This window comes from Typopeltis vanoorti, chromosome 1, assembly GCF_054136105.1.
Source record: "Typopeltis vanoorti isolate ZY-2024b chromosome 1, IOZ_Tvanoo_1.0, whole genome shotgun sequence".
Lineage (NCBI taxonomy): Eukaryota > Metazoa > Arthropoda > Arachnida > Uropygi > Thelyphonidae > Typopeltis > Typopeltis vanoorti.
In genome coordinates this window covers 47599157-47864389 of record NC_143549.1, presented here as the reverse complement: position 1 = coordinate 47864389, position 265233 = coordinate 47599157, and the positions used below count along the sequence as shown (strand labels likewise).

At 36.6% G+C, this 265233-nt stretch overlaps 1 protein-coding gene across 1 annotated transcript; it reads left to right on the top strand.

Moving 5' to 3' along the window:
- The first annotated feature begins 61537 nt into the window (after positions 1-61537).
- LOC150109953 (coiled-coil domain-containing protein 42 homolog) lies at positions 61538-258065 on the top strand. The gene is made up of 10 exons (XM_090400490.1): positions 61538-61605; positions 72106-72211; positions 107733-107837; positions 107961-108046; positions 138660-138774; positions 153149-153205; positions 201911-201985; positions 210701-210858; positions 248152-248236; positions 257927-258065. The coding sequence occupies exons 1-10, from the start codon at positions 61538-61540 to the stop codon at positions 258026-258028; spliced, it is 957 nt and encodes a 318-aa protein (XP_090256616.1). The 3' UTR covers positions 258029-258065.
- The last annotated feature ends 7168 nt before the right edge of the window (positions 258066-265233 follow it).

The following is a 265233-nucleotide window of genomic DNA, read 5'->3' as shown; positions in this document are numbered from 1 at the left end:
AAAAATACCTTGAAGAGCAGAAACAAGCAAGTTATTGTACCTCTGTACCGAGCCTTGATAAGACTTCATCTCGACTACTGTGCCCAGATTTGGTCACCTAGGTTTCTTCTTGTTGGACAGGAGGTGGAGAGGATCCAGAGGCGAGTGACCAAGATGATAGCAGATCTATGGAATGAACCTTATGGAATGAATCTCAAGCCGATTTGAGAGGTTGAAGATTTGTGGGTTGCAGAAATTAGTTGATAGGCGGAAAAGGGGAGATATGATTGAGACATTCAAATTGCTGAAAGGTTTCTATAGGATTAATTCAGAGGATATTTTTGAAAACAGGATTGGCAGTGGGAGGAATAGGGGACATCCATGAAAGCTGCGCAAGAGTGGTGGTTAGTAAGGGTGTTAGAGCTGGGTTTTTTACTTTTAGAGTGGTGAATGAGTGGAATAAGCTGCCAGAGTCTGTTGTGAGTGCTATGACGGTGAGTGAGTCCAAGGCAAGGTATGATAGATACTGTGAGAATGTCGTATAGTTATGTGGACATGATGTTTAGGGCCTCCCACGATGAGTCTAAGGACTCCCTGAAGTTGCCCGTAATGATGATGATGATATTGATGATGATGTTGATAATAATAATAATAATAATAATAATAATAATAATAATAATTACACTTTTCCTGTGCAAAGCAGGGGGCCTGAAGCGCTGGAATCCTCCGAGGTCCCCTCCCTCCCTCATTTTGTGGCCCTTAATTTTACCTTAATTTTTCGGGACCCCAGCTACAGCCTCGTGTGCCTGTGTAAAAGTACGACCTTGACTACAGCTTAGAGTCTCACATTACAAGGGAATGTGCTCAAGTATAGATAATCTTAAATTTACTTAGAAGAGGTGTGGGATCTCTTAAAAGTGATAGTTTAGAACAGGGGTTTTTCAAATGGTGTTCTGCGGAACACTGGTGTGAATAAGTGTTCTGCGAGAAGTTCTCCTGGAATTTGTCATTTTAGTTTTCTAAGCATTTTTTATGAATAAATATTTTATAGTGGAAATATTCTGAGGAGAATAATATTGGTGAATATGTCGAAAAGCTCAGACCAAGAACGCCTAATAACATTTGTGTAGCAAATGTTAGTTACCCAGCCGTCTATTTTTAAATGTGGAAGTATTCATGAATTATCGTTAATTTTAACACATCGAAACCTTTCAACATTTGGGAAAGGGAATACCGCTGTTTATGACTGATCATAAAAATTGCCTGCAAGCCGATTACAACAATAGGCGGCGTATCCTCTGTTCTCAAAACTGAACGAAATAACTTCTGTGTTGCAAATGTTAGTGACCAATCAGCAAGGAAGTATAAAGAAAATTTTTCCACTGAAATTGAAGATCAAGGAATTCTGTATCCGTGTCTCAAATCTACTAATGCTGAATACTTTATTCGTGAGGTCGTATATTATTGGGTGAAAATGCTTGTTTCATAACCGTAGTGCCGTGATTTTTTAAAAGTAATAGACCTACAGATTTAAATTTTAATATGAATAAGAGACAAGGGACTTTGTTTAATTTTGATGTTAAGAAATCAGTTATTGAAGATGTTTGTGATACAACAGATAGTGATTCATTCACCTCCAGCCTACAGAGCGATCTCCAAGATGTACAAAAGGAGAGAAAAATTACCAGCACACAGGAGAAAAAGTTTGCATTCACTCATAAGTACTTATAATAATGTTATAAATTTTTGATGATCAGAATGGGATATATCAATGAAAATCAGCACAAATTAATTTAATGATGTTGGCCGGAGGAAACTACAATATGCTACAAGATTTCATTAGTCCAGTGATTGATAACTGATTTAAATGTAATTTTATATTTGTCAACATGTCACACCGTATACATAAGTATACTAATACTCTTTATGATTATGCTATAATTAATTATTAATTCGTAATGTGGGAATAATTAATTATTAATTCAATAATATTAATTAATTAATCGTTAATGAATAATTAATGATTAATACATTAAAATAACCAAGGTATACCATAAAAATTCCAGGGTTAATGAGGTGTTCCATCGTAGGAAAAAACCTGGGAAACGCTGGTTTAGAAGCCACAATAACTTTAAAAAAAAAAAATCATCTAACGCCTTTTTATTCCCGTATACGGGGAGTAGGCGAGGCCATTTAGCCCTATCTAACTTTTGGAGACTGAGTGGGCAGTTCAATCTCCACTGGTACCAATCAGAGATAGATGCCCCAAGGCTATCACTAATTAAGCGGTACGCAGTGAAGAGAGACAGCTCAAATGTGCCGCCATCTCGTGGTCCCTAACCCTAACACAATATATTTAATGTCTGAAATAATGTGGGTTCTACGGTCGATTTTCTTGAGTTTACGGGATGAAAAATCCGAGTTTCCGGGAGAAAAAACCCGCTTGCCCGTGCCAGAGATCGACTAACTCGGGAAGCGGTCGAAAAAAAGCTTAGAAAAATTTCCTCTAGTCGCCGACTAGACTCGAAACCAAGTCTTCCTTCGTGCGGCCAAGCGCCGTGGTGTGTAAACGCCACATCCACTGAGCTACACAGGCTCTCCACAATAACTTTACCACCTTAAATTCTGCGCTGGCAATATGGCCAATGGATTTGCTGAAATAACCAAATTTGCATACCCAATTATTATATCCATAATACTGGTTTGAGAAAGCAGATTTCAAATCTAATATTGATCCCTTTGGACACGACTGAATGGATAAAATAGTGGAGAACCATAATATCAATCTCAGCATAAGGTTATTTAGAATCGAATCAATTCGTAATTTATTAAGAATACCAGTGCCTCATAAATTACTATGGAAAAAAGATGTGTGGGAGGAATTGATATTGATGAATTGCAGCCGATAAGAGCAGTTGGAAGACCTGGAAGACCAGGATTATTGTTAAGATATATGTGGTCCCTAGGCAAACACTATTTTTACTCCTGAATCGAATAAAAAATGTAAAATTAAAAAAAAAAAACTGTGTTCATTGGTTTCAGATATAGTTTTGTTGGTTTTTGCCATTCTCCAAATTTGTCGCTCCTAGCGATCAGGTGCATTTGGAAAACCACAAATAGTCTCATAGGCAGAGTGATGTGGAATGTCAGAACATTTTCTAAATTTTGAAACCAAAAAAAATTAACGGAAGACAATCAATATGACTACAAATATTATGGGAGTCAGACAAATAAAATGAACAGGAAATTCAAAAACTGAAGGGGATAAGCTTACTTTTATCTATTTAGAAGGTGAAATGCATACATGGGACGTGTTGGATTTTTAATAAAAAAATGAATTTCCAAAACTATTCTTCGACATACAGAGGTAGTAGGTTTTTTTTCTATGAAACTTAGTTTTTCATCCTGCTTGCAGGCAAATCGGATACGCACGCACACAGTTAAGAGGCAAAAAAGGCTCTTGTAGATGGATTTCGTGTTGTTGTTTTTTGTTTTGTCATTGAAAGAATTTAGTTGTAGGACAGAGGGCGAGATTTATGTAGCAATGTACATTACAGTGCCCTCCCGCGATGAGTCCTTGTACTTCTTGTAGGAGTCACTATGTAATAGTAATAATAATAAAATAATAATAACAATAACAACAACAACAACAACAACAACAACAATAATAATAATAATAATAATAATAATAATAATAATAATAATAATAATAATAATAATAATATTTTTTAACATATTGAGTGACTTTATTTACAATAAAGATTATACAGTTTTTGAATATAGAATATACATATTAATATTAACAATAACAATAATAATTTATTTATTTATTTATTATTTTTTTTTATTTTTTTTTTATGTCTCAGATAAATTGCATACATAGATGCTGTAATAATTATATATATATAATATTTATAACATGTTACAATTGTGATTAACAGATACTTGCAAGTTAATAATTTTCTTCCTCGAAGCTTAGCAGAGTTTATCTGAGGAAGATAATAGATGATAGATGGTGGTGGTTACATGGTTATGTTCCTGTAATGGTCACAAGCCAGGTATTGATTTTACTGTCTGATGGTACGTGCTTGGAAGACTTCAACTGCTATTACAGTTTAACTCTTTTTTTTTCTTCTTTTCTTGTGCAGATAGGGTTGGATTTAGACATGATGTGTTTGTTTCTTTGTGTTCGTGTAGTGATGGTTTTTGAGAGGGGGTTTGTCATAGGTTTGTGGAGGGGGGGGAAACAGAAATTGCTCTAATTTTCATTCTCGCTATAATATTTATACAGTGCCTGTTTCAGCTCTGTGTATGTTCCTAGGTTTCTGTTGTCGAACGGCAGTTTGTTTATCATGTCAGGTACGTAGAAGTTTCGGGTGGCATTGCCGTGGTGATTGTTGTACTTATATGTTATGTAGTTTGTTGACTGTGGTCTTGTTATTTGATATGTTGTTCTGGTTACTCTATATGTTGGGCTGTAGTAATGTTTTAACATGACTGTGTAGTGGCATAAGTATTTCACCTTAAATATTTTGTGTTTTGTCCATGCTTCCTGCATAAGAGTGGGTTGTTCCCAGAATATCAGTTTTACCATTTTATCTTGCAACCATTGTAGCCTGTTAAGTCTATAGTCTGCGCAGAATGCGTATGATGTGATTGCGTATCTTAAAATGTTTTCACATAATGCTTTATAGATTAGTATTTTTATGTGGGTTGGGGCAATGTCTTTTAATCTGTATAGTTTGCTTGCTATTATCCTAAGCTCGGAATGTAGGTAGTTTATATGGCTATTCCAAATTGATCAGCATCGAAGTGAAGTCCAAGATAGCGTGTTGACATTTAGTTTGTATGGGCAGGGTTTGGGGGTTTTTGAATACGATTAGCTTTGTTTTCCCTGGGTTTATATATATGCTGTTTTCAGTTAACCAGTTAGTGATTTGATTGATGTCGTGTTGCATATCTGTGTAAGCGATATTTGCATTGTTGTAAATGGATACTATGGCCGTGTTGTCGTCTGCGTACTGGAAGATTTTACTTTTTAGGGGGAGTTGGTTTATGTCGTGTGTGTATATGTTAAATAGAATGAGAGTTAGGACAGCTCCTTGCGGTACTCCACAGGTTACATGTACCTCTTTGCTGTATGCTGATCCTACACGTGCGGGGTGCTTTCTGTTTTTCATGCATGCTTTAAACCACTGGAGTAGACGACCTCCAATTCCTATATGGATTAGTTTCGTTAACAAGGTTTTGTGTGTTAGAGTGTCAAATGCTTTTGTCAGGTCAATGAATACCACTAATGTTATTCTGTTTTTATCCAATGCAGCGTTTATTAGATCAGTGAAATCTTCCAGGCAGGAGTGTTGCCGTGCCTTTATTTTTTTGAAAGCCATATTGTGTTTTGGGTATGATTTGAAAATTTTTAACGTATGTGGAGAGTTTCTGATGCACGATGCGCTCCATGATTTGGTTGATTAGAGACAGCGTGGCGATGGGTCTGTAATTACTTATAATGTTTCTTTTTCCCTGTTTGTGTATGGGTGTGATTAATGCAGTCTTCAGTGTTCCAGGTATGTGTCCCGTTTCGAAGATTTTATTTAACAGTTTTTGAATAACTGGAAGTAGGTTGGTTGAGTGTTTCTTGATGTCTTTTGGTCTGATTCCGTCTATCCCCGGTCCTTTGTTAGGGTTAATTTGTTGAATTGCCATTGATGCTTATTCTTTTGTTACTGTGGGGAACCACATAGACTGGGATGCTCGTGGACCTAGTGGAGAATGTTCGTTTGTGTGAGGAAAGGTTGTTTCTTGTAGCTTTTGGACAGAGTTCACGAAGTGCTGATTACATTTGTTTGCCAATTGTTTGAGGGATTTGGGGTCGCAGGCAAAGCTGTGTTTTATTGTTTCTGAGGCATTGGTTCTGTGTATATTGTCACGCATTTCATTAATCAGGTGCCAGGTTTCCTTTATGTCATTCTGAGCTGTTGTTAATTTGTTGCTGTAATAGTTTCTTTTTGCCGTTCTTATCTGTGTTGTTAGGCGATTCCGTTTTCTTTTGCATTCAGCTTTTAAAGCGATATTGTTCGGCGACTACTTAAGTTGTTTCCGTAGGGCATCTTTTCTTTGTATGTCTGTTAGTATGTTGTCTGTTATCCATGGATTTTGTTTCGTTTGGGGACGTATTTTTATTTTTGTTATTGCTTTGTTATATATTTTGTTAAATGCAAGTTTAAGATTATTATATACAGCTTCAGCAGAGTCTAAAGATGCTATCTGCATCCAGTCTGTTTTTCTAATTTCATCGTTTAATATTGTTTCGTTTAGAATGCTATAATACTGTTTTGTAGTCTAGGTGATTTTTATGGGTTCTGGTTCAGAATATAACTGTAATGCTGTGAAATAATAGTCTGCCAGTTTGCATATTATGACGGCTGCTGTGTGGCTGTTTGGAGGGGCCCTTAAATTTATATGATCGATGCAGGATGAGGTTGTTGTGTTTCCGACTATCTCATCTCGTGTATACGACTGTGTGGATGGGGTTATGTTATGTGCCGATAATAGGTCTAGGTATTGTTCTGTGTTGTTATTTATGTTCCTAATGTTATATTAATATCTCCTATTATCATCAAGTATTCTGAGGTGCCTACTTCCGTGGTTGAAAGCCATTTGTTTAGTTCTTCTAGGAATTTTGTGGTGCTTAAGTTGGGTGGTCTGTATATTGCGTTTAATATCAGGGAGTTTTCTTGTTTGATGTTTTTAATTTCGATGCATATGTTTTCTGCGTATTCTAATTTATAGTTTATTTCTGTTATTTCTAGTTTATGTTTGGTAAATATTATTATACCACCGCCACGTTTTGTTTGTCTGCAGTGTTTGTGTTGTTGTAAGTGTGGCATTTGATAGGTGGATGCCTCTTCGTTTGTCGTGGATACTTCAGTCAGTATTAAAATGTCTATGTCGTCTATATCTTCCTTCAGATAAGCTTGCAGAGTCAGCCAGTATTTTTGAATGCTTCTGATGTTGATGTGGAGAATAGATAGTCCTTTTTTGGGGATTGTCAGTTGTTTCCATTCTGTTATTGATTTCAGAATGTGGCAGTTATCATATTCCGGGGTGATTACGTCTGCTTGATGGTCTGCATTCATGTTGCTTGGTGTGCTATTCCTTCTTTACGAGTTTTCCATATTCCTTTCAACGTGGCAGCTGTTGAGGTCGTCTACGGATTTTATTTCGATTGGTTTTGCGTCTTGTGTCTTTCTTAGGAATATTTTGCTGTCTCTTATCCATATAAACTGGTAATTGTTTTCTGTTTTTACCTTCTTTGCTTGGTAGAATATTTTCTGGTAATATGGCGTTAGGTATTCGGACAAGTATATTGGGGTATTGTCGTGGTCTCCTTTCAGATCCTTGACTACTGGTTTTTTAATCCTGCTAGCTTTTATGAGTGTAGTTTTTGTTGAGCTGTTGATGAGTCGCACTACGACGGGAGAAGGTCGGGTATTATTTTCTCTTTTCCTTTTTTGTGGTAACCGATACACTGTCTGGATGTCTCTTGATTCAATGGGAGAACCAATTTTTTGGCTTAGTTGTATTACGGTGTCTCTTAGATGTTCCGTAGCTGTTTCTGGGAGACCATTTATGAGGAGATCATTTTTGTGCTGCTGTTGGTTTGAGAGTTCGTACTGTTGCTTTAAATAGTTTAGTTCTTGCCATAGTTCCGTTGTCTCTTTAATTAAATTATGCTGTCTTTCCGTTAGCTCTTTAACGCAGTTTTTAATTTCTCTTACGGTCTGTAATACACCTTCTACCAAGTTATTATTAAATTTAATAAATTCCTCATATCGGTTGAATTTTTCTGTAATTTGTGCGGTATGTTTTTTAAATAGTTCTCCAACAAAATCGATTAAACAGTCTTTTGGGTTTTGTAATCTATTTTCTAGTAATGCATTTAAAGATGGCTTATCTGGGTTTCCGTTGTTGTTTTCTTTGTTTTTAATACCCTTGGTAGCTGTTTACTGCCTGCGGTTGTTTTCTGCATGTGCTGTTTTCCGCCTGCGGTCGAAGGCGACATTCCTTTTTGTTGTCTCTGCAATGATAATAATGATAATAATAATAATAATAGTTATTATTATTATTATTATTATTATTATTATTATTATTATTATTATTTCTAAATGACAGAATCATACTAATCATAATTGCAGGGACATCTTTTATTATTAGTATGTTAAAAGATTTTCCTAATAGCTATTGTGTTTATGAGATTGAAGAATTTCTCTAAGACATAAAATGTTATAAAAGAAATAAAGAATGATGATATCCTGATGTTCACATGAGACAGTTGACAAACTTGGATCAAAAGAAGAGGAGTAGCCTCCCACTCTAATAGTAAATTGGGAGGTTAATCCTCTTCCTATGTTTCAAGTTTCTCAACTATGTCAGGGAGAACGCACTTGTAAACTAGGTGCGTTCTCCCATCTGATTTGCGTGCAAGAGATTTGCTTGCAAAAACTAAGTTTCTGGAAAAACAATAATCCTACTACAGGAAAAGGAGTAGCCTCCCACTTTAATAATAAAGTGGGAGACTAATAATATAGTGGGAGGTCACTCCTCTTCCTGTGTACCAAGTTTCTCAACTGTTTCCTGTGAAGATAAGGATATCATCTTATGTGATGCGGAAAATCTTGGTGATGTGAAAGACTGAGGTATAAGTATAATGGACGTTTTTGAGCAAATAAGCAATTCTTTTACATATATTTCTCTCACACATGAAAGGCAGAAAAATATAGAGCAAACAGATGCAGTGTGTTGGCAGTAACAGGAATCTATTGATATACTTCTTGAATTGATAAAGATTGAAATCCTTTAGAAATGCTTTAAGAGGGAAACTACTCCACACAATTGAGATGAAAGGAATGAAAGATAACTGGGAGTACCAGGTTCACTGAGTGTGTAATTTCTCGATTTCTGTACATCGGCCAGAAATAGGAGGCATAAAGAATGCAAATTCTGCTGAAGCATGGCCATGGAAATATCTGTAAAAGAAACACAGTGCAGAAACTGATTTTCTGTGGGGAAAGTGGCTAAAGAGAGAGTCTATAAAGGAAGTATCATTTATCAACTGGAGGTTCTTTTCTAAACAGAACAAGAAGTTTAAGGGATTTCTTAGGTGCACTACCCGACACATGAAAGCAATATTCCAATGTTGATCGGAACTGTGTGGCATAATTGTAATATCTTGAGCGGAAAAGGATGCCAAGTTATATTGATGCTGATAACACTATAGAAGTGATATGGTTGTGTAAGGAAAGATCTGGAGTAAGAGTCAGTTAGAGAAGTGAGATTTGTTCTTGATTGTTGAGCTCGTATTATCAAAAATAAGCGGAAAAGATTTATTATTATTATTATTATTATTATTATTATTATTATTATTATTATTATTGTTCTGGGAAACTCCAAGGAGTCGACAGACTCATCCAGGGAGGCCCTAACATCATGTCTGGAAAAACTATTCAACATTTACACAGTATCTATCATATCTTGCCTTGAACTCATTCACGGTCGTAGCACCCACAACAGACACTGGAAGCTTATTCCACTCATTCTCCACTCTCCAAGTAAAAAACCTAGCTCTAACACCCTTGTCAACCACGCTCTTGCCCAGCTTCCATGCATGGCCCCTAGTCCTCCCACCACCAGTCATATTTTCAAAATTATCTTCTGGATCAATCTTATAAAAACCCTTCAGTAATTTGAATGTCTCAATCATATCACACCTCCTTCGCCTATCGTCCAATTTCTTCAACCCACAAATCCTCAACCTATTCTCATAAGGTTCATTCCACAGACCCTGCTATCATCTTGGTCACTCGTCTCTGGATCCTCTCCACTTCCTCCCCATCACGAAGAAACCCTGGTGCCCATAACTGGGTAGAGAAGTACAGATGGGGTCTTATCAAGGCTTGATACAGAGGAACAACAACTTGCTTCTCCCTGCATGTTAAAGTATTTTTCATAAGCCAAGTGATTTGGTGAACTGTTTTAGTTACTTTTGCAATGTGCCCCCTATACGTCAACTCCCTATCCGCCAGTACTCCCAAATCCCTGGCCTCATCAATCTCCTGGAGTACAGTTCCACCTATGCGATATACTGCTGCTATTCCTTTCACCACAAAGTGCATAACCTTACACTTTGCCAGATTAAACGGACATCCATTTTTCATAGCCCACTCCTCTAAACTATCCAAATCATCGTGTAAAATTTTGACATCCTGTGCACTCACAATTGCTCTACCCAACTTTGCATCATCTGCAAACAAGTGAACACTTCCTCTCAAATCCTTTCCAATATCATTGATGAACAAATTGAAAAGCAGTGGTCCAAGAACAGAGCCCTGCGGCACTCCACTATTCACAAGACGTCTTTTTGACTCTACTCCTGAATAAACCACTCTCTGATATCTCTCCTTCAACCACCCTCCTATCCATCTTACCAACCCTATATCTATCCCCATCTGCTCCAGTTTACTGATTACGGTTCCATGTGGTATCCTGTCAAAGGCCTTGGCAAGGTCCAGTAGTATCTCTGTAAACCCATTACCCCTATCCAGTTCAGCCGTCACTGTGTTATAAAACGTGAGCAAGTTACTGAGGCATGATCTACCCTTCACAAAACCATGTTGTCCCCCATACAATATCTCATTTTCATCTATCCAATCCTGTATTCTTTTCTTGACTAATTTCTTTAAGACCTTGACAATGATTCCTGATATGCCAATCGGTCGGTAATTTACAACAGCAGTCTTGGAACCACCTTTATGCAGTGGAACTATTTTCCCTTTCTTCCACCCGCTCGGGACTAACCCAGACCTGAGACTCAAATTAAACAAAATGGTGAAGGGTACTGACAATTCTTTAGCTGCTTCTTGTACAACACGAGCTGGTATACCAACTAATCCCACAGATGTATTGACATTGAGGTTATGCAATAGACTACTCACCTCCACTTCATTCACCACAATTCCCGTATAATCTACTGGATGATATATTGACACCACCTGGATGATATATTCTTGCAAAGTGCTCACTCAGTAACTCAGCTATCTCATCTGATTCAGTTACCTCCCTACCATCGGTATTCTTTAAAATCATTCTGCCATGTACATTTTTCCTTTTACTTGCTACATATCGAAAAAACTGTTTAGGATTCTCTTTAGCTTGCATGGACAATGTTCTTTCGTAATCCTTTTTTGCTTTTCTTACCACACTCGTTATCCTTCTGGCCTGCACTTTATACCGTTCATGTGCCTGCCGGTCACCTTTCTCCTTAAATTCCCTCCATAATTGTTTCTTTTTTTGCAGCTCAAGCTTAATGGTGTTATTCATCCATTTAACCCCTATTTGATTTATTATTCGGACTCTAGGTATACAGTCAGCCATTGCTTCATGCAAGCACTTCTTAATTACCTCCCATGCACTATCAACTTCTAGTCCTTGCAGTTGTACATGCCGTGGTACTGAACCAATCAAACTACTAAGCTTGTCTTACTTTCCAGCCCGATAATTCCACATATACCCTGTCTTAATTGAAAATTCTACACCTTTAGCCACTTCCCAAGTCAAGACCCTATGATCACTCTCACCGATTGGTGGCAATGTGGTCATATTTGTTACAGCCAAATCCTCAGATGTAATTACTAGGTCAAGCACTCTCTGACCCCTAGTATTTTCCATTACATGCTGTCGCAGATAGTTATCCCTTAATAACCGCATAAAATCCAATTCCTTCCTCCCGTGTGTCCTCTTTTCACTCCAATCAATGAGACCATATTTGAAATCTCCCATAATAATCACCCTCCTTCCACTCATTTCTTCTATTTGCTTGTGCATATTGTCACCACCATCTTTTCCATCACCTGGTCTATAGCAGCACCCAATTGTATATTTAGTTCTGCTAGCCACAATCTCACACCAAATGGCCTGAAATGTGCTCTTTTCTCTATCCTGCAATTCAACTTCTATTCTCCTTGGCTGTAGCTCATCAGCTATCATCAACAATACTCCTCCCCCCATTTTATTCTCTCTGTCATTCCTGAACACACTATACCCATGACATTCAATCCCACTAGCTATATCATCTACAGTCAGCCATGTTTCACTAATACCAATAACCTGTGGTCTGGAAGTGCCAACCATGGCCAAAAACTCTTCCTTCTTGTTCCTAATACTCCTAGTATTAGTGTACATGAATTTAAGACCCACATTAGCCGCAACCCTACCTTGATGCCTTATATTAACTATCCCACTCTGGTTTGTTGTCCTTATTTGCTCTAGCATATTATATTCATTCTTACATTCAACTGCCTCCCTAAGGACTGTATATCCACTGCCCCCCCCTTAACAAATCTAGTTTCCCTGAATTTGCTCCTCCACTACATTCAGCAACATTTTCTCAAGTCTTCTTACACCATAACCATTCAAATGCAAGCCATCCATCTTATATAGATCCTTTCGCCCATCAAACTCACTCCACACATCCACAAATTCGACACCACTCGTCATACATAACCCACGCATAAAGTCATTCGCAATTATAGCCCTCCTTTTAAACATTTCACTGTCATATCGTGGCAAAAGACTAATCATTCTAACTCTCTTTTGTTCATGCTTTTGTTCATGCAATTCTAACTTTTGTTCATGCACCCTAGCTGCTGTTTTGCCCTTTCTATCGCACCATTCAACAACGCGATCTCATTCAATGCATCTGTCTCATCTTTTTTATTCTCTGAGAAACCATTAATACTATCATTCACACTTTCTACATTCACACTCTCATAATTCTCATGTACTACCTTGCCGTTTCTTGTTATATCGCTATTTTCTTCATTCTGAAGTTTGACAAAAATATCACACTCACGATCCGAAATACACTTCAATTCCTAATTCCAAATTTGAGACCATTTGGGAAAGCAAACAACACTGCGTTGTAATAAGTGAAATGTGCAATAAAATAATATCGTGAAACTGTTTTATTCTTCTTCCTTCGAATCTTGAGCATGCTTCCTTAATGAACAGATTGGTAGCATAGTATTTCCATATTTGTATATTCTACAGAGTCCAAGTAGGTTCCTGAGAAATACTGCAACATACTGATTTCATTCTCTGTAAACCTTAAAAAAAATTAGCTAACTCTTTTTATTCCCTAAGAGGGAGTAAGCGAGGCCATTATTACCCTGTCTAGCTTTTGGAGACTGAGCGGCAGTTCAATCTCCACCGGTAGCCAATCAGAGATGGCTGGCCCATGTCTATCACTAATTATAGGCGGTTACTGATGAAGAACCATCAAACAGGTGCTGCCATCTCTTGGTGCCTAACCATAACAGGATATGTTATTATCTGAAACAATGTGGATACGACGATCGATTTTCATGAGTTTACGGGATGAAATATCCGACTTTTTGGGAGGAAAAATCCGCTTGCCTGTGCCGGAGATCGAATAACTTGTGAACAAGTCAAAGATAGGCTTAGAAAAAGTTCCTATAGTGGGCGACTAGACTTGAACCTAGGTCTAACTTTGAGCGGCCAAGCGCAGAGGATGCAAGCGTCTCTCTGAGCTACAGTGGCCTCCTCTGTAAACCTTTTATTCTGTTATTCATTTCTTTTATTCTTTATAATTTTAGAGAGCATCAAGATTGCGAATGTAATGGGGGGGGGGGCTGCCAGAGTCAGTTTTTAGGGCTTTGTCTGTTAATGAGTTCAAGGATGGATTGATATGATGGAGATGGATTGTGCAGACTGTGTAGGTCTCGCGCGATGAATCTTTCGACTAAATTGAGGTGCCCGGGGGGGAAAATAATAATGAATTCGTTTTTTATGTGATCTTTTGTCCTTGTTAAAATGTAGAGGAACTGTTAAATCAAAAATATACTTAATTTAAACGCAATTTTTAGAGAACATCAAGGTTGTTGTACTTCCAAATCATGACTCCATACACTGTTACCAATGGGTCGAAGTCATACACCACTAGAAGAAACTTGACATGGTAACATGGCAAAATAACTTAGTTGGGAACTGGCCAAAAAAAGCTTAGAAAAATTTCCTCTAGTCGACGACTAGTTTCGAAACAAAGTCTTCCTTCATGAGGTCAAGCGCTGTAGTAGGCAAACGCCACAATTAAACAAAAAAAAATTATTATACAAAAATTCTGAATAATTTTTCATTGTTAACATTAGAAGACATGTGTTGTAAATACATAATATAGAGGCAAAAAATAATATTAAAAATTTTAGTTGAAATCATTGTAGAAAATGTAGCACTTTGAGCTGAATTCTGTAAAATTATAAGTCGCAATATCACTCAAGATGTCTATTGTATGTGTAAATATTTTAGCAATCAATAAATTATTATTATTATTATTATTATTATTATTATTATTATTATTATTATTATTATTATTATTATTATTATTATTATTATTATATCCTCAGATAAGCTTACATATAAGCTTCTAGGATGAAAGCAAAGAAATTAGTCCTCATCCAAGATGTATCATATGTAACCAAATGCATGTAATGTACGTATCACATGAAAACCAATATATGTAATGTATGTATTACATGTAAACCAATGTACGTAATGTAAATATCACATGTAAACAAATGTAAGTAATGTATCATTTGTATGTAATGTATATAATAACTGTAACAAATGTATGCAATGTTAAAAAAAATTCTTTTAAATGTAAATCATGAGTTTACGCTGTATGTTTGTGAGAATAAGGAAATATTATATTCAGATTGCATATGTGTAAATACTGTTGTATAATCACACCTTTTCAAACTTGGAGAAAAAAAATAGTCAACTACAACATGTAATATTATACTACTTATGTAACTCTGAACAATATAATTGTAAATTATTATGATTATTATATAAAAAAACTGTTATCGTCATTACTATTTAAATCTCATTATATGTAGCACAAAGTGCTGAATCTTGTAAAATAATATACTGAATAGATGATCATTGTACATATGTAAATATTTGAAAGAACAATAAAAAATTATTATTATTATTATTATTATTATTATTATTATTATTATTATTATTATTATTATTATTATTATAGAAGCCAACGCCTTTTATTCCCTTATAGGGAGTAGGTAGCTAGGCGAGGCCTTTTAACCATATTTAGCTTTTGGAGACTGAGTGGACAGCTCAATCTCCACTGCTAGCCTATAACTATCACTAATTATAGGCAGGAACCGATGAAGAGACCCACAAACAAATGCTTCCTTCTCTTGGGACGTAACCCTAACAGGATATATTGTCTGAAATAATGTGGGATCTACGGTAATAGATAATAGATGGCTGTGGTTTCGTGGTTGTGTTTCAGTACCCGTCGCGAGCTAGGTATAGATATTAACTGTTTATATGTATGTCCTTGGAAACGTAATGACATGGAAGAACTAGGACTAATTCTTGACAAAGTTAACAAGATCAGTAATAACAGAGGACTTCAACTCAACTCAATGCTAGCAAGACAAAGAACATGGTTCTCAAAGGAAAAACAAACAGAGAAGCTCTTGAGAAACAAATGTATCTTAATGGAGAAAGAATTGAGGAAGTAAGCAAGTTTGAGTACCTGGAATCCATTATTAATGTGAAGAATTGCTGTTCAGAAGATGTCAGAAAAAGGTTAGGAATGGCTAAAACAACAGTAAGAAACCTGTGTAAAATCTGGAAGGATGGATCTATCTCCATGGGAACAAAGTTGAAGATTTTGGATACAGTTGTTTTTCCAACAGCGACTTATGGATGCCAGACTTGGAACCTAAAGAAGTCAGATAAGAAACGGATATCTGCTTTTGAGATGTGGTGTTACAGAAGGCTGTTGAGGATATCATACACTGAAAGGCGTACAAATGAATTGGTGTTAGAAAAGATTAGTAGAACTTTAAGGCTCCTTAACGATATTGAGAGAAGAAAGTTAAAATATTTTGGACACATAGAAAGGATGGAAGGAGGACATCTCAAAACAGTAATAGAAGGTAAAGTTCCTGGAAAAAGAGGGAGGGGTAGACCATCAATGAGATGGATGGATGGCGCGTGTGTGGAGTGACTGATCTTCAGAGAATTGAGGCTGCCAGAAGGGCAAACAACAGGACTACATGGCGAGGCCTAGTGTGGAACATCATTGAGCATCGAAGTGACCATACAGCATCTGTAGATGCCCAGTGAACACACAGAGAGAAGGAGAGAGTGGAAACGTATGTATATATAAATGCTTTTTTATAGTTAACGCGTGCGTCTGTAATTTCTCTCTAATTTTCATTCTTGCAATAATACGAGGTCCGACACACACACAAAAAAACGAGACTAACCCTATAGCTTGGGCACAGAGAATGGGAAGGAGAGACAAAGAGATGGTTATAGAGCATATTCTAACCTGTCACAAATGAGACAAGATCAACTTCATTGTCTTTCCCAGTACGAGTGGACGCGTGTTCAAATATAGACGTTTTCTTACTCTGGCTCGGAAAATGTTGGAGTACAAGAGTAAACAGTGCGTTAACATCAAGTTTCTTGTGAAACTGAAGATATCCGCGACGGAAACTTTTCAATTATTGACTGAGTCTCACGGTGAGGTGTGAGACTCAATCAATCGCTTGCATGTCTCATGCAAAAGATTATGAATACCACAAAGGATTTGCGGAAGGCAGAGAAAGCGTGAAAGTCGAGGCCCACCACGCACAGCAGTTACCGATGAAAACATTAAAAAAAAGTAGATATGATTCGGAAAGCCAGAAGGTTGGGTGTTCGAGCTGTAGCTGAGAAAGTTAATTTGGACAGGAAAAGTGTTTGACAAATTTTAACGGAAGAATTGAACATGAAAAAGATTTGTGCAAAAATGATTCCAAAAATGCGTCTCCATAGCGCCATTGGAAGAACGACGATACGTTGCGCTCTTCAATTGGAAAAGGCCTACGTTCAAGTCTCATCATGACAGGAGGAATCTTTGTATGGACTTTTTCAATCGAAGGTGAGTTAGCCAATTTCATACGGAGGTAGCAGGATTTTCTCCCGGAAACGCGAGTTTTTTTCATCCTACATATAGACAAATCGGCCCTTCAGAACACACGCAGTTTACAGACAAAAAATGCTCACTGTAGTTTTGGGCTGTAGATGGCGCTGATGTAGATGATTTTTAATAGAGGTTTGGTGTAGTGCTGGAGACGAGGAGTTGAAAAATGGGTCCTCCCGCGATGAGTCTTCGGACTCCTTGGAAGTGTCACGAATAATGATAATAATAATAATAAGAAGAAGAAGAAGAAGAAATGTTGTCAGATGAACAAAAAGAATGTCTCAAGGAACTGCATTTGGACCTATTTCAACGCATTAAGGATGGACCAGATTTATTGAATTCTTTGAATTTATTGAATTCGGCAATTATTATTATTATTATTTGACATCTCCAAGGAGTCCAAAGACTCATCGAGGGATAGTGCGCCAACAGCATCGAACTATTAACTCCTTCCAACTACTACCGCGCTCAAACTTGCTTAACATTTTGCGTGAGCCGTTAGTAGCAGAGGCTCTACCAATCGACCAATAAATTACTTGTGAAGAAACTTGGATATTTACATACGATCCCGAAATCAAGCGACAGTCAATGCAGTGAAAGTCAACAATATCTACAACACCAAAGAGAGCAGAAGGCCATGTTGATTGTTTTCTTCAATATTACAGGGTATTGTAATGGCAGAGTGGATTACCAGTGGCAAGATGGTAAATCTTGCCGCTGGTAACCCAGCGGTTATATTGTATTACCTTCAAGTTGTATTACCTTCAAGTTGAGTTTTAGCTAATCACAACATCACTGTGCTTGAGCACCAACCCTATTCTTCAGACCTGGTTCCCTGAGACTTCTACCTCTTCCCAAAGATCAAGTAGGTGCTCAAAGGAACCCATTTTTTTTTTGTCGATAGAAGATGTGAAGGCAAAAACGATGGAGATCCACAACAGCCTTTCAGGAAATGATTCGCAGAATCACTTTAAATGCTGGTAGCATCGAATGCAGTTTAATGTCACCTCAGAACGATCTCCTTCAAAATAGGCATATTTTGAAGGAGATCGTAGTTCATTTTCTCAATTTGTTAAATAAAAAGAGATATAGGCACAGTCTCGTTTTTTCTTGGTCGGACCTCGTATCTATATAGCGCCCGTTTCAACTCCCTGTAGGACCCTAGGTTTCTGTCGTCGAATGGCAGTTTATTGATCACGTCAGGTATGTGGAAGCTTCGGGTGACTTTTTTGTAGCGATTATTATACTTATATGTTATGTAGTTTGTTGATTGTGGTCTTGTTATCTGATATGTTGTTCTGGTTACTCTGTAGGTTGGAATGAAGTAATGATTTAGTATGACTCTATAGTGGCATAAGCGTTTCACCTTAAATATTTTGTATGTCCATGCTGCCTGTATAAGTGTCTCTAATGTTCTGTTTGTTCCCAGAATATCAGCTTACCATTTTATTTTGCAACAACTGTAATTTGTTAAGTTTGGCGTATGCACAGAATGCGTATGATGTAATTGCGTATCTTAAAATGTTTTCACATAAATCTTTATAGATTAAGATTTTTATTTTAATTATATTTTTATGTGTCGGAGCAGTTTCTTTTAATCGATATAGTTTGCTTGCTATTATCATGAGTTCGTTGTGCAGATAATTTGCATGGCTATTCTAACTTTGATCAGCATCGAACTGAAGTCCGAGATAACGTGTTGTTTTCACCTGTGCGGTAGTTATGGTTTCAGGATCAGCTCTTTGTGTGTAGGAGAAGAATGGCGGATAGTGAGATATACAGTTTCTATAGATAGGGTATGGGTTTTTTAATATACATTACCTTTGTTTTTGAGGCGATCTACGATCCGATATGCGTTAGTTTGTTCAACATAATTCGGTGGATTAGTATGTCAAAGGCTTTTCAGGTCAATAAAATCAACTAACATTATTATGTTTTTATCTAACGCGTTTATTAGGTCTGTACAATCTTCCAGGAGTATTGCTGTTTCTTTATTTTTAATTATTTTTTTTTTTGTGTGTGTGTGTGTTTTTTTGGATAATTTGGAAATTTTCAGTGTATGCGGAGAATATGTGATACACAATGCGCTCTATTATTTGGTTGATTACAGACAAATACGGTGATGGGTCTGTAATTACTTATAATGTTTCTTGTTCCATGTTTATGTATGGGAGTGATTAATTCAGTCTTTAGTGTTTAAGGTATGTGCCACGTTTCGAAGATTTTATTTATCAGTTTTAGTATTGCTTGTTTTTTATGTCTTTTAGTCTGATTCCGTTCTATTCCTGGTGCTTTGTTAGGGTTAATTTGATGAATTAACCCTAACAAAGCACCAGGAACTTTGGGGGAACCGCATTGACATGGTTGCTTGTGGTCCTAGTGGAGAATATATCTTTGTGTGAGAAGAGAATGTTTCCTTCAGGTTTTGGACAGAGTTTGCCAAGTGATGATTAAAGTTGTTTGCCAACTGTTTGAGGGATTTGGGCTCACAAACAAAAGCTGTATTTTATTGTTTCTGAGGCAATAGTTTAATGTGTATTGTCCAGCATATCATTGATAAACTGCCAGGTTTCCTTTATATTGTTCTGAGTTGCTGTTAATTGGTTTCTATAACAGTTCCTTTTTGCAGTTCTACTCCGGGTTGTTAAGAAATTCCGTTTTGTTTTGTATTCAGCTTGTAAAACTTTATCGTTAGGTCACCTCTTAAGTTGTTTCCACATGGCATCTTTTCTTTGTATCTGTTAAAATGTTGTTAGTAATCCATGGAGCCGTCTGGTTTGGGAGCATATTTTTAATAAATATGTAAGGAAAATAAATAAGGAATAAATAAAGTAAAATTCGGACTTGTGATGAGTGGTAAAGCTGGTGAAAGTCTTGATCATTACGCAGAATGAATGCTCGCTTATACGTATACTTTTAGAACACATTCATACGCATTTCACTGATGTAACTCTAGTGATGTTATTTATTTCTGAAAAACTTGACACAAACTTGCTTTACAAGATTCTTGAAACTACAAAAACATTATAATTTGCCTTCAAACACTAATGTTGTACTTATTCTTTCACTTCGGGCACATTTAAAAAAAATGGATACCACACACAGCGGAAACTTTGCTAATCAAGTCCTAAGCGTCGTCTGCTTCTGTCACGACTGCAGCGCCTCCTCGCCAAAGTACACAGTTTTAAAGAGAATTCGCAAGTCTTTGTGACAAAAATCTTTACAGCTCCCTTTGGGGGAAGCACATCCGTCACAGGAGTGTCGATGTTGCATCTAAAAAAAAAAACTCAGGCGAGTAATTGACTCTAAAATACAAGAAATGAGGTGAGAGCTTTATGGTGCGATGCAGCTCCCACACACACAAAAAAAAACTATATAATTATCATTAACTAAACATCAAGAAAATATATAATCATTATTAAGAAACAAGCCAATAGCATTAATTAATTATATCAGTTTTTAATCTGGAAAGGGCATCAGCGTTACCGTGACGACTACCCTTTCTATATGTAACAGTCAGATTATAACGTTGTAGGGCTAAAGCCCATCGGGACAACTTGGCACCATGAGGGGCACTTTTAGTTAGATAGGTCAGAGGGTTATGATCTGAAATTACCTGTATTTCAGCACCAAATACCCATGTGTCAAACTTTTTCAATGCCTCCAAGACGCAAAAAGCTTCCCTTTCAATGGTTGACCATTTCATTTGACAGGAATTTAGTTTCTTACTGAAGAAAGCAATGGGCAATTCTTTTCCTTGTTCGTTGTTTTGAGCTAAACATGCGCCAATTGCTGTTGCTGATGCATCCGTATACAACTGGAACGGCTTGTCGAGATCTGGAGTATGCAAAGAAGGCATTTTTATAAGCTCTTCCTTGAGTTTCGTAAAAGCTTCATCAGCATCAGTAGTCCAAGGAATGTTGTTTGGGACACTTTTCTTAGTCAGATTTGTCAGTGGTAATACAATTTGGGAGAATTGTGGTATGTAGTCACGGTAGTAGCTAGCCAGTCCAAGTAGACTTCTTACTTCCTTCTTTGTTGCTGGTGTCGCTAAACCTTTTATAACCTCGACCTTCTCTGGGTCTGGAGAATGTTGACCGGATCCAATCAAATGACCTAGGAACTTCACTTGATTTTTCCCGAATTCGCATTTTTCTAGGTTTACTGTTAAACCCACCTCTCTTAATGTTTTGAAGACTTCATCTATGTGGGTGAGATGTTCAGACCATGTTTTAGAAAATATAGCCAAATCGTCGATATAAGATCGGCAGTATGCCTTATGAGGAGCTAGTGCTTTATCTAATGATTTCTGGAATGTGCTTCCAGCGTTCTTCATTCCAAACGGTAAGACATTCCATTGATAGTGACCAGAATGCGTCACGAATGCGGTGAAGGGCTTTGCTTCCTTTTCCATAGGGATTTGCCAATATCCCTTGGTTAGGTCAACTACAGTGATAAATCTTGCTTGTCCTACCTCAAATAATAAATCTCTAGCTATTTTCATTGGATAAGCATCTGGAATAGTAAAACTATTCAGCAATCTAAAGTCAATGCATAGTCTGACACTTCCATTTTTCTTAGCCACACAAACAACGGGATGAGCCCATTCACTGACACTTGGCTCAATGAGACCCATATCTAACAGTTCTTTGACTTGTCGATCTACTTCCTTTTGTAGAGTGATTGGCACCCTATAGGGTTTGAGTCTCTTAGGGGAACAGTTCTCTGTAACTTTGATGGAGTGTCCATCAACTTTGGCATGACCAGGTTTGGAACTAAAAACATCTGCATATTTCCGGAGGATGTCAAAAAGTTCTTGTTTTTGTTCTTCCGTCAAGAGAGCTTCCATATCCTCAAGGTGTTTCCTAATATCTTCAACTGATTTATTCATCTTGTCAGCAGGTGCATAGTGGAGTGTTCCGAAATCTTCATCTAGTTCGAAAACTAGACCGACATGATTAATTCTTTGAATATATGGTCGAAGCTTATTTATGTGGAGCTCCCTGATACTTCCATCCTTCATCTCAACCTTCGCAGAATGTGGTCTAGTAAGTTGGACGACTGTAGCAGGTCCTGTCCAAGTATTTAGAAGCTTATGAGAGGATGAAGGTAACAATACTAAAACCTTTTCACCAACCATGAAGGATTTTTCTTTGGAACGAAGATTATATCTGGAGGAGTATTGTTCTTGAGACCCTTTGGCATTCTCGGATGCAATTTCATGAGCTTTTCTTAGATTTTCAAGAAGCTCTTGTAAATAATTTTCAACCGAGCGAGAGGCAGCAGTTGGGATGACTCGTCCACCAGTCCAAATTTCTTTTAACAAAGATAAGGGGCCTGGAGGTAATCTTCCATATACCAACTGGAAAGGTGATAACCCAGTAGTGCTATGTGGTACTTCTCGGTATGCGAATAGAAGATAGGGAAGATGTAAATCCCAGTTTCTTCCATGTTCCTGTATATTCTTATTCATCATCTCTTTTAAAGTTCTGTTCCAACGTTCAACAGCGCCCATACTCTCAGGATGTCCTGGAGTGGAAAAACGTGGAGCTATGCCTAGCAGATCTTCAAAAGCTTGAGTGAGTTTAGATGTGAAATTCGTACCTTGGTCGGTACAGACCATTTTAGGAAATCCAGTCTGAGTAAATATCCTCATTAGAACGTTACATGTAGTTTTAGCACTTATTTCCTTGACAGGTATGGCTTCGGCCCATCTAGTGCATAAATCAACAGCACATATTATGAATCGATGTCCTCTTCCCGATGGGGGTTCTAACGGTCCGATACAATCCACGCTCCATACCTCAAACGGAGCTTCTGGTCTGACGATAGGTCGTATGGGGATTCTATCTCTATATGTAGCAGTCCTTCTCATTTGACATTCCTTGCAGCTTTCGCAATATTTTTTCACGTCTTGTTTAATGGTAGGCCAAAAGAATGAGTACTTGATTCGCTGACGGGTTTTCTTTTCGCCGAGATGGCCAGCAAGAGGGATTTCATGTGCCATCTTTAAGACATTCTCTCGTTTCACACGCGGTAGCACTACTTGTCTAATATTCTCGCCACAAATATGTTCATTATGAAGCAGAACCCCATTGTCAAACGCATAGGAATTTTTCTGTCTTTTTGCCCATTCAAAACACCTTCGAAGCGTCTCATCATCCTTTTGAAGTTTGCCGAATTCGAATTTTGTTTTTTCTGGTATACACTCATTTTCTTCACCTGGTGGGGACTCTATCGTAATTACTGCCAATGCTGTACTGGTTACTTTCGAAGGCATGTCTTCATCTTCATCATCTTCTGACCGTTTATCGCTTAAATCTTTTGATTTCAGAACCGGTGTCTCCCAATGATGACTACTCTCATGTAGCTCGACGCTTTCGACCAGCATTTCATAGGCAGAGGAGCTCAGTAGCAGATCGGTAACCAGTTTTCTTGAGACAGCACATGTGACTGGAACATTACCATGTAAATTATCATCAATTTTCATTTCAAAAATCCTTAAGGGTGTTATTTCATTTTCTCCGAAAGCAGAAGATATTTCTATCTTACTTTCTCCATCATGGGGCGTATCTGCCACTAAATCTTCGCGCACTACCGATATTTGCGCTCCCGTATCTATTATTCCATTTAAAACCCTACTTCCACATTTGATTTTGACCACCTTCAAATCATCTACATTTCGATCAATGTCCACTGATTTGGATACTGGAATGGAAATTTTGGCAGTCAACACACCTGATTTATCGTCATTCCCAGTGGTAGACGTTTGAACTAGGTTACTGTGTGCTGTAGTAGGAGTACCTTTTGATTGACTATTTATCATACAAAACTTGGCAATATGACCTTCCCTTCTACAAGTAAAACAAGTTGGTTTGTAGTGAGGCTTGTATGAATCATCATTTCGCCACGGCTGGTACCATCTCGGTGGACTTTGAGAGGGAGATAACTTATTTTTGAATGTTCGCTCAGCAGGTGGAGTATAAGGTCTAAACTTTTCAGTAACCTTGTCCTTCGGAATAGCTCCGATGGGCTTCCTTGATGTACTACGAACACTGTCGTATTCGTCCAATCTGTCAGCTAACTTGGTTGGAGAAACGAATTTTGTCCAGTCGTCTAAGAGATGTTCTCTCACTTCATGTGGTACTTTCTTCTTCAGTTGATCCGTAATAATTAGATCTTTTAACCCTTCAAAATCCTTGATATCAAGGCCACCAATCCACTCTTCGAAATAATTAGTTATTTCATAACAGAAATCCCTCCAAGATTTTTCAGCAACCTTTTGGTGCATCACAAACTTTTTTCTGAAACTTTCAGGATTCAGTCTAAATCTCTTTAGTAGAATTGTTTTAATATATTCATAATCTTCGCAATTTTCTTCTGACTCTCTACCAATTAATTGGACAATCTCAAATGGTAACAAAGTCAAGAGACATGATATCCAGTCTTTAACATCTATTTTTGTTCTCTTAGCTTGTCTTTCAAACAGGGATAGGTATATCACAATGTCATCCTCTTGTAATCTAAACCTAGGCATTAGCTTAATTAGTTCAAGACAATATGGTTTATTGTCACTGGATACTGGAGTTGAGGTTGGTTGAACACGCGCTTCAATTTCCAGTTTCTTCAACTCGAACTCCATTTGTTCTCTTTTCTGTTGGGCCCCCAATTCATCTTTCCGGCATTGGGCTTCTAGTTCTTCCTTCCGCCGTTGAGCTTCTAATTCTTTCTTCATCAGTTCTTCCTCGAGTCTGGTACTAATAATCGTCTCCAACATCCCTTTAACAAATTCTTCTTCATAAAATTTACTTCCCGTAATAATCATTTTAAGATCTATCACTTTCATTTCAACAGTTGGATTCTCTCCCAATTCTTCAGCCAATTTACGTAAATCTTCCTTTCTACCTTTGGTTAAATAAGTCATGGTGCTAAACAATAACTCTCTTTACTGATAAAAAAAAAATCACCCTAAAAAAAAGAATCAATTGCACTTTTTTTTTTTCTTTTTTTTTTTTTTTAAAAGCCCAAAAAGAGATGTATACATTTGGCGATTATGGGACTCATAATTAAATTCAACATATCATTTGTAAACATAGATAAATCTTACAATATTATCAGATAAAAACTTCAACTACACAATTTACTACACTTTCAAATACACAAATATATATATATATATATATATATATATATATATATATATATATATATGTGGATATATAAAAACAAAACAAAAAAAATAGTTCCGATTTTACACCTCTACTATATAATAACTGAAATCTCGAAACAGAACTATCAAAACAGTATGCAAAAATTAACTATGATAACACTGTCGTGTTCTTTCTCTGGCGAGAAATCACAAGTTCTGACTGTTCCAAGATGGAACTAACACGCAAAACAGGACAAATCGGTAACTGCAGAACAAAATAAATTTAAAATGAAAAAAAAAAACAACTATTCTGAACTATCTGGGACGAAAATATAGCTTGAACACTGGCGTGTTTTTCATTTATCCAAACTGTTGTACTACTGTTCCAGGATGGAACAAAATTTGAATACTGACGTATTCTTTCTCTGGCGAGAAATCAAAACTACTACTGTTCCAGGATGGAACAAACTACGAACACTATTTTTTTTTTTTTTTGTTTTGTATTAAAACAGACTTTCGCCCAAATAATCAAAATAGAACTCTAAAACATGGGAGCATGCATTTACATAACGAATTGCTCTCACCTTGTAGGTCCTATCGACTGCGCCAGTAAAATTCGGACTTGTGATGAGTGGTAAAGCTGGTGAAAGTCTTGATCATTACGCAGAATGAATGCTCGCTTATACGTATACTTTTAGAACACATTCATACGCATTTCACTGATGTAACTCTAGTGATGTTATTTATTTCTGAAAAACTTTACACAAACTTGCTTTACAAGATTCTTGAAACTACAAAAACATTATAATTTGCCTTCAAACACTAATGTTGTACTTATTCTTTCACTTCGGGCACATTTAAAAAAAATGGATACCACACACAGCGGAAACTTTGCTAATCAAGTCCTAAGCGTCGTCTGCTTCTGTCACGACTGCAGCGCCTCCTCGCCAAAGTACACAGTTTTAAAGAGAATTCGCAAGTCTTTGTGACAAAAATCTTTACAAATAAGAATAAATAAGGAAACTTAAGTTAAAAGATCAACACACATTAAGTTTAAATCAAAGGTTATAAAGCAAGTAAAAACACTAACTGATAATTAGCATAGGTAGCAAATGATATGGTGTTAAACCAAAAGTCCTTTAATATAACAAACATTCTGATGTTTTTCAGTTTACTATAAATCTACAATCCCGGTCTCGTTATGTTAAATCAATCACATACAACACAAAAGATCTCTTCCAAACAATTCTTCTTATTCTCAAAAGGAGGCTAACTATCTAATTAGAGTCTATCCACAAAGTCCATTAGAATAATGTTCATAATTTACATTCACAAATAATTTTCTCTCTTCTAAGGAATTCTAAACGCAAAATAGAGTAATTCTATTTTACCGAACGTTTCCCGACGTCTTTCAACACCACGTGTACGCCTGGTTATCTCTTGTCTATTGGCTGTGCTTATGCTAGCGTAGGGGCTACATTATCTTCATAATTGCTGCCGAACACGGACTCGATTCTTTGCATCTCAGGAAACATCTCTATTCCTCTCGATGGGACTTTTCAACAAGGGCTTGATTCTGCTAGGACTGAAAATTTCACCTTCAGCTCTGCATGGAATCCTACCCTATTCTCAGGAAAGCTTGCCGTCCGACATCGTAGCACTGACGCTTCACCCCAACCCCTTACTCGAACCACTGGCAACCAAGAACCAGGAAAACTACAAGACAAGAGAGAGAGAGAGCCGATGCGGCGTTCATTCCCTTATATTCTTTGTTCGAGCGCCCCTTTTTCGGAGGCTCCTTTGCTCGGTTCATTCCTTGTTCTCACCTTTGCTGATATACTCTTGTGTTCACTGAATTCGCGTCGACATAACGTCCGTGTAGACTCCTGCCTCCGGCGTTTCGCTGACACGTATAGTTGTATACCTTCTATGAATTGTTACTTAATATCTACCTGGTGACTCACAATCATTCTATACAGCTAAAGTGAGGCTTAAATAATATTAACAAATTCCTCTTTTAAGACATTCTCTAATTCGATCTTGGTATGATTACAACAGATTAAAGTAGATGGTACATAAAATTAATGCAATTTTATACATATGTGAAGAAGTTTCACTTTAATTTCAGCTGATGTGCAGGTATTTCTCTTTGTCTGTGTAGTTTAGTATGTTAGACCCTGAATGAATGATTTCTTTGCAAGATTCCGCCATTCTGGATCTAATAGTATCGAACAATGCGACTGCAAGGTTATATAAATTACTGATATCCATGATATTGATATACGATTATAGATTATGAATAATAATTTACGGTTGATTAATACTAAAGTATATTTATAGTTTTAATTAAAAACGGGACAAAACTGACATTTTTATTAAAATGACGATACAGCCAAGAAATATGGAAAAAAAAAAAAAAGACACTATCCCGTTCAAAACGGTAGTATGGTCAACCTAATTTTATTAAATGTAAGTTTAAGATTAGTATATAGAGCATCAGCAGAGTATGAAGATTGTATCTGCATCCAGTCTGGTTTTCTGATTTTCTCATTTACTATAGCTTTCTTTTAATGCTATTATGCAGTTTTATAGTTTCCGTGAGTGTTAAGACTTCTGGTTTAGTATGCATCTGTAGTGCAGTGACATAATTGGCTGTCAGTTTACATGTTTTGACGGCTGCTGTAGAGCTGTTTGAAGGGGACCCATACATATAAGTGGTCAATACAGGATGAGTTAATTGCATTTTCAACTCTTATGCTGATAAGAGTTATTGTGCTGTGTTGTTATTTATGTTCATAATGTTTATATTTATGTCCCCTATTATTATCAGCTATTATAGCTATTTAATAAGATCTATAATAGAGGAACACTCCCTCAAGACTGGTTACAGTCGACCTTCATCATACTACCTCAGTAGCTGCTTCTATAGAATGCTCAGTCTAATGATCATTCAGTCAAAATGTTTCTGAAAATAATTCAAAAAAGAATATACAGGAAATGTGAAAATACCATCTGTGATATTCAATTCGGCTATAGAAGCAGTTTAGGAACGACTATTTTTTTTGTCACTCTTTGGACTGTCAGGACTGTACTACTCTTTTCTATTTTTAAATATTATTCCAAAAATGTAGTGACCAAAACAAGGAAGTATTCATTTTCTTCATCGACTTCGAGAAAGCATTCGAGAAAGTTAAGCACGCTGAAATAATTGAATTATTGAAGAGAATTGCATTAGATGATAAAGATATCAGGATTATCGATAACCAATATTTGAACCAAAAGGAATCTCTTCAAGTTGATGGCATTACAGACTCCAATAACACCAAATGTAGGAGTAAGGCAAAGATGTGTGGTGTTGCCTCTCCTTTTTAACATATACCCAGAAGCCGTATTTCAAAAAAATCTTAAAAGGAAGAGTGGGAGGAATTAATATAAATGGTAAAATCATCAGTAACATCCGATACAGTAATGAAACAGCTTTCCTGGCTGAAAATATTCAGGATCTTCAAAATCTTCTCGAAGTAGTGAATGAAGTGAGTGAAAAGTGGGATTAAGAATAAATATCACCAAAACAATACTCATCATCATAAGCAAGAAACGAATTCTTAATTCAGTACTTTCTTCAAACGAGAAACAAATTAAAAGAGTGACAAAATTTAAATATCTCGGATGCTGGTTAAATGAATAAAGCAATTCAGAAATGAAATAAAAGTCAGAATTGAAATGGCAAGAAAACATTTTCTCCTGATGATATAAACACTGTGTAACCGCAATTTTAATTTATAGTATGCATGGTTAAATGCTATGTGTGGACTGTACTACTGTAAGATGCAGAAACTTGGATCTCGAAGTCATCGATAAAAATAACAAACTTGAAGCCTTTGAAATGTGATTATACAGATGTATGTTAAAAATCCCATGGACAGCAAAAACGTCCAATCAAGTAGTAATGGAACAAATGGGAAAATCATGTGAACTTTCAGATACCATGAAAAGATGAAAAACTGACTACTTTGGTCACATACTTCGCAATGAATAATATTAAATATTTCAATTCATTATAAAATGGAAGTTTATAAAAAAGGAAGATAAAGAGGAGTGGAAGAAGAGGATAAGTAAGAAGAAGAAAACATTGGCTGGCAGACCAATTTCTGCAACCGACAATTATTCAACCTGTTCTCATAAGATTCATTCCATAGACCTGCTATCATCTTGGCCACTCACCTCCTCCCATCAAAAAGAAACCCTGGCAGCGAGATCTGGGCAGAGTAGTCAAGATGGGGTCTTATTAAGGCTCGATACAGAGGAACAATAACTTGCTTGTCTCTGCTCGTCAAAGTATTCTTCAGTAACCAAGTGATTTGATGAGCGATTTAGCCACTTTTGCAATGAGCCCCTAAACTTCAATTCCCTATCCACCAACACTCCCAAATCCCTGGCCTCGTCCATCTTCTGGAGTACAGTTTCATCAATTTGGTATACTGCTGCTAATCTTTTTAGACCAAAATGCATAACTTTACACTTTGCCACATTAAATCGACAATCCATTCTTCTTAGCCCAGCCCTCCAATCTATTCAAATCATGCTGCAAAATTTTGACATCCTGTGCATTCTCTATTTCTCTATCCAACTTTGCATCATCAGCAAACAAATGAACACTTCCTCTCTGATTCTTTCCTATATGTTAATGAACAAATTGAAAAGTAGTGGTCCAAGAACAGAACCCTGCGACACACCACTAATTACAGGTCGTCTTTTGGATTCTACCCCTGAATAAACTACTCTCCGATATCTCTCTACCTCAACCACCCTCCTATCCATCTCACCAACCCTATATCCCCATATGCTGCAGTTTACTGATTAGAATTCCATGTAGTAGCCTGTCAAAAGCCTTAGCAAGGTCCAGCAGTATCACTGTATACCCATTACCCTTATCCACTTCAGCCGTAACTGTATTATAAAACGTGAGCAAGTTAGTGAGGCATGATGTACCCTTCACAAACTCATGCTCCCCCCATACAGTATCCCATTTTCTTCCATCTATTCCTGTCTTTTTCTCTTGACTACTTTCTCCAAAACCTTGACAACGACTCCTGATATGCTGATCGGTCAGTAATTTGCAACAGCAGTCTTGGAACCTTCTTTATGCATTGGAACTATTTTCCCAACTTTTCACCCTCTCGGGACTATACCTGACCCGAGACTCAAATTAACCAAAAATGGTAAAGGGCACTGACGATTTTTTAGCCACTTCACGTAAGACCCGAGCTGGTATACTATCCAAACCCACAGATGTATTCACATTAAGGTTTTGAAATATACTATTCACCTCCATTTCATTCACCTCTATTCCCATATAAGCTATTGGTTTCTTCATTTCTGCAATATCACCACCTGGATGATATACTCTTGCAAAGTGCTCGCTCAGTAATTTCACTATATCGTCTGATTCAGTTACCTTCTTACCATCGGCATTCCTTAAATTCATTCTGCCGTATACATTTTTCTTTTACTTGTAGCATATCGAAAAAACTGCGTGGATTCTCTTTAGCTTGCATACCTAATTTCCTTATAACCCGCTTTTTCTTTTATTACCACACTCGTTACTCTTCGGGCCTGTGCTTTATACTGTCCATGGGCCTGCTGGTCACCTTTCCCCTTAAATTCCCTCCACAATTGTTTCTCTTTTTGCAGCTCAACTTTTTTTGCAGCCAGTTAACCCCTACTTGATTTACTATCCAGACTCTAGATATACAGTCAGCCATTGTCTCCTTCAAACGCTCCTCTATCGATTCTCATGCACTATCAACCTCCAGCCCTTGCAGTTTTACATGCTGTGGCACTTAACCAAGCAATCTGCTAAGCTTGTCATACTAATCAATCCGGTAATTCCACATGTGACCTTTCTTAATTGAAAATTCCACACATTTAGCCACCTCCCAGGTCAAGCCCTTATGATCACTCTCACCAACTGGCAACGTGGTCCTATTTATTACAGTCAAATTCTCAGATGCAATTACTAGGTCAAGCACTCTCGAATCCCTATTATATTCCATTACATACTGTCTCAGGTAGTTATCCCTTAATAACTGCATAAATCCAATTTCTTCCTCCCATATATATCGTCTCCTCCTTCCCATCGATAGTACCATAGTTGAAATCCCCCATAATAATTAGCCTTCTTCCACTCATTATGGATGTTTCATCAAGTAAGGAAATAAAGTCTATAATTTTGTCTTGAACACCAAAATTTAGCAAAAAGTACTGCACAACGAAAGGAAAAAGTTTGATGTCTGTTTTGTTTGATGCATCTAAACTGACTGTAATGCTTTTTGTTTTATTCAAATCCTCTACTACTTCGTAAGCCTGTGTAGCTCAGTGGATGTGGCGTTTGCACACCATCGCGCTAGGCCGCACGAAGGAAGTCTTGGTTTCGAGTCTAGTCGGCGACTAGAGGAAATTTTTCTAAGCCTTTTTTCGACCGGTTCCCGAGTTAGTCGATCTCTGGCACGGGCAAGCAGGTTTTTCCTCCCGGAAACTCGGGTTTTTCGTCCTGTAAACTCAAGAAAATCGACCGTAGAACCCACATTATTTCAGACATTAAATATATTGTGTTAGGGTTAGTCACCACGAGATGGCGGCACATTTAAGCCGTCTCTCTTCACTGCGTACCGCTTAATTAGTGATAGGCTTGGGCCATCTGTCTCTGATTGGGTACCAGTGGAGATTGAACTGCCCACTCAGTCTCCAAAAGTTAGATAGGGCTAAATGGCCTCGCCTACTCCCGTATATACGGGAATAAAAAGGCGTTAGCTGATTTTTTTTTTTTTTTTTTTCTCTACTACTTCGCCCAATATGTGTGGTAATGAAAGGTTATTAATTACAGCTTCTGATTTAGTACGTAATGAAGAAAATTTTGTTCAAAAATTTAATTATCGATGTTGACAAATCATTTGCGCAAAAATTTCTCCATGACGGGCAGTATAATAAGCAACAAGAGCTTCACTTGCTGAATTTTATTCCTTTCACTATCATCACGTCTCACCATAAATGAGCTGATATTTTTAACTGTAGCTGAAGTATTTTCAGCATCCTTATGTTTCTGGCTACGTATATTTTGGATCATGTCGCTTCTGCATCCATGAGCAACGGAAAAATGGACATTACAATGTTGGCATACCACTTTTCTTCCATCACTACGCAGCTTGTGCGTTTTAATAAATTTGAATTCTTTCTGGAGATCGTCATTAAAACTTAAGTTTCACCTCTTTGACATTGCAAGGATAGACTTAAGGCTTTAAAAAAATATGAAAACTAAACCACTAGCATTGAATAACAAAGCCCACTGTTGGCATACAGGCAAAATAAAAACTAACGCTACTGCAGAACATACCCTGCGTCTGAGATGAGGGGTATGTTCTGCTGTACTGGTATTACTGGTGTCCATGATATCGATAAACGATTATAGGTTATGAATAATAATTGATGATTGACCAATATTAAATTATATTTATAGGTTTTATTAAAACGGGACAAAACTGACATTTTATTAAAACGTCTGGTCGGCAGGGAAAAATGAAAAAAAAAAAAACTGTACTCTCCCGTTCAAAACTGTACATATGGTCAGCCTGACAAGTGGAAACTCTACTTTACAACTTAAAATATGGGAGCATCGAAATAGCGTGATTGTCACCTCTTGCTGCTAAAGCGCCCTGCTATAACAATAATCTCAGTGGAAGTGGTGTTTGCACTCCTCAGCGCTAAACCGCGCGAAGATAGAGCGAAAATCCAGTTCGATTCTAAAGTCGACTCAAGGAACTTTTTGAACCTGTTTTTTCTATCGGTTCAGAGTTAATTGATCTCTGGTACGGGCAAGCGAGTTTTTTCTCCTGGATTTTCGTACTTTAAATTCAAAAAATCGCCACAGAACCCACACTATTTCATATAATAAAACATGGTGTAAGGGGTAGGGACCACGGTAACACGCTGACTACCTTACCTACCACACTGTTATCTTTAATCTCCTTAACAGTCTTTATGACACTCACCTCCTTACATTCTTCTTGTTACCAGTCAGATCATTTGTGCCAACTACCACTACTACTCATTTTCTCGTGTACTCCTCTTATCAATGCTTCAACCACCCTGCTCATTCAAACTCCTGGAAACATTCCTTGTGCATATTTTCATTCTACCTCCGCCCCACTTCTTATCATCAAATCTCTATACCTTTCTGCTCTCAAATCATTCCATATTTCTTTCAAATCTTTAGTCTTATCCTTCCTCATATACCCATGCAAATTCGCAATTCCATTTCACATGTCTTATCAGGCTGCATTTCGAATTTTTTGCAGAGATTTGGTTATCATGTTTTCAAAAGGACGATTGATTAATTTGCTATCTGGCCTTTCGAATGCGGAATATAAAGACAGATTGAGAGAATGCAAATTATAGTCCCTATTGGATGGAAAGAAGAGGGGAGATCGAGATGTATAAATTTGTCAGGGATAATTACCTGATAGAGCCTGTGTAGCTCAGTAGAAGTGGCGTTTGCATTCTACAACGCTTGACCGCAAGACGAAAGGCGTTCAAATCTAGTCGCCGACTAGAGGAACTTTTTCTAAGCCTTTTCTAGATCGGTTCCAGAGTTAGTCGATCTCTGGCACGGGCTAGCGGGTTTTTCGTCCCGTAAACTCAAGAAAATCGGCCGTCGAACCCAGACATTAAATATATTGGGTTAGGGACAACCAGATGGCGGCACTTACTAGCCGCCTTCTTCACTGCGTGCCAATTAATTAGTGATAGCCTTGAGCCAGCTATTGTTGATTGGCTACCAATGGAGATTGAACTGCCCACTCAGTCTCCAAAAGTTAGATAGGGCTTAAAAACGGCCTCACCTACTCCCTACGGGAACAAAAAGGCGTTAGCTGATTTCTTATTTGTTTTTAATTTTTTTTAATTACCTGATTAGCAAGAAAGGGAATTTTCATAGAATATCTGGAGACAGCGATATCTGGAGAAGCTGTATAAGGTCAGTTTGAGTAAGGAGATGAGGAGTGGAGTTTTTACATGGAGAGTAGTGAGATTGGATTCCATTGCCTGAGAGTGTTTTGAGTGCAGGGACAGTGAATACATATAAGTCGAGGTACGATGAGCTGTGCATGTGAGGGTGGGTGTCTTGACTCCATGAAGGTGTGTTGATAATAATAATCATCATCATAAAAAAAGAACACATTTCTCTTTCTGATTTCCACTCATTGTGGAAGGGCGTACTCTCACATGCATAGCTTTTATATTTTAATAATTAAAAAGAAATGAAGAAATTGTGAAAGAATTAAAATAGGAATCAGTAATAGAAAAAAATAAACATAAATGGATGCAACATGTTGAAAGAACGAAAACAGACCGATTATCAAAACAAGCCTTAAATGACAAAGCATTACGAAAAAGAAAACCAGGAAGTCTCTTAACACGTTCATTGCCAATCACGCGATATCGCGCGATGCGAGTTCTCACCAAACGGCCGATCACGTGTTATCGCGTGGACGTCGTTAACTAAATAAAAAAAAATAAAAAAAAGTTGGCCACCACACGAAATTCCAATTTTCAGCTTGGCAATGAAAGTGTTAAAAGATTCAACGATGCAGCAAAAGGCCACTCTAGGCCTAAATAGTTGTCAAGCACGATGATGATGATAATGAGGATGACTTAAAAAATTAAACGGGAAATCGTGATGCGATGGTACATATCACGGATACATTGTAAACTTCAATAAAATATGATTTCCTGCACAAAACGAGAAACAGCATATAATATGAAAGAAACATCCATGCTTACAATGAAGACATTAAATAATTTCAAGAAAATTTCATCATTCAAATATCTTAATTTTCTACAATAATTGATTTCACATGAAAGTGCTTTAGAACTTTTACTAATCTTATATTTCAGTCATTTATACAATATTATAAACAAAAAAGTGCACATTAAAAATAACAGAAAGATAAGTAGCTCAATAAATTAGCTCTTGAACTGTCGCAATTTATGGATAACCCTCTCGAGATTTATTATCATTAATATTAATTTTAATAAGCACCTCCATGGAGTAGTCCTAAGACTCGTCGTAGGAGACAAATTATCAGCAATATGTATAATACCTCTCTCTCTCTCTCTCTCTCTTTCTCTCTTTCTCTCCTTGAATCTACTAAAAGACAAGGACTTAACCCCTAACTCTGAGAATGCAGTTCCATTCATTTATTCTTTACTCTCCAAGCGAAATAATCTACTCCTCACGCCATGGTAATAACACATCAAATTTCTGGGATCATCAGACTATCGATATAGGGTGAATTCCACAGATTGTGGTTGCTCTCCAGCACTTCCTCGTCCCCCAAGAAACCAAAGCGACCAGACTTAAGCACAGTAATATATATGTGGATGTCTCAAGGTTTTATAAAGAGAAATGATCACTCCCTTATCTCTACTTCTTAGTATGTTTCACAATAATTAATTACTTCTGGGAGCTATTCTGGTTACTTTAGTAATACGCCCTCAAAACTTCAGCTCTCTATCTATTACTACCCCTAAATCTCTGGCTTATTCAGTTTCTTGGATTACACTTTCCTGAATATGGTGAACAGACTGTGATCTTTATATTCCAAAATGCATAATTTTACAGTATTCTACATTAAATCAACATACATATATATATATATATGTTAAAGATACCAAGTAATTTTAAACCTGGTTTTACTCCATTTCCCAAGTAAACAAACAGACTAAAAGTCAAGTTTGCGCCTGCAATTGATGCAAGTCTAACTGATCCCACAGGTAGTGCAGGACCAGGACAACTCGAGTTGCCCTGGTCCTGCACTACCTGTGGGATCAGTTAGACTTGCATCAATTGCAGGCGCAAACTTGACTTTTAGTCTGTTTGTTTACTTGGGAAATGGAGTAAAACCAGGTTTAAAATTACTTGGTATCTTTAACATATTTATACCCAAGGTAAAAATACTTCCTACATATATATATATATATATATATATATATATATATATATATATATATATATATATATATATATATATATATATATATATATATATATATATATATATAATATATATTATTCCTAATCCCCCCCACACACACTAACACACTACTTTTTGGATTTTGTCTATAATCCACCCTTTTTTTACATAGTTTCCCTATACACCCCATCATTCTTGCAATTGCACAATAATGTTCCATCTGATATCCTGTCAAATGCCTTTACAAAATCCAGCAGTATCATCATGTATTATTTATATGAGTTGTCATCCTATTATATGTTAATAGATTACTAATGCATATCATAACCTTTACAGAGCCATGTTTCCCCTCATAAAGTATCATATTCTTATCCACCCATTCCTGAATTTTATTTTTGACCAATCTTTCCAGTACTTTCATCACCACCACCATCACTCCTGAAATCCCAATTGTCTTGTAATTTTCTACCACAATCTTAGATCCTAATTTATAGATACTTGATACTTTGCCAGAGCTGAGACTGAAATTAAGAAGCCTAGTCAAAGGCATCACCAAATGCCCTGCCCATTCCCTTAAAATGCGGGCCGATATCGCATTTATTCCCATAATGGTCTTTGCATTAAGATTTTGCAATATAGTAATCACCACTAATTCAGCAAACTCTGTTCTCACTAGTCACTGTCACCTCTTCTATAACAATATATTCACTTAGATGATATACCCTTGCAAAATGGCAATTCAGGAACTCAACAATTGCGTGCGGCCCAGTTACCTCTCCACATTTACACCCATTAAAGTTAATTCTTCTAGAGTTATTCTACCATCTACTTGCCACATAACGAACAAATTCTTTGGTATTTTCTTTCAACCCTTCTGCTAATTTCTTCTCATAATCTGATTTTGTATTCCCTATGACGGTAACTTTTTTTTGCCTGATCCTTTTGTTGGTAATGGGTTAGTTGGTCAGCTTTCTCCTTATATAACCTGCATTTCCCCTTACATACGCAACATTTTCTTTTTCTGCAGATCATGCTCATTGATGCTGCTCATTAATCTAACTTCTACCTGATTTACCCTCCTGACATTGGGTATACAGTGTGATATTGCATCCTCTAAATATCCCTTGATTACTCTCTATGCAGTGTAAACATCACTCCCTTCTAGATATCTTTATGACATGGTACTGCTTCTAGCTGCCTCCTAAGTGTATCATAATAATCTACCTTATAATCATCATATAACCCTGGTTAATTGGAATTTCCAATTAACCACGTGTATATTTAGCTTTCTCCCAAGTCAAGACCACATGATTACATCACCCTAATTGTAGGCAATTTAACCACCATTGTTGTGGACTTCAGATCTTATAACAAGATCCAACCCTAAGCCGACCATACGTACCGTTTTTTTTTTTTCATATTTCCTGGCCGTCCCGTCGTTTTAATAAAAATGTCAACTTTGTCCCGTTTTTAATAAAACCTATAAATATACTTTAATACTGATCAATCATCAATTATTATTCATAATCTATAATCGTATATCGATATCATGAATACCAGTAATTTGTATAACCATGGAGTCGCATTGTTCGATACTAAATATCGAGATATCTGCAGTGATTTATTCAGAGAAAATAAAAAAATACACGTTCACCACACTTGCGCGTCTCAAACTCGGCGTATGTTCTGCTGTAGCGTTAGTTTTTGTTTTGCCTGTATGCATGCTAACCGGGGGGCTTGTTAATGACAGTGGTTTAAATTTCATATATTTTAAAGTTTTAAGTCTTATTTCTTAAAGCTCTAAGCCTATCGTTGCAATGTAAGAGGCGAAACTGCAGTTTTAATGAACTCTAGAAAGAATTCAAATTTATTAAAGTGGACAAGCTGTGTAGTGGTGAAACAAAAGTGGTATGCCTACATTGTAATGTCCATTTTTTCTGTTGCTTATGGAGACAGAAGCGACATCAACATCTACATAGCCAGAAACATAAGGATGCTGAAAACACTCTGGCATCAGTTCAAAAAAAAAAAAAAAAAAAAAAAAAAATATTAGGTCGTTTATTTTGAGACGTGATGGTGATAGCGAAAGTGATAAAATTGCAGCAAGTGAAGATCTTGTTGCTTATCATACAGTGGGTCATAGCCAAAGTTTTCATGCAAATGACAACTTGTCAACATTGATCAGTAAAATTTATGAACCAAAATTTTCTTCAGCACGTACCAAATCAGAAGCAATAATTACCAACGTTTTATCACCATACATATTGTCACCATACACCATATCACATATCGTCATGTATTGTCACATATTACCATACACCATAAATACATGCCGGCTTGGTTGGCCGAGTGGTTAGCGTATCCGCTCTCCAGCCAAGAGGCTAGGGGTTCGAATCCCGCCATGGGCATGGATGTTCGTGATTGTCTTTGAAAATACTAGTGGTGGTGGTGGTAGATGGAGTTGGTGTTGATGATGAAAGTAGTAACTGAAACAGAGAGTTGTGGCCCTCCCTCGATGAGTCTTTAGACTGCCTGGATGTGTAATGTAATAACAATAATATTGGATAAAGTATTATCGTCTTACTTTTTCATGAGTATAGAATATTACATAATCCGGTCCGGTTTTTGCCATCCCAATCTCCCGTTTTTGTCTCAAGGAAATATGGTTAGCCTGTCCAACACCTTTCTACTCTAGTCAGTCCCCTCCATCACATACGGCTTCAAGTAATTATCTCTCTGTAAGTGTACAAATTCCACTTCCTTCGTACGATGTGAGCTTTCCTCCTTCCAAACCATGTCTCCAAAGTTGCGAATGCTTACTTATTGCTTACTTATCAATATCCATTATGTAGGAAATTTTCAGATCATTTTAATATCTTCAAAGAAACCGTAATATTTATTGTTTGTTATTTTATTTTATTTGTAAAGACTTTGCACACGAATAGTCACAAAGCCCATAATACTACAATGCCATGCGAGATTGTTCGAAAAAATGTAGATGAATGGAATGAAGAAAGATGATGAGATATTTGTTCAGTATGTTAGGGGAATGGATAGGTGTTGACTAATGGCTGCTCTGGCTGCTTCAGTTATATGATTTGGGAGGAATGTAGCAACAACTTAAAAGAGCAATGCCCATGAAACTAACAACAGAAAAGGTACAAGAAAGAAACAGAGCGCCTACAGGGAAGTGTGAAGGAAGTCTGTGAGCTAAAGGTATGAATAAAGTGGATTGATTGCCCTCCGAATAAAATCATTAAGAATTCTTAGGGAGGTGGGTGGTTCACTCCAAATGTGGAAATTATACTCTAAGGTTAGTGGGATCTGACTAACTTTAGAATATCGTTTCTCATATTACTTTATTACCTCTCAACTCATAAAGTGTTAGGAGTTGAGAGGTAATAAAGTAATGATTTGAACTAAAAAGAAGAATAATTTCAGAAGCTAAAGAGTATGTATGTAATGTGTTTGTGACAGGATAAACTGGATGTGAAACTCAACTCAAGAAGAGAAAGTTAATCGTGAATACAAAAAAGTAAGGAGGGATGTGGACTCTTTCTTGCGAGTATTAAGAATGGCTTCATTTTTTGGAATTGAAATTTACTAATTTGTCTTAACCCAAATCGAGGATGTTAAGGAGCTTAATGTTAAAATCAAAAATTAATGAAGAGCTTGAGGGTTATATTATTAAAGTAATACAGGGTTTCTCAAATGAGGAAGAGGAATCAAGAGTAGCATTACGTAAAGCAGAGAACTGGATTTTAATTAGAGAGAGAACATTAAGGTAAAGGAGGAGAGCGCGAGTGTAAGGGCAGAGTCCTAAGGCACAGCAGCACTGATAGAGAAATACGATCAGAAATATGCTCAATATTATTCGGCATGACACATAATTAACTACCAGTGAGAAAGTTTGCAATCCAATAAGAGAGCGCAGCAATGAGGCCATACGATGGCAGTTTGTTCTGAAAATATCGAATTTGAAATATAGTCGGCAATGACATGGCTTGTTCCAAATCTCTCCATGGCCTCTGTTTAAAGGTGGGTTAGATTAATTACTGAGATGTCAGCCGTAGATCGAAAATGACAGAATCCATATAAGTGATTGCAAATTAACTATTACGTGTACAGGTAATGAAGCTAAATGTTGATAAATTTCATCAGTTTTGAAAGTACGGAGGTGAGAGCGATGAATCGATACTTAACTAACTTTTGTCTTCCTTCATAGGTACAGGCTGGATGTAGGCTTCCTTCCATGCTGTTTCGTGATGCTAATTTAATATGATAGCTTAAAAAAATCAGCTAACGCCATTTATTTTCGTATATGAAATATGATTATTATTATTATTATTATTATTATTATTATTATTATTAGTAGTAGTAGTAGTAGTAGTAGTAGTAGTAGTAGTAGTATTAGCGACGCATCAGTACATTCCAATTTATTGTGTGTGTGTGTGTGCGTGTGAGTGCGCGCGCGCAAACTTCTCAATCATAGATTCCGTAGCATCCTAACACATCAAAAAAAAAAAAAAAAAAACAATACATAATAACCAACTGGTGTCATCCTCAGATAAGCTTACATTTAAGCTTCGAGGATGAAAGGAAAAAAAAATTAGTTCTCATCCAAGATGTATCATATGTAACCAAATGCATGTAATGTACGTATCACATGAAAACCAACGTATGTATTATATGTAAATCAATGTACGTAATGTAAATATCACATGTAAACAAATGTAAGTAATGTATCATATGTAAACAAATGAATGTAATGTATATAATAATTGTAACAAATGTATGTAATGTATATAATAACTGTAACAAATGTATGCAATGTAAAAAAAAAAAAAATATTTTAAAAGTAAATCATGAGTTTACACCGTATGTTTGTGAAAATAAGGACACATAATATTCAGATTGCATATGTGTAAATACTGTTGTATAATCACACCTTTTCAAACTTGAAAAAAAAAAATAGTAAACCATAACATGTAATATTATACAACTTATGTAACTCTGAACAATATAATTGTAAATTATTATTATGACTGTTATATAAAAAAAAACTGTTATCATCATTACTATTTAAATCTCATTATATGTAGCACAAAGTGCTGAACCTTGTAAAATAATATACTGAATAGATGATCATTGTACATATGTAAATATTTGAAAGAACAATAAAAAATAAATAAAAAAAAATAAAAAAAAATTATTATACAAGGCTCCATATTATTACCCACACTATTCAACGTATACATTAATAATATTCATAGCATGGCCATAATAAGTTCAAATATTTCAGTATGCAGATGACACTGCACTACTAGCAATCCACACAGACATCAACATGGTTCTTTGCAAAGCACAACAAGACCTAAATGAAATTGCAACATATTTACACCAAAAAAGGTTGGTCGATTGGTAGAGCCTCTGCTACTAATGGCTCATTTAAGTAAGTTTGAGCGCGGTTAGTAGTTGGAAGGGGTACAATCGATGCTGTTGGCACACTCTCCCTCGATGAGTCTTTGGACTCCCTGGAGGTGTCAAATAATAATAATAATAATAATAATAATAATAATAATAATAATAATAATAATAATAATAATAATAATAATTTAAATTTAATCAACGGCTCCAAAACACAGATGTTGATAAAACATAACCCAAGAATCATGGGCCCCGCACCACTATCGATACACTGTCACACATACCGCTGCATTAACAACAAAAATACTTGCAAATGTCCCGAAATCAAACTTGTAACACATGCAAAATACCTTGGTCTCTATATAGATTGCCACCTTAAATGGATAAAACATATAGAATACCTACATACCAAACTCCAGATCATTGCAGCAAAACTCTTCCAAGTAAAAGACATTATTCCATCAAACATAAAAAAAAACTCCTATATCACAGCATCTGTGACTACTCAGATACGGTATAATAGTCTATGCAAACAGCCACCAACAAAATTAGAAACATTACACAGGAAAATTGTGTCGACAGTGATTTGGACACCTTACACGCAAGAAACCAATATCTAACCAGCACATGGCGACACCCAGAATCCTGAGCATCCATTAAAAACCTGAAACACTACATAACATTAACAAGGAATTACTTCAACATCACCTATCGAAACAACAGAGAGAGACACATATCGTATAACCCGACCTACAACAAATATCGTATAACTCTCTACATCCTTCAACAACTCATACGGTTCTTCTGTGAGATCACATCAGATGCCAATGCAACTCAACAACCTACCAAGAAATTTAAAACACATAGATAACTACAGAACATTAAAACACGAACTCTGGAAAATATACCAACAAAGTTAATATACTATTAACACTAATATGCACATCACAAATCACCAGCATCCAATGCCTACAGCCCATGCATAAACAGTAACAACAACAACATAAATAGTGAAGGCTAAATCCCACTCTTTTCATGAAATCTAACCCAAGCTTCGAGGTAGGTGGGATTAACTTGCCTCACCCATCTACACGTAATCCTTATAATCAAATGCAGAAATGTAACAAAACAGTCAGTAAATTACATAACAATAAAGAAGATACCGAAGACACTAATTATTATGTGATAATATCGTTAATATAATATTACTATGTAACATGAACAAAATAAGGTAATAAATTATTCTTATTATTAAAAAATATGTAAATAATGAGTTTACATTGTATGTTTGTGATAAATAGGAAATATAATATTTTAATTGCACATGTATAAATACTGTTGTATAATCACTTTGTCAAACTTTGAATGAAAAAAAATAGTAAATTACATGTAATATTATATAACTGGTGTAACTCTGAATTATATAATTGTAAATTACTACTGTGATTATTATTTTAAAATATAGCAAAAAAACTATGTTATCATCATTATTATTGAAATTTCATTATATGTAGCACTTAGTGCTGAATCTTGTAAAATAATATACTGAATGTTACTCAAGATTATAATAATTGTATATATGCAAATATTCAAGAGATCAATAAAAAAAAATCTGCCTTCGAAAAAAAAATATTATCATTATTATTATTATTATTATTTTATTCACATAATTGACACACAGTCAAAACAAGATATCATATAAATAAAAATTTGACTGGTGATAGAACAATTCAGATTCTACCCAAGAATCTAAGAATAGTCCGTCAGGCGGCGTCGGAAAATATGGACTGTTCCAAATAATGCTGCTTTTTTGTAGGTCATATAGGATCACTTCATTGATGTTTAATTACTGTAAATAGTTGGATAGCTTCTTTGAAGTTGCACCAAGTGCACCGATAACTATTTTGATGACCTTGGTGTGTTTAACCTCTCTACCGGCCAATGTGGATGAAATAGTGACACCAAATTGCACTTCATATCAATGTTATTCAATGGGTTTTAGCTTCGTATCCAGATTTAGCTCAATGTCTATGGACGTCGTAGCCGGTTGGGGGGGGGGGGGAGGTGAAGTCACAGTCGACCAAGGGAACTTCGATTGCCAGATCTCGATATTTAGTCATTTTTTCCAGTTCCCTATTGTTGTTATCACTCGGTACTGCGATATCAATAATCCAAACTTGTCGATGTTCGATAATTGTGATGTCAAGTCTATTGTATTCCAAATGCCGATCTAAAGTCCCAGAGAATTTTTGCTGTTTCGTTTTCCAATACAGTCTCAATTTTATGCTGCCACCAGTTATCAGAAGTAGGGAAACCATATTTTTTGCATACATGCCAATGAACTATTTTGGCCACTTGATCATGCCGATATTTACAGTCAATTTGATCTATTTTGCTGCAGGCACTGATTAGATGTTCTACAGTCTCATCTTTCTGATCGCATAATCTGCATTTACTCTTATTATTGATGTTCAAATTTTTGCTTTGATTGCATTAGTTTGTAATGCCTGTTCTTGAGCTGATAGAATAAATCCTTCTGTTTCTTTTATAATGTATCCGTGTTGTAGCCATTATCATGTCTAGTTCACGTTAATTGTGTCCTCAGTATTTCAAAGAAATTGGCCATGGTGGGGTTTATTTTTTCAGCGCACATATCGGTTATTTTGTTATTCCTTTTTGTAACCGGATTTGTTTCCTGTTGCTTTTAGAAGGCCATCTTGTATAATTGCTTGAAGTACTGACTCAAAGCTATTGTCGATGTAATTTCTTATACCAATTTCTTCTTCTTCCACATTCTGTCGCACTTGCAGCAGACCCCGTTCACCTCTTCTCCTCGGTAGGTACAACCGGTCAACATCACTTTGTGGATGTAATGCATGATGCATAGTCATTAATTTTCTAGTTTTGCGACCCAGTATGTCCAGGTCTTTTTTTGGTCAATCTATTATGCCAGCTGTGTATCGGATCACTGGTATAGCCCAAGAATTCATTGCTCTAATTGCGTTTAATCCATTTAGTTTTGTTTTCAGAATATTTCTAACTCTTTTGATGTATTCTGATGCTGCCTGTCGTTTAACTTTCGAGTGGAGAATATCATTGGCTTCTAATATTCCTAGGTATTTAATATTTCTCTTAATCAAAATTAAAACTGCTAGTGTCATTAATTTTTCCTCGTTTAATAGATAAAATTGTGCATATATCTAAACCAAATTCCAGTTTGATGTCCTGACTGAAAATACGAACTGTGTTCAATAAAGAATCTATTTGCTGGGCCGATTTTCCATATAGCTTCAAGTCATCTGTATACAACAGATGGGAAATTTTAATATTACATTAAGGAATTTCATAACCAAGTTTTGTTTTGTTCAGAATCATTGATAAAGTTATCAAAGAAATGTTGAAGAGCAATGGTTACAAGGAATTACCTTGAAACATTCTACGTTTAATGATATCTCCAGATCGTTCATTATTCACTACTAATGTTGATTTCCATGATTTCATAGCAGCAGCCAGAAAAGAACATATGTTTTTGCTAATTCGAAATATTTGTAGTTCCAAAGTTTGATATATCTGCCTCCTGATTTTAGGATCCAGGAGTGTGGGAGGGAATCGAATGCTTTCTTTTAGTAGTCTATCCATGCCATGTATAAGTTAGTTTTTCGTCTATTTGAGTTTCTAGGAATCATTTTATTAATAAGGATCTGGTCTTTTATTCCTCTAGATTTTTGAAAATTGCCTTTTGTTCAATCGGATAAATCTGATTATCAGATGAGTAGTGGTATATGAAATTTGCTATGATTGCAGTGAACTGCTTAATCACAGTTGATAGGCATGTTATTGGAGATAGTTACTTGGGTCTGCACCCATATCCTTATCTCTCATGAAGATAAAAGTGCTCCCAGATATCATCCAGTCTTCAACTGAGCCTGACAGCAACAAATAATTAAATTGTTCTACCATTCGATCATGTAGACTGGTTAGATGTTTTAACCAAAATCCATGTAGTTTGTCTTTGCCAGGTGCACTCCACTTTTATAATTTTCTAGCTTGAGCAATGACCATTTCTTTAGTGATGAGATTTCGTGTTTGTTTTTGTTTCATTTCTGATTCTATTTCCTTAATCCATGAAGCATCTTTATTGTGTTCAATAAGATTATCCCAGATTGACTTCCAAAATTTGAGTGTTTCTTCTTTTCCTGATGAATGATGGTTTGCATTTGTATTTCTCTGGAGAGACTGAAAGAACTGGCGTTGGTTCTGTCGAAACTGCATATTTTGTACATATTGGTTCATTCTTGCTTCATATATTTTAATTTTCTGTGTAGTCGCTGTAATTCTTTCTTTTAGCTCTTCGGTAACTTCAGCAATTGTGTTGGCCAAATCGTTGAGTTAATCAGTTTGTTTTAGATGCTATCATTTTTCAGCCACCCTTCTTTAAAACTATTTAAGTTGTTTAGATCAACTCGAAGTTTGTTGACCTTCTGTTCTAACCGGATTTTCCATGGTGCAGATTGTTTCATCCTCGACTTTTGCTCTTTCGGTTTGCAACCAGGCTTCACTGAAATGATGTAGGCTGTGCTGTACAGGAGCTGATTTGTTTCCTTTATACTGTTGGTTGTGATGGTTTCAATTGCAGCATTTGCGTCTAAGAGGAGCTTAAATTGTTGTAAAGATTTTGATGGTAGTAATCTTATACGGTCATTTATAGAGTTCATATGTTCCAACATCCCTGACTTCATTTTACACTGCACTTCTGTCAAAACATTTTGATGTATGTCGTCAGCTTCATGTTTACTAAGATGAATTCCAAAGTTTGATATAGCTACCTCCTGATGATATGCTGTTACTGGAGTTGTTGGTTTCTTACGCAACTCTTGCAGCTCAAGTTCAGTAAATATTTTGTTACAGAAAATGAAATTCTTTTCGTTCATAAGTCTTTGTTCTCTTATTGCAGATGCTTGGAATTTTTGTTTCCAAATTAAATGCATACACTTTCTGAAACCTCGTTTTTCTGGTGTTGATCTGTAAAAACATTTCATGACTTCTGTTTCTTTCTACAGTCCATTTTTTACATTTGGTTTCTTCCGGGCGCTTTTCAAATTCCTGCCCTGATTGCCTAGCAAGGAAAACTGGGTCCACTTGTTGCTTGATGCCCAGAATCACCAAGATCTGATACAGAACTTGATAACTTGGGCGTCGACTGATCCGATATGGATGTCTTCTTCCTTTTCACCATTAAGATGGGGGATGGAACACTGTTAGTCTGGCTCCTCAGTTGAGACCTGTCTGACAAGGGTGGCCCTGCTGGCAGCTATGCTACCACCAGAATAGCTCTCAACATAATTGAAGCACGCAAGCCCCACCGCCACGACAAGGCCGTGTTCCTTCGGGGGATTATTATTATTATTATTACTTTATACACATAACTGATACACAGTGAAAACAAGATATCATTCAAACAACAATTTGACTGGTGACACAGAGAACTCAGATTATGTCGAAGAATATAAGAAAAGTCTGTCTCCTAGCATCGTAAAATATGAGCTGTTCCAAATAATGTCATTTGGGATCACTTCGTTGATGTTTAATTCTTGTATATAGTCGGATAGCTTTTTTGAAATTGCAGCATGTGCACCAATAATGCACCAAACTTTGATTGCCAGATCTCGATATTTAATAAATTTTAACCAGTTCTTTGTTTTGATATTGTTATTACTGAGTACAGCGATATCAATAATGCAAACCTGTCCATGTTCGACAATTGTGATGTCAGGCCTATTGTGTTCCAAATACCGATTAATTTTTATTCTAAAGCCCAAGAGAATTTTTTCTGTTTCTTTTTTCAGTACTGTCTCTATTTTAGGCAGCCACCAGTAATCAATAGCAGGAAAGCCATATTTTTTGTATACATGCCAAAGATCGATTTTTGCCAATTAATCATGCCGGTATATATAATGAATTTAAGATATCTTTCTGCGGCCACTGATAAGATATTCTACAGTCTCATCTTTCTGATCGCATAATCTCCATTTGCAGTTATTATTGATGTTCAAAAGTTTTGCTTTGATTGCATAGTTTGTAATGCCTGTTCTTGAGCTGCTAAAATAAATCCTTCTGTTTCTTTTTTAATATATCAATATTGCAGCTATTGCCACTTCTCGTTCAATTCAATTTATTCCTTCAATATCTCGAAGAAATTGGCCATGCAAAGATTTATTTATCCAGCGCACATATAGGTTATGTTGCTATTCCTTTTTGCGACCGGATATATTTCCTGTTGCTTTTAGAATGCCCTCTTATGTAATTGCTTGAAGTATTTGCTCAGAGCTATTTTAGATGTAACTTTTTAAACTAATTTCTTCAACTTTCTCACGCAGCAGACTATGCCCATGTATTCTCCCATCTATATCCACGCGATTAGTCTAGTGACTGTGCGCTTCGCAACCATATGCCTGGGGAAGTAGTGTCCTAGTTTCAATTCCCGTCGGTGACGTGAGGAGCTGAAGGATCTTCCTCAGCCATAGCCAAGTTAGCCACTTGGGCTAACTTGGGTTAGAGAGTAGTGTTTTTCCCCCAGTTTTTCTTGAGGTTTTTCATCCCACAAAGCAGGAAAACCAGCCTTGAGACCTCAGCACTACAGGATATAGGATACACCAGGGTGTAGGGCTGACCATATCCGATGATTAATAAACCCTCAACACCGCAAGGTAAAAGAGGGTAAAAGGAAAATGTGATGAGATGAGATTTTTTGTTTTTGTCAAAATCATAGAGAATGGTATCAAAGAAATGTTGAAGAGCAATGGTGAGTAGGATTAGGAATCATCTTGGAACATTCCACATTAAATGTTAATATCTCGAATCGTTCATTATTGACTAATAAAGCTATTTTCCATGATTTCATAGCAATCGCCAGAAACGAAGGTACGTTTTTGTTAATTTCAAATTGTAGTGGTTTTATGATTCAATAGTGTAGATGGGAATGGAATGCTTTCTTATGGTCTATCCATACCATATTTAAGTTATTTTTTCGTCTTTTTGAATTTCTAAAAATAAGTGTATTAATAAGCATCTGGTCTTTTGTTCCTCTATATTTTCAAAAATTGCCTTTTTGTTCAATCTGATTATCTGATAAATAGTCCTATATGGAATTTGTGAAGATTGCAGTGTATGCGTAAGTTGATAGGCATGTTATTGGACGATAGTTACTTGGGTACACATCCTTATTTTTTATCTTTCATGAAGAGAAAAGTACTTCCAGATATCATCCGGTCTTCCACTGAGCCTGACTCCAACAATAATTGAATTGTTCAGCCATTCAATCATGTAGATTTGTTAGATGCTTTAACAAAAATCCACGTAGTTCGTTTTTGCCAGATGCACTCCAGTTTATTTTTTAATTCTTTAGCTTGCACTGACCATTTCTTTAGTGATAATGACATTTTGCATTTGTTTTTGTTTCAGTTCTGATTCTATTTCCTTAATTCCTGAAGCATCTTTATTATGTTATATAGGATTATCCCTGATTGACTTCCAAAATTAGTGTTTATTCTTTTTATAATGAATGAGTGTTTTCATTTGTACTTCTCTATAAAGACTGGAAGAATTGACGTTGGTTCATCCCAAATTACATATTTTGTACATTGGTGCGATGTATTCCTAGCTCGCCTCTCCTGGGTAATGCTAAATGATCTAGAGCTACTACTGGCAGCTAGACCTATCTTAACGATCTCCTGGCTATAGGCACATGAAATTACAAGTTATGCAATCACCAAACGGTCCTTTTCAGGACCACAAGAAAAGAAGAGAAGACAAGACAAGAAAAGAAAACTAGGTGCTAATTTCTGGATTTGCCAACTCAACACTGAAGGAATCAGCGTTGCTAAAAGTCATTATCTCTCAAAAATCCTTCGAGAAAATTGAAATCTAGAGGAAAAATTGCAGGGTACGATATACTAGGGCTACACATTGCCAAGCTCATGGCTGTGCAACTTATGTATGCAATAATATAGAGAATGCCCACTTAATATGAGCAAATATTAATCAGAATATATACACTACATAGCCAAAATTGAAGATCTCACAGTGAATAAGCCTCCCCTGGTAGAATGGCCACCTAAAGTAATTCCCCATATTTCCACAGCCTACTATTTACATAGGAGATTTTAACAGCCATCACACCATGCGGAATTACATTAATAATGATGAAAATGGTGAAGCACTAGCAAACTGGGCTGAGCAAAACAATCTTAGCTCAATATTTGATGCAAAGGGCAAAGGAACCTTTACGCCTGCAGCATGGAATTAGGAATACAACATAGACTGTGGCTTTGTTACCCAAAATTTGCAAAATCAACTGATAAACACAACAAGACAAGTCCTTGAAGATTTACCACACAGCCAACATCGCCCAGTATTGGTAGAAGTAGGAATCAAATACGAATAATACGGTCTATTCCACGACCAAGATGGAATTTTAGAAAAGCGAACTGGCAGGATTTTTCACAAGAACTGGATAAAATAGTAAAATGGATACCTCCTGTTAGTGAAAACTACAACAGATTTATTGGAGCAGTCGTATCAACAACTAAGAAGTATATTCCAAAGGGTTTCCGAAAGGAATACATATCTGGCTGGAATAAAGACTGCGAAGGGCTATACCAAGTCTACTTAGAATCTGGTGACTGTGACCTAGCTGACGAATTACTTCAGAAGCTTGATAATGAGTGCAGAAAAAAATGGATAAAAACTACAGAGGACTTTGACTTTAAAAAATCAAGTAGAAGAGCATGGAGCCTATTAAAGAAGTTAGGTGGAAGTAACCCAATCACTAGTAAAGATCCTTTGGTGACTCCAGATCAAATTGCCTGTCGAATAACCTCGCCGTCTAGAGCCCCCTCCAGATCATCAACACACACACACACACGGGAAGTTAAATGAACACCCAAAAACGTACGACAAAGTGCAGATGGCCGTTCCCAATTTTCAAGAGAATTTACCGCAGACGAAATAACGGAGGCCTTGAAGAAGGTAAAAACTGGCAAAGTACCAGGCTTTGATGGTGTTCACCCTGAATTCTTGGTAAACTGTGGAAAAAATGTTCGTCAATGGCTATCAAGATTCTTTTCTCACATTTTAAGGACCAGAAACCTTCCAACAGCCTTTAAGAGAACAAAATAAAGAGAACCCAACAAGCCTCAAAATCAAGTAGAGAGCTATCGCCCAATTGCACTCCTCAGTTGCTGTTATAAGCTCCTCGAGAGACTCCTCCTCCTCCTTAACAGAATTGGGGCAAAAATATCTGAAGTTATTCCTGTTGAGCAAGCAGGCTTTAGGACTCAACGCAGTTGTTACGGACCAAGTACTAAGACTTACTACCCATATCGAAGCAGGCTTCTAGAGATGTTTGAAAAACTCTATTTTGTTTGTTGACCTTACTGCTGCATACGACACGGTATGGAAAGAGGGGATGCTATATAAGCTGATACCAATCCATCATAAGACTTATTGGTAACATGCTTTCTGACAGGTTCTTCCATGTGGTACTGGGAAACAAAATGAGCAAACTGAGAAAGGTGAACTATGGGCACCCACAGGGCTCAGTATTAGCACAAATTTTATTCAACTTATATACATCTGATCTACCGACAACTAGGTCAAAAAATTTGCTTATGCTGATGACATAGCCCTCGTCATCCAACACAAGAGCATTGAAGTAACAGAAGATATAATCAAAAATGACCTTAAAATCATTGGGAATACTTACATAAATGGAGACTAGCACCAAACCTAAATAAGACCGAGGTTAGCACTCTTCACCAAAACACCAAATTGGCAAATAGGAAACTTCAGGTCAGCTTTAACAACACAATGCTGCAACACCAAGATTTCTCTAAATATCTGGGTGTTATGCTGGACAGAACACTATCTTTCAAAAGACATCTGGAGAATCTCTCTTTAAAGATCAGAACCCGTAATAACATCATACAAAAACTGCGTGGTTCTACATGGGCTTCTTCTGTTATTACACTGCAAAACTCCACGTTGGCTTTAGTCTTCTCTGCGTCAGAATATTGTTCACTAGTATGGCTAAACTGTCCACATATCAAGAAAATCGACACACAAATAAATGCAGCGATGATGACAATAACAGGTTGTGTCAAATCCACCCCCTCTATTGGCTTCTAACTTTGAGCAATATTGCACCACCGAACTTATACGGACAAAATGTTCTAGTAAAAGAAAACAAAACAAAAAAAAATAAATAAATAAACAGCAATCCCCTGTTGCCGATACATGAAGACCTCCCATATATAAAATGAATCGCCTTAAATCCCGACGGTCTCCACTAATTGAGGCTGAAGACCTAGTGAATAGAAATTTCAATATTAATTCAAAATAACTAGAAACTTGGAAAGAAAAATCGCCACTGACTTAAACAAGTATGTCCTTACCAACCAAAATCCGAAAGGGATTGAGCTTCCACGTCACCTATGGAAAAGCCTAAATAGGATATGCACAGGATATTGTATCTGTGCAGATAGCTTATACAAGGGGGGGGGAGGAGTTCACCTACACCCCAATGCAACTGTGGGGCCATATATCCAACCATCTGGCACACTGTGGGCAAGCATAAGAGCCTGCCCAGGTGATCTGAGAGACTTTTTTTGAGGCAGATCTTTCAGCTCTTGATTGGCTATCTGAACTAGACTTAAAATTTTAGACTTTTTTTTTTTACCTGATATTTGTATATTATGATTATTATTATTATTCCTGAAACCTCCAAAGAATCCGAAGACTCATCGCGGGTGGACACCTGCAACTGTCTCAACCACTACACCGCACCTCTACTACGAATCATCTCCATTAACGCCATCTACCGCCCACCTCCACTACCATATGTGCATTACTTGTTTCATTTTTAGTGTCTACACAAATATGTATTTATATATTCTGATGTCATCTGTCTTTATTATGCCATACACTAAATAAATAAATAAATGTACATATTGGTATTTCCTTGCCTCATATCTTTTAATTTTTTGTGCAGTCGCTATAATTCTTTGTTTCGGCTCTTCAGTTAGTTCAGCCATTATTTTGTATGCAAAATGATATGTGTTTACCAGTTATTGTTTTTGATGCTACTATATTTCAGCCATCTTTCCTTAAGACTCTATCTTGCTCAAATCAGCTCGAACTTTTCGTTCCAGCCGGATTTTCCATAATGCAGATTGCTTCATCCTTGGATCTTGCTGTTTGCAAAGCTTGATGGTAATGATATATGCTGTTTTATAGAAGATAATTTTGTTTTCTTTATACTCTTCGTTGTGATAGTTTTTATCGCAGCATTTGCGTCTAAGAGGAGCTGTTTTAGCTTAGATTTATGTAAAGCTTTTAATGGTGGTAATCTTATACGGTCATTTATTGAGTTCATATGTTTTACTATCCTTGTCAGTTTACACTGTACTTCTGTCAAAACATTCTGAGGTATGTTGTCAGCTTAATGCTCACTGAGCTGAATTCCAAAGTGAGATATAACAACCTCCAGATGATGATTTGTTGTTACTGGAGTTATTGATTTATTATGTACACTAGTGGCCAAAATTGTGGAAACCTTTTGAAAAAAATGTATTTTTGAGGTTTGATGGCTCATAACACCACGTTTTTTGGGGCAATACCATAAAATTATATATCAATGGAAAGATGATTTAATCAGGAATGTAATGCGACAAATTGTGTTCAATATCTGTATTCTATGAAAAGCTATAGCCAAATAACCAGAAAAAAGAAGCACAATTTGCTTAGGTTGATATGAAATAGCTTTCCTTCATTTGAATGTAGCCAATGAGCGTGAGTGTTTTGAGAGCCAATCTCATCTTGTTTTGGCAATGAGCCAATAAGATCACAGTAGCATTCAGCTATTGATGTCATGTATTGGAGCTGAGAGGAGGACATTTGTCAGTATGTTATGCGATTACTATCAAGTTGTTTGGTTTATTTTTGTGTTTTTTCATTTAGTGAGCTTGTAAAACCTAATAAATTTAAACAAATGGCGCAAAGAGTTGACTGGTCACCCAGAAAGCAATGTAAAATAGTACTATTAAGTGAACAAGACTACAGTAATGAAGAAATTAGATGAAAAAATTGGTGGAAACTTAACCAAAGATGGCATTTCTATATTTTTGAAGAGGTATAAGGAGACTCAGTCACTACAAAACCAGACTGGTAAAGGCAGGAAAAGGTGCACAACACGATGATAGAAGAATTGAGAGACTGTGCCTACTTGACAGAAGAAAATCATCGGGGTGTATATACGAGATGAAATGGCGCAATACAATGTGAAATTGAGTGCAAAGACTGTTTGGGGAAAACTGCAGGAATTTGGTCTAAATGCTAGAATTCCACGAAAAAAGCCATTTTTATCTCTCAAACAAAGATTGAAAAGATTAAACTTTGCTAAAACCCATGTTAACTGAACAGCAGAACAATGGGACAGTGTTATTTGGAATGATGAGACAAAAATCTCCCTGTTTGGTAGTGATGGCATAAAATACGTATGGAGAAGATTTGCATCATGATTGCATTACACCTACTGTAGGACGCAGGACAGAACCCAGGACATATATGGCGCAGAGGGTGAAGCTTGACGCTTTTCATATTCCCTGTTGTCTGTTTCGGGAGCAGTGATGGGAGGGATTTGTGAGCTATTTTAGCTCGCCCTGAGTGGGCAGAAGTGGTTACTTGTTGTTGAGTGTTAGGATGGCTTTCGGTCTTTTATATTTCCAGTGGTCATTACCGTCATAGTTTCCGGCTTGTTGTATTAGTTGGTTTGGATGCGTACATGTCTTCATAAAGAATTTCTCTGCTAGGGAGCGTAGTAGTGAAGAGATGTAGGGGAGATTTATGTCCCGGTGGATCTCGGCGTTCCTGTAAACTACAGGGCGTCCAGTATCATTCGCAGTCACTTGTTCTGTAATCTTTGTAGCTTGAGGATGTTTGTCTTGGAGGTATGGCTCCAGGCTGAGGAGGCGTATATAACTGTGGGATGTCTTGTACAGTAGAATTTTGTTTCTTGAGCTTAGTTTGCTGTGTCAGTTGATCAAGGGGTATAGCTGGGTGATAACTTTTGAAGCTTTGGTGCATGTGCTCTTGATGTAGCTGTTGAAGCATAATCGCTTATCGAGAATTATTCCAAGGTATTTTGCTTCAGTTTTCCAGGGAATTTTGGAGTTGAACAGGGTGATGTCTCCTTTGGGGGATGCTCGTCTTCTTGTGAAGGGTATCGTTTTGCTTTTCCGAGGGTTTAATTGTAGTCGCCAGTCTTTAAACCATTTTTCTAGATTCAGGATGGTATCTTGTAGTTTTTTGGTAATGAGATATGGTTGACGAGATCTGGCTAGAATAGCCGTGTCATCAGCATAAAGGGCGATGGTGGATGTGAGAGTATTTTGAGGGATGTCTGCCATATAGATGTTGAACAGGATCGGGGCTAGCAGTGTTCCTTGAGGAACTCCAGCGAGGATTTTCCTTTGGGTTGAGACTGTTTCATTGATTTTGACTTGCATCCTCCTGTTGGAGAGTTATGATTTGATCAAGTGTATCATGTTTAGTGGAAGGATCGCGATGATAAGTTTGTAGAGGAGGCCTTGGTGCCAGATATTATCAAAGGCCTTTGAGATGTCTAGGAAGACGGCTCCAGTGTGTTGATTCCAATTAAATCCTGTGGTGATGTATTCTTCCAGTCTATGGATCTGTTGGGTGGTGCTGTGATTTTGACAGAAGCCAAATTGTTCTTCTGGAATGATATTTAGTAGGTTGACATGATCTTGGAGTCTGATGAGGATGATTTTCTCAGCTATTTTCCCTAAATTGGATAGCAGGCTGATGGGACGGTAATTTTCAGGTAGGTGTGGATCTTTGCCTGGTTTGTGAATTGGGATGATGTCAGCTATTTTCCATGACTGGGGGAAGTGCTGCCATTTGAGGATGGAGTTTATGATGTTTGCCAGATGTGCTATGGCTTTGCGTGGTAGTGCCTTAATGACTTGGTTAGTGATGCCGTCAGGACATGGGGCTTCTTTGATCTTGAGATGGTTGATGATGCCGATTATTTCGGTAGGTGAGGTAGGCATTATAGGGCTTGGATTGACATCGGGACGATTTACTGTGAACCTGACTTTACGATGGATCTTGTATATATGGCTGATGTTTAGGTTCTCATATGCAGGACTGCATTGTTTCTCTAGGTTTCTTGCTATGGCTTCGGCTTTGTCAGCATCTGTGTATGCAAGGTGCTGTTCTGCTTGCAGAGGGGGGGGGGATTTGCACTTGGTCCTGAGGTTGTTTAGGAATTTCCATATGGAATGATCTGCTGTCGAGATGGAGGTGAACTTGATGTCCCATTGTTGGTTCCTGTGGTTCTGAAGAGCTTCTCGGACAGATTTGTTTAATCTGTTGAGGGCTGTTTTGTCCTGGAGAGCACCAATGTTTTGATATCTTTTTCTTTGTCTCTTTTTTTCCCTTATTATGTTCATGATTTCTTCCGGGAGACAATTGTGTTTGTGGGTAATCGTGGATACTGTGGCTGCTGTTATGGCTTTATTGATTTGATTGGTGAGGTTCTTTATTGCCGTGTCTATTTCTTCCTTGGCTTTTATATGGGGAACCGGACCAATGTGTTTTGGTAACACTTTCCTGATTTTCTCCCAGACAATGGAGGTTTTTTTTTGGGGGGGGGGGTGAATGGTCTTTGTTCCTTAAGTGAAGTAGGATTGGGTTGTGGTCTGATGATAATTCGTTCAGTGCTTGTGGTGTGCTGGTATTTGATGTCGTGTAGGATGGCGATGTCTAGGATGTCGGCTGTACCAGTTGAGCTGTTGTGGGTTGGTTCAGTGGGTCCTGTTACGACAGCGTTGTTTAATCCTGTGTAGCTGAAGAGGGTACGGCAATTTTCATTTGTGGTTCTGCTGCTCCAGAAGGGATGTTTGGAGTTTAAGTCCCCAGCGACGATGATGGATTCCTTTGTGCCTAGCGCAGCATCCAAGTCGGAAAATAGCAGGGTCTTAGCAGGGGAGTTGTAGGCAGTGTAGATTTTAAGTCTTCCAGTTGAGTTTGTGTGGACTTCGACACCGGTGAATTCTAGGTTGGAGGTTAGAGGGGTGAGTATTCCATTGTGCCTGATGCAGTTCCTGATAAATATGGCTGTACCACCACCTCTGTAGTCCAGTTGGTCATTTCTCTATAGTGGTAGCCTCTCAGTTTTGGATTGTCTGCAGGTCTTAGACGACTTTCATTAATTAGGATTATGTCAGGGTTGTATCTGTGAGAGAGTTCTTGAAGCTCCAGTGTTCTTGTTTTTTAGGCCATTGGCGTTCCAAACGGCGATCTGTAGTGAGTCTGGGCGTAATCTAGTTTTATTCATTAACAAGCATTGATAATATGGTTTGAGTTTCTTTTAGAAATCTTTTTGTGGAGTTTGGTGAAGGGTTTGACTTACTGAAGTCTTGAAGCATGTTTGCCAATGAGGCTGTGATGACTGTTGTCATGTTTGGAAGAATTTGGTCCTGCTGGAGATCTTTGGATGCGCGGGCTACTTCGCCGTGTCCTGCTTCGACGGTGGCTTTCCAGACTGTTGGTATTTTCCATTTGTGAGAGCTGGTATTTTGTTGTCTTTTGTTGTGTGTCAGGCAACTGGGGGAGCCGTCAACTTTGGTGCCTGTGGGCAGGGTTCAGAGATCTGTTTCCTTTTGTTGTCTGTTTTATTCTTAGATTAGTGACTGCATCCTCTGTAGTTTTCCGGGAGGGGGCCCCCGCAATTCGCGCATTTGGCTTGTGAGGTCCAGGGTTTTGAGCAGGTTGCTGTGGGGTGGTTTTACCCACATTTGAGGCATTTGTAGTCTGCTCTGCAGAGTTTCTGTGCGTGTCCATACTTCTGACATCTGTAGCACTGGCCCGACGAGGCTCTTTTCTTTAGTGGTTCTGTTGTGATTTTCAGACCACAGATCGTTGTTATGTATATGTTCTGGTGTGATTTGGGTATCTCAACGAGTATTACGGGCATTGGACTCTTGTCAGCCTAGCATTCTGCTAACCTTGACAGATGGGAGATCGTGGAGGCAGAGGTCTTCAGTAATTTCATCTGTGCAGATGTTTTCTGTTAATCCCCTGAGTACAACTTTTAAGTTTTTCTCCAACTTCAGTGAGTAAGTATGATATTTAATATTTGACTCATCCATGGTTTTTGTGAGGAGCCTATAGTAGCAGGCTGGATTTTAACTCCGTCGTCTACGTTTTTTGCCCATGAATAGGCAATTTAATGGTTTTGCATAATAGGCCTAAGGGCCGTCCAACGTTCTGTTTCTCGTAGAACAATTGGAAGAACTTTTTCGTTGTTGGGTGTGAGGAGGTTAATGTTGGGGTTATCTTCTTCCATCCCCTCGTTTATCCGAGTTTCCGCTGTTTGACGTTTTTTCCGAGCATGATTTTCTGTATCATGTTTTGGAGTGGGAGCAGAGATTATCAGGTTCGTCTTCCCTTCTTCCCCTGGTGTTGAGTTGTCCCCTTCTGTGGAGTCGTCTGTCACTGAATATAGGTTTAGAAACCCTGGCCACTCTACCTCAAATTTCTTCAACAGTTTTTTGAGGAGGTCGAGCGTCAGCTTCTTATCCAGCAATTGGATAAAGTCATCGGGACTTATATTGTTCATGTTTAAAATATTCAAATATATGCTTACCTGAGCTGGATCTCAAGGACTATAAACACAAAATACATCACAATAAAGGAGTACCGCAATCAACACTCAAATCACACTCGAATATTACACCTACCGTGAAACACCCACTTAGTGTTATGATCTGGGGTTGTATGACATCAAACGGTGTGGGCAGAATTTGCGTGATTAATGGGAATATAAATGCCCCAAAATACATAAATGAAGTGTTATTTGGAATGATGAGACCAAAATCTCCATGTTAATTAGTGATGGCATAAAATACGCAAGGATAAGAATCCGAGATTTGCATCCTGATTGTATTACACCTACCGTGAAACACCCACTCAATGTTATGATCTGGGGTTGTATGATATCAAAAGGCGTGGACAGAATTAGCATGATTAATGGGAATATAAATGACCAAAAATACATAAATGAAATACTTGAGCCCAAACTTAAGCCTTCCGCACATGATCTTTTCCAAGTTATTAAAGCATGTATATATTTCAACAAGATTCAGCTCCATATCATGTTGCTGCTGTGTGCAAAAGGTGGTTTGAAGATAATCATATTCCACTGCTGGAATGGCCTGGGAATAGCTCAGACCTTAACCCAATCGAAAATCTATGGAGCCGACTAAAGAAACTTGTTAGTCAGAAGCAACCCACCAATAAAACCCAATTAATAGAAGCAATAATTCAATTATGGTTTCACATTATAACAGCTGCAGAACTAAAAAACTTAGTTCACTTCATGGGAAGGCATTGTAAGGCCGTAATTAACGCTAAAGGTTACCCAACTAAGTAATAACTCACATTGTGAGACTTTTTGTATATCTCATTTTTTCTATGTGTGTTAGTTTTCGTCTTTATAACTGCTATTCTAGTAAAAAGTCCTTCATAAAATTTATTGCATTACATTCTTGATTAAATTATCTTTCCGCTGATATATAATTTTATGGTATTACACCAAAAAAAGTGGTGTTATGAGCCATCAAACCTCAAAAATACACTTTTTCCAAAAGATTTTCACAATTTTGGCCACTAGTGTAACTCTTGCAGCGCAATAAATATTTTGTCGCAGAAAATGAAATTCTTTTGGTCCATAAGTCTTTGTTCTGTTATTGCAGATTTAGGGAATTTTTATTTCCAAATTAAATGGATGCGCTTTCTAAAACTCCATTTTTCTGGTATTGATCTGTAAAAACATTTCATAACTTCTCTGAAATGCCAACAGTCTCCAACAGTCCATTTTTTACGTTTGGTTTCTTTCAGTCGCTTTTCAGCTTCTTGCCCTGGTTGCTTAGCAAGGAGACTATTGTCCTCTTGCCCAATTGTCGCCTGATGCCCATGATCTCCAACGTCTGACGCATTCCTTAATGATCCAGGCTTCGAATGATCCGATATGGATTTCTTCTTGATTTTCACCATTAAGATAGGGGATGGAACACTGTTAATGTGGCTCTGCAGTTAAGAATGACCCTAACCAGGATGGTCCTGCTGGTAGCTATGCTACCACCAGCATAGGTATCAACATCATTAATGCACGCGAGCCGCACTGCCATCACAAGGTCATGTTCCTTGTGAATTATTAATCAAAAAAAAAAAAATCAGCTAACGCCTTTTTATTCCCGTATATACAGGGAGTAGGTGAGGCCGTTTTTAGCCCTGACTTTTTGATGACTGAGTGGGCAGTTCAATCTCCACTGGTACCTAATCAGCGATAGTTGGCTCAAGGCTATCACTATTTAAGCGGCACGTAGTGAAGAGAGACGGCTCTACATTTGTCGCCATCTCGTGGTCGCCAATCCTAACACTCGTATTTGATGTTTGAAATAATGTGGGTTCCACGATCGATTTTCTTGAGTTTATGGGACGAAAAACCCGAGTTTCTGGGAGAAAAAACCCGCTTGACCGTGCCAGAGACCGACTAACTGGGGAACCTGTCGAAAAAAGCTTAGAAAAATTTCCTCTAGTCTCGCCGACTACACTCGAAACCAAGTCTTCCTTCGTGCGGATAAGCGCCGTGGTGTGTAAATGCCACATCCACTGAGCTACACAGGCTATTATTAATAATAATAATAATAATAATAATAATAATAATAATAATAATAATAATAATAATAATAATAATAATAATAATAATAATAATAATAAATTAATTAAGAGAGACTTCCAGGGAGTCAGAAACTCATCGATGGATGCCACATATTACACGCATCCACTCTCATACATGTTATTAGATTTATTCACACTGCTTGCACACACATTTTTTATTTGAAGAAGTTTTGGTATTGATTGGAGGGCATATTTTTATTATTTATTCATTCCAATTTTTTATTGTATTTTACATATTTTTATCATTTTCTTATTATTTTTAACTTGAGTTTTTTTTGTATTCGATGTTAAAACGCTTCTATTTGCAGTATATGACTGACTTTCATGTATAGAGTGATTGATTCAGGAAGCATAAAGTGTAGGCATATTGCTCCTGTGGCGAGAAATTTGTGTACACAACTCACACAGGGAATGTCCAGGCTCCAGTCCAAAGTGTGTCCTCGGACACTGATTCCTGCGTACTATCGACTAATTCTCCCTCCAGACACGACCTGGCAGGGTAATTGGCAGCAGGATTATTCGCTAGCTGATTGTGAAGCCTTCAATAAACGCGTGGCCATCGAGTTCGGTCTCGCGCACTATTTGGTGGCGAGCCTGCGGAAAACTTTTTCTTCTGTGTCCTCAATTGGGGGAAAACTGGCTCTCAAGTTGAATAGTGTGTTGAACCTCTGCTAGAAAGTTCCTCACTGCATGCTGTGAGGCTTGGGTGGGGGGAAATACATCGAAGCGCTACTCCGGGAACAAAACATAGCAACAACCACCTTACTCTTCCAAGAAGCAAGGTGCAGATGGTGTTTCTCCAGTCAATAAAAGACATCTACTACCTAGAGGTCTAGTTTGTATTTCCAACCAAACCTTTAGTTTGGCGGTTCTTGAGCGTTTTTCATGCGGTGCCAATAACATTTTTCATTCAGTGATCGTCATGCTAGTTACCATGGTTACTCAGATCTTCCTAGTTGAGACATGAAGTGTTTATAATTATGACCGTACATAACAACTTAGTTTAATTTATTTTTCCAGATTAGTTATTATACGGCAACAAGCAACAAAATGACTTCGGTAAATGTAGACGCTGAAGATTATTTAAAGATCAGGTTTGGAAAAAAAAGCATTCTGACGTAAGTCTGAAAATAACATTTAATTTGCTTATGTCAAAGAAACATGTACTTTTAATAATAAGGTTTCTATTAAGTTTGAATCATTCCTCTGTAAATGCCAAACGTAGCATATCAGACAATTTCTTACCTTTCAATGATAACAGCGCAATTCATATGAATTGGAGCTCGTTACTGTTTATATATTCCACAGTACTCGAAATGATGAAGGTAGAGATAGCATGCACCTATCCATTTTTTCCCTCCATTCGATAAATAACCCATTTTCTATTAATGTGGTAAAATTTTTAGATTTAAATAAATCTTTCTTCTTCCTAATTATTAAACTGTAATAATTTCCTATGTCCACTCTAATAATTGACATATAGAAGCAAGTGTTTTGATTTTTTTTTTAAATTTACTTATTCTCTCTATACAACCAGAGGTCTCAATTTTAAAATAACGTGTGGCAGATCAGTCCTTTATTATTAGTAACATCTAACTTCCATGGAGTTGGAGATTCATCCTGGGTGGTACACAGTATTGCACACAATGCTCATCCAACTGTCTCTTAATACGATTTCATGGGTCTACATTAACAACACACTCAGGCAGCACATTCCACAAGAACCTGTTCCTCATTCCTCTGCTCACACCCTCTTTATACAGTTTCCATCGATGGCCTCTTGTTTTACCCCCCCCCCTCCCTCCCGTTTTGTGAAAAATCTTTTCCATGTCAACCTGATAACAACCCTTGACTAACTTATATATCTGAACTATATCCTCCCCCCTCCTCCTATTTGCAAGGCTTTGCAATTTACATTCTTTCAATTTATCATCGTATTTCACATTCCAAAGACCACTGACAACCTTTGTGAATCTTCTCTGGACACTTTACAACATATCCTTGCAACCATGAAAACCTGGCAACCAGATCTGTCCACAATAATCCATATGAGGCCTGATCAAGGCCTTATACAATGGCATCATATCCTCTTTATTTCTGCATGTCAAGGTACTCCACATCATTGTCATTATCCAATGTGATGTCTTCACAACTTCTGCAATTTGCCATCTTAATTTCAGGTCTTTGTCCACCACCACTACTCCATGATCTCTCATTTCCTCTACCTCCTTTAAAGTTTCCCACCAACTGTATACTTTACATCCGATCATTGCTTACCAAATTTAATTTCAAAAACTTACACTTTGCAACATTGAACTGACAGTTCCACTTACTTGCTCATTCTTGCAATCTGTTCAAGTCCTCATGCAAGGCCGTAACATCTGCTTTTGATCCAAATTTATATTGTCTGCAAACAGCTCTTATCATTAGTTAAACTTATCCCAATATCATTAATATACAAATTGAACAATGATGGTCCCTAAACTGATCCAAGTGAGACAACATTACTGGCCTACCTCTTATGGGATACTGCACACCCCCCTTATACAACTTTTTGATACCTATCTCAGAGCCAATCATTGATCCAGTTCAGAAGTCTGTTATCCAATCCCATCAATTTCATTTATTTAATAGTTTACAGTGTGGGAGCATATTAACCATCTTACCAGCCATTATAGATCAAATACACATTCTCATATGCTTCGTATCCATCATATATTTCAATGTAATATCAATGGATATTACAGTTTTAGTATGCACTTTGCATCCATGATAACCTTGACGTTTATAGACGTCTTGGCTGGTAGCATGGTTAAAAGCATTTGCAAACATCTAATTACACCACTGTATGTGCATCTCCCCTGTCCAAGTATTTGTCACCTTGTTATAGTAAATAAATAAGTTAGTAAAACATGTTCTCCCCTTAACAAACCCATGATGATAACCACAGAGAATACTGCTGTTATCAACCCATTTCTGTATCCTACTTCTCACCAATCTCTCCAATACCTTTTCCACAATTCCAGATATACAGATTGGCCTATAATTTGAAACAGCCTTATCACCACCACCATTTTGCAGTGGAACAATTTTACGTTCTTTCCACTCTCTTGAAACCTGTGCGATAATGATAATAATATGTGGTCACCTGTGTTGTAAGAGTCTTATTAAACAAGCATGCCAATGCTATGCCAGTTTCCTGGAACATTCCCTTATTATTATTATTATTTTATTATTATTATTATTTGACACCTCCAGGGAGTCCTAAGACTCATTGAGGGAGGGCACCTACTCTACAACTCACTGCCTCCACCACTCAACCTCATCCGCAAACTGCCTCATCTACACCAGCACTTTGCATCCATAAGATGAGCTTAAGATGAATGGTGATATGTCATCAAAGCTTATTGCCTTATTGACATCAAAAGGTTATTTATTTCATCAAATAGCTTCTGCTTACTCATAATTAAGACATCCTCTCCTCTGTCCTTGACACTTAAGTTCCTCATGATTCAGCTCTGATCAGGATGAAACACCCTTATTAATTGATATATTGATCATTGAATACATCAACAATGTCTTCTGCAGCAGTTACCATTCTACAATTTTCATCCATTAACATCATTTTACCCTGATCATTTCTTCCTTCTACTTGACGCATATCTTAAAAATTCCTCTAGTTTTTTTTTTTTTTTGTCTATTTGTCAATTTCTGCTCATACTACACTATTTGTTTTTCTTACTTGTTTTTCTTAAATGAGAAGGAATACCTACCATATTCAGCCTTTTGGCCTTCAGAATACATTCACACATTGATGCTGTTATGTATTTCTTTGTTGGTTCCCAAGCAGAATTTATTTCCTTACCACTCAACTCCTCATTCAATGCTATAGTTTGAAGCTGTCTCCTAAGCTTGTCATAATCACTAGCCTTATAATTTCACATATATCCTCACAGAAATCTGCATATGGCTAGCCTCAACCTAGGCGATCACTTCATGATCACTCTCACCAACGGGAGGAAAGTGTAAAATCCTACTCACAATTACATTCTCTGATGATATGATGAAATCTAAATCTCTTCATTCTCGTGTGCTCTCCTTTACATGCCACCTGAGATAGTTATCTCTGAAGAACTCAAGAAATTAATTTTCCTTATTCCTAAATGCTATTTCTTCATTCCAATCTATACTGCCATCTACTTTTGTTGATAATTAAAATCATCCATAATAATTACCCTTCCTTTGTTCACTAATCCAAGTTGTTTATACATCTCTTCATCATCACCCTACATCCCATGCCCTTCAGCAACATCAATATGTCTTCCTGTCAACCTCCACGTTACACCACACTGCCTCATAACCAGTGCTACTATTTTCCTTCTTTCATGTCTGCTTTATGTGGACTTATTTCCATACTATCACCAGTATCATTTCCCCTCCCTTCTTGCCCTTTCTATCCTCTCGAAAATTACCTTTCTTGTGACAGTAAATGCCAAAAAGAAACAGGGTTAATAATAAAGTATTGTTATTGACTAACTACTAAATATTTAAATAGTCATGATGCTAAATATCAGTAATAAACACAATACAGTAAAAAGAACAGATGACAGAATTTAATTATATTAATAAATTCTAGTAATATCTTGATGTTAGATATACATTAATATCAATTTCTGATTTTAAATATAACACTGTAGTAAAAATAGCCATTTTAGAATTTAGTTATTTTTATTATTATCTCAAGTCTCATGGAGCCAAAGACTCATCTAGGAGGTCCTTTTGTCATACACACACAGCTCATTATACTGTGTCTTAAACACGGTATAAGATAGTATACTGCAGACACCAAAGTATAAGTAGTGTCTGCAGTATTCTTTGCAGACACCATACTCTCAGACGAGCCATTCTGATCATTCACAGCTCTGTATGCAAAAAACTTCACTCCCCAGCTCCCACCCTCCTTATACAGTTTCCAGGGATGATCTCTGGTTCCCCCCTCCGATCTCCCACCGTTTTCTCTCCAACATTGATCTTATAACAACTGCTTACTAACTTGTAGATGTCTATCATACCACTAGTCTCTGTAAATTGCATCTTCTCAACCTTTCCTCATATTCTACATTCTAGAGATCAGAAACTACTTAGTCAGTCGCCTCTGAACCCTCCCCCCCCCCCCAACATCTCTTCATCCTTTTGAAAACCAGATGACCAAATCTGTGCACAGTAGTCCATGTGCGGCCTAATCAAAGCCCTATACAGTGGAACAAGAACCTCCTTTCTTCTACAAGTCAGTGTCCTCTGCATCATTCCCAGAATTCTTTGTGTTGTCCTCACAATTTTGGTCATGTGTTCCTCTAAATTTCAGATCCTTATCCATCATCACCCCAAGATCTCTTATTTCTTCAAACTCCAACAATATATCCCCACCAAGCATAAATTCTGCATCCCATCTTTGTTTCCCATATTTTCAAACTTTACATTTTCAATATTATTATTATTATTATTAGTATGGGTATCTCCATGGAGTCAGTAGACTCATTGTGGGAGACCCAAACTAGCAAAACAATATCTGTCATATCTCTTCTTGAATTCATTTACAGACGAAGAGCTCACAACTAAGTCAGGCAATGAATTCCACCACTCATTCACCACCCTCCAGGCAAAAAACCTTGTTCTGACACCCTTGTTAACCACACTCTTCTTTAATTTCCAGGGATGACCTCTTCTTCCATCACTATCACACAGCTGAAACATTTCCCCTTCATCAATCCTACAAAAACTCTTCAGTAATTTAAGTGTTTCCATCATATCCCCTATCAACCAACTTCTGCAATCCACAAGCACTCAATCTATCAATGTAGGGAGCATTTTTTACATCACTTATCAACTTAGTCACTCTTCTCTGAACCCTCTCCACAGCCTCCTCATCTCCAAGGAAACCAGGTGACCAGACCTGAGCACAGTAATCCAAATGTGGAAGTATCAATGCTTTATAAAGGGGAATAATAATCTCTTTATCTCTGGATGTCAGTGTGTTCCTCAACAACCAAGTAATCCTATGTGCAATCCTGGGCACCTTAGCAATGTGTCCTCTGAACTTCATCACCCTATCTACCAACACCCCTAAGTCTCTAGCCTCATCAATCTCTTGGAGTACCATTTCATTAATGTAGTACACAGCTGGTAATCTTTTAATCCCAAAATGCATGACTTTACACTTTTCCACATTGAACTGATATCCATTACCTTTTGCCCATTCTACCAGCTTATTTAAATCATCCTGCAAACTTTCAACATCAGCTTGATTTTTTATTGTGCTACCCAACTTTGCATCATCAGCAAACAACTGAATATCTCCCTGTAAGTCATTTCCTATATCATTTATATACAAATTAAACAACAATGGCCCAAGCACAGACTCACATCTCCATTCCCATGCCCATGCATACAATCTGTTTAAGTCTTCTTGTCAGGACACATCTTCTCTACTCTTCATAGTTCATCTCAACTTTGCATCATCTGCAAACAACTGAATATCCCCATCCAAATCTTCACCAATATCATTAACATACAGGTTAATGATGACCTGTATGTTAAAATTGACCCCCTGAAGCAAACCACTAGTGAATTTCCTCTTCCAGGATATTGCTCCTCCATACACAACTTACTGATACCTATCAGATAGCCAGTCTCCAATCCAATGTACTAATCTAATATCCAACCTCATCCACTCTAGTTTAACTATCAACTTATGCAGTAATCTATCGATCTATTTATGACTTGAAAAAAAAAAAAGTACTGAATCTGATGTACACAGAAGCTCTTGTTTTTTGATTCTTAATAATTTTGTACAAAATGTATTTGTAATGTTTAGTTTGATTAAATGAATAGTAAATAAAATTAATTTTTTGATAAAAGACTAATTTTAATGGTGCACATGCAATCTATGGATTGCATATGCCCCATTAAAATTTGTTAGCCTGGTTGGCCGAGTGGTTAGTGTATCCGCTCTCCAGCCAAAAGGCTGCGGGTTTGAATCCTGCCGTGGGCATGGATGTTTGTGATTGTCTGTGAAAATACTAGTAGTGTTAGTGGTTGGCAATAGATGGCGTTGGTGCAGATGATGAAGGTAGTTGTGGTTGGTCGAGTGGTGGAGACGGAGAGGTTCAGTGTTGCAAAGTGTAAGGTTTTGAGATTGGTAAGCAACAATGGAATGCAATGTATGCACTTGGCGGGGAAATGAGAGATCTCAGAGGCCAGATTCTGGGCCACATTGCACAAGTTGTAAAGATATCACTTCAGATAATGGCAATGATGCAGAGAATCCTGACGTGCAGAAATAGAGAGGTTATGATGGCATTGTATAAATCCTTGATCAGGCCTCGTATAGATTATTATGCACAGATTTGGTTGCCAGGTTTTCATGGTGACGAGGATATGTTGGAAAGAAACCAGAGAAGAGTTACAAAGGTGGTCAGTGGTCTTTGGAATGTGGAGTATAAGGACAGATTGAGAGAATTTAAGTTGCAGAGTTTCGTGAATAGGAGGAAAGGGGGGGGTAACATTATATGATTGAGACATAAGCTAGTCTGGGGTTGTTATTGGGTCAACATGGAAGAGATTTTTAGAATAGGAGTGGGGGTTCACTGGAAACTGTATAAGAAGGGTGTGAGCAGAAGAGTGAGGAGTAGGTTCTTTGCATGGAGAGTGGTTGTTGAGTGGAATGCATTGACTGAGTGTGTTGTGGATGTAGATGCATTGAATCAATTTAAAGCACAGTTGGATAAGCATCGTGTACAAAGGTGTGTACCTCCCACGATGAGTCTCCTACTCCATGGAGGTTCAGATTTTAATAATAATAATAAATGAATATTTCGTATATCATTCATAAAGAAATCAAACAACAGAGGATCAAGTACTTAACCCTATGGTGCATTACTAGTCACTTGCCTTCTCCTGGACTCAACTCGGCCTGGTTGGCTGAGTGGTTAGCATATCTGCTCTCCAGAGAAAAGGTTGCAAGTTTGAATTCCTCCATGGGCATGGATGTTTGTGATCGTCTGTGAAAATACTAGTAATGGTGGTGGACGGTAGATGGCGTTGGTTTAATTGGGGTTCATTGTAGTTGGTGGAGACGGAGCTGTAGATGCCCTCCCTCGATGAGTCTTTGGACTCTCTGGAGGTATCATGTAATAATAATAATAATAAAACTTCTTCATAAACCCCCTCTTTGATATATGTCCAGCAGCTACCCTCTAATCCAAATTACCAGATTCATATTCATCCCCATTTGCTTCAGTTTATGCAATAGAGTTTCATGGAATATCTTGTCAAATGCTTTATAGCATTAAGCTGAGTAGCCATTTCCCTCATTTAACTCTATTATCACTTTATTATAAAAATTATGCAAATCGCTAAGGCAAGACTTTCCCTTCATGAAATCATGTTGTTTCTCACAGAGTATCATATTCCCATTCACTCAGTCCTGAATTCTATCTTGCACCAATTTCTTCAATACGTTAATTACCACTTCTGAATACTGATTGGCCTATAATTTGCTACTTCTGTCTTGCAGCCTTCTTTATGTAGTCGGACTATTTTGACCTTTTTACACTCCATTGGGTCTTTCACAGTGGTGAGGCTTAAATTAAACTGCTTTGTTAGAGGATCTGATAATTCCCTTGCACATTCTCATAATACATGGGCCAATACATGGGGAGAATGGCTCAGGGAGAGATACCATAAGGTGGTGTATGGAGGAGCCGAGTCCAGAATGAGGCAGGTGACCAGTGGTGTGCCTCAGGGCTCTGTGCTTGGGCCAATGTTGTTTAATTTGTATATAAATGATATAGGAAACGGCTTAAAGGGAGATATTCAGTTGTTTGCTGATGATGCAAAGTTGTGTAGTGCAATAAAAAATCAAGCTGATGTTGAAAGTTTGCAGGAGGATTTAAATAAGCTGGTAAAATGGGCAAAAGTAAATGGATGTCAGTTCAATGTGGAAAAGTGTAAAGTCTTGCATTTTGGGATTAAAAGATTACCAGCTGTGTACTACATAGATGGAAAGGTACTCCAAGAGATTGATGAGGCTAGGGACTTAGGGGTATTGGTAGATAAGGAGATGAAGTTCAGAGGACACATTGCTAAGGTGTCCAAGATTGCACATAGGATTACTTGGTTGTTGAGGAACACACTGACATCCAGAGATAAAGAGGTTATTATTCCCCTTTATAAAGCATTGATACTTCCACATTTGGATTACTGTGCTCAGGTCTGGTCACCTGGATTCCTTGGAGATGAGGAGGCTGTGGAGAGGGTTCAGAGAAGAGTGACCAAGTTGGTGAGTGATATAAAAAATGCTCCCTACATTGATAGATTGAGAGCTTGTGGATTGCAGAGATTGGTTGATAGGCGAAGAAGAGGGGATATGATAGAAACATTCAAATTACTAAAAGGTTTTTATAGGATTGATGCAGGGGAAATGTTTCAGCTGTGTGATAGTGATGGAAGAACAAGAGGTCATCTCTGGAAATTAAAGAAGAGTGTGGTTAACAAAGGTGTCAGAACAAGGTTTTTTGCCTGGAGGGTGGTGAATGAGTGGAATTCATTGCCTGACTTTGTTGTGAGCTCTTCATCTGTAAATGAATTCAAGAAGAGATATGACAGATATTGTTTTGCTAGCTTGGGTCTCCCGCGATGAGTCTACTGACTCCATGGAGATACCCGTAATAATAATAATAATAATAATAATAATATGCCATCTTATCCCATGGCTATGTTTGTGTTGAAATTCTGCAATATTTTAAGCACTCCCATTTTTTCATCCTCTGTTCTCCTATCAGTCATTGTTATTGTAATATTACAACCTAGATGGTACACCCTACTAAATGCTCATTCAGTATTTGGTTTGCTTCTGTTACCTCCTCACCATCAGCACTTTTTAAAGTCATCCTTCTGTAGTCATTCCTCCTTTCACTTGCCACATAGTGAAAGAACTTTTTGGTTTGCTTCTGTTACCTCCTCACCATCAGCACTTTTTAAAGTCATCCTTCTGTAGTCATTCCTCCTTTCACTTGCCACATAGTGAAAGAACTTTTAGGATTTCTTTTGGCCTCATAAACTAGCTTTCTCTCATAATTAACTTTGGTCTCCCTTACCATACAGGTCACCCTTCTTGCCTGTGCCTTATATTGCTCATGGGCCCTCTGCAACTTTTGTTTGTGTGTAACTTCTGCTTAATGAAGTTATTCATCTATCTTACTCCTACCCGATTTATCCTTCTGACTCTGGGTATGCATTCTGATACTGCTTTCTTCAAACATCTTGACCATTTGCAATACATCATAAACATCACTAACTTCCCAATTCTTATGCCATGGCACTGCTGAAAGCTGACTCCTCAGTTTGTCAGAATTGCCATCTGTTGTGATATTCTTACAATTTTAGCAGTGTGATTTCTAAACTTAAATCTCTGTTCAACTTCACTCCCAGATATCTCATCTCTTCCACCTCCTTCAAAATTTCTCTATTAATGCCTACTAAATTTCAAAACCTTGCACTTGGCAACATTAACTTAAAAGCTTCACTCATTTGCCCACCACGCACATAATCTATTCAGATATTCAGCTACTTCTCATAGCTGGTCCCAACTCTTGCATCATCAGCAAACATTTGTACATCTCCAGTTAAGTTAGTCCCAATGTCATTAACATTCAAGTTAAACAGTAGTGATTCAAAAAAAAAGATTCCTGTCGTACTTCACCATATACAGCTACTGATACCATCTGATAGCCAGATGCTTGGTACGCTCTTATAGGATGGAATGAAGCTGGATGTCAGGATAATACAGAAAGCTGTTAAGTGAATCTGTTAGAAGGTGATCTGTAAATTGATCATTATTTAGATACCTAGCTGACTTTTTTCTGATAAACCTTTATCATACATCTTGAACCTTGCCTTCCTGGTTGGCTGTGGGAGATCACTGCCCCATATATTGGAGACCTGAAGTGGCTTGAAAAAGTTCCATGTTTGGTCTAAATTAAAAAATACAAAAAAAAAAAAAAATAAATAAATAAAAATTGATAAAAAAAAAAATTCCTTAACTCACCCATGGTATAAAACTGTAGGTTAGCAAATAACCTTTTTGTGGGTGGGAGCAACATAAAAAAAAAAAAAAATACAGAATGGAGAATATGAATGTCTTCTCAAGGCAATTGAGAGCAAATACTATAATTATTTAGTATTTTCTTCATAAGGTGGCAATTATAACCAGTATAAAAGAGGACATTTGCAAAACATGATGTGTACACTTGACGGATCTCAACATTTTGATGGTATCTAATTTTTGATAAGGAGGATGATGGATTTGGTTAGTGTAGAGAAGGTGGAAGAAGAGAATTCAAGAGGCCTGATATAAACTTTTTTGAGTGGGCTCAAAAATATTAGTTATGTCAAAATTAACATTATAAATCATGCTCAGGTAAAATAAAGAAGACAAAAAATACAGTTGTTTGGGAGAAAATAAACAAACAAACAGACTTGTTTGTAATGCCAATTTTGGCAATATTTTTGAACTGAATTAATTAACAATTATAATACTTTTTTTTTTTTTAATTTAGCAAAATTCCTGATGCCAGTGAGGGAAATATTCCTTTAACAACAAAGCTTCTGAATAAACAGCGTGAAATGATGGAACTTGATGAATTATTGGAAAATGAAAGAGAGGTATGCATATTTTTTAGAGTAAAATTTAAAAGACATTTAAAAATTAAATTATCTTAATTGTGCTATCTGGATATAGAGCAGCTTTAGTGAGAGAGTGAGTTGAGTTGAGTTGAATTAAGTTAGTTAGTTTTTAGTACTCTCAGTTGTGGATTTCACTAGTCCACTAACAGTTGTTTCTCATTACAGACCAGACAGAAATCAAGAATAAAGAATCTTTTAATGGATATAGTTTCATTGTCAAATTGAAACTTTTCATGTTCTTTGTTTATTTCTTATGAATTGTGTAGTGTAGAGTTTGTTTACAAAATGTATATAAGGGATGGGTTTTTTATTATTATTTTTTAAGTGAATAGCAATATAACTTAGCTATAATTGCCTCACATGATAAGATAATCAGGCATGTGTCAATTGTATATTTGGTTTAATCTTAAAGTTTGCATCTGAAGTATTTTCAGGACTAGGGCAACTTGTGGTAAAGGTGGTATAAGTTCTCATCACTTGCTTTAGTATCTCCTATAATGCAAAGCACATCTCCTTGCAGTCATATATAATGTTGTGCATTAAGGGAAGGGTTGCTATCCAGGCCAGTTTCGACCTTGATTGAGGTCTCATCAGTGGGAGCCAGATCCATACTAAGACCTACTAAGGCAAGTGATGAGAACTTAGTACCACCTTTACCACGAGTTGCCCTGGTCCTGAAAATACTTCAGGTGCAAACTCTGTTTGCTTACACTTGGATAAAGGATTAAATCAAATATATAATTGGTAGCATAGCCAAGTGAAAAATCTTCCATCAACTTACCTCTAATCGAGAGAATTTAAATAATAAAGTGTGACACCTTTTGGCAACATGTATAGGTAAATATGACTTCTCCATTTCTTCCACCTTAGTATCACCACCTCTGGGTGTGGCTCCCACTGATGAGACCTCAGTGAAGGTCGAAACCGGTCTGGGTAATGGCCCTTCTCTTAATGCATAGCATTATACATGTCTGCAAGATGTGCTTTGCATTATGGGAGATACTAAGGCAAGTGATGAGAACTTATATCACCTTTATCATGAATTGCTCTAGTCCTGAAAATACTTCATGTGCAAACTTTGTTTGCTTACATTTGGATAAAGGATTAAACCAAATATATAATTGGTAGCATAGCCAAGTGAAAAAAACTTCCATCAGCTTCTACCAAAACTTCCATGATGTGTGTGTCAACTTTTGACTTAATATTCAGCTACCATTTTGTAGCTCCTAAAGCTATGAGATTAGTGTTATTACCTGGAAGTTTATCTTTTTTGTGGGATAAAAAATCCTTCTATAATATAAGGTATGTAAATATGAGGTTTTTCTTATCCTAGATGGCATTCTAATCTAGCAAGTCATTAGTGTAATGATTCTTAGTGTGTGTTTGTGTTTCTTAGCTGCTTTGCAAAAAATATTTCATTGGTGGAGAGGAATGATATTTCAGCCATTTTAAGAACAAGAAGATGTGCCATGCAATTTTGTTGGATGGAGATATTCTCCTGTGTTCTTTGTAACAGAGAGGTAGCTGGCATTTTCTCTTCATTCCATTTTCCCCATGAACTGTAATCTCTAGCTGTTGAAGAGATACATAATCAGATTCCTTCTTTCTGCCTTGTCATTGCTGCATTATAGATTTTATGATCCTTTAAATGTATGCATGGCATTGATAAAATAAAAACGTTTATAAAAATAAATTGATTTCTGATTATGAAGATATCATTCATGTGACAGACTAGTAGCAGTAAACCTGTTTATGGTCCAATAAACAGCTTTACTACCAGTAGGCTACTCTAACACACATTGCTTTACTATTTTTCTCTATATGAATATATAATTACTAATTATATGAAGCAATCAATTATAAAAACTTCATATAATCAATCTTGATCGGAGTACAATCAAGATTGATCGGAATACAATCAATCAATTCTTCAATCTTGATCGGAGCTTGCTCCACCCTTGCTCTGAGTTGCCTCAGTGTTGCACTACCAAATGGGCTATGTGTTGCACTATCCAGGTATTTGCTTATGCTTGGACTCGCCAAACTTCTATATAGAAACTATATCCTATATATAGTTTCTATATTCGGCATGAAACTCTTTGAGTTTCTTATTCGGCTATGAAACAATATGGGATGTAATATCCCTTAACTTAAATGAATATATAATTATTTAATTAATATATTATTAATAGAGAATGACTTTAAAATGGCTAGTAGACAGATATTATTATTATTACTGGATTTCTATGGACCTTCAGGTCAGAACAGAAGAGGACCATTCTAGATCTCACTCCTGCAAATACTGTTTTCTTAAATTCCTCCTAAGGGCACTAGAGTGAATAAGTGGACCATTCTTGATCTCATTATATCTACTATATTGTTTCTTCAGTTATTCAAAGTTAGTAGAGTGAATATGCATTCCTGTTATACATTTTGGTTACTCATAGCTCCTGATGTGAAAAATTAATCCCTTACTAATCATGCTGTTATTTAAACTTCAGTAATAGTTGTTTGTAACTTTTCCTAGCTTTCCTTCTCCTTCCATTATGAATGTGAGCAATTGTTTGTTGTGTAAGATTATCTTAGTAACTTATTGGAAATGTCTCCATCTTAGTATACTCTTCTCATACTTACCAAAATGTGTAACTTACTTTTCTCACTGTGTCCTTCTAAACAATATTCCACATGCTTGATATTACTTGGAGATTTGTGAATATTATTATTGCACAGTCATCTCTGTGGAGTCCCTAAGACTCATCGTGGGTGATCCAAACATATAATGAATTGTCTGACAAAGCACTCACAACTAATTAAGGCACTCCATTCCATTCATCCACCAGTGTCCAAGTGAAAAAATCTATTCCTCATGCCCATGTTAACCACACTTTTTACCCAACTTCCAGGGATAATCTCTTGTTCTGCCCCCTTGGCATTAATCCTATAAAATCCTTTAAGTAACTTAAATGTTTCTATCATCTCACCCCCACCCCCTTTTTTTTTTTTTTTTTTGACTATCAACCAACTTTTGCAATCCCCACAAACTCTCAGTACTCTCATAGGGAGCATTCTACAGGCCTCACCTTTTTGGTCTATTGCTTTTGGATCCTCTCCACTACTTCCTCTTCCCCAAGAAAACCAGGCGACCAGACCTAAGCAAAGTAATCCAGATGTGGGCGTATCACGGTGTTATGAAAAGGAATGATAACTCCGTTATTTCTGCTCGTTTGTGTGTTCTTCAATTACCAAGTAATCTTATGGGTTATCCTGGCTACTTTAGCAACATGCCCTCTAAATTTCAACTCTCTATTTACTGCTATCCCCCAATTCCTTGGCTTCATCAATTTCTTGGAGAAATTGATGAAGTGTGTGTGTGCAGCCTGTAATCTTTGTAAACTTTTCACTTTCCCACATTAAATTGACATCCATTATGTTTTGTCCATACTGTCATAGCCTATTTAAATCATCCTGCAAGCTCTCTACTTGGTTAAATAAAGAAGCAACTCAGAAATGGAAATAAAAGCTACATTGAAATGGGAAGAAAAAATTTTCTCCTGATTAAATCAACACTGTGTAACTTCAATTTAGTGAGGTTACACAGCGTTGATTAAACAGCAGTACATATCACATGCTATGCGTGTGGTATGTATTGCTGTATGATGCAGAAACTTGGACCATGAAGACAACATCAATAAAAAAAAATTGAAGTATCTGAGATGTGGTTATGTAGATGAATGTTAAAAATCCATGGACCTCAAAAACTTCCAATCAAGATGTACTGGAACAAATGGGGAAATCACAGCAACTTTTAGATACCATAAAAAGAAGAAAACTGCATATCTTGGTCACCTCCTTCATAATGAAAAATATAAGATACTTCAATTGATTATAAAAAGGAAGATAAATGGAAGAAGAAGACAAGGAAGATGAATAAGATCTTTGGCATCAGACAGTTGACTGACACTAGATCTGAAAGCCTATTCAGAATAGCTGAAGATTGCTCAAAATTTTCTAAAATGGTCTCAGAGAAGAGGAAGAAGTCTATCTGTTCATCAGGTTTTTTAAGAAGATACTACCTTGACTACATAATAACAAAGAAAACAATCCAGAACCAAGTTAAATCTTATAAGGTTTACTCAGGAGCAAATCATAATTTAGTTAGTTTGAATAATCTCAGATTCTAGCTGCAAATCTCAAAAATAAAAATTTATGATGTGAATCAATTGAAAAAATACAACTATAAAAAATTAATATAAGTCTTTTTGGAGATGGGCAAATGAAACCAAATAAATAACCATAAGCAAAACTGCTGGAAAAAAAATAATATAAGATTAGGGAAACAATATACTAAACAGCAGAGAAATTCCTGGACAAAGTACCTAGAAGGTGAACCTAGAAAAACTTAGGTAACAAACAAAATGATCTCATTGATAGATGATCAAAATAAAAGAATATATAAGATTAAGGAAGATGATTACTTTAGAGTGCAGAAGACTAAAGGAAAAGTGGATAAACAAAAGATATACCAGGAGATTGAAAATGTGATGAAAGTAGAAAAAATATACATTGTGTAGAGATTAACCCTTTGACATATAAATTATTTTTTAAATTGGCTCTAAATTCGTTTGAAATTGACACGAACTTCATAACGTCTGCGATACGTCAAAATAAATTTTTGCGCAATAAACAAAAGACTTGTCACAGACGTCTTTATATGTTAATGGGTTAATAAAAGAAATGCAATGTTGTGGAAAATCAGACGTACTGTGATTAAACAAGAAAATTATTAGATCTTGGCAGAACCATAAGATATAGAAACAATATGAAGACAGTATTTACATATGAATGTGATAGATAAAAAGATGATTCAAATGAAGATCAAGGATATGATATTCTAAAGTGCAGTTTGAAAGTGCACTTTGCCAACTACACAGTGGAAAAGCATCAGCATCAGGTCATGATGATAAAGTAGAACTGATAAAGGAAGCTGATGACATAATAAAATCTGTGCCATTTGAACTTATTAAAGAAAGTTTTTACAGAAAAGGGGAAACAATGAGAGACTTCAAACAAAGTGTAATAATCCCTTTACCATAGAAAGCAAATGCTAGCGATAGACATTATTTCACCATTAACCTCTTGTCGATTGCTTCAAAATTTTTATCAAAATAATACAAAGCAGATTAAGAAATAAAGCAGAGGGGAACCTAAGTGAAGACTAGTTGGAATTTAGGGAAAGTATGAGACAAGAGAGACAATTTATGTCATAAGACAAATCATACAGAAATGAATTAGAGAAGGCATTTGACAAGAAGACTGGGAAAAATTCATAAGTATGAAAAAGAGCTAGCATAGACTAGAGAGACAAGAAAGCTATATATGATTTGTACTCAAAACAAACAGCTAGAAATGGAAGAGATGAGAATTCTGAAACTGTTAAAATAAAGAGAGGAGTTAGGCAGGGCTGTTCGTTGTCCTCACTTTTCTTTAACTTATATACAGAAGAAGCTGTGAGCATTGTAAGTAAAGTTAGTTTGCAACACTGTCAGGAGACATAGTTGGTAACTCAATTGTTACTCTTGACAGATATATACGCTAGTTGTATGTAGTGTACATGCACACAAGGTAACACAGCCCATTCTAACTAGTGTCCTTGTGTGGAGAAGTGGTTAAAGTTAACATCTCAGTTTGCAACACTCTAAGGTATGTTCACAAGATTAGAACAACGATACTGGATCAAGGTCCATGTTGCATGAGGTATAACCATGATCAGCTTGTTATCATGGCCTTAGGAAAGCCTATGGTGAGAGTGCCCTACCATACTGGGCTGTTGCTAGATAGGTCAGTGCATTTCTTGTAGGGGCAAGATCACCCAGATGATATTGCAGTGCAAGACATCTCACAATTTCAGATGAACATATTGAGAGTTTTCAGGGACTCCTTGCAGTTGATTGTGATGGACTGTACTCCAGTTTACCCAGGAAACTGGTTTATCCCAGAAAAAATTGTTTGGCACATCCTAGAAGAGAAGCTTGGTATGTGCAATCTGGAATGATACAGAAATGAAGGGGATGTACTTTTGAAAATATTAGCCATTGAGGAAACTTATTCTGTCTACAGACTACAATTCCATACACTGTAAGTATGAAATTGTAGTCTGGTTTATCTTTGTTTATCCTATTGCAGAATTCTTATTCAGATTGTGCAACAGCTCTAATAACTTGTCCTCATACACCTGAGGACAAGTTATTAGAGTTTCTTCATCCAGTAAAGAGGTAGCAGTTTTCTTTTTTTCCATTTCTTCTTCTTAAATTCATACCAGATCTGTATACAAAATATACAGATACAGTACAGTCAGGATATTATTATTATTATTAAGAGAGACCTCCAGGGAGTCAGAGACTCATCGAGGGATGCCGCATACTACACGCACCAGCTATCATACTTATTCTTGAATTTATTCACACTGCTTGCACTCACAACATCCAATGGCAATCCATTCCAATCACACATACACACACCCTCTGTGAGAAAAATCTAGCCTTCACCCCTTCTTAGCAGCATTCATTCTATGCTTCCAAGGATGTCATCTTATCCTTTCCCTGCCCTCCATAATTTGAAAAATTCCATCAATCATATCACCCCCCACTTTCTCCTATTTGCTAGTGTCTGCAATGTACAAATTGTCAATCTGTCTTCTTTTAATGTTGCACGGTGATCAGCATTCATTTTAGAAATTATGGACTTTACAACCGTGTTATAAATAACTATTTTAATTTCCTGACATTTCGACCTTCATATTAACGTCATCATCTGGAGTATATACAGATATACAAGGACAAGCTGAATTACATTTCACACAGTAAGATAAAGAAACAATGATTTGATCACTGGTTATTCTACTGGCATGACCTCTAGTGGAAAAAAAAATATAGATAGAATTACAAATTAATTAATTATTTAGAAACTACATCTAAGCTAAATTCTATTTAAGATAACATGAGAGAAACATTCTCTCTTATAGATAGTTTTCTTACATAACAATCATGTCCTATTTTTAATATTACAATTGTCATATTAGATTTAAGATTCCGGATTATCTACAGTCCTGTTTATAGTTTAACTCTTAGGGAGAAAGGTTCCTTGGGTAGAATATGTGCCTTCCATATGCTTGGGATTTTTAGATCATCATTATTGTTCAGATTGGGGTGGTTGATAAGAAACTCATAGGCCTCCTTAAATTTGTGTTCATACCGTGTTTTGTGTGTGTTCAGGGCATGATCAGAAAGGCCAGCTTCACCATAGTTATTATATTTAATGTGTCGTTTGTGCTCCTTTTGTCTGATAGGAATTGTGTGTCCTGTTTCCCCTATATATGGTAGATTACAGGTGCAATAAATATGGTATACTCAACGGTGGGCCAGCGGAGGGAGTGGGTCTTTGGATGAGTTGAATAAACTTTTTAATTTTGCAGGAGTTTTAAAGGTGGCTTTGAGGTTGTATTTCTGTAGTATTCTGTTTATTTTATCTGATGTCCCTTTAATGTAAGGAATGGTTATAGTTTTATTGTAGCCTTGAGGTCTTGTAGAGAATTTTGTTAATAGTGTTTTGGCTATAACCATTTTTTAGAGAAGTATTGCTGATAAAATTTAAATTCGTCTTTCAGCGCTTGTTCATTGGAGCAGATCTTCAAAGCCCTGTTTTTAGAATATTAATGACACCTAGTTTTTGTGTTAGGTGGTGGTAGGAGTTTATGTGATATATTGGCCAGTATGTGTCGATTTCTGGTAAACATGAAGGAAAGACTGCCAGATGGAAGCTGAGTGACAAGTGTATCTAGAAACAGAAGTGTATTCTGTTTTTCAATCTCAATTGTGAACTGTATGTGTTTATGTTGTTTGTTTAGGTGGCTAAGGCAGCCATGGGGCCAGATCGTGAAAACATCGTCAACATATCTAAAGCCAGACTTTGGGTTTAAAGAAGAGGAATCTAGAGCATGTTGCTCAAAATGTAACATATAAAAGTTAGCAATAAGGGGGAAATAAGGCGAGCCCATGGCTGTGTCTTCTTTTTGTAGGTAGACAGCATTTTGCCATGCAAAATAACCAAAACGTAATACATGTGCAAAGAGCTCTGTGATATTTGGAGGGAATTTGTTGAAGAGGGCAGAGACATCAAAACTGACTAATAAATCATCTTTTTCTAATGCAATGTCTTTGATTATGTTTATGAAGTGTTGGGTGTTTCTGATATAGGAAGGGGAATGACCTACCAACTCCTTGAGTGTTGCCTCTATTTCTTGGCTAGGTGATAATTCAGGCTGTCTATACCTTCAACTATCAGACAGAGTGGTGTCTTTTGTTTGTGTATCTTTGGTAGACCATAAATTCGTTCATTCCCAGAGAATTTATGATGATGTGAACCTTAATATGAAAGTCAAAACTTCGGGAAATTAAAATTGTTATTTATAACACGGATGTAAAGTCCATAATTTCTAAAATTAGTCAATCTGTCTTCATAATCAGTGTTCCACAATCCTGATATCATTTTTAACACACTCTCTCTCCAGTATATCAGAATCACAACAGAAGCCAGGAGACCAGACCTGTGCACAATACTCCAAGTGAGGACTTATAAAGGCCTTGTAAAGAGTCAATGTTCGTTTCAACGTTGCAGTTATCTTTTGAGTTGTATTTGCAATCTTTGCTACCTGGTCACTGAACTTCAACTTCCTATCTACTAACACTCCAAGATCTCTGGCCTCATCAGTTTCTTCTAGCATAATCCTATCAATAAAGTACGACATTGGATATCTAATCATGCTGAAGTGGATGACTTTACATTTACTGACATTGAATTGGCATCCATTTTCCTATGCCCACAGTTCCATCCTATTCAAATCATTCTGCAAGTACTGCATATCAGCAGCATTCCTGATTACCCTACTTATCCTTGCATCATCAGCAAATAGTTGTATGTTGCTTGTCAAATCCTACCCCATATCATTAATGTACAGATTGAATAACATTGCACCAAGCACTGATCCTTGTGGTACACACCACTTGTTACCTTAACCCTTGCAGACTCACATCCCCTGTATACCACTTTTTGATATCTGTCAGTTAGCCATCCTCTTATCCATGCTAATATTCTATAACCCAAACCCATTCTTCAATTTATTCAACAGCAAAATCCAAAAATATCATGATGTATCCATTCCCCTTACCTCGTTCAATGTTAACATTGTCATAGAATATGAGCAAGTTCCTAAAACATGACCTTCCCTTAGTAAACCCTTGTTGCTTTGCAAAGTAGAGATTCACTCTCCACCCATTTCTGAATGTGAGCCCTAACCAATTTTTCCAAAATCTTCACCACCACCACCATCCCTGAGATACTAATTGGTCGATAGTTGGTTACATCGGTCTTTGCACCACCCCTGTGCAATGGAATCACCATACATTCTTTCCATTCCTGTCTAATCTTTCGTGTTCTAAGACTCATATTAAACAGCCTGGTTAAAGGAATAGCCAGTTCAGCTAAACACTCTTTTAGCACACATGCTGATATCCCATCAGTTCCTATTGCAGAATTCTTATTCAGATTGTGCAACAGCTCTAATAACTTGTCCTCATACACCTGAGTTTCTTCATCCAGTGAAGAGGTAGCAGTGAGCTCAATGTCATGTACACCAGGTTCATAGCTTTTAACAAAAAGGGTATTCAGTATTTGAACAACCTCTTCTGCATCTGTAACCCTCAGCCATCAGGATTTAGAAGAGTTATTCTTTCGTGTTCATTATTTCTTTTACTTGCCACATATCGATAGAATTCTTGTGGGGATTGTCTTTAGCACAGGGTATTTAAGGGTTGAAGCTGTATAACTGAGAGGAGACGTCCACATAGCCTTTAAAGGAATGCAGAGAACCAACCAGGGCTTCTGACCTGATGTCCAGTCCCCACCTTCTCGTGGTGCACCTTGTTGGGTATCTACCTGATACTAAACGAATGAGGATGGGCTGGTAATTTAGGATTTAACCAACCAAATTGTATTCTTATTGGCTTTAACCAAAATATAGAATGATGGTACAACATGACAGAATTTCATGCCAGCTGGGGTGTCACCCAGTTAAACATGTGCTCCCCCATTGTTTTTGCCAGGGAACGTGGGAAAACAGTGAAAAGTCAGCTACTGGAACAAATCCTAAAATGCACCCAAACTCAACATCTACAGAGTTCAAGATCGGTACTATCAACATAAAAAAAGCTTGATTGGCAAAGAAATGGAGCTAGCTGAGGAATTGGATAAGTACCAGATCGACATAATAGGAGTGATTGAAACAAAAAAGGCAAAAAACTGGTGAGATCTTTCTGAGCAGTAAATACAAAACGTTATATTCAGGCAATGACAATCAAGGAAAAAGAAGGAGTAGCTATAGTATTCATCACTAAATACAAGACTAATCTTCTTGAATGACAGGGTCTCAAGTAGAGTGATGCAGGCAAATATCAGAATGGGAAACTGGACAATGAGACTTATTTGTGCCTATGGTTCCCACAGAAGGTTCTACTGAGTTAGAAGTCGAGGAATTTTTTGAGGCTTTAGAGAAAGCAACTGACACAATGAAAAAGGAAAAGTTGGTCCTTGTTGTGGATCTAAATAGCAGAGTAGGAAATGATTGTCAGACATACAAAAATTTTTTGAGAAAATTTGGACAAAGGAGTAAAGCTAATAATAATGGCAAATACCTATTGGATTTCTGTTCAGGACATCGACTGGTTATTACAAACACAATGTTCCAACATAAAAATGTGCACAAATTCACATGGAGAGAAGAGGTAAGAAAGATGAAATGTCTCATTGACTATGTTACTGTTGATAGTGATATTTTCTCCCTGATGCAGGACACCAGAGTGTAGAGAAGATTTGAAATTGGAAGTGATCACCATTTAGTCTTGAGGAGGATAAAATTGAACTTCATAGTGAAAAGAAGAACACATAAGAAAGTTTTAAAGCAAATAAAAGTTGACCAGCTATCAGATGTGAGCTGTATACTAAAATACACTAAGATTATTGAAGAAGAAATGAAAGAGTTTGAGAACAGGAACCAAACCTTGGAGATTCAGTAGCAAGCCTTGAAGAAAACACTGATTGATTCAGCCAGAGAGGCATGCGGTGAGGTTGTCTGTAAGGATAAAAAAATGAGAACTCCATGGTGGACACAGGAAGTTAAAGAGGCGGTGAAGGAAAAGAAGAAAGCATGTCAAAAGTTCCTGTCAAATAAGTCAGCTTGTGCTCTTAGAGAATACAGAGACAAATGTAAGAAAGCTAAACATTGTGTAAAAGTAGCTAAACAAAAGTCATGGGAAGACTTTGGTAAGAACATAGAAAATAAATATCAAGAAGTGGAAACATATTTTGGAGGATGTTGAAGAAACTTAGAAATGGAGGAAAGAGTGCTGTAAAAGAAATTACAGATGATAAAGGTGATATGAAAATGGGAGAAATAGATGTCCTTGAAGTATGGAGTAATTACTTTGAAAAATTGCTAAATGAAACAAGCAGTGATTATCAGCACAGTGGTAAAACACACTCAACAGGAATGCAGTCAGGAATGCATATCTATACTTGCATACATATGACATACAATCAAATGCCTGAGATGTGGAAAGGCAGCTGGAGTAGATTATATTCGACCAGAAATGCTCAAGTATGAAGGTATAAAAGTCTTACAGTGGCTGCACTGCATAGTTCAGAAGGCCTGGACAGAGGGAAGAATTCTGGATGATTCCGGAGCAGAACTCTCATCAGAACACACGCAATTTACAGACAAAAAATACTAGTTGTGGTGGTGGTGATGGACAGTAGATGGCACCGAAGGGGATGAGTGGTAGTAGAGGTTCGGTGTGGTGGTGGAGACGGAGAGTTGTACAGTAGGTGTCCTCCTGCAGTGGTCTTCGGACTCCTTGGAGGTGTCATGAATAATAATAATAATAATATACAGTGTCAATGGGGCATTATATCAAGCAATATTTAGTCTTTATTTGAGTTTTAAGTCAGCAGTTAGAACTGAAGGAAGTACAGGAAGATGGTTTAATGTTAAATCGGGTGTCAGACAAGGATGTACGTTGTCCCCTCTGTTATTCATTATCTATATGGATCACATTGTGAAGGAAAGTGATATATTAAACCTGATATCAAAATTGGAGATGTTAATATCAGCCCTTTGCTTTATGCTGATGATGTTATACTTTTAAATAAATCTGCTACAAGTCTGCAAGATTCCCTGACTAAATTGAATAACTGTTGTTATAGATGTGGTATGAAGATCACAATAATAAGACAAAGACAATGAAATTAGGCAGAAGCATTGAAAATATCAACTACATTGTGAATGGAGAACCTATAGAGCAAGTAAAACATTTCAGCTACTTAGGCACGATTTTTAGTGAAGATGGTAATTTAATTATGGAAATAGACAACAGAATCAACAAAGCTGGTATGGTAGGAAGTCAACTGAATAAATTTGTATGGAATAAGAGAGAAATTAGTCAAAACATTAAATTAGTTGTATACAATACAGTGTGTGCTCAAACCAGTTTTAAATTATGGATCTGAGAGCTGTGTCAGAAGTAAAACACTTGACCAAAGACTAGAAACAGATATGACATCTGTTCATGCCCCTAATCTTTCCTGAGAAAGATTAGGGGCATGAACAGATGGCATCAATGGCAATTTCATATTAAAAACAAGGATATTAGGAAAGAACCTGACATTGTCACCTTCCAAGAATGCATTAGCAGAGCAAACTCAGGTGGTATGTTCACTTAAACAGAATGGGAGAGGTAAGATTAGCAAAAAAGTGTTCTCACCATTTATCAGGGAAAAGACCCAGTAGAAGACCATGATTATAGGTTGATTAATACAGTAAAAAGTGCCTTAGATGATAGAAATATAAGATATGCCGGCCTGGTTGGCTGAGTGGTTAGCGTATCCACTCTCCAGCCAAAAGGCTGCGGGTTTGAATCCCGCTATGGGCTTGGATGTTTGTAATGGTCTGTGAAAATATTAGTGCTGGTAATCAGCAGTAGATGGTGTTGGTGGAAACAGAGAGTTGTAGAATAGGTGCCCTCCCTCGATGAGTCTTTGAACTCCCTGGATGTGTTACGTAATAATAATGTAAGACATGATAATGTTGGATAATGTTTCTTCCAAATCAGTCTGTTACCTTGACAGGTAACAGACTGATTTGGAGGAAAATTGTAGATAGGAAGTTAGTAATAATGTAAGTTTTTCATATGATATCATGTACATCTCCCTCCCCTTGAGGGTACATGTCAGGAATTTGATGATGATGATGATGTCTTTTGCTCACAGAGCCAGTTTCTTTTCATTCTCAGACTTTGTTTTACGTACAACATTTGTAAGTATTCTAGCTATAACTTTCAAAACGGACATCATTCTTATGCACCCGGTATGCCTTCCACATCATCCTTTTCTTACGAATCTCTTGCTTTATATGATTACTCATCCATTTGACTCCTACCCTATTTATTCTTCAAACTCTCGGGACACATTCTGATATCGTACCATTTAAGTATTGTTTAAATGCTTCCCATGCACTGTCGATATTCTTCCCATCCAGCAACCAATCCCATTCCACTGATCTCAGTATACTCCTCAGTTAGTCATAATTTCCTGCTTTGTAGTTCAGCATGTAACCCTTTCTGAATGGAACATTCATAAACTTAGTCACTTCTTAAGTGAGTACCCATGATCACTGTCACCAACTGGAGGCAGAATAGTTACGTCTTTAACTGAAATGCCCTCTGACACTATAATCAAATCCAATACTCTTTGACCTTGAGTTCTCTATGTCACATACTACCTGAGAAAGTTGGCCTGCATCAGCTCAATAAACGCATTTTCATTCTTTTCATGAGATTCTACTGCTACCCAATCAATATTTGGATAATTAAAGTCTCCCCTTATGATTGCTCATTTTGTGCTCATCTTTTCTATTTGGCGATGCATTTTTTTCATCACTAGCAACAGATCCACCAGGTCTGTAACAACACCCCACTATGGAATTGATCTTGTTGGATTTCACCTCACACCAGATGACTTCAAACTCATTGCCACATGAAATACTGTTAGTAGAAGTACTGCAATCATACGTCTCAACTCCAACTGGATTTAAGTCATCCGATATCATTAGCAGCATGCCCCCTCCTCTCCTATCCTTCTATCCTTTCTAATAATAGTGTGTCCATTACACTCGATACCAGTTAGTACATCTGAATCTGATAGCCACTCATTAATGCCTGCAATCTGACGTCCCAACATATTGACCAAGCAACAAACTCTAGCCCATTTGTTTCTGATACTCCTATCATTTGTGTAACATAATAATCTATCTGTATATACATACATATACAGGGTGTTCGGGATAAATTTGACATATTTATAATTAATTATATTTTTCCGTAAGTTACATGTATTAACACACACTTCTCTTCATTTAAAAGTTTGGACCCTTCTTCATTCATATACAAGATGTCAGAAAGGATGGATAGCTGGAACCCACCTGAATCATGGAAGAGAATAACTTGTATCATGATGATTCGTGCCCGCCATCAAAATAAGGATATTACGACTGCTGCCCAATGCTCCCTGAATACAGTAAAAACAATCAGGCATGAACTAGAGACTTGCAATGGTGACTACGAGGATGTAGCAAGAAGAAAGATCCCTAGCAGACGATCTGATTGCGTTCGTACAGCAGAATTCCTCGCAAATCTGCAGGAACAGGTGTTGAAGAACCCTGGCATTGGAATTCGGGCTTTGTTCGTGGAGTTGCTAACTGTAGTCAAGCCCTGGATAACAAGGGTAGCCAATGGTAGGCCGTATGTATGGCAGCAGGATTCGGCCCCTTGCCACACCTCTGGGAAAAGTCAAAAATGGTTGTCTGAAAATTTCTACGACTTCACCAGTCCAAATGTTTGGCCTCCAAACTCCCCAGACCTTAACCCCATGGATTATTTTGTATGGGGCGCAGTTGAAAAAGACACCAATCGCACTTCCAGTAATACAAAAGCCCAGTTAATGGATAAAATTAAAACAGTTTTTGCGGCCCTTCCCAGGGAGACTGTAGCATCAGCTTGTTCGAGGTTCCGAAGCAGAATTGAAGCTGTGATCGATGCTAATGGTGGTTATTTTGAGTAAATCTTGTTGATAGTATTGTAATTAACTCTGCCTGTAATGTTTTTTTGTCAATTCATTAAATTTAATAGATACAAAGAAGATTTTCTTTTTCCTTACGAAACTGTCAAATTTATCCCGAACACCCTGTATATAAACTGATTACCTTGATGGACCTATGATTGTAATCAGGAATTCTCCATGACTGCAGGTTGTAAAGAGTCCAGCTATTCCTGTCCTAGGCCTTGTTTTCTCCATTTTCTTCCGACTTTCTTAATCATTGGGTCTTCCCACCTTAAGGCCAGTCTTCCAGGTTTCCTTTTGGTATCTCTTCGATACCAGTTTGTTACTCTGACTGTCGATCTGTTGTCTCTCATTTTGGCAAAATGTCCTGCCAATCTTCTTTTGCTGTTGTAGATTGCTTTTATTACATCTTTGAGTCCGGACTGCTTCCTGATTTCTGTGTGTGTGTGTGTGTGTGTGTATATGTGTGTGTCTTACTTGATCTATTTTATTTACATTGCGCATTCTTCTTTCTGTTTCATGTTGAGCTGTTATTAGGCTTTGTTCTTCTTTTAAAGTTGTGTTCCATGTTTCACTGCCATAAGTTAATGCGTAAGAAGTGACTATTTAAAAAATGGACTCTTATTTCTATATCTATGTTTTGGTTGGTAATTTTGACTCTATTTTATTGAAGGCTATCCAAGCAGCTCTTTTTCTACTTGCTATTTCATTTGTTATTCATTTTTATGGACTGGCCGAGATAGATGTAATCTTCAACCGTTTCGATGGGATTCTAGAGTGATTGTATAATCTTTACAGTATTTGTTTTTCATCCATCTTGTTTTGTCTGGATGTATTTCTATCCAATTTTTTGGCAGTTTTGGCTTATGTTATTCAGTGTTGATTCTAAGAAATTGGGTGAGTGAGATATTAATACCACATCATCAGCAAATAATAGGATATTTAATATTTCACCATCTGCGCAGTTAACCTAGTTAGTGGTGCACTTCGCAACTATATGCCTGGGGAAGGAGTGTCCTAGTTTGATTCCTGTTGCAGACATGAGGAGTTCAAGGATCTTCCTCAGCCATAGCCAAGTTAGCCGGTCTTGGGCACAGGCAGTAGGTTTTTTCCCCCAGTTTAGTTGGGGTTTCTTTCATCCTGCAAGCAGACAAACCGGCCCCATGAACACACACACACGGACTACAGTCATGAATACCTCCAATAGGGATGCAGCAGAGGAGTGCCATGCTGGCTGCATTATTTCACCGTGACTCCTCATTAGGAGGAGACCCAACCCATCTGAAGTAGATGAAAGGGAGAGGTAGATAGAACTTTTCACCATCAATGTTTATTCCACCTTTCATGTCAGTTTTTCGAATGATGCTGTCCAGAGTAGATGCGAAGAGATTAGGTGATAAGACATTGCCCTGATATACTCCTCTACTTAAGTTAATTTTAATTGGGTGATTGAAAAGGGTGATATTTGTTGTGCCTTCTTTGTAGATATCTTTTATGAGTTGGATGTATGCTTTTTCTATGCCTTGTTCTATTAAAGTTTGGAATACTGTGTTATGTTCAACAGTGTCTAATGCCGTTTTTAAAATCTATAAAAAGAAGACAAAATGAAATCTGGTATTCTCTGCATCTTTCTGTTAGCTGAGTAATAGTTTGAATGTGATCTATTGTCGAAAAGCCTTTTTTGAATCCAGCCTGTTCTTTGCAGCTATTTTCATTGATGGAGGTTTGTATTCTGTTTAGGATAACTCTGGCGAATATTTTATATGTGTGCGCTAATAGACAGATGAGTCTGTAGTTACTGATGTCTTCTTTATTACCTTTTTTATGCAGAATTATGGTTTTTGATATTTTCCATTCAGTAGGTACTTTGCTTAATTGTATAAATGAGGTAAATCTTTCTGCTAGAACTTGAAAGAGTACTTGTCCACCCATTTTTAATTCATTAGATTTTATACCATCAATTCCTGGTGATCGGTCTTTTTCATATGGCGGATAGCCATTTTTACTTCTTCAAGTAGGACAGATGGTATTTCCAAATTTTCGCCTGGTACTGGAGCTGTGATTACTTGTTTAGATGAGTAAAGGTTTTCATAAAACAATTTTATTATTTTTTCCATTTCACCTCTGTTTGTGTGTCTGTTTCCTTGATTGTTTATGAAGGTTGACGGTAGTGGTTGCTTTAGATTTATTTCTTTTTTCTACTTTTTTTTAGGCTACTGCAGAGCCTAGCTGCTTCTGCCAATTAAATGGCAGAAGATAATTTTATATTCTAAATGATCTTTTCTTGTATCTTTCAGTATTCTTCTTTTCTTCAATAGTTATCTCATTCTTGCTGATAGGCGTTCCCGGATCTTAGGAGGAAGTTCATAGGAGGTTCTTTCTTTGCAGTTCATTAACTGATTATTAAAGTTTGTTAAATCTTCGTCGATGTCATTTTTTCATTTCCAGTCGATTTCTTCTACATTTTTTCTAAATTCTTCTGGGTTTATCTGTTTTGAGCATTTTTTATGTTTGGACTGTGTTCGTATGCATTCTTCATTTTTTCTATGTATTTTGAGGGTGGCTCTTATTGGACGGTGGTCTGAATGAATGTCGCAGTGTTTTCCCAATGACTTCGACATTTTTTATTATTGTTTTGCAATCTGTTAGAATGTAATCAATTTAATTTCTTGTCTCTCCATTTGGAGATTGCCAAGTCCATCTTTTTCCAGTTCTCTTTTTAAAAAAACTATTCATAATGTACAGCCTTTCTGCTTCTACAAATTCTGCCAGGAGTTCACCTCGTTCATTTCTTTCTCCTTTCCCCCATGGTCCAATGTATTTTTCTTCAGTAAATTCTGTACCAATCTTTGCATTGAAATTCCCACACACTATTGTGTATGTTGTTTTTTTCTGTAATGCTTCTTGTAGGCATTCATAGAAGTTTTCTATTTCTTCTTTTTCAGCTATTGAGGTGGGTGCATAGGCTAATATTATTTTTATTGTTACTGATTCTCCTATTTTTAATTTTAGTGTTCCTAGTCGTTCAGAATGATTGTGCAAGAAATAATATTTTTAGTTAACTTTTCATTTATGATGAAGCCAACTCCTCCCAGGAAAATCGGAAAATCTGGTTGCCATTGTTCCATTTTGCTGTTAATTCAGAGCTTCTTCGGGTTTCACAAATAGCTAGGACATCAAACTTTACATTTTGCAGTTCTTGAAACCGGAAATCAACATGAGAGTTGGAAGACAGAGTTTGAGTGTTGAAAGAACCAATAAATAGGGTCTAATTTCCAGATGGTGGTCTACCTTCCTTGACAAGATTCTTAGCACCCCCCCCCCCACGCCTGCTCTTGCAGATTTTTCACCACCACCATCATCACCACCTTGGTGGGATTGCAAAGAGACATGCAGGACTGGGGACCTTTTTCTTCTTCTACTTGCTGGCATCTTTACAGTGGTCTAAAGCACTTCTTCTGACCATGGTTCTGAAGTATGCCTTTGGTCCAGGGCTCTTTATTTGTTATTCAGAGCTGCTCACTTGGGCTTCTCTCATCCTCAAAATCCTTAGCCAATCCATGGTATGGATGAGCTCCCCCCCCACAAGATATAAACTGATAAAATAGAAAAAAAAATCCTTAGCCCATCAATGGTACGAAATGTACTATAGGTACAAAATTTACCTATACAAAGGTACTTATCTGTTGAGGTTTGTAGGCCACCAAGTCTAATTAAGAGATAGAAAGGGACAATGTGATAAAAACAATCCAGGTCTCACTAATGCCTAAATCTGAGGCACTAACATATTGACTAAGGCAACAAACCCTACCCCTTTGTTCTGGTACCCCTAGCATTCATGTACAGACATAATGATATGCCTGCATGTGCTTTTGTATGCTCTTTTCTACAGTCTGCATGACACAGTTGGACAACTTGCAGATCTCTGTTCTTCTGTAGTGTGACATCTTTGCACACGTTTGATGGATCCGAAACTGACGAACACAAAGGTGAAATCATTCTCTCCTCGTCAACATTTCTATGATAAAGCCCATTCCTATCATTAACACAATTATATAAAACATTGCTGCTCTTACACTCACATTCTCACCATTCCTCCCTTTATAATTTAGTTTTGCTGATTCTCTGTGTTAGGTCTCATACCAGTTATTAGTTTTTTCAGACTCCTGATACCAAACGCATTCAGTGTAGGCCATCCCACTTATACAAATCCAATCTTCCCTCAAACTCACTCCACACATCCATATACTTAACAATAACTTTGTTTTGCTTACTTGTCTCCATTCTTTTCACAAGAGGTTCCAAGACCTATGACACCTGGGGATAAGTTCTGCTAGTTTTCGTTTTTCCATTGTTTTCTTCTTAAATCCATACCAAATCTGTATACAAAAAATACAGATACAGTATAGTCAGGATATACTTAACAATAACTTCCATTCTTTTCACAAGAGGTACCAAGACCTATGATATGACAGTTCCATGTGTGAGAGAGAGATGAGAGAAAGGAAAGAGTTGATGTGCTTTTTGAAAACTTGAAGGTAGTCATTGGGGGGGGGGGGACAGTGTGGGGAAAAACTGTTCCAAAGAGAAAAGATACAAAGGTATGGGAAATGAAGGCAGAGGATGAGGAGTTGTTTCGATGAGTTTGGAGTTGAACTGTAAATAGGTGTTGACTGGCAGCTGCTCATGTTTGCATATGAGTACAGGAAAGTGGAGGGATTGTAGGGTTCAGTTCAGAGGACCCATGTTGTATCCATGAAAATACCTGTAGAAAAGACATAATGCAGCAACAGAACATCTATGGAAAAGTGACTGCAGGATGGTAGTGAGAAAAGGATAATCAATTAAGTAAACTGCTCCCTTACATATATAGTCAATCATTCTGAGGAAAGTTTTACGTATTATCCTAAATATAGGAATGATATTCTAAAGTTGGGTGGATTTTAGCTTTATAAAATGTCAGAAGTTAGGCAGGAGAGAAGTAATATTTGGAACAGAAAAGAATATCAAGTTTTCTAAAAGACGAAGAAGAAACTATGGACTTGATGTGCTTATATTAGGATAGATTAGATGTGAGAGTTGACCCAAGGAGAGAAAACTGGTCCTGATATTGTTGAAAATGAGAGAGAGAGAGTGATTTTTTTTTTCAGAAATGATACAGGAATGCCTTTAGGCAGCATGAAAATTCACCCAATTAATTTTTTAATCCCACTTGTTGAGCGGAAAGGGGATTGGTTAAAGAAGATCTCGAAGCTCAAGTTACCTGAGCACTACAAAAGGTGGATGGAGAACAAGAATTTAAAACTGGTACGGAAGTTCGACGACGGAAGAAGACGCGACATTTTGACTATGAGAATCACGAAGAAACACCACAATCGCCAGAAGATAAATTTAGAGTGAATGTGTTTTATACACTTATAGACGTTGCAATGTGTTCGTTAATAGAACGTTTTGAACAACTAAAAACATAATATGATAATTTCAATTTCTTGTATAGATTACTACAAATTAATAACTAAATTTTACGAAAACATTGTGACGATTTAGAGATTCTCTTGAAGGACGGCGACAATAAAGACGTAAATGCAATAGAACTATATGACCAGTTATGTGCTTTCTGGGATATTTTTTGGAAGGATAATTTAAATATTCAAAACACTTTCGATATTCTTAATTTTACTGTGTCCAATAATTTATCTTTCCCTAACTTTTCAATTGCTTTAAGAATACTATTAACCTTATCTGTTAGTGTAGCGAGCGGTGAACATTCCTTTTCCAAGTTGAAATTGATTAAAACCTACTTAAGAACAAGTATGCCACAAAAAAAGGCTTGTTAGTTTGGCGTAGCTATTGAAAATGATATATATACGGAATTATACGTTAAGACCATTATTTCTAATTTTGTGAATATGAAATCAAAAACCCTAAAATTTTAATTTAAAAAATTCAAGTATATTTATGTAATTTAATTTATTTTCTGTTATTCTGTAAAGATGTTATTTTTTTGAATACTTATATTAAATGTTCTAATTATTTCTGAATTATTTTCTTATTTTCTCATCTATCTTGAGTTTCTTTTATTTTCCTAAAATATAGTTCCACTTATAAAAAGTATTAAAAATTTTTTACAAGTAACCTGTAAAAATTTTAGTAACTTGTAAAATGAAAAATTTTTTAAACTAGTTCAAATATATTTTAAGTTTAATTAAAATTCATTTTAATTTTGTTAGTGATTCAGGTCGGTGAGAAGGCTATAATCCCTGTATCATTATATTCAACGATTAAAGTGAAGTGGCTTTATCAAAATTTGCTTTAACTTTTGAGAATTTTTTGAATATTCTGGTTTTTAATGATTATCCTGCCTAGCAAACACTCCCGGTTCGTTACATTTAGTGAACCAACATGTGGCTGTTCCGTCAAAATTTATTTAAGAAATTTCAAATAATTAAAATTTTTATTATCGTAAAAGAACCACACATGCCAGGATCGTTACAGGGGCACTTAGATAGAAATTGCATGCAGGTGCCAAAGACCCTAGCGCCAGCTCTGGGTGTGCTATTTAATAAGTTTGGTCTTTTTTTGAATATACCTCGTAAGTGACAGCACCTAGTCCTGGGGTACATCAGCATTAGTTGAGAAATCTGATGAAAGGAAACCATCTACCATAACCTGCAATGAACATTCAGAGAGGAAGCTGACAATCCATTTGCAAAGGGAGAAAGAATAGTGTACGATGGTATCTTGGTTTGAAGGCCACAATTGTTTACATAAGCAATCACACCACCACTACCACCACCACTATCCATCTCAATAATATAGCATCAATTATTATATTAAGGGCACATCAGAAACGATTGCTAAAGTTCTCTCTCTAAATATGATTTCCATGCCACTTTTAAACCACTCATGCATTTAGCTACCTTTACCTGCCCAAAAAACACAAAAATTACCTCCACGATCATCTTTATGACAAATTGGGACTGGCAAATCATGCTCTGGATACTTCACATATGATTAAATGGAAGGCATTGGTTTTACTCAAAAGTCACTATAAGTTCTAAAAAACTATTTTTAGAATCAGCATCTGCTATGAAGTAGTCTTACAACATCAACAAGTATGTTTGCATTAATTTGCCAAAGATATGGGAGACAGTCATTATGAGACTGTATAGTTTGACTTTTCCAAATTAATTTTATGGTTAACTACCCAAAGAGGGTGGGGGTGCCTTTGTTAAGACATTAGTTCTGTGTCATATACAGATTGAATTGTTTCTACTGCTTTAGTGTATGCTTGTCACAGTTGTAATTTGTGTCCTGATGGTGGGTAGAAAACCAGTAAAATGTTTGTAAGTTCAATAAATTAAATTGTGATGTTCTTACAGTTTTAGCAATATGATCATTACAATTTAATTCTCTACACGATATCACTCCCAGATCTCAAAATTTCATCATTAATTGCATGCTCAGCATACCAACCTTTTCATCCAATTATCATAGCAAGAGTTCCTCTCTTCTGTCTTTCACTTCACTTCACTTCTTAGTTTAAATTACTCATTACTTCACCTTACTTTTCACATCACTCATTACGCTTTCTTCTAGCAGCAGTCCCTTTGGTTAACTCACATCACATCCATTTAAATATAACACATCACTTTTGTATAAATCCATCCTTCCCTCAAATGCATTCCACACATTTATAAGCTCCACTCCCTTCTCATTACTGAGCTCTGTCAACATGGGCTTTTGCATTTTATGTATATTAATGCCAGGAGCATTCAGAATAAACAGAAGGAATTTTTGGCATTGGTTGGCTCATCCTGGCCAAAGGTTATTTGCAGTAGTGAGACATGGCTAACAGAAGATAATAATAGTTAGTGGGATAGAATGTGAAGGGGTATAGTGCATTCAGGGAGGATAGAGAGAGAAAAGAGTGGGAGGAGTGTTATTGATGATAGCCGATGAACTGCAAGTCACAGGCCGTCTTTTGGACTCTACTCCTGAATAAACTACTCTTTGATATCTCTCCATCAACCACCCACCTTTCCATCTCACCAACCCTATATCCATTCCCATATGTTGTAGTTTATGGATTAGAATTCCATGTGGTATCCTGTCAAACATCTTTGCCAGGTCCAGCAGTATCACTGTAAACCCATTACCCTTATCCAGTTCAACCGTCACCTTGTTATAAAACTTGAGCAAGTTACTGAGGCATGATCTACCCTTCACAGAGCCATGCTGTCCCCCCATACAGTATCTCATTTTCATCAATCCATTCCTGTATTTTTTCTTTACTATTTTCTCCAAGACCTTGACAATGATTCCTGATGCTGATTGGTCCGTAATTTACAACAGCATTCTTGGAACCTCCTTTATGCAGTGGAACTATTTTTCCCTCTTTCTACCCCCCCCCCCCCTTGGGACTAACTCAGACCCGGGACTCAAATTCCCTTTTCTTTGATATTCCTGCATGTCTATTAATCTTCCAAGTCAAAACCACATGGTCACTCTCTCTCCAAATGGGAGGAGAGATGTCATCTCAGTTATCATTAGCTCTTCTGATGTTATGACCAAATCCTAAACTCTTGACCCTCCTGTTCCCTCTATGATTTTCTGTGCATTTGTCCCTCAATAATTCTAGAAATTCCATTCCCTTGTTACTACATGCATTTTTCTCTTTCCAACTTACTGTTGTAGTTAAAATCTCCCATAACAATCATTCTTCTTGCACTTGCCAAGCTCAACTGCCTAAACATCTGCTGCCCACCCTCTGTGCTCCTTGGCTTGTAGCAACACCCCACTAAATATCCTGTCTTTCCCACCTCTACCTCACACCATATGCTTTCAAAATCATTAGCATCACTGCCTTCCAAAGCTTCCACTCTTAGATGACATAAGTCATCACTTATCATAAGCAGTATTCCACCACCGTGTTTTCCCTTCCTATCCTGCCGAAAAATGCTGTATCCCGCAACTTCTATTCCTGTTATTATATCATCTTCCATCAACCATGTCTCAGAGATCCCAATAATCTTTGGCCAGGCTGATGCTATCAGTACCACCAATTCATCTCCTTTATTCCAGATTCTCCTGGCATTAGTATGCATAAAAATTTCACTGCTTCTATACCTATCATTAACTCCTCCAGATAATGATGATGATGATGATGATGATAATAATAATAATAATAATAATAATAATAATAATAATAATCATAATAATAATAATAATAATAATGTATGTAGAATTATAAGGTGGATGCTAATCTTAGATATCAACTTGGGGCAGTTCCATGTAGGGCGGAATTGGAAAGCCGGGATATCATTAGTGCTTGGGAAATTGTGAAGGAATATTTGTTAGTGGCAATAGTATACTGTATTCCACAAGTGAAGAAGAGGACACAATTTGGTGTAAATTGGATGACAAACAATATCAAATAGGAACTTTAGGTGAAAAGTAGGTTATGGAAGAGGTATAAGGAGAGGGGGTGATGAGCAGATGCATGAAGAATACAAGACTCAGGCCAGGAGAGTGACTAGTGTGGTAAGGAAGGCAAAACTGGAATATGAGAAGAGATTGGCACTAAGATCCAAAGAAAACCCTAGGGAATTTTTTAGCTATGTGGCCAGTAGGAAGAGAAATGATTATGGAAGAATGACATTGTGGGATAAAAATGGGAATATATAATAAATTTAGTTTAATCCTTTATCCAAGTGTGAGCAAACAAAGTTTGCGCCTGAAAGTATCTTCAGGATTGGGGTAAGGTGGTACAACACCAGGACAACTTGTTGCAAAGGTGGAGCAAGATACCAACACTCCTATCTCAGTATCTCCTATAATGCAAAACCCATCTCCTTGCAGATATGTCTAATGTTATGCATTAAAGGATGGGCCACTACCCAGACTAGTTTCGACTTTTATTGAGGTTGAATGGGAGTTCATGCCTTTCATCACTGGCCTCTTTAGATTTAAAAAAAAGTTGTGCTGAGAGTCAGCTTGATAGTGAGAGAGGAGGAGAAAAGATAGAGTGGATAGTAGTAGATAGTTAAAAGAGGCCTCAGTCGATCTACTTGGCCTGACTTAATTGTCAGCACCAAGCAGATCTCCGACATTATCTCCCGCCATCCGTTCTTTTCAGCTTTCCCCGGTCAGTCACCTCTTCAGGTGTCTGCCCGAGGAAAGTGGGAGAAAAACAAATGAAAGAAGCACCACATGAAAAAAGAGGAACTAGTAAATAACATTAAAAATTACATATGACAATTTGTAAGAAACTAGGTAAATTCTGAAATTTCAACCTGAATGACCAGTTTAATACCGAGAAGAGCGGGGGCAGTGCCTGGCCTGGGTGATGCAGCCCACAAGGAGCTGCACCGCCTCGGTGTAAGCCTTCGCAGCCCAGGTTCTCAGGATACCCCCTCCTGTGTGGAATAGACAGACCTTTTTTACAACAAAAATTCTAATCTGAAAGAGGACAAAAAGAAGAAAAAACAAACCAGAATTTTTTTTTTTTTCCCCCCTCTGGCAAATCGATACTAGGAGTCGACTGACTTGTTAGGCGAGGTTTAAATCCTCCTGCTGTCTATTGTTGTGGGTTTTAATGATGAGATCTGCTAATTTGTCTCCATGGACGTGGTTTAGCATGTAGAGGCCTCTGTGCAGTGCTAATCCCACGTCGTCCTCTGCATCGATAAGACCAATGATCTTTTCAGGAGTGATTTCATCTATATTATCGACAAACACGTCGTTCCATTCTGCACTGACAACTCTTGGCCCGTTTTGTCCTGTGAGTATCAGTTGAATGTCTCCGAATGTTTCTATAGCTTTTCTTAGTCTCGCCGCCTCCTCTGGGAAATCTTTTAAGAGATGCAATATAGGTGCATTGGCCTTTGCGTGAGGGGAACTTTGTGGGTTCTGAAGTTGACTTTATATTTCCAACTTGTGCTGGACTTCCTTGTTTCGATTTTTTAATATTTACTTCTTCAGGGCTGGCTGGCCTCTTTTCTGTGGTTTCTGCATTGTTGATTTCCATATCTACTGCCTCCGTGTCCTCGTCTATTGTGACTGCAGTGATAGTTCCATTTTGTTGGTGCTGCTGGTTATTTTTGGTTGCTACGTCTGTAGTGGCGGTTTGATCGGTGGCCAGTTCCTCCTGCCCTTCATCTCTCCTGGTTGCAGGCTTCTCTACTGGTGTACTTGGCAGTGTTTCGGAGGTGGCGGCATGATTCTTTGTTGTTCCCTCATGCGCGGCCTTCAGGGTGGGGAAATCATTCGGTTCTGCGCCAATAACATTTTGGGCTGTTGTTTCCGTGTTGGGCGTAATAGTGCCTCCCAATTTTTCGGCCAGATTTCTGTCCGGACAGGTGTCTATTTTATGGCCGTTAATGCCGCATTTTAGGCATGCCGATTGGCACTGTGCTAGTGTATGACCCGCTATTAGGCAGTTCTTACACTTTAACTTCGGACATTGGGCCCCGAGATGAGTCAGGGCTCCACATTTAAAACATTGCCTCTTTACTCCCGGGTAACTCACCATTACCCTGGCCGATCCGATCATTACAAAATTCGGAACTTCTGTTTTCATCGTTAACGAGAACGTGACTTCCCCCGACATCCATTCAGGGTAGTCAGCGTCTTTGCCTACTTGGACATCTCGTACGGTTCCCCATTTCGAAAAGACTTGATTAATTATGTCGTTGCCTCCTTCTAGATATTCCAGAGGGAATCGCTCTATTCTCATCTTTTTAGAGATGCTACCAACGACAAAAGGATGGCAAAGTTTCCCTTCACACTCAACCCCTTTGAGTAGTTTCTCCTTTGTTGTTGTATTTTTACAAACTACTTGATATCTGCCACCCACATAGGGGGTAAAGCCAGAAATATTATCTGCCCCTACGCAGTCAATTAGCGCTTTCGCAAACGTCCTCTTGTGTACACTTGCGTCGATTTCGAACCCGAGGGTTCTTACTCTCGGTAGAGCCGAAGACATACTTCAAAAAAAAAGGGAAGAGTAGACCCTTATACGATCCAAGTCCACAAAAGGACAGACCTGTAGAAAAGGCCAAACTTTCCCTGTTTGCAGATAAGAAAAACCTGTTAAACTTAGGTACAGGGGGAACACAAAGAACCAAAGAAGAAAAAAAAAAGACAAAGGGTTCTTACCAAGCAGCAGGACTGTAATAGGAGCTCTCTCTCGGGGTCTGGAAACTGGAATCCAAGGCTGGGATACTTTCACTGCAGAGCTGGAACATGGAGCTTTCTCTCGGGGCTGCTAAATCAGGTCTCTTCAGTGGGAGCCAGGCCCAAGTAGAGATACCAGGTAGAAGCATTAGCAGGTCATCTCTACCTATAGGAGTTGCCAGTAGGTGTGCCACTCTTTTTTTAATAAATTACTCTGGATTTAGAGAAAGATGTTGAAAGTTTATTTTTCACTTGGTTAGAATATAATAAATTTAGTTTAATCCTTTATCCAAGTGTGAGCAATAACATTAGACATATCCGCAAGGATATGGGTTTTGCATTATAGGAGATACTGAGATAGGAGTGTTGGTATCTTGCTCCACCTTTGCAATGAGTTGCCCTGGTGTTGTACCACCTTACCCCAGTCCTGAAGATACTTTCAGGTGCAAACTTTGTTTGCTCACACTTGGATAAAGGATTAAACTAAATTTATTATACTCTAACCAAGTGAAAAATAAACTTTCAAAAAAAAAAAAAAGGGAATAGAGTGACTGTTGCAGAGGGCATAGTGGAGTTGTTCAGTGAACAACACTTTGTTGGAGTATTTCATCCTGGAGAAGTAAGTTTTAATATTAGAAGGATGGGGCAGGTTCAAGGTTTAGAGGTGAGCGTGTTCCAAATACTAAGTACTCTGGATATCAGTAAAGCTGTGGGACTGGATGGTATTTCACCACGGGTTTTGAGAGAATGTGCTAAAGAACTGACAGAAGGTAAGATAGTGCCATTTTTGCATAAGAGCGGTAGCAGACTGGAAGTGTCTAATTATAGGCCAGTTTGTGTGTCATCAGTAGTTGTTAAGATCTTGAAGAAATTAGTGAGGCACCATATACAATGTTGGGCAGATGAGGATAATGTTATATGTGAGAGTCAGCATGGATTTCTTAAGGAGTGTGCTTGGTTTAGTAATATGATTGCCTTTTATAATAAAGTGACAAGAGCAGTTGATGAGGGAAAGACATATACTGCCATTTTTTTTTTTGGATTTTGTAAAGACATTTGACAGGGTGACACATAATAAGCTGATATTTAAGTTGTAGCACATGGGCTTAGATGTTGGGTTAGTCAAATGAAGATACCACCATACACACTGTCTGATAGGTATCAAAGAGTGTGTATGGTGGGGCAATATCAAGAAAGCAGAATGTTACAAGTGGGGTCCCACTGGGCTCAGTACTGAGACCTGCATTTTTTAACCTTTAACCTCTATATTGTTTAACCTTTACATCCCCTGCAATCCATTGACAATAACATTGTCCCCTGCAATCCATTGACAATAACATTGTCAATGGATTGCAGGGGGATGTTCAGTTGTTTGCAAATGATGTGAAGCTGAGAAGGTTTATTAGTAATAGTGCAGATGTAGCAGTCCTGCAAGAGGATTTGAATAAACTAGACAGATGGGCTAATTAATGTGAGTGTCGGTTTAATGCAGTAAAATGTAAAGTCTTGAAGTTGGGATACATCAATAGGAGTCTGCATACTCTATTGGAGGAGCTGTACTCGAGGAAATAGAGAAGACAAGCGATTTGGGGATGGTGATTGATAGAAACCTGAAATTTAGGTAACATATTGCAAAGGTGGTGAAAGTAACCCAGAATTGTTGCAATTCTGAGAAGGATGCTGACCTGCAGAGATAAGATTTCTCGTTCCATTATATAAGACGCTGATTATACCACACTTAGACTATTGTTCTTAAATTTGTTCCCCAGGATTTGAAGGAGATAAATTAACTGTGGAAAGTGTACAGAGGTAGATAACAAAGATGCTTTCAGGACTGTACAATGTTAGTTTATGAGGATCAGCTTATGGAATGTGGACTGCAGGGTTTGGTAGAAAGAAGAAGAGGTGATCTGATTGAGACTTTTAAACTGTTGAGAGGCAAGTTACAGGGTTGACACTGGGAAGTTCTTCTTTTGCTTGATGGAACAGCTGGAAGGAGTGATGACAAGGGGCCAGTTCTCTGTAAGTTATGAAAGGAAGCTGTGATCAAGAGGGTAAGGAGTGGGTTCTTTGCATGTAGGGGTGGTTGAACCGTGGAATGTATTGCCTGGTGAGAGCAAGAATAGTCAATGAGTTCAAGGAGTAGTATAATAGACTTTATGTTTCCTAGGAAGGACCTCCCATGATGAGTCTTGACTCCATGGAGGCCTGAATAATAATAATAATAATAATACATGATAATAATAATAATATTTCCTGTGAACAAGAAAGCTTATCCCAGTGAACGGAATCATACCATTTTGGAAACTAATAAGGATATTGAGTGTGAATTAACTTTGGAAATATGGACTAGGACAAAGTATTAAATGAATGACAAAGGAACTGGAAGTCAAAAAGCGATTAGAGAAGAATAGGATGGACATTAATCAGATAAGATATTGCACAATGATAATCAGGTGGGTAAAAGAATATTATATACTATGGATATTCAAATATAAAACATTGAATTGATGACCATGTTACTGCTTTGAGTTTTCTGGATGCTAAAATAAAAAATTTAGTGAATGCAATTGTAAAGCAGGCAAGATAAGTAAAGAGATGGTAGTTCTGATAGGAACCAATGATTTGTTTGGTGATGATTACAGTAGTATGGGAGAGAATATGAAAGCACTGCTGGCAGAAGCAAGAGTGAGGAACTGAAAAATGGTTAGTATATTACCTGGATATCATAATAAGAAGGATATGATTGCAAAAGATTTGATAGAGAGGCTTTGTAGAAAGAATGATTGCAAGTTTTTGGATGTGTGGAGCATGAGTGAAGTGAAGGAAGAAGGGATTTATACAGAGAGAGAGAGAGAGAGAGAGAGAGAGAGATATAGCCTGCACTTTTATGCATTTAGTATCAGGAGTCTAGAGAAATTATTTATTAGAATGAGACCTAATATGGACATTCAAGGAAACTAGATGATGATGATGATGGCAGGAATGGCAAGAAATTTGTATATTAATAGCTGAGTTATGCAACTGTATTAATGGTATTCATATGCTTATAAAATAATGCCGGTAAATGCATACATATTGAACTGGTAGCACTTTATTATGAATGAAAAGATTATTTGTGTTCGTCAACAGACTTATTAAATATGTATAAGGATGTCTGTATAAGTGAAACATTAGATCATCATCATCATCATCATACGTATCAAGGATTTAGGCCAAGTATGGCCTGTGCCGGCCTTAGGAGTCATCGTTGAATCTTTTAAGAGGACGTCCTGGTTTTCTTTTTCCTAATGGCTTGTACTTTAAGGCTTGTTTTGGTAATCTTTCTGTTTTCATTCTTTGAACATGTTCCATCCATCTATGTTTATATATTTTAATTTTTTCAATTACTGGTTCTTGGTTTAATTCTTTCATAATATCTTCGTTTCTTTTGTGATCAAATAGCGTATACTTTGCAGTTTTTCTCATAAACTTCATTTCTGCTGTTGTTAATCTTTGTTTGTCTTTTTGTTTTATTGTTCAGATTTCGCTTCCATACATTAAGACCGGTAGGGCTAATATATTGTATACTTTTAGCCTGGTTTGTTTTTGAACTAGGTTTGGTTTAAATATAGAGTTAATTACTCCTGTTATTTTTAAACATTTTGCAATTTTTATGTTTATATCTTTTTCATTTTCATAAGTGATCATACATCCTAGGTAGTTAAATGAATTCACCTGTTCTAAGATCTTGTTATCTAATACTATTTCAGTTCTTGCTAGATCTTGTCCTTTAAAGGCCATAGTTTTTGATTTTTCCGTTGATATTATCATACCATAATCTTTGGATATCTCATTTAGATTTAAAATAGCTTTCTGTAAGTTATCTTCAGAATTTGTAATTATTATTTGGTCGTCTGCAAAGAGGAGAGTGTTTAAGTTAACTGTAGGTGAAAGTTTAATTCCTTGATGTAAATTTTTACTCCATTTTATTATTATTTCATTTAAGTAGATATTAAAAAGAGTTGCTGAGAGGGGACATCCCTGTCGGACCCCTTGGTTTATCTCTCTTGTATATGATAGCTCATGATTTAATCTTATTTGTATTTGATTATTTTCATATATACTTATGACAGCTTTTAGGATATTATTTGGTATTTGTCTTTCTTTTAATATGTTAAATAATGTGTTTCTTTTAACTTTGTCAAATGCTTTTTCAAAGTCAATAAATGCAATATGTGTTTCTAAATTATATTCTCTTCCTTTCTCTATTATTAATTTTAGGCAGAAGGCTGGGTCTATACATGATCGTCCTTTTCTAAATCCATTTTGTACCTCTAGAATAAAGTTTTCGGAATATTTCATTAGTTTGTTATTTAAGATTCTGCTGTATATTTTGCAACATGAATTTAGTATACTGATACCTCTTTGGTTTTTAGGGTCATCTCTATTACCTTTCTTAAAGACAGGAATCACAATTGCTTTTTTCCATTCTATTGGGGGGATACCAGTTGAGTAAATTTTATTTAAAAATAATAAGAGTCTTCCTTTGAATCTTGTTCCTGCATATTTATATAGTTCTGAACCTAGCTTATCTTCTCCAGGTGATTTTCCGTTTCTTGTTTCTTTCAGGATGTTTCTTTTCATTTTCGTTAATTGTTTGCCAGTTGTCTTTTTTAAAATATTTGTCTGTCCACAGTTCTGTGTAGTAATTTAGAAATTCTAATTTCAATTCAGTGTTTAATTTTATGTTTTCTTTGGTATCTGCATTTAGGTGTTTCAAAATCTTATAAACATTGGGTCTTATTTTATATAAATCATGTTCTACATTAGAAACAAATTTATTCCATGATTCTCTATGTCTTTTTCTGACTTCTCTTTTAGCTATGACTCTTATTCTTTTATATTCTATTTCATCTTCTAATCTTTTACTGCTTAACCATTTGTGATAGGCTTCTTTTTTCTTTTTGATTATTTCTTTGATTGTATCATCCCAGATCTTCATTTTTTTTTCTTTTATTGAATTTTTGGTCTTTCCTAAGTTTTCATTTGCTGCTGCATTTAGTATTGTTTTTATATTAAGCCATTCTATTTCTATTTCTTCATTTTGTTTTATTTTATCTAGATACTGGTTAATTCTTTGTTCATATAGCCATTGTACATTTGTGTCATTCAATAGTCTAGTTTTATAAACAAATGTTTCAATTTTTCTTTCTGTTCTTGTTACTTGTAGCCATTTAGGTGGTAATCTTAATTTTATTTTAACAAGGAAGTGGTCACTGCTTATTTCATATCCTCTGTGAACTCTAACATCTAGTGAAAATTTTGATGTTTTTTCATTTAATATGAAGTAATCTAATATTGATTTCCATCCTCTTACTGCCCAAGTATATTTATGTATGCCTTTATGTTTATAGACGGAATTCATTATTTTTAGGTTATTATAAACTACAAAGTCAATCAATTTTTTACCATTTCTGTTTAGAGTGTGTTCTCCATGTATTCCTATATTATTATTAATTTTCGTGTTTCCAATTATTGCATTTAAGTCTCCTGCTAAAATTATGTAATCATTTTTATTTATTTTATTATATATGTTTTGTAGCTGATTATAAAAATCAATATTATCCTATTCTCTTCCTTCTTCTGGGGCATATAAACCAATTATTGTTAAATAGCCTCTATCTATTTTTATTCTAGCTTCTATTATTCTTTCATTCCATAATTTATAATGTTTTAACTGTTTTGAGAGGGAATTATGAATCCAAATCATGACTCCTGCTTGTACTCTTTGGTCTCTGTGGACTCCACTGTATATCACATTAAAATTTTCAGTTCTCATAGTTCCTTTTAATTTCTTTTTTGTTTCAGTGATTACTGCTATTTTAAAATTTCTTTCATTTAATAACTGGTCTAATTCTATTTCTTTATATGCTATTCCTCATACATTCCAGTTTGCTATGTGTATTATATTTTGTCGTTTCCATTTTCGTTTTCCCTTTTCCATTCCAGGGTCGTTTCCCATAGATTCAATCCGATTATCTTTTTCTGTCAGCTTACAAGTATGGTTATATTCTCCATGTCAGGGGACTGCCTGACGATGGAATAGTTCAGTGGTAGGGCTGCTACCTTTAGGCTTCTGAATTCGCCTTCTTCCGAATTTAAACCCATAGGAGGAATAGGGTATATTGAAGGGGAAAGGGTAGATTATAGAAGAAATATAGTAAGGTTTATGGAGAGGACATAGTTGTAAGGCCAGAAATGAAAAGACCCCATGGCCCTCGAGGACTCTAATAGCACAACGGTCATAAAGTAAGAAGAGTTGGCTGATAAGGCCTTATAGGAAAGATTAAAGTAAGTGGGTCTTCCTCAAAGTAGAAGAAGGAGAGGATAGATCCAGCTAGGGGTCCATGGGAGTGCCGCTTCCCTTACAATCAAGATGATTACCCCTTATGGCCCTGTTGGTCCATGAGTCCTTATTCAGTATATTCGGACCACCCCACCATATATATATATATATATATATATATATATATATATATATATACACACACACACACACACACGCACGTGCATGTACACACACATGGTGGGCTCCACTATCCGCCACCCAGGGGACGCGCTCTCTAGGGGTTACAGGGGGTACCTTGAGAGACATTAGAAACATTAGATATAAACAGAAATCTGAAATTTGTTGAACTGGGTGGGTCATGCAGATTACAGATGAGAGTATTGAGAGTATTCAAAAAAAAAAAAAAACGGCATGGAGGTAACTTATTATCTCTTTATGCAAATGTCAGGAGTAGAAATAACATAGGGGTTGAGTTTGTTGCCTTAATGAATACGTCTTATGGCATTAGATTATTATCATTATTGTGACCTGTCTCTTAGATGCAAATATACAACTTCCATTAATTGTAAATCATATAATATTTTTAGGAAGGTTAGACAAGATAGGAGAGGAGTTGTGATGCTAATGATATTGGATGATTTGAGTCCAGTTAGCACAGAAAGCCTATGATTGCAATATTACTAACAGTTTCTATGAAACAATGAATTTGGAACTGCATAGTGTGAGATAAAATCCGACAAGATGAAATACATTGTGGGATGTTGCTGCAGACCCAGTGGATCACCTGCTAGTGACAATGAAATGCATTGCCAAATAAATCTGATTGGTACTAAACATTATATCAGTGACTTTAGTTTTTCAAACAATGATTGGGTGGCAGTGATCTCAAGAGATGAATGAATCTGAATTTATTGAGCTGTTGTGAGACAACTACCATAAGCAGCTTGTGACAGAAGGAACTTTGAGTCAAATGGTATTAGACATGATTATTGTGTTTGGGGAATTCAGCTAAAGACATGATTATTTTATTATTATTATTATTACTGGGGGGGGGGGCTCTGCCCTCCTGCTGCACCCAATTTTCCCTCTGAGTTCTGGTGACTTGAATTTTGAAGACTCGAAACTCAGGTGGCTACCTTTGCTTGTCTACCAGCCTACCCCCTACTCTCTCTCTCTCTCTCTCTCCCCCCCCAGTCCCTCTTTTCCTCATTTTACTTTCCCTTGTTTCTGTACTCTTGATTTTCATTTATCTTCTTTTACTGGCTCCCTCATTCTTGTGATTTTTCTCTCATTCTTGCTATCTCTTTTATTTTTTTTCATTCTCTCAATTGTTTATTCCCTGTTCTCTCATTCTCATGACTTTCACTTCTACTCTTGCTGTTCTCAATCAGTTAACCTTGTCTCAAGTTTCTTAATCTCTCCATTTGTATGAATTCATTCTTTATACTTTCCACTTCGTATATTATTCCACCCTACATCCATCCTAACTGCTACATCTTCCTGTCACACTGTTTAGGGTTAAATCCATTGACACCTCTTGCATGTTTTTCATACTCAGTCATGCCATTCTCCCCCCCCTCCCAACCTCTGTTTGTCTGTCCTCCCCCCACTCATTTGCACTAATTCCTCTACTGCAAACCATTATACATTAATATTCAGGTTGCCTTACATGTCTCCCCATCAGTGTATTCATAATTTATAATTTTATTACCTGCCATTTCTTTATACATTGCTGCATTATTATATCAGATTACTTTTGCTGTATTTCAGGAATATGTAATAAAAATGAAGAAGCTTCAAAAGAGAAAATTGGAAGTTGAAAAAAAATCTGAGCTGTTGAAGGATACATTAAGGAATTTTGAAAAATTTTTAACAGTAAGGCTGTCAAATTCTCTGAATGTTGTCTGTGTAGCTGAATATTCATTAATGAATATTACATTAAATAATAATTAAACACTTGATTTTAAATAACCATTCTAATCTCTTTCTATTTTAAAGGAAAATGAAAAAAAAAGAATGAGAGCTATAGAGACTGCTTCAGTAGAAAGGAATATTCAAAGATCAAAAGATAAAGAAATTTGCAAGTAAAATAAATAAATATTAAAACTCTTATAGTTAAAAACTAACATGGTGATGATTTTCTTCATGAAATTAAAGTAAATGGAAATATTTCATGTATTTTTTTTTTAGTATCAATGATTTAAAAAGGTATTTTTTTCATATTTTCAGTAATGAAATAAATATAGAACTTATTTCTGTAATTAAAATGAAATATATATTGATCTTTAATTAACCATGATATAATGCCAACAAGTTTCGCCAATGAGGCTGTTCAGCTTCTTCAGGGCTTATAACGGTAAGAGAAAACTCAAAGTGGCTAGTACAGAGAAAATGGAGTAACACTATCGTATAAATTAAAAATTAAAACAGAATGCATAACATTACACACATGGACCTTGTTGTGTTAGTCACTGTTGTGAGAGCACGTTCTGTAGTTTTGAGTGAAATTAAATTCTGTCAGACTGAGCAATCTTATTAAGGTTTTCCATATATCAGCTATTATCATTCCCTGGTTTCTGTTGAGATTTTCTCCAGAACGGAGGACTACTATAGCTTCCTTGAAATTTCTACAACGGAAGTCTTCTTCTAGATAAGGCATGGAGCTGCTATCCAAATCAATGGTATGGTTTGTAATTGCGAAATGATGGGCTAGACCTCAGTTGACTGTTCTGTTGTTATTAACATCTCTTATATGTTTTTTTTTTTTTTTTTTTTTGGATTTCGAGGCTTCTCGACATCTGTCCTATAGAGTTTAGACCACAAGCACATGGGATGTTGTACACTCAAGCATGTTTTAAAAAAGCATTAATGTCTTTTGACAATCTTAAAATGTGACGGACAGTCTTGACCAGTTTGAATGCAACTCTGATGTTGAAAGGCTTAAAAAGTTTTGCGATCTTTTTCGACACTGTACCTGCATAAGGAATAACTATGGATGATCTGTATTGACTGATGGTAGATTGTTGTTGTAGTGGGGGGTTGCTATGAAGAATCTTGCTGATTAAATTCCTTGGATAGCCATTTTTTATTAATGTCTCTGATGTATGAGTAAGTTCATCATAGAGTTCTTTTTCTTCTGAGATAATGTTCATGGCTCTATTTTTGAGCATATGTATTATGCTGAATTTCTGGGAAATATGGTGAGTTGATTTGAAATGAAGGTAGCATCCATTGGTTTGCAGTGGACTGTTAGTTTGATATGTCCATCTGTTAGTTTCTTGAGTAGAGTATCCAAAAATGGTAGTCGAGTTTGAGTTTTCTCTTACTGTTATATCCCTGAAGAAGCCGAGCAGCCCCATTGACGAAACTTGTTGGCATTAGATGCTGATAAATCATGGTCAATTAAAGATCAATATATATATTTCATTTTAATTATATGTTTGAATGACCAAATATAATCTCAAAATGAAATTATTTTTATCCTATCCTATCTTAATTTACACTCATGGGTGTATACCTACACATTTTACTGTGTAGGCATTCGGAACTGAAATCCTATGGAATAGATTGTTTACTCCTTATTCCTGGAGGTGTCCTACACCCTCTGTCCAAAAAAGAAACCTAACTTTTCGAAAATAGAAGAAACTAGTGCTGCCACCTGTTGTATCTTTTTTGTTGTCGAAAGCAGCAACCTTCATTAGTGTTGTGCCAACTGTTTATGGCATTTGTTTCATTAGAAGCCGAGTTATAGTGCCAAGAGTGACAGTGTGTTTTGATGAACGGTCGGAAAATGAGTTTCAAACAGAGAGCTGCGATTGACTTTTGTGTTAAACTTGGGAAAAGTTTTACTGAAACACATCAAATGCTTCCAAAAGCATACGGTGATGAATGCTTATCCCATACTCAAGTTTACGAGTGGTTTAAGTGATTTCAAAGTGGTCGTGAGATGCTTGAGGATGATGAAAAGCTGGGCCATCCAAAAACTGGACTGAGTGAAGTTAACATCCAAAAAGTGGGATTTCATCAAAAAAAACTCGAAATTGTCAGTGAGATTGATTGAAGATGAATTGGGGATTCCAAAATCAACTGTACACAACAATTTGACCAAGAGTTTGGGCCTTCGTAAATTGAATTCGCTTTGACCGACATTTTAAAACCGCTCATAAGAACTCAAGCTTCCTTGAAACGATTGTTACTGGTGATGAATACTCAAAATACTCATACTCAAAACGTGGCGTTTTGAGTATGAGCCCAAAACAAAGCGCCAGAGTGCTGAGTGGAAACCACCAGAAGAGGGGCATCCAAAAAAAAAAAAGTTGCTTGGAAAAGTCAAAAGTAAAAAAATGCTGATTTGTTTCTCTATGATTCCAAGGCATTATCCACAAAGAATTCATTCTGCCTGGCCAAACAGTCAATGGCAAGTTTTATCTCAAAGTTTTGAAGTGATTGATACAGAGAATTTGTCACGTATGGCATGAATATCGTGAATCAGGCAGCTGGTCACTTTTACACGATAATGCACCATCTCATCGTTCGAACATTGTGAGGCAGTTTTTGAGCATAAAGCAAGTTTGTGTGTTGGATCACTCACCGTATTCACCTGATTTAGCATCCTGTGACTTCTTTCTCTTCCCCCGACTTCGTTTGCCAATGAAAAGAAAATAATATGACACCATTGAAAACGTTCAAGTGCCAGTAACCACAACCCTCAACAGTATCCCAAAAAATGATATAAAAAACTAATTTAGCTGTGCCAAATGCTGTATCGAAGCTGAGGGAGAGTATATTGATTGAAATAAATGATTGGAATAATTGCAATTGTTTTATTTTCTATGAAAAGTTTGGTTTCTTTTTTTAAAGAGGGTCTGTAGAAGCATGTGCTCATGGACCTAGTTTGCCTGTTTTGGGGAACGAAAAACCCGAGTTTCTAGTAAAAAAAAAATCCTACAACTATGCGAGACTGACTAACTCACCTTTAGTTGAAAGAGACCAGATAAAGGTTCCTCACATCACTGCCAGGAATTGAACCCAGGTCTTTCTGCCCAAACAGCTTCATCTATACTGACTGAGCTACGGAGTCAGAACTTGTTAATATTGAAATATTTCCTGAAATTCTCTGGTGAATATGAAGAAAATAAATCTCTATACTTATTAAATTTGACACTCATTAGATTCAATCATAATATCATATATTATTATCATATATTATCATATTATTACATATATATGGTGAAACCACCATACCAACCCATAATGGTGAAACCACCCCACCATATATTTCATATATGGTGGGGGTGTTGCTACAGACCTGGCATCTCAGTTGTAGGGGACAAAGAAATGCATCGCCAATTTAGGTTAGTGGTTAGCGGCTGGTTAGCATATCCGCTCTCCAGCCAAAAGGCTGCTGGTTCGAAACCTGCCGTGAGCATGGATGTTTGTATTGTCTGTGGAAATACTAGTGGCGGTGGTTAGTGGTAGATGGTGTTGGTGTAGTTGTAGTCAGTTGGTGGATTGAGTGGTTGAGACAGAGTTGTAGAGCAGGTGCCCTCCTTCCATGAGTCTTTGGACTCCCTGGAGGTGTCAAACAATAATAATAATAATAATTTAGCCTTATGGGTACCAAGCGAATGACCATTATGGGTGACTTTAATTTTCCAAACCTTGATTGGGTAGAAGAGAAATCTCATGATTAGAAAGAACAGGAATTTATCGAATTATTGTGGGATAACTTTCTCAAGCAGCATGAGAAAGAAGGCACTCGAGGTCAAAGAGTATTGGATTTGCTCATAGCATCAGAAGGGATCTCTGTCAAGAACATAGCTATTTTACCACCAATTGGTGACAGTGATCATGCTGTTCTTTCTTGGGAAGTATCTACTTGTACTCTGATTAAATCAGGCTACATGCTGAATTACAAAGCTGGAAATTATGATCAACTTAGAATATTATCTTTGGTCCAGTATCAGTTACTGAATGGAAAAAATGTCAACAATGCATGGGAATCTTTGAAAAAGTGCTTGAATGAGGCGATATCTGAATGTATCCCTAGTGTTCGAAGAGTAAATAGGTTGGGTGTGAAATGGATGTGCAGCCTTATTTAGCTAGAAATCCACAAGAAGAAGATGATGTGGAAAGCGTATCGTGAGAATAAGAGAGAGGAGTTATGAAATATATAAAGCTCAGGCCAGAAAAATAATGAGTATGCTAAAGGCAATCCAAAAGAATTTTATCGTTATGCCGCAAGCAAAAGAAAGAATGAATGTGGAAGAATAACTTTATTGAATGCAGATGGTACATAAGTGTCAGAAGCTAAGGAGATTGTTCAGTTAATGAGCGCTCACTTTGCTAAGATATATCAACCAGGTGTATGTAGTATGGTGCACAGTGCTACATTGGATGAAGAATTAGAAGTTCATGAAAATGAGGTTGAAGAGCTTTGGCATAACTTGGATAAGAATTTGTTAATAAGGACAGATGGAATATCTGCCCATTTGTTAAAGGAATGTTCAGCTGAATTGGCTAGGCCTTTCACACATTTATATAACTTTAGTCTCAGCTCAGGAATGATACTGCAGGAATGGAAGGAATGTAATATAGTTCCATTGCACAAGGGTGGTGCAAAAACTGATGTGTCTAACTACCAACCTATTAGTATTTCTGGTGGTAGTGAAGATTTTAGAGAAGTTAGTAAGAACTTGCATACAGAAATGGGTAGACAATCATTCTATACTCTGCAAGGAACAGCATGAGTTTACTAAAGGAAGGTCATGTTTTAGCAATTTGCTCATATTTTATTATTGTTATTTGACACCTCCAGGGAGCCCAAAGACTCATCAAGGGAGAGTGTGCCAACAGCATCGAACAATTGATTCCCTTCCAGCTACTAATCATGCTCAAACTTGCTTAACTTTTTATGTGAGCCATTAGTAGCAGAAGCTCTACCAATCGACCAACATTGTTATGGCCGAGTTGGATAAAGGAAACGGATACACTAAGATAATGTTGAATTTTTTTAAGGCATTTGATAGGATACCACACAATAGGATGTTGTGTAAATTGGAGAATATGAGATTGGAACATAATCTATTGACTTGGATCAGGGGATGGTTGATAGACAGATATCAAAAAGTGGTATACAGTGGGTGTGAATCTGCCAGATTTAAGGTAACCAGTGCTGTACCTCAGAGTTCAGTCCTTGGACCATTATTGTTCAATCTATACATAAATTACTTCAAGCAGGGTTCTATCATCAGATTTGCAATTGTTTGCTGATGATGTGGAGATAGTCAGGGCAATCAGAGATGCTACTGATATTCAGCAATTACAAAATGATTTGAATAGACTGGAAATCTAGGCAAACGAAAATGGCTGTCAGTTTAATGTTAGTAAGTGTGAAGTTATGCACTTTTGCATGATTAGAGATCCGACATATTATATTAGCGGGGTTATGCTAGAAGAAACTGAAGAGGCCAGGGATCTTGGTGTATTTGGTGGATAAGAATTTAAAGTTCAAAGGTCACATAGCAAAAGTTGCAAATACAACTCATCAGTGGTGAACTATAAGGGGCTCGCACGAGCCCTTTGTTAAATTTTTCTCAAATTTGCGAGCCACTTGTCCTTTTTATTTAATAATCTTGTAGAACTGGAAAATACCACTGTGGAATGTATACATGCTACTATAATTGCTACTTTAAATTCATATGGATTTTCTTATAACTATTTAAAAAATCATCTCATTGCATTTTGTTCTGATGGAGCTAGTGTAATGTTGGGAAACCAATCAGGTGTTGCAATTAAACTTCTACAAAAATTTCTCAACGTTGTGATTTGGCATTGCGCTCATCGTTTATGCTTAGCATTAGACAATTCGATAAAAAACATTAAAAAAATAAATCATTTTGAAATATTCATGGATAAATTATATGCTTTTTTATCATCAATCACCAAAAAATCAACGAGAATTAAATACGATTGCAAAAGACCTTGGACCTTGGTAATATTAAAGATCAGCCGTCTGTTTGGACCATGATGGGCAGCTTGTAGTTTACGAACAGCTCTTGCTGTGTGGAGAAATTATCCAGCTTTATGCAAGTATTTTGCATTGAACAATAAATATAATTGGAATTTTTAAACCGACTTCTCAATTTGGAATTTTTAAGAGATCTAGCATTAACGATTGATATCCTACAGGAATTATCATATCTGTCAGAAGCTCTACAAAGTTGCAATATAAGTATTATAAGGGCTAAGTTAATCCTTTTTTTTTTTTTTTTTTTATTTTGCTCGACGATGCGAACCCTTTGTTAAAATTTCCATAGCTTACCACTGCAACTCGGAGGATAATTTTTATTCTGAAGTGAACTTTGACATGTAAGGATAAGCAAGTAATTTTGCCTCTTTATAAGGCTTTGATAAGACCACACTTGGATTACTGTGTGCAGATTTGGTCTCCTGGGGTTTCAAGGGGATAAAGAAGCTGTGGAAAGGGTGCAAAGAAGAGTTACAAAGTTTATAATCCGGACTATGGGATTTAGATTATTAGGACAGATTGTGAATATGTGGATTACAGATTCTGGATAACAGGAGAAAGAGAGGTGATATGATAGAGATCTATAAACTTTTCAATGGGTGCTGTAGCATTTCAAATGATGAAATTTTTCGTTATATGGAAGGTGGGGGGGGAGAGAACACGGGAGCATCCATGGAAGTTAAGGTTGTTCTCAGTCAAGAAAGGGGTAAGAGCTAGGTTTTTCTCTCAGAGAGTAGTGAGTGAGTGGAATAATTTGCCCTTAGGGGTAGTGAGTGCATCTAGTGTAAACGAATTTAAGGGAAGGTATGATAGCTGGGTTGGGTAATTTACAGCCTCCCTCAATGAGTCCTTGACTCCCTGGAGGTCTCAGACAATAATAATAATAATAATATCATATATAAATATAATTACATAATATCACATAATAATTAGTGAGACAAGGCTAACAAAAGATGGTATAGTTAGTTGGATAGAATGTGAAGGTATAGTGTGTTCAGGAAGGATAGAAAGAAAAGAATGGGGGTAGGAGTGTTATTGATGATAGCCGATGATCTGCAGCCAAAGAGAGTAGAAGTTCAACTGCAGGACAGTGAAAATAGCACATTTGAGGCTATCTGGTGTGAGATTGAGGCCAGCAGAACAAAATATACATTTGGGTGCTACTATAGACCAGGGGATGGAAAAGATGATGGCGATAATATACATCAGCAAATAGACTCAATGAATGGAGGACAGGTAATTATTATGGGGGATTTCAACTATGGTAACATTGATATTGGAGGAAGGAGAGGACACATGGGAGTAAGGAAATGGATTTTATGCAGTTACTAAGGGAGAATTGCCTGAAATAGCATGTAATGGAATATACAAGGAGTTCGCAAGTGCTCGATCTAGTAATTGCATCTGAGAATTTGTCTATAATGAATATGATCACGTTGTCATCAGTTGGAGAGAGTGATCATATGGTCTTTACCTGAGAGGTAGCTAAATGTGCGGAATTTTCAGTTAAGACAGTATATGTGGAATTAGGCTGGTAAGTATGACAACCTTAGGAGATTGCTTGGATCAGTGCCATGGCATGTAAAATTGCAAGGGCTGAATATTGATAGGACATGGGAAATGGTAAAGGAGTGTTTGAGGGAAGTAATGGCTGACTGCATACCTGGAGTCAGGAGAGTAAATCAAGTGGGAGTTAAATGGATGAATAACACCATTAAGTTGGAGCTACAAAAAAAGAAACAATTGTGGAGGGAATTTAAGGAGAAAGGTGACCTGCAGGAATGAACAGTACAATGCACAGACCAGAAGGGTAAGAAATGCAAAAGCAGATTAAGAAAGGAAGTAGCAATGCAGACTAAAGAGAATCCCCAAACAGTTCTTTCGACATGCTGCAAGAAAAAGAAAAACTGTATACCGCAGAATGATTATAAAGAATGCCGATGGTGGGAGGTAACTGAATCAGTCGAAATAGTAGAATTACTAAGTGAACACCTTGCAAGAGTATATCATCCAGGTGGTGATATTGCAGGAAAGAGGGAACCAATGGCTTATACAGCAACTGAGGTGAATGAAATGGAGGTGAATACCATATTACAGAACCTTAATGTGAGTATATCTGTGGGATTGGATGGTATGCCAGCTCGAGTCTTACATGAAGTTTGCGAAGGAATTGTCAATACCCTTGACCATATCTTTTAATCTAAGTCTCAGCTCTGGGTTAGTCCTGAGAGGGTGGAAAGAGGAGAAATTAGTTCCTTTGCATAAAGGAGGCTCCAAGACTGCTGTAGCAAATTACAGACTGACAGGCATATCAGGAATCATCAGAGTATTGGAGAAGTTGATCAAGAGCAAAATACAAGAATGGATAGATGGAAATGGGATACTCTATGGGGAGCAATATGGTTTTGTGAAGGGTACATCATGCCTCAGTAACTTGCTCACGTTTTTTAATACAGTGACGGCTGAATTGGATAAGGGTATTGGTTTTACAGTGATACTGCTGGACTTTGTAAAGGCCTTTGACAGGCTACTATATGGAATCCTAATCAGTAAACTGCAGCACATAAGGATGGATATAGGGTTGGTGAGATGGATAGGCGGGTGGTTGATGGAGAAATATCAGAGAGTAGTTTATTCAGGGTAGAGTCCAAAAGAAGGCCTGTGACTAGTGGTGTGCTGCAGGGTTTTGTTCTTGGACAACTGATATTTAATTTGTTCATTAATGATATAGGAAAGGATCTGAGAGGAACTGTTCAGTTATTTGCCAATGATGCAAAGTTGGGTAGAGCAATAGTTAATAAACATGATGTCAATATTTTGCAGGATGATTTGGATAGATAGGAAAACTGGGCTAAGGAGAATGGATGTCAGTTTAATGTGGAAAAGTGTAAGGTTATGCATTTTGGGGTGAACAGATTATCAGCAGTATACCACATTGGTGGAACTGTACTCCAAGAAATTGACAAAGCCAGAGACTTGGGAGTGTTAGTGGATAGGAGTTAGAGTTTAGGGGGCACATAGCAAAAGTGGCTAAAGCAGCTCATCAGATCACTTGGTTACTGAAGAATAACACAGTCCAACACAATTTTTGCGGACTTCTATATGAGACTTGATTTTTACTAATTTGGGTGCGCTGGTTTCAAATATCAAACCCATTTTTCTCTATCACATCAGGTTTTTCCTCTATGGCATTTTCTTTTTGCTAATTTTAAGTTTTTGATACTTTTAAGGAGGCAGTACTATTTAGAGGATTAAAACAATTGACATTTTAATATTATTTTCTGAAAGTATGTACTTTTAAAAATCTGTTCCTAACTTTTTATCAAGAAATTCGAAAAATTCCTGAAGATATAGCCTATTATTCAAAGCAGTGCGCAGATCAGAATCAGAGCGCTCACCGCTATCGCTTGTTAATAAACGAATAAATGCGTAAGAACCTGCAACGGCACATACTGGCGCTTTGAATGCGAGAGAGGCTGATAATTAGATACATAACTACTTAACAATATTCATTAAAAATTACAAGAATATTTATAAAAAAAAATAACAGTTTTACTTATACATGAGTTTCAGGGAATAAATTTTTGTTTGTAGCAATTTCTGCTGTGTGTTCTGTTTTGGCAATCCCTTTGAATACTCCAACAGTAGTCGGCCGTCATATGAGAATCCCATCTTCCTTGGTACCGATCTTCCATAGTTTTTAAGTCTTGATGAAATCATGATGAAAAAATTAAAGCTGTGTATTTGATGGACCGCAAATTAGAACTTTAATGAGAGACCCAAATTTCATCAACTCTTTCACCTTGTTAATCGCTTACAGCACCTAAATTCTCGGGAAATCTATCAAGATGACTGTATAGGAAATGAAGCTTTATGCTCATGTTGCAACCTAGGTGCTGGAAATTTTCAAGCCTTGTTTCCACTAGATCTTTGTAATTGCATGCTTTTTTGTTTCCAAGAAAATTATTCGCAACCATCGTAAATGAAGTCCAGGCCTCTTTCTCAATTTCGTTCATAGAGTTGACGAAATTTGGATCTCTCATTAAAGTTCTAATTTGCTGTCCGTCAAATACACCGGCTTTAATTTTTTCATAACTAAGTCGTGGAAATTTTTCACATATGTATTGGAAACAGTCACCTTGTAAATCTAAAGCTTTAACGTACTGCTTCATAAGACCTAGTTTGATGTGTAGAGGTGGAAAAATGATTTTTTCTCTGTCGATTAAAGGTTGATTTATAACACTCTGTTCTCCAACATTTAAGGATATTCTAAGAGGCCATTGTTTCTGACTCCAGTGTTGGTTTCCAGCTCGACTATCCCAGAAGCATAGAAAACATGGAAACTTTGTATATCCTCTTTGAAAGCCAAGTAAAAAGTTCACCATTTTAAGATCCACACAGATGATCCAGTTATGGTCTGTATATTTTAATAACTTTAGAACCTTTTTAATGTCCTCATATCTTTCCTTTAAGTGGACTGAATAGCCAATAGGAATTGAGCCATATACATTCCCATTGTGTAGTAAGACATGCTTGAGACTTCTGCTTGAACTATCGATAAATAAACACCACTCATTTGGATGATATTGTACAACACTCATTTCAGTTAGTAAACCTGACACATTGTTACAGTAAACAAACCCACACTCGTGTTTAAAATATTGTACATGATTACTTTCCCTGCTACGATAAAAAGTTATCTTCGTATCTTGCTCCAGTAAGTTTTTTTTTCATTTAATCTTGAAGCTAACAATTCCAATGATTCCTTTGATAGGCCCAAATCTCTTACTAAGCCATTCAATTCCGCTTGAGTAAAACGTTGCGGTCCAGAACTAGAAATTAAATTTTCATTGTCTAAATCAACATCCGGGACTTGCTCCTCAAGAACATCTGGCATATCCCGATCATGCTCGTTCTCAAGTAAAGGAAGTCCTTTATAAATTGGCATGGCTATTTCGTTGGAATGAGCAACTGGCCAAATTGCTGAGTCGAGATTTGGATACACAATTTTTTTCTTATTCTTCTTATTATAACCAGAAGTCTGAACTAAACAAAAATAGCAATCATCTACATGATTTTTCGGTTCATGCCAAATCATTGGAATGCCAAAAGCTAATTTTTAGCGTTTTCCCTTGCTCCACTGTCGTAAATTTTCTACACATGACTTACACACTTTATTTGGAGCCAATGAATTGTCCTGATCTGCAAGTTTTACTTCAAAGTATGCAAAGCACTTTCTTAACAAAATCAGTGATATTTGTCCTTTGACTGGGAACAGTAAAGCTGCCACAAATGTAGCAGAAGGAATCTACACTATTGACACATTTTCGAGTAGTAGACATGATGTATTTTCTTCACTGCTGACTAACATGCAATTAACAAGACAAAAAAAACCAGAGACTTTATTGAAACATTATAAGCGCTCATCATACTTTCACGATCGATTAACGATTGACTGATTTCGATCGTTCTTTATCCGCTATGACGCATATAGCATTTATTTGTTTAAGGCAGTTGTCATCGCCTACTTTTCATCAACTAAATGTATTAGATCGGTTATCGGCCTCTCTCGCATTCAAAGCGCCAGTACGTGCCGCTGCAGGTTCTTATGCATTTATTCGTTTTACTAACAAGCGAGAGCGGTGAGCGCTCCGATTCTGATCTGTGCACTGCTTTGAATAATAGGCTATATCTTTGGGAATTTTTCAAATTTTTGATAAAAAGTTAGGAACAGATTTTTAAAAGTACACACTTTCAGAAAATAATATTAAAATGTCGATTTGTTTGATCCTCTAAATAGTACTGCCTCCTTAAAACTATCAAAAGCTTATTAGCAAAAAGAAAATGCCATAGAGGAAAAACCTGACGTGATAGAGAAAAATGAGTTTGATATTTGAAATCAGTGCACCCAAATTAGTAAAAAACAAGTATCAGATCATAATCAGCAGAAAAAAAATTTTTTTTTTGTTGGCCAGTGTAATTTGATGAGCAGAGTTAAACCAGTTATTGTTTCTCTTTTTTGAGCCTTGATAAGACTCCATTGACTGCTTTGTGCAGATCTGGACACCAGGTATTTTTGGTAATGGGGAGGAGGTAGAGAGGATCCAGAGGTGAGTGACCAAAATTGTACCAGGTCTATGGAATGAACCTTACAAGAACAGGTTGAAGATTTGTGGGTTACAGAAACTGGTCGACAGGCAGAAAAGGGGTGATGTGATTGAGGCATTCAAATTACCGAGGGGTTTTTACAAGATTTATTCAGAGGAAATTTTTCAGAATATGTGTGGTGGTGGGAGAACTAGAGGCCATCCATGGAAACCAATCAAGAGTGTAGTTAACAAGGGTGTTAGAACTAGGTTTTTTACTTGGAGAGTGGTAAATTAGTGGAATAAGCTGCCAGAATCTGTTATGGGTGCCATGACTGTGAATGAGTTCAAAGCAAAGTATGATAGATACTGTGCAAATGCTGAATAGTTCTTGACATAGTGTTTAGTGCCTCCATCAATGAGTCTAAGGACTCCTTTTAGTTGTCCATAATAATAATAATAATGTCAGTACCAAAGTATACCATAAACCCACAATTTGAAACTCACAAACATTGAAAATTATTGCATTTAATCTCTTTTTCACCTTATTATATCAAAAAATTTCTCATATTTACATAATTCAGTAATACCTAGAAATACTCATCTTTTATTATAGATTTAAACCAAGAAATTACTTGACTGAAAGAGATCTGCTTTCAACAGCATCCTATTCACTCAGCTCAAACTCGTGTCCCTACTTTTTTCTCAAAGCCCCCCCATATATCAAAACCACATATAGTCTTAAAATTCCTATAGATCCATAAACATTTATAAAATCATAAAATGATTCTTCAAATATTCAAACTAGAGAACTGTCTTCACCATCAGCAATAAACTACAAAATTTACTAAATCCTTGAACCACAGTTGCTGATGCTGACATGATGCTATGCCATAATGTTGTTTATAAGTTTACCAGCAACAACAAAAATCCCACCACTGAGATATCCATACATGCATTACAATTCAGTTATTGATTTTGAAGAAAATTGAAATGAAATTATGTTGCTCTGAATCTCTATCAGTATGAATCACCCAATGTGTCATAAGATTGCAGGTAAAGGGAGGAGGGATGAACTATTAGTTTAATCTCTCATGCAAGCAAGATTTTTTTTATTAAAGATCATTCTAAATAGGATTGAGAACAAAGTTGAGTCAGAGATGCCTGATCATCAAAAAGGTTTTAGGAAAGGTAAGGGTACCAGAGATTAGATTCTCTGCCTTAGGCAGATCATAGAAAAGTATAAAAAATTTAGAACCCCCCTATCATAATATACTTCATAGATTTCTGTAAAGCTTTTGATTGTGTTCATCATGTGAAACTGTGGGAAGTAATGAAAATAATGGGTTTCTTTTACATACTATCAGGTTGATAGCTAACTTGTACAGGAAGCAAGAAGCCATGGTAAGAACAGGTGTTGGATTAACTAATTAACTAATCCCAAAGAGTTCTTCCGCTATGTGGCAAGTAAGAGGAAGAATGACTTCGGAAGGATAACCTTAGTGGGTGCTGATGGTATTGAGGTGACAAAATCAGATGTAATAGTCGAGTTACTGAGTGATCACTTTTCAAAAGTCTATCACCCAAGTGAGGATATCTCTATACCTATAGCAATACCTAATGTGAGAATTGAAGCTAAAGAATCAGAGGTATTAAATATATTGCAAAACTTAAATGTAAACACTGCGGTAGGCTTAGATGGAATATCAGCTCGGGTGTTGCGTGAATGTGCAAATGAATTGTCAACCCCTCTTACCTGGATATTTAATTTAAGTTTGAACTCTGGTATGGTCCCTAGGGAGTGGAAGTTAGGCAAAGTGGTTCCTTTGCATAAGGGTGGCTCTAAAACTGCGGTATTGAATTACAGACCAATCACCATCTCAGGAGTAGTGGTAAAAGTATTGGAAAAGTTGGTTAAAGACAAAATTCAAGAATGGGTGGATCAGGATATGATACTCTATAGAGGCCAACATGGTTTTGTTAAAGGTAGATCCTGCCTTGGCAATCTATTAACTATTCATAATAGGATAACATCCGAGTTGGACAAAGGAACTGGCTACACAGTGGTAGTTCTGGATTTTGCTAAGGCTTTTGACAGGATACCCCATAGAACACTGTTACGCAAATTGGAGCAGATGGGAATAGATATTAAATTGGTGATATGGATAGGAGAATGGCTCAGAGAGAGATACCATAAGGTGGTGTATGGAGGAGCCGAGTCCAGAATGAGACAGGTGACCAGTGGTGTGCCTCAGGGCTCTGTGCTTGGGCCAATGTTGTTTAATTTGTATATAAATGATATAGGAAACGGCTTAAAGGGAGATATTCAGTTGTTTGCTGATGATGCAAAGTTGTGTAGTGCAATAAAAAATCAAGCTGATGTTGAAAGTTTGCAGGAGGATTTAAATAAGCTGGTAAAATGGGCAAAAGAAAATCGATGTCAGTTCAATGTGGAAAAGTGTAAAGTCATGCATTTTGGGATTAAAAGATTACCAGCTGTGTACTACATCGATGGAAAGGTACTCCAAGAGATTGATGAGGCTAGGGATTTAGGGGTATTGGTAGATAGGGAGATGAAGTTCAGAGGACACATTGCTAAGGTGTCCAAGATTGCACATAGGATTACTTGGTTGTTGAGGAACGCACTGACATCCAGAGATAAAGAGGTTATTATTCCCCTTTATAAAGCATTGATACTTCCACATTTGGATTACTGTGCTCAGGTCTGGTCACCTGGATTCCTTGGAGATGAGGAGGCTGTGGAGAGGGTTCAGAGAAGAGTGACCAAGTTGGTGAGTGATATAAAAAATGCTCCCTACATTGATAGATTGAGAGCTTGTGGATTGCAGAGATTGGTTGATAGGCGAAGAAGAGGGGATATGATAGAAACATTCAAATTACTAAAAGGTTTTTATAGGATTGATGCAGGGGAAATGTTTCAGCTGTGTGATAGTGATGGAAGAACAAGAGGTCATCTGTGGAAATTAAAGAAGAGTGTGGTTAACAAAGGTGTCAGAACAAGGTTTTTTGCCTGGAGGGTGGTGAATGAGTGGAATTCATTGCCTGACTTAGTTGTGAGCTCTTCGTCTGTAAATGAATTCAAGAAGAGATATGACAGATATTGTTTTGCTAGTTTGGGTCTCCCGCGATGAGTCTACTGACTCCATGGAGATACCCGTAATAATAATAATAATAATAATAATTGGCTTCAGGTTTGAAATGCAGTTAGACAGGGATGTCTACTTTCTCCTCAATAGTTTAGTATCTATGCTATGGACATCATTCATGTAGTTGGATGAACTTAAGACATCAATTAAGATAGGTAGTAGATTGATCTGTAATCTGAGGTACACTTTTGACACGGTACTCCTTTGTAATGACAAGGAAGAACTGGTACAAACACTTGTCAAAGTTAATGAGATCATTAAAAACAGAGGACTTCAGCTCAGTCCTGGCAAGACAAAGATTCAAAGGACATACAGACAAGGAAGCTCCTGAGAAACAAGTGTACCTTAATGAAGAAAGAAAGAATTGAGGAAGTCAGCAAGTTTGAGTACCTGGGATCCATTATTAATGTGAAGAAATGCTGTTTGGAAGACATCAGAAGAAGACTAGGGCTAACACAGCCATCAGAGATTTGTCAAAAATCTGGAAGGATGGATGTATCACCACAGGAATGAAGTTCTGGATTCTGGATATAGCTGTTTTTCCAAAAGAGAATTATGGATATGAGATGTGGAACCTAAACAACTCTGAAATAAAAAGATAGGTACTTTTGGGATGTGCTGTTACAGAAGGCTGTCGAGTATATCATATACTGAAAGGTGGACAAACAGATGGTGCTAGAAAGGATTGGTAGAATTTTAAGACTCCTTAAGGACATTGGCAAAAGAAATTTGAAATACCTTGGACAGTGAAATGATGGAAGGAGGACTTCTGAAAACAGTAACAGATGGTCAAGTTCCTGGAAAAAGAGAAAGGGATAGACTGTCAATGAGATGAATGGATGGTGTGTCTGGAATAACTAATCTTCTGAGGTGGTCCTGTTGTATGCTTTTCTGGAGGCTTTAACTCTCTCAGAAGATTAATTATTCCAGACACACTATCCAAGGACATGGCAAGGACTGGTGCATCATATCACCGAGTAACTAATTGACGATATGACATGTGATGATGTCCAATAAATAGATGGTGGATGTGCCTTTAACACAAAAAGATCCTATTTATTACCACCTCCTGGCAATGGAATAATGTCAGCCAGCACCTGTCATGTACAGCTTAATGTGTATATAACAAGTTTTTTAATTCCGTTTTCTTTATTTTCAGGTTCTTTTAAATTCATAATTTGTGTAATTCATATTTTTGATATTGATTTTTTCATTGTTGGATTTATTTCATATATTTGATGAATTATTTATATTTGAAATATTTTCTCACCAATTTTAATTATACATCATCTCAGCTCTTACCAAGTGTTTACCGTCTTTAATTAGAAATATTTTTGCAAAGTCATGCATTTGTCAAATTAATATCCTTTAATTTGAACATTATTTAATATTATCTCTTTTAGCCAACTGTTATATGGATTGCTCCAAAAATGTCTTACATTTTATTTTATCTGACACAGAACTTATTATTTTTTATACTGTTGTATTTCATATGAGTGCAAAAGATTGCTTGGTTCAAACTTGTTTACTTATCTATATGTATATTTGATGCAACAGAATTACTTGGCTAGATGATATAATTAAAGAAATTTAATTATTAGAATCTGAGTGATACCAAAATAGAAAAAACTATTTATTATTTGAACACACAATTAGTATTATCTTCTTAGATGACTTCATCGAGTGCATAACATGAATAGAGAAATACAAAAATATACATTACGAGAGAACATCATCCATAAATTAACTTGTAAACGTATTGCTGACATTTGAAGGCATTCTGAATGCAATAGTATTGTTGGGCATGTTCATGTGTTCATAATCTTGTGTACACCAAAAGATGGATAGCCGAAAAGTGATAATCAGATAGGTTATAAGATGGACCAGATTGAGGACAGTTTCTGTTGATTTTGCAGTTCTTCTTCCTAGCTCATCGTAACATCTAAAAATGTTTTCCGATTGTTCCAGGTCATTGGATGAGTGACAGAATCCTCATCATTAGGGTGAGCAGAATTAAGAATGTGATTAGAATTACATGTTCTATATGCAACTTAATGGATTTCTCCATCTAACCAAAATAGGACATATTGCAGTTACACCAAAGACAATAAACTCTTGGATACTTAAGGCTGTAATGTTTCAGTTTAGGTGTGCCAAGTAAGAAATGGAGTTTACATAGAGGAGTAAAAGAAGTTCAGATTTTAAATTTCTTGAGAATTTTAGCTAACTTTGGTCAAGCAGAGCTGATATAGGAGATATAAAGCCTTTTGCATCAGTACTATTGTAATAATCTTGCCTTGGCTTCAGTTATTTCTTTAAGTGTCATGAAATGTCAATGGCCTAAATTGTTGGCTGTCACCATTTTACTGTATTCTACTATATCTTCTTTTTGCTCATGCTCTATAGTCTAATAGATTGTTTTAAATTTTTTTAGACTGCACCAGTTAAACTATGTAATGAGTGTGAGGCTGTAATATTCTAAACTGAAGACAAAGCAGATGTTGATTTTATTCCCGACTAAAGTTAATATTTTTTTATTAATTTAGTCATTGCTTGATCTTAATCATTTAATCTAAGTTTGATGTTTAACTTTTCATTACATAATCATATACTAGTTCGAATATTTTTGCAGATAATACATTGACAAGATCAGTCCAATGTGTTGTTCACAAACTATTTAATGTTGTTATTGTTATTACCCAAGACCTCATGGAGTCAAAGACTCATCTGGGAGGACCTTTTATCACACACACACACACACACACACACACACACACACACACACACACACACACACACACACACACACACACACACACATCTCATCAAACCGTGTTTTAAACACATTCAAACTCTTTGCAGACACCACATTCTCAGGCAAGGCATTCCAATCATTCACAACTCTGCATGAAAAAACCTTGCCCCTCACTCCCCTACTCACACCCTCTTTATACAGTTTCCAGGATGACCGCTGGTTCTCTCCTGATCTCCCACTATTCTCTGTAAAACTTCTCCAGCATTGATCCTATAACAACCCCTTACCAGCTTGTAGGTCTCTATCATATCTCCCCTCTTCCTCCTGTCCACCAGACTCTGCAAATTACATCTTCTCAATCTTTCCTCATACTCAACATTCCAGGCGTCAGAAACTACCTTAGTCAGTCGCCTTTGGACCCTTTCCAACATCTCGTCATCCTTCTGAAAATCCGGTGACCAAATCTGGGCACAATAGTCCATGTGTAGCCTAATCAAAGCCTTGTACAATGGAACAAGAATCTCCCTACTTCTACACTTCAGTGTCCTCTGCATCATTCCCAGAAGTCTTTGTGTTGTCTTCACAATTTTAGCGATGTGTCCCCTAAATTTTAGATCCTTATCCACTATCACCCCCAGATCTCTTATACCCTCTACCTCCAACAATATATTCTCACCAAGCATAAATTTTGCATCCCATCTTTGTTTTCCAAATTTTAAAACCTTACATTTTGCAACATTGAACTCACATCCCCATTTGCTTGCCCAATCACTCAATTTATTCACGTCTTCTTGCAAGGCCACAACATCTTCACTACTCTTTATGGTTCGTCCCAACTTTGCATCATCTGCAAACAACTGAATATCTTCATCCAAATCTTCATCAATATCGTTAATATACAGTTAAATAGTAATGGCCGTAAAACAGACCCCTGAGGCACTCCACTGGTGACTTTCCTTTTCCTGGATATCTCACCCCATACACAACTTGTTGATACCTATCAGATCGCCAGTCTCCAATCCAATGCACTAATCTAATATCCAATCCCATCTGCTCTTTAACTGTCAACTTATCATGAGGTACTCTATCAAAAGCTTTTGCGAAATCCAAGTATATTACTGTGTATCGTTCTCCTCTGTCCAAGGAAGCAGTCACTTTATTGTAATAAGTAAGTAGATTACTAAAACATGACCTTCCTTTAGCAAATCCATGCTGTCCATCAAAGATTATACCATTGTTGTCAACCCAACTCTGGATCCTAGTTCTCATAAGCTTCTCCAACAACTTAACCACAACACCTGACACAGAGATAGGCCTATAGTTTGATGCTTGAGTTCAATCACCTCCTTTATGAAGTGGCACAATCTTGCCCTCCATCCACTCTTTAGGAACTTGACCAAGTGCAAGACTCATAGACACCTGCCTTGACATATTAAAAAAATATGTCAAGGCAGGTGTCAACTCTCTGGCACATTCCTTCAGAATACGCGGTGATATATTATCAAGTCCCACAGCTTTATTTACATCTAGTTTACTCAACTCCCTAAACACCTCTTGCTCACTTACAGTCAGTCTCTCCTCCTCATCATCGACTGCTCTCAATCTCTCCATGAAGTCACATTCACAACATTGAAAGATCTTTATGAACTGCTCATTAAGTATCTCCACCACACATTCTGCAACAGCTGTCTTTATACCATTTCCTCCAATCAGTGTCATCCTTCCATAATCATTCTTTCTTTTGCTGGCTACATATTGAAAGAACTCCCTACGATTCTTTTTGGCTTCATTAGCTAACTGCTGTTCATACCTCTCTTTAGCTACTCTCACCAACCAAGTCACCCTCCTTGCCTGGTCTTTGTAGACCTCATGAAATTGGTTACTTCTACTTCTCTTATGCTGCCTCCACAATGCCCTTTTTCTCTGTATCGCATGTTTAATCTCTTTATTCATCCATCTCACACCTACCTTATTTAACCTTCTCACCCTTGGAATACATTTAGACATTGCATCTACTAGATAGGTTTTGAAAATCCCCCAAGCTGCATTGATCTCTTTTCCAGCTAACTCCTCATTCCATGCTACACCCGCAAGCTGTCTCCTGAGCTCTTCATAATCACCCCCCCCCCCCTTGTAGTTCCACATATACCCTTTTCTCATAGGGATCCTTGCACTGCTGGCAACCACCCAGGTAATCACCTCATGGTCACTTTCACCAATTGGTGGATGATTTGACACCTCATTTATAATTACATCCTCTGATGAGATGACCAAATCCAAGACCCTTAATCCTCATCTGCCCTCTGTTACATACTGTCTGAGGTAGTTATCCCTCAAAAACTCAAGAAACTCACTTTCTTTACTTCCAGTTGTTATCTCTTCATTGCAGTCTATATTGCCATAATTAAAATCACCCATAATGATTACCCTTTTCTTATTTGCTTGGCTAATTTGACTATACATTTCACTATCACCACCATCCACATTACCAGGTCTATAACAACATCCCACCGAGTATTTGATTCTATTCACCTCTATCTCACACCATACTGGCTCAAAACCACTGGCCCTATTTCCCTCTTGCATCTCTACCTTGTATGGACATAACTCTTTCTCTATCATCAATAGCACTCTCCCTCCCTTTTTACCCCTTCTATCATCATGAAACATATCATACCCTTCCATCTCTATTCCTGTCAGGATGTCGTCCTCATCTAACCATGTCTCACTTATTCCGACAATCTTTGGGTGAACAGACACAATTAGTGCAACCATTTCACCCGCCTTGTTTCTTATACTTCTAGCATTGGTATACAAACACAACAGCTCATTTCTGGATCTACAGCTAGTTCCACTGATGCCACTCACTCGATGTGATCTCTCCATGCTGGACTGGGGCCATTTCCCTTTCTGCTTCTTCATTTTAGAACCCATTTCAATTCCATCTGTTTCCTCTTGATCCCTGGTCATTCCATTTCTTTCCTGCCTATACATGCTCTCACTTCCTCTTGGATGCTCCAAGAGGAGGTGAGGTTAATTAAAGTAAGAATTTTTATTACACTGTTTTCCGTAGAAAGGTTTATACGTTGGTTATACATAATTATTTGACTTAAAGAATTCACAATGTACAATAGAAGAATACAATTTTCTAATTTGTGAGTTGGTGGGATTGTATTGAAAGGAAGATGTGAGCAAGAGGGTGAGGAATGGTTTCTTTGCATGGAGGGTTGTTGAACTGTGGAAAGCATTGCCTGATAGAGTGGTGAGAGCGAGAATGGTCAATGAATTTAAGCAGTGGTTTGATAGACTTTGTGTTTCCTAGGAAGGACCTCCCGTGATGTCTTTTGACTCCATATAGGCCTGAATAATAATAATAATACTTATTTTTTCTTTTTTTTCCCTTTTTTTTTTGCACTTAATTGAATGCAATTTACAGACAAAAAATACTAGTTGTGGTGGTGGGCAGAAGATGGCATTGATGAAGATGATTTGTAGTAGAGGTTCGGTGTAGTGGTTGAGACAGTTGTAGGTATCCTCCCGCGATGAGTCTTTGGACTCCTTGGAGGTATCAGGAATAATAATAATAATAATAATATTGTGAAAGTGGTAGAAAATGATAAAATGTTTTATTACAAGTCACTTTGTGCTTTAATTAGCTTTCATTTCTTTTTTTTTTTTGGTTGGCTGGTTTAAATGAAGCAGAGTAAGTTTTAAACAATGGAATGTTATTACTTAGTATTATAGTGCATCTAGTTAGAGGTGAAATGTATTATTATTATTATTATTACGGGCAGCTCTAAGGAGTCGACAGACTCATCGATGGAGGCCCTAACATCATGTCAAGAACAACTATTCGTCTTTCACACAGTATCTGTCATACCTCGCCTTAAACTCATTCATGGTCATAGCACCCACAACAGACTCTGGCAGCTTGTTCCACTCATTTACCACTCTCCAAGTAAAGAACCTAGTGTCGTGACGTGTTCTCTCGACGTTCGAATCCGCCATCTTGCTAAAAGTCACTTTCATAAAATAAAGGGAAACTAATTGCAAATTAATCACCGATCTAAGGGTAGAGAAATTTCTATTATACTGCGCCACTCTATCCTTAGATAAGTCTATATGAATTAGTAGGATTAATTCAGAATTAGTTAGCAGTCTTTTCACTCATTCAGGCCGATGTTATTTATTTTCTTTCCTTCTGGGATTCCTGCTAGATCCGAATTTTTGTGAACGGTGCAGTAAAAAGAAATTCAGGCAAACACAATATTTAAATTAACAAACAAAACATTTAATATATGGTTACATAACAATTACATAAATTCCACTTCTAAATATGACAAACCAGTCAAGTTAGCATATCAAGTCAAGTCATTCATATTAATCCAATCTTCCAAACTTTCACATACAAATTCACAGTTTCAGAATCACAAAGTTCCTATACCCAACTTATCACAATAGAAATTCTTAATTAATCAGTTTCCTTGTATCTCTCAACTACACTCTACGATTGACTCATAACAGGCACTAACCACGGCAGATATCATTTCAATGTCTATATTTTCAACTCTCAGCCTCGATGGTATGCTACAGTTAATGTTAGAAACAGCGCAACGGAACTAATACTTAAATCTTCATACACTGAAATAAACTAATATGACTGTCCTTACCAGAAATAATCTTCAGTACTTCCAATATTTTGTGAGCACACTTTCAAATTGTATTTATCACACTTGCGAAACACTAAATAACTAAAACATTACTAATTGCGCTTCAAAAATCCAGATAACAACTATAAGGTACATTAATTATTCTTATTTATCATTCATCAACTAGTTTAACTCCGTACAGTTCCCTTTCATGGTAGTACAGAAATAAATCGTAATTGTAGACTGACTGGATTTATTCAGTATTCCTCTTTGAATGTCCAGTTCTCTAATTATCCGATTACGGCAATAATTTCTTTTTATTACTATGGCTGGTTTTGCTTTCAGCCAACTATAAGATTCACTTATATAAAAAAAAATCTACTCAACTCCTATCCTTAGGAATCTTTTAATTACTTCTACTTCTTTAGTTTACTTCCTTGCTACCGTATAGTTCCAAAGTTCCGTTCCGACTCCCTTACTACATATATATTTTCTCTCTTCTTCTGGTCACGCTCCCTTCACACGCGCTCGTTTATTTCACGCGTCTCTATGACAACCGATAAACGTAAACATTCTCGCGAATGTTACATTAGGCTATACAAGTACATTGAGTTATTACATAACATTAAGCTTTCACAAAAAGAATAAATAGAATAATCGCATTTCAACAAATGCGTAGTTAAATTACAAATATAAGACTTTATAATATTGACATAAGAACAAATTAAATAGCTTAATAACATCTAATACAGAATCAATTTACCATTAAAACATTTCTTTGATTAAGCAATTAAATATTTGACATAATTAAGGTAGTTATATATCAATTACAATTTATGTTATTTACATCAAATAATATTTACAAATATAGTTCTTGTGACGGAAAGTCATGTTGGATTCTGAATCAAACAACATTTATTCTATTTTCTACATAATTAGAATCCAACACTAGCTCTAACACCCCTGTTAACCACATTTTTGCCCAGTTTACATGTATGGCCCCTAGTCCTTCCACTACCAACCCTATTCTCAAAAATAGCTTCTGGATTAATCTTATAGAAACCCTTCAGTAATTTGAATGTCTCAATCATATCACCCCTTTTCCGCCTATCAACCAATTTTATGAAATTCCATTTATATGGATTTGCCACATGACAAGCCAAGCTGTTAAATAAATTAAAATAGATGGGATCAGATAAACTTTTAAGTTGGATCGGTGACTAGCTATCAGATAGGTATGAGTAGTTGTATATGGGGATCAGGGACGGCTCGTGCTTAGGCACGGCGAAACTACAGCACCCCCAATTTTTCTCGATATATAAATATATTTATTAATTTATTTATATTTGCTTGTAATTTTTAATTTTATCATCAACAATCCTATACAATTCTCTTATTTTGTATAAAAAAATAATAAAATTCCATCTTGTAGCACTTAGGAGGGCAAAGGACTCTAGCAGCACTGTGTTTACCACGGTGTTATGTTGCTATGTGCACAAGCATATGCACGTCATAGTGAGATGCGAGCTATTAGCATAATGTGGCACTGTCCGTCGTGCATTTTCACTGTTGTTTATGTGCAGTTTGTGCCAGTAATAGAGTGTTCGTAGTGCTTATCGTGTTTACGGAGTAAACATGATATATCCCATAATCACAAAGTAAAACTTGAAACTGAACTTCAAGTATTCTACAGTAGACCTGACATGCGTGATTATTGTAAATTAATTAACTTGTTAAAATTTATAACAGAAAATAATTTAGATTGTGTTCTTAGTGAAATTACTGTATTGATAAAAATTTTCTTGACAATTCCTATGACTATATCAGAGCCTGAACGCTGTTTTTCAACATTAAAGAAAATAAAAACATTTCCGAGGAGCACTATGAATCAGGATAGGTTAAATGAACTTGCAGTGATTTCAATGGAGAAAAAATTCTTCAACAGTCACATAAACATAAAGGAAAAAAAAAAGTTATTGACCTTTTCACTAGAAAGAAAACAGGAAGAATGGAGTTTATTTTTAAGTAATTTTGAATTACACTAAACTGTATAATTTTATCGATAATAAACAATATTTTTTCATGAAACAAAATAAGAATATATTTTATTTTTAAGTAATTTTAAATTATACCAAACTGTATAATTTTATCGATAATAAACATTTTTTCATATTTAATTTTTTAAAAATTTTTTACCATAATTTCGATATTCTACCCAAACATGTATACACTGTACTTACAGTGTGTATGTATATTTCAAAAGTTGCAGCACTCCTACGATTTCAAGCCACCACTGATGGGGATGCACTATCCCGAAAGAGGAAGGCCACTAGTGGTGTGCCACAGGGGGTGGGGGGTCAGTTTTGGGACCATTGTTGTTCAGTTTGTATATTAATGATATTGGGATGGTTTTATCTGGTGAAATGAAATGTTTGCAGATGATGCAAAACTGGGGAGAGCAATGCAGATGTAAGTGGAACTTACAGTTCAATGTTGTAAAGTGTAAGGTTTTGAAATTTGGTAAGCATTGATGAGATGCAAAGTATACACTTAGTGGGAAAACTTTAAAGGAGGTAGAAGACATGATAGAGCTGGGAGTGGTGGTGGACAAGGACCTGAAATTCAAGGGTTGGCTGTTGCAGGAGTTGTGAAGACATCAAATCAGATAATGGCAATGATGTGAAGGACCCTAACTTGCAGAAATAAAGAGGCTATGATGCCATTGTATAAGGCTATGATCAGGCTTTTTCTGTATTATTATGCACAGATTTGGGTGATGAAAATATGTAGAAATGGACCAGGGAATATTCACAAAGGTGGTTAGTGGTCTCTGGAATGTGGAGTATGAAGACAGATTGAAGGAATGGAAATTGCAAAGCCTTATGAATAGGAGAAGAAGGAGAGGAGATATGATTGAGACATATAAGCTAGTCAGGGGTTATCAGATTGATATGAAAGAGATTTTTCATAGTATGGGAGAAGAGGAAGAACAAGAGGCCATCTCTGGAAACTGTATAAGGAGGGTGTGAGCAGAGGGAGGGGTGTGTATGTTCTTTACACAGGGAGTGGAATGTATTGCCTGAGAGTGTTGTGAATGTATACACATTGAATCAGTTTAAGGCACGGTTGGATGAGCTTTGAGTGTAATAGTGTGTACCTTCCACGATGAGTCTCTGACTCCACGGAAGTCAGATTGAATAATAATTTGTAAAACCTGCAACAATCTACTAGTAGCAGTGTGAGTAGTTTTAAAGGTTCAGAAGAGACAAAAAATCTTTTTTATATTTCTCTGGAATAACTAAATTCTTGTCCAAATATTTGGAAAAAAAACAAAAACTAATTAAGAATGCAGAAGTATGGAACATTGACTATGGCGATGGATTGAAGACGTGATATCTGCAAAGTTGGGTAGATAGAAGATAAAGGTGCAACAGACCAATTAAATATCAGGAGTGGTTGTTGAAGTATTGGAAAAGTTAGATAAAGGTAAACTCCAACAGGGATATGGTACTTTATAGTGGGCAGCATTACTTTGTAAAGGATGGGAAGTCCTGTCTTAGTAATTTATTTGCATTTTTTAATAAAGTGACAGCAGAATTGGATGAAGGAAATGGCTACACCATGATATCATGGTGTAGCCATTTGATAGCATAAATGCAAAGACATTTGACAGAATACCACATTGAAAACTATTACAAAAATTGTAGCAAATGGGAATGGATATGAAGCTAACAGCATGGATGGGGGGGGGGGGCAGAGATAGTAGTTATATGGTAAGTAGAATATAGCAGAATGAGGGTAACTAATGAAGTACATCTGAGTTCTGTACTAGAAATTTAATTTGGATATCAGTGATATACAGAAATCCCTCGATTAATGCGCCCCTGATTAGTGCGTCATTTTTTTTCGATACCAAAATTCGATTAGTGCGCCTATATATATCTTAAAAATAAATGTTACAGATTTTAAAAATTTTCAATCTATACATTTTTTATGGCTAACTATTTTAAAAAATCACTCACTAGGATGAAATAATTTAGTTACCGATTTGAAACATTTTACAAAGTTGTTTTTAATGGCATACTACACTATTTCCATGTACACTATCTTCCAAATTTACTGCCAAAATTTGTTATCTGCTTTACATAGCATTTTGCTGATCACATCTCGTGCAATTGTTTTCCGTACTTTTTTATTTTAAATTATTTTCCTAATCTTTAATCATGAGTAAAAGAATAGTGAGCAAAAAATAGAAGTGCGAAAATGATTCATAAAGTAATCTGATTGGAAGAAAAACTTGAAATAATAAAAAAAATGAACAAGGGGAGTCCAGAGCAAGAACACAAAAAATGGCTGAATCAACTGCTGAATACAAAGAGAAAGGTAAGGCTGCTTCAAGTTCATCATGCATGCACTCGAAATCAAAGTATTATAAAGATTGAATTAGAGAGAGACTTCTTTTTACATGGATCGAAGATTGTAACCAAAATTGGATCCCTCTAAACAATAGCCTTATTAAATCAAAAGCATTGTCTCTTTGTAACCTGGAAAGAAAGGGCTATCAATGATTTAAAAGAAGAAGAATTCCACGTTAGTGCTGGGTGATTTGAGCGTTTCAAAAAGAAATATCTTACATAATGTTCTAATCACAGGTGAAGCTGCAAGTACAGATAAGAAGATATCCAGAAATTTTGAAGAAAATTGTTTAAGAAGGGGACTATTGTGATCAGTAAATATTTAATGTTGATGAAACCGTATCTTTTTTTGGAAGCGAATGCCTTCCAAGACTTTTCTAGCCAAATCAGATAAATCTCAGCCTGGTTATAAAGTTGCAAAGTCAAATGAAATTACTGCTAACAACATGCGAGCCATTTGGAAGCACATTCTTCCACATTGTGCAAATGATTTTAGAGGCTTTTCAAATGAATATGAGTTAATTAAATCTGATTCTGAAAAGTTGAGTGATTCCGACCTGCTAAATTTAGATGCACACCGGGAAGATCCTGAAGGAGATGAAGAAAATTTAATCACTGACAAGCCCAAATAGGTTTCACAGAAACAGTTTGAAAATAGTTTTCGTACTATCGAAGTTTTTAAGCAGCAATGCTTGGAGACTGACCCTGGTGAAGAGAGAACCAGTAAAATTTGCATTAGAGGCAACAGGGCCATACCATCAGTTGTGTGAAAAAAAGAAACAGAATGCCCGCTGAGCTACGTTAGCTCAATTATTTGTTAAGAAGTAGAATAATAAATTTATATTCTGAATATGTTTTATTGTCTTTCAGCTTCATGGTTTTCCTTTAACTAGGCCCCCGAGACATACCCTAATTCTTTTATAAAAAAAATTAAGGGTCAAAAAAGAAATCTGAGGAATGAATGATACATTTTCCCATAGGTTGTTATATTCAATTAGTGTGATTTCGATTAATGTGCCTGTTTTAAAGAATGCATTAGGTGCATTAATCGAGGGATTGCTGTATAGGTAAAGATTTAAATGGGGGATGTTTAGTTGTTTGATACAAAACTGGGTTAGATAGTTATTAAAGGTGATGTATATATCCTGCAGGATGATTTAAATAAATTGGCATATTGTAGGCAAATGATAATGATTGTCAATTTAATATTGCAAAATATTATGCACTTTGGGATGAAAAGGTTGTATACTGTGTATCATATTGACAGCTGAGGGTGTGTGGGTTACAAATTTTATTGAAGGTCTTTTCACTTGGTTATACATTAAATTAAATATGTCGGATTGTGGGAAATTTCATGAGCCTAGGAATTTAAGGGTAATGGTAGATAGAGAGTTGCAGTTCAGAGGACATATTTCAAGAGTTGGCAAAATAGCTCAAAGGATTACTTGAATGTTGAAAAACATGCTAATAAGTAAAGACTACGAGGTTATTATCCCTCTTTATAAGTCTATGGTTTGACCACATCTTGACTATTGTGCATCGATTTGGTTAACTGGGTTTCATTAGGATGGAAGTTTTTTCACTTGGTTATACTATAAATTAAAGACCCAGAGGTGAAATATGACTTCTGCATTACTTCAACCTTAGTATCACCTCTGGCTCTCACTGAAGAGACCTCAATAAAGGTTCAAACCAGTCTGGGTAGTGACCCTTCCCATAATGCACAGCATTATACATGTCTGCAAGGAGATGTGCTTTGCATTATGGGATACTAAGGCAGGTGATGTTAAGTCTTATTATTATTATATTATTATTATTATTATTTTGACACCTCCAGGGAGTCCAAAGACTCATCGAGGGAGAGTGTGCCGACAGCATCGAACGATTGTCCCCCTTCCAACTACTAACCGCGCTCAAACTTACTTAACTGAGCCATTAGTAGCAGAGGCTCTACCAATCGACCAACCTTCGCCGAGTTGCCCTTTTGATAGAGTACCTCATGATAGGTTGACAGTCAAACTAGAGCAGATGGGGTTGGATATTAGATTTGTGTATTGGATTGGAGACTAGCTATCTGATAGGTATCAACAAGTTGTGTATGGGGGAGTGATATCCAGGAAAGGGAAAGTCACTAGTGGAGTGCCTCAGGGGTTTGTTTTAGGTCCATTACTGTTTAACTTGTATATTAATGATATAGGTGAAGATTTGGATGGAGATATTCAGTTGTTTGCAGATGATGCAAAGTTGGGACGAACCATAAAGAGTAATGAAGATGTTGTGGCCTTGCAAGAAGACTTGAATAAATTGAGTGATTGAGCAAGCAAATGGGGATGTGAGTTCAATGTTGCAAAATGTAAGGTTTTAAAATTTGGAAAACAAAGATGGGATGCAAAATTTATGCTTGGTGAGAATACATTGTTGGAGGTAGAGGAAATAAGAGATCTGGGGGTGATAGTGGATAAGGATCTAAAATTTAGGGGACACATCGCTAAAATTGTGAAGACAAAGGCTTCTGGGAATGATGCAGAGGACACTGACGTGTAGAAGTAGGGAGATTCTTGTTCCGTTGTATAAGGCTTTGATTAGGCCACACATGGACTATTGTGCCCAGATTTGGTCACCGGGTTTTCAAAATGATGAAGAGATGTTGGAAAGGGTCCAAAGGCGACTGACTAAGGTAGTTTCTGACCTTTGGAATGTCGAGTATGAGGAAAGATTGAGAAGATGTAATTTGCAGAGTCTGGTGGAGAGAAGGAAGAGGGGAGATATGATAGAGACCTACAAGTTGGTAAGGGGTTGTTATAGGATCAATGCTGGAGAAGTTTTACAGAGAATAGTGGGAGATCAGGAGAGAACCAGCGGTCATCCTGGAAACTGTATAAAGAGGGTGTGAGTAGGGGAGTGAGAGGCAGGTTTTTTTCGTGCAGAGTTATGAATGATTGGAATGCCTTGCCTGAGAATGTGGTGTCTGCAGAGAGTTTGAATGTGTTTAAAACACGGTATGATGAGCTGTGTGTGTGATAAAAGGACCTCCCAGATGAGTCTTTGACTCCATGAGGTCTTGGGGTTGTAATAATAATAATAATATCTCTTTTGGATTTTGCTAAGGCTTTTGACAGAGTACAGCATGAAATACTGTTGCATAAATTGGAGAATATGGGATTGAATTATAAACTATTAGCATGGATAAGAGGATGGCTGTCTGATGATATCAAAAAGTGGTATATGGGAGGTGTGAGGAATTTTTCATTTTATGGAGAGATGGGAAAGGACATGAGTGCATCCATGGAAGTGGAGAATGAATACTGTCAAAAAGGGGTGGGGGGACTAGATTTTTCTCTCATAGAGTAGTGCATGATTGGGATGTTTTGTGTTCAAATAGCATGAATGAATTCAAGAACAGGTATGAGAACTGGTGTGAATAGTATGCCCTCCCTCAATGAGTTTCTGACTCCCCGGAGTTCTCTTAATAATAATAATTATTATTATGAGAAAATGACAAAGATTGTTTTATAAGCATTTTTATATAACATATTATGAGATTTTCTTTAGTCCATTACTTTTAGAGAATTTGATTTTCATGCCTTTTGTCTTAGGCTTAAAGAAGAAGAGAAAATTTTAGTGGACAAAAAAAATAAGCTACTAGGTTTCATTTCAAAATATGAATATTTTCCAGAGTTCCTCAGTCACGTTGTGGAATCTTCTGGCCAGGTACTCTTAAAATATGTATATATACTTCAATGATATATGCAAAAAAATTATTATTTGTAGGTCAGAAATTTCTGGGCACACTTGGAAGCTGTCTAGGAGTGTGATTAGTAAGGGTATGCTTTGGAGAGCGGTGAATGAGTGGAATTCACCCCAATACTGAATAGGTTTAAGAAGATGTATGATAGGTATTGTGTTAATGGATAGAGTGGGTCTCCTGCAATGAGTCTTTTGACTCCATGGGGTGCCCATATAAATAATAATAATAAAGTTTATATCCTCACTAACTTCCTCCAATTTTTCTTATAATTTTCCTCCAAATTAATCTGTCATCTACTTGTCAAGACTCCAATATTGTCAGTCTTATTTTATCAATCCACCTAGATCTTGGTCTTCATCTGAGTATTTTTCCTGTCATCTTTGTTATAAATACTTGTTTTGCTAATCTTTTTTCTTCAGTTCTATTTAAGGGACCATACCACTTGAGGAAAGCTCTGTTCACATACCCCTGAATGCTAACAATAGCAAGTTCTTTCTAATAATAAATCCTTGCTTTTAATATGTTTCGGCCAATGATGGCATCTGTTTTCTTGAAACGAACTGCTATATTAAATGTTCTTTTGGCATATACATTGCTAAAATATGCTTATATGTATTTTCTTCATGGTATTTTTAGTCCTTTAAAACTCATCTTGAGAACCCCCCCCCCACACACACACTGACCTTTATTCACATAATGTGTATTATACCTTTTCATAAACATTCATTGATAAGGCAGTTGCTGTCAACAACACTTATGCACAAATAAAATCTAGTTATTTTGTCATTACTTACTACACTCTTCAACTTTTGAGGGTAATACTTTGTTCTCTCTCTCTCTTTCTCCGTCCTCTCCTCTCTCTCTCATGTGGGGAAAAATTTCTTCTGTCTTCTATCCTACAGCCTTTCCCCCCCACCCCCAATTAGCAAGTTATATGTTTCTTTCATATCTCCTCTTCTCCATCTATCAACCAAACTTTATAACCCTCAAACCTTCAGTCTGTTTAGAGACCATTACATAGACTTGTCACCATCTCTTTCACCCTCCTCTGAATCTTCTACCCCCCCCCCGTCACTTTCTTCTTCTTCTTCTTCTTCTTATTATTATTATTATCTGAGACCTACAGGGAGTCCTTGACTCCCTTAAATTCATTTACACTAGATGCACTCACTACCCCTAAGGGAAAATTATTCCACTCACTCACACTGCTCTCTGGGAGAAAAACCTAGCTCTTACCTCCTTCTTGACTGAGAACAACCTTAACTTCCATGGATGCCCCATGTTCTCTTTCCCTGCCTTCCATATAGTGAAAAATTTCATCGTTTGAAATGCTATAACAGCCATTCAAAGGTTTATAGAACTCTATCATATCACCCCTCTTTCTCCTGTTAACCAGAGTCTGCAATCCACAGACTCGCAATCTTCATAATCTAAATCCTATAATCCGGATATAATCTTTGTAACTCTTCTTTGCACCCTTTCCAGAGATTCTTTATCCCTGTAGAACCCGGAAGACCAAATCTACGTACAGTAATCCAGGTGTGGTCTTATCGGAGCCTTATAAAGAAGCAAAATTACTTCCTTATCCTTACATGTCAAGGATCGCTTCAACATAGCAATTATCCTCTGAGTTGTATTTGCAACTTTTGCTGTGACCTTTGAACTTTAAATTCTTATCCACCAATACGCCAAGATCCCTTGCCTCTTCAGTTTCTTGTAGCATAACCCCGATAATATAATATTCTGCTGGAACTCTAATCACGCCAAAGTGTATAACTTTACGCTTACTAACATTAAACTGGTAGCCATTTTTGTTTGCCCAGATTTCCAGTCTATTCAAATCATTTTATAATTGCTGAATATCAGTAGCATCCTTGATTGCCTTGCCTATCTTCGCATCATCAGCAAACAATTGCACATCTGATGACAATAATGGCCTAAGGACTGAACCCTGAGGTACACCAGTGGTTACCTTAAATCTGGCAGATTCACACTCACACTTACTAACATTAAACTGGTAGCCATTTTTGTTTGCCCAGATTTCCAGTCTATTCAAATCATTTTATAATTGCTGAATATCAGTAGCATCCTTGATTGCCTTGCCTATCTTCGCATCATCAGCAAACAATTGCACATCTGATGACAATAATGGCCTAAGGACTGAACCCTGAGGTACACCAGTGGTTACCTTAAATCTGGCAGATTCACACTCACTGTATACCACTTTTTGATATCTGTCTGTCAACCATCCCCTGATCCCAATCAATGGTTTATATTCCAATCCCATATTCTCCAGTTTACGCAACAACCTGTCATGTGTGGTATCCTATCAAATGCCTTAGAAAAATTCAATATTATCATTGTGTATCCATTTCCTTTATCCAACTCGGCCGTAACGTTGTTATAAAATATGAGCAAATTGCTAAAACATGACCTTCCTTTAGTAAACCATGCTATTCCCTGCAGAGTATAGAATGCTTGTCTACCCATATCTGTATGTGAGTTCTTACCAACTTCTCTAAAATCTTCACTACCACACCAGAAATACTAATAGGTTGGTAGTAAGACACATCATTTTTTTTCACCACCTTTGTGCAATGGAACTATCATACATTCCTTTCATTCCTGTGGTATCATTCCTGAGCTGAGACTCAAGTTATTCAAATGTGTGAAAGGCCTAGCCAATTCAGCTGAACATTCCTTTAGCAGATGGACTGATATTACATCTGTCCCTATTGGCAAATTCTTATCCAGGTTATGCAAGAGCTTTTCAACCTCACTTTCATGAACCTCGAACTCTTCATCCGACATAGCAGTAGCACTGTGCACCATGCTACATACACCTCGTTGATATATCTAAGCAAAGTGAGCGCTCATTAACTGAACAATCTCCTTAGCTTCTGAAACTCGTGTACCGTCTGCATTCAGTAAAGTTATTCTTCTGCATTTATTCTTTCTTTTGCTTGTGGCAAAAGAAAGAATTATTCCCCAGGAAATTCATGTCTGAGCATAGTAGTTCAGTTATTGTTATACGAAAACCTTACAAAAATGGACAGTAACTTTCTTATCCCTATGTCTTAGTGTGTTTTCCATCATTTGACATCCTTTTGTTTTTGTCCATTTTTGCAATATGTTTCTTAACTTCAGCTACCTGTCTGTCATAATATTCAGATCTGACACACTCAAATTAGTTTCTTGCAGAATATTTCAATCAGTGTAGCAGCTTGTAATCTTTTAAGCCCAAAGTGCATAATCTTACACTCTGCTAACTGCAATTGTTATCTTTTCTCCATGCTGTCATCTATTTAATCCATTCTGCTGAATATTTACATTTCTTTTATTTGTTATTGCTTTCTCCAGTTTATTTTAAGAGCAAACAGCTCATATCAATATTTTTCCTTAAATCAGATTTTAGATGTTAAATTTTATCGTCCATTGTAAGATCACTGCCCTGTTATTGAAGACTTGAAGTGGCTTTGAAATATTCTGCTTCTGATCTTTCCCTCTCTCTCTCTCTCTCACGAGCAGTTTCTGGATTATCTAACATTTAGCCCACCCATCATAATAATGTCCCTAGTCTGATCATAAATGATGTTACAACTTGAACAGCATATTAACCTTTAATCTATCAGTAAGTCATTTACAGCTTTCAGCACATAAAAATTACATTGTATAACATGCATATAGCAGCAGTCAATGTTTGAAATGTCCCACTTTTGCCTTTATGCACACTCAAAGTCTGTGAAGCCAGATATCGATGGCAGCATGCACAACATCCAGTAGAAATGCTGCCACTGCTTGTTCCAAATCCAATGGATTCAGATTTGGACTTCCAGATGGCCAATCAAATGTGATATGTGGTTGGACACATTTGCCTCCAACTACTGTTGTGTGGTCCTCACCTTGTATGCAGGGCTGAGTCCTTTTGGAAGATCCACTGCCTACTGTGAAACAAGGTGTTGTTCAGGGGACTGTACCACAGGTTCCATCATGGTGTCTTGGTACACTTTGGCAGAGGTTTTGGCCACTTTCTTGCAGAAATTCTATTTGGACATCCCCCAATATGTCACTCCCCACCCCACCAAGCCATCGCTGATGGTTGGGGTGATGACATCTCTGAATCCTGGCTGCTATAGCATGTGCTGTGCTGTGTGACCATCCAGGACATATACTCAATTGTTTTGACGATTAAATGACTCTTCAGTGGTGAAAAGTGGTGATATCTCTGTGTCTGTTGTTCACATACCACCAGAGAAATGCCTTTGACTTTATCTCCCTCTGCCACATAAGTTGTGATGTTAGGAAGTGTTCAGCAGAATGATGATCGACTCTTACTCCAGGTCATCAGTTAGTACATGTGACATTGTTCTCTGCAAAACATTCATTTCTCATGACATCATTTTCTGCTTTCTCACAGGATTACAGTGGAGGCATGTCTCCACAGCTCTAACATGCTGTTGTGTCCTAATGCAGCATGCTCAACCAACAAGCATAAACTGTTCTTTGGCAGTTGGATACATCTGACTGCTGAAGAACAGTCAGGTACATCTTCTGTGTTATTATAACACTTAATAGTCTGATGCACAAACATTCTCCTGATCTTGAGTGTTTTTAGTTTAAAAATAACAGGTGGCTGCATTCCAATCTTGTGAAGTGCTATTACAATTACATGGTTCTCATAATTGTCCACTGCATGTTAACCTGCATTGCTAGACCTCTCACTCTCTCTACTGATAAATAATTGAATGTTGGCTGTACACAGCGCCACTAATAGCACCAGGCTTGTGCAATTCTGTGGATAATGCCGAGGTGCATGGAAGTTGTAACAGTATTTATGGCAAAGCTGTGTACATTAGATTTATGCCCTAATGTACATTATTGCCATGGCTTTGTGTTTGCTGATTAAATACTACAGTTTACAACCTTTCATGGGTGAGTTCATATGAAACAAAAATAATAAAGTTGGATTAGGGTTGAAGCCAAGTAAGATTATGAGTGGAAACAAAAATTGGAAGCAAGAGTTACTGGAAACCCTGCTCCCACAATGAGTCTTTCACTCCATGGAGATTCCCAAGAAATAATTTTAAAAAATCCTGTGACCTCTATATGAAACCACTTAACTTCACTTGAAAAAAAAACATATTGTTTTCTTACTTTTTTTTTTTTAACTCTTCAGTATTATCACTATAAAAGAAAATAATATTCCAGGTTCATATATTCATAATATATTCTAGAGCAGTGTCTAAACAAATTAAAATTAAATAAGTAAGTAAAAATTATTGAAATCAAATGGAAACTTAAAAAAACAACAACAAATATCGTCAGAATGTTCAAAGGCAGAAGTAATTAAACTATATTGTTGTTCACTTCACCCTTATTATTATTCGTCATTCTGCTGCTAAATTTGTAGCAGCAGAATGACAATAATAAAAGAGGGGTGAAGTGAATGAACAATAATATAGTTTTATTGCTTCTGCCTTCCTTGCTGTTTTGTTAGTGAACATGTGTTATCCACATATCAACCAATGGCTTGTTGTTTATTGATTTTTATTATTGAAGGTTTCCCTCCTTCAACTAAAGTTCAGTATATTTTGATAAGTGCTAAGTGATACTTGGATAAAGTGTGTCCTGAGTTAACCCCAGTATTATATATTTATATATTTTTCGGAAACGTTTTTTAATCTAGAAATCTAGAAATTGAAATTGGCAAGAGGGGGTGAGAGGGGGGAACCCATGGCAGTTCCCTCTATCTGCTTGTAGATTTTGTTGTTCCAAGAGAAATATCCAGAGTTAATGGCAAAGGAAAAGAGATCTAAGATGTCAGAGGGAAAAACGTTTTCTAAGAGAGATAAGGTGTCAATTAAAGGAATATTGGTAAACAAAGAGGAGATATCAAAGCTTACCAATATGTCTGTCTTCTTCAAGGTTAAATTTTCTGTGAGGGCTTTAAAGTGGGTCGAGTTTTTTATATAGGAAGGGGACCTTCCGGTGAGGGGGATCAGAGAGTTGGCCAGCTGTTTAGATAGTCTATAGCAAGGTGCATTGGTAGCATCTACTATAGGCCTGAGTGGGGAATTGGGTTTGTGGATTTTTGGTAAACCGTATATTCGGGGGGGGGGGGGGACGGGAGTGGAAAGGTTTAAGTTTTTTCGTGATATCTGGGGGCCAGGAAGATACTTTTTTGAGTAAAATTTCATCCGTCTAGAGGAACACAAGTCTTACATCTCCAAACACAACTATGGCCATTCAGGCTTGGCTGACCATGTTTTGGACACCACCCACAGAGTATCATGGAAGAAAACCACCATGCTCCACCACAGCAAATTCAAGAAAGAGAGACTTTTCTTAGAAGCAGCAGCAGCTCTTAAAAACCAACCAAATCTCAATAAATATGGATGCATTAAGCTTCTGAAGATTTGGGAAACACTCATCACCAGAGTTCCCACCTTACATTCCAGGCCACCTACTACTGCCCTTAGAGGGCGCTCTACCTAGATAGGACTTTAGTGTCACCCACGTGGTTGGGCTTAGTATTGTTTGTTATTTGTGCATATATTACATTAATTGTTTTTGTAATCCCCGTAGATGTCCTAGTGACTAGGACGAAATATAGGAAGTATTAAATTCTATTTTAATTCTTTTTGAGTGTTGTAAAAAATCCATTAAGCCTCCAACATGATACTTTATGAGGAGTTACTGTAATTGATATTCCACCCATCATTGTTGCTTTCCATAGTTTTTTCTGAGTGTTGCTGACATGATGTTTCAACAAGGATATCCAAGAGTAAGTTTCTGAACTGTTTTGTGAGATTCTGCCACTCCTAAACCTTTTGAATGAAGGGCAACATTTAACCTATTGGCTTTTCACATGTTGCATGGATGATGAAAAACTTTGCTACATTTATACTGTTGTCACATCTTTTGTTTCTTACTTCTGTTATCAAATAATGTATCTATAGTATCAATAATTGGTTGGGAACTTCTTAGATCACCTGAAAAATTTGAGGATGAAGAATTCATGCTCACGAGGTGTTTGTTTCTGAACCATAGCTTCCAACTTCCATGGAGGCACACATGGGCATCCACTGTGCTGCAAGTAATAAATGCACCCAAACATGGAAAGTAAAGCCAGGATAACCCAGGATTATATATCAAGCCTTGGTTTCCTGCTCAAGACCATGAGGTAGCAGACTTACTGCAGCACTGTTTACCCTTTTAGGCAGGCCTACTTGTTCATTAATCCTGGCTGGGCATTCCAGGACTTCTTGTTTTGCTGAAGCAGAAGCCAAAATAATGCAAGACTACTAGGATCTCCCTTTCCAGATTTTTTTTTCTATTTTTATTGATTTTATATCTTTTTTTATATTATTTTAAATTTATCTTTTACCAAGTCTGAAAACCTTGCTCTAGAGATCAAATATAACCTTTTCAAGTCCCCTTCAGGTCTCTAATAATAAGCAGGGTGGTGGTATCTTTCTCCAGGTGATGAAGTCTATCTACCACCTGTAGACTTTCACAAATATCCATGCCTGCAACAGGATTCGAACCTGCAGCCTGTTGGCTGGGGTTGTTGCCAACCAACAGGCTGCAGGTTCGAAAGTTGCCAGCCTGGTTGACTGAGTATCCACTCAGTCAACCAGGCTGGCAACTTTTCTTAGTATATACTCAAATTTCATCTTCATCAGTCACTAATCATCTCAGTTTTTGCAGTTATAATTTCTTTAACTGTGATATACCATGCTAGAGAGTTTTCAATTTGGAATCTCCTCTTTTAATCTTCTTTGACTAACTCTCTCTCTCTCTCTCTCTCTCTCTGTGCACTATTCTATCAAATTCATTTGCTACCTCTATTGGTCTCATAAAATCAGCAACCATTAAGAACTTTTTGATTTCCTTTATTGAGATGATTTTATAAGTCCGACTCTACTAATAGTGGAATAATCTTTGGAGATTGTGATACTTGCAACTCCAACTGCACAGATCAACCATGTAGGGATAAGATATTAACTATCACTAATATCTTACACCAATTTGGTAAATGTTCAGATTTATCAGGATACCAGATAATGCTCACCACTCTCCAAACACTCTAGATCTCTTTTAAGTATATTGCAGAGTGCTTGGCCTCTGAGCATTTTAGATCCCAATCAAGATCAATAATGATCTTCTTGACTACTGCAGCCCATTTCCTTATGTACTTATTGTTTTTCCAAAGAGAAGAAGGTTTTAATACTAGAGGAGTAGGGCAGGTTCAAGGTTTAGAGGTGTAAGAAGAGAGTCTGTTCCAAATACTGAGTATTCTGGATGTCAGTAAAGCAGTGGGAGTGGATGTATTTCACCACGGGTTTTGAGAGAATGTGCTAAAGAACTGACAGTTCCTTTGACCTGGCTTTTCAATGAAAGGTTGACTATGGGAAAGGTACCCAAGGAATGGAAGGAAGGTAAGATAGTGCCATTGCATAATGGTAGTAGCAGACTGGCAGTGTCTAATTATAGGCTAGTTTGTGTGTGTCATCAGTAGTTGTTAAGGTCTTGGAGAAATTAGTGAGGGACTATATACAGCATTGGGCAGATGAGGGTGGTAATGATATCTAAGGGGTACTCTTGCTTAAGTAATATGATTGCCTTTTATAATAAAGTGACAAGAGCAGTTAATGAGGGAAAGGCATACGCTGCCATTTTTTTGGATTTTGCAAAGGCGTTTGACAGGGTGCCACATGATAAGCTGATATTTAAGATACAGCACATGGGTTTAGATGTCGGGTTAGTCAACTGGATTCAGGACTGGCTGTCTGGTAGGTATCAGAGAGTTGTGTGTGTGTGTGTGTGTGTGTTTGTGTGTATGGTGGGGCAATATCAAGGAAGCAGAAGGTTACAAGTGGGGTTTTACAGGGCTCGGTACTGGGACCTGTATTGTTTAACCTTTATATTAATGACATTGTCAGTGGATTGCAAGGGGATATTCAGTTGTTTGCAGAATATATGAAGCTGGGAAGGGTTATTAGTAATAGTACAGATGTGACAGCCCTGTAAGAGGATTTGAATAAACTAGACAAATGGGCAAATGAATGGGAGGTCGGTTTAATGCATCAAAATGTAAAGTCTTGAAGTTTGGGATACATTGATTGGAGGCTGCATATTTGATTGGAATAGCTGTACTGGAGGAAGTAGGGGAGACAAGAGATCTGGGGTGATGATCGATGGAAAACTGAAATTCAAGCGGCATAATTGCAAAGGTGGTGAAGGTGACCCAGAGGATTGCTGCAATACTGAGAAGGATGCTGACCTGCAGAGATAGAAAAGTTATCATTCTGTTGTATAAGACACTGATCAAACCATACTTAGACTATTGTTCTCAAATTTGCTCCCCAGAATTTGAAGGGGATAAATTAACTGTGGAGAGGGTGCAGAGATAACAAAGATGGTTTCAGGATGAGAAGTGCAATACTGAGAAGGACGCTGACCTGCAGAGATAGATGAGTTATCATTCCATTGTAAAAGACACTGATCAGACCACACTTAGACTATTGTTCTCAAATTTGGGCCAGAATTCGAAGGGGATAAATTAACTGTGGAGAGGATACAGAGGCAGATAACAAATTAATTAACATTGTACAATGTTAGTTATGAGGATCGGCTGAGGGAATGTGGACAGCAGAGTTTGGTGGATGGAAGAAGAAGAAGGAGAGGTGATATAATCGAGACTTTTAAACTGTTGAGAGGCAGTTACAGGGTGGACATCAGGGGAGATCTTTCACTTGGTGGAGCAGCAGGAAGGAGCAATGACAAGGAGCCATCCATGGAAAGTACAAAAGGAAGCTGTGAGCAATAGGGTTAGGAGTGATTTCTTTGCATAGAGGGTGATGGAACCATGGAATGCATTGCCTAATAGAGTGGTGAGAGCAAGAACAGTCGCCAAGTTAATGGAGTGGTATGATAAACTTTGTGTTTTCTAGGAAGGAGCTCCTGCTTGAGTCTCTTGACTCCATGGAGGCCTGAATAATAATAATAATAATAACAACTCAATCACCATTTTAATTCATACTGGTATGGAAACATTTATTCTCCATTCCACTTCAAATTCTCATCCCTTATCTAAGCCTTGGTTCTCTAAGAGTTGTGCCAAAGGTGTGCATGAGGAAAAACCTGTCACAATTGGTTTCCATCAAAAAATCTCCATCTACCTGTTTCTTTTTCTGCTAAGTCTGAAATAGCTGCAAGCATACTATTAATGCATCCAAAACTGATTTTGAAACTGCACCAAAAGCAGGAATTGTGCAAATGCCAGTTATGCATTCTGGTCTCCTGCCAAACTCTGCTTCCACCTCATTTGTATATGAATAGTTCCATGCATTTGAAAAAAAAGATGAAGCCATTCTCTACTCAGATTCTTGCACTGTTTTTGGTAGATGTTTTTCTACCAAAATGCAAATTTGAGTAGAAAAGTTTGAACTAAATTTGAATGAAATGTGAACTACATATACAGATATATCATATGGATACAAAAGAGGGACAATCATTATGGATGATTTCAACTATAGAGATATAGACTGGAGGAAGAAGAAACTTACATGATGGAGAGAGAGGAGAAGAAAATTTATAGAATTACTCAGGAATAATTATCTTAAGCTGCACATGTTGGAAAGGATTTATGGTCCAAGAGCATAGGATCTAACAGCATCTGAGAATCTGTAAATGCAATGACCATTTTATCTTTATTTGGTGAGAGTGATCATTCAATTTAGACTTGGGAGGTGTTAATGCATGGGAGAACTTTTACTAAGAAGAGACATATATACCTGATTGTTAAACATGAGACCTTATACCATACACTGTTAAAACCATTTGTGCTATTTTCCTCCAAATTCTTCGTTCTGAAGGGATATGTTTATCATAATTAAATCCAGAGGTGGTAGCTAGAGGGGGGGGGGAAGTACTTTGAACATTTTTTAACTTTTGCAGTTACTTCTAAAATACAGTCTAGAGAATTCAGTTCCATCTATTGTAATACTACAGCGAATTTTCCTCACAATTTCTGGTGAGAGGAGTTTTTCTAAATAAAATTGATTAAGAATTACCTACATTACTATGAAATAGACTTCGACAATGTCATCAACGATTTTGTTAACAGAAAAGCAACAAAATAACATTGTAAAGTGTTGAAATTAAAGTTTTACTTCAAAAATAAACATAGTGTTTTAATTTATTTCCCTATACGTCGTTTTGACTTTTTGTAGTATTTTTGGTGTGTATTGAGAGGGGCGGCAAACTCAGGGACCGCCCCGGGTGGCAAAAGCTCTAGCTACACTGCTGAGTAAATCTGCACCAATCTGTTCATCCCTCTCTATCCTACCTAAATATGCTGTACCCTTCCACTTTTATTTCTGTCAGGTTGTCATCTTCTATCAACCATGTTTCTATGTTTCCAATCATTTTTGGACAAGCTGAGACTATTAATGCCACCAATTCATTCCTTTTATTCTTTCTACTATCAACTCTGACAACTGTAGTTTCCTTGCCATAACACACTCACTTTCTCAGACAACAATCCTTCCAGAAGCTTGCATCCTTCCCTGTTCACATGCAGTCCATCTCTTGCATGTAGCTTTCTTCTGTCATCAGATGTACTCCATGCATCCACATATTCCAGATTTCCCAATCGATGGTTTGGTTAGATCTCTAACCACACCATCGATTGGAATAACAGCTCCTGCCTTATATAGAAGAAAATTTTTGATGTAGAAGCTTCAAAGAAGCCGCGGTTGTACTCTGTTCGGGAGAAAATCTAAACAGAAATCAAGGAATGATTCTGAAAGACATCTGGAAAAGCCTAATAAATTCACTCAGCTCACCAGAATTTCATTTCGCTAAAAACTATATAACGTGCTCAATAAAAAATGACTGAGACCCCAGGCTCTATTCTTATGATGTTATGCGTCAGTTTTAATTTATTTGACTGTGTTACTCCATTCTTCTTTTTTACTAGCAAACGTTAGTTTGTACTGTTATACTTGTCCTGAAGAAGCTAGACAGAATAGCTGGCGAAACCTTTTGACAATTTGTGTGTATCATTTATTAATATCTGGTCAATGAATAAAACCAAGAAAAGCTCAAGTTTTAATGGTGGTGGGGTATATGAAAATACCAGTTAACTAATGTTAAAAATCTCTCTCTCTCTCTCTCTCTCTTCCATAATGGTGGAAGAGAGAGAGAGAGTACAACACACACTGACACAATCAATAAGAAAAGTACTTTAAAAACTACAAATTTTAAAATTCAGGCTCTCCACACTCATTAATGACTGACCCAGACAAGATCTACTCTATATTTAGAATAAATAACTAATAATTAATAACAAAAGATTTTTTTCTCCCTTCCACCTTGCTGGAAACAATACTACAACGAGGCCAAACAATTTGCACTGTCATTTGTGGTTGAAGATGCCTAGTATATCCTCCTGTACGAGGGTGGTCTGAAAAGTTCTAGGCCTAACAATGAAAAATAGAATTTATGATTTCAAAATTACTTTTTTTTTTTCAACATAATCTCCCTAAAGACTAATATATTTATTCTAGTGATGCTCCAGCACCATTATCCCATCCCTGTAGTGGTTCTCAGTAAGATCTGCAAAATGCCCCTCTATAGCTGCAATCACCTCTTGATTTGAAGAAAAATGCTGACCAATGAGGAAGAGTTTTAGTCTTGGGAAGAGATAGAAGTCAGAGGGAGCCAAATCTGGGGAATAGGGTAGATGTTCCAACAATTCATAGTGCAGATCCCTTAATTTTCTCTTTGCCAAAACACTTTTGTGGCAGGTGCATTGTCCTGATAAAAGATGATTTTTTCTTCTGCAAACCAGACCTTTTCTCATGAATTTTTTCATCTAGTATGGTTAAAAGATCGGAATAATATTCCCTGGTTATTGTTTTATCCTTTTCAAGGTAATGAACAAAATGCCTTTAGTATCCCAAAACATCGATGCCATGATCTTTCCTGCTGATGGAACTGACTTTGTCTTCTTTGGCACTGAACAACAACTGGCTTCTGTCCACTGTTTTGATTGCTGTTTGGATTCTGGTGTGTAATGGTGAATTCAAGTCTCATCCATAGTAATAAATCGATGCACAAAATCAGTTTTATTCTTGTTAAAATGCTTTACGCACTGTTCAGAGATTTTCATGCGAGTGCGTTTTTGATCTGCTGTGAGCAATCGCGTACCCATCTTGCTCAAAGCTTTTTCATATGCAATTCTTCATGCAAAATATATCTTACCCATTCTTTTGAAAGGCCTATAGTCTCAGCAATTTCACACACTTTGACTTGCTGGTCTTCTAATACCATATCGTGCACTTGATCAATGATTTCTGATCAATGATGTCTTGTTATGCTTTCTGGATGTCCTTCATGTGAATTATCTTGAAGGCTGGTACGGTCACATTTAAACTTGGTAGCCCATTTCTTAATTATCAAAAATGAAGGAGAAGAGTGCCCATAAACTTTTATAAATTTCGAATGAATTTCTTTTGGTGTTAAACTTTCTTTTGCAAAGAATTTTATAACCGCACTATACTCAATTTTATCCATTTCAAGGGATAATATAGACAGCTGTATAAAACAAACTACTTGATCTCAGCAATTTCATGCACTTTGATCACTGGTCATTCAATACCATATCGTACACTTGATCAAAGATTTCTGGTGTGTTGTTACATTTTTTGGATGTGAATCATCTTGAAGGCTGGTACGGTCATGTTTAAACTCGGCAGCCCATTTCTTAATTGTCAGAAATGAAGGTGAAGAGTGCCCATAAACTTTTATGAACTTCGAATGAATTTCTTTTTGTGTTAAACCTTCTTTTGCAAAGAATTTTATAATCGCACAACACTCAATTTTATCCATTTCAAGGGATACAGACAACACTTTGGCTTCAGACAGCTGTATAAAACAAATTACTTGATAGAATGACTTGTAATTTCACATGGATGCTTATGACAGATGTACCAACTTAGAAAAAAAAAACATCTTGCTGATAGTGTTGTCATCTATGGTTGAGGGTGAGAACTTTTCAGACCACCCTCATATGTATGTATGTATGCATATATTTATATCCTCCTTAACTAGGATTTGACTTTCTAATATAGATAATTTATTATCTTGTTATTTAGTTAATGCTTTTTTTTAATTTTTTAATAAAAAATCATAAATCTTTTCAATGTGTGCAAATTTTCTGTGATTACTTTTTAATTATTATTATTTTTAGGATTAGTTTTACTTTTAGGAAAACTAAGCTGCATTTATTCCTGATATTATGACTGATTGTTACAATTTTTATTCTAGCTGTTGAAGGCAGGAGATATAATTGCAAGATTTGAAACACTGAGTATAGCTAATGAGGTATTGACAAATGTCACATAAAATAGTATAATATCAATTATCTATATAAATAACAGTCAGTTCTTACTATAGCAAACACTACCATAGTGAACTAAGTTATTCTAACAATGCACTGAGCAATTCATTGAAAAGTCTCAAGCAAAACTGTATAACATCATTGCTGTGTTTAAGGAAATTCATTAGAGCAAATCTATCACTACAACAAAATTTTTTCCTTTGGTCCATAAGAGTTCACTATAAAAGAGAGAGAGAGAGAGAGATGACTATAGTTATACTGTCTGTTAAATATATTTTATTAATTAAATAAAATAAACAAATATGTTAAAATATATATGCATAATATGTGTATATATACCAAGTTTATAAAATTACTTGGTATCTTTAACATATATATATATATATTCATATTTATATATACTGACTATAACCGAGACTAGAATAACAATTAAATTTATTCAAAATGCAACATGTTTCATTGGATTGTCCAACTTCTTCAGGCGTGGGAACATAGAAAGCAAATAAACACTACAAGAAACATTGTATCACTATACAAACTATTATAAAATTCAATTAGTTTTGAACTGTAGCTACAGTCCATGTGAAGTTCTGTTCTTAAGCAGCTGCGTGCGTCTGATTTCACGAGTGTGCCAATATTGGATAGCAGAGCTGAAAGAGTCCGGTAGATTATAGCCAAGGTCATTATTTATGTGATGAGTATCCATAACAATTTCCTTAGACTCAACTATGCGGCATTCCACCTCGTCATGGCATATATGAAGGTTTGAGGTTGTTGTCCAATTTATCTCATGTTGACGGCCTTCATCATTTGTGTTTACTGTAAACAGTACATGGCTTGAGAGCGCACTTGCTCTAGTTCTTTTGTAGGCAATGTCCCTCTGGTGTTCTTCGAGACGTAGGAGGATGGATTTTTCAGTTTGGCCATAGTATTGCTTCCGGCAGTCACATGTGATTTTGTACATTCCTGAGAATTGTAGATGGTTGCGAGCGTGTTTGTATTTGCTTAAACTCGATATTTGTTTAGGAAGAGTAGAGAAACAGGATTTTATGTTGAACTTTCGCAAAATTTTTCTTAATTTTGTGGACAGCGAGCTGATATATGGTAAGGAGATATAACCTTTGGGATTGTCTTGTGTTTCTGAGTTGTTTTGACGGCGGCGGTATAGATGCTTATTAATAGTTTTCGACGAGTAGCCATTACTTGTGAAGATTCTTTGTAGATATTTAGTTCATTTTTTAGATCTTCATCATCTGACAGTACAGATCTGGCACGATGTGCTAGGGGTTGAGATGATGTCCACTTTCTGTGCGGGATAGTGATGTGAGAACACATGCAGGTATCTATCTGTCTGTGTGTGTGTGTGTGTGTGTGTGTGTGTGTGTGTGTGTGTGTGTGTGTGTGTGTGTGTGTGTAGATTTTCTAAAGATTGAGATTTTAATAGAATCAGATGTCTTAGTAAGTCTTACGTCCAGGATGGAAGAGATCCATTTTCTTCAACCTCCATTGTTAATTTGATATCTTGGTGGAAGTTGTTTAAATGATTTAAAAAAGACTGAAGGTTATCGGTGTCATATTCCCAGATAAGAAATATGCCATCTACAAATCTCAGCCAGATTTTTTGGTTTAAGAGTAGCTGAGGAGATTGCATTTTGTTCGAAATCTTCAAAAAAGATGTTAGCTAATATAGCAGACAGGGGGCTTCCCATTGCCAATCCCTTATTTTGTTTGTAGATTGTTTTCTCATATTGAAAGTAGCCAGAGTGAATGCAATGTAATAGCATGGAAAACATCGTTTTTGAAATCTTGTTCTTTAAAATATTGAGAACGTCTTGAGTTGGTACGTTTGTAAAGAGAGCCACCATGTCAAAGCTCACCATGATATCCGAAGGCTGGAGTTTTAAATTTTTGATTTTCGAGCCGAAATCTGTTGAGTTTTTTATATATGAAGAAGAATTTGCTGTAAAACCTTTTAAAGATGAAGCCAGAAACTTAGATAAGCTGTAAGTAGGCGAGCCAATACTATCTACAATTAGTCTCAGTGGGCAGTTTTCCTTGTGTATCGTTGGGAGACCATATAATCTTGGGATGAGTGGATGTAAAGAGCGAGTGGCAAGGCTTATGTTTTGTGGAAGTTCTGTGGCTTTTTGTAAGAGATTGTTTGTTTTGTTATGTATCTCCCTTGTTGGATCTCTCTCAATTTCCAAGTATGTATCTGACTGTAATAATGCCAAGATTTTTTCATGGTAATCTGTTTTATTTAGCACTACAGTTGCATTGCCCTTGTCAGCTTGTATGATAACGATGTCTTTGTTATTCTTAAGACTTTTTATGGCTAGCATTTCGCCAAGGGAGATGTTACCAGATGGAGGTCTTGCATTATTAATCACAAGTATTGCTTCCATGCGAAGTAAACTGGCATCTGTGGCAGGACGTAGTGATGCAGCTTTCTCCATCTTAGTTAAAAACATTTTCTTGGGAATAGTTTTAGGCGCAAGGACAAAATCAAGACGTTATTCAAGAATTTGTTCTTTGTTACGATTTAGAACATATGGCGATTGGTTTATTACTAATTTTTTAGTTCTTCCATGAAGATTATTAGGGGTTGGTTGTTCTTGTGTTGCCTTTAGTGAATTAAACTTTCTGATAAACTTATGTTTGTTTAAGTTTTGAGATGTTAATGCCCGACATGTACTTATTTCTTGAACGTGATTCCATGACACGCAGTCTAATGAGGTCACTAAATGGTTTTCTAAGAATGATTTTTGAGAAAAGAGAAGAGCTAAATTACGTTTGGTATCGTTAATCATCTCTCCTAAAAGTTCTAGTTTTGCTTTTTGGTAGATTCTGTGTGCTTTTTCACTGGTAATGGCTTCTCTGAATTGTAAGAATTTAGGAATAATAGAAGAGAACTTACAATGTTTCAGGAAGATAAGTCTGTTGATAGCGAATCGTTATGTTTATGAAATGAGCTTATGAGATGACACTTATCACGAGTGGTGATAAGTGTCTTCTCATAAGCTTTCATAGGATGGAAATTATACCCATCAGAAGGGATATGATAGCAATTTGTAGTATTAACTCGGTATTGGGATATGTTCATATTTATATATACTGACTATAACTGAGACTAGAATAACAATTAAATTTATTCAAAACGCAATATGTTTCATCAGATTGTCCGACTTCTTCAGGCGTGGGAACATAGAAAGCAAATAAACACTATAAGAAACATCATATCACTGTACAAACGACTATTATAAAATTCAATTGGTTTTGAACTGTAGCTACAGTCCATGTTGAAGTTCTATTGTTAAGCAGCTGTGTGCATCTGAATTTCACGAGTGTGCCAATATCGAATAGCAGAGCTGAAAGAGACCGGTAGATTATAGCCAAGGTCATTATTTGTGTGATGAGTGTCCATAACAATTTCCTTAGACTTGACTATGTGGCGTTCCACCTCATCACGGCATATATGAAGGCTTGAGGTTGTTGTCCAGTTTATCTCATGTTGACGGCCTTCATCATTTGTGTTTACTGAAAACAGTAAATGGCTTGCCAGGGCGCTTGCTCTAGTTCTTTTGTAGGCAATGTCCCTCTGGTGTTTTTCAAGACATAGGAGGATGGATTTTTCAGTTTGGCCATAGTATTGCTTCCGGCAGTCACATGTGATTTTGTACACTCCTGGGAATTGTAGATGGTTGTGAGCTTGTTTGTATTTGCTTAAAATCGATCTTAGTTTAGGAAGAGTATAAAAACAGGATTTTGTGTTTAACTTTTGTAAAATTCTTCTCAGTTATGTGGAGAACGAGCTGATATATGGTAAGGAGATGTAACCTTTGGGGGTTGTTTTGATATCGGCGGTATAGATGCTTATTAATAGTTTTTGACGAGTAGCCACTACTTATGAAGGTATTGTTTGGTATCCTTGTGAAGGATACCAAACCATGATACTGCGTGTCATGGAATCACATTCAAGAAATAAGTACACGTCGGGCATTAACATCTCAAAACTTAAACAAACATAAACTTTTCAGAAAGTTTAACTCACTAAAGGCAACACAAGAACCACCAGCCTCTATTAATCTTCATGGAAGAACTAAACAATTAGTGATAAACCAATCATCATATGTTCTAAATCATAACGAAGAACAAATTCTTGAAGAAGGTCTCAATTTTGTCCTTGTGCCTAAAACTATTCCCAAGGAAATGTTTTTAACTATGATGGAGAAAGCTGCAACACTACTTGCTGCCGCAGATGCCAGTTTACTTCGCACGGAAGCAATACTTGTGATTAATAATGCAAGACCTCCATCTGATAACATCTTCCTTGGCGAAAGGCTAGCCATAAAAAGTCTTAAGAATAACAAAGACATCGTTATCATACAAGCTGACAAGGGCAACGCAACTGTAGTGCTAAATAAAACAGATTACCATGAAAAAATCTTGGCATTATTACATATTTGGAAATTGAGAGAGAGATCCAACAAGGGAGATACATAACAAAACAAACAATCTCTTATAAAAAAAGCCACAGAACTTCCACGAAACTTACGCCTTGCCGCTCGCTCTTTACATTCACTCATCCCAAGATTATATGGTCTCCGAACGATACACAAGGAAAACTGCCCACTGGGACCAATTGTAGATAGTATTGACTCGCCTACCTACAGCTTATCTAAGTTTCTGGCTTCATCTTTAAAAGGTTTTACGGCAAATTCTTCTTCATATATAAAAAACTCAACAGATTTCGGGCTCGAAAATCAAAACTTTAAAACTCCAGCCTTCAGATATCATGGTGAGCTTTGACATGGTGGCTTTCTTTACAAACGTACCAACTCAAGACGTTCTCAATATTTTAAAGAATAAGATTTCAAAAACGATGTTTTCCATGCTATCGCATTGCATTCACTCTGGCTACTTTCAATATGAGAAGAAAATCTACAAACAAAATAAGGGATTGGCAATGGGAAGCCCCCTGTCTCCTGTATTAGCTAACATTTTTTTGAAGATTTCGAACAAAATGCAATCTCCTCAGCTACTCTTAAACCAAAAATTTGGCTGAGATTTGTAGATGACACATTTCTTATCTGGAACATGGCACCGATAACCTTCAGTCTTTTTTAAATCATTTAAACAACTTCCACCAAGATTTCAAATTAACAATGGAGGTTGAAGAAAATGGATCTCTTCCATCCTGGACGTAAGACTTACTAAGACATCTGATTCTATTAAAATTTCAATCTTTAGAAAATCTACACACACAGATAGATACCTGCATGTGTTCTCACATCACTATTCCGCACAGAAAGTGGGTATCATCTCAACCCTAGCACATCATGCCAGATCTGTACTGTCAGATGATGAAGATCTAAAAAATGAACTAAATATCTACAAAGAATCTTCACAAGTAATGGCTACTCGTCGAAAACTATTAATAAGCATCTATACCGCCGCCGTCAAAACAACTCAGAAACACAAGACAATCCCAAAGGTTATATCTCCTTACCATATATCAGCTCGCTGTCCGCAAAATTAAGAAGAATTTTACAAAAGTTCAACATAAAATCCTGTTTCTCTACTCTTCCTAAACAAAGATCGATTTTAAGCAAATACAAACATGCTCACAACCATCTACAATTCTCAGGAATGTACAAAATCACATGTGACTGCCGGAAGCAATACTATGGCCAAACTGAAAAATCCATCCTCCTACGTCTCGAAGAACACCAGAGGGACATTGCCTACAAAAGAACTAAAGCAAGTGTGCTCTCAAGCCATGTACTGTTTTCAGTAAACACAAATGATGAAGGCCGTCAACATGAGATAAACTGGACAACAACCTCAAACCTTCATATATGCCGTGATGAGGTGGAACGGCACATAGTCAAGTCTAAGGAAATTGTTATGGACCCTCATCACATAAATAATGACCTTGGCTATAATCTACCGGACTCTTTCAGCACTGCTATCCAATATTGGCACACTCGTGAAATCAGACACACACAGCTGCTTAGCAATAGAACTTCAACATGGACTGTAGCTACAGTTCCAAACTAATTGAATTTTATAATAGTCATTTGTATAGTGATACGATGTTTCTTATAGTGTTTATTTGCTTTCTATGTTCCCACGCCTGAAGAAGTTGGACAATCCGATGAAACATGTTTCGTTTTGAATAAATTTAATTGTTATTCTAGTCTCAGTTATAATCAGTATATATAAATATGAATATATATATATATATATATATATATATATGATAAAGATGCCAAGCTAATTTAAACCTGGTTTTACTCCATTTCCCAAGTAAGCAAACAGACAAATTAGTGAAGTTTGCAGCTGCACATATTGCAAGTCTAGGTGACCCACAAATTAGTGCAAGAGTAGGCAACTCGTTGTAAAGGTGGAATAAGCTCTGATCACTATTCTTAATATTTACCCTGAATGCAAAGCTCATCTCCTTGAGGAGATGTATGATGTTATGCATTAAAGGCAATAGGCCACTACCCAGACCAGTTTCGACCTTTATTGAAGTCTCATCAGTAGGAGCCAGGCTTAGAAATATCAAGGTTAAGTATTGCAGAGCTTATAAGTATTTTACCAAAACAAGTTACCGTAAGGTGATTTGACCTTATTAAATAAAAATATCAGGATGAGAGATAGATGTAGAAAGTTTTTTACCTTGGATGTAATATATAATATATGTTACTTGACTTATTTATCTGTTTGCTTACTTGGGAAATGGAGTAAAACCAAATTTAAAATACCTTTGTATCTTTAAAATAGCTTGGCAAAGCTATATGTAACAAACTTTCTACATATATATATATATATATATATATATATATATATATATATATATATATATATATATATATATATATATATATATATATGTGTGTGTGTAGAAAGTTTTTTACCTTGGGTATAATATATGTTAAAGATGCCAAGCTATTTTAAAGCTGGTTTTGCTCCATTTCCCAAGTAAGCAAACAGATAAATTAGTCAAGTTTGCACCTGCACGTATTGCGAATCTAGCTGACCCTCAAAGTAGTGCAAGTCAAGGCAACGTGTGTTAAAAGTAGAATAAGCTCTGATCACTATTCTTAATATTTACCCTTAATGCACAGCCCATCTCCTTGAGGAGATGTATGATGCTATGTATTAAAGGCAAGGGGCCACTACTCAGACCCTTTTCGACCTTTATTGAGGTCTCACAAGGCTAGACTTACACTACTTTGAGGGTCAGCTAGACTCGCAATACGTGCAGGCACAAACTTGACTTATTTGTCTGTTTGCTTACTTGGGAAATGGAGTAAAACCAAGTTTAAAATAGCTTGGTATCTTTAACATTTATTATACCCAAGGTAAAATACTTTCTACATATATATATATATATATATATATATATATATATATATGTGGTGTCAAGAGAAAACATTAAGAAAAAGAGATGTAAATCCAGTTATAAACGATAGGCTCCTACAGTCCTAACCAGCCTCCTCTATGACTCTAAGACTGACACTCCCCAAACTTAAACTGAGTTTAAGTTTGGAGAGTGTTCTGATGGTCTCCCAGAAATCTAGGAGACCATCATTTTGAAATCATTTGAAATAATAATAATAATAATAATAATATACTTGAATAAATCTTACAACAACACTCAGTAGGGAAATTCCTCTGTAATTTTCACATTCAGTTTTATTTCCCTTTTTATAGATGGCACTATGGCAACTCTACTTCAGTCATCTAGAACTGTAAAAATTAGATACTAAAAATTTTAGACCTCCATATTTGAGCATTTCTGTTCAAATATAGACCAGATATACCGTTTCTTTAATGGCCTGAATCTGCCATGGAGTTCTGATTTCTATAACCATGCAGACAACCTTCTCCTGTCCCTTCCTGGCCAAATTACTCAATGTTTTCTTCAGGGTTTGCCACTGAATCTTCAAGGTTTGGTTCTTATTTTCAATCTGTTTCATTTTTTCTTGAATAATTTTTGAGTATTTGAGTATACAGTTTACCTCTAAATGCATCTCAACTTTGATTTATGTTCCAACTTTCTTACACAGTTATCTTTTCTATATGAAATTCAATATTATCTTGCTCACTGCTAAATGGAGATCACTTCCAATTTTTTTGTATACTTGTGTCCTGAACCAGGATAAGCATTGTTGTGAATATTAACATGGTCAATGTGGCTTTTCTTATTTCTTGGATCTGCTCTCCATGTGAATTTGTGCACACACACATTTTTATGTTGGAACATGGTGTTAGTTGGAGCGGTCATATTTAATTATACGAGTTGCCAAAAGGTGTACTACCTTATTATTAAATTACTCTGGATTTAGAGAAAGATGTTGGAAGTTTATTTTCTACTTGGTAAGACTATAATAAATTTAGTTTAATCCTTTATCCAAGTATAAGAACAAAGTTTACGCCTGAAGTATCTTCAGGACTGATGCAACTCGTAGTAAAGGTGGACCGAGCTCTCATCACTCCTTGTCTCAGTATCTCCCATAATGCAAAGCACATCTCCTTGCAGACATGTATACTGCTATGCATTAAGGGAAGGGCCACTACCCCAGCTGGTTTCAACCTTTATTGAGGTCTTGTCAGTGGGAGCCAGACCCAGAAGTGGTGATGCTAAGGCAGAAGCAATGGAGAGGCCATATTTAATTATATGACCTCTCCAAAAGGTGTACTACCTTATTATTAAATTACTCTGGATTTAGAGAAAGATGGTGGAAGTTTATTTTCCACTTGGTTAGACTATAATAAATTTAGTTTAATCCTTTATCCAAGTGTAAGCAAATAAAGTTTGTGCCTGAAATATCTTCAGGACTGAGGCAACTCGTAGTAAAGGTGGACCAAGCTCTCATCACTCATTGTCTCAGTATCTCCCATGATGCAAAGCACATCTCCTTGCAGACATGTATACTATCCATAGTGGGGTAGTCACCCTTCCCTTAATGTATAGCAGTATACTCGTCCGCAAGGAGATGTGCTTTGCATTATGGGAGATACTGAGACAAGGAGTGATGAGAGCTCAGTCCACCTTTACTATGAGTTGCCTCAGTCCTGAAGATACTTCAGGCACAAACTTTGTTTGCTTACACTTGGATAAATGATTAAATTAAATTTATTATAGTGTTAGTAAGAACTAGACTGTGTGCTGAACAGAAATCCAGCAGGTATTTACCATTATAATTAACTTTGCTCTTTTCTTGAAATTTTCCCAAAATATTTTATATATCTGGTAATTATTTCCTACTCTGCTGTTTAGATCTTCAAGAAGGATCAAAATTTCCTTTTTTGTTGTATCAGTTGCCTTCTATAATACCTCTAAAAATTCTTTCACTTCTTCCTTAGTAGAACCTTCAATAGGTAGAAATATGCCTCATTGTCCAGTTCTCCATTCTGATATTTGTCCACATCTCTGTACTTGATATTGCTTGCCATGCCATTCAATTTTAGTGTTAAATATTATAGTTACCATATTTAGTTACCATAATATTTATCCTATTTAGCGTTAAATATTATAGTTACTCCTTTTCCTGGACTGTCATTGCCTGAATATAACATCTTGTGTTTACTGTTCAAAAAAATTTTGCTGTTCAAATAGACCTGTTTTTGTTTTCTTTGTTTTGGTAATACCTATTATGTCGATCTGATACTTATCCAGTTCTGCTTATTCTATATTGATGCTTCTTATGTTGATGATGTTTTAATCTTGAAGCTTTCTAATGTTGAGTTTGGATTTGTTCCAGTATCTGATTTTTTCCTTTTTTCCTCTGGCATGAAATTCTGTCGTGTTGTACTATCATTTTCTGTTAAGTCAATATGAATTTACTCAATTAAATCCCAAATTGCCAGCCAATCCTCGTTTGTAAATGGAAAAGAGGTCGATGATCATGGTACTCCACCTTAATAAGATGTAGGACCTTCTTTTGCTGTGATGACTGCAGCAATCCTACAGGGCATACTTTCCATAAGCATACAATAGTGATCAATGGGAACTGTGGACTATTCTTCCTGTATGCACGTAATGAGGTTCTGGACTGTTGTGGGGCAGTGTAAAATCTCGTATAGAAAAAATTTAGAAGTAAATTTTTTTCTATGTCGATTTTACATGGGAAATTTAAATTTACATAAAATACTTGTAATTAAATTAATGTAATAACTCACTTTGCTGTATTAAATCTGGTAATTGTTAGAATAATTTTATAAGAACCACTAGAATTGTAAAAACAGAAAAGAAGCTCAGATAGGATTACACAAATAGACCTAAGGCTAGCAAAAATAGCGAAGGTCACTGGATTACGAGTTTTCCAGCCAAAACTCAATGGTGGTGGAAATAAACCCTCCAGTAAGTCCAGGGGACTTAATTTGAAGAAGGGCCAAGGTCGGGGCGAAGGAGATAAAAGGCAGAGAGGTTCTCGCTCTTGCACTCACTCTCGCTTCAAAGTTTTGTTCCTATGCCAAGCCCTTTCCGAGGACAGGGGGAGAGTCACGTTCCTGCACTCAAGCAGTTCAGACAAAGATGGGAAGTTAGATGGCAGCAGTTAGAAGACGGTCCTTTCGAGATGTCCTACTGTATGATTCTTCGATGATCTATATGTGTGTTGCAGTATTGCTGCCATAACCTAGAGCCCGATCGGAAATTTTTTCTTGGAAGAAGTGGAATGTGCCCTTATACCTTTAGGATCTAGGACTATATGTAATGAGCTGGCAAAAATGTAAGTAAGGTGTTTTATGTTAATTCCTAGATTGTGAAAATTAAGCGATGAATGTTGGTTCTATTGTCGATTAGCAGAGAAAGTATTAGAGAAGTTGGAAAGCTGTACTTCTGTTTGAATGTGAATAAGTGGTATATAGAGTTTTAAGGAATTTGCTAATGTTGTGTAATGCAAAGAAATTGAATGTGGATTAAGCTTTAACTTTTTCTTGTTTATAGCATGAGTAAAGATAAAGTGTGTTTAAGTCTATCCACATGTCAGAAAATTTATGTGAAATTTTAATGTCTTTGTCTTAAAGCTTAAGCAAAAATGCTTGAATGATCATATGGAGAATTAGACATGTGATTTGTATTGTCTTCATTGTAATCTAGTTGTATTAGACTTAACTAGACACTTGATTTGTGCAGTTTAAATTTTTTAATTAATTTGTCTTAGAATGAATAAACATGTTTGTTTTGTTAATAGCTTGCCTGATCTTGCTTTACCAATGCACTGTCTCATAAAATTATGGAACCTGTGTGATCAAAGAATAGTGATAGCCACGGCTGACTGATATTAAGAATTAGGAGTTGCTTGAACTAGAGTTAATTTAAGAGATATTTCTCGTGCTTAGCTGAATGTTTCTCTTGCATGTAGGGGGAAAGAAAAACATTTCTTTTACGCGATCCTTAATGGTGCAGTCGTAAAGAAAAATATATTTTTAAGGATCAATACAAGAGAAATACAGCAAGGTAGATTAGGGAATTGATTCCAGCCAGAAGTTTTTCCTGTGTCTACACTTTGAGCACATGAAATAGCTTACTTATGGCCTTGAGAGAAAGGGGGGGGGGGAGGGGAGTAAAACTATACACTAAAAGGATTAAGAATAATCACAAGTTTTGTGCATGAAGAACTAGCTCAAGCAATGACGAATTTTGCTATGATATCATGACTGATAAAAAAACTATTACAAAGGCACAGTCTGACATTAAATAATAATAAATAACAAAATAATATCAATAATATTAAAATTAAAAGATAGATATTATTACAGCAGATATCCCTTGACTTCACCTGATGCTCCAATTCATAACAGATATTCAGTAGGGTTGAAATTAGGGCTCTGCAGTCCAGTCAAGTGTGGTTGATGTTCCTGTCCACAAACCACTCACTTTCAGCAGCAGTCTTATGACACAGTACATTGTCTTGCAAAGAGACAGTGGTCAGTTTTGCAGCCCCCCCCCCACACACACACCCATCCACCTGCTTGGTAGATGGTGTAGCATGATTCATTGCTCCATAACACAGTTTTCCAAACTTCCATGTTTATTCAGGTAATGTGGGGATTGCATATTGCAGTCCTACCATGGAAATCCATGTTGTGAGCTTAGTTCTGAATGTTTTAGCAGATTCGTGTTCCAGTGATGTTCAGAATTCCACATTCAATGTGTCAACTGATCAATGGTGGTTTTTACCTATTATCCTTTGTAACATCCTACAGGCACATTCAGTGAGTGTGGAGGGTCATTTAGTAGTAGTCATGGTATTTGACTACTACTGATTGCTGACCTGGGATAACCCAGTTTGTCAACAATTTGCTGAACAGATGAGCCTGCATTGTGACAGGATACCAACATGATATCCTGTCACAATGCCTCTTCCAAACTTCATTTCCCTTTCTCATAGTCATTTCACCTGGACACAGTTATACTGACTTGGGTGCATCATATTCCTTCAATTTATACTTTCTACAAACACATGACTTGTTACATAGCATGCACCTTGCCCATGGGGAAACTACACTACTTTCTAAGTAGGTGTAGATACCTAACAGGGTGCACCACAAGAAGGTGAGGGTTGGACATTAGGTCAGAAGCCCTGTCAGTTTTCTGCACTCCTTGAAAGGTTGCATGGACGTCTCCTCCTGGTTATCCAGTTTTATGTTAAAGCACCCCAAAAGAGAAAAGGACATTTTCAAAATATGAGCTCAGATTCTTTTATTGTAATTTTATGCAGTAGCTTAGATAAGTCTTTGGCAAATTTGTTGCTATTTGCTTTTTTTTTTTTTTTTTTTTTTTTTTTAGTGTATCAATTTTGATAATTGGTAAGATATCCTTTCATTGGTCTCTTTCACAATTGTCTTACAATGCCACAATGTGCCATTCCCTGATCATCTGCACTACCAATTTTAAAAACTGGTAATTCTTGTTATTCTTTATTAGATATACAGGCAACCCTCGGTTTATGCCTCACTTCTGTTCCTGAAAAAACGGTCCTAAACCGAATCGGCATAAAACAAATCCAATTTTAATGGGAGGTATAAAGTTAAGTTTTGCGCAGTCAAAAAATATGCACATGAATACATATATATTTGTTAAAATAAAATTATTAATAGCAAAAACAAAACAAAATTATATACAAAAAAATATGAAACTTCGAAAAGATATTACATGTTTATATGTTGAAGTTCCTGGTTTTGGATCACCTGCATTTTTTTTGAAAAATGTATCCAGTGTTAACTGCCTAGATTTTCTTTTTCTTTCTTTAAGGAGTTCAGTGTAAGGATGAATAGATACGATTACACTCCTTTTTACGTTTGCACTCCGTTCCCAATCGTGGTCCATTTCGCAGAGTTCATCAGTCAATGTCTCTATACTTGCAAGAGACATTGACTATAAATCGGCTATTTTTATATCTCTTAGAGGACCTTCTTCGTTTTCTTTCTCCTCCTTTGGATGTTGACTTAATTGTTCAGCTAATTCTTTTAAGTTTTCATTGGAATGCGGTTTATCATGGCTCTCCAAGACTTCTGTCACATCTTCAGCTGTAATATTGTCCAATCCCACCGCTCGTGCAAGCTTGGTAACATCTTGAATAACATTCTCCTCTTGCTCTAATTCTTCAAAGTCGTGCATAAATGCTGGAAGAAGTTTTCGCCATGCTTTTTTTAAACACTTTCTGACACTTCGTTCCAAGCTGCCTTGATGTTGTTAATGCCCTTCAAAATATCAAATGACCACCAATAGTCTTGAATAGTTTTTCCTGAAGTGTCCAAGACTCTTACCATTTCCATTTCCATAATCCCCTGATCCATCGGTTACAAAAGCGATGTCGTGTTTGGGGTATGTAAACAACCTTGACATCCAATGGTGTTCTTACTTCAGCAAGGTTTTGAGGATGTCCAGGGGCATTATCCAAGAGAAGCAATGCCTTGGCTGGCAAATCATTTTCTTTACAGAAGCGAAGCATGGTAGGACAAAAATAATTTGTGTACCAATCTATAAAAAGTCTTGTGTAATCCAATCTTTCTTGTTCCATTTCCAATAGACAAGGAGCATGGCTTTTAGACCCTTGAAGGTGCATGGTGTTTGTGAATGGTACACAAACATTGGTTCCGGAGACATTTGCACCCAACAAAAGTGTAAGTCTATCTTTTCAACTTTAAAATTTGGAGCAGAACGTTCTTCACAGGAAACGAAGGTGCATGATGGCAATTTTTTCCAGTATATCCCAGTCTCATCAACGTTAAAAATTAGATCAGGAGGATAACTTCCTTGTTCTACACAGCCTTGAAATTCTTTAGGAAAAGCAGCCGCTGCCGCAACATCTGCACTTGCCGCCTTACCACATAATTTCACACTATGGCACTTACTTTGAGACTTAAATCTCATGAACCAACCTTTGCTTCCTAAAAATTTTTCTTCACCTCCATCTGTCCTTTTAAGATCCTCAAAAATTGTTTTTGCTTTCTCAGTTATAACAGCCTGCATCAGAGGAATGTTTTTCTGATTCAAGTCATCTACCTACACTGATAATAATTTTTCCATTTTTTCAAAGTTTACCCCTGCTATAACTTATATGTTTTGCATTTAGTACTGCAGTAGACTGTTGCACAGACTGTTTTATTCTATCTGCATATTTCATAATGGTAGTAACAGTCGATGGAGTAAGTTCATACTTCTACAGACATTAGCATGTGTCTGTCCATCTTCCATTCATCAAATCACCTCCATCTTCTTTTCAAGTGCGATTGATTTCCGCCCTTCTTAACACCAAGTGCTGCTAACTTTTTGCACTTCTTTTATCAGACATGGTATGTAATTATGTACTTTATCAATTTAAATACGTATGTATGTAAAAAAAAAATTAAATAGAATAATTAGGTAGATTCAACAGTAAAACTAGGTTTGATACATATACGTTATAGTAGCTTGGTAAACACTCAAACACTAGAGTACCTGCTAGCATCATTTCTCAGTCAGACCACACTACGGTAAGAAAGCATGCTCAGGCATCCAGCATTATTGTGAATCGATGTAAATTGAACCATCATAAACCGAGGGCTGCCTATATGTAAACTGTCAACACATCAAAATTTACCCAACTTATCAAAATATTTACTGATTACCGAAATGAACTTTTACTGATTACTGAAGTGCATGATATTAAATTTAAATGTCTTATCAACTCTTCTTATATAATGTGCTATCAGCTCTTTTTTTTTTTTTGTGGTTATTTTTCTGTAATGTATTGAAAATGGCTGTGAATTAGAACCAAAAATTCTACAAATAAACAGTTTTTACATAAGTGACTTTTGTCATTATTTAGTATTATAATATCTTCTTCCACTTATATCTTGATTTTTAAATTAGTACTCTCTTAATGCTACAGTTTCACTTCCTTCATTTCAAATATTTCTGGCATTTGTAAGCATACATACATACTAGCATATTTCTGGTTATGTAACAAGTCCTGTTGTAACATCTCACCTCAGACCATTTTGTCCCCCCCCCCCAATTCCCTGATCATCTCAAGCCTGTCTTGTACGCGCACACACACACACACACACACACACACACACACACACACACACACACACACAAACACACACACACACACACACACACACACACACACACACACACACACACACACACACACACACACACACACACACTTCTGTATCCATCATCCATTCTTCTCACACATTGTCTCCCTGTCCACTCTGATTCCCATTGTTTCCCTGTCTGCATTTTGTTTGTTCTCTTTCATTCTCTTCACTCATGCCACTCAGCACTCCATTCAAAACTCTCCTATTATATTTTCCTCTCTTCCACATCACCTCAACAATCGCTTGCTTTTTCACATCTGTCATTCACTTCAGCCATTACTATGTCTTGTAGCAATGGCTTCTCTTCAGCTGACCCACACCAAATTCATTTAAATATAGTCATCCCCCCCTTTTTTTTTAACAGCTCTATCTATCCCTCAAATTCATCCCACACACATGAATTTTATTTAATTCATTACTTTCTCATCATACAACTCTGCTAGCATCTCATTTCTACTCTTCACTTTCCATCTTATGACTATCACACCTGTGGAAAGCACTGACTATCTTTTCTACTGCACTGTTATCCATCCCTACATTCTCCTTGTTACTAACCATTACTCTTTTATTTCGTTCAATTACTCTGCTCAGTCTATCCCTGGAAAGCAAGCCTTATGCACCTTGTTATTAACCACACTTCTAAAATAATTGAATCCCCCCATAAGTGGCTACTCTCAAATCATTTGACACCTCTTTTATTACAGCTTTCCTTTCTCTCTTCCATACATTGTTATTATCCTCATTTCACTCTGTAGGTGCTTCATCTCTTGTCTCATCTTCATCAACTCTGATTCATATCCTGAGTTACTTTCTCACTGCTCTTCACTTTCTCTCTCTCTCTCTCTCTACCCAGTTGGTTACACTTTCTTTCTCACCACCTACTTACTGTGTGCTTACTGTTGTAGTATTTATTTATTTCATATCCAAACACAAGTGGTACAGTAATAAGTAAGTGGTACAACATTATTTACAGCAAATTAGGATGGATTATAAATGAGAACAGCTTAAATTTTATAAGTGAATTATACAGGGAATAATAAGTAAAATATGAAAAAAGAAGCTATACATAAGTTATATACAATAAATATGGTCAGCTGTTCCTCCAGTTTTTGCGCAATCAATTGCTCTTTCTGTGCAGGATATAAGATCCTCTTTTGCGTAAGGTGATTGATGAAAGGGACAAGAAAGAAAGTGTTCAATGGACTGGGTTGTCCCACACTCACAGTTATTTAGTCCAGTGAGGTAGCCACTGGACCAGATAACTGTTGAGGCTTTTCCAAGTATTCCAGTCCAAGTGGGCACAGCCAAACATTTTCCACCACATGGAAGATATCTGGCTGTTGGAATACCAGTATTATTCTCAGGGTATAGTGTAAGCCATTGTTGAAATCTTGTCTCCAGAGGATTTTTAGGTGGTTCAACAGTTGCTAGGAAGCTATGTTGGGATCTTAGTCTTTGGGGCACTGTGGTCTGGCCGAATAGGGGTGGCATTCATCATTCATTTGTTGGCTTCTTTTGTCAGCTGAGAATGCAGATTTTAGAATTGAAGGGGGAGGGGGTGCAATACCAGTCAAAGTATACAGGTCTTTTAGTGGTGTTGGTTTCAAGCATCCTATAATTAAGCTGCAGCTTTCATTCAATGCTGGGTCCAGTTTTTCAGCATGGAAGGATCTGGACCATACCAGGCAGGCATATTCAGCAGAAGAATAGCAAAGGGCCAAGGCAGAAGATCTCAGTGTGCTAGGGTCTACATCCCATTTGGAGGAGGTAAGCTTTCTTAATATGTTGTTTCTTGCATTCACTTTTGCATTAGTTTTTTCTGTGTGCTTTATATGAAAGGGCAATTAAGAGTCACATCGAGGTAGATTGGGTTCCAGAAATGTTCTAAATCAGAGCTTTCCCAAGAAATCTGTACTTCCTGTTCGCTTCTTTATTGTTAAAGTGGAAAAGGACAGTCTGGTTTTCAAGGGGTTTGGTTTTAATTGATTGCTGCTATAATATGTGGTTAGACTATTTAAGGAGATTTATTTATTAGACTATTAAGTGATAGAGTAGTTTCAATGGACTTAAAATGTTTTGATTGAGTAGCTATGGCAAGGTCATCAGCATAGATAAAATATCTAGTTCCTGGAAAGATGGGGAGATTATTAATGTTTAAATGTTGAAAAGTAAGTGATACCACACTTTCTTGGGGGATGCCAGTGGCTCTTCATAACCCCCCCCCCCAAAGTCTACAAAAATAGCATCTGTTTTCCAAGAGTAATTGGATCAGGAGAACAAGGTGATAGTCTCTAGTTTATTTTATTTCTGAGTAATGAGATGCTTTATGATATCATATGGAGCTGCAGTTAGGTCTACAAAGACTGCTCCTGTGGCTAGTTTTTGCTCATAACCATTTTCTATATATTGAGTGACATTGAGAATTTGTGATGTACAGGATTTGCCTGGTCTAAAACCAGCCTGCTCAGCAATAAGCTGGGGTTCAATTAGTGATTGTAGCCTATTCAAAATTAATCATTCATAGAGTTTAAAGAGGTTGCTAAGTAGTGATATAGGTCTATAATTTTTTTGCTTCGGTTGGAGTTTTCCCTGGTTTCAGAAAGGCCACCACTTTAGCATGCTTCCAGATAGTTGGTATCCTTAGGGTTCTGAGACAGGTGTTGTATAGTTTTAATAACCACTCTGTAGTCCTGGATTCGAAATGTTTAATTTGTTCATTACAGATATCATCAAGGCCTGCATATTTTCTAGGTTTTAATAGGTTTATGGCAGCATTGAGTTCAGTGATGGTGAAGTCTGAGTTAATCATATTTTGTTCCTCACTCAGTATCTTATTTTTTGGATGCTTTTTAGGGAATTTTCCATTCAATGGCAGCTGGCGAGCAATTTGATTAGCTGTTATCTCTAGATGCTCATATGACTTAGTGAAAGCCTTCCTAATTCTGTTGATCAAGTTCCATGCCTTTCTGCTGCTATGGATCATATCAATTGCTTCTATTTCTTTTATCCCCATGAGGAACACCATTCCTCTGCCATCTTGGAGCATAATTTTTCTCCTGTTTAGATAGTCTCCTCTGAGAAGTGAGAAGGGGGTTGGTGTTATAAAATTATAAGTAATTAGCATACTGAGCTTGTATGTCACTGGAGAGGTCTAGAATGTAGTTTGTGTGGCATCCTCACTTCCTTTGTGGGGGATGTGTTTTGTGGAGATTTTCCTCAGTATTTTTATGAATTTGGGATACTCTTGAGAGTTTGTAGGGACTTGTTCTATGGAGTGGTCAAGATCTTCCATGAAACTCTTCCAATTAGCTTTTTTTTTTGAAAATAAATTGTCGTCTGTAAGGGACTGTGTTAGGCATAATAGCTGGGTTGGTTGAATTGAAGCATTATAGGTCTATGTTGAGTATGTAGAATGGGATTTAAAACCTTTTTAACACAAATGTTGGATATTTTTGATCTAACAAATGTGAAGTCAGGGTTATAGCGTTGCTTCTATCTGCCACTGTTGAAAGATGCAGGAAGTTTTGGATTATGTATCAGGTTTAGAGAAAGGTTTTTCAGCCCATTTTTCAACAAGTTCTCCATCTTTGTTGGACTTTGTGTAATCCCAGTTAATACTATGGCTGTTAAAGTCACCTAATACAACATTAGTCATGCATACATTATTATTGAGGAGGATGCCAGGGAAGGAGAAAGCTTTTTCTGGCAGTTTATAAACTGAGGTGATTGAGATATTTTTAAATGTGATTCTAATAATCTCAGTGGGGGTGCTTAGGGGTCAAAGCTGTATAACTGAGAGGAGACCTAGACATAGCCTTTAAAGGAATGCAGAGAACCGAAAAGGGCTTCTGACCTAATGTCCAATCCTCACCTTCTCGTGGTACAACCTGTTGGGTATCTACCTGGATACTGAACAAATGAGGATGTGCTGGCAATTTGGAATTTAGCCGACCGAATTGTATTCTTACTGGTTAAACCAAAATACAAAATGATGGTACAACATGACAAAATTTCATGCAGGCTGGGGCCGTCGCCCGGTTAAACAAGGCCTCCGTTGTTTTTGCCAGGGAACCAGGGCGAACAGCGAAAAGTCAGCTACTGGAACAAATCTGAAAACACACCCCAACTCAACATCACCAGAGTTAAAGATCGGTACCATCAACATAAGAAGCCTGAATGGCAAGAAATGGAGCTAGCTGAGGAATTAGATAAGTACCAGTTCGACATAATAGGGGTGACTAAAGCAAAACTCCATGGAGACCTGAATAATAATAATAATAATAAAAAAGACAAAAACTGATGAGATCTTTCTGAGCAATAAATACAAAATGTTATATTCAGGCAATGACAATCAAGGAAAAGAAGGAGCAGCCATAGTATTCAACACAAAATACAAGGCTAATCTTCTTGAATGGCAGGTAGCCTCAAGTAGAGTAATGTGGGCAAATATGAGAATCTGGAACTGGACAATGAAACTTGTTTGTGCCTATGATCCCACAGAAAGGTCTACTAAGGTACGAGTGGAAGAATTTATTGAGGTTTTAGAAAAGCAACTGACACAACGGAAAAGGAAAAGTTGGTCCTTTTTCGGGATCTAAATAGCAGAGAAGGGAAATGATTGTCATACATACAAAAATATTTTGGGAAAATTTGGAGAAAAGAGCAAAGCTAATAATAATGTGTGTTGGATTTCTGCTCAGGACATCGAATGGTTATTACTAACACCATGTTCCAACATAAAAATGTGCACAAATTCACATGGAGAGAAGAGGCAAGGAATAAGAAAAGTCTCATTGACAATGTTATTGTTGATAGTACTGTTTTCTCCCTGGTGCATGACACCAAAATGTACAGAGGATTTGAAATTGGAGGTGATCACTATTTAGTCTTGAGCAGGATAAAATTGAATTTAATATTGAAAAGAATAACATGTAAGAAAGTTTTAAAGTGAATAAAAGTTGAGCAGCTCAGATGTGAACTGTAGACTAAAATACACAAAGATTATTGAAGAAAAAATGAAAGAGTTTGAGAACAGGAACCAAACCTTGGAGATTCATTGGCAAGCCATGAAGAAAACCCTGATTGATTCAGCTAGAGAGGCATGTGGTGAAGTTGTCTGCAAGGATAGAAAAATTAGAACTTCATGGTGGACACAGGAAGTTAAAGAGGCAGTGAAGGAAAAGAAGAAGGCATATGAAAAGTTCCTGGCAAATAGGTCAGCTTGTGATCTTAGAGAATACAGTGACAAATGTAAGAAAGCTAAACAGTGTGTAAAAAATAGCTAAACAAAATCATCGGAGGACTTTGGCAAGAACATAGAAAATACATATCAAGAAGGTGGCAAAATATTCTGGAGGTTGTTGAAGAAATTTAGGAATGGAAGAAAGATTGCTGTAAAAGGAGTTAGAGATGATAAAGGTGACATGAAAATGGGAGAAAAAGATATCCTTGAAGTATGGATTAATTACTTTGAAAAACTGCTAAATGAAACTAGCAGTGAGGACAGCACAGTGGTAAAATAAAACACTGACCAGTCATTTAGTCAGGAATACATATCCATACTTGAAGTAGGAAAAGCCATCAAAGGCTTGAAATGTGGAAAGGCAGCAGGAGTAGATGATATTCAACCAGAAATGCTGAAGTACTGTGGTATAAAAGTCTTACAGTGGCTGCACTTCATAGTTCAGAATGCCTAGACAGCGGGATGAATTCCCGATGATTGTAGTAGAGTACCCATATATAATTTTATATGTGGGTACTCTCATAGTACCCATATATAAAAAGGGAAATAAAACAATGTGAGAATTACAGAGGTATTTCCCTACTGAGTGTTCCTGGCAAGATCTATGCAAATATACTTGAGAAACGGTTGAGAAGAATTGTTGAAGAAAAGCTTGGTGAAGAACAAGCTGGATTCAGGTCAGATAGAGTCTGTCAGGATCAGATCTTCACTTTACGACAAATAGTGGAGAAATCATGGGAATATAACAAAGATCTGTATTTAAGTTTTTGTCGATTTTTAAAAGGCATATGACAAGGTGCCAAGAGAGAAGTTATTCAATATATACAGTTATATGGTGTCAATGGGGCATTATATCAAGCAATACTTAGTCTTTGTTTGAGTTGTAAGTCAGCAACTCAAACTCAATAGCTAAAAGAGAAGTCAGAAAATGACATAGAGAATCATGGAACAAATTTGTTTCTAATTTAGAACATGATTTATATAAAATAAGACCCAATGTATATAAGATTTTGAAACACTTCAATGCAGATACCAAAGAAAACATAAAATTAAACACTTAATTGAAATTAGAAGAATTTCTAAATTACTACACAGAATTGTGGACAGACAAATATTTTAAAAAAGACAACTGGCAAACAATTAACGAAAATGAAAAGGAAATAACTAAAGAAGAATTAGAAATCAGCCTGAAAGAAACAAGAAACGGAAAATCTCCTGGAGAAGATAAACTAGGTTCAGAACTATATAAATATGCAGGAACAAGATTCAAAGAAAGACTCTTATTATTTTTAGATAAAATTTATTCAACTGGTATCTCCCCAATAGAATGGAAAAAAAGCAATTGTGATTCCTATCTTTAAAAAAGGTAATAGAGATGACTCTAAAAACTATAGTGGTATCAGTATACTAAATTCCTGTTACAAAATATATAACAGAATCTTAAATAGCAAACTAATGAAATATTTCGAAACCTTTATTTTAGAAGTACAGAATGGATTTAGAAAAGGACGATCATGTATAGACCTAGCCTTTTGCCTAAAATTAATAATAGAGAAAAGAAGAGAATACAATTCGAAACACGGATTGTTTATTGACTTTGAAAAAACATTTGACAAAGTTTAAAGAAACGTATTATTTAACATATTAAAAGAAAGACAAATACAAAATAATATCCTAAAAGCTATCACAAGTATATATGAAAATAATCAAATACAAATGAGATTAAATCGCGAGCTATCATATACGAGAGAGTTAAACCAAGTGGTCCGACAGGGATGTCCCCTCTCAGCAACTATTTTTAATATTTACTTAAATGAAATAATAATAAAATGGAATAAAAATTTACATCAAGGAATTAAACTTTCTCTTACAGTGAACTTAAACACTCTCCTTTTTGACGATGACCAAATAATAATTACAAATTCTGAAGATAACTTGCAGAAAGTTATTTTAGATCTAAATGAGATAGCCAAAGATTATGGTATGATAACATCAACAGAAAAATCAAAAACTATAGCCTTTAAAGGACAAGATCCATCAAGAACTAAAATAGTAATGGATAACAAGATCTTAGAACAGGTGAATTCATTTAACTACCTAGGATGTATGATCACATATGAAAATGAAAAAGATATAAACGTAAAAATTGTAAAATATCTAACAATAACAGGTGTATTTAAACCAAACCTAGTTCAAAAGCAAACCAGACTAAAAGTATACAATACATTAGCCCTACCAGTCTTAATGTATGGAAGCAAAATCTGGACAATAAAAAAAAAAGACAAACAAAAATTAATAACAGCAGAAATTTATCATAAATGAAATTTATGAGAAAAACTGCAAAGTATACCCTATTTGATGACAAAAGAAATGAAGAAATTATGAAAGAATTAAACCAAGAACCAGTAATAGAAAAAATTAAAAAATATAAACATAAATGGATGGAACACGTTCAAAGAAAGAAAACAGAAAGATTACCAAAACAAGCCTTAAAGTACAAGCCATTAGGAAAAAGAAAACCAGGACATCCTTTTAAATGATTCAACGATGACTTCTAAGTCTGGAACAGGCCATTCTAACTCTAAATCCTTAATATGCATAATGATGATGATGATGATTACTAGCAAAATACTTTACTAGTAATACTATACTAATACTAAAGCTCATAGTAGAGTATTCACATACTGTACTATGAGCTTTTGAATACCATTAAGACTAGATAACTTGTTGGCATCCAAGTTATTCACGATTTTTCTTAGTTGTAGATTAAGTTTGGAATGAAAGTCTTCACTTTGATTAGAATTATTTATTTCTACAGTATGAGCAGGTGCTTGGCTCTGGAGAACAACAACAACAGTAGTTGCACCATGGAAAGTCCATGGTACAACCAGATGTGCTGGCAAGGACAGTGAGGATTGTCTTGTATTCTGGTGGGTAAGTGGGCTGTGCTAGGTTGTTGCCAAGTTTGATATGTGGAATTACAGAACGGGACCCAATTTAAGTTATGGATGTTGATTTTTGTGAAGAAGAGAGCCTTCTTATAGGGTAATTTGACTGCAGAAAAATCCAACATTAGTGATATTTTGTTAAGGAGATCAGAGTGGTTATCAGAGTTCAAAATGCAATGGGAACAGTAAATTAATGCAATAAAGTTTAGTGAGGAGATTTTTGAGCCACAATATATCATAAATGGAGATTTGTGATTTTGCTGACATGGGATATCCGTTTAAACGAATACAAGCATTGTCTTCATGTTAGAAGAAATTATATGAGGTGTAGTTTGGACAGTTAAGTAATTTTTGAGTTGCTAATTGAGGGTTCATTAAGAATAATAGATCTTGTTTGGATGACCATAAGAAGGTGGGTGTGCACATTACATTACATTGATTAAACAGACATGAAAGATTTTAAAAATGTTGATTTCAATTTAGTTTTCATTGCTTTCTTTTTAATTTGGCTTTATTAATTTTTAGTAGGTTTTGGTTGCTTTTTTTTATTTATTGCTTGGATTTTTATTATTTTTATATGCATTTTTTAAAATTGTTTCTTGTGGGAGATTTTTTATGATATGCAGTAAAACTATATTGGATTTTATTGCCTTCCATTGTTGATGTTGAAGAAGAGTTGAACAATGAGCAGGGATATGCAGTGGGTGGTGAGAGATCCACAAAATGCTACTTCCCACATAAAGGAAATTATTTCTTGTTCATGCATGACCTCAACAACTTCCTGGCATGCCACTGTACTTGGACTCTTTCCAGGTACAATCTGGCATATGTGGCAGCAAATTACTAACAAGTTCAGTCCTGTGTATATACTATCTAACAGCTAGCCTACAGAACACTGTTTTACTGTTGTACTCTAGAACGGAAGAGGATCTGGGTCCCTACAGTATAAGCAGAATGTTCTTGCTCAGGAAACAAATATGATAGTAGCCCCCCCCCCCTGGTCTCCAGTATGCAAAGTAGTGTTGTTCCACCATGTAATGAAAGAAACGTGTAGATGGTATACAGTTAATTGCTGTTCAGAGGTAAAAGTAATGCCTTGAGTAAAAGAGAAAACCCCAATTTATTTTTGGCTGCATCAGAGACAAAATTTATAGTATGTTTATTCCAAAACAGAAAGAAATTGTAGTTTAGAATACTAAAAAGAAGAGGAAATAAATCCTATGTTGTCTAGAGAACAGTGGAAGAAAATGCCATTGCCAAGAAATTAAACAAAATTAAGTTTTATTAGCATTGAGAGGTTAACAGGATATCTGCACCCCATTGAAGACTGGTTTGAAGATCAGAAAGTGATATTTTCAAAGTTTTTGCAATTTTTGTAGTGTAAGGTTTGCCAAATGACAAAGAGGAATGCAGTGTACTGATTCAGCAAAACTGTATATTGGATCTGCACTAAACTGGAAAAGACTGTTGATATATAGAAGAAAATGCTTTCTTAAACGTTTTCACATTTGTTTGAGAAATCTTTTCCTTGTGACCACTATCAATTAACAAGCAAGAAGATTCTGTTGTTGATTGATAGTGGTCACATCTGCTCTGGCAGTTGTTTATTAGTTGAGAGAATTCATGGTAATGTAGAAGTTGGATGTTAATTTTTCCATTACTTCAGAAAAATTGAATGATATTGGACAGAAATTACATTCAAAGATTTGTTTCCCTTCTTAGGAATAGGTTTCATATGAATGGATTTCATATGGACTAATTTCCAGACTGCACAATAGATATCACTGGTGTAAGAGAGAATACAAATTTTAGAATACTCTCTTCTGTTTTAAAATGTCTAAAAGATAAGTGAGAAAAAGACACAGAAGCTGGAATAATTCTCCTACATGGAGGACCAAATACATGGGGGGGGGGAAGCACCTGTTTATGGTGAGGGTGCTCCCAGCGATGGTACTGGCCCTTTTCATTCTTCCTATATTCTTTGCTCTACTTCTGATTCTTTTTTAGTATCCCTTTTTCTAGACCACCATCACTGGGATCCAACACCCAGTGATGATGGGGTAGCCCTTCCATTCCACTCCCGAGCATAGTAATTGCTTGCCAGTCATTGGTGTCCACGTGTAGCTTCGTGATGGGTGGGGAGCTCTTGCGCCAAGCCAAAAACTCCTTGAGCATGAATTCTTCATCCTCAAACGTTTCAGGTGACCCTAGTAGCAAACATGGTGGTGCAACCCATGGACATCCGGAAAGGGGATCCACTACTTTGGCCTCTGCTTCGGCAAGACAGGTAATCCTAGATGGTCCAGCCAGGATCAATCAGATAATGGGCCTGCTTTCAAGGGTCAACATTGTTATAGTAAATCTCTCACCCCATGGTCTGGGATTGTGATTCTAGGCTTGCTGTACTGCTGGTATAGTGTCTGGGGGTAGCCCTGGCATTCCACTCCCAAGCACTATAATTGCTTGTTGGTCAGTGGGTATCCATGTGTGGTTTTGTGGTAGGTGGGAAGCTCTTGCAGCAAACCAAAAACTCCTTGAGCATGAATTCTTCATCCTCAAATGTTTCAGAGGCCCTAACAAAGTCCCAGAAGGTTTTTCTTTCTTACTTCTGTTACCAGAAGTAAGAAAGAAAAGATATATGATATTAGTATTAGATGCACCAGTGTTTTTGATCATTTATACAACAGGCGAAAATCCAGGGAAAATGTCACCCTTCTTTATTGAAAAGGGTTTAGAAAGACTGGCAGGACCTCCCAAAACTGTTAAAAATTGCATTCTGGTGATATCTTTGTGGAAACATTGTATCAGCAACATTCTGAGAAACATCGGTGGGTGGAATACCAGTCACAGTAACACCTCAATGAGATGTTACTGTGACTGGAGTGATATCAGAATGGGATCCTCTGATGTAGAGGAGTGATATCAGAATGGGATCCCCTGTTGTGATCTCATTCTGAACATATCTCCTCACCAGGAGATATGTTCAGAGCTTAAAGATCAGTCAGTGACAGGTGTGAGGTATATCCTGATATGTAGAGATGGTCTCCTGGTTTAAATCAGGAACATCGTCCTTACATTTGATACATCTAAGCCTCCAACATCTGTAAAAGCAGAATATTTCATCTGTCCTGTTAGAGTGTATACATCCCTAATCTGCTAAGATGCTTTAAATGTCAGAAATATGGGCATGCCCAAACTGCCTGTCATAGTTTTACTACCTGTGCCTGATGTGGTAGTAAAAGCATGATAACAAATGTTGCTGTCCAAAAAAAGCTAAATGTGTCAACTGTCAGGAAGTTCATCCAGCTTACTCTCATGCATGTCAGAAGTGGAAAGATGAAAAAGAAATACAAAAAATGTATTTCTTTTTTGTAAAAAAATGTATTTCATATCAGGAAGCAAAAAGAAAGCTAGCCACCATCACATCTGCTCTGAGATCCTCATATACTGAGAAAGTAACAATTAAGAAAATCCCAACAGCAACTCAAACTCATATATCTATTCTGCCATCTGATAATTTCACTATACCTGAACTTTATGATACAAGTGCTTCTCTGTTGAGCGTGTTAATCACATGACCACTGAAAGTAAATTAAACCTACCAACTGATCCTAATACATCAGATGTATTGAATATTTTACCAGAGGAAGTAATGGACACTGGCCATCCATACCTCCCAAAAACAATTTATAAATATAAACCTGACAAAGGTAAGCTCTTAAGCTCTCAAAAACCAGACAAGTCTATTAAGCCAAAACAATAGGAAAATTTTTACAATGTAACTGTTGTGGGTTTTGCCAGAATAGCGATGATATCCAGATTTTGTTGCAGAAACACAAACCTTTGTTTGTCTACAGAATCAGAAAGACCCAATGAAGACAGTGATGATGATGATGATGATGATTTATCCCTTGTGTTGTTTCTGACCCTAAGTGACTTTGGAGGCGTGCCCACAAAGTGTTCTTGGTGAGATTTTTACAGGTTAGTTCACCATTGCCTTCCCCATTGTATCTGGTCTTGGAACCAGCATATGGCTGGGACATGTTCATGACTGTAATCCATGTGTGTTCACAGAGCCAGTTTGCCTGTTCTGGGGGACAAAAAACCCGAGTTTCTGGGTGAAAAAAAAAAACTTACTTCGGTATGAGACTGGCTAACTCACCTTTCATTGAGAGAGACAGATAAAGGTACCTCACATCACTGATGGGAATTAAACCTGGTCTTTCCAATCAAAGGACTTCATCTATACTGACTGAGCTATGGAGGCTCTAATGAGGACCCTGCCTTTAGGAATTTTGCTGTTGTATGCAAAGACAGAACTGAAGGTGGTCCTGCCCATAGAGGAATAGTTATCCTAGTAGGCAGTCATATTGCTTCTATCATGTCCAACTTAATACTGCTCTGGAAGCAGTAGTGATTTTCCCCTCCATGTAAATCGCTACTGCTTTTGGATTTCTTATTACAGTGTGTTCAGTTTATTTACCACAGAGTGCCAAGTTAAATGAAATTGATCTTTTCATCAATTTCATTTGACTGTCAAATGAAATTTGACAACCTTATCTTGCAACTGCCTGAAGCCATACTTTTGAAAGGTGACTTTAATGGTCACACTAATAGATGAGGTGGAATCATTAAAAGAATCCTTAATAATAATGACTTCTCCCTTTGAATAATAGACTCAATGCTTTCTTCCATCCATCCCGAAAACATCATCCACTCTATCCAAAGCCTTGGTGGAAACCAGAATACCGAGAGTGTCGAGTTAAATGAAATTGATCTTGATAACCTTATCTTGCAACTGCCTGAACTCATACTTTTTGAAGGGTGACTTTAATGGTCACAATACTCTGTGGGGAACTGCACACTAATAGATGAGGTCAAATCATTGAAAGACTCCTTAATAATAATAATGATCTCTCCCTTTTGAATAATAGACTCAATATTTTCTTCCATTCTTCCACTGCTGACATGAGACAAAGAGAACATACATGGAAGCAATCACTTTCCTGCTCTTTGCACATTGTCTTCACAGGAATCATGTTCACAATGTCTGCACAGATGCCCATATGGAAAAATGGACCATGCTGATTGAAACACTTTTTCTCATGTTACAAAATTTAATGCTGATACCATCAGTCAAGCTCCTATCAATGAAGTGATAAAGTATATAACAGAGTGCATTGTTCAGGCAGCAACAGCATCCATCCTGAAAACATCATCTCAATTTCCAAAACCAAAGCTTTGGTGAAAACCAGAATTCCAGACAACCAAACAAGATCAACACAGAACATGGGATATATTTTGTAGATACCCCATCACATCAAACTTAATAGCTTTTAAATGTACTTGAGCCAAAGCACATTATGTGAGATGTCAGAGTCAAAAACAATCATGGATCCAATTTACCATATTAGTTAATCAAATGGCCAGTCCAAAAAATTGTATGGGATAAAATCTGGAAAATGAAACATAGATATAAAACACATCGATTTGTCTACCTTAGATGATAATGAAAGTGTTATTGCTGATCCCAAGCTATTGCAGAAAATTTTTATTTGGAAGAACATTTTGCCAGAATCTCAGCAACAGCTTCATATCCTCCTGAATTTTTAATACTGAAAGAGCTGCAAGAGAAACAATGGCTAAATTTTTCTACCAAATTTCTTGAGCCATGCAATCAGCCACTTATTAAGAAGGAACTAAGAAGAGCTCATCTACTGTCTCACCGTAGTGTAATAGGGCCTGATGACATCTATTGTGAAATAATAAAACATCTAACATCATCTTCTGTGGATTTCCTTCTCTTAATATACAACTAATACTTACTGAGAAAGAGTTTCTGGATTCTTGGTATAAGTCAGTTGTCACTGCTATCCCAAAACCAGGAAAGGATCCAACACAAGCAATTAAATATTGACCTATTTAGATTATTTGGTTTGTTTAGAAACTTGTATAAGAGATGCATTTCTGAAGCAGGAACATCTTGTTTCAGTTTCCTTTCACATGGAAAAAGTTTATCACATAGCCTTGAGATATGGCATAAGACTAGGTCTCCAAAGGACACCTTTGTACTTATTAAAAACTTTCTGTCCAGCCAAACTTTCCAAGTCAGAGTGGGAAGTACACTGTCTCAACCATATCATAAAGAACAGAGTGTTCCCTAAGGCTCAGTCTTAAGTGTGACACTTTTTGCTATTAAAGTTAACTCAATCGCTGAGCAGCTTCCTCCCATAGAAATGCTCTATATGTTGATGACTTCACAATTTACTGTCACTCTTGTAACATGAGGGTAATTGAAAGACAACTTCAGCAAGCAATTGATCTTGTTTCTCTGTGGGCTCTTAGTGTTGGGTTCAGGTTTTCAACAGAACAAAATATTGTGTACACTTTCAAAAATGCACTCTTCACCTTGAACCTGAATTAAGAATGGGATGAACTGTTATTCCAGTAGCTACAGAAACCACGTTCTTGGGACTCATCTTTGACAGAAAATGTACATTTCTAGCACACATTTGTCAACTAAGAGAAAGTGCAAGAAAGTGTTGAACCTCCTTTGCACTCTATCCTCCACTGAGTTGAGTGCTGATTGATCTTCATTGCTATATCTTTATTGTGCACTTATATGTTCAAAGCTGGATTTATGGTTCTGCAATACACAGTAACCATATACCCTGATGATGGTTGGATTCCATCCATCATCAGGGTATATGGATAGCTAGTGGTATCTTTCGCACATCACCCACTCAAGGTCTTTATGTTGAAGCAAATGAACTGGCTCTATATCTTAGATAGAAACAGTTATCTCTTAATTATACCTTAAAGATAAACTCTCTCCCAGATCATCCTACATGGACTTGTCTCTTTTCTCTGTGTGGGAAAGCTCAATATCCTTTTGGTATGTGTGTTCAAGAGACTGCAAGGCCTTGCACAATCTCTTGAACATGCATACCAAAAGAATGCATCCTGCTCCATCTGCCTACCTGTAATTATTTAATGTACACAGAGCAGCCCACTCTGATTTCTTGCCCATCTATACTGATGGTTCAAGAACTGATACCTCTGTTAGCTGTGCTGCTGTGTTTCCTGACATTATTATCTCCAACCAAATCTCACCTGATTGCAGCAATTTATACAGCAGAGTTGCATACCATTCATTGCACTTGTGCATATAAAAGAAAACTGCTACCAAAAGTGTATAATTTATATAGACTCTTTGAGCTCTTTACAGGTTATCTCCTCTCCTATGTATAATCCACATCCAGTGCTGTATGAGGCGTTGCACAAAATGAAAATCATTAATTTTGATGTGCAATTGCACTGGATTCTCAGCCACATTGGAATTAAGGGAAATGAGGTTGCAGATGCAGCTACTAAATCAGTTTGTACGTTCTACACGTACTGTTTGACAGTACCATATGACAGTTTATAAGATCAAAGCTAATTGCTCGATGGCAGTCATCATAACAAGAAGCATTGACAAACCAATTTGACAATTGGCCTGAAATTAAGCATTGGCATTTTAGTCAAGGAAGAAAAAGAAGAGAGGAAATTGTTCTTGCTGGGCTCTGCATAGGTCACATTCATCTTACACATTCTTTTTTACTAAGGATGGATGACCTTCTTATGTGTGAAAAATGCAGTACAATATCTCACTATTTGTCATATTCTGGTGGAGTGCCAGCTTTACACGAGAGAGAGAGAGGGGAATAAAATTTTTGCCATCTAGCCAAGCCATATACACTCAGGTAAGATTGCATGATGTTTTTAATTTTTTACAAAGCATTTTTTTTTTAATGTTTTGTCCATACACAGGAGGTTGGTTGATCAACCTATAGCACATTAGTGACATGTGTAGATAGTGGGTTGGGAGAGGAATAACTTGTTTACATTTGATATAAGCTTGTAGTATAATTCCTCAGTACTAAGCTTGTAGTTACTACAAGCTTAGTACTGAGGAATTATTAACATTTCAGATGAGCATTTCCCATGGAAATATTTGTAGAATATACATATTGCAGAAACCAAATGTCTGTGTGAAAGTGGAGGGAGTGAGTTGATAAGAGATGGGTCATTAACAAGTCTAATTGCTCTCCTCTGTATAGTGGTGATATCCAAACTTCTGGGTCTAGCTTCCACTGATGAGACCTCAATAAAGGTCGAAACCGGTCTGGGTAGTGGCCCTTCCCTTAATGCATAGCATTATACATGTCTACAAGGAGATGTGTTTTGCATTATAGGAAATACTAAGTCAAGGAGTGATGAGAGCTTGGTCCACCTTTACTACGAGTTGCCTCAGTCCTGAAGATACTTCAGGCACAAACTTTGTTTACTTACACTTGGATAAACGATTAAACTAATTATATGAAGAGCCAAAGGCTTCAATTTGGCGACATGAACTTATTTACTTATTTAAGTTAAGGGATAATTACATCCCATATTGTTTCTTAGCCGAATAAGAAACTCAAAGAGTTTCATGCCGAATATAGAAACTGCATAAAGTTCGGCGATTCCAAGCGTAAGCAAATACCTGGATAGTGCAGCACCTGACCCATTTGGTAGTGCAAGCTGAGGCAACTCATAGTAACGGTGGAGCAAGCTCCGATCACTATTTTTGGTATTTACCCATAATGTGAACTTAGCCCCTAGGAGCTGTATTACTGTTCTACATTATCAGTTCTACATCTCTTCTCACCTGTTCTAAAAAAAACAAACTTTAAACGTACTTTACTTTACCCAATAGCTTAAACTAGATTAAACCAGGTGTCTGAAGATGTCATCTCCTAACACCTATTGCTCTATATAAAAAAAACGTGACATAAATTAAATTAAACCAGGTGTCTGTAGATGTCTCTTGTTCCTACAAGAAAGAGAAATGGAAAACAATTTAAACTTAAATTATATAGGATTGAATTTTGGAACTTGACTAATTAGCTTAGTGCCGAATTAAAGAGATCCATTGTTTTGAAGGGCAACTGAGGGGAGAAAAATCTCCTGACGTCTGTTCTTTACAGTTTACACTGTAACATATCTGAAATAAAACTTTAAAAAAGGAAAATAAAAGAAAAAAAATTATTAATTAATTCTGGAGTTGGTCTGAGGAAAAGAAACCTGATATGACTTTGAAAGAAATCAATGGAACTTCAAATGAAACTCCCAAAATAAAAAAAAGCGATTGACAGAGTTGGGGAAAGAACCTGGCCCGAGTGATGCAGCCCATAAGGAGCTGCACTGCCTCGATGTAAGCCTTCGCAGCTCAGGTTCTCAGGTCTACCCTCTCCTTTGTGGACTAATAATCATAAACCTGTTGGGGCAAGCAAAAAAAATTATAATTTTTTTTTCCCCTACCCCCTTCTGCATGAACTAACTCAACTTTCCTAGCTGTCGTAACCTTTGGAAATATTTACGTCCAAAACACTCAGTGTCTTCTTTGATCTCTGACTCTGTTAACTTTCTCAAAGTTCTGCAGAAATACTTGCTCTCGACCTCTATCAGGCCCAGATGACTCATTACCTGGTTGGGCACGGCCGTGGCTATGTCCTTGATATAGATATCCTTCCATTTCATACTTACAATTCCTTTCCGAAGGAGGAATGTTGGCCCATCTTCTCTGCTATTACTGTTGAAATGTATTACTGATGAGACCTCAATAAAGGTTGAAACTGGTCTGGGTAGTGACCTTCTCTCATAATGTAGAACAGTAATACAGCTCCTAGGAGCTAAGGTCACATTATGGGTAAATACCAAGAATAGTGATCAGAGCTTGCTCCACCCTTACTATGAGTTGCCTCAGCTTGCACTACCAAATGGATCAGGTGCTGTACTATCCAGGTATTTGCTTACGCTTGGAATTGCCGAACTTTATATAGTTTCTATATTCGGCATGAAACTCTTTGAGTTTCTTATTCTGCTAAGAAACAATATGGGATTAAACTAAATTTATTATTCTCTGTAATCCATTATAACATATAGACACATTTACACAAGAATATTATATTTTAATTTGCCAAATATTTCAGTCTGAAAATAACAGACTATCTTCAGTGGCTACATAGGAACAGTTTTTAGCAAGGTGGAATACCAACAATTGATCATTCAAAAGCAGAACGAGCCACGTGATGTTATATTGCTAAGCATTAAAGAGAGGAAAACATTTTTTATCAGAGTAATGATTAAATTAAAGATATTAATTCACAAATTCATATAATAATCTTAATTTATAAATAACACTAGACTAATGTAAGAATTAAAGTCTTAATTAAAAAAAAAATATATATATATATACTAATGTGTTATCCTGATTAAACTTTCCCATATTTTTGATAAAGATATACAGTCATTTCGATTCAAGTTAGGGCATTGAAGTAAGGCCTCGGCACTTTCTTTAAATAAATGTTCAAATTTATAGTGACATCTGTGTAGGAGGCGAGTCTTGGACCAGAGGATGTTGTGGCTTGTCTGTATGCCGTGCTGAGCCAATCCAGACTTATCGGATTTGTTGTGCTGAATGTATGATTGATGTTCTTGAATTCTTTTTTCTATAGATTGTCCTGTTTGTCCAAAGTAGGACAGATTGCAGTTACAAGGAACTTGACACACACACACACACACACACACACCAGGCAGAGACATAGTTGAGGTTTATCTTTAGAAGAGGGGAAATAGGTGGATATTTTGTTAATAGGTATATATAAGTGGCTGTTAAATCATATTTCTTCAGAATTCTTGAAATTGGTTCTGAAATCCTGGAAATATAAGGAATGGAACTTGACGTATTGAATCTTTGTTGTTTTGGATTGGCTTATAAGAATCGAACGGATGTTGTGTACTCTTTTCGGAGAAGCCATTTAATTCCATGTGGTGTTTGATAGTTGAAGTTCTTTCTGTAATTCATGAGGAGTTGAACAATTAGTTCTGCCGCATCGGATTAAACATTTTATGATTCCTGTTTTTTGATAAGGATGATGAGCAGATTGTTTGAGAATATAATGTCCAGTGAAAGTGGGTTTTCTGTAAACTGTTGTTGTTAGAATACCTGAAGGTGAACGGATGAGGAGGATGTCTAAAAAGGATAACCTGTTGTCTTTTTCAATCTCATGGTAAACTTAATACGAGGATGTAAGAAATTGATTCTGGCTAAAAAGGAAAGTAAGAAATCTCTGTTATAAACATGTCTATAGGTTATAATGTTAATGTCACAAGTTTCTCTGAAGAATCTGTAATCCACATTCTCTCAAACTCTTCGTAGCCAACACTCCAGACAACACAACAGTCTGGAGTGTTGGATGTGATCCACCTGCCTCACCACAGGTGAGTTATTGGAGACAAGTGACAACTAAATTTTAAGCCTTGTTCTAAATGAATGAGAAAATAATAGTCGATAGTGTGGAAGGCATGAGTGACTATGAAAGTTTCGGAGATGGTTTTGTTTGTGAGAGTGAATTTCGATTTAGAATGATTGACTTGCAGAGGGAGATAGATGGGCTGAAAGAGGAGGTGGAATGTCTTGTGAATGAGATGAGGAGAATGGAAGAGATAAATGCAAGGCAAATCAGAGTAGAGAGAGAGGGAGAGTTGTGGGAAGGAGAGGAGGGCATTTTAGGAGTGATAGAAGAGGAGAGAATGGAAACAGTAGGAGAGAGGGAAGGAGAGAGAGAGAGAGAGAGAGAGAGGGGTATGGGAATGCTAGAAGGGAGAATAGAAACAGTAGGAGAGAGGGAAGGAGAGAGAGAGAGAGAGAGAGGGGGGGTATGGGAATGCTAGAAGGGAGAATAGAAACAGTAGGAGAGAGGGAATGCTAGAAGAAGAGCAGGAGAGGAGATGGAATGAGAGAGATGTATGGGAATGATAGAAGAGGAGAGAATGGGAATAGTAGAAGACAGGGAATGAGAGAGTTATGGGAATAACACAAGAGGAGAGAATAGGATAAGTGAAAGAGAGAGAATGAGAGAGAATTATGGGAGTGATGTAGGAGGAGAGAATGGAAACAGTAGGAGAGAGAGAATGGTGAGAGGTGTAATATATGGTGACTCAACGATTCATGTGCAAGATGGGATGTGTGAGGGGTGTTTGCCTGGTGGAACAATAGAGAATGTGGCTATGGCAATTAAGAGGGATGAAGGATGGAGGAGATGATTGTGATGGTAGGCACGAATGACATGAGAGGCAGTGTAAATAGAGTGGTGAGAGATCTGAGATTCTTGCTTGAAGTTGTGCAAAGAGGGAAGATTGTGTGAGTGTGTGTGTGTTGCCCAGGTATGATAGTGATGAGCTGAGCAGAAGAGCAGCAATACTGAATCACATAATAGCCAGAATATGTGAGAAGAGAGGGTTGGAATACGTGGATGCTTAGAGGGTGTTTGAAGACAGAAGGGAACTATATGCTAGAAACTGCTTGCATTTAAATGAGGAAGTACGAATTCATCTGGAAAGATTGTTATTTTCTGAACGAGTCAGTGTGTCAATGCAGGGAAACTAGAATTCCCAGGGTGGATGGTAGCAGAGATAGCCTCTTGTGGGAATGGGTGCTTGGGGAAAGGGGGGATGAAGTCAGGAAACATTGAGCCCAGGGAGGTCGAGAGGGGACAATGATAGGTATAGAAGCAGTGACATTTTTATGCTCTATACTAATGTCAGGAGTATCCAAAATAAAGGAAATGAATTGGTGGCACTGATAGCATCAACCTGGCCAAAAATTATTGGGATCTCTGAGACGTGGTCGACGGAGGATGATATAATAACTGGAATTGAAGTGGCAGGGTAGAGCATTTTTCGGCAGGATAGGAAAAGAAAACGTGGTGGTGGAGTACTACTTATGATATGTGATGACTTATGTCCTCTTAGAGTAGAGGCTTTGGAAGGCAGTGACACAAATAATTTCAAAAGCATATGGTGTGAGGTAGAAGTGGCCAAGAGGGGATATTTATTGGGGTGTTGCTATAAACCAAGGAGCACAGAGGGCAGGAACCAGGAGATGTTTAGGCAGTTGAGCTTGGCAAGTGCAAGAAGAATGGTTGTTATGGGAGATTTTAATTACAGCAGTATAAGCTGGGAAGAGGGAAAATGCAAGTAGTAAGAAGGGGATAGAATTTCTGGAATTCTTGAGGGACAAATGTCTTCGACAGCATGTAATAGAGGAACAAGAGGTTGAAGAGTTTTGGATTTGGTCATAACATCAGATGAGTTGATAATAACTGAGATGACATCTCTCCCACGGAGAGAGTGACCATGTGGTTTTGACTTGAAAGATGAACAGACATACAGGTGTATTAAAGAAAAGGGAACGTATGTGGAATCATAAGGCTGGTAATTATAGTAGTCTTAGGTATCAACTAGGCGCAGTTCCATGGAGAGTAGAATTGGAAGGCCAGGATACCATTAGTGCTTGGGAAATTGTGAAAGAATATTTGTTTGCAGCAATAGTAAGCTGTATTCCACGGGTGAAGAAGCGGACACAATTTGGTGTAAAGTGGACGACAAACGATATCAAACAGGAACTGCAGTTGAAAAAGAGTTTATGGAAGATATACAAGGAGAGGGGTGGAGGACAGATACATGAAGAATATAAGATGCAGGCCAGGAGAATGACTAGAATGGTGAGGAAGGCAAAACTGGAATATGAGAAGAGATTGGCACTAAGCTCCAAAGAAAATCCTAGGGAATTTTTTAGCTATGTGACCGGTAGGTGGAGAAACGATTGTCGGAGAATGACATTGCGGGATAAAAATGGGAATAGAGTGATGATGCAGACAACATATGGAATTCTTCAATGAGCACTTTATTTGAGTATTTCATCCCGAAGGAGGTTTTAATACTAGAGGGATAGGACAGGATCAAGGTTTAGAGGTGCAAGAGGAGAGTGTGTTCCAAATACTGAGTACTCTGGATACCAATAAAGCTGTTGGACTGGTTGGTATTTCACCACAGGTTTTGAGAGAATGTGCTAAAGAGCTGACAGCTCTGTTGACCTGGCTTTTCAATAAAAATCTGGCTGAAGGAAAGGTCCCCAGGGAGTGGAAGGAAGGAAGGTAAGATAGTGCCGCTGCATAAGGGCAGAAGCAAACTGCAAGTGTCTAATTATAGGCCTGTTTGTGTGTCATCAGTAGTTGTTAAGGTCTTGGAGAAATTAGTGAGGGACTATATGCAGTGTTGGGTAGATGAGGGTAATGTTATCTGTGAGAATCAACATGGATTTGTTAAGGGACACTCTTGCTTTAGTAATATGATTGTCTTTTATAATAAAGTGACAAGAGCAGTTGATGATGGAAAGGCATATACTGTCTTTTTTGGGATTTTGCAAAGGCATTTGACAGGGTGCCACATGATAAGCGGATATTTAAGTTGCAGCACATGGGTTTAAATGTTGGGTTAGTCAAATGGATTCAGGATTGGCTATGTGATAAGGTATCAGAGAGTTGTGTATGGTGGGTCAATATCAAGGAGGCAGAAGGTTACAAGTGGGGTTCCACAGGGCTCGGTACTGGGACCTGTATTGTTCAATCTTTATATCAATGGTATTGTCAATGGATTGCAAGGGGACATTCAGTTGTTTGCAGATGATGTGAAGTAGGGAAGGGTTATCAGTAATAGTGCAAATGTGGCAGCCCTACAAGAGGATTTGAATAAACTAGACAGATGGACAAATAAATGGGGTTGTCGGTTCAATGCATCAAAATGTAAAGTCTTGAAGTTTGAGATCCATCAATGGGAGGATGTGTACTAGATTGGAGGAGGTAGAGGAGACAAGAGATCTGGGGGTGATGATTGATAGAAAACTGAAATTCAGGGAGAAAACTAAAATTCAGTTTTCTGAAATTCTTTTGCAAGAATTTCAGAAAACTGAAATTCTTGCAAAAGTGTTGAGGGTAACTCAGAGGATTGCTGCAATACTGAGAGGGATGCTGATCTGCATAGATAAAAGAATTATCATTCATTTCTATAAGACCCTGATCAGGTCACACTTAGACTATTGTTTTCAGATTTGGTCCCCAGGATTTGAAGGGGATGAATTGACTGTGGAAAGGGTACAGAGGCAGATAACAAGATTTTAGGACTGTACAATATGAGTTATGAGGATATACTGAGGGAATATGGACTGCAGAATTTGGTTGATAGAAGAAGGAGAGGTGATATGATCGAGACTTTTAAACTGTTGAGAGGCAGTTACAGGGTAGACATTGGAGAGTTCTTTCACTTGGTGGAACGGCAGGAAGGAACGATGACAAGGGGGGCCATCCCTGGAAGTTACGAAAGTAGGCTGTGCGCAAGAGGGTGAGGAGTGGTTTCTTTGTGGAGGGTGGTTGAACCTTGGAATGCATTGCCTGAGAGAGTGGTTGGAGAGGGACAGTTCATGGGTTCAAGGAGTGGTATGATAGACTTTGTATTTCCTAAAAATGACCTCCCATGATGAGTCTTTTGACTCCATGGAGGCCTGGATAATAATAATAATAATAATAAATGCATTCAAAATGTATTTCCTTATTTTCTTTGCATAATTTACACTTATTTTTTCAATTTTAAAATATCATCTCATTCACTGTCAAGTTATTTGATCGAGAAGTAAAACAATTTTATTTTTAACCTGGAGATAATGAGTATCATGTGTAATTAATTTAATAAGTTAATATCTTTGTACATTGTTTGTTCTTGCCAAAAAGTTAGTATGCATGACGATACTCTCAGAGGTACCTTGCTGTTCTTTCCCAAATTTGAAGTAATTCCCTATTTATTTCTTATCCTCTGTAAAGTTTAATTTATTAAATTTTTAAATTTAATAAATTTAAATTTAAATAAATTTATTAAATTAAATTTATTGCAAAATAAAATTTTGCAATAAACAGTCAAGTATTCTCAAACAACATTTTATTTTGCATAACTTGCAAGTCCCATTCTTATAAAAATCAGACATATCATTAAACAAAAACAACAACAAAAAATTAATTGAACAAGACTGATTTTCATTTGTCTTACTGACAATGTAATCCCCTCAACACACCCCTCTTTAATCCTTAAGTAGGTATGCAGTTATAATGTGGTATTAGTGTAAGCTTATTTTCACCATTCACAACATGAATAAACTTGGTTTAATTATATACTTGAACATATATGATGAAAAATATTTTTAATAATGTTATTTAAAGAATACAATATCTTGCAAAGATAAGTTGGAGACTGGATCCCATTATTGACATTACATTGAAAAGTTAATCTAGGTCCATTGCTTGTGTTGAACATTTTCTGTTGTTATTATTATTATTATTATTATTATTCAGGCCTCCATGGCGTCAAAAGACTGATCGTGGGAGGTCTTTTCTAAGAAACACAAGTTTATCAAGACTCATCGAGGGAGGTCCCTCCTAGTAAACACACAGTCTATCATACCACTCCTTATATGCATTCACCATTCTCGCTCTCACCACTATCAGGCAATGCATTCCATAGTTCAACCACCCTCCATGCAAAGAAACCACTCCTCACCCTCTTTCTGACAGTTTCCTTTCGTAACTTCCAGGGATGGCCCCTTGTCATGACTCTTTCCTACTTTTCAACCAAGCAAAAGAACTCCCCATTGTCAACCCTGTAACCACCTCTCAACAGTTTAAAAGTCTCAATCATGTCACCTCTCCTTCTTCTATCCACCAAACCTCTGCAGTCCACATTCCCTCAGCTGATCCTCATAACTATCATTGTACAGTCCCCAAACCATTTTTGTTATCCGCCTTTGTACCCTTTCCACAGTTAATTTTATCCGCTTCAAATCCTGAGGACCAGATCTGAGAACAATAGCCTAAGTGTGGTCTGATCAGTCTTATACAACGGAATGATAATCCTTTTATCTCTGCAGGTCAGTGTCCTTCTCATTATTGCAGCAATCCTCTGTGTTTCCTTCACTACCTTTGCAATATGTCCCCTAAATTTCAGGTTTCTGTCAATCATCAAACCCAGATCTCTTGTCTCCCCTACTCCCTCCAGTTTAACTCCTCCCATAGAGTATGCAGCTTCCCATCGATGTGTCCCAAACCTCAAGATCTTACCTTTTGCTGCATTAAACCAACCCTTCCCCATTCATTTGCCCATCTATCTAGCTTATTCAAATCCTCTTGCAGGGCTACCACATCTGCACTATTATTAATAACCCTTCCCAGCTTTGCATCAACTGCAAACAACTGAATATCCCCTTGCAATCCACAGACAATGTCATTGATATAAAGGTTAAACAATATAGGTCCTAGTGCTGACCAATGGAACTCCACAATGTAACCTTCTGCCTCTTTGATATTGCTTGACCATACACAAATCTCTGATACCTATTGGACAGCCAATCCTGAATCCAGTTGACCAATCTGACATCCAGACCCATATGCTGCAACTTGAATATCAGCTTATCATGTGGCACCCTGTCAAATGCCTTTGGAAGTCCAAGAAAATGACAGCATATGCCTTTCCCTCATCTAATGCGCTTGTAACCTTATTATAAAAGGCTAGCATATTGCTAAAACAAGAGCGCATCTTCACAAATCCATGTTGACTCTCACAGATAACATTACCCTCATCTGCCCAATGCTGTATACGGTCCCTCACTAATTTCTCCAAGATCTTAACAACTACTGATGACACACAAACTGGCCTATAATTAGACACATCCAGTCTGCTACCGCCCTTATGCAATGGCACTATCTTCCATTCCTCCAATTCCATGGGAACCTTTCCCACAGCCAGACTTTCACTGAAAAGCAAGGTCAAAGGTACTGTCAGTTCCCTAGCACATTCTCTCAAAACTCGTGGTGAACTACCATCCAGTCCCACAGCTTTACTGACATCCACAGTTGGCATGTCAGTAAAGCTGTCATTTACTGACATCCACAATGGCAGTTATGAAACGTGGAACACACTCTCCTCCTGCACCTCTAAACCTCGAACCTGCCCTATCCCTCTAGTATTCAAATTGACTCCTCCGGGATCAAATACTCCAATAAAGTGTTCATTGAACAATTTCACTATGTCCTCTGCATCAGTCACTCTGTTCTCATTTTTATCCCACAATGTCATTCTTCCACAGTCATTTCTCCTCCTACTGGCGACATAGCTAAAACATTTCTTTGGATCTAAGGGCCAGTCTTTTCTCATATTCCAGTTTCACCTTCCTTACCATACTAGTCACTCTCCTGGCTTGTGTCTTATATTCTTCATGCATCTTCTCTTCACCTGTCTCCTTATATCTCTTCCATAGCCTCTTTTCGCATGCAATTCCTGTTTAATATTGTTTGTCATTCATTTTACACCAAATTGTGTCCTCTTCTTCACTCGTGGAATACAGCTTACCATTGCTGCTAAAAAATATTCCTTCACACTTCAGCACTAATGATATCTCGGCCTTCCAATTCCTCCCTCCACGAAACTTCTGCAATTTGACGTCTAAGACTATTATAATCACCTGCTTTATAATTCCACATACATTCCCATCTCTTTGATACTCCTGCATGTCTATTCATTTTCCCAAGTCAAAACCATATGGTGACTCTCTCTCCAACTTGTGGGAGAAACGTTATCTCAGTTATTATCAACTCTTCTGATGCTATAACCAAATCCAAAACTCTTGAACCTCTTGTTCCCTCTGTTACATGTTGCTTAAGACATTTGTCCCTCAAGAATTTTAGAAATTCCATTCCCTTATTACTACATGCATCTTCCTCTCCCCAATTTATACTGCTGTAGTTAAAATCTCCCATAACAATCATTCTTCTTGCATTTGCCATGCTCAACTGTCTCAACATCTCCTGGTTCCCACCCTCTGTGCTCCTTGGTCTGTAGCAACACCCCACTAAATATCCTATCTTGTCCACCTCACACCATATGCTTTCAAAATCATTCAATTCACAGCCTACCAAAGTCTCCACTCTTAGAGGACATAGGTCGTCACTTATCACAAGCAGTACTTCATCACTACACTTTTCCCCTTCCTATCCTGCCCAAAAATGCTGTACCCAGCAACTTCTATTCCTGTTACTATATCCTCTTCTGTCAACCACATCTCGGTGATCCCAATAATCTTTGGCCAGGCTGATGAATAAGGAGAGGAATTGATGGCACTGATAGCATCAGTGCCACCAATTCCTTTCCCATATTCTGAATACTCCTGACATTAGTATAAAGCATAAAAATGCCATTATTTCTATACCCAGCATTATCCCCCTCTAGACTCCACTGGGCTCAGTGTTACCTGATGTTGTCCCCCTTCTCTCAAGTGCCCATTCCCACAAGAGGCCACCCCTGCTACCATCCACACTGGGACACACTGACTCGTTCAGAACAGCAATCTCTCCAGATGCCTACGTCCTTCCTCATTCAAATGCAAGCTGTCTCTCGCATATAATTCCTCTCTGTTCTCAAATGCACTCCAAGCATCCACATATTCCAATCCTCTCTTCTGACACATTCTCGCTATTATGCCATTCAATATCACCGCTCTTCTGCTCAGCTGTTCACTATCATACCTAGGCAACACACACACTATCTTTCCTCTCTCTCTGTGTCTTGTTTCGTATGCCCTCAAGCAAGAATCTCATATCTCTCGCTGCCCTACTTACATTACCACTCAAGTCATTTGTTCTTACCATCACAATCATCTCATCCACCCTTTCACCTCTTTTAATTACCATAACTACACTTTCTATCATTCCTTCTGACAAACACTCCTCACGCATCCTATCTTGAACACGACGGATCATTGAGTCCCCATACATTACACCTCTTACCACTCTATTCCTCGATTGCTCACATGCATCCCTCACTTTCTCTCTGTGCTCCCCCTGCCTTCCTGACATTACTCCATTCTTTCCTCTTCTATCATTCCTATATCTGACACTCATTCCCTCTCTTCCACTTATCCTACTCTCACCTCTTCTAGCATTCATACAACTCTCTCATTCCCTCTCTTCTACTGTTCCCTTTCTCTCCACTTCTATCACTCCCGTAACTCTCTCGCATTTCCTCTCCTCTAATATTGTTCCTATTCCAGTGGTAGCTCATGAAGTTTTAAGTGGGGGTGCTGCCTATACAAAATAATTTTAAAAAAATTATTTTTTTCTTAATCAGTAACCAATTTATTAATAAATAAATCTGTAGATTTATTTATTAATAAATTGGTTACTAATTAGGAAATAATTATTTTGTATAGGCAGCACCTTACTTAAAGCTTCACAGGCCACCACTGTCCTATTCTCTCCTCTTCTCTTATTCCCAGAACTCTCTCTCACTCCTACTCTGATTCGACTTGTATTCATCTCTTCCATTCGCCTAATCTCATCTTTCACACTTCTCATCTCATTCCCCAGACATTCCACCTGCTCTTTCAGCTCATCTATCTCTCTCTCTCTCTCTCTCTCTGTAAGTCAGCCACTCTTGTTTGCCATTCATCCTCCCAATTGAGACCATCTCCTAAAACTTCAAAATCATTCAATCTTTCCATACTCCCCAGTCTTATTATTTTCATAAACTTTATTCTTTGTCTTCCCTTTATGAATTATTTTTATGAATAATTTATATAAGTGTACTTTTTATTATGGACAATAAAAGAAAGTAAATGTCAACTATACATTTTAGTTTTGTGAAGTGAAAACTGAAGGTGAAGGAAAAGGACCAGAAAATATTAAAAACACTGGAGAAAGAGTGCTGTTGTGTCATAAACTAAAAATAATCATGGCATGCTTTCAAGTCAGATGGCTCAAGGAATTCCAATGGTTGTGCTACTAAGACAAAGTTGCATTCTATAATGTATAAAATATATTCTGGGACTGCTGACAGAAACTTTAGATTACTACAAGGGTTCTGATTTCGAAAAATGCAAAAGAAAGCATAACTCGTATACCACAAGCCCACTCATTCAGGTCATTATCTACATTTCTCTTCGTCGCACCACATATGGCAAAAATTAGGTATTTTACATATGCTGAAAAAAAGGGCAATCTCTGTTATAAGAGATGAAGGAACACTAAAAGAAGAATTACATTCTCTTCAACTATTTGTCAGCAGTGGATATTCTAAAAAAAAAAAATGGGTCAAAGAATATTATTCTTTACTTCCTCTCCAAAACAGATCCATGACATTCACTACATATCCTCGATTTCCATCCCTTATATTGGCAAACTTATCTAAAAAGTGCCAATCTCATGACATAAGAGTGTCCTTCAAACCATTGTGACTGTACAAACTCTTTTACGCTTGCCTAAGGACCACAACCATTTCAACCTGGAGTTTACAATATTCCATGTTCTTATGACCTTACTTACATAGGGCAAACATCTAGAAGTTTAGAAATAAGGCAAAAGGAGCATATTGGCAACATCAATAACAACAGCTCTGGCCAGGCATTCCATTTCTCTTACATTCACCACAATATTAAGAACTTCATGCCTTACATAGAAGACAACTTCAGTGCCTGCAACATCAAAGAGGCTACGATGGTAATCCACTCACAAGACATTCTCAACAGAAACAAAGGAATGATTTTATGTAACATTTGGAAGTCACTTACTAGATCTTTTAACACATTGGACTTTAATTTTTCTGCAGACTATCTATTATAAGAGAACAACTGACCCATGACCAGAACAGCTTCCATGCTTCACATGTTTCTATTTTTACTTTTATTTTTATGTAATGGCCTACATATTTGGTTTTTACTTATGTAATGATTCATATTTACCACCTATTATATGTTTGTTTGTTCTTCCTAACCTAGACGAAGCCACTAGCACATGTGGCGAAACATAGGTTTAATTAAATAAATAACTATTGTGATCTATAAACCCTGTGTTAGTTATTTTTATTACATATTCATAGACTTGTCCCAGAAATTATCCAGGAAATAAACTCTAGCTACTTACAAAGAAAGAGATTCTAAAATGTTTGAACATCCAAAATGGCTTCTTTTTTTTTTTTTTTTTTTTTTTTTTTTTTTTTAATATGGCTTATTATAAAGCTAAATTCAATAAAGTATTTACTGACTTCCAAAACTTCATTGGCCTAGTAGAACAGTATAAAAATTACATGAAATGTAAAGAATTTGTGTCAGTTAATGCTGATGCCATTAAACAAAAATTAGTTAAGGAAATCAAAGACCACTAGTAAGTCATCTCCTAGATTCTTCTTCAGATACTTCACATGGAGAGAAATTTGTCCATTATAATGAGGTGAATAGATAAAAATCAGAAGAGATGTTTTTGTACATAGTTCCTATCTCATTTTGATAGATGAGAAAGTTAAATGAAGTTCTTCTTTTCATGGCCTAGCAAGCAGTGTAGTGAACAGAAGTAGCATGTAATGCTGAGGGGAAAAAAATGAACCAGTGGCAAAATTAGACATGCAGATTTTACAGATTATTGTACATAATTTTCATTTGACTGTTTTAAATTCTACTAAAGACATTCTCTGTATTGCTGAAATTTTTTCCAAGTTGGTACATCTGTCATAAGCTCCATGTGAAATTGCAAGTCATTCTATCAACTAGTTTGTTTTATACAGCTGTCTGAAGCAAAAGTGTTGTCTATATCCTTTGAAATGGATAAAATTGAGTATCATGCGGTTAATTCTTTGTAAAAGACAGCTTAATGCCAAAATAAATTCATTCGGAGTGTATAAAAGTTTATGGGCACTCTTCTCCTTCATTTTCGACAATTAAGAAATGGCTGCCAAGTTTAAACATGGCCATGCCGGCCTTGAAGATGATCCACGTGAAGGACGTCCAAAAAGTGTAACAACACCAGAAATCATTGATCAAGTGCATGATATGGTATTAGATGACCAGTGATCTATATATATATTGTGAAATTGCTGAGACTATAGTCATTTCAAAAGAACATGTAGGATATATTTTGCATGAAGAATTGCATATGAAAAAGCTTTGCACAAGATGGGTGCCAAGCTTGCACACTGTAGATCAAAAATGCACTCGCATGAAAATCTGAACGATGCTTAGAGCATTTTAACAAGAATAAAAATGATTTTGTGCATCGATTTATTACTGTGGATGAGACCTGGATTCACCATTACCCCACCAGAATCCAAACAGCAATCAAAACAGTGCACAGAAGCCAGTTGTTGTTCAGTGCCATAGAAGACAAAGTCAGTTCCAAAAAAAGCATTAACTAAATAACAAGATAATAAATTATTATATTAGAAAGTCAAATCCTAGTTAAGGAGGATATAAATACATGCATACATACATAAATCTGAAAAGTTCTTGCCTTCAACCATAGATGGCAACACTATCAGCAAGATGTTTTTTCCCTAAGTTGGTACATCTGTCATAAGCATCCATGTGAAATTGCAAGTCATTCTATCAAGTAGTTTGTTTTATACAGCTGTCTATATTATCCCTTGAAATGGATAAAATTGAGTATCGTGCGGTTATAAAATTCTTTGCAAAAGAAGGTTTAACACCAAAAGAAATTCATTCGAAATTTATAAAAGTTTATGGGCACTCTTCTCCTTCATTTTTGACAATTAAGAAATGGGCTACCAAGTTTAAATGTGACCGTACCAGCCTTCAAGATAATTCACATGAAGGACATCCAGAAAGCATAACAAGACATCATTGATCAGAAATCATTGATCAAGTGCACGATATGGTATTAGAAGACCAGCAAGTCAAAGTGTGTGAAATTGCTGAGACTATAGGCATTTCAAAGGAATGTGTAAGATATATTTTGCACAAAGAATTAATGGCATATGAATTAGCTTTGAGCATACGAATTAACTCAAAGCCATGAAAAAGCTTTAAGCAAGATGGGTGTGACGATTGCTCACAGCAGATCAAAAAACACACTCGCATGAAAATCTCTGAACAGTGCTTAAAGTGTTTTAACAAGAATAAAACTTTTTTGCGTCGATTTATTACATTGGATGAGACTTAGATTTACCATTACACACCAGAATCCAAACAGCAGTCAAAAACAGTGGACAAAAGCCAGTTATTGTTGTTGTTTAGTGCCAAAGAAGACAAAGTCAGTTCCATCAGCAGGAAAGGTAATTGCATCAGTGTTTTGGGATGCTAAAGGCATTTTGTTTATTAATTATCTTGAAAAGGATAAAACAATAACCTGGAAATATTATTCCAATCTTTTAACCAGACTAGACAAAAAAATTCATGAGAAAAGACCTGGTTTGCAGAAGAAAAAAATAATCTTTCATCAGGACAATGCACCTGGCACAAAAGTGTTTTGGCAGTGGGAAAATTAAGGGATCTGTAATATGAATTGTTGGAACATCCACCATATTCCCCAGATTTGGCTCTCTCTGACTTCTATCTCTTCCCAAAACTAAAACTCTTCCTCACTGGTGAGCTTTTTCTTTGAATCAAGAAGTAATTTTGCAGAGGGGTATCTTACTGAGAACCACTACAGGGACGGGATAATGGCGCTGGAGCATCACTGGAATAAATGTTTTAGTCTTAAGCAAGATTATGTTGAAAAATAAAAATAATTTTGAAATTATAAATTTGTTTTTTCATTGTTAGGCCAAGAACATTTCAGACCACCCTTGTGTATATATATATATATATATACACACAAGAAAAAAAAAAAAAAAAAAAATATATATATATATATTTGAATTCTATTAAAGATGTTGTTGTTGACATTGAAACAGTGGTAATATGATATGTATACACACATACACCTTTTACTACAATTTGTACTATGGAGAGATTAATTATTATTATTATTATTATTTTTTTGTGACCGATAGATTAAAGTGGTATTTTTAGCTGTTACTAATAGTTAAAAATAAATATTTACAGATTCATAAATCAAATGGGAGTTAACAGAATATCAGTATGTCATAGATTATTTTCAGAATATTTGAATAAATTTTTTTTCTTCTGTTACTAGGCACTACTTGCTGAGGATCTTAAACAAAAAAAAGAACTCGATAATGAGAGAGATAAATTAATGAATTTTACAGAAGTAAGTAACTGATAATGGAATATAATATGATGTTTGTGAATCTTAAACATGTGAACAAATTTGTATTATTTAATAATGATAGGGAAAAAATGAACTAAGAAAAATTTTATTTTAAGCTTTTTTTTTTCATCAGAGTATGAAGTATTGGCATCTGATCTAAAAGTTTTAGATATAATAAAGCTCATTGCACTGTGCAACAAAGTAGTGTGTAGACAGTATTGAGTGATTTCCTGTGAAGACTCCTTGGATTTCATGGAAGTATCGCATAATAATAATAATTGTCACACAGATTGTTATTATTATCATCATCATCATCTGTAGTTATTGAGTGACATTTCATGAGACTTTACATGCTGATTTTCATTTGTCAGGTTCTTGGTTTCACACCATGAACTTCTCATATGTTATTTCAGGTTTATTTACTAGTTTAATTACTTACTTACTCTTAATTATTAGTAATTTGAAATATCTCATCTTTTAATGGATGATATATCACTTAAATATAGCGGTCATCCAATCACTGCCCTGGTTGGCCACATGTTTGGGGGAGGGGAAGGGGTAGAAGCATGTCGTTGTATAGCAGTCTCGAAGTGAAGCGGCTTAAAAGTTCCCTGTTTAGTCTTTGGAGCAAATTTTCCAGATTGTTTAATCCTTATTAATTATTTTTATTATATTTTTTTATTTTTACATATCTTCAAAAAATTATTATTATTGCATGGACATCTTCATGGAATCCTGAAACTCATCATAGGAAGCCCAAACTATCAACACAATATCTCTTGTACTTCACCACTTACAGACAAACCGCTCACAACTGACTCAGGCAACCCATTCCATTCATTCATCACTCTTGGAGTGAAAAAATCGAGTCTTCATGCCCTTGCTTACCACATTCTTACCCGACTTCCAGGAATGATCTCTTTTTCTGTCCCTCTAGCAAAGTGTTGAAACATTTCTCCTTCATCAATCTCATAAAAGCCTTTAAGTAACTTTTAAACAACAGGTTTAATCGATTTCAATATTTTGTCTCAGTCACAGAGACATCATCAGGAATACAATATTACCCCCCCCCCCCAAACACACACACACAACCGGCCATGATGTCTATAGACATCAAGCTGAATCTGGATATGATTCTGTAACACCCATTGAATAACATGGATAAGAAGTGCAATTTTGCCTCACTATTTCATCCACCCCCCCCTCGCTGTTAAGGAGATTAAAATTGTAATAACACACAAGAAACAATAAATGGAAGAAATGAGATAGAATAAATAAAGACTAATGAGGAGTTCCCATATGTTAGATAGGAGGCCTAAGAATTAATGTTTCCCAAATTTAATAGTTTGGGAAGGAAGTTTAATACAGCCACATTTATTAAGATTAAGCTGGTTTTTTAAGTCTGCTACAAATTCTAAAAAGAGTCTTTCAAGTTTGTATTTGCTATGATGGAGCATGGTGGTTTTCTTTCATATGATTCTGTGTGAAGTATTCAAAGCATGGTCTGCTAGACCTGATTGACCATAGTTGTGGTGGCAGATATATTCTTTGTGTTCTTCTAGGTGGATAATTGCATGAACAAGGAACCTTGTAAAACACCTGGAATAGAGAGAGGATGAAGTGTATCTTAAGAGAGCAGAGAAAGGAAGCCAGCTTCAAATGAGTTAGCTGAAAGCAGTGCAAAAATATTTTTTCAAAGTTCTGGCTTTTTTTTTTAAGTTCTCCAGAAATGGGGAATAGATGTGTTCTCTATTTGGAAATGCTGCTCAGACACATTAGACTCCTTCCTTCATCACCTCAACGGGCAACACCCCAGAATTCAGCGTTCACTATTGAAAAAGAAAAAAAAAACAACAGCTTGCCTTTTTTTTAGACACTTTAATCACATGTCTGCCCAATGATACTTTCTTTCTCAGCTTACAGAAAACTCACCCCACACAGGTAGATACATACATAAGCTTTCCCACCATTCCCCTTCTTAACAATATGGAGATTATCAAAACCTTTGTTAACACAGCCTCCAACCTCTGTTCCAACCAAGCTTCCCTTACAGCGGAACCTGCCTTTATTCACCAAACCTTCCTGTCCAATGGTTATAGTGCCAAAAAAACAGATGCCTAAGACATTTTTCCTCCAGAATTCCAGAAATTCCATTCCCTTATTCTACATGCAGTTTCCTCTTTCCAATTTATACTGATGTAGTTAAAATCTCTCTTAATAATCATTCTTCTTGCACTTGCCAAGCTCAACTTCCTAAACATCTCCTTCTCTTCACCCTCTATGCTCCCTGGCTTGTAGCAACATCCCACTAAATATCATACCCACCTCTTTATGCTTTCAAAACCATTAATGTGATTGACTTCCAAATCCTTCACTCTGAGAGGACATAAGTCATCACTTATCATAAGCAATACTTCACCACTGCATTTTCCTTTCTTATCCTGTTGAAAAATGCTATACCCTGCTACTTTTATTCCTCTCAGTATATCATCTTCCATCAACCACATCTCAGAGATCCCAATAAACTTTGGACAGGCTGATGCTGTCACCACCACCACCAGATCATCTCCTTTATTCTGGATACTCCTGGCATTAGTATAATGAATCAAGGCATTGGCAGTGTTTCATGACATTTTGAGGGAAAACTCAAGCACACCCAGTGGTGGGGAGTAAGCTATGTGTAGGCCATTACCACTGAAGTAATAACCAGTATTTGTAATTCAGTATCCTAAACTTTCAGCCTTGAATATTATGGCATATGCTTTATAACTGCCATAACATTTTGCTTGCTTTCATTTATCATTTTATATTAACACAAAATCAGAAATCAAATGTCATCAGCATCATCAGATGTCATAACAATGATTCACTGTGTTAATGTCTTAACAATTACTCATATTTAAAATAACTGTAATTCATTTTATCCAGTAATAATAGTTAACAATAGACTGAATAATATAAGCACATAAACACAAGAAAGATATTTAATTAACCCAATATTTCGGTCTGGAGATAGCAGACTATCTTCAGTGGCACTACAAGAACAGTTTAAAAAAAAAATACAGGATAGAATACTAACAATAGATCGTTTAAAAATAGAACAAGCCACATGATGTTATATCACTAAGTATTAAAGGGAATATTTTTAAGCAGAGACATGATTGAAATAAAGATATTAATTAATAATATTAAATAACATAAAATTAATATGAATTAATGAGTTATCCTGATTAGACTTTCCCAGATTTTTGAAATAGATATACAGTCATTCCGATTCAGGTTAGGACGATGGAGTAAGACCTCTACCCTTTCTTTGAATAAACGTTCAAATTTATAATGGGATCTATGTAAGAAGCGAGTTTTTGACAAAGGGCGTTGTGGTTAGTTTCAATCCCATGCTGAGCCAATCCAGATTTTTCAGGTTTGTTGTGATGAATGGAGGATTGATGTTCTTGGATTCTTTTTTCAAGAGAATGTCCAGTTTGTCCAAATTAGGAGAGATCACAGCTGCAGGGAATTTGATAAACTCCAGGAAGAGACATAGTTGAGCGTTTGTCTTTAGGGGAAGGAAAATGGGAAGATAATTTGTTAATAGCTGAATACGTAGCTGTTAACTCATATTTCTTCAGAATTCTTGCGATAGGTTCTGAAATCCCGGAGATGTATGGAATTGGAACTCAACGTATTGAATCTTTGTTGTTTTGTGGTGGATTATAAGAATCGAGAAGATGTTGAGTACTCTTTTCGGAAAAGCCATTGAGTTTCATGTGTTGTTGGATAGTAGAAAGTTCTTTCTGTAGAAAATTAGAAGTAGAACAATTAGTTTTGGCTCTTCTGATTAGACATTTTATGATTCCTGTTTTTTGACAAGGATGATGGGCTGATTCTTTAAGAATATAACGACCTGTGAACGTTGGTTTCCTGTAAACTGTAGTTGTAAGAGTATTTAACTTTATACAATAATGTAAGGAATTGATACTGTTTAAAAAAGAAGGTAAGGAGTCTTTGTTGTGCAGCCATACAGTAAAGATGTCATCTATATATCTTACCCAAAAGGATGGTTGAGGGAAAATAGATGAGAAGAGGACTTTTTCTAGATGTTCTAAATAAAAGTTGGCTAAAGCAGGAGCGAGAGGACTTCCCATGGCCGTTCCTTCTACTTGGCTGTAAAATTTGTTTTGACATAAGAAATATCCCATTATAAATTTGAACGTTTATTCAAAGAAAGCGTAGAGGCCTTACTCCATCATCCTAACCTGAATCGGAATGACTGTATATCTATATCAAAAATCTGGGAAAGTCTGATCAGGATAACTCATTAATTCATATTAATTTTATGTTATTTAATATTATTAATTAATATCTTTATTTCAATCATGTCTCTGCTTAAAAATATTCCCTTTAATACTTAGTGATATAACATCATGTGGCTTGTTCTATTTTTAAATGATCTATTGTTAGTATTCCATCTTGTATTTTTTTAAAAACTGTTCTTGTAGTGCCACTGAAGATGGTCTGCTATTTCCAGACCGAAATATTTGGTTAATTAAATATCTTTCTTGTGTGTACGTGCTTATATTATTCAGTCTTTATGTCACGAGTATCCTTAAAACATCATAGTTAACAATAATATTCATAATGTCAGTTGCTATGTACTTATTAATTTATTATTACATGACAGCCTCATGGAAAGACCACTCACAGGATGTCCACACTGACCATCATCCACACAATGACTATCACACCTCCCTATATTCATTCATCAACAAAGCCTTCATAACCACTTTTGGCCACCCATTCATCACTCTCTAAGCAAAAAAAAAAACTCATCCTAATGCCCTTGACACCACCTCCTCACATAGCTTCCAAATTGACCTCTCTCTCTCTCTCTCACTTTTTTTTTTCCTTTCTCATTCATGTATTGAAAAATTTCCTCTGTATCTACTCCATACCGCTCTTCTCAGTAACTTATATCACATCCTCTGTCTTCTACTCAAGAATTAAACTCTGCAAGCAACAAACATACTTTTAGTCTATCCACATAGGGAACACTCTCACAGGCCTTATATAATGCATTGCTGAAGAGTTAACCTGTTATAGCAGTTTTGAAGAAAATTGATGATAGAAAGCTATAATGAATCCTTGATTATGTTGGAATATCATTATTATTATTATTAACATCCAACCTCCATGGAGTCAAAGCCTCATCATTGGAGGTACACACTATTGCACACAATGCTGTGCCTTAAAATTATTCAATGTCTACATTCACAACACATTCAGGCAATATAATTCCACATACCAACCACTTTCCATGTAAGGAACCTTTTCCTCACTCCTCTGTTCACACCTTTTTTATACAGTTTCCAGCAATGGCCTCTTGTTCTATCCCTCCCCCTCCAATTTATGAAAAATATTCCATGTCTACCTGATAACAACTCCTAACTAGGTTATATGTCTCAATCATATCCCTCCCCACTTCCTCCTACTCATGAGACTTTGCAATTTACATTCTCTCAATCTGTCCTCATACTCCACATTCCAAAGACAACTGACTATCTTTGTGAATCTTCTCTGGACCCTTTCCAACATATCCTCATCACCATGAAAACCCAGTGACCAGATCTGTGCACAGTAATCTATATGAGGTCTGATCAAGGCCTTATACAATGGCATCATAACCTCTTTATTTCTGCATGTTAGGGTCCTCTGCATCATTGCCATTATCTGATGTGGTGCCTTCACAACTTGTACAATGTGCAATATGGACATTGAATTTCAGGTCCTTGTCCACCACCACCACTCCAGATCTCTCATTTTCTCTACCTCCTTTGAAGTTTCCCCACTAAGTGTATACTTTGCATCCCATCGATGCTTACCAAATTTCAAAAGCTTGCAACATTGAACTAATAGTTCACTTATCTGCCCATTCATGCAATCTATTCAAGTCCTCCTGCCAAGCAATAACAAAATTGAGGTGAACATTGCCCTCCTCAGTTTTGCATCATCTGCCAACAGCTTCATAATCACCAGTAAAACCCTTCCCAGTATCATTAATATACAAATTAAACAGCAGTGACCCCTGCAGTACACCACTAGTGACTTTTCTCTTACAGGATACCACACCCCATATACATCTGATACCTATCTGACAGTCAGTCACTGATCCAACTCAGAAGTCTGTTATCCAATCCCATCTATTTCAGTTTATTTAATAGTTTGTTATGTGAAACCTATCAAAAGCTTTTGCAAAATACTCTGGATTAGAGATAGATGTTGAAAGATTTTTCACTTGGTAATACTATGAATTAAAGATGCCAAGAAATTATATTCTTGGTTTCATATCCATAAGGATATGTGCATTGCATTATGGAATAGTAAGGCAATTGATGTGAAGTCATTAGCCTCTATATACAAGTAGCATTGTCATGAAGTTTCTTCACGTACAAATTTTGTTTGCTCAGATAAAGGATAAAACCAAGAATATAATTTCCTGGCATCTTTTATGTATAGTACAACCAAGTGAAAAGACGTTCAATGTCTGTCATCACTTCTTCTGGGTATCACTTCAAGGTCTGGCTCTCACTGATACTTCAATAAAAGTCGAAACCACTCTGGGTAGTGGCCCATCCCATAATGCATAGCATCATACATGTCTATAAAGAGATGTGCATCTATCCCAACTTCTATCCCAACTAAGGCATTGATGTGAAGCCATTAGCCTCTATATTCAAGTATCACAGTCATGAAGTTACTTCATATGCAAACTTTGTTTGTTCACACTTGGATAAATGATGAAACCAAGGGTTTATTAATCATCGGCCTCAAAAACCGTTCACAGGATAAGGTGGTCAGCCCTATGCCCCCCGTGTATCCTATATCTGTAGTGTTGAGTTCTCAAGGCTGGTTTACCTGCTTTTGCAGGATGAAAAACCCTAGGATAAACTGGGGAAAAAACCCTACTGTCCACGTCCAAGACCGAATAACTTGGCTATGGCTGAGGAAGATCCTTCAGCTCCTCACGTCTCCGACGGGAATCAAACCTAGGACACTCCTTCCCCAGGCATATGGTTGTGAAGTGCATAGCCACTAGGCTAATCGTGCGGATATTTATTGTATATCCAAGTGAAAAATATTTCAACATGTATCTCTAATCCAGAGCATTTTAGTAATACGTTGTGACACCTTTTGACTACTTGTATATGGAAATATGACTTCTGTATTATGTCTGTATAATGCTCTGCATTATACATGTTCATAAGGAGATGTGTGTTGCTATGGGATATTAAGGTAATGAGCCTCTATATACAAGTAGCACAGTCGTGAAGTTACTTCATGCACAAACTGTAATTGCTCACACTTGGATAAAGGATGAAACCAAGAATATAATTAATTAGAATTGTTTAGATTATAATTAATTATAATTAATAATTAATAAAAAATAATTAATTTTGGTTAAAAAGTCCAAAAGAGCTGTTTTTATGTCCCTTTTTAACCAAAATTAATTATTTTCATCAAAAAATACAATTCACTTTGGAACTGGAAAAAGATAAATCAACTACCATTTTTGGATACCCTAATCAAGAAACTAGCAGATGGACACTACCTTCATTTCAAATCAATTCATCATATTTCCCAGAAGCTCAGCATAATGCATATGCTCAAAAATAGAGCCACAGATATCATCTCAGAAGAAAAAGAACTCTATGATGAAATTACTCATATATCAGAGACATTAATAAAAAATGGCTATCCAAGGAATTTAATCAACAAGATTCTTCATATACCCCCCCCCCACACACACACAACAACAACAACAACCTACCATCACTCAGTACAGTTCATCAATAGTTATTCCTTATGCAGGTACAGTGTCCAAAAAGATCGCAAAACGTTTTAAACCTTTCAGCATCAGAGTTGCATTCAAACCGGTCAAGACTGTCTGTCACATTTTAAGATCGCCAAAAGACATTAATGCTTTTTTTTCAAACATGCTGGAATGTACAACATCCTGTGTGCTTGTGGTCTAAATTATATAGGACAGACATCGAGAAGCCTTGAAATCCAAAAAAAAAAGGATATATAGGAGATGTTAATAACAACAGAGCAGACAACTCAGGTCTAGCCCATCATTTCGTGATTACTAACCATATCATTGATTGGGATAGCAGCTCCATGCCTTACCTAGAAGAAGATTTCTGTTGTAGAAATTTCAAGGAAGCTATAGTAGTCCTCTGTTCTGGAGAAAATCTTAATAAACCAGAGAATGATAATAGCTGACATATGGAAAACCTTAATAAGATCACTCAGTCTGCCAGAATTTAATTTTGCTCAACACCTACAGAATGTGCTCTCACAACAGTGACTAACACAACAAGGTCCATGCGTGTAATGTTACGTATTCTGTTTTAATGTTTAATTTATGCGATAGTGTTACTCCATTTTCTCTGTACTAGCCACTTTGATTTTTTTCTCTTACCATTATAATCCCTGAAGAAACTGGACAGTCCCCATCGGCAAAACTTGTTTCGCTGACGGGGCTGTATATTTCATTTTAATAATATCATTTCTTGGCATCTTTAATTTATGGAATATCCTAGTATCCTGTCCTGTAATTCTATAGTCTTATCCAATTTGAATTGTTAGTTAAACTGGTATCATATTATAATACGGATGGGATTAACAGTTATTTGCTTTAACATTATGATGCTATAGGATAAAAAAAATGAGATTCTTGTATATGGTAACCGGCTTACAGAACTGCAGACAAAAGGTGATTATTTTGATGGCGAAGCATTGAAGTGGGAGACCATCTGGTCACAGATCGAAAAATCAGGCATCAATAAAACACTTCTTTATGGACAAACTAAAATGTAAGTATTGGTAATGCCAGTCAGTTGTTGAAAAAAAATCTTTCTTTAGCTTTATTATTATTTCTGCAAAATGTATAAACTTTTATGAAATTTTTTTTGGTCCATTCGCTCATCTGTATATATACAGCTATTCTTGGACCGATAATAATAATTGTGCCCTAGCTGAATGGAATTTAATGAAATAACTTGATGAAATTTTAATGTAAGATATAAATTGTTATAAACATAATATAAATTTAAATTACATGAACATTTTATTGGCATAACACTTTCACCCTAGTATCAAGAGCATCTTCAGTATGACTTTCAAATTATGCAACAAGAACAAAAACCAGTAGTCAACAATGAAATGTGCAAACTGCAAGTATCATACATGATGTAGTGTGGTGGAAGGTGGAAGGGGGAGGAAAGCACCGTGCTATATAACAGATATACTTGTATATTCACCACGTGTCTCAGAAGTCTGCCATTTCACATTTAGATTATTATACCCAGCAAATGGTTAGTTAATTACAGTATTTTAGACTAAGCAACTATACAATAATAATACATGAAATTTTTTTCATCACATAATAAGATATATAAGAACTAAATTAAGATAAGATAACAAAACCAAATTAAGAATTCTATAAAGTGCTTCTTTATTCTGATGAATCATTATATTTCTCAATAGAGTGATAACAATGTTAAGTCCTCTGACTTAACACCAAGTTAGTTGATCTTGGCCATGAGCAAACATTAAAACATGAGCAAACATTTTCAGACATTAAAAATATTGTGTTAGTGTTAGGGATTACAAGATGGTGGTACTTGTTAGCCATCTCTTCACTGCATCCAGTTAAATTAGGGATGACCTTGGGCAAGCTATCTCTGATTGGCTACCAGTGGAGATTGAACTGCCTGCTCAGTCTCCAAAGGTTAGACAATGCTAAAATAGCCTTGCTTACTCTCTATACAGAAACAAAAGGCATTAGCTGATGATTTTTGATGATTAAATTAATTGTGGAACTTGTGAAGATGAATTATTTCCCATAAGTGGGATAATTTAAGTCCATTATTTCTATTTAGAATCAGTCAATGCAGCAAGATTTCACAATTTGTACAGATATCTTGTACAGTAGTATTTATACAGATACAACATTACAAGGTATTTGTTTTTTGCATTTTATGTGTATTTTCTTTAATAAAGGAAAGGGTATGGAATTTTTTTTTAATATATCATTAGATAAACAAATCACGATGTACATGCATATGTAAATAGTAATGTGTTTATCTAGAGAACATGGAAGTAGAAGGGAAAGGTTGTCAATATGTTGCCGAGGTATGACAATAATGAGTTGAGATGGAGAGCTGGAATCAAGAATGGTATGCTAGCAGAGCTGTGTGAGAAGAAGGGAGTACAGTTTGTGGAAGAATGGCATGTGTTTGAGAGAAGAATGGAATTATACAGGCATGATGGGTTGCATTTAAATGACTTTGGAGTGAGTGGAAAAACTGGAGAAAGTGTTGCTAGATGGAAGTACAGCGTGTGTGTGTGTGTGCTGCATGCAAGAGATCAAAAGTAAGGACTGGTTGAAGTTGTGTCCTCCAATGAGGGACTTCTAAGTATGTATTTTTGACTGTAGATCTGTGTGTGTGTGTGTGTGTGTGTGTGTGTGTGTGTGTGTGTGTGTGTGTGTGTGTGTGTAAATAGTAATGTGTTTATCTAGAGAACATGGAAGTAGAAGGGAAAGGTTGTCAATATGTTGTCGAGGTATGACAATAATGAGCCGATTTGCCTGTTCTGAGGGACAAAACTCCAGAGTTTCCAGGAGAAAAAAAAAAAACTCCTACCTCCATTATGAGACCAGCTAACTCATCTTTAGTCAAAGGAGACCAGATAAAGGGTCCTCACATCATAGACAGGAATCAAAACCAGGTGTTTCCAATGAAAGGGCTTTGTCTATACCAGCTGAGCTACAGAGGCTTGATATATGTGGTAACTTGTGATAAAGATGATTGGCAAAGGCAGGTGTGGTGGAGAAATCACAACCAACCAGTGGTTGGTTGTGATTTCTCCACCAGTCCTATCTAACCAGTCCTATCCAACCAGTCATATCTAACCAGTCCTATCCAACCAGTGTTTGGATAGGACTGGTTATAGACCTAAAAATGAACTGCTGTGTTTGTTTACAAATGACAGAAGTATCAGAAATAAGAGGGATGAAATGGTTTCAGTGATTGAGTTTATTCATCCAAAATCATTGGAAGTGAAATGCGGTTGAATGAAAATGATATCGTTATTAAATAACTTAAGGAATTTACAATGTACAAAGGATATAAATTAAATTAAACTTTAATCTGTATTTCCAATATTTCGTCAACGTCGCATTGCCATCTTCACAAGAACTTAAAATAAAGACACATGCACGCAGGCGCTACACACAGTAAATGAGGATGAAGCAGGAAGCTACCGTTTCTCCTAAACGTCCTGATGATGCCCCTAAGAGGCTATATACAGGGTGTTCGGGATAAATTTGACATATTTATAATTAATTATATTTTTCCGTAAGTTACATGTATTAACACACACTTCTCTTCATTTAAAAGTTTGGACCCTTCTTCATTCATATACAAGATGTCAGAAAGGATGGATAGCTGGAACCCACCTGAATCATGGAAGAGAATAACTTGTATCATGATGATTCGTGCCCGCCATCAAAATAAGGATATTATGACTGCTGCCCAATGCTCCCTGAATACAGTAAAAACAATCAGGCATGAACTAGAGACTTGCAATGGTGACTACGAGGATGTAGCAAGAAGAAAGATCCCTAGCAGACGATCTGATTGCGTTCGTACAGCAGAATTCCTCGCAAATCTGCAGGAACAGGTGTTGAAGAACCCTGGCATTGGAATTCGGGCTTTGTTCGTGGAGTTGCTAACTGTAGTCAAGCCCTGGATAACAAGGGTAGCCAATGGTAGGCCGTATGTATGGCAGCAGGATTCGGCCCCTTGCCACACCTCTGGGAAAAGTCAAAAATGGTTGTCTGAAAATTTCTACGACTTCACCAGTCCAAATGTTTGGCCTCCAAACTCCCCAGACCTTAACCCCATGGATTATTTTGTATGGGGCGCAGTTGAAAAAGACACCAATCGCACTTCCAGTAATACAAAAGCCCAGTTAATGGATAAAATTAAAACAGTTTTTGCGGCCCTTCCCAGGGAGACTGTAGCATCAGCTTGTTCGAGGTTCCGAAGCAGAATTGAAGCTGTGATCGATGCTAATGGTGGTTATTTTGAGTAAATCTTGTTGATAGTATTGTAATTAACTCTGCCTGTAATGTTTTTTTGTCAATTCATTAAATTTAATAGATACAAAGAAGATTTTCTTTTTCCTTACGAAACTGTCAAATTTATCCCGAACACCCTGTAGGTATTCTTGGCCATTGTGCTGAAGGTCTTCTGATATAAGTCTCCCAAATTTGGGGCATTCTCATGCAACCAAATTTGTTGAGGTTTGTCATGTTTCTTAGGGCTGAGGCTGATTCCATGAATAGCCTTTCAGATTTGAATTTATTACGGTATATTACCATGGCTTTCTTCCACCGTATTCTGTGGCATGTATCCAGAGCATGGTCTGCAAGACCAGAGTGACTGTACTGGTGAAACCGGATGTAGTCCTTGTGTTCTGAAATTCTGATATTCGCTGTCCTGCCTGTTTGGCCAAAGTAGGACAGCTTATGGCTGCAAGGGACCTGGTATACACTAGGTAGGTCTAGGGGAAGTGGTTGGTCTTTAGTGGAGTAGATAAGGGATACCAATTTTTTATATGGTCTGTAACACGAGGTCAAGTCATGTTTTTTTAGGATTTTGGTAATTTTTTCCGAGGTGCCTTGGATGTAGGGAATGGTGATAGATTTAGAGTAATCCTTTGTTGTAAAGGGGGGAAGGGGGGTTGTGGTTTACTGGTTTGAATATTTTTTGGATTTTCTTGAAGGGGGGGGGATAGCCATTGACTGAGAAAGTGTTGAGGATGTGGTTTAGTTCTGTGGTTAGGGCATTGTCATTTGAACAGATAAGTTTAGCCCTTTTATGTAGTGTCTTAATAACTCCATATTGTTGTGAGGGGGGCGGGGATTGTTGGTGAATGGATCTGCCTGTATGGGTGGGTTTTCTATAAAACTGAGAAAACCAAGGTTCCATCAGGCTGGTGGGTGTGTCTAAGAAAGGGAGGCTGTTGTTTTTCTCTTTTTCCAGGGTGAACTTGATTCTGGGATGTTGGTTGTTTAAGTGTGTTAGAAAGGAGAGGAGTGTATCAGAGCCATGTGGCCAAATAGCAAACACATCATCAACGTAGCGAAGCCATATGGTTGGTTTTTGTGGGGCAGAGTTTAAGGCTTTCTCTTCAAAAGTCTCCATAAAGCAGTTGGCCAAGGGTGGGGAGAGTGGTGAACCCATGGCTGTCCCCTCTATTTGTTTGTAGAATTTTCCTTGCCAAATGAAATAGCCTGAGTTCATTGTGAACTGAAATAAGGCTGAGATATCAGGAGGAAATTTAGCTTGGATTAGCTCTAAAGTTTCTTTCAGTGGGACATTTGTGAATAAGGAGGAGACATCAAAACTGACCATTATGTCAGTTTGATGTCTCCTCCTTATGTTGGAGTGTAAGGTTTTCTATGTTGGCTTTGAAGTGGGCTGAGTTTTTTATGTGTGATGGTGTGTTGCCAGTATAGTGTGAGAGTGCTTTGGCCAAATGTTTAGCTAATTTTTAAGTGGGGGAATCAATGCCATTCACTATGGAATACAATGGCACATTTTCTTTATGTATTTTTGGGAGTCCATATATACAGCGGGGGGGGGGGGGGGGTATTGAGTTAAGTGGTTTTAATTTGTTAGTGACTTCTACAGGCCAAGAAGTGGCCTTCTTAAGGAGCCTGTGGAGTTTTATAATTTGTGAGTTGGTGGGATTGTATTCAATAGGGAGGTAAGTAGCCCGATCTAATAATAGAGCATTAAGCTTATCTGACAGGAAGACATATTTAGTTGGATGCTGCTACTATAGGCCAGAGAATGTGGAGGATGATGATCTAGAAAATGTATAAACAACTTGGATTAGTGAACAAAGGATGGGCAATTATTATGGGCGATTTTAATTATGGCAGTATAGACTGGAATGAAGAAATAGCATTTGGGAATAAGGAAAATTAATTTCTTGAATTCTTGAGAGACAACTATCTCAGGCAGCATGTAAAGGAGGGTATGCAAGGATCGAGAGGATGCAATTGTGAGTTGTGGTTTCACACTTTCCTTCAGGTGGTGAGAGTGATCATGAAGTGATCACCTGGGTTGTGGTTAGCCACTAAACAGACTTCTGTGAGGAATGGATATATATATGGAATTATAAGATGATGTTAAGCGCCTCCATAGCACAATTGAAAGACTAGCTGTATATTGCACCCTTCAATTGGAAAAGGCCTAAGTCTCATCATGACGGGAGAAATCTTTATATGGGATTTTTCAGTTGAAGGTGAGTTAGCTGATCTCATACAGAGGTAGCATGGTTTTTCATCTTACATACAGACAAACCGGCCTTCAGGACACGTAATTTACAGACAAAAAAATACTAGTGGTGGTGGCAAGTGGTAGATGATGGTGGTGATGGATGGAAGTGTTGTTTAGTAGATGCCCTCCCTCAATGAGTCATTGGACTCCTTGGAGATGTTAAGAAATAATAATAAATAAATAAATAAATGCTACTTGTTAACTAACAAAGAAATACATAACAGCATCAATGTGTGAATGTATTCCAAAGGCCAAAAGGCTGAATAAGGTAGGTGTAAAATGGATGAATGATGAATATATAATTCCATATATATATATATCCATTCCTCACAGAAGTCTGTTTAGTGGCTAACCACAACCCAGGTGATCACTTCATGATCACTCTCACCACCTGAAGGAAAGTGTGAAACCACAACTCACAATTGCATTCTCTCGATCCTTGCATACCCTCCTTTACATGCTGCCTGAGATAGTTGTCTCTCAAGAATTCAAGAAATTCATTTTCCTTATTCCCAAATGCTATTTCTTCATTCCAGTCTATACTGCCATAATTAAAATCGCCTATAATAATTGCCCATCCTTAAGTATGAAATCTGGAAGAAAGTACTTTGGAGGTAGTATAAGATGGTATAAGAATAATAGTAATAATCAGTTTCATGAAGAGTATAAAGAACATGCCAGGAGAGTGACTCAGTTAGTAAGTGAAATAAAAGTGCAGTATGAGCAGAAATTGGCAAATCAGGTGAAGAAAAATACCAGAGAGTTTTTTAGATATGTGGCAAGTAGAAGGAAGAATGATAATAATGGTAAGATGATGTTAATGGATGAAAATGGTAGAATAGTAACCGTTGCAGAAAAGGCCTAAGAAATCTTTAGTATTCAATTCATAAATGTGTTTCATCCTGATCATAGTGACGAGGAACTCAAATGTAGAGGACATAGAAGAGGATGACTTAATTGTGAGCAGGAGGTAGTTGAATAAATAAATAACTGTGATGTCAATAAGGCGATATAATTTGATGATATATCACCACATCTTAAGGAAATGTTCCAGGAAATTGGCAGCAGCAGCATTGGCATGCTTGTTTAATATGAGTCTTACAACAGCACAGGTTCCAAGGGAGTGGAAAGAAGGTAAAATTGGTCTACTACATAAAGGTAGTGATAAGACTGTAGCTTCAAATTACAGGCTGATCTGTAATAAAAACATTATATCTCCTTAATAAACTCTGATAAGCACAAATAATACTACTGTTTCCAAACCAACTCTTCAAAAACTATCAAAAATAAGACTTCTCCATTGCTTCTGCCTTAGTATCACCCTTCTGGGTCTGGCTCCCAGTGATGAGACATCAATAAAGGTCGAAACCGGTCTGGGTAGTGGCCCTTCCCTTAATACATAGCATTATACATGTCCACAAGGAGATGTGTTTTGCATTATGGGAGATACTGAGACAAGGAGTGATGAGAGCTTGGTCCACCTTTACTACGAGTTGCCTCAGTCCTGAAGATACTTCAGGCACAAACTTTGTTTTCTTATACTTGGATAAAGGATTAAACTAAATTTATAGTCTAACCAAGTGGGAAAAACTTCCAACATCTTTCTCTAAATCCAGAGCAATTTAATAATAAGGTGGTATGCCCTTTTGACAACTCGTATAGGTAAATATGACTTCCCCATTGCTTCTGCCTTAGTATCACCATTTCTGGGTCTGGCTCCCACTGATGAGACCTCAACAAAGGTCAAAACCAGTTGGAAGCTTGGATAATGAATGGCAGTGCTATAGCCCATGAAATTTTAACTGAGGCTCGGCTGTTGCTGTCACCCAGGTCCTGGGTGGGGATTTTTGGATGGACGATTTTTTAGCGTTTCACATAATTGAAAAAAAAAAGACTATCAAATTTGAACTTGCTAGAGTGTAGAAGTTTTGTCTGATTACAGAAAATGCTTTGTGTAGTGTCAATAGCATGAGGAGAAAGGCCAGAATTGTCAGTTTCCAAAAATGTAATATAGTCGGAATGCTTTTCAAGTCTAACCAAGGCAGAATGGCTAGTCTCTACAAAATAGCAAAGATGACATATGCAGTGTACTTGATAGACACTTGGTGAGGAAAGAGGTGGTAATGTATCCTTTGTTAATGGCAGGAAGGATGATAGTTTTCAGTCTAGTTTGAGGGAAGCATATAGATTGAATTTACGAAGAATCCTAATTATTTTTTCAAAGGTTCCTTTAATGTAGGGTGTTGAAATTCTTTTCACATCAGATTGTAGTTTGGTAGAAGGATGATAATTATCATTAATTTTTTGAGTTTGATTATATCCATTACATATCAGATTACTTTTAATTTTATTCAGTTCATCTAACAAAAGGGGATCAGAGGAGCAGATCATATGATCTCTGTGTACAAGACTCTTAATAATACCAATTTTTTTGTGATGAACGATGGTGAGAGGATGAGTGAATGTCAATAAAGGTTGGCTTCCATTAAACAGAAACTTAAACATGAACTGGGGGATTACAAATTATTATGGTATCCAAAAAGTTTAGTTGGTTATTAGATTCACGTTAAAAAGTGAACTTGATAGGGGAGCACAAGAAGTTTATTTTCTCTAGGAACTGAAGTAATTCTGACTGAAAATTACTTCAGTTAATTAAATTAATATCTTATTAAGAGATATATCAACCTACAATGTTATCAGCAGGGATCCAACAAAAAGTCTAATCGATAGATTAAATAAATAATTAAACAATGTACAATCGTGGATTGTTGAGAAGTTACGAATTCATCATGTCCATCTGCCTCGTTTCTATGGACTTCCTAAAATGCATATGTCCAACCCACTATGTCCAATTGTGGACTGAATTGCTGTCCAGCTTTCTACCTTATAAAACATCTGTCATCATCTTTGGAATCTCACTGGCCATACTAGCTCTTATATCAAAAATGGCCTTCACTTCAAAAATAAAATAAAAATCTATTTGTCTAATAAAGAGATTATGGTTTCTTTTGATGTGGTCTCCTTATTCACCAACATATCATTACAAGAGGCTCTTCAGTCTTTACAGCCTGATTTCCGAGATGACATTGTCATCCTACTTAAATTTACCATCAATGCAGACTATTTTACGTGGCATACTGAGTTGTTTCAACAAATAGAAGGAACAGCAATGAGCACCAGCCTTAGCTGAGTATTTCATAACGCATCCAGAAAAGAACTCTTTAACACTATATTCTCTCACCCTGGTATATGGTTACGTGTTGATGATATATTTGCAATCTGGTCCCACACTGAGTCAGAATTACTTCAGTTCCTAGTTCACTATTCACTCAAGTTCATTATTGAACATAAATCCAATAACCAACTACCCTTTTCAGTTACTGTAATAATTCATAATCCCACAGGGCATGTTGAATTTTCAGTTTATCGGAAGCCAACCTTTACTGACAGATACATTCACTCATCCTTTCACTGACATTCATTACAAAAATAGGTACAGGAAAACCTTGCTTAATGCAAATTCGATATGCTTGATAATCAGTTAGTGCAATTGAATGAAATGATACTATTTCCTGCTTTAAACAAGTGATTAAATCAGTTAATGTGATTTTTTTACACTATGTGAAATATTACATCATGTGAAATTTTTTGTGACCAATCTGCAGCAAGTGGAAAAGCTGGAAGTCATTTTATAAGAGACACGAAAGTGGCACCAATAATAAAATAATTGTGCTAGACCTGGCATACAACAACAAGTCTACAGTTTGGACTATATTAAATAAGAGCCAAGAATACGATGATCAAGGAAAAGTTGCTACTGCTTCTTTAAACATGCAGATCACCTGAAATAGAAGCCATGTAATGATCGAGATGAAACATCTTCTATCACTCTGGATTGAGGATTATACCAAAAAAGAATACCTCTTAGTACAGGGAATATTCAGGCAAAAGCTCTCAATATTTTTACCTCATTGAAAGAGATCAAATTTCAAGAGGAATGTGAGTTCACAGTAAAAAAAAATCATGTTAAAAATCAAATTGGACTGCATAATGTAAGAATAAGTGGGGAATCTGCTGTGAAATTGGTCTCTTTTGATAGTGTATGCCAACAAAAACTTTCCTAGCTAAAACTGAAGCACCTCAACCAGGATACAAAGTATCTAAAGATCATCTTATACTTTTATTAGGAGGCAATGCTTTAAACTCAAGCCTATGTTAATTTATTGTGCACAAAATCAAAAATCTAACATTATTGAAGAAATCAGCACAATTGGAAAAGAACTTAGATTTAATGATTTGGATAATGAAGATGTAAGAAACTTGCTTGATTCCCATTCAGAATATTTAAGTGGAATGACCTCCTTTAACTAGAAGAACAGCATGCATATGAAGAAGAAGCTTAAAACTATGCAAACAAGAAGAGAATGTTACAACTAAGAAGCTAACTGCAAAAGAACTTGAGCTAGTTTTCAATCACAGTATATATGCTAATATACTCAATATTAGCACTTGATACTGATCCTGATGTGGAACAAATCTCTGAAGTCCACCAAAATCTTGATGAAGTGATTGCCAGCTATCGCAAATTGCATGACAAGATAAAAAAAGTCAAGCACGATTCAAATATCTTTACTTAAATTTTTTTTGTAAAAGAAAAGCAGCTCAATCAAATGTTTACACATTAAATAAAAATTTAAGCAATTGATTTTTATTAACTTTGATGATTTTATCCCCTAATATAGCTTCCACTATTTTTTTTTTTTTCAAATTTACGCTAGCTGATGGATGAATTATAATTTTTCCTGTTGTTTATTGTATTTGCTTAGCATGAAATCACATTAATCAAATTAAGTGATGGATTAATTAATCAGTTAAGCAAGGTTTTCCTGTATTATCAAGATACTTGTACACAGAACTCATATGATCTGCTCTTCTGATCCCCTCTTGTTAGATGAACTGAATAAAATTAAAAGCAATCTGATATGTAATGGATACAACAAAAGTACCATTCAATAAATTATTAATAATTGTCGTCCTTCTACCAGACTACAATTTGATGTGAAAAGAATTTCAATACCGTACCTTAATGGAATCTTGGAACAAATAGCAAGGATTCTTCATAAATTCAATCTATATGCTTCCCTCAAACTAGATTGAAAACTATCTTCCTTCCTGCCATCAACAAAGGATACATTACCACCTCTTTCCTTACCAAGTGTCTATCAAGTACCCTGCATATGTCATCTTTGCTATTTTGTACAGACTAGCCATTCTGTCTTGATTAGAATTGAAGAACATTCAGACTATATTACATTTTTGGAATCTGACAATTATGGCATTGCTTCTCATACTATTGACACCAGGCAGAGAGCTGATATTATTATGAAGGCCTCCATCGAGTCAAAAGATTCATCATGGAAGGCCTATCCTAGAAAACACAAAGTCTATCATACCACTACTTGAACTCATTGACCATTCATTCTACTCTCACGACTATATCAGGCAATGAACGGTTCAGCCATCCTCCATGCAAAGAAACTGCTCCTCACCCTCTTGCTCATGGCTTTTCATAACTTCCAGGGATGGCTCCTTGTCCTCACTCCATCCCCCTGTTCCACCAAAATGAAAGAACTCCCCAATGACAACTAACAACCTATAAACAATTTAAAAGTGTCAGTCATATAATCTCATATCACCTCTCTTTCTTCTATCTGACAAACTGCAGTCCATATTCCCTCAGACTGTCTTGATAACCTACATTGAGGGGAGGCTGCATACTGATACCATCTTTGCTTTCCACCTCTGAACCATTTCCACAGTTAATTTATTGCCTTGAAATCATGGGGACCACATTTGAGAACAATAGTCTAAGTGTAGTCTGATCATGGATTGACAACTCATTTATCTCTGCAGGTCAGCATCCTTCTCAGTATTGCAGCAGTCCTGTGGGTTACCTTCACCATCTTTGCAATATGTCCCCCGAGTTTCAGGTTTCTGTCAATCATCACCCCCCAGATCCCTTGCCTTCCCTACTTCCTCCAGTACAGTTCCTCCAACAGAGTATGCAGCCTCCCCTCAATGTATCCCAAACTTCAAACTTTACATTTAGCTGCATTAAACTGCAGGCCTACCGTATCTGCACTATTAATAACCTTTGAAAGCTTCATATCATCAGAAAAAAACTGAATATCCCCCTGCAAGCCACTGACAATGTCATGATGTAAAGGTTAAACAATATAGGTGCCAGTATACTGAGCCCTGTTGCACCCCCCCCCACTTGAAACTTTCTGCCTATTTGATATTGCACCACCATACACAATTCTTTGATACCTATCAGATAGCCAATTCTAAATCCAGTTCACTGCAACTTAAATATCAGCTTATCATGTGGCACACTATCAAATGCCTTTGAAAATACCAAAAAAAAAATGGCAGTATATGCCTTTCCCCTCATCAACCGCTCTTGTCATGTTATTATAAAAGTCAATCATATTACTAAAACAAGAGTGTCCCTTAACAAATTCATGTTGACTCTCACAGATAACATTACCTTGATCTGCCCAATACTGTATATCATTCCTCACTAATTTCTCCAAGATCTTAACAAACTATCATCATCATCATCAAGTTCCTGCCATGTACCCTCAAGAGGTGTACAGGATATGATAGTACTACATGAAAAAAATTACATCATTATTAATTTCCTATCTACAATTTTCCTCCAAATCAGTCTGTTACTTATCAAGACTCCAACATTATCAGATCTTATATTTCTATCGTCTAAGGCACTTTGTACCATATCAATCCACCTATATCTTGGTCTTCCTCTGGGTCGTTTTGCTGCCAACCTGGCAGAGAACACTGGTTTTGGTAATCTTTCCTCACCCATTCTGTTTAAGTGGCCATACCACCTGAGATTAGCTCTGCTAACGCATTCCTGGATGCTGACAATGTCAAGTTCTTTCCTAATATCCTCGTTCTTTCCTAATAAATTCTGGGAATTCCATTCATTTATTACTACATGCGGTTTCCTCTTCCTCATTTATACTGCTGTAAAAATCTCCCATAACAGTTAAGTTAATCATTTTTCTTGCCCTTGCCAAGCTCAACTGCCTAAAAATCTACTGCTCCTCGGTCTCTATGCTCTGTAGCTTGTAGCAACATCCAACTGAATATCCTGTGCTGCCCACATCTACCTCATACTGTATGCTTTCAAAACCATTATTGCCATTGACTTCCAAATCCTCTACTATACGAGGACATAAGTCATCACTTATCATACGCTGTACTCCACCACCGCAACATTTTCTTTTCATATCCTGTCGAAAAATGATGTACCCTGCTACTTCAATTCCTTTTAGTATAATCATCTTCCATCAACCATATCTCAGAAATCTCAATAATCTTTGGATATGCTGATGCTCTCAGTGCCACCTATTCATTTCCTTTATTGGCATTACTATAAAGAATAAAATTCTTGATAGTAATGCCGATGTATTCTTCCTCCACTCCAGCACCTATTCCTATAAAAGACCATCCCTGCTACCATCCTCCCTGGTAATTCTAATTTCCAAGTTTTTTGGAACCAGACAAAACTTTTTCACTTAAGCAAGTTTATGTTCAGTTATCATTTTCTTGAAAAATGTTTAACACTAAGAAATCATCCAAACTGAACCTATTAGACTGTATACCACTATCCAAGTTTTGGGAAGCAATCACTATTTATTATTAATGAGTTTTTTTAATCTATGCAACTTGCTATAATTGTTCCCTTGAACTTGAATTGTTCAATATCATATACTTCACCTGCAACCAAGGCATGATTTGACTCATTGTTTTGATTCATCTTCTGAATGTTGTTAATAGTCTGTCTTCCTAAGATGGTCCATGTAATGTTAGAGGAAATATATTGGAGTTTTTGAATAAATTCTGCATAATTTTTATTACATGTATAATCTGTGAAACTTCTTTAATTTAAAAAAGAAGTGTTTTATCATCCAATAACAGACTTGATTTTTTTAATGCCAGTTTCCAAAATTTACACTAATTAAATATATTGAAAAAATTGAACATAATAAGTAAATCATGATTATATGAGATTTCTACAATCTAGAATTTGATCTTCTAAGCAGGCGTTTTGAATTATGCAATTTGCATTATGCAATTATTCTCTGTAGAATAGAACCATACCTCTATATTTTGGTATTTCTGATCAGAAGCAGAATCAAACTCATCTACTCAAGCTTCTTTTTTTCATTTTTAAATAGTTTTTGATGATTTTAGATTTAAATAGCTAAGTTTTTGATGGCTTTTTTCTGCCATCAAAACCTAATGCTTTTGATTCATTCGTTCCATCAATTATTCTAAAGCGCTTCCATAGTGCAATTGGAAGAATGACGGTACATTGCGCCCTTTGATTGGAAAAGGTCTAAGTTCGATTCTCGTCATGATGGGAGGAATCTTTATATGAACGTTTTCAATTGAAGGTGAGTTAGCCAATCTCATACGGAGGTAGCAAGGTTTTTTTCTTCCGTAACTCGGGTTTTTCATCCTGCATACAGACAAATCGGCCCATCAAAACTCATGCAATTTACAGACAAAAAAATACTAACTGTGGTGGTGGTGGGCAGTAGATGGTGCTGAAGGTGATGATTGGTAGTAGAGGTTCGGTGTAGAGGTGGAGACAGAGAGTTGTACAATAGGTGTCCTCCTGCGATGGGTCTTCGGACTCCTTGGAGGTGTCACAAATAATAATAATAATAATAATAATTTTAGAAATTATGGTCTTTACAACTGTGTTATAAATAACTCTTTTAATTTCCCAACGTTTCGATCTTCATATTAAGATCGTCATCATCATCATCTGGAGTATATTCAAATATACAAGGACAAGCTGAGTTATATTACACACAGTAAGCTAAAGAAACAATGATTTGATCACTGGTTATTCTACTGGCATGACATCTAGTGGAAAAAAAACATAAATTAATTAATTATTTAGAAACTACATCAAAGCTAAATTCTATTTAAGATAACATGAGAAAAACATTCTTTCTAATAGAGAGTCTTTTTTCAGTAAAAATGCTGTCCTATTTTTAACATTACAATTCTTATTTTAGATTTAGGATTCTGGATTATCGACATTTCTGTTTATACAGGGTGTCCCAAAATTCACGCAAGAAGTAATTTTGATAGAAAACACAGGTTTTTAATTAAAAATTGTGATTTCTTATTGATTCATATAGGGTTATGCATGGAATAGCATATCGGGTAAATGGCCTCCACAGCTTTGCTGGCACATACGCACTCTTTTGTCGAAATTTTCCGTGACTGTTTTGCATAAATGTGGCTGAAATTCTTTGATACAGCACTCAATTTCCTCCTTCAAGGCGCGGGTGGTCGTGGGCTTGTTGGCATAAACCTTTGACTTCAAAAAAAAAAAAAAAAAAAAAAAAAAAAAAAAAAAAAAAAAAAGATCACAAAGAAAAAAGTCCAACGCCGTTAAGTCACATGGTCTGAGCAGGCAATTCTGATCAGCAAAACGGGAAATTACATGACCAGGAAATGACTCATGCAGTAATTGAATTGTTTCTCGGACTGTATGGCATATGGCACCACATCCATATCTTGCAATTTAGGCACAAAAAACTAGATTATCATTTCGCGATAGCAAACACCATTACTGTTATTGCCTTACCAGCCGCATTTTCGAAGAAGAATGGACCGATGATGCCTCCAGCCGCACCAAAAAAATCCGCACCAAACAGTGACATGTTGTGGATGCATTTGTTTCTTAACACTCACTCGGGGATTTTCTGAACCAAATGTGACAATTTTGTCGATTAACGAAACCATCAAGATGAAAATGAGCCTCATCGCTGAAGATAATTTTGTTCGAAAAATAAGCATTCACTTGTTGTTGTTCCATAATCCATTCAATGAACTCTCTTTGCTGTGTGTGGTCAGTAGGCTTCAGTTCTTGAGTCAATTGAACTTTGTAAGCATAAAGATGCAAATCTTTCGTGAGAATACGCTGTAGAGAGCTTCTCGAAATGCCCACTTCAAGAACACAGTGCCGAATTGATGTTCCTGGACTCTCAGCAACACTCTCACGAACTGCTTCGATGTTTTCTGTTGAACGACTTGTTGAAGGACGGCCAGAGTGTATAAGGTTTAAAGGTGGCTTTGAGGTTGTATTTTTTGTAGTATTCTGTTTATTTTATCTGATGTTCCTGCCATGTACCCTCAAGGAGTGTACAGGATATGATTGTACTAAATGAAAAATTTACATCATTACTAACTTCCTATCTACAATTTTCCTCCAAATCAGTCTGTTATTTGTCAAGACTCCAACATTATCAGATCTTATATTTCTGTCGTCTAAGGCACTTTGTACCGTATCAATCCACCTATATCTTGGTCTTCCTCTGGGTCGTTTTCCTGCTAACTTGGCAGAGAACACTTATTTTGCTAATCTTTCCTCGCTCATTCTGTTTAAGTGACCATACCACCTGAGATTAGCTCTGCTAACGCATTCCTGGATGCTGACAATGTCAAGTTCTTTCCAAATATCCTCATTTTTAATATGATATTGCAATTGATGCCATCTGTGCACGCCTATAATCTTACTCAGAACTCTCATATCTGAGGTCTCTAGTCTTTGGTCAAGTGTTTTACTTCTGACCCAGCTCTCAGATCCATAAGTTAAAACTGGTTTTAACTTATGGATTTGAGTTAAACACTGTCTTGTATACAGCTAATTTAGTGTTCCGACTAATTTCTCTCTTATTCCATATGAATTTATTCCATTAACTTCCTACCATACCAGCATTGCAGATTCTGTTGTCTATTCCCAAATTTAATTTACCATCTTCACTGAAAATTGTGTCTGAGTAGCTGAAATGTTTTACTTGTTCCACAGGTTCTCCGTTCACAACGCAGTTGACATTTTCAATGATTCTGCCTATTTTCATTGTCTTTGTCTTTTTATTACTGACCTTCATATCATATCTATTACAACAGTTATTCAATTTCATCAGGGAATCTTGCAGACCTGTAGTTGATTTATTTAGAAGTATAACATCATCTGCATAAAGCAAAGAGTTGAGATTAAAATCTCCAATTTTGAGGTTTAAACCACTTTACTTCATAATGTGATCCATATAGAAATAATGAATAGCAAGGGGATGTGTGGGGGGGGATAATGTACATCCTTGTTTCACACCAGATTTAATATAAAAAAAATCTTCCTGTACTTCCTTCAATTCTAACTGCTGACTTACGACTCAAATAAAGACTATGTATTGCTTCATATAATGTCCCATTGACACCATATAACTATAGCGTATTGAATAGCTTCTCTCTTGGCACCTTATCATGTGCCTTTTCCAGATTGACAAAACTTAAATACAGATCTTTGTTATATTCCCATGATTTCTTGACTATTTATCGCAAAATGAAGATCTGATCTTCTATTTGGCTTAAATCCATTTGGCTTGATTGGCTTGAAACAGCTTGTTCTTCACCAAGCTTTTCTTCCACAATTCTTCTCAACCATTTCTCAAGTATACTTGCATAAATCCTACCAGGAACACTCAGTAGGGATATACCTCTGTAATTCTCACATTCAGTTTTATTTCCCTTTTTATATATATGGACTCTCCTCCAATTTGTTCCTCTGTCCAGGCTTTCTGAACTATTCACTGCAGCCACTGTATGACTTTTATATCACTGTAAGAAATACTTCATCATTTCTGGAGATCGAATATGATCTACACCTACTGCCTTTCCACTTTTCAAGCCTTTGATGGCTTTTTCTACTTCAAGTATGGATATGTATTCATCTGTTAAGCGTTTTTTATCACTGTGCTTTCACTGCTTGTTTTATTAAGGAATTTTTCGAAGTAATTACTCCATACATCAAGGATATCTTTTTCTCCCATTTTCATGTCACCTTTATCATCTCTAACTCTTTTTTACAACACTCTTTCCTCCATTTCTAAGCTTCTTCAACAACCTCCAGAATATCTTACCACCTTCTTGATCTTCATTTTTATGTTCTTAACAAAGTCTTCCCATGGCTTTTGTTTAGCTAATTTTACACAGTGTTTTGCTTTCTTACATTTATCTCCGTATTCTCTAAGAGCAAAAGCCGATTTATTTGCCAAGAACTTTTCATATGCTTTCTTCTTTTCCTTCACTGCCTCTTTAACTTCCTGTTTCCACCATGGAGTTCTCATTTTTTTTATCCTTGCAGACAACCTCACCACATGCCTCTCTGGCTGAATCAATCAGTCAATGATTGTTACTGAATCTTCAAGGTTTGGTTCCTATTCTCAAACTCTTTCATTTTTTTTTTATAATGTTTGTATATTTTAGTCTACAGTTCACATCCAAGAGCTGCTCAACTTTTATTCGCTTTAAAACTTTCTTACGTGTTATTCTTTTCAATATGAAATTCAATGTTATCCTGCTCAAGACTAAATAGTGATCACTTCCAATTTTAAATCCTCTGTACACTCTGGTGTCCTGCACCAGAGAGAAAACATTACTATCTACAATTACATAGTCAATGAGACTTTTCTTATTCCTTGCCTCTTTTCTCCATGTGAATTTGTGCACATTTTTATGTTGGAACATGGTGTTAGTAATAACCACTCTATGTCCTGAGCAGAAATCCAACTGGTACTCGCCATTATTATTAGCTTTGCCCTTTTCTCCAAATTTTCCCAAAATATTTTTGTATGTCTGACAATCATTTCCTACTCTGCTATTTAAATCCCCAACAAGGACCAACTTTTCCTTTTTCATTGTGTCAGTTGCTTTCTCTAAAGCATCAAAAAATTCCTCCACTTCTACCTTCCTAGAACCTTCTGTGGGACCATAGGCACAGATAAGTCTCATTGTCCAATTCCCCATTCTCATATTTGCCCACATTACTCTACTTGAGACTGACTGCCATAAGAAGATTAGCCTCATATTTTGTGTTGAATACTATGGCTACTTCTTCTTTTCCTTGATTGTCATTGCCTGAATATAACATTTTGTATTTATTGCTCAGAACACTCTCACCAGTTTTGGTCTTTTTTGTTTCAATCAACCCTATTATGTCGATCTGGTACTTATCTAATTCCTCAGCTAACTCCATTTCTTTGCCATTCAGGCTTCTTATGTTGATAGTACTGATAGTTAACTTTGGTGATGTTTAGTTGGGGTTGTGTTTTCAGATTTGTTCCAGTAGCTCACTTTTCGGTGTTCGCCCTGGTTCCTTTGCGAAAACAATGGGGGGGGAGGGCCTTGTTTAACCAGGCGACACCCCAGTCAGCATGAAATTTTGTCATGATGTACCATCATTTTGTATTTTGGTTCAAGCCAATAAGAATACAATTTGGTGAACTAAATTGCAAATTGCCAGCCCATCCTTGTTTGTTCAGTATCCATGTAGATACTCAACAGGGTGCACCGCGAGGTGAGAATTGCCCTGGTCAGTTCTCCGCATTCCTTTAAAGGCTACGTGGAAACTCCTCTGAATTATATATAGCTTTGACTCTTAAGCACTCCAGTTTGGTTTATCTTTGTTTTTTTATTGAGGTGTTGTAGAGAATTTTGTTAATAGTGTTTTGGCTGTAACCATTTTTTAGAAAATTATTGCTGATTACTTTAAATTCGTCTTTCAGGGCATGTTCGTTGGAGTAGATCTTCAAAGACCTGTTTTTTTAGAGTATTAATTACACCTAGTTTTTGTGTTGGGTGGTGGTAGAAGTTTATATGTATATATTGACCAGTATGTGCTGGTTTTTGGTAAACAGTGAAGGAAAGACTGCCAGAAGGATGATGTGTGACAAGTGTATCTAGAAACGGAAGTGTGTGTGTTATGTGTTTCAATATCAATTGTGAACTGTATGTGATTGTGTTGTATGTTTAGGTGGCTAAGGAATGTGTCTGGTGTCTGGCGGCCATGGGAAGAGATCGTGAAAACATCGTCAATGTATCTAAGCTTGACTTTGGGTTTTAAAGGAGAGGAATTTGGAGCATGTTGCTCAATATGTTCCATATAAAAGTTAGCAATGGGGGGGGGTTAATTTCTACCTACAAAAAGAAGGCACAGCCTTCTTTTTGTAGGTAGAAAGTGTTTTGCCATACAAAATAACCAGAACGTAATACATGTGCAAAGAGCGCCGTGATATCTGGAGGGAATTTGTTCTGCAAAAGAAGGATTTTGTCATTAATTGGGACATTCATAAAGAGGGCAGAGACATCAAAACTAACTAATAAATCATCTTTTTCTAATGTAATATGGTTGATTATGTTTATGAAGTGTTATGTGTTTCTGATATAGGAAGGGGAATGACCTACCAACTCCTTGAGTGTTGCCTCTAATTTCTTGGCTAGGTGATAATTCGGGCTATCTATACCTTCAACTATCGGCCGGAGTGGTTGTTTTGTTTGTGTATCTTTGGTAGACCATAAATTCTCGAGGAATGGGCGTAGTGCGGAAGTAGTTTTTTGACACTATCTTCAGGCCATGTAGTAATAGATTTAAGTAGTTTCTCTGTTTTCTTTTTTATTTTATTGGTTGAGTTGTAGTTGTTAACACATTGGTATGTACAATAGTACATACCAATAGTACATTGGTATGTACTATTGTCTGAGACTAGCAAATTGATTTTTCTAAATAAGTGGTTCGGTTTAGAATAACGGTAGCACTTCCTTTATCGGCTCTAGTTATTACAATGTTCGGATTTGATTTTAATTATTTCACTGCTGTTAATTCATGTTTCATTAAGTTGTTATTGTTTTCTTATGATTTATATTTAAAATGTTGGCGGTTTCTAAGTGTATTTTGTCTGCTATCTTATTATATATCTATTTTATATATATATATATCTGCTATGTTATTTGGAATGAATCTTAAGCTTCTTTCAATATTACAAATAAAATCCAGTTTTTTCATCCATCTGGGTGCTACGGAAAAATTTAGTTTTTTCTTTAGAACTTTGTTGAGTTCTAAAGGAAGTGCCACCATTATTCTAAACCAAACCACTTATTTAGAATAAATGAATCTGCTAGTCTCGGACAATAGTTACATACCAAATTGTTAACAACCCAACCAATAGAATAAAAAAGAAAACAGAGAAACTACTTAAATCTATTACTACATGGCCTGAAGATACAGTCAAAAAACTACTTCCACACTATGCTCGTTCCCCTAGAATTTACGGTGTACCAAAGATACACAAACAAAACACACCACTCCGGCCGATAGTCGAAGGTATAGATAAGAATTATAGACATGTTAACACAATAATATTTTAATATTTGCCAAATATTTCAGTCTGAAACTAACAGACTATCATCAGTGGCTACATAGGAACAGTTTTTAACAAGGTGGAATACCAACAATTGATCATTCAAAAGTAAAATGAGCCGTGTGATGTTACATTGCTAAGTATTAAAGAGAGGAAGCATTTTATCACTGATGACTAAATTATAGATATTAATTCACAATTTAATATAATAATTTTAATTTATAAATAACATTAGACTAATGTAGGAATTAAAAGTTTCAATTTAAAAAATATATATATATATTTTAATGTGTTATCCAGATTAAACTTTCCCATATTTTTGATAAGGATATACAGTCATTTCGATTCAAGTTAGGGCATTGAAGTAAGGCCTCAGCACTCTCTTCGAATAGGCATTCGAATGTAATGCTTAGCAATGTAACATCATGCATCTCATTCTACTTTTGAATGATCAATTGTTGGTATTCCACATTGTTAAAAACTGTTTCTTTGTAGCCCTGAAGATAGTCTGTTAGTTTCAGACTGAAATATTTAGCAAATATTAAAATATTCTTGTGTTAACGTGCCTATAATTCCTAATTATAATGTCACAAGTGTCTCTCTCAAGAGCAGAAGGTATAGATAGCCCGAATTATCAGCTAGCCAAGAAATTAGTGGCAACACTCAAGAAGTTGGTAGGTCATTCCCCCTTCTATATCAGAAGCACACAACACTTCATAAACATAATCAAAAACATTACGTTAGAAAAAGATGATTTATTAGTCAGTTTTGACATCTCTGCCATCTTTAAATGTCCCAATCAGTGACACAATCCTTCTTTTACAGAACAAATTCCCGATATCACGGTGCTTTTTGCGCATGTTTTACGTTCTGATTATTTTGTATGGCAAAATGCTTTATACCTATAAAAAAGAAGGCACAGCCATGGGCTTGCCATTATTCTCCCTCCCCTATTGCTCACTTTTATATGGAACATATTGAGCAACATGCTCTAGATTCCTCTCCTTTAAAACCCAAAGTCTGGCTTAGATACATTAATGATGTTTTCACGATCTGATCCCATGGCCGCTAGACACTTTCCTTAGCCACCTAAACAAACAAACAACACAAATGAGATTGAAAAATGGAACACACTTCCTGTTTCTAGATACACTTGTCATACGTCTTCTTTCTGGTAGTCTCCTTCATGTTTACCAGAAACCGACACATACCGGCCAATATATACACATAAACAAATGGGCATGCACATGGGCAAACGAAAATGGCTATTAGTTTAATGTTAGTAAGTGTAAAGTTATGCACTTTGGCGTGATTAGAGTTCCAGCAGCATATTATATTAGCAAGGTTATGCTACAAGAAACTGAGCAAGCAAGGGATTCTGGCATATTGGTGGATAGGAATTTGAAGTTCAGAGGTCACATAGCAAAAGTTGCAAATACAACTCAAGGATAATTGCAATGTTGAAGTGAACCTTGACATGTTAGGATAAGAAAGTAATTTTACCTCTTTATAAGGCTTTGATAAGACCACACTTGGATTATTCTGCACAGATTTGGTCTCCTGGGTTCCAAGGGGCAAAGAAGCTGTGGAAAAGGGGAAAGGGTGCAAATAAGAATTATAAAGTTTATATTTGAATTACAGGATTTAGATTATGAAGACAGATTGTGAGTATCTGGATTGCAGACTCTGGTTAACAGGAGAAAGAAGGGGTGATATGATTGAGGTTTATAAACTTTTGAATGGATGTTATAGGATATTGTCTGATGAAATTTTTCATTACATGGAAGGTGGGGAGAGAACACAGGGGCATCTATGAAAGTTAAATTTATTTACAGTCAAGAAAGGGGTAAGGGCTACAGTTTTCTCCCAGAGAGCAGTGAGTGAGTGGAATAGTTTGCCTTTAGGGTAGTGAGTGAATCTGGTGTGAATGAATTTAAAGGTAGGTATGATGGCCGGTTTGGGTGATTTATAGCCTCCCTCAATGAGTCCTTGACTCCCTGCATATCACAAATAATAATAATAATAAAATCCAGTAGATCATCACACAATCATTCATTTATCTAACTCAACCATCATTATATAATAAAAATGAGTATATTATTAAGGCAGGACCTATCCTTCATTGAGCACCATATTCTTAAACACCCATTCCTAAATTCTGTCTTTGACTACTTCCAAAACCTTAACCACCACCACCACCTCCACCACTCCTGACTGATCTATAATTTGCTTCAAGTCTTGGAGTTGCCCTTATGGATATTTTACATTCCTTCTGCTCCCTTGGGACTGACTCCTCAAATTTTTCTTCATTCATTACTAATACAGTACACCCACCCTGCACTAAACCAAATCTTTCATATTACCCAAATTAAATTATAGAGAGATATTATTGCTATAATTCTTAAACAGCAATTAATCACCTAATCAACCACATGGATCAAATAGTTAAAATATTTTACTTGTTCTGTAAGTTTTCCATTGAGAATGCAGTTAAGTTTTTACATATTCCTGCTTACTTTCATAGTTTTGTCTTTTTATTGCTAATTTTCATGCCAAATTTGTTACTACAGTTTAGTCAGACCCCTGCAGTTCTTCTCTATCACTGGACTTCCCACTGATTTTTTGAACAAGGATGCTGCTAACTGGAATGAAAATGAGTTATTCTAGTCAGTAAAAAAAAAAAAAAATCATTCAATGCATGAGAGTTGTCAATGACAACTGCTGAAAGAGGTGTGACCTGATGGATGAATGCAACAAATTGCATACCAACAATAAAGACTAGAAACTTTTCTTTTTTTTGGCTGGTCATAAGTGACTACAGGAAAAAAATAACACTCCTAAAATAACAGTAACCAAGCCAGTAAATTTTTTAAACTTTGTATTAATCTGTTTGAATAATAGTTTCATTTTGTCATTTCCTCTATAACTGAAATTTATATTCATTTAAAAAAAAAATGTTAAAAATTACTTACATAAAAAATTTTAAATAATTCACTTCAGGAACTAAAGTAGATTTTTAAAATAAAAAAAGAAAGTTACATAATTTTGAAACTTTGAATTGGCAGCAATATAAAAAATGAACTATTGCAACCCCCTAAATGTATTCCTAAATTGCCAGACTGGTTGGCCGAGTGGTTAGCATATCTGCTGTCCAGCTAAAAGGCTACTGGTTCAAATCCCACCTTGGGCATGGATGTTTGTGATTGTCTGTGAAAATACTAGTGGTGGCAGCAGTAGATGGCATTGGTGTGGGTGATGAAGATTGGTGGATTGATGGAGTAGTGGAGATGAAGAGTTGTAGAGTAGATGCCCTCCCTCGATGAGTCTTTGGACTCCCTGGAGGTATTACATAATAATAATAAACTTCTACCACCACCCAACACAAAAACCAGGTGTCATTAATACTCTAAAAAACAGGGCTTTGAAGATCTGCTTCAATGAACATGCTCTGAAAGATGAATTTAAAGTTACTTAAATTAAGGGGATATTAAATCCCACATAGTTTTAAAACCGAATAAGAAACTCAAAGATTGGAATCAGAGAGCTTCTTGCCAAAGCTTATTAGCTCTTTGTACTTAAGGAATTTAAAGTTATTTATCAGCATTACTTTTCTGAAAAATGGTTACAACCAAAACACTATTAACGGAATTCTCTATAAGACCTCAATAGAAAACAAAGATAAACCAGACTACAATAAAACTAAAGCCATTCCTTACATTAAAGGGACATCAGATAAAATAAACAGAATTCTACAAAAATACAACCTCAAAGCCATCTTTAAACCTCCTGCAAAATTAAAAAGCTTACTCAACTTCCAAAGACCCACTCCCTCCACTGGCCCACCATGGAGTATACCGTATTTATTGCACCTGTAATATACTATATATAGGGGAAACAGGACGCACAATTCCTGTCAGACAAAAGGAACATAAACGACACATTAAATATAATAACTATGGTGAAGCTGACCTTTTGATCATGTCCTGAACACTGAATAATGATGGTCTAAAAATCCCAAGCATGTGTAAGGCACGTATTCTACCCATGGAACCTTTCTCTCTAAGAGTTAACTATAAACAGGACTGTAGATAATCCATAACCTTCTGTGGGTTCTGGATTAAAGAAAGAATGTTTTTCTCATGTTATCTTAAATAGAATTTAGCTTTGATGTAGTTTCTAAATAATTAATTAATTTATAATTTTTTTTTTTTCACTAGAGGTCGTGCCAGTAGAATAGCCAGTGATCAAATCATTGTTTTTTAGCTTACTGTGTGTAATGTAGCTCAGCTTGTCCTTATATATTTGTATATACTCCAGATGATGATCTTAATATGAAGATTGAAACGTCGGGAAATTAAAAGAGTTATTTATAACACAGTTGTAAAATTTGGGTGCTTAAGGGTCAAAGCTGTATAACTGAGAGGAGACCTCCACATAGCCTTTAAAGGAATGCGGAGAACCGACCAGGGCTTCTGACCTAATGTCCAATCCTCACCTTCTCGTGGTGCACCCTGTTGGGTATCTACTTTGATACTGAACGAACGAGGATGGGCTGGCAATTTGGGATTTAGCCGACCAAATTATATTCTTATTGGTTAAACCAAAATAAAAAATGATGGTACAACATGACAAAATTTCATGCCGGCTGGGGCGTCGCCCGGTTAAACAAGGCCCCCGTTGTTTTCGCCAGGGACCCAGGGCGAACAGCGAAAAGTCAGCTACTGGAACAAATCTGAAAACAAACCCCAACTCAACATCACCAGAGTTAAAGATCGGTACTATCAACGTAAGAAGCCTGAATGGCAAAGAAATGGAGCTAGCTGAGGAATTAGATAAGTACCAGATCGACATAATAGGGGTGACTGAAACAAAAAAGACCAAAACTGGTGAGATCTTTCTGAGCAATAAATACAAAATGTTATATTCAGGCAATAACAATCAAGGAAAAGAAGGAGTAGCCATAGTATTCAACACAAAATATGAGGCTAATCTTCTTGAATGGCAGTCAGACTCAAGTAGAGTAATGTGGGCAAATATGAGAATGGGGAACTGGACAATGAGACTTATTTGTGCCTATGGTCCCACAGAAGGTTCTACTAAGGTAGAAGTGGAGGAATTTTTTGAGGCTTTAGAAAAAGCAACTGACACAATGAAAAAGGAAAAGTTGGCGTTCGAACGTAAGGTGGGAGTGAAGGTCAGAGATAGAGAGATATATAGAGAAGAGGGAAGGTCATAGATAAGACGGAGATAGAGAAGAATTATTATTAAGAAGGAGGAGAGAGTTTTGCGGAACCCAGATTATATAATCCTCAGGGCAGAGATTTATGAGTATAGTGTTCGGAAGTGAACCTATAAGTAGTGAAACATAAAGTTTAATGTTATAAGCGAAAACTGCTGTTGTTATGAAGAAAGGTTGATACCGTAATCAGATAAAAGGAAACTGGACAGTCAATGCGAAAATTCTGATTAGTTCTAGTTAATCTGGATCACGATTAAATTCTATGTTGCCCTAGGAAAAGGTTATATTGATTACTTGGAGAAAATTGAACAGGAAAAGATATTAGTACCTAATTACTGTTGTTTGGAATAGTGAAGTGCGACTTACAGTAATACAGTTTAAACTATGGAGAATATTTGTTATGTGTGTTCCGCTAATGTTAATTAAGTTAATTCATAAGTGCTCTCTCAATAATTTGATGTATTGAAGAATTTGTCTGGTAAGAGTAGTTGTATAAGTTTCTCTATTCTAGCATTAACTGTAATATACCTCCGATGCTCAAGGTCCGGGAATATATTTACTTGGAATATAACTTACGTAGTTTATTGCCTGCTGTGAATATAAACATTGAGCTGAAAGATTTGTGAACACTGAATAAAATGTGAAATTGTTATATTAATTTGAGATAAGAAGATTTGTGTTTTTGAGACTGTGAATAGTATATGAAAGTTAGAACATTGAATTAGCATCAGTGACCTAAGAAGATGTGTTAAGTTAATTGTATAGTTCCATTTCAAAATAGAGTTCTTGTATTTTGTTAACCATATCATATATTAAATGTTTTATTTTGTTGATCTAAATATTGTGTTTGCCTGAATTCCTTATTATTGCACCGTTCATAAACATTCGAATCTTGCGGGAACCCCAAGTAAAATTAATAATAGATGATTCGGCCCAATGAGATGACTGCTAACTTAATTTAGAACTGATCCTACTATTTATATAGACTAATCTAAGAATAAGGTGGAGCAGTATAAATATAAATTTCCCTACTTTTGGATCGGTGATCATTTCATAATTAGTTGTATTATTCATAAAAGTGACTTGAAACTAGATAGATTTAGAACACGACAGAAGGAGCCGTCACGACAAAAATATTTTGGGAAAATTTGGAGAAAAGAGCAAAGCTAATAATAATGGCAAATATCTGTTGGATTTCTGCTCAGGACATGGACTGGTTATTACTAACACCATGTTCCAACATAAAAATGTGCACAAATTCACATGGAGAGAAGAGGCTAGGAATAAGAAACGTCTCATTGACTATGTTATTGTTGATAGTGATGTTTTCTCCCTGGTGCAGGACACCAGAGTGTACAGAGGATTTGAAATTGGAAGTGATCACTATTTAGTCTTGAGCAGGATAAAATTGAATTTCATATTGAAAAGAATAACATGTAAGAAAGTTTTAAAGCGAATAAAAGTTGAGCAGCTCTCAGATGTAAACTGTAGACTAAAATACAGAAATATTATTGAAAAGAAAATGAAAGAGTTTGAGAACAGGAATCAAACCTTGGAGATTCAGTGGCAAACTCTGAAGGAAACATTGATTGATTCTGCCAGAGAGGCATGTGATGAGGTTGTGTGCAAAGATAAAAAAATCAGAACTCCCTGGTGGACACAGGAAGTTAAAGAGGCAGTGAAGGAAAAGAAGAAAGCATATCAAAAGTTCCTGGCAAATAAGTCAGCTTTTACTCTTACAGAGTACAGAGACAAATGTAAGAAAGCTAAACAGTGTGTAAAACTAGCTAAACAAAAGTCATGGGAGGACTTTGGCAAGAATATAGAAAATAAATATCAAGAAGGTGGCAAAATATTCTGGAGGTTGTTGAAGAAGCTTAGGAATGGAGGAAAGAGTGCTGTAAAAGGAATTAGAGATGATAAAGGTGAAATGAAAACAGGAGAAAAAGATATCCTTGAAGTATGGAGTAATTACTTTGAAAAACTGCTAAATGAAACAAGCAGTGATGACAGCACAGTGATAAAAAACACTGACCAGGCATGCAGTCAGGAATACATATCCATACTTGAAGTAGAAAAAGCCATCAAAGGCTTGAAATGTGGAAAGGCAGCAGGAGTAGATGATATTCGACCAGAAATGCTGAAGTATGGTGGTATAAGAGTCTTACAGTGGCTGCACTGCATAGTTCAGAAAGCCTGGACAGAGGGACGAATTCCTGATGATTGGAGTAGAGCTCTCATAGTACCCATATATAAAAAGGGAAATAAAACTGAATGTGAGAATTACAGAGGTATTTCCCTACTGAGTGTTCCTGGCAAGATCTATGCAAGTATACTTGAGAAACGGTTGAGAAGAATTGTGAAAGAAAAGCTTGGTGAAGAACAAGCTGGATTCAGGCCAAATAGAGGCTGTCAGGATCAGATCTTCACTTTACGACAAATAGTCGAGAAAGCATGGGAATATAACAAAGATCTGTATTTAAGTTTTGTCGATTTGGAAAAGGCATATGACAAGGTGCCAAGAGAGAAGCTATTCAATACGCTGCAGTTATATAGTGTCAATGGGGCATTATATCAAGCAATACTTAGTCTTTATTTGATTTGTGAGTCAGCAGTTAGAATTGAAGGAAGTACAGGAAGATGGTTTAATGTTAAATCTGGTGTGAGACAAGGATGTACATTATCCCCTCTGTTATTCATTATCTATATGGATCACATTATGAAGGAATGTGGTATTAAACCTGATATCAAAATTGGAGATGTTAATGTCAGCTCTTTGCTTTATGCAGATGATGTTATACTTCTAAATAAATCCGCTACAAGTCTGCAAGATTCTCTGACTAAATTGAATAGCTGTTGTAATAGATATGGTATGAAGGTCAGCAATAAAAAGACAAAGACAATGAAAATAGGCAGAATCATTGAAAATGTCAACTGTGTTGTGAATGGAGAACCTGTGGAACAAGTAAAACATTTCAGCTACTTAGGCACAATTTTTACTGAAGATGGTAAACTAAATATAGAAATAGACAACAGAATCAGCAAAGCTGGTATCGTGGGAAGTCAATTGAATAAATTCATATGGAATAAGAAAGAAATTAGTCGGAACACTAAATTAGCTGTATACAAGACTGTGTTCAAACCAATTTTAACTTATGGATCTGAGAGCTGGGTCAGAAGTAAAACACTTGACCAAAGACTACAGACCGCAGATATGAGAGTCCTGAGAAAGATTAGAGGCGTGAACAGATGGCATCAATGGCAATATCATATTAAAAATGAGGATATTAGGAAAGAACTTGACATTGTCAGCATCCAGGAATGCGTTAGCAGAGCTAATCTCAGGTGGTATGGTCACTTAAATAGAATGGGAGAGGAAAAATTAGCAAAACAAGTGTTCTCTGCCAGGTTGGCAGGAAAACGACCCAGAGGAAGACCAATATATAGGTGGATTGATACGGTACAAAGTGCCTTAGACGATAGAAATATAAGATCTGATAATTTTGGAGTCTTGACAAGTAACAGACTGATTTGGAGGAAAATTGTAGATAGGAAGTTAGTAATGATGTAATTTTTTCATGTAGTACTGTCATATCCTGTACACCCCTTGAGGGTACATGGCAGGAATTTGATGATGATGATGATGAGTTGTAAAATCCATAATTTCTAAATTGAATGCTGATCACTGTGCAACATTAAAAGAAAGGATAATGTTTTTGATCTTTTAATACATACCTAGTATTAAAATATATACCTGATTATATTTCTTTCTAATATTTTCAATCACTGTTCTGTCTTTTGGTTTAATTTAGCAGTGTTTCAAAGTAAGACAGACATCTAGAATTCACGACACCCTTGTCATCTCTAATTTATTTTATATGGCTTTATAGCTGAGTGGAACTGGTGTTTGCATCCACAATACTAGGCCACCTGAAGAAAGATTTAAGTTCATTTCTAATCAGCGAGTACAGGAACGTTTTCTAAGCCTTTGACTGGTTCCCAAGTTAGTTAACCTCTCACACTGGCAAGCAGATTTTTTCACCCTAAAACTCAAGTTTTTCATCCTGTAAAACTCCAAAAAATTGACTTTATAACTCATACTACTTCAGACAATAAATATTATGTTATGCTAGAGACCACAAGATGATGGCTTGTTTACTGTTTCTTCACTGGATGCAGCTTAAAATTAGTGATAGTCTTGCACAAGCTATCTGTGAATGACTATTGGTGGAGATTAAACTGCCCACTCAGTATCCAAAAGTTAGATAAGGCCATATGGCTTCATACACTTCCTATAAGGAATAAAAGATTCGTGGAATCAATCATATTCTTATTCCAAGTCATAAAAAAAATAATAAAAACCATCACTTCCTTTTTAAAATATTGTTACAGAAAATGTTTGGTTCTCTCCTTAGTGAAGTGTGGATATATATACATATACATATACAGGGTGGCCATAATTAAAGAGGAGGTGTTAAGAGCTTTGTAGCGAAAAATCTATTGGATGAAATTTGGTATAAGTACACTCTGGAACATGGGGTTTTTATTTACAGAAGATAAAAAAACACAGGAAAACCTTGCTTGATGCAATTAATCAATCCATCAATTAATGTGTGCTAAATAAAATCGTGTTAAGCAAATACAGTAAGCAATAGGAATAAGTATAATTCATCTATCAGTTAGTGTACATTTGAAAAAAAAAAGCAGTATAAGCTATATTAGAGGATAAAATCATCAAAGTTAAAATTCCATTCCTTAAATTTTTATCATCATCATTAAATTCCTGCCATGTACCCTCAAGGGGTGTACAGGATATGATAGCACTACATGAAAAATTTACATCATTACTAACTTCGTATCTACAATTTTCCTCCAAATCAGTCTGTTACTTCTCAAGACTCCAACATTACCAGATCTTATATTTCTATCATCTAAGGCACTTTGTACCGTATCAATCCACCTATATCTTGGTCTTCCTCTGGGTCGTTTTCCTGCCAACTTGGCAGAGAACACTTGTTTTGCTAATCTTTCCTCTCCCATTCTATTTAAGTGATCATACCACCTGAGATTAGCTCTGCTAACGCATTCCTCAATGCTGACAATGTCAAGTTCTTTCCTAATATTCTCGTTTTTAATATGATATTGCCATTGATTCCATCTGTTCATGCTCCTAATCTTTCTCAGGACTCTCATATCTGCGGTCTGTAGTCTTTGGTAAAGTGTTTCACTTCTGACCCAGCTCTTAGATCCATAAGTTAAAACTGGTTTAAACCCTGTCTTGTATACAGCTAATTTAGTGTTCCGACTAATTTCTCTCTTATTCCATATGAATTTATTCAATTGGCTTCCTACCATACCAGCTCTCTTGATTCTGTTGTGTATTTCCATATTTAATTTACCATCTTCACTAAAAATCATGCCTAAGTAGCTGAAATGTTTTACTTGTTCCACAGGTTCCCCGTTCACAACACAGTTGACATTTTCAATGATTCTGTCTATTTTCATTGTCTTTTTTTTTTTAATGCTGACCTTCATACCATATCTATTACAACAGTTATTAAATTTAGTCGGGGAATCTTGCAAACTTCTAGCGGATTTATTGATAAGTATAACATCGTCCGCATAAAGCAAAGAGCGGACATTAACATCTCCAATTCTGATATCATGTCTAATACCACTTTCCTTCATGATGTGATCCACATAGATAATAAATAACAGAGGGGGTAATGTACATCCTTGTCTGACACCAGATTTAACATTAAACCATCTTCCTGTACTTCCTTCAATTCTAACTGCCAATTTACACCTCAAATACAGACTAAGTATTGCTTGATATAATGCCCCATTGACACCATATAACTGCAGCGTATTGAATAGCTTCTCTCTTGGCACCTTGTCATATGCCTTTTCCAGATCGACAAAACTTAAATACAGATCTTTGTTATATTCCCATGATTTCTCCACTATTTGTTGTAAAGTGAAGATCTGATTCTGACAGCCTCTATTTGACCTGAATCCAGCTTGTACTTCACCAAGCTTTTCTTCCAAAATTCTTCTCAACCCTTTCTCAAGTATACTTGCATATATCCTTACCAGAAACACTCAATAGGGATATACCTCTGTAATTCTCACATTCAGTTTTATTTCCCTTATTATTTATAGGTATTATGAGAGCTCTATTGCAATCATTGGGAATTCGTCCCTCTGTCCAGGCATTCTGAACTATGCAGTGCAGCCACTGTAAGACTTTTATACCACCATTCTTCAGCATTTCTGGTTGAATATCATCTACTCCTGCTGCCTTTCCACATTTCAAGCCTTTGATGGCTTTTTCTACTTCAAGTATGGATATGTATTCCTGACTGCATGCCTGGTCAGTGTTTTTTAACAATGTGCTGTCATCACTGCTTGTTTCATTTAGCAAATTTTCAAAGTAATTACCCCATACTTCAAGGATATCTTTTTCTCCCATTTTCATTTTCCCTTTATCATCTCTGACTCCTTTTACAGCAGTTTTTCTTCCATTCCTAAGCTTCTTCAACAACCTCCAGAATATTTTGCCACCTTCTTGATATTTATTTTCTATATTCTTGCCAAAGTCCTCCCATGACTTTTATTTAGCTAGTTTTACATAGTGTTTAGCATTCTTGCATTTGTCTCTATATTCTCTAAGAGCACAAGCTGACTTATTTGCCAGGAACTTTTGATATGCCTTCTTCTTTTCCTTCACTGCCTCTTCAACTTCCTGTGTCCACCATGAAGTTCAATTTTTTCTATCCTTGCAGACAACCTCATCACATGCCTCTCTGGCTGAATCAATCAGTGTTTTCTTCAAGTCTTGCCACTGAATCTCCAAGGTTTGGTTCCTGTTCTCTAACTCTAAAAAAACTAAACAAAGTTTAAGAGGCAGTGAAAGGAAAAGGAGAAAGCATATCAAATGTTCCTGGCAAATAAGTCAGCTTTTGCTTTTAGAGAATACGGAGATAAATGTAAGAAAGCAAAACACTGTGTAAAACTAGCTAAACAAACGTTTTGGGAAGACTTTGGTAACAACATAGAAAATAAATATCAAGAAGGTTGTAAGATATTTTGGAGGTTGTTGAAGAAGCTTCGAAATGGAGGAAAGAGTGCTGTTAAAGAAGTTAGAGATGATAAAGGGGACATGAAAATGGGAGAAAAAGATATCCTTGAAGAATGGAGTAATTATTTCGAAAAATTGCTAAATGAAACAAGCAGTGATAGTACAGTGATAAAAAAAACACTCAACAGACATATAGTCAGGAATGCATATCCATACTTGAAGTAGAAAAAGCCATCAAAGGCTTGAAATGTGGAATGGCAGTAGGAGTAGATGATATTTGATCAGAAATGCTCAAGTATGGTGGTATAAAAGTCTTACAGTGGCTGCACTGCATAGTTCAGGAAGCCTGGACAGAAGGACGCATTCCTGATAATTGGAGTAGAGCTCTAATAGTACCCATATATAAAAAGGGAAATAAAACTGTATGTGAGAATTACAGAGATATTTACCTACTGAGTGTTCCTGGCAATATCTATGCAAGTATACTTGAGAAAAAGTTGAGAAGAATTTTGGAAGAAAAGCTTGGTGAAGAACAAGCTGGATTCAGGTCAAATAGAGACTGTCAGGATCAGATCTTCACTTTACGACAAATAGTGGAGAAATCATGGGAATATAACAAAGATCTGTATTTAAGTTTTGTCGATCTGGAAAAGGCATATGACAAGGTGCCAAGAGAGAAGTTATTCAATACGCTACAGTTATATGGTGTCAATGGGGCATTATATCAAGCAATACTTAGTCTGTATTTGAGGTGTAAATCGGCAGTTAGAATTGAAGGAAGTACAGGAAGATGGTTTAATGCTAAATCTGGTGTCAGACATAGGATGTACATTACCCCCCCCTCTGTTATTTATTATCTATGTGGATCACATTATGAAGGAAAGTGGTATTAAACATGATATCAGAATTGGAGATGTTAATGTCAGCCCTTTGCTTTATGCAGACGATGTTATACTTCTAAATAAATCCGCTAGAAGTTTGCAAGATTCCCCGACTAAATTGAATTACTGTTGTAATAGATATGGTATGAAGGTCAGCATTAAAAAGACAAAGACAATGAAAATAGGTAGAATTGTTGAAAATGTCAACTGCGTTGTGAACGGGGAACCTGTGGAACAAGTAAAACATTTCAGCTACTTAGGCATGATTTTTAGTGAAGATGGTAAATTAAATATGGAAATAGACAACAGAATCAAGAAAGCTGGTATGGTAGGAAGTCAATTGAATAAATTCATATGGAATAAGAGAGAAATTAGTTGGAACACTAATTCTAGTTTTTCTGCACTGACACACTCTATCCACATGCATTGACTGCTGTTCACTGAACACTAAATTAGCTGTATACAAGACAGTGTTCAAACTAGTTTTAACTTATGGATCTGAGAGCTGGGTCTGAAGTAAAACATTTGACCAAAGATTAGAGACTGCAGATATGAGAGTCCTGAGAAAGATTAGAGGCATGAACAGATGGCATTAATTTCAATATCATATTAAAAACAAGGATATTAGTAAAGACCTTGACATTGTCGGCATCCAGGAATGCGTTAGCAGAGCTAATCTCTGGTGGTATGGTTCACTTAAACAGAATGGGAGAGGAAAGATTAGCAAAACAAGTGTTCTCTGCCAGGTTGGCAGGAAAACGACCCAGAGGAAGACCAAGATATAGGTGGATTGATACTGTACAAAGTGCCTTAGACAATAGAAATATAAGATCTGATAATGTTGGAGTCTTGACAAGTAACAGACTGATTTGGAGGAAAATTGTAGATAGGAAGTTAGTAATGATGTAAATTTTTCATGTAATACTATCATATACACCCCTTGAGGGTATATGTCAGGAATTTAATGATGATGATGACATTTTCTAATTGCCTCCCTGTGGGGCATATACTCTCACATTGAGAAACACTGACATAGAGAATCCCTGTGACTTTTGGTTGTGGGGGCCCCCCCGAAACACTTGGGGCATGAAGTACATGTTTCTGATTTAGCACTGGGATGATGAAATAACGCACCATGTGAGGCAAATCAATGTAGATCTATTGTGTTCCCCTGCAACATGTCATTCACAGAATGCAGTTCTTAGAACATCTGAACAGATCTGAAATCCATTTCAGGCTTACTTATATCCATCAACTTGTCAGTAGAAATAGTGAGTTATGCAAATATCATGGGTTTTTTGCACCAAATATCCCCTAGTGGAGAATTTTGTGCTGTTTTTTATCTTCTATGAATAAAATCACCATGTTCCAGAGTTTACTTATGCTAAGTTTGTTTGAATTTCATCCAATTCATTTTTTAATACAGGGCTCTGAATACTTCCTCTTTAATTATGGCCACCCTGTATATATACACACATATATACCAAAGAAAAATTTTGATTTTATGATTAGAGGTGAGGTCATAGTTGGATGTGTTAAAATGGGGGCAGAAAAAAAGAACGATGTCTTCTTTATTATTTACTAAAGTTTTTTACTTTAAATGATGGGGGGGGGGAATCTAAGCTAGATACAACGTATAGTCTGCGGGTAATTTGCAGTTGTGTAATTTGTACTTAAATGTAATATTTCACTATAGGTCATAGAATTCTTTGTGTAGTGTTTAAATAATAGTGGCAGCCATAGCTCAAATTGATAATGGCTGATTGCCAAATCCCTCCCTCCCATTTAAGGACAATTTTACAGGATTTTGTGACATATAGTCATCTTGGTAGTTAGATATATTGCATGTGAGAGATTAGGGAGTGCATGTCTATAGAAAATGTAGAAAATTCGAAGAACTTCGTGATTTAGAAATCAACATAATGGCCTTGCCAGCATTACATCAGAAACCCGTAAATACCAACTGAGAGAGAAGATTAGCATGACCAATGGTGAGGATAATGAGCACAATATGAATAACGAAATAAAAGTAGGGAGTGTAAGTAGGTTTTAAGCATCATGAAGTTTCAAAGATGGCATTAATTGGGAGGATGAATGTCGAGCAAGGAAGCTTGCAGAGAGAGAGAGAGAGAGAGAGAGAGAGGTACTGAAAGAATAAATGGAATGTATTAGGAACAAGCTGAGAAACATGAAGGATAAGATTTTTTGACTGGAAACAATGAATACAAAAGTTAATTAGAGTAGGAGTGAGAAAGAGAGAGAGAGAAAGAGAGTTATGGGAATGATGGAAGGGGAGAGAATAGCAGAACTAGTAAAAGATTACGAATGAGTGAAATGCAAGACATTACTGGAACCAAGGATGAAGAGATGACAGCACAACAAGTAATTGGAGGAACAAAGAAAGAAGTGTTAGAGGGGGGAGAGAGAGAGGGGGGATGCAGGTGAGGATGAGATGATTGTAATGGTGGACACAAATGCCTTTAAAGGCAGTGTGAATCAGGTGGCAAGAGATCTGAGATTCATGTTGGAGGTTGTATAGAAGAAGACTGAGAAAGAGAAAATAGTGAATGTGTTGCACAGTTAATGACGAGCTGTGGAGAAGAGCAGCAATAATGAATAGTATAATAGCCAGCGTGTTGAAAGAGAGGATTGGAATATATGGATATTTGGAGGGCATTTAACAGAAAGGAACTGCATGCAAGAGATGGCTTGCATTTGAATGAGTAATAATGTTATTCTCTCCAGCATCTGGAGAGAATGCTGGTCTCTGACTAAGTCAGTGAACAGCAGTCAGTGCATGTGGATAGAGTGTGTCAGTGCAGAGAAACTAGAATTAGCAGGATGGATGGTAGCAGGGGTGACCTCTTGTGGAAATATGTGCTTGAAAAATGGGGGACTACATTGGGTAATGCTGAATCCTTTAGTGGAGTCTGGAGGGGATAATGTTAGGTATAGAAACAGAGGCAATGCCTACAGTACATTAGTGTCATGGCTGAGGCTAAATCATTGTAATTCAGTTTAATGTGATATGCTTTTTCTTATTTCAGAGATTTAGTTGTAAAATTAATTTACAAGTTCATTTGATAGTATAAACGCTTTAGTTTTGGCAATTAGCAGCTCAAAATAAATCTTATAATAAAATAATATATGCTGTATTTTAATGTTTTATTTTTATTCAGTGTTATTTTCAGAACTCAAGTTTTTTAAATGCTCAAAATGATTTTTCTGCTCGGCTTACAGGGTAATTTGTAATATGTTCAAATTATTGAAAGAGTATCAAAACATAGAAGCCAATGAAGAAGATCTCTGTGAACTTCTTCAGAAAGTAAGTGATTTTAAATAAGCAGATTTTGAAATTTCTTTATTGCATATGTTGTATGAGAAGTGTTTATGAAAAGTATTGAGACCACTATTATTAATCAGGATCTGAGGTATCCTGAGACTTGAACATCTAGTAAAGCATGGGTATAAAAGATCAGGACTCTTGAGCATTCTACAGATTCCATTAATGACTGCTTTCACCTCTACCTCATATGATATATGCAGCTGTCATTGTCTCTTAAAGGGGGGAGGGGAGTCAAGAACTTTGGTTGCTTTTTTTTTAAATTCTAATTTAATTTTATTTAACATCACAAATTAGTTTTAGCTGGGCACTCACAGTTCCTTCCGAAGTACTCAGAGCTTCAAGAAATCATGCCTTTGAAATTAAATAATATATTAACACCCCTTTTCCAAAGGTTCTATATGAAAGACCTTTGTAGCCAATTTTTTTTCCTTCAAAAACTTGACTAATGTTTTGATTATGAATTATATTGTTTAATTCATTTATCAGTTTTTTAGTAGCACTTATCAGTTATTAAAAATATGACATGTAATATAGAAGAAACTTCTATCTGTAAGCAAAGGTTTCTGTGGGTAAGCAGTTCTGAAGATAGTTTTCGGTATTCAGACCACATGTTTATTAAACAATAAAAATAAAAGAATAAAAATCCCAACAAGTTTCATTCGTCATAAGACTTACATCATCAGGGATAATGGTGTATAAAAGTTTAACACAACAACCAAAGATTATTGATAACTAATAGTCAATTAGATGTTTTTTGACTTCACAAACTGTTCATTAATTGAGAACCCGAATACAAAATGAGACATTTGTTATTGTATGCTTGTTGGAATAATTTTTTTTTTTTTTTGTTAGGTGTTGCCATGTTCTGTGGCTCACGTGTGTTGTATCTGAGATCTGAGGCAGTTAAATTTTTATGAAGGCAGACCACATGATGTAAAATCAAGCCTTGATTTTTGCTGCACTGCATAGGGATTCTAAGCATTTTTGCAGCTTCTTTAAATTTTCTTGTGAAACAGTTCTTATCAACATATGACATGTTTGTCTGTTGCCAGTAGTAGCTGTGTGGAATGCTAAGCCTGATTTGTGTTCCCTTCTTTTTTTGACATCTTTTATATGTTCAGCCATGCGGATCTCTCATGACCTTCCTGTCCTTGGCCTACTTAACAGATGCCACAAGAACAGTGAATCTAATAGACACCTGGTGTTTTTCATGGGATGATGTGGAGGTTTTGGTGGATGTAGGAATCTTGAAAATTTTTTTTGTAAAGGAAGAAAAGCCACTTTTATGTTGTATTTGCAGAGCAATGTAGCCAATTTGTCCTTGACATTCTTGATGTCCAGCAGCGTGATTGCGTTCTTGAAATCTCATTTTGATAAGGAAGTTGCAGAAGCTGTATTAAGAATTCTTTTGATTGTCTTGGGTTCAAAACCATTACGTGTGAGCTTCTGTGTCATGTATTTTAATTCTTAATGTAGCTCCTGCAACTCCCTTATCAAAACATGATTTCAAGAATGCAATCATGCTACCATACATCAAGAATGTCATGGACATATTGGCTACATTGCTCTGCAAGTACAACATAAAAGCGGCTTTTCTTTCTTTACAAAATCAAGATTCCTGCATCCACCAAAACCTCCACATCATCCCATGAAAAAAACCAGGCATCTATCAGGGCATCTACTACTGGCCATCAAGTACTCTGGCAACAGACAAAATGTCATATGTTGATAAGAACTATTTCACAAGAAAGTTTAAAGAAGCTGCAAAAATGCTTACAATCCCCTATGTAGTGCAACAGAAATCAAGGCTTGATTTTATATGAAGTCTGGTCTGCCTTCATAAAAAATTAAACTGCCTCAGACCTCAGATACAACACATGTGAGCCACAGAACATGGCAACAACTAGCATTGTTCCAACAAGCATACAATGACAAATGTTTCATTTTGTATTTGGGTTCTCAATTGATGAACAGTTTGTGATGTCAAAAACATCTAATTGACTAATTAGTTATTATTACTAAATAGTTTAGGGAAATAACAACGTAGACTAGGATATACATTAAAATAACTTTTTAATACAAATCCAATATTTCTGCAACGTCACGTTGCCATTTCCAACAGGAACTTGTGAGCAAGACACGTGCACGCAGGCACAGCAAACCGTAAATGAGGATGAAGCAGGAAGCTATTCTTTCTCCTAAAGTCCTACTGGTGTCCCCTAGCAGGCAATGTTGGTATTCTTGGGCTATTGAGCTGAGGTCTTCTGATGTAGGTTTCCCAAATTTGAGACAGTCTCATGCAGCCAAATTTGTTGAGGTTTGGATTGTTTCTTAGTGCTGAGGCTGATTCCATGAAAAGCCTTTCGTACTTGTATTTACTACGGTGAATGATCGTGGCTTTCTTCCACCGGTCATTCACTCACTCACTATCACTCACTAGTATCATGGGCAGGTCAAGGGTCAGATAATCAGGAAACCCTGCTCTAAAGACTAAATGGGACGTTTTGAGGCTATTTCATGTCTTCAGTAAGCAGAACACTGGTCTCACACTGAGTAGTGAAATTTTACCTGCTGCCATTTAAAAATACTTATGACTTAATCATATCATCCCTCCTATTCTCTACCAAACACTGTAGATTATATTTCCTCAGTCTGACTTCATTGCCAGCATTCCTTTATAAAATTTCCTCATCCTCTGTAGATCCACTTGGCAATATCTGTTCACAGTCCAGATATGGTCTGATCACTCACCATCCTGATCTCTATTAGCTAATTTATTAATTTTAGCACTCCTCTGGACAACTTTGCCAGCTTTATATGATCCCTGAACTTCATCTTTCTCTTAAGCATCATTTCATTATCTCTTTCCTCTTCTACCTTTTCAATTATTGTACACTAGCAGAATGCAACCCTTTCATTTTTGAATCTTCAATTTTAAATAGTTTAATTAGTGCCAACCTGGCTGTCCGAGTGGTTAGTGTATCCGCTCTCCAGCCAAAAGGCTGCTGGTTCGAATCCCGCCATGGGTATGGATGTTTGTGATTGGAAATGCTAGTGGTAGTGGTTGGCGGTAGAGGCATTGGTATAATTGTAGTCAGTTGGTGGATGAGTGATGAAGACAGAGTTGTAGAGCAGGTGCCCTCCCTCACTGAGTCTTTGGACTCCCTGGAGGTGTGAAATAATAATAATTTAATGAGACAGGTTCCTGGTGAGTGGAAGGAGGGTAGTAAGATAGTACAATCGCATAAAGGTGGTGATAGCATGGAGGTATCAAACTATAGGATTATTTGTATTTCTTCTGTAGTTGTTCAGATTTTGGAGAAATTGATAAGAACTTGTATACAGAATTAATATATATTATACAGATGATGGTAATATTATTTATGCAAGCCAGCATGGATTTGTTGAAGGGCACTCTTGTTTTAGTAATCTGGTTACCTTTTACAGTGAACTAAGAAGAGCAGTGGATGAGAGTGAGGTATACACTATCATTTTATTGGATTTTTGCAAGGCATTTGACAGGATGCCACATGACAAGTTGATTTTTATGTTGCATCATATGGGTTTGGCTATCAGGTTAGTGGTTTGGATTGGTGATTGGCTCTCTGATAGATATCATAGAGTTGTATGAGGTTTGTCTGGAAAATTCCTGAACTTTTTAATTATTGTGCCAAAAAGCTACTAGCTGCATGCTTCATATGTTTCAATCTAGTGGCAACATTGGGAAATAGCCTAGCAAAAACCGCAACATGATATTTTGCTATTGATAGTTATTGTGCTACATCTGTTTGTGTCACCACATGTTCGTAACGTCTGGTGATTTTTTGTTGTTTGAGAGGGGAGACAATCATTCTGATTCAGATTTGGCTGATAAATGGGCTTCACAACTTTCTTTGAAAAGGTGTTCATATTTAAACCTTTTTCTATGGAGAAGATGAGCTTCATCACATTGGATATTTTGTTTAGTGTCTCTTTCCCAAAAATTTAGGAGACTTTTATATTATCTAACTATCAAAAATAGTTTTAATAATAATTTTAATAATATTATTTATTAATATTAATTTCTAGCATGCAGCAACCGTTTTTAATTGGTAAACCACCAACTGCTGTATGTACCTTGTATTCTGTTCCTTTGATTTGCTTGTTTCTACACATGCTGATGATGTGCTGTTATTTTCAGTACGAAATATCTGTACTTTCATTTCATTAAAGTTAATTACTGTGGTTATCGTGTAATTTATTGTTTATCATTACTAATCCATCAATTTTTGACAAAACATGAAACACGGGTTGTTCCATAGGTTGCTTGCTGACTTTGCACCAGCAGACATTTTTTATTCCTCAAATTGAAATTGATGTTGAAAGGCCAACATTTTAAGTCAATTGACTTGATAATGAAAAAAAAATCCTAGTGGAATTGTGCAGTATCCCAAAAGAAGCATTCCAAAAATATTTCAAAGGATAGAAGGAATGCTGACAGCGAGGAGGAGAGTACTTTGGAGGTGAGAAAGCTAAATAGCTTCTAAGTTAGGCAGGAAAATTTTTATTTAAAAAATTCGGGGATTTCCCAGAAAAACCTCATATATAGGGGAGCAGTATCAAGGAGTAGGAAGGTTACAAGTGGAGTTCTAGAGGGTTTAGTCCTGGGACCATTACAGTTCAATATTTATGTCAATGATATTAACAAAGAAAAAGTGTTTTTTTTAATCAGCATATTGTGTGGTTTTTGTTGCAAATTGTGCTACATATTTTTTCAATGGTGCTGCTTTTGGAGTTGAGTTGTTGTGTATATTGCATTTATTTTGGTTTATTCTTACTGAGAGGGTACATTCTGCAGTTGAAGAGAAGAAAAAGATAAGTTTCTCATTATTTAGTATAGTATAGTTTATAGTTAAGTATAGTTTATATGTATAGTATCGCATAAGTATAGTTTATAGTAGAGGGTTTAGTATATAGTTATAGCTGTTCCTAGTACTCGGCACTATTTGAATAATGGCAGCAGCAGCAGCAGCCACAGTTGAAATTACAAATCCATGTCACCAAGTCCTCCTCCATTTAAGGACTACATTTTGCATAGCATAGTACAGGATTTTTGGTATGCGGTGCTTATGATATGTACACATCCTGGCAGTTGGGTATGTGGCAAAGGTTAGAGATGGGGAGTACATATATGTGGAAAATGTAGGAAATAGGAAGAACTTTGTGAGTTAGAGATTACCATAACTGATCTCAGCAGCATTGTGTCAGAAGCAGGAGAATATTGACCTAGAGAGACGAGTAGAGATAGAGGAAGAGAATTAATGAGCAAAATATAAATGAAAAAGTAAGAGTGGGGAGTGTGGAAAGTTCGAATAATTGTGAAGTTTTTGGAGATGGTCTTAATTGGGAGGATAACTGGTGAGCAAGAGTGGGTAGCTTTCAGAGAGAGATAGATGAACTGAAAAAGGAGGTGGAATGTGTCGGGGAATGAGTTGAGAAGTGTGAACAATGACATTAAGCAAATGGAAGAGATGAATGCAAGGCGAATCAGAGGAGTGAGAGAGAGTTATGGGAATGATAAAAGAGGAGAGAATAGAAACAGTAGGAGAGAGGGAATGAGAAAAATGCAAGGGAGTGCCGGAACCAGGGATAGAGAGATGCGAAGATGGCAGGTAAGTAGGGGAACACGTAGAGACAGTGAGGGATGCAGGTGAGCAATCAAGAAACAGAGTAGTGAGAGGTGTGATGTATGGAGACTCGATGATCTATGGTGTGCGAATAGGATGCCAGAGGAGTGTTTGCCTGGAGGAATGATAAAAAGTGTGGCTATGGCAATTAAGCAGGGTGAAAAGGTGGATGAGATGATTGTGATGGTGGGCACGAATGACTTGAGAGGAAGTGTAAATAGGGTGGTGAAAGATCTAAGATTCATGCTTGAGGTTGTACAGAAGAAAACTCAGAGAGGGAAGATTGTGTGTGTACGTGTGTTGCCCAGGTATGATAATGAAGAGCTGAGTAGAAGAGCATTATTAATGAATAGCATGATAGCCAGAATGTGTGTGTGTGTGAAGAGAGGATTGGAATACGTGGATGCTTCTAGTCAGTGTGTCAATGCAGATTATCAGGGTGGGTGGTAGGCAGGGGTGGCCTCTTGTGGGAATAGGTGCTTGGGAGAAGGGGAATACATCAGGTAACGCTGAGTTCAGTGGAGTCAGGAGGGGGATAAGGATAGGTATAGAAACAGTGACATTTTTATGCTTTATCCTAATGCCAGGAGTATCTGAAATAAAGGCGATGAATTGGTGGTACTGATAGCATCAGCCCGTCCAAAGATTATCAAGATCTCTGAGACATAGTTGACAGAAGATGATATAATAACAGGAATAGAAGTAACAGGGTACAGCATTTTTCGAAAGGATAGGAAAGGGAAACGCTGTGGTGGAATGCTGATAAGTGCTTATTGTATGATTGCTGCTTATTTTTGTTGTCAAGGAATGTTGTGGTAAATAACAAAAATAAGAAGAGAGTGTATTGGGATTTGGCATTTCAGAGATGAACACATAAAGTATAGCCTGGTACTTCTGAAGTTGGTTTGAATTTGTAGGGAGAACCATGATGAGCACCACCTAAGGAGTAATAGAGTTCACAGGGGAAGTTTTGCTTAGAATGAAGCTATTGAACTGATGTTAGTTTCTTTAAAAAGATTACATCTATATAATGGCATTGAATCTGATCAAAAACTATCTTATTTCATAAAGGGTTGTAAAATGAAATGAAATGATGGTTTTAAGGACATGTGAAGTATGAATTAGGTTTTCCTGGTACTGGTCTTTGTATTGTTTTTCCCAATCCATAGATCAGTTACTATATCCTCTTTGTCTGTTGACCTCTGTGTACTCTTTTGGCACTTTAGTTACAGTGAATTTGACAATAAGGCTATTAGTTAACAAGATGATTTTCACATTTCCTCTAGAAAAGATGAAAGTTTGGTGTTGAGGGACCTGTTTGTGTGAGAGAGAGTTCACCCTTGGCTTTCACCTTGTTCAGGCATATTTTGTTATTTGGTGTTTCTGCATTTCCTTCACAAGTGGATTCTGTGTTAGCAAGAGCTAGGTTAGTGATTTTTAGTTTTAGATTGCATCTAGGAAGTTTCTTTCTGCTGCTCAGTGTTCATCCCTGATAGGGCGAGGCTTTTTTTTTGTTTTTTTGTGATAACCCATTCATGAAAGGTTGGTTGACATAAAATACACTAATGCTGTGGTTGGGCAGTAAGGAACTTGTTCACATTTGACATGAAAACCTGTGGATTGTATTCCTTGGGAAATACGTGGTGTCAGGCTGTTCCTGAGGGTACCAGTGAAAGGATGAATGAAGAGAAAGAGAAATTTGTTCTGTGGGTTTGGAGTTGAACCATGAGGTACATTTAAAGACAGTATACTTTCTTTCTTGTTATGTAGTGGTGGTGGTTCATTACTAGAATGCTTATTTGACAGTGAGTTTTCATGATTAGGATAATTCTTTTCCTGTAGATTTTTTTAAGATTGGGTGATAATTAGCTGTGTGTGTGTGTGTGTGTGTGTGTGTGTGTGTGTGTGTGTGTGTGTGTGTGTGTGTGTGTGTGTGTGTGTGTGTGTGTGCGTGCGTACACGCACTTCACTGTCTCTCTGCTTGTTGAATGTCCCTGAATTCTTGAGTTATAGTGTCTCTTCCAGTATCATGGAAGAGATATAGGGATAAATCTTTTTAATGCAACCCTTCTTCTGACTGTATAAGCACTGATAAGTAGAAAGTTTAAGTAATTCTTTCTGTGTCAGTATCAGTGATATATATAGCAAGTTGCTTAGTGCATTGCTGTTTGCAAAATATAAGTGCTTTCTTTGAAAACTTGACCAAATTAGTCACTGTATTTTCCAGTGACTGAACTGTGTGTATGTAAAATTCCTCAGAGAAGTTAATAAGGAATTTCAAAAGATGATAAACTATTACTCTCAGTTCTAGTACTATTGGAGCTCCTCATAGATGAACAAGGAAAGTAGTGACTTTTGGGAACCTGTCTACACTAGTGAGATGTGTTAGTGATATTTTATTGGTACAGTCTTGCAATGGCTATCGAATACTCCTTTAAGGGAGGTTTTTTTCTGATGATATAAAAATTCCATTTTCCTATAAGAAAACATTCACAGATGCATTGTTTGTTGATAAGGTAGAGGCAATGATAAATTTTAGCTTCAGCTGCTACATCAGCATAAGCACTAAATACTGATCTGTGTTCTGTCTCCAAGTCCATTGCTCATCCAAGGATCCCCCCCTTCTGTAATCCCTCTGGATCTTTACCTCTTTTCTGCTGATATGTCTTATGTTGAAATTGCCCATCTTTGGTTCTGTTGCAGTCGTGGTCATTCCAGTAGCTGACTTTTCTTTATAACTGAATGATACTCCAACCAGTATGATACCTGATGATGTTGTACCATCATAATGTACATGTTATTTCAGCTGATATAGAATATAATTTGATGTCCTAAATTTTGAGTTCATCCTCATTCATTCCACATCCAAATGAATATCTCTTAATGATGATAAGTTGCACCACAGCAAAATGAGGACTGAACATTTGGTCAGAAGCTCTAGTTGTTTCTCCACATTCCCTTAAAACTTATATGGTGATCTCCTTCCAGTTATGTAACTTTAAGTGTCCTGAATTTGAAATATCATCATCATTAAATTCCTGATATGTATAATCAGGGGGTGTATAGGAGAATTATGATAGTACTACATGAAAATGTTACAACATTACTGACTTCCAATTAATAATTTTCCTTCAGATTAATCTGTCATCTGTCAAGACTCCAATATTATCAGATCTTATATTTCTGTCTTCTAAGGCACTTTTTATATCAATCCACCTATATCTTGGTCTTTCTCTGGGTCTTTTTCTTGCCAACCTGGCAGAAAACACTTGTTTTGCTAATCTTTCTTCTCCCATTCTGTTTAAGTGATCATAGCACCTGAGATTAGCTCTGCTAACACATTCCTGAATGCTAATCATGTCAATTTCTTTCCTAATATCCTTGTTTTTAATATGATATTGCCATTGATGACATCTGTTCACTTTACTAATCTTTCTTAGAGCTCTCATATCAGAGGTCTCCAGTCTTGATCAAGTGTTTTATTTCTAACCCACCTCTCGGATTCATAAGTTAAAACTGGTTTGAACACTGTTTTGTATGTAGCTAATTTAGTGTTTTGACTAATTTCTTTCTTATTCCATTTGAAATATCAAGATATTTTTATTTTGTTTTCTCCACTTAATTTTGCATATGGTACTAACAGCATCATTTGCTCGCACTTAATTTTCCCATCTTTGTGTTGCAATGGATATGATTTTTATATTCTTGATGATGAATATGCTTCTGCATATTTGCCTAACCTGTTTGGTTAAAAGTGCTATAAGAACAGGTAAGTTAGTAAATTTCCAGAAAGTAAGCAGAATTTGGTAAGCTCAAAAAGTTTCTGTGTTTTTTTTTAAATGGTAAAAAAGATTGAGCAAAAATTTGATCTTTTGAAATTCTTTTTGGTTTAAAAAGATAGTGATTCTGTTAAGTCCCTATAGATTTGGAGTGAATAATGTTATAGTTGTAGGTTCATTTCCTAATTTCAGTTTACTTAACAATCTCTGTATTTTTTATCTAGATTCAGAAGTTTATATTGGATTGGTCAGAAGTAGTAGAAGAAATTAAAAAGCAAGAAGACATCAGATCAACTGCTGTCATACCTTCAGGCACATCTCTCTAAGAATTTATTTAATTATGAAACTGTATAATGTAATATTGTTCAGATACCAGTGCATTGTTAATGTATCGAGTTTTTTTTCTCTTGTATATTACTGTACAATGTTACAAATTTAATTATACAAATTTATAATGATACCAGATGTACAAATCATTTGGTGTCGTTAAAAAGTGTTAAGATTAGTAGTGGTAGAAGAAGTAAGCTTTATGTATTTTTGTTTTATGTAATTCTTACCCATGAAAGGTCGTTAACATATACATGAGCCAAAACATTATGGTCATCTATCTGATAGCATGTTGGCCTCCTTTGGTAGCTTCCAAAGCTTCCTTTGGTAGCTGCTTGCACCATCTTGGTATTGACTCGCATTAGACTATACAGTGTGTCCTGAGGTATTTAAGATCATTAATGTCCCAAAAGGCACCACCTAGAAAGGCACTGGCATCAACCAGAAGACAGTGCTGTTCCACATGATCCCACAAATGTTTGGTGGAGTTCAAATCAGGAGAACAAGGGAGAACCTCGCATGTTTTGATATGTTCTTCAAACCATGCTTGCATAATGTGATCCTTGTGACATGCGGCTTTGTCTTGCTGTAGGTCAATAACTGGTTCAAAACAATCCCCAAGTAAGAATTAGTGGACAACGTGTATTTAATCAGAATTATAGGACTCAGTAATGTCTATGAGAACAATCCTCATACCAGGATACTACTACCACCATGAACAGCATGTTTCTGGAAACAGGCAGGGTGGTGATAATGTTTTGGCTCTTGAGTGTATTAATACTGTAGTAGGTTGATTAAGGTTTTGTTCTAATTTAAAAAAAAAACTATTAATATAATAGCTTTTTAATTAGAACAAAATCTTAGTCCAGCTCTTCATTAGATTATACAAAATATATAATCTAGGAATCCCCATTCTAGAAACCAAACATTGAACTGTCTCAAGTTCAATGTTTGGTTTCTTATAAGCAGGACATTGTCCTTCATGGGTGATGAAATTCATCTCCCTCCAAAAGACAATTAAAATGTTCATGTCCGTAGTAGAAGAATCCTTAGTCTGTTGGTTGGAGAATAGGTGCGTTAACCACCCAAGCAACCAGGCTAGCAGAAAAAGAGGGTGGATGCAAATGTATGCAATCTGGCATTTTTGTTATACTTCCAGTTAAACATTGTATAAATTTAAAATTATTATTATTGCACCCTCCATGGAGTCAGCAGACACATCGTAGAAGGTTCATTCAACTGACAACATATTTATCATATGGAATCTTAAAATCATTAACACTCCTTGCATTAATAATTCTGGTAATGCATTCCATTCACTGACAATTCTCCATGTAAAAAATCTACTCCTCACACCCCTCTTCACCACATTCTTACCTAGCTTCCAAGAATGACCTCTGGGTTCCCCCCCCCCATCTTCTCTTTTTATTATCCTATCTGGATTAATCCAATAAAAGCCTGTCACTAACTTAAATGTCTCTATCGTGTCACCTCTTTCCTCCTATCCACCAATTATAATCAGATTTTTCTTTGTATTTATGTTTATGTGTAGGACAGCGTATTCTCTCGAAACAAATCTGTTTTGAGATAGTTAACCCTTATTCTCACAGTCTATTGTCTCTGTTAGTAGCATGTATTCATGCACTAGTTTGCCTATTTAGAAAGTAGGGGAAACAAGTTTCTAAGAGAAACAACTCAGTATATCTTTGTATGAGATTGATTTATTTACCTATAAGTAAAAAAGTCCTCATAAGTATTCTACATGTTTCATGAGATTTAAACTCAGGTGTTTTCAACCAAAGGGTACTTTTTTCATTGTCTTCCTTCTGATGCTACAGCATCAGATCACAAAATGAAAATTACTAAATAGGCTAAAAAAATTTAAATTTCAGTTAAACATGTAATAAGAGAAGCCATATTTGCCTTTCATAGCTAGTCTTTTAACTTCTGTCTCAAATTCATTTTGTCTCCATATCCTTTCTTTTGCTTGAGTTTTAGAAATAAATAAATTAAAAAATAAAGAAATGGGGGTGGGGAAACATTCAGTAGATTACTATATTCTGGCTACATTGAAAGATTTGTACGTTAAATTATTAAAGATTGAATGACTTTCAAGTTAGTTTAAAAACAAACAAACAAACAAAAAAAAAAAAAACTTAACTTTGAAACTGTATTTCTGTTGCACTTTGAAACTATTTTCTGTTGTATTATATCTGAAAATATTTTTCAGTTAACTGATGGTGGAATGTCATGGTGTGCTAATTCAAGGCACTCCTGCCAATTTTTTTCTTTCTTTCTTTTCTTTTCTTTTCTTTTCTTTCTTCTTTTTAAAAAAAGCAGTGCATAACCTTACACTTTGCCACATTAAACTGACATCCATTCTCCTTGCTCGGTCTGCCAATCTATCCAAATCATCCTGCAAAATGTTGACATCATCTGTATTAACTATTGCTCTACCAAAATTTGCATCATTGGCAAATAACTTAGGGTGCACATAGCAAAAGTGACTAAAGCAGCTCAAGTTCACTTGAAGAATACTTTGACGAGCAGAGACAAGCAGGTTATTGTGCCTTCACTCAAAATAGTAGGATTACTAAGTAAACACTTTGCAAGAGTATATCATCCAAGTGGTGTTATTTCAGGAATGAGAGAGCCAAAGTCTTATACAGGAACTGAGGTAAATGAAATGGAGGTGCATAGCATATTATAGAACCTTAATGTGAATACAGCTGTGGGATTGGATGGTATACCAGCTCGAGTTTTAAGTGAAGCGGCGAGGGAATTGTTTATTGGGACTAATCCAGAGCTGAGACCATGTTGTTTAATTTAAGTCTCAGCTCTAGGTTAGTTCCGATGGAGGGGGGGGGATAGTTCATTGGCATAAAGGATGCTCCAAGGCTAATGTAGCAAATTACCGACCAATCAGCATATCAGAAGTTATCAAAGTATTAGAGAAGTTGGTCAAGAGTAAAATACAGGAATGGATAGATGGAAATAGAATACTGTAAGGTGGGGGGGGGAGCATGGCTTTGTGAAGAGTCGGTCATGCCTCAGTAACCTGCTCACATTTTATAATAGTGACAACTGAGTTGGATAAAGGTAATGGGTTTACAGTGATACTGCTGGACTTTGCAAAGGTCTTTGGCAAGATATCACATGGAATTCTAATCAGTAAACTTCAGCACATGGGAATGTATATCGGGTTGGTGAAATGGATAGGAGGGTGATTGACAGAGATATTAGAGAGTAGTTTATTCAGGAGTAGAGTCCAGAAGAAGGCCTGTGACTAGTGACATACCACAGGGTTCTGTTCTTGGAGAGCTACTGTTTAATGCACTACTGACATTCATCCTTACATTCTCCTTGTTACCAGTCAAATCATTTGTGCCCACTACCACTACCAACTCTCTCTAGCTCACTTACTTCTCTTATCCAGTATTTCAGTTGCTCTGTACATTCTACCTCCCAGAAAAGGTGCACAAACATTATGCACCTTTTCACTCACCACACCTCTAATAATTGAATCCCCATAGTGGGCTACTCTTAAATCATTCAATCTCTCTCTCTCTCTCTCTCTCTCTCTCAAAAGGCCATTATTCCTCACATTTCCATGCATATGATGTGACTTGGCAGTAGATTTCAGCTGTGCTAAAAAAAATGTGTTTTTAATCCGTGTATAGTGTGACTTCTTTCGCAAATTGTGCTACTTTTTTTAATGTAATACAAATGTCCTTCAGTTGTTGTTTGTATTGTATTCTTTTGGTTACCAAAAAGGCGAGGTCAGAGTCACATTGGTGGTGGAAGAGAAGAAGAAGACAAGTTTTCATTATTTATTATAGTTAAATATGGTTTACACTTATAGTATTACGTAAGTAAATTAGCTTACAGTAGAGTGTATAACATAGTATGGTAGAGCGTTTAGTATTATTTAGTGTTTAGTTGTAGTAGTTCCTTAGCACTTGAATAATGGCAGCAGCTGCAGCTCCAATTACAAATGGCATGTCACTAAGTCTTCCCCCATTTAAGGACTATATTTTGTGTAAGTACAGGATTTTGTGGTATTCAGTATTTGTGGTATGTATACATCCCAGAAGTTGGATATGTAGTGAGTGAGAGAAGAGAGGGTACATACATGCGCAAAATGTTGGCAGTGGGAAGAACTTAGTGAGTTAGAGATTATCATAACTGACCTGCATCAGGGGTGGGCGAATATCAACCTAGAGAGACGAGTAGTGTGATAGAGGGCAAGAATAATGAGCAAAATATGAATGAAAAAATAAGAGTGGGGGAATGTGTAAAGTTTGAATGATTGTGAAGTTTTCGGAGATGGTCTTAATTGGGAGGATGAGTAGCAAGCAAGAGTGGCTAATTTGCAGAGAGAGAGAGAGAGAGAGAGAGATGAGATGAAAGAAAGAGATGAAAGTGAGAAAGATGAAATTAAGCAAATGGAAAAGTTGAATGCAAGGTGAATCAGAGTATGAGAGAGAGAGAGAGAGAGAGTTATGGGAATGATAGAAGAGGAGAGAATAGAAACAGTAGGAGAGAGGGAATGAGAAGAATGCGAGGGAGTGCTGGAACCAGGGATAGAGCAATTCCAGAATGACAGGTAAGTAGGGTAACACAGAGAGAAAGTGTTAGAGGAGAGAGTGGGGGGGAGAGAGAGAGAGTGAGGAATGCAGTGAGCAATCAAGGGATAGAGTGATAAGAGGTGTGATGTATGGAGACTCGATGATCTGTGGTGTGCAAGATAAGATGCCAGGGGAGTGTTTGCCTGGAGGAACAATAGGTGTGAATATAGCAATTAAGTGGGGTGAAAGGGTGGATGAGATGATTGTGATGGTGGGCACAAATGATTTAAGAGGCAGTGTAAATTGAGTGGCGAGAGATTTGAGATTCATGCTTGAGGTTGTGCAAAAGAAAACACAGAGAGGAAAGATTGTGTGTGTGTTGCCCAGGTATGATAATCAGCAAAAATTCTGAACAGAAGAGCAGTAATTCATTATTACTGCTCTTCTGTTCAGCTCATCATTATCATGGGATCTCTGAGACATGGTTGACAGAAGATGATATCATAACAGGAATAGAAGTAGCAGGATACAGCATTTTTTGGCAGGATAAGAAGGGGAAATTGCAGTGGTGGAGTACTGCTTATGATGAGTTATGACTCATGTCCTCTAAGAGTGGAGGCTTTGTAAGGCAGTGACACTAATGATTTTGAAAGCATATGGTGTGAAGTAGAAGTGAGGATACAGGATATTTAGTGGGGTATTGCTACAAGCCAAGATGTTTAGGCATTTGAGCAAGTGTAAGTGCAAGAAGAATGATTGTTATGGGAGATTTTAACTACAGCAATATAAATTTTGAAGAAAAAAATGAATGTAGTAATAAGCGAATGGAATTTCTAGAATTCTTGAGGGACAAATGTCTTAGGCAAAATGTAATAGAGGGAAGTAATGCTGTGACTAAATTCAAGAGTTTTGAATTTAGTCATAGCATCAGAAGAGCTGATAATAACTGAGACGACATCTCTCCTCCCCCCAGGTTGAAGAGAGTGACCATGTGTTTCTGACTTGGAAGATGAATACACATGCAAAAGTATCAAAGAGAACTGAATGTATGTGGAATTGTAAGGTGGATGATAGTTTTAGATATCATCTTCGGGCAGTTCCATGTAGCGCAGAATTGGAAGGCTGGGATATTATTAGTGCTTGGGAAATTGTGAAAGAATATTTGTTAGCAGCAACAGTAAGCTGTATTCCACGAGTGAAGAAGAAAACACAATTTGGTGTAAAGTGGATGACAAACAATATCAAACAGGAACTGCAGGAGGAAAAGAGGTTATGGAAGAGATGTAAGGAGAAGGGTGTAGTGAAGAATATGGGAGTCAGCCCAGGAGAGTGACTAGTATGGTGTGGAAGACAAAACTGGAATATGAGAAGAGACTTGTACTAAGATACAAAGAAAATCCTAGGGAATTTTTTAGCTATCTAGCCAGTAGGAGGGGAAATGATTGTGGAAGAATGACATTGTGAGATAAAAATGGGAATAGAATGACTGATGCAGAGGACATAGTGGGGTTGTTCAATGAACACTTTATTGGAAAATTTCATCCTGGAGAAGTAAGTTTTAATACTATAGCGATCAGGAGATTCAAGGTTTAGAGGTGCAAGAGGAGAGTGTGTTCCAAATACTGAGTACTATGGATGTCAGTGAAGCTGTGGGACTGGATGGTATTTTGCCACAGGTTTTGAGAGAATGTGCCAAAGAACTAACAGCTCTGTTGACCTGGCTTTTCAATGATGGTCTGGCTACAGGAAAAGTACGCAAGGAATGGATGGAAGGTAAGCTGGTGCTATTACATAAGGGCAGTAGCAGACTGAAAGTATCTAATTATAGGCCAGTTTGTGTTTCATCAGTAGTTGTTAAGATCTTGGAGAAATTAGTGAGGGACCATATACAGCATTGGGCAGATGAGGATAATGTTATCTGTGAGAGTCAACATGGATTTGTTAAGAGGCCCAGGGGGCCCCTCTTGCTTTAATAATATGATTGCCTTTTATAATAAAGTTGACATGAGCAGTTGATGAGGGAAAGTCATATACTGCCATTTTTTTGGATTTTGCAAAGGCATTTGACACGGTGCCACATGATAAGCTGATATTTAAGTTGCAGCACATGGGTTTATATGTCAGGTTAGTCAAATGGATTCAGGATTCGCTATGTGATAGGGTTTCAGAAAGTTGTGTATGGCAGGTCAATATCAAAGGGGCAGAAGGTTACAAGTGGGGTCTCACAGGGCTCAGTACTGGGACCTGTATAGTTTAACCTGTATATGAGGGTTGTTCGATAAGTCCGTGCAAAAGTAAAGAAAACAATTAGTTTGGAACAAACATTTTTTATTTTTAGACATAGTCCCCTTTGAGGTCTGTATACTTAGTCCAGTGATGTTCAAGTTTTTTGATTCCATCCATATAGTATGATTTGTCCACCAACTCTTCAAAATAGACAGTTGTTTCGGTAATCACCTCCCTCATCATTTGATGAAAATCCTTTCCTGCCAGCCATTTTTTCATGTTTGGAAACAGATAGTAGTCCAAGGAAGCCAAATCTTGAGAGTAAAGGGGGGGGGGGTATGCAAAAAGACTTCATAACATAAATCGAACAATTTTGCTGTCACAATTGCAGAAGAGTGAACAGGTGTATT

Excerpts from the sequence above, each read along its gene's own strand:
- LOC150109953 (XM_090400490.1), top strand. The coding sequence starts at position 61,538 with ATGACTTCGGTAAATGTAGACGCTGAAGATTATTTAAAGATCAGGTTT. Across the intron at positions 138,775-153,148 it reads TTGTGGAATCTTCTGGCCAG|CTGTTGAAGGCAGGAGATAT; the intron begins GTACTCTTAAAA and ends TTTTTATTCTAG. Across the intron at positions 248,237-257,926 it reads TCTGTGAACTTCTTCAGAAA|ATTCAGAAGTTTATATTGGA; the intron begins GTAAGTGATTTT and ends TTTTTTATCTAG.